Below are 288,358 nucleotides of genomic sequence, written 5' to 3' on the forward strand. Positions count from 1 at the left end.
CGTGGTGTAGTAGTCTTCAAGAATGTACAGTACTTTGTGGAATTATGGAGACTAGATAAATGTGTTCCCACTTATCTAAAAAAGATGCAGATGGAGCTTGTCACTTTTGGACTAGTGGGCTTGACATCAAGTCCACACAAGTTTCTGCAATGGAATATTAATAGGTTGAATTGTGAGCACATACAAAGGGATGTGGAGAACACTAGGAGATACCATGGGGCCCATCAAGAACAAACCGTACCCAAGTGATGTGTCACACACACACACACACACACACACATACACACACACACATCCCCCCCTCATTAGATGATGAAATAAATGCTTCAGATGAATCTGAATTGCAGGAAAGCCTTTGACAAAGTCTCTCACTATATCCTTATAGAAGAAATAAAAATATCTAGAGAGAGAGAGACAAAGGGTAAACTCCCACTCACTGAACAACCTTACCAAAGAGAATACATTAATGTCTTTTGTCTGCATCAGGGAGGTCTTTTCAGCAATTTAATCAATAACAGATGGTATCACTTTGATCAGATGCAGGAACTATGCGTTAAGGGGAGGGATACCTAATACACTGAATGGCAGGTTCTTAATGTTTTAGGGAAAAGTACCTGGAAGTCATGTTGCTTTGGGGGGGAAAAACTCATTTCACAATTTTACTTGGTCAGTTGAGCACTATTAAATAAGTGGCCTCAGATGTAAATGTGTTAGAAAAAAATTTGAGTTAAATCTTGAGAAGATTCTATCAACTTAATTTATTCAGTGAATTGAAAATAAATCACAGGGATTAATTTTAGAAGTGTAGTTGGGAGAACTCCAGGTTCAATTGGAACATAGTCTGAAAAGCATTGTATTGTACTCTTAAAAACAAGACAAGAGGCCCAAAATGGAGTCACTTGTGCTAAGCCCTACGTCACCAAAGCAAAATTTAATTATAGTTTTAACTGTCCCAGAAATGGAATCTTAAACCAGTCAATTAGGAATTGTCTGATCAGCACTAGTTAAGTAATCTACCTGATAGACTCCCTTTCTTTCCCTAAAGGAAAGTAACCTTGTAATAACCAACCTGCTTTTTCACATAGTATAACTTCCTAGTTCCTACTCCCTTCTGTCTACAAAAGTCTTTTATTTTGTACAACTCCCTGGAGCTTTTTTCTATCTGTAGATTGGATGCTGCCAGGTTTGAGTTGATTTTTGCTCAAATAAACTCCTAAAAAATTTTAATATGCTTCAGTTTATATTTTAATAGTACTTAGTATCAAGTTGTTTTGTCTTTTTTTTTTTTTAAGAAGGAAGATTTTAAAAGTACTTCAAAGGACCAGAAGTGTCCAATTATGGGAAGAACGGGTTGTGTCTAAACAGCAGTATAGAAAGGCTTATGGATTTCACTACCCAAATGTTAAACATTAGTGTTAATGTTGAGAGAGGGACACTAGAATTTTGAATATGAACTTAGGCTCTGTTAAATAAATATATTAGTGTATGAAACAAAGGACATGATGGTACCCTTGATGCTACGCTGATTTGTTTTGTTCTGAGATCCACACGCCATGAAGGGTATGGCCAAACTAGCATGTATCCAGTGAAGAAGAATCAGGTGGTGAAGAGACTAAATGATGAGGTCATATGAGGAATGGATGAAGGAACTGGGATTGGTTAGCAGGAGAAGAGCAGTTGCAGGGAGATTATTGCCTTCAGTTACTTGAAAGCTGAACTTAGAGGAAAAGGATCGGCATTAATTTATTCTCCAAGTGGACTGATGTGCATGGGACCAGGGGGGCTGGGAAAGACTAGTGATGAGGCCCAGAGCCAAGGTAGAAGAACCTCAAGGATGATCACTCTCAGAGCTGGCACAGTTTTCTGTTTTTGTTTTTTTGGCTTTTTGCAAATCCAAGGTTGTAATTTTTTTAGAGGAAGGAGATGGTGGAGCCAAGGCACAAAGTCAAAATAATCAGAGAGAACCAGGAAGCCAACGACATGGGATAGAAAGACAGTCAGAAAATGGGAGTGATGAGGTCCGTGGGGCAAGTCTGAGGAATTTCGGAGCCACCAAGTGGCAGTGACTTTTTTTATGATTCCCCTTGGCCATACTCATGGACGCGCCCTGCACATTTTGAGGTACTAAAAATAAACACTAATCACCCCAAGCTCCCTACACTGGAGTAAGAAGGGAGCTTCATATCCATGGTTTCAGCATGTGAAACAGATGAGCAATTTTTGAAGTCTTGTCCCAAAGGGAATCAATTTCTAATTCAGAATATTATGGCAAAACAACAAACAACATCAACAAACAAAACCACAATCTAGTAGCTAAAAGAAAAGTAAAAACTAAGATTCAGGGTCAAAACGGGAGGAGGAGCTGGCGGAGGCAGTGAGCAAAGAGGAGGACAGAGAGCAGAGAGAGAGAGAAGGAAGCCAAGCTTGGAAGAGAGGAGTCATTGTACCAAGAGCCAAGATGGATTTTGACGTAGTTTCCCCATCACTAGGAGGGAAGTGTCACGTGCATTTAAAGGGGCCAAAGTTCTCAGGATGGAAATTTTCCTGAGAAGAATCACCTTTGGGTCTACCCATTTCCAGCAGAGAGCATCAACCCTCCAACTGTAGCTGCTTGGCACATATTTGGGGACATCTAGACACACAGAGAAGGAGGCCAAGCTGGTCTGGAACAGACTGATCTGATTGTATTCCAACAGCTCTAAGCTATTGTGGTCTCAGTACTTCTGCCAAGGGATGCAAGATCTTCTCCATGCGATGTCCCCACCACTTATCAGAAAACAATCTGTCGGCTACTAACTCTCATTCCCGCGGAGTGCAATGAACCTTGACGGAAAGGTTCGAGCACTGGTAGACTCAAGTTCACTACAGTAAGTTCTGCCCAGTAGGTCATGGTCCCTTTCAATGTAACTGGTGCGGGTATTGTCTGGGTCTGGGGAAAGCAGATCAAGTCAGAAGTGAACAAGACCTTTAGCTTCAGAAAGATCATGACTGTGTGAAATGGACATGTTTCCTCTTCACTCCTTGAAATTAGTTACCGAGCCTAATTAGAGCATAACAGTGGAGAATCAATTACCAACAATATTGAACCATCTTTGATTATTCCAGAGGGTGAGTCTCACAACAAAGTTAGTGATGTCTTATCTGATCTCAAGAAGTTGCCCTTCCTGGATACAGTGTCGCATTTATGGGCTTCCCAGACTCCTATCACTTGGGATTTTCCCAGAGAGAATGCTGTGCAAGCTTCAATATTTGTTCAAGGAATGGTTTAGTAGGATTTCCAAATATGTAAGGATCTTTCTGCCCAGGAGGTCGTGGAGGATCAGAGTCTTTTTTTAAACTTATTTTTTGATTGAAGTATATTCTTAATCACAAGAAGATGTAAGAGCATGGCTCAAGCTGAAGGACATTACTATTTGTTTCTACACTTCTGCAAGGTTGCTTTCTACCCATCATTCCCCTTAATTCATATGAGATTAGGAGTACCTAAAGCACCAACTACAGCAAGAGGTACTGGTCCAGAAAATGGGGAAGAAGCAAGGGAAGTTAGCAACATCTATTTATTTATTTGATTGTTTGTTTATAGAGGACTTTGTTGAGAGGACAGAGAAGGAATATACATATTCTTCATATGAACACAAGTGTCAGTCACCAATCTCCCACACAGATGTCTCTCTATGGCTTCCCGATAAGAACATATTTGCTAGTAGATGGCCAATCTGAATTGCTTGAGAAAGAGGTGATACAGCAGACTAGGAAAGCAGGGTGACAAGGACAGAGGCAGCACTGGTGGTAGAATTCTGAGATTCAGTGAAAAGCACAGATCTTGGTAAGAAAGAGGTCCTAGTTTGTAGTCAGAAAAGAATGAAGAGTGGGAGAAACATGGATCTTGAAAATCAGCACCAGATTTTTGCATGTCTTCCATGTGCAATTCATCAAAAGTGACCTGTGCTTCCCCCAACAGAGCCTGCTTTATCAGCAGGGTTCACACACAGGCATGACCTTGGTTTAAGTAACCATCTGGGGCTGTCAGTCCAAGGCTTGAGCCTCAGAATTTGCCAGAAACTGCAAAGTTTCATGCTTGAATGGAATATCAGTGCCAATTTTTTAGAGATGCAAAGGACTCCCCTTGCCCTACAGGCAGTGAGCAGGGTACACTGGGAGGTGAGTTGAGCCTTGCTGGAAGCCTGGGTGGTGTCCAGCAGTGATGATTACACCTGGCATCTAAGGTGCTTAAGACGAAAATGGCTTCTTGTCAAAATATACCAAGTAATGTCTAAGAGACATGCTCCAGCTCCCTCAGGGAGAATGCAGGCATGGGTCTGGGGGACAGTCTGCAATACTATACCCTGGTGTTCTTGAAAAGTTGACCCCACAGAACATGCCAGTTTATTCAAGTCAAATAACTACAACAAAGTGCTGTTTGTTATATTGCTTCCAACAATAACTTGCTGAAATCAATGGATGGTAGTATTGGCCTCATCTTGATGGTAATTTCTACATCTCCCTGCACAGATTTGTAAGGGATATGGGCGGTGCCTATCTTGACATCTGGGAGCAATTTACTTGCCTGAATGAAGAATGTCACTTAGAGAAAAGATGCTAAAATGCTAAACAGGCATCATCACAAGAAAAGAACAAGAATCTGCCTGCCAATGCAGGGGACACAGGTTAGATCCCTGGTCCGGGAAGATCCCACATGCCTTGGAGCAACTAAACCGGTACACCACAACTACTGAGCCTGTGCACCTAGAGCCCGTGCTCCACAGCAAGAGAAGCCACTGCAGTGAGAAGCCTGAGCACCGCAACGAAGAGTAGCCCCCACTTGCCACAACTACAGAAAGCCCGAGTGCAGCAACGAAAACCCAATGCAGCCAAAAATAAAATTTTTAAAAAAGTACAAGATTGGTGATCTCTAAAAGTTCCTCTAATGTTGACATCCATTTACTTTCATAATTTGAATTTGAAAAGATGCTTGTTAACCCAAATATACCTCTAATAGGTAAAGTCTGGGGCAGAGTAATAAAGTGAAGGAAGAATTGGTTAATTTTTAGGCGTGGTAGTCTTTTGGGCAGAAGTAGATCATTATTTTGAATGTTTGCACACACGTACATACTTACACACATGCACACACTTATATATATGTATCCACATCAAGCTTGTAAAGGATGTACAGAACGATGTCTCTATGCTGCCCTTTTCCCAAATAGGTAGGTTTTTAGTAATCAGAGGTATGATCTGGTTCTCAGCCTTGGAGACGATGGGGAAGTGCCTTGGCAAAAGACACACAAAAAAGAAAGCTTTTGTCCTAGCTCAGCTGTTCTCAAACAAGTGTAAAACAGAATTACCAGGGAAGCATAATAGAAACACAGATCTCAGAGCCCCATTCCCATATGTTTCTGATGCAACAGCTGATTGGTGTCATTATAGGCCTATAGAACACTCTCTACTCCAGTGGTTCCCAAAAGTTAGCAAATACATCAGAATCACTTGGAGGGCTTGGTAAGCACAGCTCGCTAGGCGCAATCCCCACTTTCTGATCCGTAGGTCTAGAGCAGGACTCAAGATTGGGTATTTCTAACAATGTCCCTGATGATGCGCATACTGTCGGTCTGAGGACTACATTTTGAGAACCACAGCTCCATTTAAATCATGAACCATCTCTCTTGATTTCTGCCGGTATGCTGAGGGATTGCATCCTTGATTCAACAAGTGTCACTCAGAGATTTGAAGCTGCAGCAAATCTCCCAGGTGTTTCCTATACAAGTGCTATGCTGAGAAATGCCAATTTAGACCCTGTGTTCCTTGACTACATTTATAATATTAACTTTCTGGTATAACCTGTGCATAATGGAGATGCCCAAAAATGGTTGTAATAGCAGAGGCCTGTCCCAGAACATCACTACTCTCTGAAGCCCCACTGAAATCTGACTTCCTCCCTGCCCCCGCCTACTTGCAACTGCCTAGTCCACGAATAGACTGACCAATGATTTTGAGTGAGAGTCCCCCAGTTCCACAGCTACTGTAAAATAACTCAATCTAACTAAAGAAACGGGTTGGAATCCCTGTTGGCATAGTACCAATGATTTCAGGATTGGCCCTTGAAGGTTGGATGGCAGGCCAGTGATCGCTGGACACCACAGAGGTGACAGCACCCAAGGAAGGACAGTTTACTGAGCTGTAGACTGACCTTCAACTGACCTAGAAGGTATCTCTTTAAAAGGAGTGGGATCTTTTCTCATTTACATATCAGGTGGCCAGCACATATTTCCCCATTCCTCCTCTTCAAGGAATTACCCATCCAACTGTGTGGTCCTTAGTTGGGCATGTGCACATCTTCCAGGGCTCATTTGTGGGAAGAAAGCAGAAATCTGGTAGTGGGAACTCTGTTGGGGAACCCAGGGACACCAGTAATGGCAGAATCTGCAGCTCTGTTATGAAGGAGGCAACACTTTGGGCAATGGGTTCATTGGTGGAGAGTCGGGCCACAAGGGTGACACTCTTTAAATCAGTTGATCTTCCTTCCTACACTGGCCTCTAAAGCAAGAAAGATGCTATTCATTTTCCCTGAGTGATCTAGTTTAATGCCAGCACCTCAACATTCTTACCATCTGATCCCCTCTTGGCCAACATGCATTTTCATAATGGTGGGCTTCAAGCAAGGGATTTTATCTGAGATTGTGCCAAAATCAACACCATATTAGCAAGCTAACCAACCATCCTCTTGCAACCTAATGTCACAAGTTAAAGAACATTTAATAAATTCACCAGCCCATTCAATGGTTTCATAAATGTATCGGATCTCTCCTCTGAAAAGGAAGCATGAAGTTTGAATCTCACCAGCTCTGCCCATTATTAGTCATGGCTTTGGGCAAGCTGAGCTCCTTAGAGCCTTACTTTCCTTGCCTAACAAAAAATAATGTTAATAGCTACCTCGCAGGATGGCATGAGGATTAAATGAGACAACACATGTAAAGTGTCTAGAACAGTACCTGGCATTTTAGTAGCCACTCAATAAATTTTTTTTCATAAATTTATTTATTTATTTTATTTATTTATTGGCTGTGTTGGGTCTTCATTGCTGCACATGGGCTTTCTCTAGCTGCTGCAAGCGGGGGCTACTCTTCATTGTGGTGCGCGGGCTCCTCATTGTAGCGGCTTCTCTTGTTGTGGAGCACGAGCTCTAGGTGCGTGGGCTTCAATAGTTGAGGCACACGGGCTCAACAGTTGTGGCTCACGGGCTTAGTTGCTCTGTGGCATGTGGAATCTTCCCAGAACAGGGCTCGAACCCGTGTCCCTTGCACTGGCAGGCGGATTCTTAACCACTGCACCACCTAGGAAGTCTGATATTTATTAACTTGGGTTTTTCTATAAATGGCACTTCTTTCTAGAAAACTTTTCCTAAATTATTACCAATTGTAACCAGGAAGGAGAGTTTTGGGGTGACTCAGTAAATGGCTGACATTGATGTGGAAACAATTTCAAGCAACTCAGTGCTGTATCAAGCAATGCAAAGGGAAAAAAGTTAGCTGCCGCATTTAGTAACTTAAATACAAATAGAATTATCTGTGTCTCCTCTCTCTCAGAGTTCTAGAAAACTGGAAAACCCCACTGACCACACAAAATAAAAGGTAGAAGTGACTCAACTAGAATCTGGAAACTCTCAAACTGAAGTCTTCTGGGAAGACCTGGATATTTCCAGCTTTCCATACTGAGGGATTTTCCTCACATCCCGATCTATTTGTAGAAAGTCAACTGCAACTTTGCCCTTTCACCTATCAGCAATGTATCTCCTTGAAATTTCCACTCAGGGTCTAACATCAATCACTTATTTACCAAGTTCCCAAGTGACACTATGATGTCATCACCAGGTATATCTAAACACCATCACAGGTATCATGTTTACAGGCAGTGATTGATTTTGACTGTGCCCAGAAACAGATGTCCCCTTTCCAATCAATACTCAGGATAATGATTTTTTTTTTTCTCATTTAAAATTGCCAGTGAGTTTCATTGAATTCTAGTTGCTCAATTCCATGCTGGATCATTCTAAGAAGCTTTATTCGCATAAGCGTAAGTGTGAAATACCTTGTTAGAGCATTCTTGCTACATGACCTTCAAATGATTTAGCTCAAAGAACAATAGGGTGTTTACTAATAAGCCACATGGGTTGCAAATTCTTGGAGAGTTAAGTTGGATGAGAGCAACAGCAGCTTGTCTCCTCCTGGAAAATTCCTGGTGAAGTGACATCATCTGAATTTGCTCACCCAGCTGTCTGTGGATAACTCGTAGACCCTAAGGCATTGTGGGTAGTAAGCGCGTATTAAGTAATTATCTGGAATTGAGCCTACTTGAAATAGTATTTGCACTGCCACTTTCACCCATATATTTCTGTTGACATGCGCATTTTCGGTTTCATCCTTTATTTTCGCACATCATATACACATTGGAGTGGATGGCTCTAAGGGCATCAGTTATATCGTGGGCTCAAACGAATCCTCATCCCTCATCATATACTTGCTCATTTTGGTAATGTAAAGCCATGCTCCTTAAATCATTTCCCCAGCAGGTGCCTAATTTCTCGGACTAGTCACTGACTCGTGAGCAATACTGCCACCCTCAGGGAGTCCTGGGAAACGCCTTTCAACGTGAAAAGTCGTTGACGTTGGTATGAGGCTGGGGAACCCGCAAGAAGTTAATGAAACAATATTTGTTTGAGTCACAAGCTGGGAAAGAAAGGACTATGTTGTTGAGAAGTCCCAACAATTATGAGAAAGGTATTTTAGTTGTTTTAACAAAAGCTAAATGAAAGTAGGCATTTGATGAGAGCCTTTGGGGGTTTCCAGGAGAGTGGGATCAACGCTTCGTCTCCAAATACTTGAGCAGCGACTCACAGACGAAATGTCAGCCGGTCACAGTTCCCTCATTGTGTGATACCCTCATTGTGTGATATACATGCTTCACTGAGGAAGTCCCCTCTGCCACCAAGGTCACTTTGAGATTCCGCCCTCCCTCCCCGGTCTCCCTTTGTGGTTGAATGCCACCAGTGTTCTGATGGCCACATGTTGGTGTGTGTTCAAAAGACATTTTTAACCCACTCAGTTGGGTTGCAAATTTATAGCAGCCCAGAGAAGCCCAGAAGAAAAATCTCTTTAGAGAAAAATCTTGATATTCAAATTCTGGAGGAAGGGTTCTTCGGTTTGATCTCTGAGCAGCTCAAGACTCCAAACACCCAAAGAAAGCTCTGGAGATATAGAATGGACTCACTTTGGGGTCAGCTCTCAGCAGGATGACTGACATCCTTTATTTATTTTTTTTAATCTCTTTATTGGAATATAATTGCTTTACACTGGTGTGCCAGTTTCTGCTGTACAACAAAGTGAATCAGCTGTATTTATACATATATCCCCATATCCCCTCCATCCCATGAGTCCCTCCCACCCTCCCTATCCCAGCCCTCTAAGTCATTACCCATCATCGAGTTGATCTCCCTATGTTATGCAACAGCTTCCCACTAGCTATCTATTTTACATTTGGTAGTGTATATATATATCAATGCTGCTCTCTCACTTCGTCCCAGCTTCCCCTGTGGCTCCCCCTGCCCCCCACCACAAGTCCATTCTCTACATCTTCATCTTTATTCTTGCCCTGTTACTGGGTTCACCTGACTGACATCATTTAAACCAGCAGTTCCCAACCTTTTTTGGCACCAGGGACCGGTTTCATGGAAGACAGTTTTTCCACAGACTTGGGGGAGGGGGGGAGGGATGGTTCAGGTAGTAGTGCAAGTGATGGGGAGTGATGGGTAGCGGATAGAAATTCCAAGCAAGTCTCTGTTTTGTTTAGTTCATGCAGTATTAGCAGCGGTAAACATGTACTCTTTTATCTTTCCATGGAAAAACTACCTTTATTGTGCCCAAGAAGCCCAGGAACCCTAGGCTGCTATAAGCTACCAGATGTCACTTTTAGCTTGTTGTGAACTCTTACCAGAATCTTTCGTGAAAACAAGTTTTATATCAGCATCAAGAGGACAGGACTCCAGAACCCTAATGTGCTGGGGAGGGAATTTCTGAAAAGTAGAGAAGGAAGCGAGTTTTGGAAGGACTGAGGTCGAGAATAAAGGGACAGATGACTAAAGACGAGCGTCACCTAGTTACATCTTCATTAAAGGACATTTTACACAGACATCCTCTTAATTTCAGCTGAAACAGGTATTTAGAAATTTATGAAAATATCAGTGCCTAGAACAGTGCCTGACACGTAACAGATACTCAATAAATATTTGCAGTTTGAATGAATGGTGGTGGGAAGAGAGGAGTGTGACTTTTTAGTTTTTATATTTACTGTTTGATAGTCTCTAAATGTGCCATAATCAAAAAATAATAAACTTGGTTTTTAAAAAGTAAGAAAGAAAATAACATGGCAACTTAATTAGAAGAACCAGCATCCGTGCAGCAGGGCATAAGAAGATTTGCCCGCAGCAAAGCTTCAGTCCTGCACAGCAATGAGCCCAGGTAACTCAGCCGGATAGTCATTGTTTTTTATCATATTTTTTAATCTTTGGAAATCACTGAGGCTCTCTATTTTGCAAAGCTGTTAGAGAACAGCATATAATCTTATAATGCTAAATAATTAGCTTGAAATATGTCCGATACAGCATTTTAGCTCAAGAATTAAGTGTTATTCTGGAGAATTATAGCGTGCAGTAATGCTTAGAGTTGCAAAACAAAATGACAGAGTGGAGGGAAAAAAAAGTCTCTTTATTCCTTTATTACATTTGGCTCAGCACATATATTGAATGCCTGATGTGTTTACTTATCCTAATGACGACACTGAATTCCATCAGAAGGCATAATTTGAAGCCTTGCATTTTAAATGTAACTGACCGAGGTCTCTGTATTCAGTTATCTATGTTCAAAAAATGACAGCGTTCCCTGTCTGTTGAGTGCTGAGCGGAACAGCAGCCACACAGGTACCCCACTCACAGGAAGGTGAAGGTAGCGATTAGTTGTTGATTGACACCTGGGTCAACAAGAGCGCCTGCAAAGCACCCAGAAAACTGAGGCCAAAGGCTCTTCTTAAAATAAGGCATGGAAAGTGCTGCATAAGCGCTAGTGGTTGTGTTACTCTTATTATAAAGCCACTTGACAAATGATCACTGTGAAACTGGGAAATGGTATCAGAAAGAGAGAAGAGGAGGGACGTGGGGCCAGTGTGACCTGGGCTTCCTTCAATAGCCCACTTTCATCCATTTATTCCATCAGCTAGCCAGTCGATAGCATTCATTCATAAATTCTGCAAATACTTACGGCACATTACAGGGGGCTGGGTTCCAGGGACAGACTGATGGCCATGTAGTTAGAAGGCTTTGATTACCTTCCTTCTCAGAGGCAAAGATTCCAGCTGCTATTAAGAAATCAGATATGTCAGTGGGGGGTGGGGTGAGGGGGAAGATTCATTTCTGTAAGTGAATTGGGGCCAGATAGTCTTTCATAACTCCCAACCTAGGACCTGTTCCGCTTTCCTATATGAAAAATAGTACTAATTTAGTTTTATTCCCCAAAGGATATTATATTTAAGCTGTTTCTAAGACTACATCTTAGACTGAAAGATGAAAATGGCTACAAGCCCTGCAAGACTTCCTTAGGCACTGATGCTGCCCGTCTCGACTCCTTCTCTGACTCACCTGCACGGGGCTGCTGTTGACTCTCCGAGTGACCACGAGACAAGGAAAGAGGATGCTGATGCCACCTTTTGGGTAAAATGCCCTTGGACTCTTTCCAGATCGGCAAACTTGCTTTCCCTTCTTAGGTTCACAGACCCCTTTGGGAAGCCCTGGGGAGCCCAGACGCTCTGCTCACCACTCAGCTGGTAGCCCCAGTAAATTCAGCTGCACCGTGAACGTGCCTGTGAGGGTGTGTTTGAGTTCTCCAACCCCCAGAGTTGTTTGTTTGTTTTACAGTTTGTCATCTCAACCCTCGCACTTAACAGAACTACAAATTCATCTTACTTGACTTTCAAAGTCGGCTACTCTGTTACGTATCTTTCGGATCTTACGCTGTTCTAAGCTGCCATTATTTCTTGTACTTATTTTTTATCCTGAAAATAGAATACCTTTTCTTCAATCTTCTCTTTCTGTGTATGGTGGAACTGTATTTGATCATGTGGAGTGGTCCACTGGCCTAATGTCTACAATATTGAAGAGAGTTGGAAAGCTTTTTAGATTATTGGTGTTGGAGCGATGTGATGACAGAATTTCAGCAATAGCCTCTTCCCATTTATGGGGCTCAAGATGGAATTAGCTTTCAGAGCTGTGACAGAGTTTGGCTTTTATGAGACGACATCCCAGGCTTTACGATCTTGAAGAAAAAATGTTGCCTGAGGTGAAGACAAGGTCAGTATTTACACCAAAGAAATATGCCTGAGGGTAAATATCTCTGTGGTATTTTCTTCATTCAAGAGTGTGACTATAGTAAGTTAATTGTGGGTTTGGTTTCCTTTTAGCCATATTAAGCCCAAGGACTGAGGCACAAGGAGGAAGGAGAGGGAAGGGAGAGGAAGGATGAATTTCCACAAGTTCTGTATATTGAAGGAAGTGGTTAGTCATTGAAGGCAGTGAATTACCCATTGACTCAACAAGTATTTATAGCATCCACTCTGGGCCAGGTGCTGAGCTGGGTCCTAGAGATAAAACAGTGAATGATGTAGAAATAGCTTTTTTTTCTCCTGAAGCTCTCAGCATGGTAAGGGGGAAAAGACCTCGAACAAATCATTGTAAATGGGAGGCTTATTATGAAAAAGGAAGGAGGGGGGCACGATGGGAACATAGGATAATGGGTCCTGACCTAATTGGAGGTGGGAACAGACACACTGGGGGAAGGGAGGAGACTAGAAACATCCTTGAATGGAACTGAAGTTGTAACAGTGTAGCCAGGAGAAGGGTGGGTGGAGTCTGGGAGTGATAGAGAAAGACAGAGAAGTTGAAACAGAAAACAGCATGCTGTTCTAGTCCTTTAGAGGGGTCAGTATACTGTTGTCCACAGGCCAAATGGGGCCAGAGCCTGTTTTTGTAAATAAAGTTTTATTGGAACTCAGCTGTGCCTATTCATTTACGTATGATCTAAGGCCATTGTCACACTGCAACGCCAGAGTCGAGTTATTCCTAAAGAGACCACGTGGCCTGGAAAACCTAAAACATTTACTACCTGACCTTGTATCAAAAACAGGTTTGCCAACGTCTAGTCTAGAACAAGTGAGTTAGTCACAATGAGTAATACTAGATGCTGTAACAAACGGCTCCAAAATCTCGGCTAGTTACAGGATAAAAGTTTCTCTCTCGTAGCACAGCTCTTTGAGCAGCTGACCTGGGGGGCTCTTGTCCAAGTAGTGAAGCAGGAGCTCAACTTAAGGTTCTATAATCCAGCTGTGCAGATGGGGAGCAGTTCTCTGCTTCGGGGGCCAGGTCTGGGAATGTCACACATCACTTGCACCCCCATCCCGTTGGTCATGTGGGTGCACCGTATGAAATCCCAGGGGAGGCTGAGAAAGGAAGCTTTCTGTGTGCTTGGGAAAAAAAGAAGACGCTCTGGGGAATACCTAGCAAGCAACGTCTGTGCCACAGCAAACAAGACCTCTTTAAGGAACTGGAAAAAGAAATCCCATGCGGTTGAATTTAGGCGGCCGGAGATGAGGCTGATTGAGAAGCCAAGGCCAGGTTGTGGAGGTCTTGTAAACCATGTCAGAGGCTTTAGATTTTCACTCAGGTCTGATTTACCAGTTGTAATATCTGGTGAGTTGTGTCACCCAGCTAATCTGGTTCTCTGCTTCTTCATCTGTGAAAAGGGGGATGGCACTACCTACTTCATAGAACTGGGTAGACACAAAGTCATACGGTATGCGGCACCCTTAGACCATCACACAGCTAGCATACAGTGAGCATGCACTAAAGCATAGTCATTACCATCAAAATAGAAGAAACACCCACCTCCCTTCCCCCAAACCAATCTTTTCCACCCACAGTTCCCAAACTGCGAGAAGACTCTGGTGAGTATCACCAAGCCTTATCCCATGAGAAAGATAATTGAAACGCTCGGAATCATTTTTCTGCCATTTCATTGGCCTCTTCCTATTTGCTACCATCTTTCCAAGGACACACTGGCCTAAAGAACAATCAGGTTCCCTTGACCCAGAGTAACTATTTTGTGAACTAAAATAATTGCTTTCAAAAATCCTTCCCCCTTCCTGGATCCAAAGAAGATGTCAATGGAAGCCCAGAAAATACATGTGTGTGTGTGTGTGTGTGTGTGTGTGTGTGTATACATGCATACACACATGTATACATGCACACACACACAGCTGAATAGGGCAAATTTGGAGTAATAAGACCTACACCTCTATTCCCATCTTAAGGTTATTTTTTATTGGCCTCAGAGTCCCTCTTGGCCTTTGTACGTCTTGAATCATTTTAAAGAAATGCTCCTGGTCCACAGGCTCCTTACTCTGGAGGAGGAAGAGTTTTTCCTGAGTCAAGAAAATACATTGAAAACAAAAAGGGAAAGATAGAATAATGTGGAGAACTAGTAAAAATTTTTTGAAAACTAAGAGAAGTGAGAAGGGATGGTACAGGCAAAGATGCAAGTATTTTATGGAGCTATGGCATGGTACGGACACGAGAAGAGACAGACATCAACGGAATCAAATACCAAGGGGAGAATTTAATATCTGCCACATAGTTCAATGAGGAAAGGGGAGCTAATAAATTAAATGATAGTGGTATAAATTATTATCAATTTGGAGGAAACTAGACCCTCACTCACACCACACACACACACACACACACGCACACACACACACGAAGCTGGAATCTGTAGTCTACAGTCAGGGGCATCTATAGTCAGTGTGCCTGGGATTAAATCCCAGATCAACAATCTATGTACTTGGGTTATTTAACCTTGCAAATTACACAATCTCTTTGTGCTGAGTTTTCTTTGTAGATTCAGAGGGGGTGACAATATTTATCTCACAGGGATGTGAGGAGGATTCCTGAGTTAAAACATGTGAAGCACTTAGAACAGATTCTAACACAGGGTAAGCACTCAGTGTATACTAGTCATTGTGATGGGGGGAAAGTCATAATAAAAAATTCACTTTCATTTCCACATATTCTACTCTACATTTATTTAATCCTGTGATATGAATAAGGCTCTGAGTTAAAACATGGGAAGCATGTTTTAAATTTAAAATTTTTTAAAATGAATAAAACACAGACCTGTCTTTGTAGAGGGGAGCTTGCAACCTATGATCAGTTAGAAATGCGTCTGCTCATTCTTCTTCTTCCAAGGCGAGTTCTTGGGCATGACTGGAGTTGCCCGGCACAGCCTGAACCTACTGCAGACCTAATTTCTTGTTCACGTCACTGGAAATGCATCCTGTAATAAATTCGTTTTGTTCTATATATATGTTGTCATTCATCACTGCAATTCTGTTCTTGGGGGAAAACAGATTATGAATTGTGTAATAACTGACTGATAATAAACAAGGCTATTAGCTTCTTGCTCTAATGGAAATAAATCAGCCAGAAGTTGTATTCCCGGCTCCACCCCCAACCCCCCAAAGAAAGTTATCTGTTACTGGAAAGTATCTGCGACTTAAAAAATTTGATTGCCTCTCCCCAAACCAAGACAAATTATAGCAACACTGCAGAAAATTTCCAACTATTTCAGTATCTTTGCAGAGAACATAGGATACGTCCCAATGCCTAGTTTTGTAATTCATCAAGCGTGTCCGTAGCAAGTAACCCTTTGAGCTGTCCGCCTTCTGGCTTTGACTCTCTTTCACTTTACTTTAGTACCCTTTATGCTGTTACCTGACCAGACCAATTGTTCCCTTGGCATCAGGGAAATACCTCTTCCCCTAGCCTCTGAATTTTGATGGGAGATGAGTTTCTGAAGCACACCACCTGTCTTTCCATCAGGTTTATGTTCTTTCTCTTGAGATCTCCAAGCTGGGCCTCAGGGCTGTGGAGAGAGCAGTGAGCTAGACGAGTGGGCTAGTGGGGAAGACTTTGCCTCTCACCCAGCTCGTAATTCGCTGGCCCTTGGCATCCTTGTGCTGAAAGGAGAGGGTGTATTAGAACTCTCTTTTAAATCTTCCCCAAATTTGGCACTCTGTGAAATGAACTTTCTGCACATTTTCATCCTTTGCCTGAACCTGGGTCAATCATTCATCCAGCTATCTACTTTGGTAGTCTAAGCCTCCCCCCAGTCCATGGGGTCCACTCTGAGTGAAAGTCTACCCGGGGATTCACTCTCCCAGTTTCAACACGGTCCCAGCATCACGTTCCCTTGAGTCCCGCTCTGCATATCTTGCTATCTCTCCATTCTCTCTGGAACTGCTGCAACCCAGGCAGTAGGTCACCATACAAGATAACTGGTAACTTTCAGCCAATCACTCAGAAACTCTTCTAGGAGTCTGTTTCCCATTTAAACATAAAGATAACATCACCTACTCTTAATTCACAGGATTATTATGACTTGGGGGAAAAATTCAATGGGGAAAAATTCAATGAATTGTGAAAAGTGCCATACGTACAAGCGAAAATGAAATCAGGACCATTACTGCAATTACTTTCCCTAAAAGCTGAAAAGCACCTATCAGTCACATAAGGATGTATTTAATATTACTATTATTATCACAGAATTAATAACATTAATTCTTACTGATCTTAGGGTTTGAAAACTTATTTTATGCTTTGACTGGGCATTGGAAATCCAGAAACGCTACGGCCTGACATTGACTAAAGGTGCTCTGTTGCTTTCCTGCGTCATCCTCCTGAGTGGTTGACCAATCTCAAAGAAAATTGCCTTCGCCTTTTAATGTAATTACGCTGCAATTACAAAGTGCATCTAATATTGCTAAGGCTGACCTTGTAAATTAAACGTATCCATTTCTCACTGCAGAAAAAAAAAAAAAAAAAAAAACCTAACTCAACAAAACATACCAAAAACAGCATGATTCTGATCCCAGTGAAAGTTGATGGAAATCCCATCCTTCACATTTTTAGTGCTCACCTTGCACCATGCCACAAACATTTACCACTCTCTCTTTGTCTATATGCTCCTGATTTTGGTCACAAACTTGTCACACTTTTCACATTATAGGATTAATTTTCCTCCTTATTTCAACCTAGGAAGGAGTGAGTTGATGCAAGCTTATCAATAAAATAAAATAATATTTGCAAATGAATTCATATGCATCATTGAATTGCAATTGATTTAACGCTTCCTATCTCTCTCCTCTTTGCTGTCACACTCCTTCAAAGAGTATTCTGCAAAAGCTTCCCAAGCTACCCATTCCACCTTACCTTCTTTGGTTCTAGCAGGCTGGTGCTTTGTGGGACAAAAGAGGAATCAATGAGTCCCCCACTTACGAAGGTCAGCCCAATCTCTAGCTTCTATGCTAGTGATTACTTCAGAAACCCACACATAATGCAACTAGGATGTGGAATTCCACTGGCCAAAGGGAATGGCTCAAGAATAGGTATGTCGGGACTTCCCTGGTGGCACAGTGGTCAGGAATCCGCCTGCCAGTGCAGGGGACATGGGTTTGATCCCACATGCCATGGAGCAACTAAGCCCCTGAGCCACAGCTACTGAAGCCTATGCACGTAGATCCTGTGCTCCACAACAAGAGAAGCCAGCGCAATGAGAAGCCTGTGCACCGCAAGGAAGAGCCGCACCCGCTCGCGGCAACGAGAGAACGCCCACGCGCATGAACCAAGACCCAACGCAGCCATAAATAAATAAGTAAATTTATAAACGAAAAGAATACGCATGTCATCTATGAAGGGTAACTGCAAGACTGATGGGAATTGGGAAAAGAAGTTTCCTCCCTTTTGAGATAGAACCACTGGAAGAAAGCCTTGGTTGTACGTGGATGGGAAATCTGAAACTGCCACAGCCATCTTCCCAGCAGTCCGGGGATGAACTCAACACACAGAGGAGGATGTTTCTGAGAGAGTAAGAAAGAAAGGGGGCTGGATTTGTGACTAGAACACCTGTTTTCTGTTCTACTTACCTCTGGAGTTTTGCATTGTTACTGTTGTTAAACGAGCAGATAAGTCTACTTCAGCATAATTGTCATTTTGAGTTTGTTTGCTAAGCAGCTGAAAGCAACGTGACTAACACGCTTTCCACAACACTGTTCCCTTCATTGTCTTCCTACCACACAAATCATTCTTTCTAACCATGTCTGGTACTACATAGTTCCTCTCCGCCATCCATCCCTTCCGTCCGTCTTACACTAGCTCCTCTCTTCCAGCCACTCCCTAGGGTTCTATTCTTAGACGTCCTTCTTTATTCTCTTTACTCAACTCTGTCTTTGATGACTGTAGAATCAATAACACCAGCGCAGACTTTCCTTCTGAGCGTAAGGCAGAGATTTTTCAGTTACTCCCTGTGTATCTTCCCTTTAAATGTTCCACCATGGGCAAGCTGAATATCTCTACACTACATGCAAGCTTTTCTCCTACTACCTTTTTCGTGTATGTCACTGCCTAGTTATACAGCGTCGCCATGACTTGAAACTTCAGAAGCAGAAGCTTCATTTTCCTCTTTGGTTGCTCCCTGCTTATTATCGCTCACAATCATCATAAGGTCTTGCCAATTCTAAGCTCATAAATATCTCCTCCTTCTTTCTAAGGCACACAACCATTGGCCTGGTTCATTATCTCATCATTTTCATCTGAACTGGGCTTACAGCTGTCCTTTCTCTCTCCAGCCCACCCTCTACAGTTTTACCAGTTATTCCTCTCAAATGTAGCCTCATGCGAAAGTGTAAAGTGTCATTTCCTTGCCTAACATTATGCAATCGATTTCCATTACCTGTAGAATAAAGCTTATAGAACTTAGCTGGCTCTATAAAGCCTTCCCAAGGACATCAGAGCTGACCTATTCAATCTGACCCTTAATCACTCCCTGCAGATTAAGCCAGTTCTTGGTATCCCCCAAATAAACACAAACCTGTATGCTTCTATCCTATGCCTCTCATTTCCTTCTGCCTCGAATACTCTTCCCTTGTTTCTGAAGCAGGTGTATTCTTGCTCACCTTTCAAGGCCCAGATAAAATGTCATCCATTCTAGAAAAGTTTCCTGAATTCACAGGCAAATTTCACTATTCCCCCATCGTTTATAACCCTAGGAATGTAACAGTAACAAGGCAACATATGCTATAATAGATTCCTGTTCATTAACACATGCTACACCTCCCTTGATTTCTTATTTCTTAAGGCTATGAACAAAGGCCTTTGGTTTTTAACACTTTAGCAGGCACTGCATCATCTGACATAATATATACTCAAAAATTATTTTTCAAATGAAAGAATAGAGGGAAAAAAAGAGAAATCACAGGATTAGTGGTGAGCTATGGTGTAACCTCCATAGATTCAGTCTCCTCATCTGTAAAACGAGACAGGTTTAGAGGAAACTGTGTTTTTTTCTGCCTTAACATATTCCCGTTGGTGATGACCTAGAGGGATGGGATGGCAAGGGTGGGAGGGAGGCTCAAGAGGGAGGGGATATGGGGATATATATATAAATACAGCTGATTCACTTTGTTGTACAGCAGAAACTGGCACAACAGTGTAAAGCTATTATACTCCAGTAAAGATCTGAAAAAAAAAAATTCCCAGATTTTATGAAAATATTACTAGGAGAAACCCAGTGATTCTTTCATGATAGAGTAACCTAATATTAAATTTCACAAACTACACTCTGGTCAATCAAGAATGAATTCAAAGATGGAAAGATTTTCTTTCTTTTTCTTAAAATATGTTCTCCAGTTGCTGGATGAAATGTGTTAGTTCTGGAAAGAATCCAGTACTAGGCTTGGGGAAGAGTTAAGAGCCAATAGAGACATTACTTTTAATTATATTAAAAGCATCTTGTAAATTTCCCATCAGTTATAACACAATTTCTCTCCATTAATCATTGAAGGACAAGTGTTTGCAGTTTGGCCTATTGGGGCTAAAATCTGGATATAGAATATTATCCAGATGTCTTCAAGCCTTGTCAGTCTAAGAGACACAAATACACAAACATACAAGTACATACACACACACACACACACATACACACAAACACACACTCATTCAAAGAAAGATAGGGTTTGAAATTAAAAAGTAGTTTGATATAAGGAGGGGAAAAGTGGGTGAGTATACATCGGTAGGACATTTGGGATAAGGGATTCAAGACAATGATGTTTGCCGACCACAGAAACTGAAGTCAGCTACACATTTCTTCTTTGGGGCCAGGCAGGGGAATGAGTAGCATGGTCAGGCGGAAAAATCAACTCACAATGTCTAATTCTGGCTCTGCCATTAACATCTTCTGTGACCTTGTTAAGTCAATTCTTCTCCAGGATCTATTCTTAGATCAGGTTAGCCACTCAAAAATCCACCTCTTCATTGCAGTGTGGGCCCTCCCAGAGTTACCCTTCACTGACTTTCACTCAATGTTATGCTCTTGGTTTTTATGAAAGGCCATTACAAAAAAAAAAAAAAAAGGTAAATTGTTCTAAGTAGTCTATTGATAATAAGATAAATTATTTTACTTCTAATGTAAGTATAAATCTATACAAAGGCACTGGAGATGATATTTATTTTCTCTTTATGAAATTTCCACGTGAAAAAATTCTCATAGAATTTAATTGGAGGAAAACTGCCTCCTCTTCCTCACACCTATCACAACAGTCATATTTTTATGTTTCATATTTTTCCTGCTACCAGAATGCCCAAAGCCTCTTTTTCCTTTCTTTTTTGACTTAAACTCTAATCACAACAATAATATAGTCTTTATTATATATATAATTCTGCAGTCCAAATGTAATCATGTCAACATTTTCATATATGCTCCTCAAGTTTTCTTCTGGGTAATTTTGAGATCACTCAGCTCATGCAATTTTGTGTGCCTCTTTTTTCGCACAATATCATGTTAGCATTTTCCCATATCGACAGCAAAATTGCTTCATGGGGATTTTGGGTTTTGTTTCTTCATTTTAAAAAATTTATTCTACATGTATTTTAGTTTTGTTTCCAGGACAGTGTCAGTAAACTTGGTTGAATAATTCTTTTGGATATAGTCTTTTTTTCCCCATGTCCTTGCTAAACTTGTTATTTTCTGGGTTTTTTTAAATTGAAGGATAGTTGATTTACAATGTTGTGGTTGTTTCTGGTGTACAGCAAAGTGATTCAGTTATACATATATATACATATATATATTCTTTTTCGTATTGTTTTCCATTATAATTTATTACAAAATACTGAGTATAGTTCTCTATGCTCTACAGTAGGGCCTTGTTGTTTATCTATTTTATATATAGTAGTTTGTATCTGCTAATCCTAAACTCATGGACCTGATTCTCAGCTGCACTCCTCTACAGTTCACCTGCAGCATCTGAGAATCAGCCTTCCCAAGTGATCGCCATCCTGTGTTGCTCCACGCATGGACATGGGTTCAACCATGAATCCCAAAACAGAATTGGGACCAGGTGGTCACACACCATACAATAACCTTTGGCTGAAAGCTGGGTGAAGGCATAAGGGAGTTACAACATGCACATGTGTACACACACACACACACACAAACACACACACACACACACACACACACACACACACACACGGCTTATAGAACCACCTTCCCTTTTTGCCCCCACCTCCCAAGATGACAGCACTAGGCAACCAGTGCCTCCTCTTGGGAAATCTGGGAACCGCAGGCCCCTCCTTCCAACTCAGAGAGACCCCAGGACCACTGAGCAGTGACCCCTCCTCAGAGGTCTGACTTCCATCTCCATGGAAGTCAATTTAAATTTTAACTACTCCAACCTCTTCTCTTTGTGGCTTCAGCCCTAGAGGTGATAGTCTGCTTCTTTTGGTTGCTATCCCTGTGAAACCCTTTCAGTCACCTAGTTAACAACTTTCAGCCTAATTGATAATTCTTTCTATGCAATTCTCTTGGTCGAGGAATTGTTGTGGTTCTGCCTCCTGGCTGGGGCCCAACTGAACAACAGCAGAGCTGAGATTCAAACCCAGGCAGGTTGGTGTCAGAGGGTCTGGCCCACCACCCGGAGTAGGGAAAAACACAAACAAAAAGTAAAGCAAGTATTTTCTTCCTCTGTCATCACCAGCCAGCCTCCCCTCACACTTAATCTCAGAGACGCTATTTCACCCATGAGAAAGGCAACCTTTGACCAAACTACAGAGGCCAATTCCACGCCTCCTTGTCTCCCGTCCAACACAGGATCTGGGCTTTAACTTTGCAGAACCTATTGGGTGTTTTTCCAAAACAAAAGAACTGTCAGCCCCCAAAGGCTCAATCAAGCCTCCAGCTTTAACAACACAAGGCAACACTGATATTTTGAAAAGAAAGCTGTTGTTTTTCTTAGGCTTCACATATTTGGGCCCCCATTCCTTAGGGGAGCGCAAGGTCAGTGGCTGTGCTTCTCGAAAGCCTCTTCAAGGGAAAACACACTTTGAAGCACAAGATGTGATAAGTGGGACAGCCTGAAACGGGGCTGCAGAGACCTATTCCCACCCCACCCCACCCAACCTCACTCCCACCGAAGCAGACCCCCGTGGTCATGGTAGTTTTACCTGGAATATTTATTCAATGCATTAAAGCTGCTTTGGCAGCAAATAACTGAAATGAAATGAATAATTCAAGCTAGCTTAAGCACAAAAATGGACTTGGTTATTTGAACTCACAAAACCTCACGGCAGATTTGAATGCTGCTGGACTTAGAAAGGGATGAGAACCGGGCACTGAGAAGGTAGCTGGGCTCTTTTCTCCCTCATTTTCCCTCCTGATGCTCAGATTTCTCAGGTCCACGTCATTCTGTCTTTCTCACCAGCTTTCCCAGCACACCTCTGCTCTTACCTGAGTAAGCCCGCTTACGGGTAAGTCCCTGGAGGGACTAAACCTCTCTCTGGGTCCTAGCTCTGGGGTCCACTCCTGTTCCAATCAATGGCCTAGGGGTCAAGTTGATGTTTTACGAAACAGGGACCCGAGTTCTTTATTTGGGGAGCCAGTGGGCAGAAAAGGAGCGCCATAAATTCAGCTGGGCCCTCCCTCTGACCGTGAGATTTCTACTGCGCTTATCGTGAATATCTCAGTACTTATCTATTCTTCAATGCTGTGGCAGATATTAATTTTCAGGAAAAAAAAGAAAAAAGATCATTCACTAACTGTCACCAGCTGTAATCTTCCAAATGCTTAAAGAAAATTAAATTTCTAACTAATACTGGAGTCTGTGATACAGCCACCTTGCTTCAAAATTTAGAGAAGGACAAAACAGAAAGTATAACAGAAGAAGAAAGGTTTACCGAGGCTTTAGGTACCCTGTGGGCATAATAGACGTTCGGCCAGATTTATTGTTATTATAATAGGTACAATAGCACAGTCTCACAAGTAAAATACTTAATATGATTATAATGTTTATAGCATATAATACGGCAAAGAGCTTCGGGTAAGGGGAGAGGGTGGGGGAGAATGGTGATTGTGTCCTTGCTGAAAACCCACCAAGGGGCTTGCATCGCTGAGCAAGAAGAGACCCCTCCCCTGGGGCTGTTCCCGAGGCCCAGCCAAGGGCATAGACCATTTTGAGTGACTGAGCCTCCCAACCCTGGGAGTGTGTTCTTCGTGCCAACTTCATTCATTTCCATCTGAGGCCTCCCCAGCGGGCCTCTTCTGCCTCTTACACTCACACATCGCAGCAGGCATAGTCGGTGCCCCTGGGGCACTGCTTCATCCCCAGGTGGGACCTGGTCTGCTCAGGTGAATCTGCCCTCCTTACCACCTAACCCGCCCCAGCGGGGAAACCTGGCAGCTGGCAGCCCCTCTCTGGGGCCACGGGCATGGTTTGGAGCCATTTGCCCCAACGCTGTGATAGCCCAAGTAGCATCCTCCCAGGTCCTCCCTCGGTTTTGTTGTGTGACTTACCTGCTTCCCCCGAATGAACACCTGCAAAGCCTCCCTCCCTCTTGGCTTCTCTCATCAGGGGCAGGGGCGGTGAAAGCTGTCAGGATAAAGAGAAAGAGACAAGTTAGACTTCGAGGGGCCTCTTAGTGCCTACACTCGAGTCCTAGCCAGTGGTTCTTCTTTGTTCAGCTGGGGAGGAAGACGTTTTCCTCTACCTTTCTTGGTGCTTCTGGTTGGTCTAAGAATTAAATTGACACAAGACAGATTAAAAGTTCAATAACATGCATCCATGGGAGAGACCCAGGAAAGCTGAGTAACTCAGCAGAAAGGCCCAAGCCCTCACCTAAATACCATCTTCAGCTAAAGACAAAAGAGGATATTGAGGGTAGTGGTTTGGGACTTCAAAAGGGAGGACGGTAACTCACGTGGAGATGGAAAAGCAAATGTTTGGTAAAGAAACGTCTCCTGGGCCTGCGGAGACAATGGGACCCAGAGTGGGCGCTGATCTCTAGGGGTTTCCCCCGTCACACCCAGCCCATCCTCTCTGCTGCTGTCTCTGGTGACAGCTCTACTCCAGGAACAGGCCTTCCATGCAAATTCTTTCAGGCAGTTAGGGGGAAGGTCAACGTTTCTTCCAAAGCCTTTTGGCCCTTAATTGTCCCCACCCCACCTCACCCCGGGAAATAATCTGCATAACAAAGAGGCATCTGAGGGCAGCTACAGTTCCAAATCAGCATCTCTCCAAGTTTATCGTTAAAAGATCAAGCCCAGACATTTTACTGCCAGAAGATAGATCATAGAGAGATAGATACATAGAAAGATAGACCGATAATTAAAGATATATGATATATATGTATCATATATATTTATATATCACATGTATTATGTATGTCTATATGATTATATATGTATATATGATATAAATGTGTATACATGTCATATATTAAATATATATGATATACACACATATACATACGTGTGTGGGGGTGTACTAAGAGGTCTGTGAAATTCTGGTGTTATGGACTATATTATCCCCAAGGAAAGAGCCACCCCTATCCACTTTCAAGTCAACAGTACAGGATTACATGAGTGAAAGCCTAGGGCCGCACACCAAAGAAGCAGAAAAAGACAGACTGGTCAAATTATACAATAATAATAGTAATTACTTCCATTTGTGAATTTTTACCAAGTACCATACGCTCTGCTCAGGGTCTTACTCAATTCTTCCCTTTACTCCTCACTAAAATCCTAGGAGTTAATTCAACTGGTATCTGCACTTTTATAAAAGAGAAAATGAAAGTTTAAAGATCAAATTACTTGCAGGCTCACAGAGATCACAAAGCCTGTCCTCCTCCTCCATTTACACCAAGTCTGACCCACCCATCGGGGGCGTCCTGAATAAGCCCAGAGCCTAGCATCCCCTTTGTGGACGTCGTGTCCCTGACACCCTGACAGGGTGGGCAGGTGTGGCAGGCCCCCCGATGTGCCTCTTGCATTCCATCCACTTGTGACAAGTCACATGAAAGAAAAAGGCACTACGTAAAAGTTGTGAGTTAAGCTTTATTCAGGGACCTTACTGAGGACCACAGCCCAGACAGCTCTGAGCAGCTGCTTCAAAGACGTAAAGGAGGAGCCAGGACACATATGAACTTTTTTGCTGGGAAAAACCTGTCGTCAAGCATCAGTAGGTTACTGTTAATCACAAAGAACACACATGTCAAGTTAATGAGTTTAGTGCTTTTCTATATATGGGAAGATGCAAGAATCGGGGGTTATTTGACATTTTTCCTTAGGTATGCATCTCAGCTATCTAACTCCAAAGCACAGAACGTTTCCTGTTTTTCTCCATCCTGAATTCCCCTCAGGGTGCACGGTCGCAGTGGCTAATGGCTCGGTCCTTGTAGAACTGGAGTGGCAGGCAACATTTTTTCTTTATGTGTCCTCACTCTCCGTCTGCGACTTTCACCACCCGTGTATACCATTTTAGGGAGAGAAAAGGACATGAGCCAGACGGTCAGACGGAGCAAGAACACCCCTCTGCAATGACCCCCCCACACACAAAATTGTGGTATTGCAGTGAGTCCAATGGCTCTTCAAACTCCAAAGTGCTCTACTTGACACGTTTTCAGGGCCCTCATTTTACAAAGGGCTGAACAATTCTATTAACGAGATTAGCTTTGTCTAAACATTAATTAACCTCCGTGAAAATGAACACATGATAAAAGTGAATCCGCTTAAACCCTTGAGAACCAGATTTCCTATCACTCCATTAAAAAGAGATTCACGGCAACATTGACACTGGCCTTGTGAGAAAGACACAGACACAGTCTCAAAGTCCTCAGCTAATAAGGCAGCTCACTTACCTTTGGGGAGCATCCCTGGTAATGCTTTTTTAAGTGTATTTTTTATTGAAATAACATTGGTTTAGAACATTACATAAGCTTCAAGTGCACAACGTGATGTTTCTACTTCTGTGTACACTACAGCATGCTCCCCACCCAAAATTTCATTTCCATCTGTTGGTTACAATTTTGAGTAATTTTCCCAGCATTGTTCTTTCCTGCTCGTCTGTTTTATTCTGTTTGAGTCATTGCAAGGGAATAAATCCATAACTTAATAAGTAGATCTTTTAAAATTTCATTTAGAAACTCCTCAGTTTGGCTTTCTTATTAAATTCAAGTATATTTGAATTCATTAGTACTGTTTTCTTATTGTTTAATTGTATCTATATTTATCCACATTGAAGTTTTTAGAATACTGTCGAAGTATCCTCACGTTTATTAAGAGGATACAAAATAACATTATAAAAGTTTTCAGCATTTTTAAACATTTTATCACCAAGGATATAATAAAAGAATCTCGATTTCCTAGCCTGTGTGAGGAATGGCCCTTCTATTCATTTCCTTTGAGACTTAAATGACATAATGTGTTACTTCACCCTGGCAAATCGTGAATGATAAAGGGCAAAGTGTGTGATGAGTGTACTTTCTCAACCTTATTGTCCTGTGAGGTTCTTTGCTCAGAAAATTGCACTGACTGGGATGCATTCTCCTGTGAAGGACTCATAAACAGAACGATTTCCTGACAATATTGAATCGCCAAAGGGTGAAAACCTGATTATATTCTGATCACAGAAAATAAGGCATGGTTCTTTTCTTGTAAGTGAATGGAGATAAAATGGTTAAAATGTCATCAAACAGCTCTGATCTTCCTCCTTTTATGAAAACAAAATAAGAAAGATTAGAGGATAACTTAGAATTTTCCAGACAGTGAAGGTAGGATTAGGGGTTAAAGAAGGAAGAACCCCCAGAAAAAGTTATTATAATAATGGGAGAAGCCATGAAAACATCCCATGGACCCACACAAACACAAAATAATTTGTTTGTATCATAGAGCGATCAATATTACTGCCCAGAACATCAACGGTAACCAGAACCTGAACAAATACCCCAGAATATTTGGGAAAAAGAGGGAAAACGTGTCAGGCACCAGTTGAAAGAAGAGACATCCTAGGAGGGAGGAATCACAACAAACTGAAACTTTACTGTTTCAACATCATTTTCTTATTTTCTCTTTTATGCTCCAAAGGAGCTATGAAATAGAGAGCTTGTTTATTCACTCATCTTATTAAAGAATGGCTTCCAGAGGCTTAGTATGGTGTGTGAAGTAGGACAAGGCTAATAAGGAAAAAGTGAGACAGAAGAAGAAATAAAGCCAGGGTAGATGCTACATGAAGCCAGGGATAAAGCTATTATTATGATTATTGCTCTGCAACCTAGGAGAGGGTCAAATGGGTCTTAAGTGTAAAAAGTGGTAGATCCTAGGTTAGGTCACTTAACTAGTGCTCTTTCTCTTAAAAGAATCGACAATTCCCCGTGAGGGAGACCCTAACAGTAACAGATAAAGTAGTCTGCAAGTTCTTTGAAAGGAATTTAGGTTTTTTGCAGATTTCCTTCCGTATGCTTTTTCTACAATGACTCTGAATTACGGTCATTGCACGAAAGTCACTCTGAGTCAATGTAAAGTTGTCTTATGAAAGAATCTTGTGAAACCGGATGGGTCTAATGGGCTCTCACCTCTGCCTTCATTCTTCTGTTTGTTTCTCCCCAGACCAAAGACTATTTTAGTGCCCTCTCATGAACACAGATGACTCTCTGTAATACTCCTTGGTGACCTGGTGGCTTTGTGAGATGTTGCTAGTGGGCAAGTTTGGGGAGTAAGATGGGTGTGGAGTTTCTGATCACGACAAGGAGAGGTGAATCAGAATACATGAGGAGGTGGTCTGCTGGAGGGGTTAAGAGTGAGGGGCTTGGAATCAGAAGGCTGTAAACAAGCCCTGCTTTGCCACTTAGCATATGATCCTGGGTAAGTTCCTTTTCCCTCTATTTTTCCCTTCTTCACGTGTAAGACTGAAAAAACAGCAATAGCTGCCTCATTCAGCAGACATGAGCATTACAAGAGATAATACAGGAAAGCATTTGGAAGAGGGCTTGCTCTATAGTAAGTGCTGAAAGGAAGACTCTAGTATGGTTGTGTAAGTGCTGGAAGTGATTTTTTCTGCAAAAGGGGATTTAAATTTCTTCCCTTGTCACCTCAACCGGCTAACCTACGGTAACAATATAGAGAGGGGGCAGGAGGAGACCCTCGTGTTGGAGAGGCATCTGCCTGATACCCAGCCCTTCCGGCGACTAGCCAAGAGGGCGGGCAGCATTTCTCAGAGAATACTGGAAAGAAAACAAAAAACCTTCCAAAGAAATCAATTGATTAAAATTTAGCACTCAAAGGCTCCACTTTGAACACAGGTAAAAGCAAAAGCCAAAAAGGACTGAGTTTAAAGCACTCACCACAACCAGTAAACAGGAGCAAAGAGCTTTTTTAAAGCAACCACTTGGCCTGCCCAATATATTTTCTTCAAAGGAGGAGAAAGCTCGCTCAGCAGCCTCAGGCTTTTCACACAGAGCCTTCTGCTAAAGCCACAAGCGCGGGATTCGCCGTCCAGAAAGGACCACGAGAGTGAACATCCAGAAGATGGAGCAAGAGGGTGCCGGTGATTCCTCTTCCCAACTATAATCCGCCCCCTTCCCTTCTCTCAGGCATCTTCTCAGACGTCATCTCCGCATGAAAGCTAAGCTGGAATGTATTGATGTATTGTACAGTATGCATTATTACTATTTTCAGGGCTATTTTATTACTGTTTTAAGCTCTGACTTTCCCCTATCTAGACTTCTTTATTTATCTGTATATTTGTATATGTAGTAATAACAGGAATTCCCTGGTGGTCCAGCGGTTAGGACTCCGCATTTTCACTGCTGGGGTCCTGGGTTCAATCTCTGGTTAGGAAAATAAGATCCTGCATGCCGCAAGGCACGGCATTAAAAAAAAAAAAGAATATATAGTAATAAGGACTTCAGAAAGTACACCTGCCTCCAGGTGAATTTTCAGCCCCCAATCGTCTTCTTATAGATTTTCCAACCATAGATTATTCAACGAGAAGAGTTTTCAAAATCCTAACTCTGATGGTTAAGGAGGAATTTATGTGGTTTACATGCATTACTTTCTTAGGTCAGGGAGGAAGCCAACTGCTCAATACTCCATGCTGTTGATTAGCTGACAGTCTCCATGCTTTTGATTTAAAACAAAAAGATGGGCTTCCCTGGTGGCACAGTGGTTAAGAATCCACATGCTAATGCAGGGGACACAGGTTCAGTCCCGGGTCCGGGAAGATCCCACATGCCGTGGAGCAACTAAGCCAGTGTGCCACAACTACTGAGCCCACACGCTGCAACTACTGAAGCCCATGCGCCTAGAGCCTGTGCTCCAGAACAAGAGAAGCCACAGCACTGAGAAGCCCAAGCACCACATCGAAGATTAGCCCCTGCTCACCACAACTAGAGAGAAAGCCCCTGCGCAGCAACAAAGACCCAACGCAGCCAATAAATAAAATAAATAAATAAAAATTTTTTTAAAAAGATAACAAAGATGAAGCCCAACCTTGTAGAAACTGGCTTGTATTTCTGCTCTAGAAGAAAGAAAAGCAGAGGCTTTCCTAAGTAGTTTAGAGCAGCGTGTACACCAACGCCCTCCACAGGGTGGGCCAGGCTGCCAGACTGCCCAGATCTTGGTCTAAGCACAAGATTGTAGGAGCAGAGGTGATGAAACTAAAGAAATTGCTGCCCGTAGCACCTATTTTCATTACTTTTAACAAAGAAGTTAAAAAAATCTAGAAGACGAAGACGTGAGATACGTCATGATTATTTCAACCCCAGAAATACGCTAAAGCCTCTACATTAGGCAGAAGCCTGGCTACACAATTTTACTAGGTCCTGAAAGGAAGTGAAACTTGATCATCACTCCTGTTTCCTCTAGAGAGAATTAGACTGGGTTTTTCTGACACCATCCAGCCTTCTGAGATTACTTTGTCTCACATTCATAGTCAAGCTCTCTGGCAATCGTAACGGAGAGGTGCTGGTTTATCAGCTTTACCGCCCAGAGAGGTAGACAGTGAGTAAACAGCTTATCTTTACCATGCTCGCATCAGCATTTTTCACTTGGGCTCTCTTTTCTTTTGAAATTGCTTCCTCTCTTATTTACAGGCCATGAAAGTTCCAAACGTGGAAATAAAGTTTACTACGACAGACCGGCAGGCAGAACATTTGGAGAGCTCTCTCATTTCACACTGTTATCAGTTAGGGAGCGGTTCATCTGTTTCTATGATCCACCAGGCCACAGCCAGGATGCTTCGTCCTGCAGAACGACATCTTTCCAGGTCTCCAAACTCTAACACGGCCATGTGCCATTCTCTCTCTCTCTCTTCCTCTCTCCCCCACTCTCTCTTTAAGAGCTAGGTAAGCATTCACTAGAAGTGTAATAAAGGAGATGAACTACCAGCCCATTTTAATCAGGGATGCCCAGCTCTGGCTCAACTTTTTAAAAACCATCTCCTTCCTTCTCCTTTGCCAAGAGCCCCACCTGACCAGCACTTGACTCATTTCAAACAAATAGCAAATTTCATCCCATTTAAAAAAATAAAAAAGGAAACCGCCACTTATTGTCCTTCAAGCTTCTGGCTTTGCTGCCTATGAAATCCCATCACTGCCTAGAATCCATTCATTTTCCTCTGTTCCTAGATTATTCCACATCTTCTCCTGTCTACTGAAATCCACAACCCTCCCATCATCCTCACTCCCAGCTGATGACATTACTTCTTACTTTGCTCAGAAGTGACCTTCCACAGACTCTCACAGCTCATCTCCCACCTGCCCACCTGTTAATGGATCAATTTCTCATGTTCCTGTCCAAAACCACTCCCTCCACATGGGTACCGGATCCCATGCCCTCTGCCTGCTCCAGAACTTCACTCCTGAATTCTCCTTTCTCCTCTATATCATCTATTTTTCAGTCTCTACTGAATCATTCCCATCAGCCTACGAACGTGCGAGTCCTTCTCTCATCTTGGAAAAGAAAAGGAAAAGGAAGGTTGACTCCACTTCCCCTACCAGCTTATACCTGATTCCTTTGCTCCCCTTTGTAGCAAATCTCCTTGTAAGAGTTATCTGTGCTGTCTCTCATTCCTCTCTTCTTATTATCTCTTAAACCCACTCTTATCAGTTCTATATAAGACGTTGAAGCAGTTTTCAGCTCAACACCAAGAGGTAGGGCAACGGGGTGAAAGACTGTGAGCTCTGGAGCCAGCCTGGCTGGGTTCGAATCCCCACTCTGCCACAATACAATCGTGCAAATTTAGAGAAGTTACTTAATTCCTCTATTCTTTAGTTTCGTTATTTGTAAAAAGGGAACTGTATTAGTATATACCCTTACATTTGTTGTGAAGATTAAAATTAAAAGTTACATGTAGGGAATTCCCTGATGGTCCAGTGGTAAAAAATCCACCTAGCAATACAGGGGATGCCGATTTGATCCCTGGTGAGGAAACGAAGATCCCACATGCCACAGGGCAACTAAACCTGCATGCCACGACTAAAGAGAAACCTGTGCGCCGCAACGGAAGATCTCGCATGCCACAAAGAAGATCTCACGTGCCACAACTAAGACTCAGTGCAGCCAAAAAAAATAAAATAAATAAAATACTAAAAATTTTTTTAAAAGAAATGTATCTTTAAAAAGTTTATAAAAGGTTATATGTAACTTGCTTAGAACAGTGTCTGGAACACTCTGGGTGCTCAATAAGTGCTGGTTACTATTCCAATCTAGAGCAGTGCCAGCCAACAGAAACACAATGAGAGCTACATATATCACTTAACATTTTCAGTCACCATGCTTGAAAATGGTAAATGGGAACAGGTGACGTTAATTTTAATAATTTCTTTTATCCCAACACCCAAAATATCATTTCAACATATAATCTACATAAAAATCATTAACAAGATATTTTAAATTCTTGCTTTTGCACTAAGTCATCAAATCCAGTGAATATTTTACACTGTACATCTCAAATCCAGGCTATGCATATTATTAAGTTCTCAGGAACCACATGTAGCCAGTTGATACAACAGAAGAAACCCATGGGGAAGTGCCTCTTTTTGGCTTGCTAGAACCTAGACTCCAGGTTATAATGTCTTCTTACAATACATGTCAATTGCTTTAAAGCTAAGGTAGAAGTCCCAAGATTCAGTCCACCGTCAGTTTCAGAACCGGAAAACCAATGGGGAACTTGAGTTTATAAAATCCTACACCTAATCTCCCCAAGTGGACGAGGTTAATCCATCCTTTTCCTCAGACATCATCCATTTCCTCTTTCAGTGGGCACATTGATGCTGGCATTCTGCCATCTGCTGTTTTTCCCGAACATTACTTTCCTTTCATTTGATTCATGTTCTACCTCATGTATTGATCTGTACTTTCTGTCTCTTTCTCTTGCTTTTCTTATCATCATCATTTTCTGGCAATGAGACATGGAATCAGATGACAGCTGGGTAAGGGAGAGGTCAGGAAGGAGAGCTAAAGGTATGATTTCCATGATACCGAAGTCAGGCGCTGGATGAAACATCCGCAGTGGAAGCACCATAGGTGGATGTGTGGGGAGCAAGAGGGTGAGAGGAGGGATGTAAAAGCCTCCCATTTCTCTCCATCTTCACTGCCACTGCTTCATCAGGTCACCCCACATACACACTGGACCGGGGCAATAGCCTCCTGACCAGACAGCTGGAAACACCAGGGTTAAATTTCTCTCTCTTTTGTTTAGCTCAGCAACTCCAATGACTAGAATAATACAGGCATACAGTAAACACTCATTAAATAATTAGAGAAGGAAGGAAGAAAGGAAGGAAGGAAGGAAGGAGGAGAGGGAGGGATGGAGGGAGAGAGGGAGGGAGGGAGGCAGGTAGAGTAGGAGGTAACAAAGTTTCCTCTTTGGCTTTCTTTTAATCCATTTGCCATTTCCTTTCTGCTTACTCTCAAGCTCAATACTACAGCCAGAAAGACCATGCCTGATCTGGCCCCCTGCTTACATCTTCCACTTTGACTCCCTCCTCCCCCCAACTCATTACACTCTAATCAAACTGCCTCTTTTATTCCTTGGACTGGCTGCAATTATCACTGCCTTAGAGCCATTGTTCTGACATTTTCTCTGTTTGGAATGCATTTTAATGACTATCTCCTTCTCTTCAAAGTTGCATCTTAAATATTACTGATTAAAGCATGCCTTCTTTGACTCTTACCTCATTGTTCTTTATGACCACTGGCTGTTTGTTTCCTTTTGTTGGATGTTCTCATTTTATGATTATGGATTTATACATTTGTTTACCTACTTATTAGCTTACCTGCCCCCGTTCCCCATGCCCACCCAACAGTGAGCTCCACAAAGTGTAGGCACCACGTCTCTTTCATTCACATCTGTTTCATCTCTGTACACCCAGCACCCAATACAGTGCCTGGTACATGTTAAATTCTCAACCCAGAAGAGCTGAATATATGAAATCATTCCCTGGCTTATATATTCCTCCTCCGAACTCGTTTACTTTATCGTTTCCTTTAACTTTCAATGTGAACCCCTCTGAAAAATGTAGAACATATGCTAAAGAGGTGGCACCTGGATATCCTATTTGCCCAGGAGAAGCACCACTGTTGGAATACCTCCTGCAAGACAGTTCAGCAGGGCATAGTCTGACTCTGCTGTGATGTTTCAGAAAATTTCCAGTAGCAGGATTCAGTCCCCAAAACAGTACCTCAAAGACCAAACAGACATTGTTCAGAGAGAATTTTGTCTTTAAGGATAACAAGGAATCTGCTTAATGGAGAAACCACTGACTCCTAGAATAATAGGATTCTATTATTCATGTGACAATAGAATATCACATGGATATTCTAACAGGAAAGTAATGAAGAGATATTACCACCCTTGTATTCAGTCACTAAATATTTGTCTCTTAGGGACATAACAAAAACAACAATTACAATACCTCATTTTTCAAGAGCATTTACATTTGCAAATGATGGGACCAATGAGGGATTAATTCCCAAAATGTAGAAATTTTGACATTGAACTTATATAGCTCACTATGAAAAAAATAAAGGCCAGGAGCAACCTAGAAGCCACTTGAAAATTCATCTCAAAATGTGGGCACAAAAATCATAATTTCACCTGTTTCGGGGCTAGAATTCATCCTAGAGACAAGCATGTGGCTGTTCTGGGGCCCTGTGGCCATATAGGAAGGAAGGACTGCAGAGGTTGGAAGCCGGGCCATGCTGAATATGTCAGAATTCAGTGATGAAATTATGCATCTTAAATCTTTTTAAAATGTTTATTGGCTAACAATGAGGTATCACCTCACACCAGTCGGAATGGCCATCATAAAAAAAATCTAGAAACAATAAATGCTGGAGATGGTGTGGAGAAAAGGGAACCCTTCTGCACTGTTGGTGGGAATGTAAGTTGGTACAGCTACTATGGAAAACAGTTTGGAGGTTCCTTAAAAAACTATAAATAGAATTGCCATATGACCCAGCAATCCCACTCCTGGGCATATACCCAGAGAAAACCATAATCCAAAAAGAAACATGTACTACAATGTTCATTGCAGCACTATTTACAATAGCCAGGTCATGGAAGCAACCTAAATGCCCATCAACAGATGAATGGATAAAGAAGTTGTGGCATAAATACACAATGGAGTATTACTCAGCCATAAAAAAGAATGAATTGTGTTATTTGTAGTGAAGTAGATGGACCTAGAGTCTGTCATACAGAGTGAAGTAAGCCAGAAAGAGAAAAACAAATACTGTATGCTAACTCATATATATGGAATCTAAAAAAATGGTAGAGATGAACTCAGTGACAGGGCAAGAATAAAGATGCAGATGTAGAGAACGGACTTGAGGCGGGTGAAGGGGAAGCTGGGACCAAGTGAGAGATTAGGGAGGAAGTGAGAGATTAGCACTGACATATATACATTACCAAATGTAAAACAGATAGCTAGAGGGAAGCTGCTGCATAACACAGGGAGATCAACTCGCTCACTGGTGATGACTTAGAGGGGTGGGATAGGGAGGGTGGGAAGGAGTCATGGGAGGGAGGGGATATGGGGATATATGTATAAATACAGGTGATTCACTTTGTTATACAGCAGAAACTGGCACAACAGTGTAAAGTAATTATACTCCCATAAAGAGCTTAAAAAAAATTTAGAAGACTGACAAAAAAATTTTTTTATTGGCTAAAAATTATGTATAGAAACAATATTGAGGATACATCAATAATGTATCAAGGTTAATTTGGGTGGATGCAGCAGGGAAGACTGGAGTCTAAGAAGGGAAAACATCTTTATTCAGGATGCTAAAAATAACAGCTTTGTGTGCCATGTTGAATATTATGGTTGAACACAGCCAAGTAATTACATATCCTCATTCTAGCTTGCACTTGCCATACAAATATGGTGATACTAAAAAAACAAATTTTAAGTTAAGCCTCTGCTCAGTGCACCCTCTCTAAAAAATACTTTGCTACTTTTTAAATAGCTATAAATGGAGTAGGTTCAAAAGGTAAATGTCCCACCAAAATAGACAGTATTTTTTATCACTTTGGCATACTTTTCTTATTATGGTATTTTTTCCTACCTCCTCTCTTCAAGCAAATAATCAGCTTTCTCTACATTGCCTATGGGGAAGGATATGACAGGCAGAAAGGAGGAAAGTCTTGAGAGGCTGTGTTCTGTGTTCCCAAAGCCCCAGCCCCTGGGGGAATTTAAGGATTCACTTCTAGACACGTCTCCAAAATCCACTCCCATCGAAGATAAGAAAACAATGTCTCCAAGGCTAAGGAGAATGTAAGGAGAAAGAGAGAGAGAGAGAGAGAGAGAAGAGACAGGATGAGAGCCAAGAAATCAGTGTGATCCTGGAAGAGAAAGCTGCACATCCTCTCCAGCAAAGGCCTGGAGAGATGAACAGATCACAGAAACAGAGAGCATGCCTACATGTTACTGGGTTTAGGGGGTGATGGGGTCAAAGAGACTCACGGAGGCTCCTAGACGTCCAGCACAGCCCAGAAGCAGCAAGAAGCTGCCAGAGCTGAAGGGTCGGAAGGACAAAGGCTATCTCAGCAGCACCTGCACGGACTAGTGGTTGAGGGCCCGATGGGCTCCCACCAGCCCATGTCTCAGCACTGCAGGAGGTGGCCTGACCCTCCATAAAATCCTAGAACAGGGGGAAGCCTCCAAATTCACTAAGATAACATTTCTACCATCCCAGGTTTCCGCACCTAGCCAGGATGGAATAACAGGAACCGAATGTATCCTCCTACCAGAAACAACAACAACGAAAACCCAGAGAGTATGTATAAAACAATGGTTTTTAAGGCATAGGACGTCAGGTAATGCAGGACAGTGATCCCTAAGGAATGAGACGTGGGGAATGCCCTGGCACCCAGTGGTTAGGACTCCCATTGCAGTGGGCACAAGTTCAATCCCTGGTCAGGGAACTAAGATCCCATATGTTGTGTAGTGCGGCCAAATAAATAAATAAATAAAAGTGAGAATCGTTAAGAGATAAGCCCTCTGGTTGTCCCAGCTGGCTGCCTTGAGAGAGCTTCCAGGCTGCAGCTTGAGGAGGGGGGCCCAGGAGAAGCACAGTCAAGTCCCTGAATTGAGGACAACCCTGCATGGCTGAAGTGACCAAGGCAGCTAGAGTTTGTCAATCTAGAATTTAAATCCACAGAAATAGCCTGCACAAAATGAAGGTGAAAGAAAGACGTTTTTCCAACTTATAAAAGCTGAAAGTGTGTATCACCGAAGGGAAATGATACCAGATGGAAACAAGGATCTACAGCAAGGAAGGAAGAGCAGAGGAAATGGTGAGCACTTGGGCAAATATGTAAGTCTTTACTCTCTTATTGATTAATCTCATTGATATAGTTGACTATTCACACAAAAATAATAGCAACGTATTTTGCGGTTCATAGCATCTTGCGTAAGTAAAATGTATGGCAACAATAGCATAAAGGCTAGGAAGAGAGAAAAGAAAGGTTCTTATACTACATGTGAAGTCGTGGTGTAATATTGCTGGAACACAGTCTGTGAAAAGATAAAGACGCAGATGATAAACCTGAAATAAATGACTAAATAACAAAACAAAACAAAGTTATAGCTAATGAGCCAACAACAAAGGAGACAAATGGAATTGTAAGGATTACTCGATGTAAAAGAAGGCAGGAAAGAGAGAGCTGAGTTCCACCAGGAGAGCTGGGTTCCAGCCCCACCTCTGCCTCTGGCCGGATCCCAGTTTTCCTCTCTGTAGAATGAGGTGTTTGGACTATAGTCTAGTCACTAGCTGATCTACAAGGCTCCACTGAGCCCAAATATTTCAGAGTATCTGATCTTTTTGTCAGAATGTCGCCTGAGATCTTAGAGCTGAGGGCTGGTTGGAGAGGTAAGAGAAACCCCAGGAGCACTTCCTTCTGGAAGGATGAGTGGACCGGGAGTCAGGAGACCCGAACTCAGTTCTATTCTTCCGCTGCCCGTTCAATACCTGCGGGACTCTAGATTTCAGAGTTCTCCTCGATGAAGTGAGGTGACTGATGAATTCTCAGGTCCTTGTCTCCTCCAACATTGCAATTTCTGATTCTAAATATCATCCTCTATTGTTCCCAGGCCCTTAGTCAGTAACCAGGAGAAATAAATTAAAATATGTCTCTGCTCCCTCCTGGGTCTCCACGACGGAATGACCATTTATTTCTGGTGACCATCAGCTTCTGGTTGCCGGCATAAACTCCTGGACTCCTAACCTCACGTGCATCAGCCAGTGATGCATGCAGGCAGGTCCTGCTCCTTACGGCCTTCTCCTTCTCCTCCCAGGATTCCCCCTCACCGCTCAGGGCTGCTGAGATTTTACTGAGTTGAAGGTAACTGACAAGGATTACTATCAGAGAAGGGAGAGGTTTTAAACTGTGCGCTCTACAGACAAAGCTTCCCAAAGACAAGCATTTGAGATGCGGTCCCCTCGAAGACACAGCTTAGTTCCTAGCCTTGCTTCCCTATCCACAGATGTGCTGTCCTTTCGCCAAAGGTCTCCTGTTTCAAAACACAATTAAAATCTACAACAACCCACAGCAAAGACAGAACATTGTTAAGCAGAGCGAGGCCACAACCCTCTATTCTCCCGTGGCTCTCAGGCTGTGCAGAACTTAAGAAAAGCAGAAGAGATGATGCCTGTGTTGGATGCTTTAGCACGCAAGAAGTGGAAACCCAGCCCAAACTCAATGCAACGTTTATTTTCATAACTCATTTTCTCATAATACAGAATGTCCTGATAGAAGGTTTGGTCAGTTCAGTTACTCAACCATGTCATCAGAGACTCGAGTTCTTGCCCTTCCCCTGCTCTGCTGAACAAAGCATCAGCTTTATCTTTGGGCTGCTTCCCTCATAATTAGCATCTGCGACAGTGACAGATCTTTGTTCATATCCGATGGGAGAGGGACCCTGGTTTTTCTTTGCAGAAACCACAAATGAGCCTATCCTCTGCCTTGCCTTGTTTTCTGTCAATATCATATCCTCAGAGCACTTTCACAGTAGCTATGAAGACCTTTGTGCCAAATGAACGTGATCTCCATATTCCCATTTCCCGGAAAACTTCCATTTTTCTCCATGATCTTTTAGACATCTTTTTAACATTGATCTTTAAAAGTCAGTAATTCACAGAGGTCACAATCTTATGCACAGAGTGTTTTTTGCCACACTTTAGAGGTATCTGGGAAGTAATAGAAACTGAATAGATATTTGTAGTGTGAATGAGGAATAAATAAATCACATCCGTCCAGATTGCCTTGAGCCAATCACTGGCAAGGGAGAGGGAACACCTTCATCAGTTTCTCAACTGAGGAGAAGCAAGCATAATATTAACTACAATCTCATTATAGAGAAATCTGCCCCTTGAGAACCCTACCTTGGCTACACAAAGACCCAAGCAAAGACTCTGAAATGAGATTGCTTTTGTTTTCATTTATGTTTTACTTTTCCTACAAAGTCAAAGTTTAGGAGGGTGAATTCTCCTGCAATTTTTGAATATGAAAGGGAGATAATAGCAGGATCCCTATTCCTGCTCCGCACAGAATCCCCAAAAGTCAGGGTGGGAGGCAGGGTTTAACCTTCTAGGAAAACTTGATTCATCCAGGGCTCCGAGGCCCTTAATCAAGTGTTTTCAATATGTTATTAGAGTGAGTATAATTGTTTCCCCCCAAAAAGATATGTTCGTGTCCTCACTCCAGGAACCTGTGACTGTGACCTGATTTGGAAATGAGGTCTTTGCAGATATAAACAAGTAAAGAGTAGGGAATATGGACGAGGTGGGCCCTGATCCAATGTCTGGTGTCCTTAGTAGAAGTGGGACGTTTTCACACAGAAGACACACAAGGAGAACGCCACGTGACTACAGAGGCAGAGACTGGAGGGATCCGTCTACCAGCCAGGAAACGCCCAGGACTGCCAGCAATCACGAAGAACTGGGAAAAGAAATGATTTTCCTCTAGAGCAGGGGTCCCCAACCCCCTGTTAGGAACCAGGCCGCACAGCAGGAGATGAGCAGCAGGCAAGCCAGTGAGGCTTCCTCTGCCGCCCCGCATCGCTCTCATTACCGCCTGAGCCACCCCCCGACCCCCACCCCCAAGTCCACGGAAAATCGTCTTCCACGAAACCGGTCCCTGGTGCCGAAACAGGTGGGGGCTGGTGGGCTAGAGTATTGAGAAAGGGCACGAGGCTCATCCTCGTCCACGTCACTTGCCTTTCTCTACCGTTAACCTTCAGCTGTGACAGGTAAGTCCCACTAACAGCTTCATGGGTTTTTCTATTCCAATAAAGTTTTTCAAAAATCTCTCCTGGCACCAAAGACCACCATAAACTGAGAAAGCTTATGACAGCTCCTTTTCCACCCTGATTGTTTGCTCCTCCACCATGGAAAACCTTTACGTTTCATTTTAGAATTCATCTCGTTCAGATTGCTGCAATAGCTCCAAGGCATATCTTATATCAAATCCTCAAAAAGCAATTTCCATCCTTTCTCTTCATCTCCCTGGAGTTTCATAAGATTACTGGTCTAGAGATGATCATCTAATTCAACCTCCACCTGAGACTGTCACAATCTCCCATGGTCAGAGTCACCCGTGCTTCTAGCATCCAGGCAGTGAGACGTGTACCACCCTGTCTCCTCCATATCTCACTGTTTCTGCCGCTGATGTCTTTTCATTCATCCATGCATCCATTAATATCTGCTGTTAATTAAATCTACTGAGAACCTACTGTGTGTCAGGTACGATTCTAGGCTCTGGGAACATAGCGAGAGGAAAATGCACAGTGAATGCCCTTGTGAGTGTAATTTCTAGTAGGTGAAGACTGTAAATAAATAAAAGAATAAAGCATGCTCGCTGTTGATAAACACTACTGAGGACGTTTAAGTAGGGACATGGGATAGAGAAAGGGGTCAGATGGGAGTGCAATTGTAAAAGCGTAGTCAGGGAAAACCAACTTCTGTTTATACTAGCAAATGCAACTACCAAGAGTACTTGTTTATACAAACTTTACCTGTTGCTCTGAATGAGTAGGTTTTTCCTTTTGATTTTCTAGGAAAGTGTCATCCTCCGGTGCCCAAGATCAATGCCTTTTCTGTCCCCTCTTCGGGACAGCTTCTTTTCCAACTTCAGTCCCTCCACAGTCAGAATCCTCTTCTCTTTGGGGCTAATAGTTGCAAGCATTCTGGTGGCTCTGCCCCAGCCGTACGCTCTCTGAATATGGTGCCTGGTACTGTTACCCTATTCTGGGTGGACTCCGACCAACAAAGAGTAAAACGGGACTATCACCTCTGACATTCTTTTTTTTTTAAAGATTTATTTATTATTTATTTATTTTTGGCTGTGTGGGGTCTTCATTGCTGCACATGGGCTTTCTCTAGTTGTGGCAAGCGGTGGCTTCTCTTGTTGCGGATCACAGGCTCTAGGCTCATGGGCTTCAGTAGTTGTGGCACATGGGCTCAGTAGTTATGGCTCACAGGCTCTAGAGCGCAGGCTCAGCAGTTGTGGCACTTAGGCTTAGTTGCTCCGTGGCATGTGGGATCTTCCCAGACCAGGGCTCGAACCCGTGTCCCCTGCATTGGCAGGCAGATTCTTAACCACTGCACCACTAGGGAAGTCCACCTCTGACATTCTTTATTTTGTGTACTTTACCTCTGACAATGCAAACACAACTGTACCCACTTCTTAAAAAATAACCATAATGCACAGCTGACTCCTGCAGAGCCTAGAATCTGTAAGATTGTGCTGAGAAATTTTTATGTCTTCTAACTCTTCAGCCCCAGGTGCTTTCCACTCTGTGGAGTCTCCTCCCTCTTGATCTCATTGGCTTTGGGAAAAATTAAGCCAGCTAGGGCGGTAGCTGTGGCAGTCAGACACACAGCGTGTAATGACCTCTAGGTATCCTCTTCCACTCCATCTAACTCTGCCTACTTTATCCTAGAGATTTGATTAACACCATCCCAATCTGCAAAGCTTTAAAGTGCTGAGTTATCATCTGCCTGTTTTTTTCTCCCTCTAATGTTTAAAAAGAATCAATTGATGGCAGCTTAAGTTTCTGTCCTTTGCCTCCCTTGCCAGAGGTGAATCCTACTGTTTCCGAGTGAGAACGGGCTGTGTGCCTACCCTGCAGCCTCTCCAGTGAGGGTGGCGTCACAAAGAAAATTCCTGTTCCCGTCTCCCTGCCCAGCTCTCCCTTGTGAAAATTAAGCCATGTGGTGTGGAGGCTAAATCTTCTTCACATCTAGTCTTTTATTGGTTTTACTTGGGTTCTTTTTGACTCTTTACCTTCCAAAATCAACAGAGACAAATCATCAAAAGAGGCACTAAGATACAGTTGATTATCGATGTCATGAGGGTTGAAATCCACCAATTACTGGCTGTAGAATCTTGGATAAGCCACTCAACTGCTCTGGGACTCTTTTTCGCATCTGAAAAATGGAGTTAATAGTAGCTATGTCCAAGGCACATTGTAAGCATTAAATGAGGTCACATGTGGAAAGCACTTGGGCACACCATGTAAGTGTGAGCTTCCATTTGGAGTTAAAATTAAATACATAAATTCATAGTTCACTCCCAATTATTTGCAGGTAGATTATCCGCTCTGTGTTTTCCCTGGGAGGGGAGATACAGTATAATATAACAGGTCCTGGAGTCAGACAGACAGAAAAATAGTATCTGACCTCAACTGCATGACTTTGGGAACATTATTTATCCTAGGTAAGCCTCCACTTTCTCATCTGCTAAGTGATGACAATAACACCTCCAGCGTAGAGCGGTTGGGGAGGCGAGGTTGGGGGAGGGGGGATTCCAGTGATTCAAGTGGTCCCGGTGCTCCTTTCAATGCCTATGGAATTCATAGCTCCAAACGCACAAATGCACAAAATGCGTGTCCTTGTTTGCAGAAGCTTGTTCTTCGAAGAAGAGAAAGTAATCCTACGGAGACCTTAACTCCTGACTTGTCTTTCCTAACAAGGGGCCCTTCTGTTGTCTTGGCCATCCAGGTTTCACTGTAACTAGGCATGAAGGCCTCAGTGCCCCATCTTTCCCTTCTAGCCCTGTGAACTTCCTGAAGGTTTCATACTATGATATCTCCACCCAAGTTGACTCTCTTTGCCAATAGCCCATCCATTATTCAGAACCTTTGTCCAAATCTGGCATCCATGAAGTAAACCCTTCCCAATGACTGTGGGCTCATGGGTTATCCTTTCTGATTTCTTCATAGGAAGGGTTTTCTATGGACAAGACCAGGAAGAGCCCTGAGAGGGTGGGCACATCAGGCACTGAGACAGGATTGGCAAGAGGGGGAAGCATGGTATTTCACAGGCAACTCACCCAGTCATGAAAGCAGGTTGCCTGTGTGACCGGTGTGTGCAAAATTCTTTGACTGCCTCAGAAAAAAAATAGCAGTACACCTGTACAATATCATGTTTCTGACTGCATCAAATTTTCTCTTGATGACTTGATGATAATAGTCTGCAGCTAGACTTGCAAAATGACAGAGCTTGGAGTACTGTTGGGATCACTTCTTCCACATGCTTCATTTTACACATGAATAAACTTAGAAGTGAAGAGACTTGTCTATGGTCACAAAGGTGAGAAAGGACAGTATCTGGTCTTGTGCCCTCATCTCAAATTTTGATCTATTATACTTTCCACTGCATCACAAAATTTCATATTCCTGCTAAACTTTAAAACTAAATATTTCAATAACAGTGATATAGACATTTTTCTCATTGCTTGACGTTAGCCCTTTATGATACACTGAAAAGAATATTTACCGAGAGCTCCTCTGTGTGTAAAACCAAGGGTGAAATGCTGCGGCTAGCTAACCCAGAAGCTAGTCTTGCCCAAGAAACGCTTTCGCTATACTGTCATCCTTGAATCCCTCGAAATGAATCTGTGCCCTTGTTCATCTAATTTTCCAAGTAAATATCATCAGTCACCTTGAAGCAGGTCATTTCCTGCTGATAAACAGTCTTTGACAAGGCTGTAAGCAGTCTGGTTCTAACACCTGGTCATTTATTCCTAGAAATGCCCTATCCCCAAATTCTTAATTGCTTAAACAAATGGTTTCCATGGGTGATTAAACATCAGAGCAAATCTGCAGCACTTGCAAAGCAGTTCTTTGTGCCACAACTCCCACACATCTCCCCTCAATGCCAGGGAATGCAGAATGAGAAGTGGAGAGAGCAATGACGGTCAGAGAGAGGAGGTCTGAAGGTGAGGGGGACTGTGTTCTCACACCCTCCTCAGACATCATTCTGAGAGCAGGTGAAACTATGAAATATGGGCACGTAAGACAGAAAGGTCTGGTGGGGAAACACTTAAGGGCTGTCAGTGAGGACTTAGGTGGAGTCTCAGCCACGATTTAACAAACGTCTGTTGGGAAGCTTTAAATAGAGAAGTACTTAAATAGGATTGGGGGAGGAGGGGCACAGTTCTTGGAGAAACAGCCTCATAGCTGTCATGTCGTGCGCATGTCACTCTTCTATATCGGCTGCATTGGCATCATACTCAACCTCTAAGATATCTTCACATGACTTTGGCTTCCCACAGCAGGGTGGCCTCAGGATAGCTGGACTTCCTACTTGGCCACTAGATTCTCCCAAATACAGTATTGAAAGTCCCAGAACATCACTTCTGCTGTATTTTATTATCAAGCCAAGTCATTAAGACCAGCCCAAATTCAAGAAGGAAATAGACTCCACTTAATGGGAGAATGGCACCCCTGAGCGCAAAGAGAAAAGATGGTGGCCACATTGGAGACAAGCTACCGAGTATGCCTTATTATCTACCATAAACCCAGAGCTCTCCTAGGAAAACAATTCTTCTACCACACTGCCACATCGCTGCCTAAATGTCACTTTCTCCATGCAGTCTTCCTTGATTCCCCAAGAATATGTTAGGGCCCCCTTCTGAATGTTCACATAATAAGTGCACATATAGCAATTGCTACTACTCTTAACTAAGATTACTTGTTCAACTATATATCCCTTTGACTAGCTGCTGCTGAGAACACCTGTCTTGCTCACCACTGCCTCCCTATTACCCAATGTAGTACATTGCACACGGTGGACCCTCAACAAATATTTGACCAATCATGGAAGCCTACTGGAGTTATCCTTTGGCTTCAAGAGTCCAGATGGAATCCTTGGTCTTTGTCTCCCTCTTCAATTGTTTCCCCTTAACTTTAAGAGCATCTGTTTTCACACGAATAACACCATCAAGACTTGTCCTGAGCTCATATTTTTCTTCTGCTGCAGCTCCTGTGGGCTGGAGCAGTGATTATCATGCATAAGACAGAAGCAGGGTGGGGGTGGGGGGGCGCATAAGCTGCTCTTGAAAATGAGTCTACCATGATGCACCAGCCAGGAGCTTAATAGGGAGCGTGATCTCCAATTTGCTGAGTGTAGCTCGACAAGGAGCCCTGAGCTGGGCTTGTGACATGCCATTCCTCAGAGGGTTTCAGCTGCTGCTGTGCTGCAGGGAAGGATTGATGACTCTGATAAGAGATTTGAACACAGCCCTCTTAAAAAACAGAAGGGCTGGGGTCGTCAGGCTAATTGGAATTGCCGGCGTGTGTGTGTGCATGTCATACGTAATCATGCATGTATATTATATACGTAGAAGAGAAGGGTAGGATATTTGAGGATAAAGCAAACGCCAAAAGGACAAAGGCAACAGGCAATCTAATCCACTTAATGGGTCAAGGAGCTCTGAGCTGAGCCGCAAATGCATCATTTGATAACGGTAATGAAAAAGACAGCAATCTATATCTACAAATAGCATTACGGAAGATTTGGTTTAGAGACCAAACTAAGTTGATGTGAAATTTACAAGACTGGCTGTCTCTCAGATATGCTTGAGGAGGGAAGGCACGTTCAGTTCCTTCTTTTTTCCTTTGGAGCGCCGTGGGAATTAGGCCTTATTTCCAAGGTAGGTTTTCCTGTTATGTGGGACTTTTGTTCTGTTTAAATGATAGTTAAGCACTTTGCCACCCAAGTTTATCTTAATACTGAGGATGCAAATTTTATAAGTGGAGGAGGTCTATTTAGTGTCCCCTTTGGGCATTTTGTTTCCCTGTCCAGTCTCTGTAGGTCTCTTGCATGTGCTTGTGTGCTCACACACACACACACACACACACAGGGTTCAGAGTTGCAGGTGGCTGGAGCTGGAATTTGCAGTAAAGCATGTGTTTGAATCATGACTTAGCAGCTGGTCCTAGAAAATGTCTGCAATGTGGATCCTGATGATTGGGACAGTATGTTTTGTGTCTGCAAAACGCATTACAACATTCCTGTGCAAAATGCTGTTGGAAAGGTGCTTCATTTTCAACCAAAGTTCTAATACATCCTCCACGGTAATCACAATACATTGCACTGCAAAATAGGCAGGATTCATTAAGCTTTTTTCTCCTCACGATGCCTCAGTCAATATCAGGTAGCACTTACAGAGGGTAATGAAGTCTGCTTTCAACACAGCAATGTTCCTGCAATTATGTGCTGATTGACCTTCACTTTGTGCTGTGCCTGCAAAGAAAGGGGACCCTGATAGATTGTACAGAGCAGAGCATGTGCAAGTCAGATGGTTGAAAGGAAGCAATAAGCTTGTTCCTGCAGCGTGTGATGTGAGTTTCACCTTAGACTTGCTCCTACTTCAGAAGTGACAGCAGACACAATCAGAAGTTTGGGGAGGGATTTTGGAAAGACGGTTTAAAAAAAAAAAAGCCACCCCCGGATTTAGGTCTTCACCTGGTTTGTGAGAAATTTTATAATAAGGGAACTCACTTGATTGACTTATTTCACACATCAAACCTAAGCAAATGCTTCCTTGTGAAGGAAATATGAATTCTATGTAAGATGCAACTACAGAGATAAATTCTCATCCCTCTTAATGTCTTTTGCAGGTCTCTCTGCTTTGGTTAGGGCAGGTAACTACTGTAAAGTCGACTCAGAAATACATAATGATTCAAGTACAATAGACATGTATTCCTTTCTCACCTAACAGCCCAGCACAGTTTCAAGTCATCATGGTTGGTGGTGAGGGTGTGGAATGCTTTGCTCTACACAGTCACTCGGAGACCCAGGCTGACGGAGGATTTGTCAACTACATATGATAGTCTCCCTGGAGGTCTCCATCCCGGTCAGCTGGAAGGGAAAGGAACGTGGAAAAGCCCACATGAAAGGTTGCACGGAGTATGGCCACATCACTTCTGCTCACACATTCTTCTGCCACACCTAGCTGCAAGGGAGTCTGGGCAATGTGCCCAGAAAGAAGAAGATGTGGGTTATGGTGAGAGCTAGCTGTCCCTGCCACACTCCTCTCCCTCCGTCTTATAATAGAACATGCTCCCCCCAGACACTTTCAGAATGCAAGGATTACTATCTATGGAATACTCTCTAGTGTCCAGCCAAAACACACCTCCTAAATTCAGAACTGAAATTTCCAAAACCCTGCTGTACATCTAACTGATGATCAAATGAGTACCTCACATTTGACACACATAAAACCAAATTTGTTATCTAACCTCATATGTAAGATGGAGATACTAACAGTATCTATTTGTAAAGTTGTGGTGAGGATAAAATGAATTAATATGTGTAAACCACTCAGAAGAGTGCTAGTGCACAGTGGAGGCTTAATCAATGTTGGCCATTACTATTCTTTTCCCTCCCTCCTTCTTCTCTGGCAAATCTGTCCCCCTTCCTGTGTTTCACAGCACTTATCACCTACCTAATAGACCAAGCTGGAAGCCATACTGGACTCCTTTTCAGCTCTTACCGCCGTCCAGTGACTTTCACTAACTTTCAGAGCCACTACCTGATCTTTATCCTGATCATCACGCTCTGACTCAGACACGCGTTACTTCTCAACAGAACTGTTGCAAAATCCTGCTCAGCGCCCACCTGCTCTCTGCTCTCCTTTTCCTCTAGTTCTCCCTCTGCCGGAATAATAGCTTTAAAATATTCGAAACTGTGTTCTCAAATACTTCAATGGCTTTTTATTGTCAGTAAGTATAAAGTCCACAATCCTTAGAGCTGGAAAAGTGAGTCAAGCCAAAATGGAATGGCCTTGAGTTCTATCCTGGTTTTACCCTCCCTCCTGCCCTTTCTCTGTTCCAACCACAGCCGACTGCTCACACTTTGCTCTCTGTGTCTTTTTGATTCTAATCCATGTACCGAGAAAGCCTACCCTTTTTTCCTTCTTTCAAATTTCTCATCTCCAGCTCAGATGTCACCTCTTCAGAGCATCCATCCACCTCCAATCAGAATCCATCTAGTCTGCCTCCATCCCACCAGCATCTTATTCATACGTCTATCACTCATCAATTATGATTTGTCCTAAAGTTAATGGAGCCTGTCTCCTCTATTCGACTGAGTCCTTGAGTGTTCCCAAGCACAGTTAGTCTCGCCACCGTGATACTTTAATGTTCAAATCTCAGCTTACTGGGGTATCAATATGGAACAGGAACTACCTGTAACTGGGCTATGTGGATTCCCCCTTCCCCAACAACTGGGCAGTAGCTCCCTTAACAAGGTGGAGCAGATTCAGTAAATTTCCAGTACATGTTAGATACTAGAAAGTCTCGTGATCTGGTTTAGACCCCTGCTCCTTCTTCTTTTTCTAGCTTTACATCCCTCAAGTGTTGAGGAGAGAGAGGAGCGATGGTGGACCAGAGTCTCCTTGCGTGGTAAGGGGCTCTCCCCAAACTCACTTTGATTCAGTCTGGTTCCATCCACTGCAGGTGGCTGCCAAGTAGGTGGTGTGATGATGTTCTTAGAAAAAGATTAGCTTTAACCCAGCACCCTCCACAACTGAGGACCTCTCCCAGAAGCGTGCCATCATCTCTTGTGCTCACTAGACAGGCTCACTGCTGCTTCTCAGTTAAACCTGGTGCTCTTCACAGAGAGCAGCGGGGACTGCTGGAGTCCTCTACACCCTCTAAGGCTGATGAAGAACAGGAATGAGGTACAAGCTCTTCCATCTTTTCCCCCAATCACCCTATATTACAACCCATCAAGCCTGCCAGCCTGGCCTCCTCCAGTAGGCCCTTCATCCTCAGAAATCTCTAGATCTGAACTCTGTTGGTCCAAGGATATCCCCAGATATCAGGGCATATGCGAGATTCTGAGGTTGAAAAGGACAATATAAGCTCTGCCCTAGGATTCCAGCCTGCTCCTCCAGTAACCCTGAGAACATTCACTGTGCATGGACGGGAGCATCGGAGTGGCCCTGGGAGGCTGACAGCTCAGCACACACCCAGGAAAGGAGTGAGCTGCCAATCTCCACGTCTTGAAGTTCCCTCCAGCGTTTAAGAGAAATTGGTCTCTCACCTGGGATACTGTGCAGTTCATTCATCTAAGACTCCCCTACCCTCCCGACCCTCTCTCCTGACAGTGGACAGTGGAGCTAGGGCCAGCACGGCTCTGGTCCCTCCAATAAGCCCTTGGTAGGCATCACTGGCCTTGTGCTCAAGAGTGTCTTTGGAATGTGGCATATGTAGCATCTTCCTCCAGCTACAATTCTGGGGCAGAGAAAAACCCATTTCAACACACTGTTAAACGTCTTATAAGTATATACAGTTCTGTTAGCCTTATCACTGTTTCTATAACACATTTTCTAAATGCACATCTCCCTGCAGACACTGGAAACTCTTCAAAAGACTTTATCATGAACATTTTGTTTCACCAAATGAGCACTCCACGGGTGGACAATAAATGTCCGATATGTTATTTTCTAATCTCCAAAAAAGTTAAAGTACCAGCGTCATGAGATGGCAACCTCCTTATTTTTCAGAAGGAGAAACTCAAGTCCCGAAAGATGAGGTCACTTATCCAAAGACACACAGCTAGTTGGGATTGCATTTCACATACAAATTTCTACACTTAATGGTACAGCAGAAGCAAAAGCCAGCCAAGCAGATCTGATGACTGGCCTTTGGAGAAAAGAAAGAAGGTAATGGAAAACAGTGTGCAAATTCCAAAAGTTAATTTTTGCAGACGAGGCACATTTTTCATTCCCTGGTCTGGTAGGGTTTGCCAGTGTGTGCCGTGACTAATTCCTGCTGGCCCAGCCTAGGCTTCCTGTTCGCAGGGCAGCATGACAGATTTGTTGGTAGAATCTGGCTCTAATTCATTTCAGCCCGATCCCTGAAAACAGAGGCTCTGTCATGTCTTCATTGCAGCATTAACTTCCATTTTTCTTTCTTTACTCCTCCTATTAATAAGCGGAGGCCACTCAATAGGGCAATCTTAACTGCCTGCTGAAGGTGGCAGCCAGAAGTATAAATAATTCTTCTCACTGACCCTTTTCCTCTTTTCCGGGAAGAGTAGTGGTTTTGTTCTCTTATCTCTCAAGTGACTCCAAAACTGATAAACTCATTCAAGACAGCTGAAAGGTTTCCTGGAGAAATAGAAATTCCAGGGCAGGCTTCCTGAGAAGGGGCCAGTCCTCCAGTGTCATCTGATGAACTCCTCAGGATTCAGAGTGGATGCAAGAATTTCCTCCAAGCTCCAGTGTGTCCACACTTAACTCCATCTAGGAAAGCGTGGAGTGGTTGGAACCTGAGATATTATCCAGGGAGCTTTTTCCCCTGCTTTGTCTACAAACACAAGAAAGCAGCTGACTTTTTGAGAAATCTCAGAATAGGAGTGGAAAGGAAGAAAGGTGAAAAGCAGAAGCCTGCAGCTGTGGCCAGAGTCCGCCACACATGGGGGGTCCCATGGGGCGCTCGGGACAGCTTGCGACGGAGGGTGGTCTCTGGGCACAGATCCTTTGAGGGGGCAATTCAGAGGCACCTGTCTGTCTTGTTCATCCTGGGAAAGGCCTCATCTAAAATCTACCCAAGTCCAAAGCCATCCTTGGCAGAGAAATAGAAGCCAAACACTTGGTTCACTGGTGAGTCCTTTGCCTCACCATGAACTAATCAGCACTGCCAGGACAATGCAGAGCACCTGCTGGGCACCGTGTACACGTGCCCACACCCAACTCTGTGCACGGAAAAGAGCACCCAATGAATGGCAGGGGGGCACCCACGAGATGAGGGGAGCAAGGCAGAGGGTACTCCCCTGAGGAAGGGGTGCTGGGCAGACATCTGCACATCAGTACAAACCCCTGTACACTTTCCAATTTAGATTCTTAAACTCACTCATTAACTCATTACCTAAGATAATCATGATACTTCCCCTAACATTTAGGCATGTTATATAAGGCCTAGTGAATCTATTGGACATAATATTAAAATGTATTATACTCTCTGAAAGACTGTTAGGCTGTGTACACAGCATCCAGGAATTGTACACCCTGGCTACCTTCTGTGCTTTTCCAGCAATGTACCACATGTCAAATTTCTGTGTCAAGCAGGGGAAGTTGGGGTGGGATGAACTGGGAGATTGGGATTGCCATACATACATTACTAATGAGAAAAAAAATCAAATTGTACGCTTTAAATATATGCAGTTTATTGTATGTCAATTGTATCTCAATAAAAGTTCTTAAAAAAAAATTTCTGTGTCAAGTGTCCTACCATTCCCAATCAATGTCTTTCCTTTCCCATCTCTAAGAATCATATGGAACGTTTTTAGAAATACGCAAGTATTTCAGAAAGGAAAAGATGGGGAAGATATATTTCTATCGATCCGTCATATTTATCTATGGAAAAATTTCAAACATAGAACATCTAGAGAGTCTAAGAGTAGTAGCTGATTATTTCAAGTACGTTTTCAGAAAGCAAAGCAACAGTTGGATTTTCTTAGACAAAACCTAATTCTCACAGACTCACAGACTTAGAAAATGAACTTATGGTCACCAGGGGGGAAGGGTGGGAAGAGGGACAGATTGGGAGTCTGGGGCTGACATGTACACACGGCTATGTTTAACACAGATGACCAACAAGGACCTACCCTAGAGCACAGGGAACGCTGCTCAATACTTTCTAATAACCTAAATGGAAAAGAATTTGAAAAAGAATAGATACATGCACATGTATAATTGAATCACTTTGCTGTACACGTGAAACTAACACACCATTGTTAATCAACTCTAATATAAAATAAAATTTTTTTAAATAAATAAATAAAGAAGAAAACAACTTCCCATGGGCAGTTTCCCAGAAGCTTCATAACAATGGGGACAAGAAAACTAATTCTCACAAGGTCTCTGAAAAGAGAGGCTGGTAGCTCTATGTAGAGTCTGGGAAGTTGGGAGTTCCCTCTCCCTTAATACGTCTCCTTATTCTCATCTTGCTGCTGGACCCGTGACCATTACTTCTGTGACACAACTAGGCTGACTGCCCTGCTCATCACATGATGTGATCGGGACTCCCCGGTGCCACAAGCAATACCACAGAGAAGCGAGTGCCCGTTCCCGTCATTTTCACTTCACTCTTAAGTAAATGTGGGCAGCCACGAATTGTGCATGTTCATCATGGGGTGTTCCTGTAAGGTTTAATGTGTTTCTCATCCTCCACCAGCATAACACTAGGCTTTCGGTATTTCTTACAAATGCGTCTTTCCTCTTCAAAGAACATTTTGGTTGCTCTCTGTCCAAAGAATTCACTCAAGCTAAGGCATGATCTAAGGGAAAATAAAAGAGTAACAATCCCTTTTGCCTTCTAAATCTTCTCACCAGCAAATACTTAGCTCTGAAGGGAAGAGATGAGAAGAAGATGCTGGGGTTAGCAATTAGAGGAAGCTCTAATCCTTAGGTAGAAGGGCGTTGCTTTAAGCAAGGCAAGGATGGAAAAAAGGAGAAGGAACGATAATTCCTTAAATGGCTGCTTCATCCCAAGCCCTCTCCTAGATGTGAGGCTGACAAAGATAAATAGAAAAAGATTTCCATCCCTCAGAGAAAGCAAAGTTGTACAGAAGACAGACGTGCACGTTAACTCGAAAAGTGTTTCATGCATGGATGGGGTCCATTCAATGCTGCTGGCCTGAGGATTTACCCTTAATAAAATTCAAATTCTCACACTGCACCACACCTGGGTGAAATCCTGGCTCCACCACCAACAAGCTGTGTGGTGTTATACAGATTACTCAACATCTCTGTATCATTATGAACTACTTTGCTCGGTGCCTGGCAAATCCATGTAGTAGTAGTTAGTGTTAATATTATTATTGTTACTGCCTGCCTCACTCTTCATCTGTCTCTGCTCTGCCTTCCTCCCTTCCTTATAACCTACACTCCAGTCACACCAAGCTAGGGGCTGCTTTCCAGACACGCCATGATACTTCCTGTTTCCAGGTCTGAGATTTTCATCTGTCTTGTCCGTCGAGAGTGGGCTTCTCAAACTGGCTGTGAACCCCTTTGGGGGAGGCATTAGGATTTTTCACATTCATCATTCCAGCACCTGACACATTTCCTGGAACAGGGCAGACACTTAATAAACACGTGTTGAATTGAATTAACTATGTGTTAAACTAAATCATGTGAATAAAACTATACACATCAACGTAGGGAAAAAGTGAGGAATTCTTCATAGCGAATAAATCACAGGAAGGTTTCCCATAGGAACAGACAGTTTAACTTGCAAGGCTTTGAAGGACAGATTCATCCGGAGCTGGAGGTTTGGTGTGTGTAAGTGTTGTAGTCAGTGTTAAGAAAACGCAAGACGTTGCATAGAGTGGGTGCTCTCTCAGCAGGGAGCTGAATGAAGGAAAGAATGGAGACACACGTTTGTTCTCAAAACAGCAGCTTTTTTTTTCATGCTAAGAAAAAGCCCAACTTGGATTGTTTGGCTTCATTTTAGCCTCTCCCTTGCATCAATAATATTATTTTTGTAAACTTGTGAGTCATGAGGAAGGAAAACGTCGTAGACATTTCTCAGACTTTAATAGATAAAGCAAATAATAATAAACAATCCTAACTATTATTCAGTCCCCTCATCTTCCAAGTCTCCTTTGCCCCCAGCAAAGACAATGGCAATCTCTTCTCCATTCTCTTCTACATAATCTTCATCTCAGCCTGTGGAGAAGCAGACCTCAGCAACCAGATGTTCATGGGGAAAGGGAATTTTGCTCAGACATAAAATGTCTAGATAAAAAAGTCTACAATACAGATCAGCTATTTTCTGTTTATCAAGGCACATCACCCAACTTCCCATGACGTCTGCTCTAGATATTCTGCTAGGATTGGGTGAAAAGGCTTAAAAGGCTGAAGAAGATGAGGAAGGGGACACACAGAAGATCAGCGAGGACCAAGACCTACAGTGAGAGGTACTTGGTATGTTTGGGGAAGAGCAGGGAGAACAAGGGAAGGGAGAGGCAGGAGTGGTAGGAGGTGGTGAAAGCAGAGAGATCAAGGACCAGACAGGTAGGATGTTGATGGCCACAGTGGAGTCTCTGGATGAACAAGACAGACCTACTATCTTCTTTTATAGACAAATGATCTGCCAGGGAAAAGACCCATCTACGAAACAGTCGTCAAAAAACATGATAAGCTGTATGAAATGAAAATGCAAGTATTAGAGGATTTCATGTACCTAAGGGATTTAGAAAAGGCTCCCCAATTTCTTTAAAGAAAGTACCAGACACGCAGTAGACAAGTTGGGGTAGTGGATAGAGCTTTCCAGGGAGCGGAAACAGAATGGACCAAGGCTCAGGATAAAGAGAGAGAGAGAGAGGGACAGAGAGAGAGAGAGAGAGAAAGAAGGACAGAGAGAACATTTGAGGCCAAAACATTGAGTTTAAGGAGGAGAGAGGTGCTGAAGAGAGAGACTGCAAAGTGAGACAAGGCTGATCTTAGGAGCCCTTGTAAAACAAGGCAGAGATTTTGGTCTCTGTCCTAAAAGCAAGAAGAAGCCACTTTAAGCAGTGGAGAGATATATCAGAGTTTTAAGAAGGTCACATTGGCAGGTAACTGTGTGGCTGAAATATGGGGTATGGAAGTAAGGTAGCAAGAGATAACACTGGAGAAGTTAGCTGATGCCAGGTTACGCAGGAAAAGATCTGGAAAGGTTCTTATGTCCAGGATATTTTTTAAAAGAAAGAAAAAGGACAGGCAATCCAACATGCATGAAAGAAAATATCAGACATCTCTCTTGGGAAATATTCCTGTCTCTCCCACTAAATTTATTCTCTTGACCAATGAAGCTGAGTTATTTTTCCATCTTGTTCTTAGCTTCACGGTAACTGTCAACACATGGGTCACTTACACTAGTGCTTCTCACACTCATTTGAATGTGCACAAAGATCCCTGGTGACGTTAATAAAATGCAGATTCTTGTTCAGCAGGTCTGGGGCAGGGCCCGGGATGCTGCATTCCTAACCTACTCTCAGGTAATGCCTGGGAGGCTGGCCCAAGAACCACACTTTGAATAGAAAGCCATATACAGTTCTAGAGCTAAATAGAAAGTATCTGGGTCTTTCTGAACACATATGTAAGAGCAGGGTTGAAAATGCCAAACAAGCAGATTTGCCTCTGTTACTGTGCTGCCTGTTTTCAGAGAACCTGGGTGTGACATGCATTTCTATAAAGAGACTTTAGGAGTTGTTTAGTGTGTAAATTAACTGGAAGCAATTCAACTCCAACAAAACTTCTCTAGGAAGCTCAGAACTGGAGCCCTTCTTACTGTGACCCTACAACACAGTGACACCTGCTGGTGGATCGGTGGATTACATTTTAAGGCTTTGAGAATAATTGAGTCAAGGCAGTACACATTTTCACACGTAACTTTGCCAAAGTGCAATTTCTGGTTGTGAAAGAATCCCTTTAAAATAAAATGGCAGAAATACCTTGATAAGGATTAAGGTCTGCAGAGTGGTATACTGATAAAAGTTCAATAATTGGCTCTCCGGGAAAAAAATATGAGTAAATACATATATAATAAATTTTACCCATATAGGATGTGCAACACATGTTTTATAAATAACAGTAACAGCTTTGTTGCCATTCTGTGTAGAAATTTATTCCCACAGAATCTTTTCCCTTTTTTTGCCAAACTCGTACCAGTTGTTAATCTATAATTGCTATTCAACGTTTTGACAAAAACAGCCTTTGAAAAAATGCTTGCTTAGTACGCAATTTAGCAAAATTCCCTTCATGTCATCGATGGCATGAATGTACTTCTTTTTATAAATTTTCATTTTATATTGGAGTATAGTCGATTAACAGTGCTGTGTTAGTTTCAGGTGTACAGCAAAGTGATTCAGTGGCATCAGTGTAGTTCTGACATGAATGTTGGTTGGTATTTTCATTTACGTTAATGAATAAAACAACAATGAAACAACACAAACATATGTTAGGACACCACTCATTCATCAGCGGCATGAGAATGACTTCTCTGCGGAACTGGATGATGGTTTTGAATAAGGGAAGACTGTTTCTTCAATTTGGGCACTATTTACAATGTAACAGGTAAAGACATAACACAATTTTAAGTTTAATCTGCATTAATAACATCTCGCCATCATTTTCTTAAATCTAGGTAGTCAACAAAACAATAAATCCAGCCCTTATTTGTGCCATTTTCCAACTTCCATGTTATAAATACTCTCACTGGGACGTCCCTGATGATCCAGTGGTTAAGACTTTGCCTTCCAATGCAGGGGGTGCGGGTCTGATACCTGGTCAGGGAGCTAAGATTCCCACATGCCTCGCAGCCAAAAACCCGAAATATAAAACAGAAGTAAAATTGTAACAAATCCAATAAAGACTTTAAAAATGGTCCACATAAAAAAAAATCTTAAAAAAAAATAAAATAAAATACTCCCACCATAACCAGTTTCAAGCTGCTGATGTGGCATCACTGACTGTAAAGTTGGGAAGATGTGCATTAACACACCATTCTATAAAATTTCTACCTTGCAGGTAAAATAGATGTAAATAACCTCAAGAGGATAGGTAATAGAAAACTGCAGTGAAATAATTAGGAAGTGATAAAATTTTGAGTGGTTTTAACCTTTGTTTTTAAACAATTTAATTGTAAGATTATATAATTTAATTTTTTTTAATTACTTAATTTATTTCATTGGCTGTGTTGGGTCTTTTTTGCTGTGCGCGGGCTTTCTTTTTAGTTGCGGTGAGTGGGGGCTACTCTTCGTTGTTGTGCACAGGCTCCTCATTGCCGTGGCTTCTCGTTGCGGAGCACGGGCTCTAGGTGTGTGGGCTTCAGTAGTTGCAGCACATGGGCTCAATAGTTGTGGCTCACAGGCTCTAAAGCGCAGGCTCAATAGTTGTGGCACACGGGCTTAGTTGGTCCGTGGCATGTGGGATCTTCCTGGAGCAGGGATCGAACCTGTGTCCCCTCCATTGGCAGGAGGATTCTCAACCACTGTGCCACCTAGGAAGCCCAAGATTATATAATTTAATTTTAACAGTGACAGTTTCTAACAACCAGCTCACAAAATTCCTAAAATTTGACAGTTGGTTCTCACGAGCCAGTAAGAGCCATTTCTAGCGCACCACGGGGTCTCTAGGATGGGGAGGTTTGAGGATAATGCAGAAAAAGATTCAGGGAGCTTGGAGGATACACTAGGACTTGAGACCTAACAAAGGTCTGTGCCAGGTCTTGACGAGGTTGACAAAAAAATGGCGGATGAAGTCATGGAAATCACAGTGGAATATGGAACTATTCCTGATGTGAGGAAAGAACTAAAACAAGCTGCTCTACCCAATAGTGGACCTTAGCAGGGACAAGGAAGGGACAAAGCAGGGGGCTAAAGCAATGACAACGCTGCCAAAAGAGAAAGGAGGGTGGAGAGGGCAGACTCCTGGTTCATAATCTCTTCCAGAAAATAGAAGAGGAGGAAATACTCCCTGACCATTTTATGAAACAGGTATTACTCTGATACCAAACCAGACAAAGTACAAAAGAAAAAAAACTGTAGCCAATGTCCTTCATGAATGTAAACACAAAATTCCTTCATGAAATTTTAGCATATAAAATTCATAAATATAGTTTTTAAATTATACATTATGACCAAGTGGAGTGTAACCCAGGGATGCAAGAATAGTTCAATATTTGAAAAAAAAAAATCAATGTAATCCACATTACTAGCAGGCTAAAAAAAGAAATATGACATGATCATATCATTCAATGTAGAAATAGCACTTGATAAATTTCAATACCCATTTATGATTTTTAAATTTTTTTAAATCAGAAAAATAGGAAATAAGGTGAACTTCCTCAACTTGATAAAGTACACCTACAAAAACCTACAGCTAACATTATACTTAATGGTTGAATACTGAATGTTTTCTCCCTGAGATCAGGAACAAGAGAAGAATACTCACTCTCACAACTCTTACTCAACATAGTGCTGGAAGTTCTAACCACTGCCACAAGGTAAGCAAAGGAAATAAAAGGCTTAGAGATCAGAAAGGAAGAGATAAAATTATCCCTATTCATAGATGACATAATGATTGTCTACTCAGAAAATCCCAAGTAACCCAAAATTAATTCTGGGAACTAATAAGTGAGTTTGGCAAGAAAAATATGCAAAAATCAATTGTATTTCTCTATACTAGCAATGAACACATGTACACCAAAAATTAGAAATACGATATCACTCATAAACTACACGCAGGCGTCAATGTAACAAAACATGTTCAAAACGTATATGCTAAAAACTACACAAAACTGAAGAAAGAAATCAAACATCTAAATAAATGGAGAAAAATACCATATTCATGGATTAGAAGACTCAACACAGTAAAGATGTCAATTCTCTCCAAATTTATACACAGTTTTAATGCAGTTCCTAGCAAAATGTTAGCAAGTTTTTTTTAATTGTTTTTTTGACAAGATTATTCTAAAATTTATACGAACATGCAAAGGAACTAGAGCTAAAACAATTTTGAAAAAGAGGAATAAAAGTGAGAAAAATCATTCTACCCATTTCAGGACTTATTATATAGCTACAGTACTAAAGACTGCGTGGTGTTGGTGGAGGAATAGATACATAGATCAATAAGACAGGACAGAGAACCCAGAAATAAACTCACGCAAATATGCCCAACTGGTTTTTGACAAAGGTGCACAGGTAATGCAATGGAGGAAAGATAGCCTTTTAAACAAATGGCACAGGAGCAATAGGATATGCACAGGCAAAAAACAAAACAAAACAACCCTCAAGCTAAGCCTTATTCCTTATATAAAAATTAACTTAAAATAGATCACAAACTTAAATATCAAACGTAAAACTGTAAAATTTTTAGAAAAAGATATGAGAAAACCTTTGAGATCTAGGGGCTAGGTGAAGGGTTCTCAGACTTAACACCAAAACATAATTCCTAAAAAGGAAAAATAACACACACTTAAAAATAAAGTCATAAAATGATAAATTCAAAATCAAAAACTTTTGCTTTGCAAAAGATCCTGTTAAAAAGTTGAAAAGACAAGCTACAGAATGGGAGAAAGTGTTTGCAAATTACTTATCCAGCAAAGGACTTGTATGTAGAATATCTTTTAAAACTCCCAAAACTCAACAATAATAAAGGAAGCAATTCAATTAGAATATGGGCTAAAGACTTAAAGAGCCATTTCATAGAAAAAGATATAGAGGTCTGGGACTTCCCTGCGAGTCTAGTGGTTAAGACTCCACGATTCCACTGCAAGGGTTGCAGGTTCTATCCCTGGTCAGGGAACTAAGATTCCACAAGCTGCGTGGAGCAGCAAAAAAATAAAAATAAAAATAAAAAAATAAAAGATGTAGAGGTGGTAAGAAAAGAAAAAATAAAGAAAAGAAAGCCCATGAAAAGATGTTCAATATTATTAGCTATTAGGGAAATGTAAATTAAGACCACCATGAGCTATCACTACACACCCATCAGGATGGTGAAAATTAAAAATAGGGAGAACATTAAATGCTGGTAAATATGCAGAAAAACTAGATCATTCATAGGTGTTTGATGGGACTGTTACAGCCGCTCTGAAAAACAGTGTGCCAATTTCTTTAAAAACTAAATATGCTATTACCATATGACCCAGAAATTGCACTTCTGGGCATTTATCCCAGGGAAATTAAAACTCATTTTCACGCAAAAACCTACATCAAATTTAATTTTAAAATATTTAATTGCCTTCTCGAGAGTTACACAGAAGTATGAAAGCAGACACAGGACCAGATCTCTGTCCAGTCCTCTGCCTTGGCACTACATCTCTGTTCATTATATCTGGAATGACATGTAAGTTTTGTCTTCATCTGATGGATAACGGATGCTTGCAATTCTGTGATGAAAAGGATCCTGCGGCCTTGGAATTCCAAGTTTGGCGGGAAAAGTTTTCACAATTAATTAGTGGCATCTGCCATGAGTATAACCATTAACAATGGCAATATACAAGCTTAATACCTGCCAATCATAAATTGAAATATGCTGCCTCACCAATCACAAAATACTAAAACCAGAAGAGGTATCAGCAACTACAAAGCCTGTAACTCTTTTATTTCACTGATGGGGAAACCGAAGAAGTAACATAGGAGACAGCCAGACCCCAAGTCTGTTATCTGATCTCTCCATTTTACCAAGTCCAGACTTGCTCTCAGTAGTAACTGACTAGATATTTCTAGTCCACGGATTTTCTCTTTTTTGTGGGAGGGATTTTACTTGTGTGGTTATTTCTCACAAACAGATTCTTGATGCTGGAATTGTCCTAGGAGAAAGGGGAGAGCATTCTAGAAAAGAAAATATCCAACTCCAAAGATGTGGAACAGGATCTCTTTCATACTCATCACTTTTGCTAGTCAGGCTAAAGCTTTCAGAGCATAAAAAAAAATTTTAAGAAGTACCAGTGTTCATTCATATTGTGGGAAGTGGTAGAGTAGAGAGATGTGAAAATGTGGTGCTGGGACCTACAAGCCCTTTGCCTACTTATGCAAATCACCCTATTGTTCTGGGAATTTCTGGGAGTCTTTTCAGGCTTCCAGAAATAACAGGTTTCAGGTTTCCTATTAGTTCCTTTGTTCTGCTAATAGCAAAGAGATCACTAAACTCCATGAATAATTGGAGTCAAATTAAGATTTTCAGATTTTGACACTTATGTTTTAAAAGAGGGAAAGAAGACAGCTGCTTAAGTCCTCTGCCCCTGAGAACACGCTGGGCTAAGAGATCTGAACTCATTACTGGCTGATTTGGTTCCACGTGCCTTGAGACTTACAGAAACTGTCTGAAGCCTCGCTACAACCTCCCCCAGTAACCACACAGGAACAGCTAATGAATACGCAAGGATTTGAGGATCAGGCTGGGGTGTGCAGGCCTGACACTTGATCTTTTGAGAGAAACTCATGATAACAGCTCTCAGGGTGCCTTCTGAAAGCCTCCCACGGCCCTCACTGCTGCCAGCCTCCCACCTTATCGGCAGGCACCGAAAGCTTCATATTACAGCAGCTAATCGGATGAAAGCAGAAACGCGTCCTTCTAATGGAGGGAGAGATTAATGCGCTGATTTTTTTCCTTCACTTCCAGAGGCAAAACAAAAACACAGACGAAGCTTGTGATGCAGAAGAGTGAATGGGCTCTGCTTCAGAGCCCCAAGATAGTATGATCTGGCTAAAATCTAACATGTTTCAGAGACTACAGACCCACATCAAAAGGACAGAAAACAGCGCAAAACAGCAGTTACCAAATTATCCCGGAGACGATCTACAAATCCCTCGCTCAGTAAAACTGATCAGTCCAATTTACTTTCATACATAGATAGGTTACTGTGTACCTAAAATTAATTTCATTTATGGCCTGGTTTTATGATTATTTTTATATCTTTGACACCCGATATGAGCCCCAGGAATAAACAGCGCTGAAAAATAAGAGGCATCGAAATAAAGATTTAATGTGAAATTGTCTAATTCAATTGGGACTCATAATTTAGCCAAAAGAGTATCTTTTTCATGAGTATTTTGTTGCACTAACAGATTTTTTATGGACTACCACAGTTTTCATTAAACATATATTTGCGGTCGATTCAGGAAAGAAGACCCTTCTGACATCAACTTATTTTATCGAAAAAGGTGCAATTAAAAATGTATACAGAGTAATTTCATCTTATTATTAAATTACCCTGAAGAAGAGAGCAATGTTACCATAGGGTGATTGAGACACTAAAATTCAAAGAAGCTTTCGAGTGAGATAAATTGGACTTATATCATTTGAAAGGTAAGTGTGCGATCAAGGTTCTGGGTGATTTTCTTCTGACAATCACCGTGTGCGGTGCATTTTAACATGTTTTTATACTCCTTTTTCGAGGGATGAAATATGTGCGTGCCTGAAGGAAGTGTCATCCTGATGTCAGGGGAACAGTGGGGAGTGAAAAGGGGAAAGACGATAGTAATTGGGCAATTATAGAACTTCGTATTTAATACATTTTTACATAATAGCCTACCACCCAGTGCGAGGGGAAGAAAAAGAGAAAACTCTGTGATAGTCACTCAAAATGCCTCATAGTGCGCTAAATTTCCTCTCTGGAGTACTCACCTTATTGTTTTGGATAAACTTCTAGATCAACAGGTGCCCATCATCTTCTGCCATCTGCGAGTTTGGTTCACAGTGTCAAACAACAAACCAACCTCTCTTAATCACCAATTAAAAGTGGAGCCTTGGATTATACACTCCATGAAGGACCAACGTGAAAATAGACATAATATTCAGATGACATGAAGAATACACCAATTCCATGACCCAAAAAATGGCACCTGTCCATTTTATTTTGTCAGCTAAGGGATGTCTAAGTACATCCTTTGGAATAATCCTGTTTCTTTAAAAAGTATATTGTAGAATGATCATGAACTTTGAGCTATACCTGGACTCAGCCACTTACTTGCTGTGTAAATGTGGATAAGTTACTTGACATGCTGCATCTGTTTTCCCATCTGCAAAAGTCAGAGTAATACTATGTTCACTTTACAACGTTGTTTTGAGACTCGAATCACAAGACAGCCATAGGTAAAAATGTATAGAACATAGTAGATTTATATTGAGCTATAGAGAATGCAAAGCCATGATCCCCTAGAACAAGATAATCAGTAAATGAGCTACAATTTGGGACTGTCTAAAGGCAACATATAGACATACATTATATAAACCCAGAGAATATAGACATCCCACGTGAATGTTACAGTGACTCGAAGCAAGCCAAGGTCATCTTGAGGGAGCTTAGTCAGAGAAAACTTCCAAGAGATTTTAGCCCCTGATAAGGGAGTATGATCTGTCCATGAAACCACAGGACACTGTTGGCATTTCAAATGCATATATATCTCCAAAGGACTTCCTGAATGCTTTGCCCAATTTTCTGACACTCAGCAATACAACCTATTCTTCCACAAACATTTATCAAAAGCCAGCTGATTCCCAGGTGTTCCTTCTCCTGGACCTGTCACCATCTGTACAGAAATGAGAGAAGCCATCCAGGCTTTTCCATCCTTGAGAAGAACCAGGAGGCCCACCTTGATCTGTGCAATCAGCACTCTGAACTGACAGCTTCCTCTTTTAAATGTGCTAAAGAAAAAAGTGTGCACTATTTGGTTGCATTTTCTGTGATTTGCTTGTTGTCTTCTCTTTTAATGTGCCCTTGATTCTCCAAATATTGCTTATTTCCATATGTTCTACCTATGTAGATGTCTACCACCAGCAATAAGACTTAATTATCCCAGTTAATTACCTAGGCTTCGCTTTAATTTCTATTTTAAAGGATAATGCCTTGAATTAGAATTATCAGCACATGAAAATATTGCCCATGTTTATGGCAAATTTAAATGGAAAATGTTTTAAATTCAAACATATTTATAGATGTTCACATTTTAACTCACTCATGAGCAAGTTTTTCATTAAGGCAGAACATGCTACTTATAAACCATTAACTTATTATCTGATAATATAAGTGGGTACAGGTGGGATTCAAATTCATACATGAGATTCATTCATTCATTCATTTTGCTGGGCACTAGGGATATAGACAAAGACAGGAACAAAAAACACCATCTGATCTTCAAGACACGTAGTCTGCAGGAAACAAGCATGTCAGTAGATCACTAAAATGACTCTATAGCAAGTCCTTTTATAGACATTGCAGGATAGGTTTTTCCCGTCTCACTTTTCTCCTCCTGATCTCAGGTGCGTACCAGACGAGGGTAAGAGAAGGGAACAGGAGACAGGTGGTATTTTAGCAGGACAATCTACAGGACATGCCTATGGGATTGCAGATGCTACACAGTCCAGAACATCAGGGAAGCCTCTTTCCCTCCACCTGGGGTGGCATCCAGCAGAAGGCTTGGCAGTACAAGGACACTCACCTGAAGAGAATCAGGACCCTGAATGGGGAACGAAAAGCAAACGTGCTAAGTCTCAGATCAGTTGAGAGAAACCAGGGAAGGAGAAATTAATGAAATGTGGCAGAAGAGACTCCCAAAGCCCACGTCCTCACTGAAACTTTTAAATGAGCTAGAAGGTAGACCCAAAGGTCAAAGACTCTTCAATGTGTTCTTCTTCGTTCCCTGCAGGTATGGGGATTTGCACAGATGTATGTACATATGAGCTTAACCTGTCAACTGTCAAGACCATCTGGGGAATGGTCTACATTGGACTGTAATCTTGGTGATTATAAAGGAGAAATATGCAATGTGTAATGAAGGAAAAGAAGAGAAAGTAATTATAGTCTTTGAGGGTATTAGGGAAGGCTTCACTGAGGAAATCATTTGAGCTGAGTCTTGAAGCATAAATAGGGGTTCATCAAACAGATATTCCAAGCAGATGAAATAAAACAGTGTATACAAAGATGCAGAGGTCTGAAGAAAGCATGGAGGGTTCAGGCAACATATAGTTAGTTTGGTACAGCAGAGCATGGGGCATAATAATAAACGGGGAAGATGTAAGAGGTGAGTTTAGAAAGGCAGGTAAGGGCTATAACAGAAGAATCTTTATCCCAAAGGGAATGTGTGGCTATTAAAGAATATTAAGCTAGGGAGAGTTTGATTTACAAGAGGAAGGTTTTCTTGCAAGAAAGGTCCCAAAGTGAGCAGACTACAAGGTCAACACCATGTACATATACTGGGAAAAGGCTATGCAAAGGTCATTTGAGCTGCGAGGTGGAAGGATGTGGGGCGTGACCATGGAAGAGATCCATGGAGCTCCTGAACTTAGTGGGGCTAGACTGTGGTTGGTGAGGTCCTACACAAAACAGTGGCAGAAGGAAGGGACCGATGTGAACCCACTAAGAGAGCAGATTGCTAAGTGGGACGGGTTAACTTGGAGGGAGAAGGCAAGGAAGGACAGAGAGGATGCTCAGATGTGCAGCTTCGGTGATTTGACAGATTTATAGGGAAGGATCTCAAGTTCCATTTCATTAAGGTCAAGGGGGTGCGTTGAATCTAAGTCAAGTTTCCCAGTGGGTAGTTGGACATGCATATTTGATCATGATTAGAAGCACGGCTTTGAGGAGAAAAAAATGTTTGGTGTCAGAAGACAGATCAGTGACTGTCTAGGGCCAGGAACGGGGGAGTGTTGACTACAAAGGGGAACAAGGGAACTTGCTGGGATAATATATATGTTCTACATCTTGATTGTGGTGGTGGGTACATAGCTGTATACATTTGAAAAAACTCATTGAACTTGAAATGTGTACACTGTAGTTTCTGTGATTATAATGCAGTATTCATTTTTAAAAATGTTTTGTCATAGGCATATGAATGATAGTGGAAATTGTGATGAGAAAAGTTATACTGTGAGATAAGAAAGAGCATGGAGGTGAGAACTGTACCGCAGGGATAGGAGGGGAAAACTCACAAAATCATCAGCCAATGTTTAGTGTTTAACCGTGACACAGAATAGTATCATCTTAAAGTTCTTCGGGGGCTTATATGTCATCTAGTTCTACTTCATTTTGCGTATGAAGGAACTGGGGTTCGTATTGAGGTAAAATGCTTTGCTCAAGGTCATAAAGGTAGTTAATAGCAAAGGCAACACTAGATCCAAGCCAGGACCCCTGGGCCTGGGATGGCTCTGTCCTGGCCTACTTCATCCGTGGGACGCAAATGTAAAAGGACACCCTGTACCACAAAAAGAGGTCCCACTGGTGTCCCACTGGATTCGAGCCATATATTTCTTCCTCTTAGTTACTGCTTTCTTATGCAGGGCTCATCAAACAGTCACATGACCCTAAGAGCTCATAGAAAGTTTTAGAAGACAAAACCACCTGCCACTATGAGATTTTGGAAGCAAGAGGACTATGGTTAGATCTAGATGTGCACCACCATAACTGAAAACAGAGGAGGCATTTTTTTTTTCCCATCACACAGATATATACCTACAAAGCTGGGTGTTTTGGTTTTGTTTTCCTGGGATGACACATCTCTACACATTGCGCAGGCACTTTGTGACAAATCAAATAAAGGAACACGTCACGAGTCAGTGAAAATTAAGAAAGAGGAGCTGTAGAGAAGATATTGAACAAATTATCAAGCCAGATACCACCTTTCCATTTTTATTTTCTTTTACTTTTCTTAAAAAATCAACTCACATAAGTGTACTTTTGTTTATAATAAGAAAAGAGACCAAATGTTGACTTCATTGGTGAATACTGAACAGATGGAACCAGAAGCATCGAGGGGAGAGGAAACAGAGACAGATATGGTTGTCATGGTTTCTTTGAGAGGCAGTAAACAAAGGGACCCAAATGGAGAATGAAAGCCCCTGCTGGGTAAAACCACATCCCTCCTTTCTTTTTAGGTAATTGCCAAGCTTACTTGGAAGATCTGCAGTCCATGGGAGATGAGAAAACGGCAATGCTGTCACTCACCCCTGGCTATTCTCAAATCATATTTACCCCAGAACCACCCTATCCTCCCATATAATGGACATCCAACAATTAATGACTACCTCAGATTCATCAGTTATCCCACTGGGCTGTGCCCTGCAGAAATCTGTGACACATGTGAACACAAGACATGAGAGAAGGTGGGCGCTGCCTGAGACCAAGTTCTCCCTTTAATTGGGAAGCAGCAAGCACATATGGGGAGATGAGCATTGTGAAAGGTCTGGAAATCCTGGTGCCACATTCAAGGTCCCAGTCTTAGTGTCACTTTCTAGTCATCTCCAAATTAACCCAAGTCCACCTCCACTGTGTTCCAGGTAATATGTGAATCGTACGATAGCTTGATATACCTGCATTGCCCAATTATGTCCCCAGAATTTGTTTATGGGGGTGCCGGAAAAGAAGAGAATGGGGATAGAGAGGAACCCCTCCTTGACAGCTTTTTTAAGGGCCAGATTGAAGTCCAGCGCAATGAAGACTGTCTCTATGTGATGGCGAACAGGCAAACATCGGAAACATTCAAATGTTTGGCTGAACTCCCATGTTTTGTCTGGAGGTTCCGATCAAGTTGACACAAGGTCTTTTCCAAGGTCATCGCAGAGGCTGCCAGCGCTGAGATCAGACTGTTTCAACCCAAGTTCGACAGCAGTCCCCCTCCCGTGCCTGCCAAAACAGATTCTTCCCAGTCCACACAAGATTAAGGATTGTTTTCTCCTTGTTTTCCGTGCCCGTCGTGAATGACCCTCCAGTTTGCTACAGGCTTGTGCAATGTGAGCGGAGGTCCTGTGTCGAGGGGAGGAATGTGGCTGAGTTTAGGAAACACTCGTCCTGGGGCAACGGGTGGTGAGATGCCGGGCACTCGAGCCAGCTGCAGACAGGAGGAGGGAGGGGGGTCACCTTGGCTCAGCTGCACGTCCTCAGAAGCCAGGAAGAGCAATTTTTAGGCTGTTGAAATTTATCTCTCTCGTGAGTCTGTCCCCAAAGCCCAAAGCCTGCAACATCTCATTTCCTGTTTGGGGATTTCCTGAAATCGAAACGGAGATGTTGGCCTCTGTAAAGAAACCTGTGGAAAGGCTTCTTCTCCGGAACTAGAACCATGTGTCCCCGCATCAACGTACAATTTGGCCTCACCGGCTTGATGCTCTTTTTCCATCTTCTCTGAAAGTGCATGTACCACCTCTCTTTCACTGCCCATACCCTCTTTTCCTGGTCATTGGCATTCCCCCTCACTTTTTGAAAATATGAGAGCCTCTTATTATGAAGTTTATTTGGAGGTTTTGCTTTCCCAAAAGACAGGGGAACCATATTATCCCCTACAATTGCAAGACTAAAGGAAATTTTGGATAAGCATCAAATTAGAAAGAATCACTTGCCTTGGTGAATGGTATCTTTGTTTCTTAGATGTGGGACTTGTATGGGGAGGGTGGAAATGGGCATAATACGTAGGGCAAAGGAAATGACATCATAGGCTCTTTTCTTCGACCGTTAAAGCTGGTTTTCCATAACCATGATCGTGGTTTACTACAGTGTCACTTTCAAGATCCAAACATTATTTTTCTCTGAGTTTTTGTTGTTCACACAAATATATCATCATTACTTTGCAAGTCCTTTGTGAGCTTTGCTCTGCCAGCTCTCACAGCGGGAAGAGGAAGGACCTGTGGTCTACAGAATTGTGTGAGTCTCTACAAACAAATCAGGCACGATACCAGCAAACCAGGGCCTTCTCAAAGATGGGAGTATGTTTTAAGGCAAACGGACAGGCTTTCCCAAGTGTTTCACTTCCCAATTACTTATAATTCCAATATCACAAGAAAGTTTCTGAAGAAGAAATAGATTGACTTACAAGCATGACACAAGCTCCCCTCCACTAGTGAGGAATTTCATACCTATTTTAAAGGCTAAAAGGGTAGAACTAGATTTTTCCATATCAGTGGGGAAAGGTACATTTTATTTTTTCAGAGGTACTGTAAAGGATTGCAGTAAAGAATTTCTCCCCATGGGAGAAAACAGAATATGGCAGAAAGAATGCAGACAAACAAAACAATCTTGGGTTTGAAATCTGCATCTGTCATTTATTAGTGATACAGAATTGGATAAGCTATGTATATAAGTACTATGTCCTGCTTTACCATCTCAGATGAAGTGAAATCACATTTCTTTTAATGTGAGCTTCCACCCTCCCTATCTCAAAAAGGTTTTTTTCTCAAGGGAACCCTCCTACACTGTTGGTGCAGCCACTATGGAAAACAGTATGGATGTTCCTCAAAAAACTAAAAAGAGAGTTGCCATATGATCCCACAATCCCATTCCTGGGTGTATACAGACAAAACTATAATTCAAAAAGATACATGCACTCCTATGTCCATAGCAGCACTATTTACGATAGCCAAGACATGGAAGCAACCTAAATGTCCATCGACAGAGGAGTGGATAAGGAAGATGTGAGATGCGCACACGTGCGCGCACACACACACACACATAAATATCTATATATAGTGGAATACTACTCAGCTATAAAAAAGAATGAAATTATGCCATTTGCAGGAACACAGATGGACCTAGAGGTAATCATACTAACCGAAGTATGTCATACAGAGAAAGACAAATACCATATGATATCACTTATATGTGGAATCTAAAATATGACACAAATGAACTTATCTACAAAACAGAAACAGATTCACAGACATAGATCAGACCTGTGGTTGCCAAGGAGGAGGGGGTTGGGGAGAGAAGGACTCGGAGTCTGGGATTAGCAGATGCAAACTATTATATATAGAATGGATAAACAAAAAGGTCCTACTGTATAGCACAGGGAACTATATTCTCTATCCTGCAATAAACCATAATGGAAAACAATATGAAAAAGAATATATATATGTATAACTGAATCACTCTGCTGTACAGTAGAAATAAACACAACATTGTAAACCAACTGTACTTCAGTTAAAAAAAAAAGATTATCAAAATGTATTTTCAATGGCATCCCTAGAGTTACTGCAAAAATAAACAAACAAATAAACTAGGGAGGGGGCATCACAGCAGACGTGTTTCATTTTCTTATTTCTGCTTCATCACCTCCAGGCTAAAGACATCCTGAAGTTGGGATTTTAGACCATGAAAACAAGAAGTAGAAGACATCTGTGATTATACTTTACTACTTAAAGATGTTCATCTAAGTGATCTGCATCCTCTCAGTCTAGCAGATAATATTATTTCAGTGGTGAAATGAGTCTTCTTATTAATGGTGTGTAAGCTATATACATGATGACTGAATGCAGCTTGTAAGATAAAACTTCTTCAGGTGCTGCAACTAAGTCAATATTGCCTCGCCCGAGCCCCTGTACTGAGGGTGAACAGATGGAGTTTAGCCACACAGCAGGACCGCTTGCCCAGTGGGCTCACCATCGTTATTGCCGTTCCCAAGTCAGTTCTCATCCTTGCTGGAAATCACACAACGTTGACAGGAGAAATGCCTCCTCTTCTGGGGAACAGGAATGAAACAATGGAGTAAAAAATGAAAAGAAGAGAAAAAGGATTTCCTTCTAGACGCGCTCACTCACTCCAAATCTGAACTTTCAGTACTTTTAACCATCTTGTCAATATAGCACATTTAATATACTCTATCAATATAATCCATTTAAATCATATCTCATGGTTCAAATACACTACTAGAAATTCAGGAAGCAAATTCCATCTGAAGAGGCTCTTACAGAATAAAGAAACAAAAGCTTCCTGGAGGTGGTTTGTATTTTGCTAAGGTGTTTCTATGTTCATTCATTCCCCTACTAGAATGTGTAGGCAAGCTCTATGACCGCAAGGGTTTTGTCAGTTTCACTCACTGCTGTAGCCTCTTGGCCTAAAATAATTCCTGGCACATATTAAGTGCTCAATAAAAAAAATTGAGTGAATTAATAAATTCCAGGCAGCCTGACATTCTGAGTGACCCAAATAATGATAATTTCCTTGGTAATACTTTTAAAATAATTTTCTTAATTTTTAATACATTTTTTCTTGTTTCTCTAGTGAAAAAAACCAAAGGCTTCTTTTCCCTCATGGAAAGCTCTGATTACCTTTTATCTTACCCCAATTTTCAAGTGATCAATAATTTAAAAAATATCCACTAGAAACTCCATTTTCACTTATGGAACTCTTCAACCAAAAAACCTATTTAATTTAAAACAAATGCTCTCTCTCTAGTATATAACACTATCTCTTCCTTCCTTCAAAGTATAAAACCAAACTAATAAACTAAAAACTCCTTTACCAGTCATCATCTCTGTTTCCATTCAATGTCAGAAGTAACATTTGATAGTCTCATCAGGAAAGTCTCAAGCATCAGGAAGTTGTCAAGTTCAAAGCGGTGGAAATTAATTTTTCCAAAATTTTAATTTTCATTTGAAAGCTGAAAGTTTATCATTGGCAACAAAGTCGATTGGTTCTCTTAAAGTGACAGGCTCACTATATTTTCATGAAGATGACTGACAAAAACCCAACACTGAACAACCATAGTTTGCCAGATGCTCTTTTGAGCAAAAATGGTTTTCCAGGGAAAAGTTCAGCTCACAACTCAAACAACCACACAAGTGCTTTTCTTCAAGAATCCCATTGTGCTTTGGTGTGCAGCAGATGTGCTCTACATAGACACCCCATTTCATCACATACAATATTAAAAAGACATGTACTCAAAGGTCAAGGTTTTATAAAATAAGTCATTTTTATTACTTCATCAAGGACATCATTAAGTAACTGGCTTATTTTTCTCTGAGTGTGACTCCTCAGGTGAGTCTCCACAGTCACGTTTACTCTGTATATATAAGCAGTTTATGTGAGACACATTCCAAAGGCTCCTGGGATAAAGAACCACTAATGTCACCCCCTACCTACACTGACGGTCTCTAAAATCTTTATTTACCTACTCAAATCAGTTTTTTTTTTAATTAAGGAGTTTGCAATAGTAAAATTCCAAGTATTCCTAATGGCCTATTGGGGCTGGTTGTATTCCTCTGCTGAGGGAAGTTGGATGATGAGGTCCTGGTTTGCATGGGAAATAAAATAGGGAATAAATTTTTGAGCTAATGTTCAAAATTCTCTTGGAGACATTAATCAATGTTCAGTCCTGGTTCATTTCAGAAGCTTCATAGACAAATAGCTAAACGGCTCATGTCACTGGCTCCAGGGGGATGTTATCAGGCAAGAAGCCCAGGAAGGCAAAAGGAGGCTGATCGTGTTGGCCATTACCTTCCTGGGGATACAGGCCACCTCTGACTGACCCCAGGTGTGGCTGTTAAGCCCAATGAGTTGAGAGGACAAAAATCATGGAGGGTCACTCCTGCCCCTTCTCACACCTCTGCATCCTGCCCAAGTCCCTAACAATCTCCCCCACACCACCACCAATGCCAATGGGGTCACTAATTTAATGAGCTGGGCCCAGGATATTGATGAGGTCACATTTACTAGTCAGAGACGTTACTATGACTTAAAAGGGAGCTCTCAGGCATCGCACCCCATATGCTTGCATCCACAGCAAGTAGAGAGCAAAGAGGGCTTGTCTCCTAAGAGGTTTTGCCCTCTTTTCTTCCCTTCCTGATGCACAGTTAATGAGTAAGCAGGGCCAGGACCTACAGACTTTCTCTCCTTTCTCTTGGTGCATTGAACAGGCTGGTCCTAAGACTGAGAACTGAGAAACAGAAAGGCCATAAAAGATCCTCCTTAGGCTTCAAGTCTACATTATATGGTCAAATCCAGCTTTTACTGGAGTTCACTGCATTGGGTTTATTTGGGTTTGCACAGCTACTGTAAAGGGGTGATTGAGTTTCCATATGCTCTTGGGAACTTTGTGTAAAACTCCATCAGAAATCCCATGGAGGAGAGAGACAGCTAAACTACAATGCAAGCATTCCTCAGTCCCTGGTTTTAATACCATCCTCATATCACAATGCCCCTCAGACCTTTCTCCACTGTCCTGCTCATATCTGCTAAAGTGCCTACCAAAATGCCCATCTCATAACGGTAAATATGTTTGAAACAACTAAACGAAGAACAAAAGGGTACCATCCCTGGTCCAATCAGTATTCATTCCCTTTTTCTGGACCAATCTCAACCCAGGTCTTCACAAACAAAAGGGTCAAGGTCACAGATAGCTGTAACAACCACAGCTCGAGTGAAGTATGAACACAAGCTGATTTAATCATCATGACAACCTCACAGGGAGCAGACATGACACATGAGCAAACTACAGCTTTAAAAGGTCAAATAACATGACCAAGGTCATAAAGATGGTACGTCAAAGAGCGGGGATAAAATCAGGTCTTTTTCACTCTAGAGTCATAGCTCATAATTCTATATTCCCTCTGAGTTTCTCAAGCATTTTCATTTCTGTAATCAGAAGGAAATAAAGATATATGTTGACATTAGAATTACACAGTACAGATATGATCCCTAATAACAACAACAACAGCGGAAACAAAGGAAAGAAATTTCCGGAAGAAGGGCAAAGCAATTCTTCGTAAAATATTCAAGACTGCAAAGCTACCTGAAACGTAAACTGACTGCCTTTATTCATGGCCTGCGAACTTCCATACTGTACATTTTGCAGATTCTAAGAAAGACATACGTCACTTATGCAGAGTTGTGCCTTCCTGGCTCTAGATAATCAACATCATTCACTGAAAATTAACTCTATACTGGATTTCCCTAATGAATTGTCATCTTTAGCAGGAATTCTGTGCTGCTAATGATTTTTTAATGCATAATATTACAGTGGGTGTTTCAAGTTCAAGTCTACACTGTGCTTTAGAGCCTTACGGTGTTCCACAGATACTAAGCCATTCTCCTCGGTGTAATATACACAATGCGTGACTCTGAAAGAACGATGCTCACTTTTGCCTACATCTTTCCTTTCTGAGCAGTGCACAGAACACCGTAGGCACTCGATCTGTTCTTAATAATGATAATGACCTCGACTGATATCCGAGTTACTAGAATCCAGTCCTTAAGAGCAACAGATAAGCTCGTCACCGTTCAAATTCTGAAATATTACATTTGCCGCGTGACCCAAGGTCGACGTTGCCTCCATTTTCAGGTGAAGACGTGAAGACTATTAACTGGCATTAGTAACCATTTTCTTCAACATTTCTGGAACGGTTTCTGGCCACCTTGTCACATCGCTTTGAAAATCAGTCTTTCAGAACAAGCCACGTAAAGCGTACTGTGGCATGAAACAGAAAGCAGCACTGCAGGAAGTCCTGCACAGCCGTGAGCCATTCCTCACACAGCCCTGGGAGGTAGGACCCTTGCTGAATCATATTTCAAAAATGGAGTCACTGAGATAAAGAGGAAGGTGTGGTCTGATGGGATCAACGCAGATAAAATACCCGGAGGGCCTTACATGGAACACCAAAAGCAGCGCTCCCATTTTGCAGATAATAACCCTGCCGCAGTGGGGACACACCTGTCACTGCATGACAGTGATGATCACAGACGAGAGGGAATCGTCTTATTCATGAAAATCCTACTGAGAAAGAGGCATATGCTAAGCAAATAATAATAATAATAAAGTCTCAGATCCATGGCTACTCACAAGAGTTCCAAAGAGTCCTTGGTTTATTTTCTTGAAATACACCTCATTTTCAATGCCATGAAATTCCCTCTCCTTCATTGTCTTCCTCCACGAAATTTTTATACCACATTAAATGATCAAATTTATTTCACTAAATTTGCTCAGGGCTACATATTTCATACGAGTTTCGGGAGAGTTTGATCGATGGACTCGTAATGAAGAACCAAGATACAACAAAAATCACATGAGATGTTGAGGTTTAAGACTTACAAGCAGCATATAAGCACTGGGTATCTGCTTAAGGCATTTATGAAGAGAACTGAATCTACCCAATAATATCTCATCAGAGGCACAAATCATAACCTGGGCTTTTTTTTTTTTTAAGAGTGGGAAAAAAAGAAAGAAAAGAAACAAATAAACCCCATTTAATATACAATTTAAAATCTGGCCTTTAACCAACGATCCCCCTTTCCAACGCTTTCCCTTCTGATATCATTAGATAAAATAGCAGAGAGAGAAATTCCTTTCCATCCCCAACACTACCCAATAAGTATGCTTCTTTCTCTTAAGAAGAGTGTGCTTCCCTTGAAAATCACACAGTGGCTCTAATCTAGTTTGTTAGCTGTCCTAATGAAAACACGTACAAAATTAAGCTTCTTAAATTTCGACAATCAAAGAATGTGACACAGAAAAGAGCTTCGAAGACCAGCCCAATCACTTCTCTTTAGGTACAAAAACTAAGGCCCAGGGAGGTTAAGAGATTGGTTCAAAATCCTAGTTAGTTAACGGCAGAGCTGGGATGGAGAAAAACCCATCACAGGAGAGAGGCAACGTGACCCTTCTTGCTTCTCAAAGAATGTACTGGTTTCAGTCCTTATTTCTCGGGCACAGCCAGAAAGACAGCTACGTAGGGAAGAGACTGCCCTTGGCAGGCACACAAAGGCACCGACAGCCGGTGCCGATCGGGTGCTTTCCTCAGTTTCCCAATTATGCCACGTCAGGGACATGAGTACCCGGGACTCTTCCTGACCTCAGCAGCTTCCATCTTGTCACAATAAAGAATACCAAAGCCATCACACGTCAGCGAGCAACAGGCTCTAATGTGACCTAGAAGCCTCCCCACGCTCACAAGGACAGAGAACGAGAGCCAGTGTTTTCTCCTTGTCTTTCGTGAAGCTCCAGTAGAAGTTCCAGGCAAGGCAGCTGAAGCTCCTCTGTGACAAGATCAGAAATGACAGGGGATGCTCCCAAACCGGCAGGGCTGCCCACCATGGCGGACTGCACATCACCCCAAAAAAATGTCAAGTCAGCTTCCACACCCCTGGAGTCCCCACGGGCGCTCACAGCAATCAAAAGGCACAGGCTCTCCAGCCCAAACTAGAGGATTCCCCATACTATTCTGCTCATCAGAATATGGGACCATCGGGAAGAGCTCACGGCTCAAAACACACAAGGGGGAGGCATATCCTCACAAGGTGTTCCGCTCTAGGTAGGAGCAGGGGAGGGTGCAGGACAAGGTGGTAATAAGAAAGGCGGGAGAGGTGGCTGAGAGTACGGAGGAGGCAGAGACGAGCTATGTTCTTTAGACTCGGGGAGACGGCAGATCAACCTCACGCAGCCTCCACTGCTCACTCACATCCCTGGAAACCAACAGATGGCATCTCTCATTGCCAAGTTCTAACGCATTTCATGTTCATGCTCAGCACGGCAACACTGGGCTTGCCAAATACCAATAAATGCAGACAGTGAGGTGAGTAGAAGAATCCACAGCTATGCCCTCTGCCTTCCTTGCAGGGCCTCTTTCCTTGCAGCAAGGAAAGCACTCACTCGACAATAGGTGCATTTCCACACAAGGCAGCAGGGATGCGGGTCCAAACATGTACACTGAAGGTGACCAGTGTCCATAAGAAATACTTGCCTTTTTCGTATAAAAAATAGAGAAGGGACCCTTAGGGGTAATTCATATCTATTATTCGGTAGAACTCACTATTAGTACCGAAGCCATTAATTCTCATCCTAATGGGTTGTCCACAGAGCAGCTATTATATTCAAACATTAAGGCAACCTAGAAAATAAAACTCTGATACTTTTTGATACTAATCCTTGAATACCAAGGCCCAAAACTCTTGAGTTGAAAAGTTTTGATTCCTATCAACCAGCCACCTTAGTGCCCGGGCTTCTTTCTTGGATTGTTGGAAGCTCGGTACCCACATCTCTCGCAAAGAGCCCCGACGTGGGGCGAGGGTTGAGAAAGCAAACGCTGTAGGCTCTGGACAGCTCAGATGCGTAACATCTGCCTTCCATCTTTTGGGTGGTAAGCCCTGCATTGAGAGAAGGGGGAGAGGGGAAGAATGAAAAACATAAGATAAGTTAGCACAAGTCTCATTTTCCCTAAAGCAAGTACCTCCATAGAGTCCCCAAAGTTACATGCTGAATAGTCAAAGAAGAAAGAAAGTAACAATTTTTGAGAATATTCTGTGCACTAGATACTTTGGTAGGTGTGTTACATAGATTGTCTCATTCAGTCCTTCATCCATTCAACACAAACAGTCTGGTGCCAAAGTACATTCTTAAAGAATTTTAGAACACAGGGGAAAAGGAAGAGATTCTACAACCTTCCTAAGAGGAAAAGACCAATTCTGCGGGTCAGAAGTTAGGATGGTTTTGGATTTCTGGACAGTAACACGAAAAGTTAAAAAGCAGTGGTGAGATTCATTGATGAATATTAACTTCAGTAAGTACACCTTTAAGGAGAAAAAGGGTATTTGCATAGCCTCGAAATATCTCCCCCCAGATATTTATTAATTATTGTGGTGGTTTTAACATACGTCCACAAATTATTTTATATTCCTCCCTCAAGGAGGTGAAGCTGAATTCCCCTCCCTTTGAGTACTGGCTGGACTTAGTGGCTTGCTTAGTGGAAAGAGAAAATTAGTAACTGCACAGAGGAAAAACCTAGCAGATACCACCTTAACCAAGTGATCACAGTTAGCATCACCAATAATATGTTATGTTGATATCATTCATCCTCTGATATGATGCGATGAGAAGATCCTTTTCACCTCTGGTATTATTCCCCCCAAATCCAAAACCCAAGTCTTAACATGAGAAAACATCAGAGAAACCTTACGGAAGGGCATTCTACAGTCCTCTTCAGAAATGGCAAAGTTATTAAACACAAGATAGGGCTGCACAACTGTCACAGATTGAAGGAGTCTAAGGTGACATGAGGACTAACTACGATCTGGTACCCTGGATCTGATCCTGGAACAGACAAAGGATATAAGTGGAGAAGCTGGTGAAATATGACTGAAGTCTGTATTCTGTTCACAGTAGTATTAACAGTCAATATTAGTTTCTCAGTGTTGACAAATGTGTCATGAGCATGTAAAATGTGAACATTAGAGGAAGCCAGGTGAAGAGAATTTGGGAACTCTGTACTATCTTTGTAACTCTTCTGTCAATCTAAAATCATTTCAAAATTAAAAGTTTTTTTTTAAACCAATAACAAAATGCCTTCACAATTCTGCGAAAAACTGATTTCCATTTTAATAGTTTACATTCAGTGAAACTATAGCTTAAATGTTAGAATAAAATGAAGACATTTCAGACAACCCCCATATACCAGGAAGCTGCATGAGGGTACGATAAACCAAAAAAAGAGGGAAAGTGAAGAATAAGGAAGAAAACATACAGGAAACAGAAGTGTCCACAAGAGAAAAACACAAGAAAGGAAATTCCTGCAATGCTGGGGATGGGAGATCTCAGGCTGATGTTCTCCACAGTGTAGAAGGAAATCAGACATATTGGATGTATGTCAGAAGGCTTCGGGAGAGATTTTACTCAGCAAGATGAAATGAAAGGGATGCCTGGTATAGCTGAACGTCTTCAAAGGAGATTTAAGCAATCAACAAGGATTGATTAGTGATTAAAAATATGAAAATAAACAAGAAATAAAACAAGTATTAACTAGAGGGAAACCAAAAGCTGTATAGGCAAGGGAAACAAATCATAGTACACAACATGGCTTGTCTCTATAATCACAGAAACACTGAATATCAAAAAATAGTGTATAAGACCATGTTATTTAGAAACAATGAGTAATAACCAAAATAATTAAGTACAGTGGCAAGTGACTGCTTCTAGGGAAGGAGAAAAGGGAAAAGAAGTAGAAGACCTTTTTTAAAGACTTTTCTCCTAAAAGACTATTTGATACTTTAACTGATGCACATGTATATCTTTTCCTAAAAAAATTTTCTTAATGTGAAGACAGTAGGGTTTATAATGTGTCAGGTTTGCAATGATTAGACTCTTCATCCACCTCAAATTTAGAAAGCAGAGCAGAAAAAACAATCTGAAATATGACAATGTGGATGCCTACCTATGGTTGGATAAGCATATTCTCTTTCCTTAAAACTCCAATAGGAAACATATGAGAAGACAGTAGGGGTGTTTAGCCTGAAAAAGAGATGACATTGAGTGAACATAAAGCTTGTTTTGAAACACTTAAGGGGACTATAGGTGAATTCCCTGGTGGTCCAATGGTTAAGAATCCACCTTCCAATGCAGGGGACTCAGGTTCAATCCCTGGTCAGGAAACGAAGATTCCACATGCCGTGGGGCAACGAAGCCCACGCGTGGCAACTACTGAGCATGTGGGCCACAACTAGAAAGGCTGTGTGCCACAACTACAGAGCCCACGCACTCTGGAGCCTGCACACCACAACCAGCGAGAAGCCTGTGCGTCACAAGGAGGAGCCTGAGCGCCATAGCGGAGATCCCACACGCCACAACGAGGATCCTGCATGCTGCAACTAACACCCGACACAGCCAAAAATTAAATAAACAAATATTTTTTAAATGTGTGGGTGTATAGGTCCCAGTAAAATATAAATAAATAAAAATAAAAGGACTATAAGGTGACAAGTGAACTAACTTGTTCAGTAGAGCGTGAAGGATAGAGTTGCCTAAATTCTCCCTTCTCCTGAGCACTACTGACAGATGATCATAGAATTTGGCCTCCAAGAGCCTGTAACTAGAGTAAGGATACTTTACCAAGACAAAATTGAGCACAGAAAACCAGAACACAAATCCAAATAGCAAACATTAGGAAATGCTAAGACTTTACAATCTGGGAAGTCTAAATACCAATCGGAAGTTCAAAGGATCAGAGGCAGTCTCAAAATTGGGGTTACTATAGCCAGTGTTCAGGGTTGCGTGGAGACGGTATTTTGAGCAAGATCAGAATCAAATAAGGAGGACCCCAAAACAGCTTTGGAAAGGCCACTGCTCACCTTTATTGACGGATGGGTACAAATGCAAGGCTATATCTCACTGAACTAGACTCAGAAGCAGGTAGCTAAGAATGAACAATAGAAGGGGAAGTCTGGGTTCAATATAAAGCCCAATATAAGTGTTAAAACTAACAACAAAGGATAAAATTTGCTAAAAAATAATGAAATCCCCAGCACTGGAAATGTTCCAACATACATTAGTGGACAACTTGTTCATGATACTTGAATCACCAGTCACCTGGAAGCTGTACCAACCACATAACCTTCAATGACCTTCCCAACCCTGACCTTGCATAACTGTCTATATGAGAAAGTCGGTAGTAATACTCCTTCCTTGCCTGCCCATTCAAGAGTTCTTCCAACAGCGTAGGATAAAGTTCCATCTGAGGTGACATTAGAGAGAAAAGAATCTTGTGAAATGGACTCTTTTAACTCTAGTGTTCTTCCAGAAATGCTTCACAGTGTGACCTGAAGGAAGTGTGTCTGATGAAATAGTTATGACATGTCTAGAAGTAACTAATTTTCAACACCCCAAATTGCCTTTCCAGCTGAGATCTGGGCAGAAAAACAAACTGTTCCTAACGTACAATTAATAAATATTTTGCTTCCAAGGAGAACATGGCTCCTACTTTGACAATATGGAAAAAGTCAGATAATCTATTTACAAATTCATAACTTTGCTTGAGTTCATCAGGGAACCAAGATCACACAACAACCAAGTAAACTGAATCCCAAAGAGTGACAAGTCCCTCCAAGGAAAGATGGGTACAGGATATATTTCACCTTTGGCAGAACACAGCAGAATGAAGTGGCTACCACACAAGTAAGTAACAAGAAATCAACTAAAATTTTAAAATCCTTAAAGGTAGGGGCTCCCATGTCAATTTGGAGTAGCTGGGAGTTTACACCAGAAAGAGCTCATTCACTCAAAAGCTTTTTTCCATGGACCTCCATCAGATGTCCAGTAAGAAGACTGGGGCCAGGGCAGGACACTGGAAACAGCCCCCCTCCTTGGCCCAGTGCAGGGAGGGAGACATTCAGGAAGCCCCTTCCATCTCCTCAGATCCTTCCCTCACAAGGAGAAAAAGCCTTAAGCCACCGAGGAAGCAGGAGCAAGGGGAAAATCTACCCCTTCCCAAGCAAAATGCATCTGTCTTATGGTTTAGGGAAGGCTGGAAACTACTTTGGGCCTAGGATCCTACTGTGATACAAAGGTCACCTACCTCTGGGAGGGACACAAAACTCTCTCCCATCCAAACCAATCACAGATACAAGGCAGCCTTTGGCCGCCATACGAAGGAGAGGCAAGAACACTGAGGGAAAGCTTCACTCCTGAGGTCCAGGAATGCAAAGCCTGCCTAAGCCTGAGGCTGCCGAGACAACAGAGAACCCACCCTGCCCACACCACGAGCCTACCACTAAGTAACAAGCAACAGCAGTTTACTGCTGCTGCAGGAGCAAGCGCGTGGAGACCTCCTCTGCGACACAGCACTGCAGGAACTGCCAGAAGCTGAGGGTGGGGGAGAAAGGCTGAGGAAAACTAGTTAGTCCCAGCTCTCACTGTAAGCACAGGCAATTATTATAATTCATAACAATAATATTTAATTATTGATTATTATAGTTATTAATACTGGAATAATTTGACGCTGTGGAGCACTAAAGGTAACAGTAGCAACACAAACCCAAATTTAGCTCAACTCCTGACTAGACCAATTCAATCCCATACACACTAACAGCCTGATGGAAAAACAGGCATGCCTATTTCTGAGCATAAATGTTATTTACCTCAGTCTGTGTTCTTCCATATACGATGTTCAGCAATCAATCAAAAATCATGAGACAGGGGACTTCCTAGGTGGTGCAGTGGTTAAGAATCTGCCTGCCAATGCAGGGGACATGGGTTCGATCCCTGCCCCAGGAAGATATCACGCGGAGCAATTAAGCCCGTGTGCCGCAACTATTGAGCCCATGTACCGCAACTACTGAAGACCGCATGCCTAGAGCCCATGCTCCGCAACAAGAGAAACCACAATGAGGAGCCTGTACACCACAATGAAGAGTAGCCCCTGCTCGCGGCAACTAGATAAAGCCCGTGTGCAGCAATGAAGACCCAACACAGCCAATAAATTAATTAATTAATTTTAAAAAAATCATGAGATTAAAAAACAACACCACCACCACCAACAAGAGAGAACGCAATCAACAGAATTAGACTCAAGGATGACTCAGAGGCTGAAACTATCAGGCAGGAGCTTTAAAATAACCACCATTCTTAATATGTCAAAGAATACAGTGGAAAAAGTAGACAACAGGCATGAATATAAGAGCAATTTCAGCAGAGAGATGTAACATAAACGAAAGCCAAATGGAAATGGTAGGATTCAGCAGCTGATGAGATTTTGAATTAGGTGATCTCTGAGCTACTTTTAACCCTGACATTCTAGGATTCTAAGACCACCACTTCAAGAAGGTAAGAGAGAAAAATCAAAATAACGAAATGGATAGTTCACATGGAGAAAACATGAGGTAACTGATAATCGCACACTTGGAAGTGTTCCCTCACATCTTCAATTTAAAATATTTTAAAAATGAGAAATTACTATACACACCTTTGGTTAGAAAGTAAATTCTATTAACCTAAAGACAGACTGTCTGCTTTGTTTATTTTAAATACAAATAGGAAATCTCTAAATTGTCTTGTCTTTCAGAAGCATGGCATACTGCATATTTCCTTTTTCTTAGAAATCCTCTCCATTTTCATACCTTATTTATAATTCTAACTTCAAACAATCATCTAAACTACTTACAAAATCACATTTAATCTTTAAGAAGAAAAATTTTGGCCTGAGGTATATCTATTGGATGACTTTTAAGAGCTGACATTTATGACACAGAAAGAACAGGTCTTATACTTAGTAGGTATTAGATAAACGTGTGTTCAAAGAAAACAAAAAGGTAAAGCTCTTTCTCTCCTGGCAGGTGTTCATTTGATAATTTAGGATTATCATTCCTGTTGGTGATTTAATACCATCACTAAAATGACAGTAAGGAGTTTTTTATGAAGGCATAAATTCACAAGGACAAACAAAATAATGGAGACAACAGCAACAAAATTTTGGAAGTTGCAAAGATAATCAATGGCAAATGACTTAGTTGACCAAGAAAGCTGAGTTCTAAAAAGCAGTGGGAAGGCAGTAAAGCAAATCAATCTATAATGCAGAATCCTCAAGATATCAGGAATTTGGTGGCATAAAGAATCTCTGAAAATGGGTATAAAGATAGGACTAAAACCTGAAGAGCTGCTTGTCATTTTTGGTAAGAAACAAAGCCCCAGGTCATCGCTCTGCACAAACAGGGAACTAATGTTCCCCACCCCAGAAAAAAAATCAGAGGTGTATCCTCCAAAGAAAGCTGAACAGTGGGTCTCTAGACTAGGGGAGAGTGGACACATATGAGGGTAAAGGCACGTTACTCTAGCTGACACCTCTTCTGTACCTGAACGTCTCAACCTCACCTGTCTCTTGTTCCAGCTGTGCAGGGCTCTAGCCAGCTGGGCACCTCGCCTCCCCCCGTGTGACTCCCACTGCCTTTCCTGAGATGTAACCACTGAAATCATTGTGAAACTCTTCTCAGCGCCCATATCACACATGTACAACCTGAAAGGGAGGAGGAGCTCAGCCCAGTGGGGCAAACTTTTGATCAAAGGGGGAGTGGAGACAATGGATAAACTCCCTCCCCTTCCTTACCCTGAAGGAACGGTCCTGAGATACAGTACGCGCTTCTCAGGAGTGGGGTCGCGAGGAGCGACCAATCCATCCCACTGCGAGGCACTCAGCTCAGCACGTTCTCATGCATTGGCTCTGGTTCCCTCACTGCTCCGCTCACCTGTTCCTCACGCCCCCTTTCTGGGCCTGTACCCCCCGTCAGACCAAATCACAAGTGCCTCTGCTTCCATTTCTGTTTAAATAGTTGGTACCAGAAGCAGTCCTAGAAAGCATTATTCACCTGATGAGGCCCCACTGCCAATAGTAAATCACCAGTAAAAATAATCCTAAGTGCTGATAATAAGTGCTATTCACCATCAGCACTCAGCACATAAGTGAGAAAGGAGTCCCTGCTCAGAGAGGAAATGGCTTATATGCCAAAAGGACCTGAGGAGAAAATGTAAATTAAACCATTTTCCAATTGTTCGTTGCTAGTGTATAGAAATAAAATTGATTTTGGATGTTGACTTCGTATACTGCAACCTTGTTAAACTCACTGATTAGTTCTGGTATTTTTTTTTTAACTCCTAGGATTTTTTCTGTGTAAATGATCATGTCATTTACAAATAAAGACAATTTTACTCTTCCCCGTCCCCCTCAATCTGTCTTTTATTTCTTCCTTTTTCCCTACTGCACTGACCAGACATGACATATGATGGGGTATACGATGAAGACAAAACTGCATCTGCCAACAAGCAGGAGTTTAGAAGCAGACCTGTCCCCAGTTAAGCCTCTAGATGAGAACCCAGCGCTGACTGACACTCTGATTGCAGCCTTCCAGGGGACCCAGGTAAGCCATGACCAGAATCCTAACCCACAGAGACTGTGAAATAACAAATGTATGTTGTTTTAAGCCACTAAATTTGCGGCACTACTGCTTATACAGTAGGTTTGTACATTTATGAGAGGGAGAAGCAGAATAGAGAAAGGAGGAAATGCATTTGATACTCTAATAGTACTTTCTACATCTAAATACAATGATTTAAACACTATCATTTGTAAGATAAAAAACAGAGTTAGAGAAGATCAGATGATTCCTTTCAACTTTTATTTGTCTGAAAGAGAAAAAGTGAAGAAACATTTACGTGGCTTACTTCAAGGCATATACAAGCTGTAACAAATCTTATAAACGCAAATGAAAACAGCTGGCCTAATACTTTTTAATTTATTTTCATGGTATGTTTTGTTCTGCTTTTCAGTAATGAGCACATTTGCATTTGAGAACTGTACCAAGTTCTCTGAAATGCAAGCAAAGCCTTCCAATCACCTCCACTGACCACCCCTCTGGGAGGAATAAGAGCACACTGGAGGACAGCCTACTCTGTTTCTCCTCAAAGACTCCAAAGAGAAGGACGTTCAATTACACCACCTTCAGGTGCTCTGAAATACCACAGTCAGACAGCTGGTTCTGTGGGAAATGCACGAACGTATGTAGTCTCCTATCTGTTTGAAAAAGCTATTGCCTCCTGTCATTACACCCTCTCTTCCAGTCCCCAGTAATCATCCCCGTAGGGCTTCTGTGAGATGCAGGAGCAGTTAGGGTTTGCGTGGTCCTGTCAGTTTTGTGTAAATACTATCTCCAGCCCTGGAAATGATTTCAAAAGATAGCCCAGGCAAACCTTCATTCTTAGAAGTTCTGTTTTCTGCTTTAATATATTTTCAGAATCAATAATTGGTATAGCATGGGCAGTTAACGTAGTCTCTACCTCCTTGTGTTTTTCGCAGCAACGTGTGTATGTGCGTGTGTCTTTTGGTTTTTGCTGTAAGGTGGCCCTATAAATTAGGTCATGAAGGAAGTCACTGGAAATCAGGATGCAGTCTCTGAGAAGAATGATGTAATATATAGTGTTCCTTGTTGCTGACCAAGACGCTCAGCTTAAAATAAAAAATTTATGAGTAAAACTTCGTTATAAAAAACCAAACGAAATAATTTAAATTCTCATAATTATTAAAATTAGGAAAGTGTTTCACATATTTTAAATTTGTCTAAACATATACATATTTAGCACACAAAAGCCTTGTATAGTATGTGTTCGATACAGTAAAATAATTCCACACACTATTTAGGTTTATGTTTGACCTGAAATTTATATGCTAGCCAAAACAAACATTTAAATATTTAACAAAATTGTTTGCCTTTAGAGAATTTAGATAAAACATTATGTGTATATGGAGTCAAGGAAATGATGGGTGACAGCCAAGTAGGGCCATCTCATTTTTTTTAGATTTCAAAGGTAGTTGGAAGTAATCTTTTTCTTTCATCACATTTCCTTTTAACAAGATCATTTCTATACAAAGTGGAGCCACTCCTGTCATAAATAATAAAGTAAGCAAATAAACATTAAGAGCATCTGGAATTTGAAGATGTTACTAAGAACTTTAATTATGATAATTTAAGAAAAAGAAGTTTTTAGGATTATCCTTGACATTATTTGAATATTCTCTCTATATTAATAAGCATGTGTGTGTGCCAGACACAGAAGGAGCAACAATCGGGGGGGGGGGGAGAGGGAGAGAGAGAGAGGGGAAGAGAGAGAGGGAGGGAGAGGGAGAGAGAGAGGGAGAGAGAGAGGAAGAGAGATGGGGAGAGGGGGGGGGAGAGAGAGGGAGGGAGAGAGAGAGAGGAAGAGAGATGGAGAGAGGGGGGGGAGAGGGGGAGAGAGGGGGGAGAGAGAGAGAGAGGGGAAGAGAGGGAGAGAGTGGGGGGGGGAGAGAGGGAGAGAGAGGGAGAGGGGGGGAAGAGAGGGAGAGAGGGAGAGAGGGGGGGGAGAGAGAGAGGGAGAGAGAGAGAAGGAGGGAGAGAGGGGGGTTAATTGAGTGTGTATACGAAATGAAAATATGTTTCAAAATGGCAGCCCGTGGGGCTGAGCATAAGGGGTCTGGCAGAAACCACGGCCTTGCTGGAGAGGTTTAAGGACTGACCATGTGGATGAGATTCAGAACGTCCCGTTTTTTTAAATGCTTTGGCCTTCTTCCCTCCCCTGCAGCTTCCTCGTATCACTGCCCAGCACCTGCAGTATGGTATCCTCCGGAATACATAATAAAGGAGAATTTAAGGCCTTCAGGAAGAAGGACAGGACTAGTAACCTTCATGACACTCCTCAAAGGATAGAAATGAAACAGTCACCCTTCCCGCAGAGCCTGGCCGCTCTGACAGAAGTGAGGACCAGTGATGCGGCAGCTGCAACCCAAGAACGCAGAGCTGCAGGAAACCCCAAGATGGCCATCCCAGCCCCTCTCTCTTGCCAAACCTGGATTCTCTTACCTGCTCCTGGAGCCTCATGTTATCCCACACCTTGGTGCACACCATACACTCAAACGCGTCGATGTAGTTGTCCTGCCTGACGTCCTGCACCCCCCATTTCCGGTCCCTGAGAGTGGTGAGAAGTCGCTGATTCGAGATCTCACCCTTCAGCTTCCACTCTATGTAGGCCTGGTACAGTCTGTCGTCGTGATCCAGCTGTCTGATGTAACTTGCCAGTTCTCTTGGGTGAGAAAATTCTGATACCAGGATAGCACTTCTATCACTTGGAAGCCAGTCTGCGATGCTGGGGGATCCGTAATACACAGGGACCACCCCCAGTTTCAGAGGTCTCCAGAACTTCTCAGTGATGTAGTCATTGCAAACCGCATTCTCAAAAGCAAGGATAAACTTATACTGGGCGAGGATCCTATAAAAGCCATCGGCGTCCATAGAGGCTGGATTGTTCAGCTGCTGAGGGAGATCTCTGTTTCGCAGACATTCACCGTAGGAATCGACCTCAATGTATGTCATCAGCTCTCGAACGTAGCTGTCTCTGTCTGAGGGTGGGTCACAGTCGGACTGTACGTACACCAGAGGAGCAAGGCTTTTTCGGAGGTTATTTTTGGACCGCAAGGGAACTAGGTATCGGAGTGACTTCAGGACTTCCGTGCCCTCCAGGTACTGGGTAGTTAGTGGCAGGTGGGAATGCCGGCTGAAGGTGGCCGTGTAGTTGAACAAGGTGATGACTGGCTGGTGAAAGAGCTTATAGTTGTTTTTCGGAGACTCTTCGTGGAAAAGGGCCCAGTCGTGATGGGCCTTCCGAGGCAGAGGTAAGCTATCTATGCTAAAGTCAGTACCTAGGGGATGAAAAGATAATGTTAGTACGTCCAAAAGAACTCTGGGTTTAAGTTTGAGTCTCCTGGTAAGACTAGTATACAGAGGAGTTTGAGGCTATAAATAAGAAGCATGTTAACAGTGTCTGCAAATGCCTGGCAGTCAATCACGAAGCTTTCACCCCAGAAACTGCTCCGGGAGAGGATAACCCAGGAAAGGGACCCCCTGTCTCTCACTTTATGAAAAGGGAAATGGAAGGAGTGTCTAGCCTGGTTCTAAAGAATTTATTCCACTGCCTCCTGGCTCTTCTTCCCAGAGGCACTGCCTAAGAGAGGGAAGGAGAAATGAAGAGGTAGACAGTTTTCAAAAAGAAAAGAGCAAGAGAAAGGAAGCCAAAAAGGGGAAAGCAACCAGCCTGGCAGATTGATTAACTGAAAAAAAAAAAAAAAGTGAAATCATGCAAAAGTAGCCAGAACAAATATACAGGATAGATCTTTTTTTAAAATCCAAAATGATCGATTTCAACAAAGTGCAGTGAATCAATCTTAGTCAAAATGGTAGACGAGGCTTTTAAAGACTTAAGAGCTGATAATAGCACTACGTTACAGACTGCTGCAGGATGGACGTGAATTAACAAGCACATCAAGAAGTAAAGAAGGCATCACAGGATTACAATTATGAGTGATTCCAGCTTCCACAGGATTAATTGGGGAAAGCTTTGAAACATGATAATGTGTGGACAGAAATGATGGATGTGTAAACCATTGTTTCCTGACTGTGTGGGTGGAGACCCCATCAGAAAGAAGTTATTTCTATAACTGAGAGAGAAGAATTAAGACAGTATCACAATTACATAATACAGAATTTCTAAGGTGTTACAGACACTGGTGATTTTTTGGCCCAGTGATTTGATTTTTTAAATACACGAAAATGGCACACACACACACAAATCCATCTTCTAGCATCCACTGTGAAAAAACACACCAAATAAATTCTTCCAGCATAATAAAATATATTCTCTGGTCGAATTCATAAAAATTAATTATTTAATGCCAGTGCACACTCTCTCAAATAAATATATACTCTGCGGTGCCAACAATACATTAGTGAGAAATCAATTAATCAAGAAAGGCTTTTAAACAATTAAAAACATAATAAGATTATGCTGGAGGACATATACTGAACTCAGAGAAATTGCTGAAGAAAGTATGTGCTACTGTCTTGATAACAGGCGTCTATGCTCAATGATCAGGTGTGAAAGACTAACATCTAAAACTGGTCCTATATTTGTTTACTTGGCATTTGCTACACTGGACCTTTAGCATCAAGAAAAGAATCTCATCCACACACCTGAAATGTAATGGCATGTAGAGTTGGATGGCCTGCAATGGTTAATAGGCAAACATGAGGACGTGGAAGAGAACCTGAGAAAAGCAATTTATCGCACTGAACTAGCTGCTGCTCATAAAGGTTCCAGGCTTGTCAAGTGCCCAATGACGGGCACTGAAGGCATAAACTTGAGTTCGAACATAAAGCTTCCACTGAAGGCAGAGCAGAGAATCAAGGCCATCTGCCTTGGAGAGGAAGAACCAGAGTCCAATCGACAGGAATCAGAGGCGGGGATCCAGACATAAGATTAGAGACTGGACGGGATCTGGTTAAAACTAAAGCGGGTCTAGAATTAACTGGGGGACCAGGCACAGGTGCCTTGAGTGAGTGACTCAAACACCAGGGGCCGTCTGCCACTAACTGTTATCTGGCACATGGGTGACTCTTAATCTGCCTCACCCTTGGTTGCCACAGCAAAGATCCAAAATACAGAGCAAGGAAGCAGAAAGACACAAAACCGCCGGTGCTCCAGAGACTGGAAAGAGGCTGCCTTTCATCACTGCTTGGCTACATCAGTAAAGTAGTAAAAGAGGAACCAGAAATGGCTAAGTCGAGACCTTTTCACGGCCAATGTCTAGGTCCCTGTGTTGGTAACAGGAATGAGACTTGAAACTGGTACCAGTTACAATGAGCTTTTCATTCATTAGAACCAGGAGGTGAGGGCTTCCAGGCTCATTATACCTTCAGCCAAGTTGCTACTGGAATCTCAATGTTGGGAAGAAGGAGAGAAGAGCGTAGGGTCCCTCGCCTGTGCAATCTGCAGCAGCAAAAAAAAGCCTGCAGAATCTAAGCAAGGAACATTTATCTATACTCATGCCCTAAAAAGCAACACAGCTTTTTTAAAATGAGAGCATGAGGTTCTTGTACATCTGAATTCTGCTTCATCTGTAGGAGTGGGACTGTCTTTAATAGTGGGGTGGATGCCTCTTTAATAGAGAGGAAAGTTAAAGGGACTTAACGTTTCAGAAATAGTTCCCATTATTTGCTACTTTAAAAAGTATTTCCTAGTTGCTTCCCTAAGATATACACACACACAATCACATTAAAATAGGTTTTTCTTTTAAATCAAATTCTTCCAAACTAAAATTCTCTGAGGAAGATTAAAAAGCATATGTCTTTTTGCCCAGCAAGCTCCTCCTCTAAATTTAGAGCTTCAGATGCTAAACACTCAAGAATTCTAAAATTAGAACCAAAACAGATCTAAAATACTCCACTGAAGGTATCACGACCTAGAATGTGAGTGACAATATTGAGCAGTTTCCAAAAGGTTTTAGATGTGGCTCAGCAAACAGCTGAGTTATTTGGCTCTTTCTGACTCCAGAGCAATGCCCACTATAACAAGGGTTGGAACCGGGGTCTCTAAAGAAATGAAAATCAATTGAACTATGATAAATCCATAAGAATGTGACTAACGTGTGTGACTGGTTCAGCAGTTTTATACAGCCATCTTCACTGGCTCTTACATTTAACAACTTCAGATTCAAATGTTCATTTCTCTGGGTTATCTTGTGTTTACTGAATACTGACAAATTCATCTGTTCCTTTAACAGCTGACCAACAGATCTTAAGCACTGAAGTGCACTGTAAAGGGAACTGCAACTTGGAGCACAAATGGAATAAAATTAACGCTGGCAAACGGTGTCAGATTGCTGACGATGGGGACTGAATCTGAAATGGCAGAGAAGCAGCGGAGTGACCATCCTTTATGATATGTTTATGTGCTCCCTTTCTTCTGCAGGAACATACACTCTTCTTTTATTATTCCCACACCAACTGGTAGAAGCAGAAGGCAACACACGTTATTAACCCCACTCTATGAAGAAAGTTTAGTCTGAGTCATGTATTTGCAGTTCAAGGTCCCTGGTGGGGACCAGAATTTTCAGGCTGGCTAATGGCAAAGGAGCAGGGAGATCACTGGCCCCGCGACAGGGCTGACTCTGCCGCGCAACTTGGCACTCCCAAGACCTCACAGAAACAGTACCCAGCTTAAACCCAGTCCCCTTGGGAAGAGGCATGCCTTAACTCAGAAGAAAGAAATGCTCTCACACAATGTCCCCCAAAGGGCATCTGTTTTTAAAAAAGAACCTCTACTGTAAAACGGTGTGTCCCATACAATGTGATCCCGCAAAAATACCCCAATAGAGGGATCCAAAACTTTGGAGGAAAACCAATTCAGGCCAAGGGGCTAGCTGATAATATTACCATCTGCACAGTTCACTGCTATTTTTAAAGCCATTTCACATGAATGTTTTAGGCTTACCCTCCTAGCCCCAGCAGGTCATTTATTTTCTCTCAGATTCTAAGCGTTAACTAAAAATGCCATACCTGCACCTCTGCAGACAGCCTGGCTCTAGCCAGTTCAGAGGGGCTCTAACTTCTACAACCTTATTCTTCCCTCTTCTCCCATCATCTCTTTTCATAAGTCCGTTTATCTGCCCCTTAATCGATTCTATGTCATGTAGCCCTCTCTCAGTTACACATGCTCAACGAGGCATCTGTCCATTCTACCCTTGAGCATGGAGGTTTCTCGAGCCCCCTTATGGAGCCTGTACTGCAGGGCAGTCAATAACTCTGTAACCCCCTTCCTAACGGTGCAGGGCCAGAGGCAGGAGTACAAATAGAGTCCCGCCCCCCATATGCCTGAACATTTAAAGCCTATAAACCAATCTAACAAGCTGTTAAATGTTTTACCCTTCTACCTTTACATACATACACATTCATGATTTTTTTTAAATGTCCAAAGCAACAGTTCACAGCAAATATGGATAACATTTATTCAAAATTAACACCATTCTCTGTCAAAAACCATGATTCTCTTGGGGGCTTGGCCTGGGGTGAAAAGAAGGGAAGGGAGGGGATTCTTCCTCACTTGCTGACTCACCCTCACTGAATCCCTCAAACCTTCCCCTCCATTCACTCAGGACACCACAGAGGAAACAGCCGTTTGCTCTCTCTCCGCGGCGTCTTGCCCTCTGCCCTCACTGCCCAGCTGCCTCCTGAAGCTCTTGAGTTTGTTGTCTATAAGGTTTCTCCTCCACTGAAAGAGTCCCCACCAGACAACCTCTGCCCCACCTTTCAAGTCCCTCAAAGGAACCTGCAGCTGGAAGGCCAAGTTCAAATTCAGAACTCTCAGACTCCTCTGAGTTTCAGGCTAGAACGCAGTGGTACCCGCCCCCGTTCCTTCCACCCCGGGCTCTGTCCCACACTGTGGGGACCCTGCGCACACGGACACGGACACTTCAATCTGCAAGTCCAAGTTCCGTCCTGAGCCCTCTTCTTCCTATGCCTCCAGCTTGGCCGTCCACCTGCCTGGCCTGCAGAGCCCAGTTTCAGCAAAGAATCCTGCTATGTTGGTTTAGTGAGAACGCCCCACCCTTGATGTCTGATCAAGGTCCTCATCCCCTACACTCGATGGCTAAGTCCTCGGTCTGCCTTCAGCAAGAATCCTGTTAAGCCAGTTTAGCAAGAATCTTCCTGCCCTTGATATCTTCTTAGTAATTTTCCCTCTGCTGACCCCCTCACTGCTCACTGGCTATCAGTCTGCAGCTGTCTTTGCTGGACTTAGGAGTTGAGCTCAGTTCTATACTGAAGTCTCTCTCCTCTAATACAGACACTCGAATAAAATCTATCTTGCTATTTTTAACAAGTGTCCGGTGCAAAATTTTTCTTTTACACCCTCCTGGACATCCTCCAAACTCGGGGTGCATACTAACAGCCCTGTTTGTCCTTGGGAGGATAAATCAGAGCAGCGGCCAGTGCAGCCTCTGGAAGTGGGCTCCACCTTGGGCTGGGAATTTGGGGATCCTGATACGTGGAGTGTGATGCCTAAGAGGGAAGGCGTGGGCTCTGTGGCCACAGGTGAGCAAGTGACCTTGGTCTGTGGGGTCTTCACCCTGTATGAAGGGGCACGACTGAAGGAAGGTCAGAGTAGACTCCTCTTGAATGAGTTTAAAGATTCCAAATTTAAGCTGCCAGTCATCCTCCCCAAGCATGGTTACTGGGAGGCTGAAATTCATGCTCTGAACTAAACAGGGGCCTGATGTATCTTTGCTGATTCCTTAAACCAAGGGTACAAATTCAGATTTAAAACCTCTGAACAAGGACACCCAAAACAGTTGAGAAGAAAGAGGGGTGGGTGGGGGGGTGATTACTTCCTTTTAGCCCATTCCCTCAAAGTGACTCTTTTTCAATGATTCACTCTAAAACATGCCGACGTAACTACTGTTGTTCCATCCCCACTTGGGTTTTAACTACACTTACCTACTGATGGATCCTGAACCCATACTCTCTCCAGACTGTTCCCGCGAGCTGCGACCGGATATCTAATAGCATTCTGGAAAAGTCCACTTGGGTAGCCCAGAGACAATCACAAAGCATGGTGCCCTGACTAAACTAGCCATCTTGCTCTGAAACATCTTCCTTTTTGTGTCTTCTTTTTCTCTACCAATATCACCACCAAGGTTGGTCTGAACCTCTTAGAGTGAGCTAGGTATTCTACCTTTGAGTATAACTCTTTGTTTTTAATTTTTTAAACACAGATCTCAGGTACACAGAATTAGAGTAATCATAACCTTTGGTACATGACATACTTCAAAGAGCCAAGTACAGAGCCTCAGAAACTACATCACAGGTATGTGGAATCCTCCTAACTCCAACACATGACTCTGGAACACAAAGGGGCTGCTGCCCAGAGCACTGCCCCAGGGACCTGAACAGTCCCTAAAGCTTTCACGTGCTGGACCAACACTATATGTGATCAGATAAAGTTGCTTTTTATGTTCATTCTTTTTCCCCTGGAATGACCTGAAATATACCAATTCAACATTCCTGTGAGGAACAAAACATCATGTACATGGAAGATTTTTTATTTTTTAAATAACTTCCACCAAAATGGATCCATGGATCAATGTTCTACCTAAATCCATCATGAAGGCTGAGAATTTAAAGCAGAGCCCTTCCCTCTGGTGGAGACTAATTTCTTCAAGCTATACCAGTGTTCCTCAGCCTTCCTTTGGGATTTCAAACACCAGGCTTAGTATTACGATGTTTTTGTTTTTGGTTTTTTTTGGCCCAAGATTACAGTGCTCTCAATTAAACCTAGGTTCATAAAGAGCAAGGAGAGATTTGAGCTCTTTTTCCTAAATGGAGGTCATGCTACCCATTTCCTGGTTAGCTTCTCATCTCCAACCCACCCTGGTGTGCTCTGCTCTGTCTAGCACAGGGCTGAGACCCTGCAAAGCTCATTTCCCAGATTCCCTTGCCAACTGGCTTGAAATTAGGTCCTGCCAATGGGAGCACTGTAGGGAGACTGAAGGTGGGACGTAGAGAAGGCATATCTTCCTAAAGCCTGGTCACGTAGCAGATAAAGCAGCAACAGTGGGGACTGTGGTTGCACAGGCTGCAGCAGAGGCACCTGCTATGCTGACAGTGGTGACAGGCACAGCAGAGGTGGCAGTGACCTGGCAGTGCTGGCTCACCTCCAACAGCAGAACCTCAGAGAGCAGCCATTCTGCGCTCTGGGTAAATCTTTTTCTCCCTGTGCTTCTCCAGCCCAGGCGTAGTGGTGGTTCCCTGCAATCATACAGTTTAAACAACCTTCCTCTCCCTTCTTGTGCTCCACTAACCCTTCAACCCCTTTGTAATCAATTCCTACTGTTCGAAATACCTAGAATAACTTGTATTCCTATCAGACTATGATTAATACAGAAGCTCATTTCCAAAGCTTGAGATTTCCATCTGATTGTAACTTTTATTCCAAGTTTTGTTCCAAGTTTTCTCTTGCTTTGTTTCTCCTTGATTTTTCTAAAAATATTATGTTTCTTTACAATTCTACCCCCTTGTTACCACCATCCCAGGCTTCTATTTTCTCCTTAGAGAACCACCTTTCTGTTCATCTCTTAGTCCATCTGGTGAGACTGTGGAAGCAGAAAAAACGTAAGCCTCTTATTTAAAAAGGGAAAATATAAAATCAGAAGATGAGACTCCCTTTAAGAAAGGAACCATCAAATTACTTGAAAACAAAAGCACAGTCCTCATTCAGGTACTGTGTTGAAAATTCCTTCTCTGAGCTGCTAATTAAAATATACAGAATACTGATGGCCCAGGTAGCACAAAGAATGATGAGATGGAGGTGAAGGTCTTCCGTGAAACTGTATTTGACCACATTCTAAGTTTTATCACAAATTGCAAATCCTCTTCATTGTGTTTTTGGCATTTAATGTACAAAGAGATAAAGACTTCCTTGTTGCTAAAAGATTTTATTAGGGAGTCTTTGACCCATTGGAAAAGAACATTTCTCTGGCCAAAAGATGTTAAAGCTTATGAAACAATGGACAAAACATGGTTATTGTGGGAGACAGCAATAGTTCATAAATCACATCTATTGTTAATCACCTCTGCTGTAGCTAAACTCATGGTGACCTCCACTGAGTCTGTTCTCATTTCCTGCCTTGGATTAAATCATAAAGCTCAAACACCTTTAGTTTTTGAGATAAACTATTACAATTGCTACTTCCTTGCCACAGCTGTCTGCAATAAGCTTAACAGCAAATTAAAGTACCTGACAGTTTCTAAATCTAAACCAAAAAGCAAATTCTGTTTCTTGCACAGAAATAATTAGAAAAAGTGAAAATTAGGTGCTGTCAAGACAAAGAAGAAACCAGAGCAGGAATAACAGTTTGCAATGCAGCCCAAAGCACTGCCCTCCCCCTGGGGAGACAGGAGCTGATGTCACCGGGGCTTGTTAGCAATGCCACTTCTGCGAGTCCTAGAATGTTCTGCCAAACTCCGACAGGAAATTTTCATGGCCCTGGTTAGGGCTTGTGGTATCTCTCAAAGCATACGAAGAATTTACTCTCCGTTTCTAACAGCCACATTAGGGTGTTTCTACATCCCACATTCTGCTTCCTTCCACTACAGGCAACATACATAGAAACAGAAGACTCCACCATTAACTCAGAGAAATCCAGCCACCCCTAAAAAGCAAGGTTTTGCCGAATCTTCCTATTTGGAAGACATTAAGCTGGGAACTCTGGGGCTTCAAAGATGAACAAAATAAGCCCCAGGGATCTTATGATTATAAATAAATATTAAACCATTAGCTGTAATTCAACATGGAATAACACAAAGGCAAATAGCTATGGCAGGAGAAAGAAAGGAAGAGACTGGTTAGAGAGCTTAGAGCTGAATTTCTGATAAGTACATAAAAAAACCCAAGCAATTAAAAAAATCTAAATATCAACTCAGGGCAAACAAGAAAAGTAATCAGTGTACCATCTGACTCATCTATGAATATCATTTGAATAGTCACATAACGTAGGGTGAATATTGATCTATCAAATACGGTAATAAAAGTGGAAGGCATGGATACTAGAAAGTAGAGTGTGTGTGTTGAGCAGGAGAGAGTAAAAGAGCAAATCCTAATCTTCCAAGATAGAGTCAGTAGGTAATGCCTAATAATGAAAATTCATGAAGTAATAGCCCCATGTTATTTAGAGGTCTGGTGATAATAACCGAAGGAGTCAGATAAAAGGTTTGAGTGGTAATGTCAGGGGATAGCCATTTGCTATCTAAACTTGGTGTATGTATGCCTTTGATAAAAATTAAAATGAAGTGAACAAAAGATTGCATAAGAAAAGTGTCTCCCGGGCTTCCTAGGTGGTGCAGTGGTTGGGAATCTGCCTGCCAATGCAGAGGTCACAGGTTCGATCCCAGCTCCAGGAAGATCCCACATGCCGCGGAGCAACTAAGCCCGTGTGCCAAAAAAAAAAAAAAAAAAAAAGAAAAGTGTCTCCCTCCCCATCACCGAGACACCCAGCTCTCTCCTCTGTGTTAGCGGTTTCTTTTATGTTCTGCATTTTTTAAAAAATGGATGGATGGCTCTTTCCTCAGCTGCCGCTAAGGTGCTCGGTCCTTCCGAGGAAGCTAAGGCCGCGTCGGGGTGAGGCCATCACTTCATCCGGCGACTAGCACCGCATCCGGCAGTCCCCGCCTAGCCCTTGTCCACGCCATGGCCTCCGTCTCGGAGCTCGCCTGCATCTACTCGGCCCTCATCCTGCACGACGATGAGGTGACGGTCACGGAGGATAAGATCAATGCCCTCATTAAAGCAGCTGGCGTAAATGTTGAACCTTTCTGGCCAGGCTTGTTTGCAAAGGCTTTGACCAATGTTAACATCGGAAGTCTCATCTGCAATGTAGGGGCTGGTGGACCTGCCCCAGCAGCTGGTGCTGTACCAGCAGGAGATCCTGCCCCTTCCACCACTGCTGCCCCAGCTGAGGAGAAGAAGGTAGACACAAAGAAAGAAGAATCTGAAGAGTCTGATGATGACATGGGCTTTGGTCTTTTTGACTAAACCTCTTTAGTAACACGTTCAATAAAAAACTGAGCTCTTAAAAAAAAAAAAAATGGATGGATGGATGGATAAATGGATGGGTGGAAGGAACTAGGGAAGGAAGGAAGACACATTTAATTGGATCTAGGAAAACTAAATTATAAGATGTACCATTATTTTTTGTGTCATTAAGAAAAATGGACTTCTGGACTTCCCTGGAGGACCAGTGGTTAAGATTTCACACTTCTGCTGGAGGTGCGGGTTCAATCCCTGGTCGGGGAACTAAGATGCCACATGCCACTCAGTGCAGCCAAAAAAAAAGAAAAATATTTCCAATTAAACTATTGGCATAATGCTCCCATATACTGAGAATTTTTATTTATACTTATTGAAAGAGCTCTTTCAGATTTTCTTATAGGTTTTTATCATTTATCACTCTCATGAATATTCAGAAGAATATATAGGTGTAATTGGTTTAAGTATCTAAAATGTCTTCACATTCAGAGTCCAAATCTTCTGAATCACTGTCGAATCTCTTGATGTCTGTTTCTGAACACACTATTTTGTTCTGTTCCATTAAGCTTGCTTGCAATCCTAACACAGCCTTGTAAATCAACCACACGTCCATTAAAAGAAAGACTGCTGGCCGAACAGCACTGCTGAAAAGAGTGCTCCACTATCGTCTCTGAGATTTTTCTCCCAAACCACTGACACCCATTCCCAAGTTCGGATGCTGATGCTTTCTTGGCGTGACCAGAAGGTGTCAAAGAAAGGCTTCCAACACCAACCTGACTCATATTTTCCTCAAATGGCCCTTCACTGGTTTGTGGATGGAAACATCCAAGGGCTGCAGTGGTCCCATCATGCCAGACGGAAGGACAGCCCACAACATCACTGCTGATGCTCAGTGGACAGTGATTGAAGGAAGGCTGGAAACGCAAAATACATGCTGTTTCAGAGATGTTAAATTTTAAAAAGAACAATGTTTTTTAGAATTAAGGAAATTTTTTAACATAAATGAATATATGCTGTCCACACTTCTATGAACCTGGCATTGTCCATGAATCTACCATGGAGATATGCCCATGTCAGGGCAGAGAGGGCTACCCTAGTCTTTTTCACAGTCGTGTAGTATTATTCCATTAAGAATATGCAATCGTTTCAATATTTATTCTCCCAATTTTTCCACTTTGTGGGACAAAAATCTAAACTCTGAACTAGCAACTAGAACTTCAGCACACACCATCCATGCATCTGCCTTAGACTCTTGGCTGGAGGGACATTTTACGGAAGTCAGTCCTGACTACAGCAAATCATCTCCGAGATCACCTCGACGATGGGTGATAACTTAGAGAGGTGGGATAGGGAGGGTGAGAGGGAATTGTGGGAGGGAGGGGATATGGGGATATATGTATAAATACAGCTGATTCACTCTGTTGTACAGCAAAAACTGGCACAACAGTGTAAAGCAACTATATTCCAATTAAGAGCTAAAACCAAAACAAAACCAAAAAACCATCTCCAAGCTAATGACATTCTCTGAAACCAAGGATCAAGACAAAAACTGAGTGCTTTTTCCAAAGCAAGTCTACCCACGAGGTAGATACGAAACTGCCAAATCATCCCGTCCCACTTTGCCTTTGGGTCACTTTTGGACCCTAGTTGGAAGCTACGACCTGGAAGAATAAAGGTTCCTTACAGTCTCTCTCTACCCAAAAGAGAACCGTACAGAATAAAGCACTATCCTCCAGGGAATTACCTGGCAGTCCAGTGGTTAGGACTCAGCGCTTTCACTGCCGGGGCCCAGATTCAATCCCTGGTCGGAGAACTGAGATCTCACAAGCCATGCAATGCGGTCATAAATAAATAAAGCGCTGTTCTCCAAATTAATCATGTCTAGGATACTCCCAGCTTGATTTTCTAATATATATTTTATAGGCCCAGGTTTAATACCATAAACAAATAAAATCCACCCCTCCTATGGCAGTCAAAAAGAGAGAGAGAGTAAATGCATAAGGCAAAGGACATACACACTTTCCTATACCTGTTATTTTATTTAAATTTTTAATCAAATTCCTGGTATAATAAATGCTCGATACGCGAAATTTGATTGCACTAAAAAAAATAAAAGAACAACGAGAGTGTAGAGGAGAGGAGGAGGAGAAAAGTCATCCATATTCCCAAAGAAAAGCAATGTTTCACATCGGCATATATGAGTGTCTGAGTGTGCATGAGTGTGTAAATGTGTATGTGAGCAGGTGTGTGTAAGATTCAAATAACATATTTACTATAACTCTTCAGTAGAGTCACCACTAATATGGCTTGAAAAAAATTCATAGTGATAATTGTTTATGCTGTAATTGTTCATACTCAAAGAAAGAAAAAAGTTGTACCAAAACACACCCTGTCCTGTAGAGACTCTGGGCCCCAAAATCAGAAATGAAAATCCCCTCATACACTCTCATGTTGACACGGGAAGCCTTCCAGGCAAGGCGCCGTGCTCCGTGGTTCAGTATATCCCCCCCTGCCCCCCAAATCTGCAGTGCCAACAGGTGAGCAAAAGTACAAGACGTGGAGTGAGAAAATGAGGATGCTCGAAGAGAGAGGTCATCACACAAAGTCTGGGGGTTGCTGGACGCGCTCGGGTAGGTGAGGTCACAGAGCTTTCAGCAGCCACAGCCGTCAGATGACCACGCAGAAACGGCAGAGTAGAAGGATGCTTCCGGGACATGGTGGACTGCTGAACAAACAGGGCAGCCGACCCCAGGTTTCTGGCTGATTTAAGAAATAAATGCCAAGATTGCCAAGCCACTTTTGGTCATATTTTTCATACTGGCAGCCTGATCCATCTCAACGACGACGGCATTAGTCTGTGGCCTAACATTTGGGAAGTCTGCACGTTGCTGTACTGAGAAGCAATCTTACAGACGAGGCATCCTCCTGCTCTTTTTCTAAAACAAGCTAAATTGCTACTGCCAGTGGACCTGGAGAAGGTGAATGCTTCTGCTGGAAGAGCTTTCCAAGTTGCCCAACTCCTCATTTCGTTGTTCCCTATTCCATTATCTCGTGGTCTTTTGTATAGACCTGAACTATAGCATTTATCATACTCAACTATAATTATGTGAGTAGCTGTCCAGCCCCCCAGTAGACAGGAAGGCTTTCAAGGACCCGCGTCTTGTTTCATTTTTGCCTGCAGAACCGAACATAGTGTCTGGGATGTAGCAGGTACTCAAAGATATTTGAAAAATAAACATAAATGCATTTTTGGTCTTATTTTGCAAACGTCGGACCTAGCTTATTTGGGCAAGAAGAGGTAGAGAAAGAGCAAGAAGTAAAAGTAGAAATTGGGTGCTAACAGCAAGCATGTGTCAAGGGGATAGAGCTCAAATGTGGAACCACTGGAAACTGTAAGAAAAAGAAATCCTAAAATTAAGTCAAAGCATCAAAAGCCCTTTATCCAAGTGTCATCTGCAAATCATACCAATCCCATTACAAGCAAACAGGAATTTCAGTTCGCAGTCCTAGCTGTCTGATTTCATAACCTGCATCTCCACTCAATGACTTCAACAGGTTTCTATAAACATAAAAGGATATACTGGGACTTCCCTCGTGGTCCAGTAGGTAAGATTCCGCACTCCTAATGCAGGGGGCCTGGGTTCAATCCCTGGTCGGGGAACTAGATCCCATATGCATGCCGCAATTAGGAGTTCACGTGTTGCAACTAAGAAGTCTGTATGCCGCAACTAAAAGATGACCACATGCCACAACTAAGATTTGGCGCAGCCAAAATAAATAAAAATAAATAAATCCTTAAAAAAAAAGGATATATTAAGTTAGGGAGAAAGAGGTGAAATGAATTAATGAGAAAGTCACATCATCATCTTAGGACCTTTCTCCTGCCTTATCTACTCTGACAAGTATAGCAATTTTATTTTAATTACTTATGATAATACTTCATGGTAGACTAGTGATACCACCATCTCATCAAAAAAAATTATGAAGTCTTAGCAACACTTTGACATCCAGTTATTAATTCTTTGCAAAACAAAAATTGACAGAGTCAATGACTTAGTCAATGACAAGAATTAGTGAGTTACAAAAATTTTAAAATGGGATAGATTCTTAACTGAGCTTTGGTATGAAAGATCTTCTAGGTGGAGGTCACTTCTGGACTGTTCACATTTTCATCAGTGTTTATTCTATGGAAACATCTTAGCAGTCAGTCATGGAAAATCATTAGAATTCATTCTAATCTTGAGCTCACGCGAAGTCTGTGAAATTATAACTGGCAAGCTAAATCAATAAGCCAAGTGTCTTGTCTTTTCTGAGCTTTATACAAATCGAACATATAAGTAAAATATAAATAAGATTTTATTAAAAGCAGAGCAAATTCTCAGTTTGCTGTTTGAGCTTGCAAAATCTAATCATCCATTTTCATTTTGTTTCAATTTTTTCACATATTAAAAGAATTCAAACTTTGAGGGGAAATCAGTACATTCTTGTCAAGGCCAACTTGGCAGTATGTACCAAATTTTTATTTAACTTATCCATTGACAAGGCAACTCCATTCTCAAATATCTAGAGAAATAAGTATATATGGGCAAAGACCTAAAAGTATGTTCATGGTAATATAACAGAAAAACAGCAACCTAAATAACTATTGACTGGGGAATGGTTAACTAAATTTAATAGTATAGAGATACTACTAAATCAACATAACTTTAAAAATAATGAAGTAAACTGATATAGTCTAACATGACAAAAATCTTTAAAACATATGTTTAACTGGAAAAAACAATATATATCTATGACTCAGTTTAAGAAAAAAACAGACAAAACTATAGGCTGAATTCAATTATACACAAAAATTCTGAAGGATAACCAATAATCCGACTGGGACAGGGATTAAGAAAGTAAGGTTGAACTTTTCTTTTTTGCCTGGTAGATTTGTTTGTTGCTTAAATTGCGTTAGTGATATATTCATGCCTTAATTGTATAAATTTTAAAAATCAAAAAATTAAGGGAAAAAAATGAGACACCTCTTTGAAGAGAAGCATAAAAAATTCTCATAAACTTTGTATAATACATAAAGGCTCGAAGACACAGTCCAAAACTGCCATACCATGGCCAATGCTACTTAGGAGAGATTGCCCTTGGAATCCTGCATGTTTATAATAGTATCAAATTTCAGAATTTATGTGGAAAATTAGGTGGCACAGTTAACTGCCAGGAATTTCATCCACCCTAAAAGGAAAGCAGGCAGATTACAGCTTCCTTGAACACCAACAGGTGAATGTGTTCAGCTAACATCCAGTGAATGAATTATTTCAGATGTAAACGAGAGATTAGCACATATCCTCAGAGAAGTCACGTTAGATCAACGCCTTGTAACTCAGTTGAAGAAGTGGTTGGATTTTTAAAATTAAACATATCAAAATAATCAAGCTGGAGCCCATCAATCCAAGCACCTCGAAATAACAATTATTATTTTAATTTGTTAATCTTAGTGCTTTCAATATGTACTTCACAATTTTTTAAATCACATTTAAAAGTATTAAATGTTGGCCATGTCAGAGCTCTTAAAATAGTATTCTGGAAAGTAGAAAAGTAATGAAACATAGTACATCCTTAATAAAACAGGGAACCAAACTATAAAAAATATTTTTTAAAAAACCAGTTGAGGGATTTCCCTGGTGGCACAGTGGTTAAGAATCCGTCTGTCAATGCAAGGGATATGGGTTTGGTCCCTGGTCCAGGAAGATTCCACATGCCACAGAGCAACTAAGCCCGTGTGCCTCAACTACTGAGCCTGCGCTCTAGAGCCTGTGCTCTAGAGCCTGTTAGCCACAACTACTGAGCCCAAAAGCCACGACTACTGAAGCCTGCTCACCTAGAGCCCATGCTCCACAACAAGAGAAGACACTGCAATGAGAAGCCCACACACCTCAACGAAGAGTAGCCCCCGGTTGCCACAGCTAGAGAAAGCCCATGCATAGCAATGAAGACCCAACACAGCCAAAAAAAAAAAAAAAATCATTTGAAATCAGATAAGTGATGCAAACCCAGCATGCCCTCGAGCTGCATGGCTTCCAGAGAGATTCCAGAGTTGGGTCCCTTGTAGCTGAGCCTCAAGGTGAAGAAACATAAAACGTCCATTTTTCTTGCCTCTCCTCTATTGTGTAGACCCTCGTTCCCTGGGTGCCCTAATGTTCTTTATGGCATTGAGTAGAGAGGGCTAGGGTGACCAACTCATCCCAACTTGCCCGGGACTTCTCCAGTTTTCCCAGTGAAAACCCCATATCCGAGGAACTACCCGAGTCCTGGGCAACTCCGGACAGTTAGTCACCCCCCAGGCCACACGCCCACCAAAGGACAAAATGTCCAGGCCCTCGATAGCCACAGGACGGGCAGAAGAGGCCACGAGTCTTACTGCCTGTCCGATAAGGCTACATCGTGGGCTACAAATCAGAGTTTCATCTCTTTCTGACTGGAAAATAGAGGAATCTTCAGTATATACTGAGAAACAGAAGCCAGACAAAATAGACTTCACAGTGTACAATTCAAATTACTAGCAAAGCTAACCTATGGTGATAGGGATCAGATGGGGGTGAGGGCAGAGCACGGGGAAAGGGGGAGACTGGCTTACAGAGGGGCAACATGAGAAATTTCCGGAGTGGGTAAATGTTCTATATCTTAACTGATAAATTGTCACCAACTGCTGACTTAAAATGTGTGCATTTGTTATATGTAAACTTCACCTTTCAAGAGTTGATTTTTAAAAGAGTGAGATCTTCCATCACCCAAAAGATTCAGTTCAGACCGGAGTAACTCTTTTGGGGATGCTGTTGGAGGGATTGCTGAGGCTTAGGGACGGTCAAAGATCTACGGTCACTCTCAACTCTACACTTACAGGATTCTAAGGGAGCAGCACATTACCCCGGTCCCTAGGTAAAATAAATTCAGAAATTCCCTCAGAGTTTGTGCAGTCCTTCATTACAGGAAATTGTACAGATTCCTCCTCTGGAAATATCAAAAGAAAAGCATAGCTACTGTTCTCCCATTCTACGTTGTTTTGTTGTTGTTACAACTATGAACTCACTGAAAGACTAGAAGACCAGAGGTACAATAGGAAGGGAGGCGGGGTAGATTTCAGGGCCTCTGAATAATGCACTAGAGCAGCCCAACATAAACAGCTTCTAGTACAGAGATAATCCCAGCTATGGGAACCTAATCTAATAAAAATGTGTGAAGTGGCTTTTGTTCAGGAGGTGGTCTCCATTCTAACCTTGAGGCCTTATTTACTTACTTCGAGGAAACATCTGAGAGTTGGCTAGATACTAGGGGGTGGAGGCATAGACCTCCAGGATGGAGGGATGGAGTACCTGAGAGGGGAACAGAGGATCCACACAGATGCCCTTCAATGAATCATTAAGCAATCCTGCCTTTCAAGGGAAACAGACCTTGAGTATTTGATTTTTTTAGAATGTTTTCTTGCCCTGATCCAAGGAAACCAACTTTCTAGTTCTCTACCTCCTCCTTGATTCTAATGCTGCCCAGAGAACTGGTAGGCGCTGCAAACAGTCGGCATCTGAGGCTGGAACGGATGGAATCTGCTTTGTTGCTAGGCAGCCCCGAGATAGCTGTGATCCTGCAGCACCCACGGGAGGGGAGGTTCTGCCTACTGGTGGTGACTGTGGGAGAAGAAAGCGGTCCAGCCTTTAAAAGGCTTGTGGGGAAGCTTCCATGAACTTGCACTGGGAATTTCTCAAGTGAAAAGCCAGCAGTCTCCCACTTGATACATATCTGGGGAGGGAGAAGACTCGCGAGCCTGAGGTGTGTGCATGCGTGTCCATTTCCCTGTGCCAAATGTCTGCTGGTTCCTGCTAGGCAGGAAAGCGGCTCTTTGCACTGCATCGACAGAGCCAAACATCTTCCCAGAATTATTTCCCAATTGGGAAATGGAAAGTTATTGGGTTGACTCTCCCATCTGCTGGTATGTAATGAAGTCCAGTCCACAGCTGAGATCCTGGCCCAGGGAAACATCAGAGCCTATTGTCTCCCCTGCAACCCTCGAGCTAAGCGGGCATGCAGGACCTCAGTGCAGTGCCACCTGCCCAGCCGCCGGTTCCCGACGACCACCCTCAACAGCCACTTCACTCAGGTTTCCTACCACATCGTCAGGTCCCCTCCGTCTAATAATGAGCAGTGGATAGCGGCTGGGTGTTATGGCCCAGGCCATTCAGATGCCAAGCCTTGAAAATAAATCCTCCCCCAGTAACTTGGAGCTAGTGCTCAGGAAAAATAATGGCACCACAGAGATCTCTTTGAGCTTGCATGAAAGGAGTTAGAGGATTAGAATTGGTGAATGACGTTATGAGAAAAATAGCACATTCGCTGATCCAAGGTACATAAGAAAATTAAGATAGAATAACACAAAATCAGGATGAAGGACAGAGACAGGGAAACGCTGAAGCAGTTTTAATCTACAGCAGAACTGGAATGAGGCCAAAGTGAACCACAGAGTAGTATTTCTATTAATCTGCTCCCTAGAAGATACGCTGAAGAGGATGTGCTGGTTTCCACTTTACTGAGTGGCTCTATCTCAGGATGAAAAATTGCATAGTACCATTAGTTAATTAGAAAAGGAATCTTTAGAAAAATCTTTATTTGGGGTTTAAAACAACAATAGGTCAGACCAAGAGGGGGGGAATCTGGAAGACCATTTCTGGACCAGCTCTAAATAAAGCACATGTGAATCTCACTGAGCAGCATCAGAGAGTTTTAAAACTCAAAACTCTTCGTTGTACTTGCCAAGCATTCACCATTCACAGCTCAGAACACGCGTTTGATCACTGCCAACCAGTTCTGGCTGGACAGCAAGTCACATCTCCTCATGGACATTATACAGGCCACTCGAACCATTCTGACAGAGTTAACGTATGAGCAATGATTAAATGACAACGCCCCGTATTTAAAACCCATCCTTACCAACTACACATTTTCATTAAGTCTAAAGACCTGGGAAAGAGCAGTGAAACTCTCGACCTTTGAAATCAACGTTACCAAGTTACTTTTTTGAAGAAGCCCTCAAAAACATCTTCAAAGACATAAATACAGAGCCAAGGAAAGCCAAAGTGAAGCCCTGGGAATAAACAGTAAACCAGCGTGAAGCTTAAAAAGGCCTCAAAAACACTCAGCAATGACTATACCATTGGAACTGCAATTCGATCCAGTCAATTCACTCTTCAACCTCAGAGCCATGCAAGGCAAGATAGAAAATACTGGCCACGTCATTCACAGGCCTAAGAGTCCATCCCAATGGGAAAAAAAGACCCACCCCAAGCCACATCACCATGAATTTTTAGAAAACTGGTTATTTACAAAGGAATGGGAAGCAAAATACTACCAGACACAAAGAGGTAATAATACAAAGGTGAACCCAATTCCAGCTACTGGTATTCTTGGTTAGTATTTATGGTACCTTTCCTTCAAAGACAGAAAGCTGTACCAAAATCAGAAATCTAACGCCCTTTAATTAAATTAGCCTGTGTGATTGACTGGTCACAAAGTTCACTTACGAAGGAAAAGGAATCAGAATGACATCGGACTTCTGGAACCCAATGGAGCAAACCTTTCAAAATTCTGAAGGAGGATAAACTTGCCTTATACTCTTCTTAGGAAACAGTTAGAAGGGGCTGCAGCTGCTCAAGGAAGTAAATCAAGAAAGTGGGAAACAGACCTAGGAAACAGAGAAGCCATCATAAAGCACCAAAAAAAAATCCCTGGGATATTTGAAATTCCAGTTTGAGGATATTCAGCAGAATTAGCAAGTAACAAGTCCAGTTTAGAGCAGCAGGGGCGTGCAGAACCAATGTTCCCTGGAGGAGAAATAAAATCAATAGAGTATCTAATATGTCAGACTGTTTATTTCTAAACTTTATTTATGTACCTAAAATGTATTTGTTTAATACACACAAAAATTCTACCTACATAGATAGGCATTTGGTATATTGGATGGAAAACTGTTAAAATCAAATTAATGATAATTAATTAATAAAAACTAAGCAATTTTTTAAAGACAATTTTAGCTCTAGATAAAAAAGTACTAAAAAAGGAAATGTAAGATGATATAATGTTTAGAAATTGTTTAAAATAATTTGGAGGGCAAGGAGGAATGTGGGGACAATCAAACGCAAATAAGAGAAGATTGATGATTGTTGAAGCTGGATGAAAAGTACCAAGATGAAAACTTAAAATCCTAACAATTATACAGTAAACAATAATTTCTGATATCATTAAAAATAAACCAAATAACTACCTCAAGAAATACAGGTATGCACATATTGTTTAGAAATGTGAACACAAATTTCAGGAAAGCTACAGGAAACAGAGGTATAGGAGAGAGGGAAAGAGAATTTTTTTTAATTAAAAAAAAAAAAACTTTTAGAAGATGTGGTACATACATACAGTGGAATATTACTCAGCCATAAAAAGAATGAAATAATGACATCTGCAGCAACATGGATGGACCTAGAGATTGTCATACTGAGTGAAGTAAGTCAAACAGAGAAAGACAAATATCATATGCTATCACTTATATGTGGAATTTTAAAAAAGGGTACAAATGAACTTATCTACAAAACAAAAACAGAGTTACAGATGTAGAAAACAAACTTATAGTTACCAGGGGGTAAGGGAGGGGAGGATAAATCGGGAGACTGGGATTGACATATACGCACTACTATATATGAAACACATAACTAATAAGGACCTACTGTATAGCACAGAGAACTCTACCCAATACTCTGTAATGGCCTACATGGGAAAAGAGTCTAAAGAAGAGTGGATATATGTTTATGTATAACTGTTTCACTTTGCTGTACACCTGAAACTGACACAACACTGTAAATCAGCTATACTGCAATAAAATAGAAAAGACTTTTAATACTATTTCTTTTTTAAAATTGTTTATGCATTATTTTGGTAAAAATGAACAAAATTTTTTATCCTCATAAGATAGTTTTATTATGGTTGTATATAATTTCAATGTATTTTTCCCTTTATTTATGTAATGAAATGAAAAGAATTAAGGGGTGACATGTGAACATAAAAAAGCATAACTGGAAATAAGAATTCAACAGCCCGTTCCATTATGAGGTTTCACTGTACATACTGCCCTCTAGTGTCAAATCATGGTAAAGCATCTCAAATTTTATAAACTATAAATATACTTAAATCTCCAAATGTCACATGCTCTCTTTATCTTGGATCTTCTATCCCCGCCGTGTAGTAAGTCTCCTATTTCTAGGACCCAAAAATCAGGTTTGGACTATTAGTTTCATGGTCTGGGTTCATTATGGATTCAAAAGGTTTCGATGGGAGGGTCTTGGACCCTGGTCATGATTAATGGGGAAACGTGCTCTGAGTTCTTAACAACTATTTATTCAGTTGGGGAAAAGAATCCACTTGTTTGCCATTTCCTCAATTCCTTGAGGGTATACGCCTACAGAATCAAACACACTGCAGGACAAAAGTCCAACATGTAGATGCTCAAAAAACACTGAGTCTGGCAAGTGACTGACTTCAGAACTCATTCTGCTATTTGTGGGCAATGTGGAGGGATGAAGTGCCCCATAGGAAAGCACTCACAGTTGTCATCAGTAACTGCTTAAACCAAGTACTTAAGAAATTCGGACAAGGCAGCACAGACAATATAATCTACATAATTCCTGGGGAGAAAATGGAGAGATTAAATGACGGAAGGTCCCCCTTGATTCCCCCTATCCCCTCGCAAAAGAAACAAAACAAAACAAAACAAAAAACTCGCTTTTCACCACACTTTTGCAATGAAACGAATGCATGTTCCTCCTAAGCTTTATTTACTATTTGATAAAATCACACATCTCTCCCTGCCAAAACACTGACACATGTTCAGTTCCAAGGTTTGTTCCTCTGCTCTTAGATAAGGGAGGGAGCCCTGTGCTGCCCCCCCCGCCCCCCACCCAGATTCAACAGTTTTCCTTTTCCAGAGTGGTTGCTCCTTCTCCGTCCCCCACTTGCTTTGCTGATCACAAAGAGATGCGCTTGGACCTGCGTGCTGAAAATCACGCTGTGTCAACACCTGCAACAGCATAGGCTGGGTTCTCCCGGGAAGCACTCTCTCGCACAAATCTTCCTCCTCCAATAGTTCTATTCAAGGTCAGAAATTCTTTAACTAGCTCAAGGTCATTCTAATTTTGGCTCCTGATCTATGAGCAGGGATCCTATTTCCTACATCAGGACTGCCTTAATTACCACGTCGACCAAGAACACGGTGCAATCAATGAGTTTGTATCCATCCATGTAAAATCAGGATGATAATTCCTGCAAAATTTTTGACCCTCACAAACATGCCACACAGAACTTGGACATTTCAGATTTTGAGTCTTTGTTGGCAATCGGAGATTATAAACTGTCAGTTAAATTGCAATTTTTTTGGTTTTTCTTTCTCTTCTTGCAGTTTTAATGACATACCGCACTGCATAAGTTTACAGCATAATGATTTGACTTACATACATCATGAAATGATTACCACAAGTTTACTGAACCTCCATCATCTCATAGAGACTAAATTGCAATATTTTATATTTATGGTACGCTTGCTTTCCCAAGAGCCAACAAGTCCATAAACAGGGATAATAGTTTCCAGTGTAAATGTTGAATCTACCAACATGGCACAAAAATGAAAAAGGTCTGTTTCTCTTTAGGCACAATAAGTTAAAGAAGGCCATTGCTGAAGAGGTTTCCCAATGCAGGGCATACGGGTTCGAGTCCTGGTCAGAGAAGATTCCACGTGCCACAGAACACCTAAGCCCGTGCACCACAACTACTGAGCCCACTCGCTGCAACTACTGAAGCCTGCACTCCTAGAGCCCGTGCTCTGCAACAAGAGAAGCCATCACAATAAGAACCTTGTGCACTGAAGTGGAGCAGCCCCCGCTCTCCACAACTACAGAAAGCCCGCACGCAGCAACGAAGACCCAATGTAGCCAATAAATAAAAATAAATAAATAAAATTAAAAACAAAAAAAGTTACCAGAATACCTGAGAAAGAACATGCGTTTCTGAGCCGAGGAAGGCAAGCCCCAAAACTCAATTTAGGGTCTTCCCTGGTGGTCCAGTGGTTGGGACTCCATGCTCCCAATGTCAGGGGCCTAGGTTCAATCCCCAGTCAGGGTACTAGATCCCACATGCCGCAACTAAGAGTTCGCATGCTGCAACTAAGATCCCCCGTGCCGCAACTAAGACCCAGTGCAGCCAAATAAATAAATAAAATATTTTTTTAAAAAGAAAGAAAACTCAGTTTAGCCACACAAATAAGACTTGGAGCTTATTACTGTAACCCTCCGAGTCACAGCACCCTCATCATTCAAATGAGGACAGCTCTGACCTTCTAGGACTATTTCGTGCCTGCAACACAGAGGGTACTTGAGAAATATTAGTTTCCTCCCTTTCCTGTTCCCATGTACCACGGCACCCACCCCCTCATCAGTCCCATCCCCCGCACAAGGGGTAGAACTACCGCCACCTGCCACATGCTTCCAAGCAAAGCTGTGGCCAGCAAGAAGAAACTGGCTCCTGCCCTTCCTTGACACCTCCATCTGCATCATTATGGCTTTTCGGTTTATTGGGGCAGGAGGAAGCCACAAACTTGCCCAAGTCACATCTGAGCAGCAACCCCCCAACAGCCTCCTCTACCGAACTCCAGCTACAAGTTTCTCCCTCAGGTTCCACTTCTCTTCTGGATCATCTGTTCTTTTGCTTCTCAGTTTCCTCTTGTGCGTTCTCCCCTCCCTTTCTCCTTACTCCTGATTAAACAGCCTGACAAACAGCATTTTCTAACCTAAAAGACAAACCAGAGGCCTCCCCTCTGGCAGCTCTCTGCTGCCCCCTCTTGTCACAAAACGGAACTGGTCGCCACCCCGGCCACAAAAGTCTCATTTCGAGTTTCAGGAACACTCAGCATTTATGGAGGGCCTACAGCATGCCAGGCATTGTGGCAGGTACTGGAAATACAATAGTACGCAAAACCAGAAGTGCCCCTGTTCTCATGGAGCTTAAAGTGTACAGTGGAAAAGGCCGGCATCAATCCCATAATTAAGTGTAAGGCCAGAACTCAAACGTGTTATGAAATGCCAGGAGAGCCTATAATAGAGAGGTCAGACAGGTCAAGGAGGGCTTCCTGGAGGTAGTGACCCAGCCTGAGATTGAAAGATGAGTGGAATGAACGAATGAAGAGGGAGAAGGAACATTCCAGGCGGCAGGCAGCACGTGTCCTAAGGTCCATGGTAGGAGGGAATGTAGGAACTAGAAGGGACCACAGGAAGATCTGTGCAGCCAGAGGAAGGGGGAGAGAATGGCTGGGTGCGCTGGAGGCCACTGTGGTGGCCCAGGTAAGAGCTATGGTGGATTAAAGCTGTAAAGGTAGAGCTTGAGGAAATGAAGCGATTGGAAAAAACATTTAGAAACTATTTTCCATATTTAGGAAACATAATCAAAAGCATTTTGTGATGGACTGGACACCCATGGAGGGTAAGGAGGAGGGGGGCTCCAAGGATGACCCCCATTTCCTGACCTGCATGAACGGATGACACTGCAGCCGTTATCGGAGTTTGGAGGTGACTCTGTGACCCATAAAATAAGCGTGTGTGTTACCTGCATATGGGCTGCGGTCCCCGCCCAGGAGGGGACTGCCCAGGGCAGCGGTTCTCAGCCACTGAGCAGGACCCCCAGGGGCTTCGGGAATTTTCCAAGGGTGGGGAGGTGGGGGCGGGTATCTCCCAGTGACTGGGGATTGCTACCAGCCATTCGCAGGAGGGGACCCGGGACGCCAGACACCTTGCAAAGTGCAGCGCAGTTCACAGAGAAGAAATGTCCCATGTCCCATAGGCCATGGAGGTTAAAAACCTGTTTTTAATTATCTGAGCCTGGAATCTGACTTTATCCAGCATATATACACCAAAGCTTGTATTTCTTGCGTAGTTTCAATTTACACTGAATTTTACAGGAATGTGAGAACCATGTAAGTTAAGGCAAAAGTGGACTACTACTTAATATTTACCCAGACCTACTCACCATCTCAGAAAATCGCATCACTGCTCGAGGTAACTGAGTGCCAGTTTAACACCTCTCTGTCCGTCTACAAGGCAGAGTCTCCGTAAACAACACCGACATTCACAACCAATGATTCCACACAGAGGCACAGCACTTGGTTACATCATTACACCTTCATATGGCCAAGCACACACATCCTGAAATACCTATTACATATAAATTACTTTCCTTTATATCACAGAGAAGGCATGACCGTTTCTAATTACATATTGTTATAAGAAGCAAGCATTTAGGCTGTTGGGATTGGGTACTGCCAGCCCAGGGAGGAAGTCTAGAGGAAGAGACAGAGAGCGCCCTGGATGAGTCTTGATGGGTTCCAACATTCAACAGCCAGCTAGAAAAGGGTCCTGCAAGGGCAGACAGACAAAGAAGGAGAAAAACCAGAAACACTGGGTTGGAAAAGCACAGGAAAGAGGATATTTCACGAAGGAAGACATAGTTACCGATGTCAAAAGTTGTTGAGAAGTCAAGTACGAAGAAGACTAGAAAACGCCTCCATCTTATTTAGCAAGCTGGAGGATCCGACAACAGGGATGTCACTGATGATTTAGCGAGAGCTGTTTCAGTGGAAAGGGGGGGCCCAAGTGGAGAGCTGAGAAGCGAGTAAGGGTCAGAGTGAGAAGATGAAGATGCTTAGGATGCGCTTCTTGGAGAATTCAGGTTGTACAGGGACAATGATAAAGAGTGACAAGAAGGTGAGCAGGGAATCGAGTTTTCGTTTAAGGGAAGGATGTGTCTACATACATTTACTAGCATGACCGTTCTCTCCCCAGTGGAAAATGACGGTGTGGGCGCCCTCCACTCAGGGGAGCGTAGGTTGGTTGAAGTGGGCCAGAGAGGAAGGAGAAGAAGGTGGGACCATGGGCTGCACCTGGAGCTGGAGTTCAGACTGGCCCCCTCTCACAATATGCAACATTTTAAAGAGCCTATAAAATTCACTTTAATGGAGTTTATGAAATTAAGTTCAGGGACCTCCCTGTTGGTGCAGTGGGTAAGAATTCACCTGCCAATGCAGGGGCCACGGGTTCGATCCCTGGTCCAGGAAGATCCCTAATGTCGCGGAGCAACTAAGCCGGTGCACTACAACCGCTGAGCCCACATACCACAACTACTGAGCCTGTGTGCTGCAACTATTGAAGCCACCGCAGCAAAGAGTAGCCCCAGCTTACCACAACTAGAGAAGCCTGTGCACTGCAGCGAAGACCCAACGCGGCTAAAAAATAATAAATAAATAATTAATTAATTCTTTAAAAAAAAGAAAGAAATTTAGTTCAACTCTGTAAGTTTTGAATTAATCCTTCACATTCAAGCTTCCTATAAGCAGAACAGGTAAGGAAAGAGCAGGTAAGAAAGGAGGTCGTTTATAATGAGACTCACTGACCCACTAAACTAATCAACAATCTTAAGCACGTGCTTTAAGATTTCATGAAATTTAGGAATGTCATGCCTCAATTTAAAAGTTTTTTTAAAAACACTATAAGCATTTAGCAACTTTAGATACATGTCCCTGAAGATCACATCTTTTTTAAAATTTTGTTTTATTGAAGCAGAGTTGACTTACTATGTTGTGTTAATTTCTGCTGTACAGCAAAGTGATTCAGTTGTATACAAATAAATAAATATGTGTGTGTATATATATACCTATATATACATATAACCCCGAACTCCCAATCCATCCCTCCTCTCTCACCCACTCCTTGGCAACCACAAGTCTCTATGTCTGTGAGTCTGTTTCTGTTTCGTAAATAAGTTCATTTGTGTCATATTTTAGATTCTACATGTAAGTGATAACACATGGTATTTGTCTTTCCCTGTCTGACTTACTTCACTTAATAAGAGAATCTCTAGGTCCATCCATGTTGCCACAAATGGCATCATTTCATTCTTTTTTATGGCCGAGTAGTATTTCACTGTGTGTGTGTGTGTGTGTGTGTGTGTGTGTATGACATCTTCTTTATCCACTCATATGTCGGTGGACAGTTAGGCTGTTTCCATGCCCTGGCGACTGTAAACAGTGCTGCTATTAACACTGGGGTGCACGCTGAAGATCACTTCTTAAAGGGACTGCAGATACAAGGTGAACTCTGATCACAAAGGAAGCACTGCCGACATCTGTGGACCGTGTTGAATGAGCACTGAACATAAAGTAGTGAAAAATGGGAACTGTACCTATTCCATTCTGGTGCTAAATTATTTTTAGAAAAGTTTGACCACTAGCTACCAGGCTTACAGTGATCTTGTCTAAAGAGCCTTAGAGACCTTGGGAAACAAAGCACACCAAGAATGTAAGGAAGCTACAGGAAAAGGCAATTAATTGTTTAGTAATCAGGTTGCAAAATTTGCTCACACATTGCAGTTCAAATGCTGCAGAGGAAATGGAGTGTAACTCCTGTGTAACTAATCCATTTTTGCTCCTAAATCCCCACCCACTGGGCATAAAGGAAAAACAATGGATTCAGTCTGATCTAACGCAGAACCTTAAAACTATCCTCTTAGGTACTATCCATTCTCTGCAGGTAAAAGGTCTGTCAGGTTTCTCAGATTCTACCTCCCTCTCTACCTCCTCTCCACGACCATGTCTGCCAGGAGAAAAGATGTCCTGGAACCTGTGTGGTGTCCTCTGATTTCTCTGACCTTGAAGTGGACATCTGCTGCTTTGATAGCTGACGTTGGCACCTGGTGTAACTCTTGATCTGGTCCTGAGGAGCCCTGCCAGGGCCGAGGATGCTCCGCTGATGACTCAGCCCCTCACTGCTCACTGGGGGCACACCTCTCTAAGGATAACATCATTTATGGTACAATTAGGATGTTTTTAAGCAGAGGGCACTGACTGGAGAGGATGCTGGCCCTGTAGGTGAAAACAGGACTGTCCTGAGCAAACGAGGGCGTCCGGTCACCCTGGGCCTGAGTCTCCGCTGCACACTCTACTTGGCCATGGCCAGGCGTCCACCCCCAGCCGTTGCTGGTGGGCACTTCCCACGTCCCCATTAGGAGACATACAACACGAGACACAGAAGCCCCCTGCCTGGTTGGGCCAGTCTGACCAATGAACGACGCTGGACCCTACATTTTAGCTTGAGACCTGCTGGTCTTTGTGGCTTCCTCAACCTATCAAGATGTTTCTAAAGCCTCCTCCTCACAATCTGAGCCCGAGGCAGGATTTGGGGTTGGCAAGGGCAAATTTAAACCCTGCCTCCAGCTTCCTCCTCTTTCGTCTCTCAGTTCTTTTCCCACCAACTCCCTTCCTTCTACCAAGGAGCAGCAAGCCTTGTGACCAAGCTGTCACAGCTGGAAGGCTGATCTTCTCAACAGGAGAAACCTAAGAGCTGAGTCCTCTAGTCTTGGTTCCTGTTATGTTAAAGTGGGAGCTAAAAAAATTTAGAGAATACCCTCAAGAGATCAGCCTGACTTTAGAAGCCTGTTATTCTCTTACAGAAAATATCTTATTATGAACGTGAACATTGAATACGAATGTCAAGCTTTTCTTCTGCAACAGTTCTACTCTCCCCCAAAACAGATAGATTTGGACCAGCAAGAGAGACAGTAACCTACCCAAAAGGAGAGAAATCTTCTTTACGCCAAAACCATCCCAGTTAGCTTAGTTTTTAAATCTATTACAATCCTATTATCATTGCTCTTTAACTTTGTATTAGCTCATCTGAATACAAACATGATGACAATCTTAAATATGTACACACTTATCAACGGACTGCCAAACCGCATGAGGCAAAAACTGATAGAACTGCAGGGAGAAACAGAAAAATCCACTGTTACAGTCGGAGATTTCGACACCCATCTATCGGAAATGGACAGATCCAGCGGTCAGAAACTCAGTAAAGACATAGTCGAACAAAACAGCACCATTAGTCAACCAGATATAAGTGAGATCTATAAACTACTTCATCCAACAGCAACAGAATACACATTCTTCTCAAGGTCACGTGGGACATTCATCAAGAAAGACCAAATTCTGGCCATAAAACACATCTTAACAAATTTAAAAGAATAGAAATCGTGCCATGTCTGCTCTCAAACAACAATGGAATTAAACTAGAAATCAAGCACAGAAAAATAACTGGAAAATCCCCAAATAGGTGGAGATTAAACATCACACTTCTAAATAACACGTGTCAAAGAAGAAACCTTAAAATTAAAAAAAAAAAATTTTAAATACAAGAAAATGAAAACACAACTTACCAAAATCTGTGGGATACAGAGAAGGCAGTGCTTAGAGGTAAATTTACAGCATTAAATGTATATAATAGAAAAGAAGGAACATCTAAAATCAATAACATTGTCTCCACCTTAGGAAAGTACAAAAAACAAGAGCAAATTAAATCCAAAGTAAGCAGAAACAACAAAATAACAAAAACTAGAGCACAAATCAATGAACATGGAAACAGAAAATCAACAGAGAAAAATCAATAAAATCAAAAGCTAGATCTTTGAAAAGATCTGTAACACCAATAAACCCTAGCTAGGCTGAAAAAAAAAAGAGAGAGAGAGAGAGAGAAAGGGGACATAAATTAGTAATATTGGGAATGAAAAGGGACATCCCCGCAGATCCCATGGACATCAAAAGGACAATAAGGGAATATTATGAACAAACATTATGGTAACTCAGGTTATATTAATAATTCTCTGTATATTTACTGAGCATCTACCATGCTCCACGCAACACACTGTGCATGTTACATGAATTGTCTTAAAACTTCACAAAAACCCTAAAGAAATTGGACTTACCCTCATATTACAAACAAGAAAAGAAGCTTAAAGAGATTCAGTAATGGTGCTAATGTCACAAATCTAACAAGTAGTAGAGCTGGATCCAGACCCGGTCTCACTGACTCTCAGACCCTGGGTCTTTCCACTCTGCCACAGGGTTTCTCAAGAAATTGGGGGTATACAGTTTGGTTTTGGTATAGCTCACCCTACCCTCTCCCTGCCCCCTCCCCCAAAATGCCACCATTATTTCTGCAAAGTATGAAAATACACAAAATTGACCTGCCTTTGATCATGAAAAGAGAAGTTCTTTATGCCAGCCTGAGTGCTTAATGATAGTTTGGCTGTGTAAACAACTTCCAGCTTCTTTCCCCCAAGGAATCATGTGATATGAAATAGAGCAGGATGGGGTGTTACAAAGAGATATATTCTATAGTTAATGACAGAAATGCATGAAACAATTGAGGAGGAAGAGGAGACAAGGGCAAAAATGCTGGCCAGTAAATAAGGCAGAAAAGGTATGAGTGCAGGAGAAAGGGGGAAGAAACACTTGATCTCAACTAAAAAGTAAAGAAATAATCTAGAGACTTCCCTGGCGGTCTAGTGGTTAAGACTCTGTGCTTCCACTGCAGGGAGCTCAGGTTCCAACCCTGGTTGGGTAACTAAGATCCCGCATGCCACAAGGCAGAAAGGAAGAAAGAAAGGAAGAAAGAATCTAGTTCATGTTTAAGCCTAGCAAATCTTTCCCATGTGCTGAAACGCACCACCCCCTATACCACCATCATTACCAACCACCACTTCATATGTCAAAACTGGAACAGAGAAAATCAATTACTTGTATGAGCACAATGGTGTCCTGGTATCAAATGTCAATTAAGACAGAGCATCGGCTAAGGGGATCAAAGTTACAGGATGAACAAAAACCAAGCAGTCATCTAGCTGCCATGAAAAGCAGCAAAAATGCTCATTTCTTCTTTATGTTTTCAACTCCTCTCCAGATATTGGCAATCCACCCAAGGGAGTGTTTGGAAAGTTGAATTTACAGACGGAAAGTAGGCAACTTGAGAAAGAGTGATTATCCACCTTCACTTCAAACTATGGGACAGCTTAACTAGAAAGCTTGCAAGCTGCTTGATGTCACGTTATGAAAATAAAAACTAGAGTTTAGTTGCCTGGAGAATAAAGAGAAAATTGGACCATGCTAGCCAATCACATAGCAAAGACTTGTGTCTCTGAAATTAGGAGCTTTACAGTCATTGATCAACAGGGAATTTAAATGGATTGCTTTAAAGGAATCTGTGAATGTGTGCATTGCAGCAGGCAGCTAAGTCAAATGACCTTGAACCCCTGCCCCCCGCTTTCCCAGCCAGCCTCAGTCAATAGTTTTACAGCAACACGCAGACTCCTCCTCCCCTCCCCCAAAGCTGTGCATTCTGGGTCTGCGCACCGCTGGGTGGAGACAATCGAGAAAAACTTCTATCTCATCTCTCCAGGATCCATGCTTTTTCTCAGCATCAGCTACATAATAAGAATCTGATTCTACGCGGAGGCCCCTGGTTTTGACGTTTTCAGGCATCATCAGATGCTATACTGGTCGAGTAATTAAGAACTCCCAAAAGGCTACATTGTGCCCGTGTGGTTAAAAGAATACTCTAATTGCATACTTCCTTGGAAAGAATCACCAAAATCCACATTTTCAATTACAAACAGTTTTCCAGTCTCAACATAAAATGTTCTTGGAAACTTTGTCACAAGGAAGATGTCTTTAAAGGGGATTTTATTTTCCCAAAGGCATGAAGTTATAGCCGGATATTCTGCTACCAAACACTAAGCATCAAATAAATCACAGGCGTACAGAAGCGACAACGGGGTGTAAAAGCAAAGACACATCTACACATTCCCATGATGGAACCTGGAGATTTCATATTAAGTCATAAAATGTTAGTGGTGGAAGCCACCTAAGAGATCATCTAAAAGCTGTACCCCAATACCCTGCCCCCAGGCTGGCCCCATCGTGATTTCCTGGGAAGCCTGGTAAAGAGCACAGATTCCCAGATGTCATCTCCAGAGATGCTGATTTGATATGAAGTGGAAAACAAAATGCTCTATTTTCCTCTTAATTTCTCCAGGTAATTCAAGACTCTTGGGAGGGGGCATGACCCATACAATGACACTGCACGTTTTTCTTGTAAACTTACTGAAGCTCATGGCTTCACCAGTCAACGAATGAGCCTGATGAATCTGTATTTACATTTTTAGGCAATGTTTCTAGAGAATTATATGACTACCCTTGCACACTTAGATTTTAATCACTGCTCCTCATATGCAACTGAAATATACAGTCACCAATGATGTGGATGTCAAATTTAGGTGTCTGTACTCAGGAAAGTAAAATATGCAGATGTCAATAACCTTACAGATTAAATATATACATGCCTATGGAAGCAAAATATTTAGTGATCAATAGCTTACTGACTTATTTTTTTCACCTGTCAGGAAGGAAATGAACAGCGTTTTTTATGCATCGCAGTTGTAAGTTGGTAACACGAGGTTGAACTAAGTATCTGAGAGGCCAAGAAATTAAATGAATATACAGTGAATTTTTCTCCTTGGACACCTGCAGAAATGAAAATAGATACCACTAAGACATCAGGACATCGATTCTATCTTGAAATCACATCTCAGATCTACCCATTTCTTTCTCCACTGCCTCCCACCCTAGTCCAGAGCCACTTCATTTCGTCTTATTTAATAGAAACTGTCTTGCTTCTACTTTCACATTCCAATCCATTCTCCAAGGAGAAGCCACAGGGACCTTTTTAAAGCACCAATCAGAACAGAACAAAACTAAAGGAAGAGCATAGCACCCCTGCTTAAAACTTTCTATTTCCCCACCACTCTCAGAACACATCCAACCCTCTCACCCTGTCTTGGGGAGCCTTTATGACCTGGTCCGTCTCCCACTCAAATCTCATCCCGTTCTATTCTCCCAAGCTGTACCCCGCACAGTGACCTTCTTCCTGACCCTCCATCACATCAAACTCCTGTCCACTCTCATTTGCGTCTGCAGTTCCCTATACCTGAAATTAATTCCCTCCATCTTCACAGGACTGTCTCCTCCCATCTTTCAAGACTCAGCCTCAAACGTTACATCCTCAGAGAGCCCTCCCTGATCACTCCATCTCAAGCCAAAATTCTTACCCCTGCCTAGTAGCATCCTATTTACCTATTTCATAAGCTCCATGAGGGCAGAGCTTGTTGTAGACAGGCTTATAGTATCAGGCTATAGAACTACTATAACCTCAGCACCTAGCACAGGGCCACACATGTAATAAATGTTCCTTCCATGCTAGTTGTACTAATGAATGAAGAACAGACCCCCAGCATCAGGAAGGGATACATCCTGAGACATTCTCCAACTCTCCCAAATCACGAATTTCCTCAAAAAATGGAGTTATGTGGCCTATTTCATATAGATCCAAACCTTAAGTTAGTCCAATGTTCTACTCTTTAACCTATTTAAATAGCTAACTTCTGCCTGATAACCTCTGTTCCTAAAATACTTCCCTTTGTCCTCATTTCCACTATCAGCACTCGTAGTTTACTTCCTTCCTTCAGAGAGGTTGTCTTTTCACTAATAAAGAAAGTGTTTAATATTTCAGGAGATTTCTAACATATGCAACAATATAACATAAAGCCAGTTGAGAGATGGATAGATGCTGGCTGTTCTTTTCTTCTTCTTCTCTTTTCTTTTTTTTTAATTTTTATTTTATATTGCAGTATATTTGATTTGCAATGTTGTGTTAGTTTCAGGTATACAGCACAGTGATTCAGTTATACATATACATATATCTGTTCTTTTTCAGATTCTTTTCGCATATAGGTTATTACAGAGTATTGAGTAGAGTTCCCTATACAGTAGATCCTTGTTGGTTATCTATTTTATATATAACAGGGGCACGTGAGTCTCCCCCATACCCCGCCCCCCCAAGGTCAGACTTGAATCCATGCCCTATAACTTATCGAGATGGGGTGGATCAAACTGTGCATGTAAACTCTGTGACAAGAAATTTCCTGCTGTACTTACTCTTCAGTTGAAGTTGTTTGGGGTTGGTTTTGTTTTTTAATTTTTGAGAGCAAGAAAACGCATCCATTAAAGCTGGCTGGTTTTATTTTGGGGCGCCTATGAGAGATGCGGGTGTCTGCTCTGAAGAACAAGCTGCCAGCTGGTCTCGGAGGATCTCTGGGTGTTAGAGAATCTGCTTAGCACTGGATGGGGGCCAGCATATCCATTGGCCCAAACTGCTGGAACTGGAGTGACGAAACCTGCCCGCTGCCTTCAGCACAAAAGCGCCTGACTGAGCACCTGTCACTTCTGTGCTTCCTTTCAGATTTTTAAGCCCAACCTGAGAAGTGCTTTCAGATTTTCAGTCACTTCTGCTCTTCCTTTAATCTTTTTTAAATTAATTAATTAATTGGCTGCATTGGATCTTCGTTGCTGTGCACAGGCTTTCTCTAGTTGTGGAGATCAAGGGCTACTCTTCATTGTGGTGCATGGGCTTCTTGTTGCAGTGGCTTCTCTTGTTAAGGAGCACGGGCTCTGTGTGCAATGGCTTCAGTAGTTGCAGCACAGGCTCAGTAGTTGTGGCTCATGGGCTCTAGAGTGCAGCAGGCTCAGTAGTTGTGGCGCACGGGCTTAGCTGCTCCGTGGCATGTGTGATCTTCCTGGACCAGGGATCAAACCCGTGTCTCCTGCATTGGCAGGCGGATTCTTAACCACTGCGCCACCAGGGAAGTCCCTCCTTTAATCTTTATACTACCACATGCTCTCAAAGACCAGAGAGGGTCAAAAAGGCTGAGTCAGAAACAAAGGGAAGAGAACTGCCGGTCCTAAACAGACAACCTTTAAAACTAAACATTATGAGGCTCGCTACAGCCCTGTCCTTACACCAACTAAATCCAGCAAAACTCAGCTGATTTATTTTTTTAGCTGGAAAGACTGAAAATCAAATAAAATTAATAGGCAACTGTCATGGAAGGAAATGAGTACCTTAGCTGTAAAATATGAATGTCTTTGCATAATGAACCCTCTTCCTAAAAGGTATCTTGATAAAGCAAAAGACTTTAGGAATTGGATAATTTATTAACAGCTGTTCTTACTGTCTTTGTGCTTAACTACCTCCTAGGATGAAATTTCTCTGTTAATTCACTTTTTATTTATATCAAATGAATACCTGCACATGGCTTTAAATGCGAAATGGTTTCATCAAGACGACAACACAAGACAGCAGGGTGCTGCCCCACCCCATTCCCTATTTCTAAGTGCCAGAGGTCACCACCCCAATTTTTCAGGTGTCTCTTCTGTATCTGCACTTGAAAAATATCTAAATAACACGCTTCATGTGCTATTTCTTGATTTCTCAGTTTTAGATAATACCTATTGTCCTGTTGCTATGGAAGGTGTAGATTTAATTCTCCCTTCCCCACCCCTCCCCTCCACACACACCTGTCTTCCCTCCTCAGCCATGTTCGATTGAGTGTATACCCAGCACTTTCATTATTACGTTTATAAATATTCTTTATGGCTGTGCCAAACCAGTGCATCACAGTAAGTTTTCTTTCTTGAAAATTTGTTTTGTTTTGATTTGGTTTCAAATCTCTGGCCAGCTCTCCCCACACCTTCCAAAAGCCCTGCAAAATGCTTCTCAAGCCAATCTCCCACGTGGACAAACTGACATGTATCTGGACAGATTATGAGTCTTCAACACTAGAGATTCTGAGTAAGTCTGGAGTGGGGCCCAGAGACTTAGGGGGCTGTTTGTCTGTTTGTTTGTTCACCTATGGTCTTAGGATGAGCTTGGTTTGGGGAACCACTCACCCACGGCAAAACAAGTAACATCAAAAACTCTCAAGTTTTAGGGACTTCCCTGGCAGTCCAACGGTTCGGACTCTGTGCTTCCACTGCAGGGGGGCATGGGTTCGATCCTTGGTCAGGGAACTAAGATCCCACATGTCACGCGGTATGGCCAAAAAGTAAAAAACTCTCAAGTTTTAGAAATTTAAGTGGCAGAGAATTTTGGTTCGGTTCTTCACCACTCTCGTGTTACTTCCAGAAACTTCCTAGAGGTGGAAATGAATGTGACACAAGTTGAAAGAATGACCCACATGAATGCTCAACAACTCCTATTAAAAGGGCCAAGGTTTTGGTTTTCTCACTTTCCAATCATGGACCTTGACACCAGAACGCTGAGCATTTTACAGTAAGACTGATGATCTGTCATCTCCCACTGTGAAAAGATGACAACACAACTGTCCCCACACGGCCACGCTGACTCTAGGCAGCCCAGCACTGGGTGTATGGCATCCTCACCGGGGTTCGGATCAGTGGGCAGCCAGAGGGACCTTCCCTTCCTCTTTTTCCAAGTCATATAGGGTCCATTCATTCCTTCTTGGCTCTCTTTTTGTCAGACAAATCATGATTAAACCTTGGTTTGGAGTTAAAGATAATGATAAAAAAATTTTAATAATTAAAAAAGATAAAAATAATAGTCAGGAGGTATTTTGGGGGGCACACACCGAAAGAGGCAAAGAAAGACAATTAAATACCGACCATGATGGAAAGCAGAGCGGACAGAGTCGCCGACTTAGACTCCAGAGGGATGAACCTAAAGCACGCAGGGGGACGGCCAATGAGCCACCTAATGTATTCACAAGCCCCCAGAATGTTCAAGAATTTGACAGCATTAGGTGCAGTCTGTAAACAAAGGAAAACAAAGAGAGTTTGGTCACCACCCAGTTCTACAAGGATTAAGTCGTAACCCACTGCAGTCGATGACCAACAGAACATTCTGAGAGGAAATTAAGATGATAACAGGATGCTCTGTGCTTTGGACAAGCAGGTTCTTGGACAGTTAGATGCATATCTCAGGAAGAATTTCCATGAACCAGATTCCTGCCTCTTTCTGTATATAGAAAAGCACTAAAATCATTAACTTGCGATATCTGTTCCTTTTGACTAGCAGTAATCTTTCACCAAGATGTGTGCTTAGCCACATGTATCCCCTGCCAAAAATCATGTATAGGCTGGCGCCTCCCTGACCTCTTTGGAACAATTTCCTCAAGGCTAGCTAAGAGGCTGTCTCCTGGGTTATAGTCCTTAGTAAGACCTGGTATACAACATAACCTCACAACTCTTCTGTTGTGTGTTTTTGTTTAAGTCAGCAATCCAAAAGTAAAGATGAAGATGGGACTAAGCACAGCGGACTGTTTAAAACTCAGCTTAAGGGACAATTAAAAGCCCAGATCCCTTTATTCTGTGCAACCGAGCAACTGTCCCTTCCCCACCCTGAGAGAGTCCTGGAGGTTTCTACTCTCAGGAGTTCAAAAGAAAAGGTTCTTGGGCAGGGGGTACAGGGTCTAGTTGAGGTCAGGGGTATCACACTGAAAAAAAGAATTAAGTGATAGTTTACAGATGGAGCAGTAAGAAGCTCCCAAAAGGTGACCACCTCTGTTATGCCCTCCAGGTAGAGAACTGAAAGAACCCTCTCTGGGAAATGTGACCAGCCCAAAAGAAAACCCCTAAAAATACTGACATGGCAGGTAACCATACTACAGAGCTGAGCTGTGAACTGCAATCATGTGAGTTATAATAACATAAACACTGAAATAACAATCTAACTGAAATCCCCATGTTCCCTTGTGGGAAGTCAGTGGATAATGCCTAACATTACAAATTCCAACTCTGCAAAATTAGGAAGTAACAATATAAGCATGTTATTAAGAAAACAGAGAGCTGAAAGAGCAGAAGTGATTGCTTCTAGGGACTGGAAAAGGAGGGCAGATTCTGCTGTTTCTTTGAAACAAGCCTTGTCCCAGAGTGTTTAATTCAACTCGGTACACAAATACATTAGATAAAATGTAACTTAAATAAACCAGAGTTTTAATCATAGGGTCTAATGCACTCGTTCAAGAATGCCAGGCACAACCTGGGTAAATTACATAACATCTCAAAGACCCAGTGAAGATGTTCTCATTGCCACCCCGACTCCACGCCAGGGTTGCCCACCAACTTCACTTAACCATCTATGAGACAATGTTGCCTGAAGCCTGGCTACATGCCAGGCACTGTTGCAAGCAGTGGGGTGGCAGCAGTGAACAAAACTAAGTCCCTCTTCATCCTGACTTACATTCTGACATGGGAGACAACAGGTTACTGGTCCCAAAACAGTAAGAGAATTTTTTTGGGGGGGGGGGGATAGGTGCTCTGCCAGAGTTTCCAGTTAAGGGATGGTGAAAATTAACCCCCTGAATGAGGTCTTACAGGGACAGTAAGAAACATAAAAATGTATGTTTACAAAAATAAACTCAAAATGCCTTAAAGACAAATATAAGACATGACACCATAAAACTCCTAGAAAAGAACATATGCAAAACATGCTCTGACATAAATCGAAGCAATGTTTTCTTAGGTCAGTCTCCCAAGGCAACAGAAATAAAAGCAAAAATAAACAAATGGAACCTAATCAAACTTATAAGCTTTTGCACAGCAAAGGAAATCATAAACAAAATGAAAAGACAACCTTAGGAATGGGAGAAAATATTTGTAAATGATGTGATTGATAAGGGCGTAATTTCCAAAACATACAAACAGCTCATACAACTCAATAACAAAAAACCAAACAACGCAATCAAAAAATGGACGAAAGACCTAAATAGACATTTCTCCAAAGAAGACATACAGATGGCCAACAGGCACACGAAAAGATGCTCAACTTCACTAATTATTAGAGAAATGCAAGTCAAAACTACAATGAGGTACCACCTTACACTGATTAGAATGGCCATCATTAAAAAGTCTACAAATAATAAATGCTGGACAGGGTAGAGGGAACCCTTCTACACTATGAATAGGAATGTAAAATGTTGCAGCCACTATGGAAAACAGTATAGAGGTTCCTTAAAAAACTAAAAATAGAACTACCATATGATCCTGCAATCCCACTCCTGTGCATATATCCAGAGAAAACTCTAATTTTAAAAGATACATGTACCCCAATGTTCATAGCAGCATTATTTACAATAGCCAAGACATGGAAGCAACCTGAATGTCCATGTACAGAGGAATGGATAAAGAAGATGTGGTACATATATACAATGCAATATTACTCAGCCATAAAAAAGAATGAAATAATGCCATTTGTACACAGATGGAGCTAGAGATTATCATATTAAGTGAATTAAGTCAGAAAAAGACAAATATCATATGATATCACTTATATGTGGAATCTAAATATGATACAAATGAACTTATTTACAAAACAGAAACAGACTCACAGACGCAGAAACAAACTTACAATTACCAGAGGGATAAATTAGGAGTTTGGCATTAGCAGATACATACTAATATATATAAAACAGATAAACAACAAGGTCCGGGAGTCGCGGCGGAGGGCGGCGCGGCGCCGCCCGCCTCCCCTCAGACCGCCTTCCGCCCGGCCCCGCCCAGCGCGAGGGGCGCGCGGCCTCCCCGAGCCCCGGAGACGTGGGCCGCTGGCGGGAGGAGGCGACGGGGACGCGAGCTCCGGCCAGCTTCTCGGCGGCGCCGTGGGCACTAAAAAAAGAACTTTTGTCTGGGAGTAGAAGTCGCTTCTGACCAACTGCTTCTGAGTCTCTTCAGGACTCCCAGATGGATTCAGTGGAAAAGACAACAAACAGAAGTGAACAAAAATCCAGAAAGTTTTTGAAAAGCCTCATCCGGAAACAGCCCCAGGAGCTGCTCCTGGTCATCGGGACGGGCGTCAGCGCCGCAGTGGCCCCCGGGATCCCCGCCCTGTGCTCGTGGAGGAGCTGCATCGAGGCCATCATCGAGGCCGCGGAGCAGCTGGAGGTGCTGCACCCCGGGGACGTGGCCGAGTTCCGCAGGAAGGTGACCAAGGACAGGGACCTGCTGGTCGTCGCCCATGACCCGATCCGGAAGATGTCCCCTCGCACGGGCGACACCAAGCCCAACTTCTTCCAGGACTGCCTGATGGAGGTGTCCGACAACCTGGGGCAGCACATCCAGAACCCGCTGGTGCTGCAGTCCATCCTCAGCCTGATGGAGAGCGGCACCATGGTGCTAACCACCAACTACGACACCCTGCTGGAGATCTTCGGGCGGCAGCAGAGCAGGCCCATGGAGTCTCTGGACTTGAAGGACAAGACCAAGGTCCTTCAGTGGGCGAGGGGACACATCAAGTACGGAGTTCTTCACATTCACGGCCTGTACACAGACCCCTGCGGGATGGTGTTGGACCCATCGGGATATAAAGATGTCACTCAGGACCCAGAAGTCATGGAAGTTTTCCAGAACTTGTACCGCACCAAATCTTTCCTGTTTGTGGGCTGCGGAAAGACCCTTCGTGACCAGATATTCCAGGCCCTCTTCCTTTATTCGGTGCCGGACAAGGTGGACCTGGAGCACTACATGGTCGTGCTCAAGGAGAACGAAGACCATTTCTTTAAGCATCAGGCAGACATGCTGCTGCACGGGATTAAGGTCGTGTCCTACGGGGACTGTTTTGACTATTTTCCGGGGTATGTGCAAGACCTCGCCGCTCAGATCTGCAAACAGCAAAGTCCAGATGCCGATCGAGTGCACAGCACCACGTTGTTGGGTAATGCATGCCAGGACTGTGCAAAGAGGAAGTTAGAAGAAAACGGAATTGAAGTTTCAAAGAAACTCAGACACTCAGATGCTGATGACGCTGGAGGATCTTGAAATCTTTAAAACCGGTAAAACTTGCAGCTTGAAAACCGGCCTTCTGTAACCACAGTGCCATCCCAAACGATGAGGAATGTTAGCAAGCTCCGCACAGGGTCTCTCAGTCCCGAACCGTCAAATACCCCAAAAGAGCCACGTGGGTGTGCGGCCCCCGGAGGCTGGGTGCGGGAGTTCCGCTGTGTTGAACTGCTCGGAGGTGACGCGTGCACACGGCAGGTATCCTTTGTGACGACTGACAGACGACTACCTCAGGGACCAAGTCAGCGGGCAGGGACGTACCTGGTGTCCCCGACTCCCATTTGACGCCCTCTTTGTCAGGTGGTTTTTTCTCTAATAGAAGGGGGAGAGTAAAGACTGTCCAAGCAACAGTAGTTGCCAAAGAGAAAATAAGACACTAGACACTTCAATTTTATAATGTTTATGTGGAAACATCTGTTACTGCAGAAAAAAATTAGAAGTATGTTTGTTACAGTGTTAGGCACTGAGTCTGCAAGTGCCAGCGGTGTTTTAAGAATGACCAGACCTGTAGGGCTTCTCTGGAGTTCTGTAACTTTAGTTACTTTGTTTCTAAAGAATGGTGGGTCTCACTGCTGCTTAGAAGTAAAGCCTCCAAGAGCCAGAGGGCCTTTTCAGAAGCACAGGTCAGTGTCCAGGTGCAGTACATGATGGGTAACTGAGAAATTAGAAGTGGAGCACAAGACCAAGTTTTAAACTTTTAGTTAAATTCCAAGCCTTCCAGGCCTTTATTGTATGGGTTAAGGTCCAACCTTTCTGTTCTTATCTCTTAAAATCCTCTCCCCACGACCCATATTAAAGGATTTGCACAGTGAAGTAGGCAAAACGTGTCAAGGGCCTGTAACACCTTAAACGTCCACACAGGGCAGACGTGTGCTGGGCGGCGAGCCTGTGCCCGGGCATTGCTCTGTGCCCCGGGCACCGGCCCTGCTTGTTTCTGTCTCAAGGCTGCCGGTTTTGTAGCTCCCCGCAGGTTCAGAGAAAGTGAAGAACAAGAGGCATTCTTCAGTTGGGATGTGTAGGGAATGAGAGAGAAGCCAGAGAGCTGCTTAAGCCCTTTTTTTTTCTTTATGAAGCATGGAAAACATACCTTTTATGTTACTCTGGTCAGAAATAAAATTTTATCTTCAAAAAAAAAAAAAAAAAACAACAAGGTCCCACTGTCTAGCACAGGGAACTATATTCAATATCCTGTAATAAACCATAATGGAAAAGAATATGAAAAAGAATATATATAGATATTTTGAAATCTGTGGGTGGGAGGATCGAGAAGCCTGCACCTGGGGTGGAGGTCCAAGGCCTCCCACTCATCACTCAGGATCCAGTCCTAGAGAGCTGGATTGTAGCTGTCCTTTGAGGAAGACCAGTCCCACGTCTTTTCTCTTCGTAATCTCCAGGCTTCAACAAGGTGTGCTAATATCCACTTTCCTGAGGAAGTTAAATATTTTCAGTAGCCTACTTTTCTCTTTCTGTCCATGTACCTGTATTTACTAAAAATTCTATTTAGAAACTCAAAACAAAAAGCAGTTCTTGACCCTAACTACCCTCACTCTCCTCAAGGGCACTTCAACCCCACTCTCATGACAGACAGGGTTCAAGAGAACTGCTTTAAAATGCAGAGTTGTGTTTGAAAGCACTACAGCAATGGCTGCTAAGACTAAATTCTGTAACTCTAAGGATTTTTGTTTTTAAAAATAATTTATGCACTTGTGACTGCTTAATTTTTGTTTCAGAGAATTGCTGTGCTGATGTAGCTGAAGCCTCACGTTTCTCAAATGATTCAAACCAGACACAGAATTCACTGTATTTCATGGTGAAAGTCTTTAACTATTACTTCCAGAAACGTGTTTATATTAAGTAAATGAATCATCTCTAGAAAGAAAAAAAAAGAAAGTAAGCTACAAAGGAAACAAAGTCAAAAATATTCCTGGTTCTGGACAAAAAACAAGGTCCTACTGATAGCACAGGGAACTATATTCAATATCCTGTGACAAACCATAATGGTAAAGAATATGAAAAGAATATATATGTATAACTAAGTCAATTTGCTGTATGGAATAAATTAACGCAACATTGTAAACCCACTATACTTCAACAAAATCTAAAAAAAAAAAAAATTCTGCTTCACAAAAGCTTCAAAGTCCCATATTCCTTCGAGTTTCCATTTCCGTTAATTAGGTCAGCTTTTGTTACCTGAATCATTTTCCTGCCTTTCCTTTTTCAATCGTGCTGCACCAGAGTCCCAGCTGCAGTTGTAAGTGACCTACTTAATTAGAATTTGGAATCCTCAGACGGAAAAGTGTATTGTATTCACTCTAATTTGCTCAACAGATCCTATTAAAGAACTGAATGGCTAATTTGGTTTGTTACACTGCATACACTGAAAGCACTTCCAAAATCCAAATATCTAGGTTTTACTAGAGTCATGAGTGTACATTCAAATACAGCTTGGGAGAAAGAGCCCTGGATCAGGTGTCAGGGCACCTTGGTTCTCTGCCCAGCTCTGCTGCTAACCCCTGTGTAATTCTGGTACATCCCTGACCTTCCTCAGCCTCAGTCGTCTCGCCTTTATAATATAAAGGGGAGACTAGACTCCCAGGTCCTTTAGGGCTATAAGTCTCTGTGACTACCTCCTGAGTGCCAAGCGTGTACAAGGCACTGTGCTCGTACAGGGGGAAGGGGAGTTACAAAGACGCCCTGTCATCAAAAACTCTACACTCTCATATGGAAAAGAAGATGATACAGGACAAAACCAAATGCCACAGTTACCTTATTCATCTCCTTTATGCCTCATTATTGGCGCTGTGCCCAGCATACTGTAGATGCTGAATTAAATGACATAAGAGAGATATAAAATGCCTACGGACATTTAGAGAAGAGAGGCTATATCTAACGGAGGGAAATCAGAAAAAGTTCACAGGTGTTATATTTGAGTTGGTTTTTAAAAGGCCATTCAATTTTCCCTGGAAGGAAAGTTAAATACTTATCTTCCATAGTAAGAATCAATATATAAAGCCTAAAACTGAAAAACCAACAAGTCACAATCTAAGTGTGTCATTTGGAAATGCAGGAGCTATATGTGCATGTATAACATGTTAAAAAGTTTTAAATGTTTAAAAGATAGTGACCGTGACACAACCGCTCTGGATGTTGGTCTGGAAATATCCACTAAATGTAAATTCATACCAAATAATTCCACTGCCAGGTATGAATCCTCATGAAATCTCACACAGGCACATGGATTGTTTACTGTAGTGTTTTTTGTCATAAGCAAGTTTTTTAAAACAACCTAAATGTCCAACAACAGGAAAATGGTTAAATGAAGTGTGATATATAAATCCAATGGAAAAAAAAAGAAAAAAGAAAATAATTAAAAAAACAAAAATAAATAAATAAATACAATGGAATTCTATACAACAGTAAAATGGGTGAACTGGAGCTATAAGGACCCAACATTGATAAACCTCAAAAACCATGTAACAGAAAAAGTAAGTTACAGAGAGAAAGTTAACATATCATACTATTTATGTAATTTTTAAAACATACAAAAAATACTATATGTTGTTTAATACATACAATGGAATATTACTCAGCTGTAAAAAGCAATGAAACTGGGACATGGATGGACCTAGAGACTATCATACAGAGTGAAGTGAGTCAGAAAGAGAAAAACAAATATCGTTTATTAACATATATATGCGGAATACAGAAAAATGGTACAAATCAACCAGTTTGCAAGGCAGAAATAGAGACATAGATGTAGAGGACAAACATATGGACATCAAGCGAGGAAAGCGGAGAGGGTTGGGGCGGAATGAATTTGGAGATTGGGATACCAAATTATACACTCTAAATATATGCAGTTTATTGTATGTTAACTGTATCTCAATAAAAGTTCTTAAAAAAAAAACTATATGTTGTTTAATGTGCGCGTGCACGTGCACACACACACACCAACTTCAAGATCATGACTCCCTCCTGGTAGGAGGAAGGAAATGAGATCGGGTCAGGGAGGGGCTCATAGAGGCTTTCAGCTTTGCTTGTAATATTTTATTTCTTACACTATGTAGTAAGTACATACACACCCATTTACATTAACCGTGTATTTTTGTGTCTAACTGAAATACGTCTAGGCGCCCGTGTTAAAATTTGGGAAATTAAATGCATACATTTAACGTTGCTTCATCTCAAGACACCACTGGAGGATTACAGTCCCTAATCCAAACTCTCAGAGCTTTATGTGTTTCGGAATTCAGAATACTTTAGATGTTAGAAAGGAATCAGGATGCAATTCCATGTGTTACATTACGCCTTCAGTGGGACCTGAAAGCAACTGATGTTCAACATAAGCAACTGACACTACACAGACGGCTGTCTGCCCCTCAGAACGAGATCAGCCGCCAGCCTGGCCCTATACCAACAGCCCTCACTCCTCAAACCTCCACTGACTCCGCTCTAGGAGCAGAGGAGGGCAGTGAGTGGATGAGGACACCTGCAGGCCTTCGGAGCCTCCGGACTCCGTCACATCTGGGTGCGTAAGTGCCTGGAATTCCCTGCCTCCCCATCTCTACCAGGCACGAGTGCGCATTGCTCTGTGGCCCCGACCAACTGTGGGGCATATACACCCCCTGATTCCTGCTGAGCCCATTTTCTGCTTTATTTAAGTTATTGTTAGGCAGAACCCTAAGGATGACTCAGAGCTACACCCCAGTCTCATCCTGCCACTCCAAAGCCAGCACTACACTTACACACACACACACACACATTCGTACCACACTCTAAAGCAGATGTCCTTTCACTGACTCGCTAACTTAAGTGATTAACCTTGCCTATCTTTGGTGAGCTTGCTAACCTGTATTCCCCCGCCCCCCTATCATTTAGCATCCAGGAGCTCCCTATTTTTAGCAGCTGCCGGCACCTTGCTGCTCCACCTGGCTGGGTCTGGCTGCCCTTCAATCCCAGCACCACATATAATCAGCCTCGGGAAGTGATGAGTATCAACTAGCTCTTGAAAGCTGATGTTGAACGATCTTTTTATTTTTATTTCTGATTAATCTGTGCTGATGTCCAGTGAAACATCACTTATGGTCATCAAAATCTCCTGGCCACTATCGCCGATGACATTCTGAATTGATATCAGCCGTAAAATCCATAGCCAATTCCTAAATACCAAGTTCAGTAAGCATGGTACCCAACTGTGAAAAGGTGAGAAGACATAGCTCTTCTCCCGTATAAATACCAAGTGGCCCAGCCAACCACCCACCTCTGTTGGTCCAGCTCGCTTATTTACTGTATTTGCTCAGTGCTTAGGCCCTCCACAGAGCAAGCGCAGAGTAAACTGGGCGTGCCAAAGTGCTTTCAAGAGGAGTCCACCATCTCCTCCTTGAGAGAAAGGCAGTAACTCAGCACTGAAGTAGGATGTCAGCAAACTGAGGGAGAAAGGCAAAAGCCCTACTTACCATAGAAGAGGAAGGCTTTGGTCATGCGATGATGGAGGTAAGTCCGGTTCATGGTGAAGAAACAAGCGTCCGCCCCGCACTGGCGTAGCTTCCCAGGTTCCCCTGTCAGTGAGGACCACCAGAGCATGATGGGGTAGCTATCAGTTGCCGATGTTCTTTTCCTACTTAGGGTCAGTCCTTCCCTCTTAAGGAACGGATGGAGATGTACAGGCTCTTCTTCCATTTGTGCATGTCCATCTTTCAAATCAGAATTTTTAAACTTCTTCCCTTCAAATTTTCCCAGCTCAACCACTACCTAAAAGAGATGATTATGACCAGTGTCAGACTGTTTAATTTCCTTCTGCACATCTCCCATTCACCTGGATGATTTAGCCTCTTATTAGTTTTCGATTGCTACCGTAACAAATTATCCCAAACTGAGCAATGCAAAATGGTGCAAATTTATTGTCATACGATTCTGGAGGTCAGAAGTCTGAAATGGCCTCACTGGGCTATAATCAAGGTGCTGGCAGGGCTACGCCACCTTTTAAGAAATTCTGGGGGCGGGGGGAGTTCATTTCCTTGCTTTTCTCTTAGGGGCACCCACAGTTCCTGGCTCGTGGCCCCCTTGCTCCATCTTCAAGACCAGCAATGCTGTATCTCTCTGACCCTTCTTCTGTCATCCTATCTCTCTCTGACCACAGCCAGGAGAGACTCCTCTTTTAAGGGCTCATGCGATTACACTGGGCCTGCACAGGTAATTCGGGGTTATCTCCTCACCTCAAGGTGTGTCACTGTTATCCCATTTATAAAATCCCTCTTGCCAAGTAAAATAACATAGCACAGTTCCCAGGGATTAGGGTAGGGACACAGCCACCAAAATATCTACCAACAAGGATGCTTTATTCTACTGAACACATAACAGATACATCTCTCCTCCATTTCATAGGCATATTTAGAATCCAGAAGTGGTTGTGTCTCTTAATGAAACCTGTGAGAGTCAGGGCTATTATCTGGCTATTGCTGGAGACCACACTCTGAGGAAAATGAGTTATAAATTACCAACTGCTTTCTTTTTAGTATAATTAGAAGGGTCATAACATGGATCTTATATTTCTAATAATATCCACTATGGCATGGAGATGGCATAAGTACTGGGCTCCTTCTCACTTAAAACCATGTTTTTTTAAATTTATTACAAAAGAGTCTGCATCCTGGAGAGCTCGGTCATCAATCGCAGTAATCTTGAGGGCAGGGTGGGCAGAGTGGAATCAGAGGGGCAGCAGTTCTCCAAAGCGCTGCCTTTTCCTCAAACTTTAAGGTTCGATATTGACATGGCGTTACAAAAATACGTTAGAGACAGCAGTAGAAAAGTAGGGGCTGGTCTGTTTCATATATAACAATACCGTAGTAGTCAGACTATGCAACAAATAAAGCAGCTAAAAGAAGGCATATTTTCATGTATTAACTGGTCCACCAGTCAACAGAGGACACTACCCATGCAGCCTGCAGGCCCCATTCTCAGCAGCCTATGGTGGTGGCTTCTTTATGTATTTGCTACCTTTGGTGTCCGAAAAGGGCCCCTGCCCACTGAGGTGACAGAGAGTCTGTAATTCCCTGGGGAGGGTCTAAAACATCCACTGGATTCTCTGAGGGGTCCAAGGCCAAAAAACTAAGAGCCTCTCAGTGAAAGCCACATATGAGAAGTATTCCAAAAGGAGGAAAGAATTCTATTAGCAACAAAGAAAAAAAAAAAGCACGGATCACTTGTGACACTAAAGTCATCATAAGAACAGTAAAACCATCACTGAAAACTAAAAGCCCTTGCCAATAGCTTTCTCAGTGTCTTTATGATAACATAATAATGTGGTTACTTCCCAGTAGCTTGACAGAATGGAGCTGACTTATAGCCACAAATGCTCTACTTTTTCACCCAACCTTTCCCTGCAAATGTACAACCAGCAACTTTAAAGAAACACGTCTACAAAGCCATAGTTATAACTTAAAAGACAAATTTTGCTCCACATTTCTGATCAAAGTCTACTATGCTAGGTATAAGGTCATACCCAAATAGTAAGGATTGGGACTTGCCTGGAGGTCCAGTGGTTAAGACTCCATGCTCCCAATGCAGGGGGCATGGGTTCAATCTCTCATCAGGGAACTAAGATGCTGCATGCCGAGCGGCCTAAAAAAATTTTTTTAATTAAATAATAATAATAATGATTGCTTTAAGAAGAAATTTTCCTGCCAAACAGCTTTTTAAAAAATATTTAGCCTCACAAGAATATACAATGGAAAAAAAGACAGCCTCTTCAATAAGTATGCTGGGAAAATTGCACAACAACATGTAAAAGAATGAAATTAGTACACTTCCTAACACCATACACAAAAATAAACTCCAACTGGATTAAAGACCTAAATTTAAGGCCAGACACTATAAAACTCCTAGAGGAAAACATAGGCAGAACACTCTATGACATATATCAAAGCAAGATCCTTTTTGACCCACCTCCTAGATTCATGGAAATAAAATCAAGAATAAACAAATGGGACCTCATGAAACTTAAAAGCTTTTGCCTAGTGAAAGAAACCATAAACAAGACAAGAAGACAACCCTCAGAATGGGAGAAAATACTTGCCAACGAAGCAACTGACAAAGGATTAATCTCCAAAATATACAAGCAGCTCATGCACCTTAATACCAAAAAAACAAATAACCCAATCCACAAATGGGCAGAAGACCTAAATAGACATTTCTCCAAAGAAGACATACAGATGGCCAACAAACACATGAAAAGATGCTCAACATCACTAATCATTAGAGAAATGCAAGTCAAAGCCACAGTGAGGTATCACTTCACACTGGTCAGAATGGCCATCATCAAAACATCTAGAAACAATAAATGTTGGAGAGGGTGTGGAGAAAAGGGAACTCTCCTGCACTGTTGGTGGGAATGTAAGTTGGTACAGCCACTATGGAAAACAGTTTGGAGGTTCCTTAAAAAACTACAAATAGAACTACCATATGATCCAGTAATCCCACTCCTGGGCATATACCCAGAGAACACCATAATCCAAAAAGAAACATGTACCATAATGTTCATTGCAGCACTACTTACAACAGCCAGGACATGGAAGCAACCTAAATGCCCATCAACAGATGAAGGGATAAAGAAGATGTGGCACATATATACAATGGAATATTAGCCATAAAAAGGAATGAAAATGAGCTATATGTAATGAGGTGGATAGACCTAGAGTCTGTCATACAGAGCGAAGTAAGCCAGAAAGAGAAAAACAAATACTGTATGCTAACTCATATATACGGAATCTAAGAAAAAAAGGTACTGATGAACCCAGTGACAGGGCAAGAATAAGGATGCAGATGCAGAGAATGGACTGGAGGACATGGGGTTGGGGGGTCGGGGGGACGAAGGGGAAGCTGGGACCAAGTGAGAGAGTAGCATAGACATATATACACTACCAACTGTAAAATAGACAGCTAGTGGGAGGTTGCTGTATAACAAAGGGAGATCAACTCGATGAGGGGTGATGCCTTAGAGGGCCGGGACGGGGAGGGTGGGAGGGAGTCGTGGGAGGGCGGGGATATGGGATACATGCATAAATACAGCTGATTCACTTTGGTGTACCTCAAAAGCTGGTACAAGAGTGCAAAGCAATTATATTCCAATAAAGAGCTTAAAAAAAAATTTAGCCTCAGATATCACTATCAGGTGGTAAGAAGCGTGGGGGACAAAGGAACATACTCAACAAAACCATGAGGAGAAAATCTGCCAAATCCAAAATCTGGGAAATTCAAAAGGACAAACGACCTAGTCTCTTCAACAAACCCATGACATGGAATAAAAGATGGGGCAGAAGAGACTTTTATAGAAAACACACACACACACACACACAATTCTTGAGAGACACCAAGTAAATTCAGTGTGTGGATTTGTTTATTCCAGATTCAAACCAACCTGTTACAAGACTTTTTTGAGATAACTGGGAAAAATTTAACATGGCCTAACACATAGACAGTACTGAGTAATTTGTTGAGTCTTATAACAGTCATATGGTTATACTAAATTTTTAAAGTTCCCATCTGTTAGAGAATCACACTGAAGAAAATCCACGTGAAATGATACGTCTTAGATTTGCTTTAAAATGATTTTGTCAATTATTTGTGCAACTGAAAGGTAAATAAAATTTTTAAAAAATATAATACAACCAAAAAATTTACAGACAGTATATACAAAATATAGTTAAATGTGAGTCAAAAACAATGTCTCAGGTGAAGGATGTCCTCCAGAGAACCACGATGCTTTAGTTAAACTGTGGGTCAGCAGAACAGTTTTAAGTTTATTTACTAATCATGTTATAAGATCTGTTATGTGTTGAATTGTGTCTCCACCCTAACCCCTCCCACCTCAGAATGTGACTGAGTTAGGCACTAAGGTCTTTAGAGAAGTAATTAGGTTAAAATGAAGTTATTCGGGTGGGCCCTAATCCCATATGACTGGTGTCCTCATAGAGAGGCGATCTGGACACAGACCCGTACAGAAGACACAGGGAGAAGACAGCCATCCACAAAGCCAAAGAAGGGGACCTCAGAAGAAACATCCCCGCTTGCTGACCCCTTGATCTTGGACTTCTAGCCTCCAGAACCGTGAGAAAATAAATTCCTGGTGTGTAAGCCAACCAACCCAGTGTTTGGTACTTTATATACGGCAGCCCTAGCAAACTAACACAGGATTCATCATGTGATCTTTTTTCAAATTTATCTTTCTTTTTCCCTACCTGTGTGGCAAGTTATTCCATCTTGCCTAGCCTACAAACCAGTAAAACCAGGAATGGTCCCAAATACATGGGCATTATATTTTTTCATTTTATAGTGTTACAATAAAAATAGCATTACAGCAACTCTGAACACGGAAGCACTCAATGTATCAGTGAGGACCAGGAAACAGCCCAAATCATACTATTGATGGCAAACTGAAATTAAGATCCAGACGAAGACTTAGCTCCAGTAATCACACTGCCTCTTATATTCTGGAAGCTTAGGAATGACGTGCCTACCAAAAACATGGCAATTTATTCTGACATCAAAAGCAAAGCTCTTACCTCACAGACAGGCATTCCTCAAACCTGGAAAAAGTCCCAAAGTAAATGTCTAGTAAGATCAAAGCTCTCTCATAACGTTCCACGGAAAGAAGCAGAAAACTCCAGCTCCTCCAGTTCAAGCAGGTCCTGGACACCCACCTCCAAGACAGACAAGACGGGAGCCAGGGGTTTCCTCTGACCAGAGTCCCGACCCGGCAGCAGAAGGTGGTGGAAGTACAGGGCAGGACTAGCTGCCAAAGAGCTTTTATACGCATTAGCTCATTCAATCCTAAGCAAGAAGGGAAATCCTCCAGAATAAAATGCCCAGAGAACATCTTTGTCTCCATCAACTCTACATCTGAACTACTCCCATCCACAAATAATCTTTAAAAGTCCTTTTGGATTTTGAAATGGACAGCTGGTACTTGAGTGGGTGCTAAAAATATCTGAACTTGTATTTCTACTTTTACTATCACTGTGAAATTTGTTTTTACTTTGAAATCAGCACATGAAGTTTAGAATAACCAACTAAATAAAATAAATAGGGGGGAGGGGGTCTGAAGAAACGTTTCGGTTCTTTCACCCTACTACAGACAAATTTATTAACGCAGATGTGTGTGTTCTGCAGAACAGACGAGCTTGTCCTCAGAATAGTCACTGCTTCTTCAAGGATGGCATCTTTCAGAAGGGATCGTGACTTGGAGGAAGCCGTCCAATTTTGACCCAGTAAGACGGACAGAGCTCTACCTCCTGTTCCTCTAAAACCAGAGCCCAGCAAGAGTCACAAACTGATCCCTTAACTCACTAATTTTGTTTCTACCTGACACATTTGCTCACTAAACCTCAGTTTCATCTGCTAAAAAAGAAAGTATTCTCCTTGCCTTAGAAACTCCTGATCCTGAGAGATGAAGCAAAAAGAGATGAAGCGCTTGGAGAGAATGGGGTGGGGGTGGGGTGGGGGGTGGCAAAGGCCCGGGAATCAACACTACACAACCCAAGTTCCTGGCACCTGGAGTGTGACGAGCAGAAAGATGGCAGCAGTGACGCACAGGCAAGATGCCAGAAGCTTCCTCCTCTGAATCCGCACCATGCTGCCCTGCCTGGGGTGACTGACAGAGGGCGAGCCTGGTTACCAGGTGTTCCTGAGTCGGCCCACAGCCCAAGACGACGTCACGTGGAGGAACCATCTGGATGGCAATTTCTTCCACTGCCATTCCTGCTGGGACCCGCTCTCCATGAAGGAGGTTCTGAGTGGGCCTAGCTTGGCATTGAAAGGGAACAGCATGCAGTCTTCTTAAGCTATCATCGGAGCAGCTGGAGATTCTTTAAACCAGAAAGCATCCAAAAAATCTGCAACAAATGAATAATATTTTAGCCATAGCGCAGATGATTTCATAAATGCAGTCTTGCAGGGTTACCGTGTAGAAGCCCAAAGCTTTAAAACTACAAGGAACCTCTGAGATCATTTAGACCGAATACCTCACTCATAGATGAGGAAACCAAGACCAGAGAGGTGAAGTGACATGCCCAAGGTCATACAGTCCATTAGAGGAGAGTGAGAGGTCAACAATCAGGTCCTAAGACTAAAATGATGCTTCCACTTAATTTTCTTTGCCATCAGACTTGAATTTCAAAAGTCACTGACATATAGTCATTTCCTCCTATCTAAGTTGCAAAAGCGCAGAGAAGTGGAGCAGAAAGAACCCAGCACTGTCCACCCACTCCTGTAAAAATTAGGGAAAAAACAAATAAAAGTTTCAGGCATTGATTAGAAATGGAAAATGATCAACTGATCCCAGTTCCCCACTGAGGAAAACAACTTCAGCCACAAAATGAGGAATTCAGATTACTGCTTTATCTGTTCAGTCTTTTACGGCAAGTGCACTAAAGCAGTGAGTTACACGGGCAATATGGTTTTCTGGACGTCTTGAAACAGGATTTCCATCCATCTGAAATGGATGATCTTTCCAAAAGTTTTTCAAATGAACTAAATAGTCCCATAGAATGCCTCTTACTCCCAGGGGTCTCTGAAGTCAAATGTCTTGAGCAAATGACCCTGTAGAGTTCAGAGCAGAGCAAGGATCAACATTCCGGAGGAAGGGCCTGATGCTGAGATCTGACTGTATACCTCTCAGTTACAGAACTGAAGAGACAATGAGAAATGTAAAAATGATGTAGAATTCTAAAAACCTTCGTCTCAACGGTACGCTCCCCTGTCACACATCAACCTTGATTAACTTTTAAGTGGAGGCTGTTTTGTCCCCTCGGAAACAAAATAATTCTTGGTCTCAGAAACAGCCAAAAGCGAATTTTCCTTCTTTCATCCGCAGAAGTCCTGCCATCCCCGGTGTCTAAGAGAACGGACTCTTGAGTCAGCCTGCTAGGATTCAAATCTCAACTCCCCAGGCTCTCCTTGATTCCACTCCCAAAACGTAGATAATAAGGTACATAATCAGAGAGTTACTGTGAGAAGTCTATGAGATAAAATTGGTAAAACACTTATTTCAGAGCCTGACACATAATAAATATCCAATAAGTGTTTGCTATCCTCATGTTTAAATATGTCATAATTTTTATTATAGCTTTAGGTGGAAAATGAAGTTGAATTCATATAAAGTATGATACTGACTGATCAATTGGAACTTCACAAGGAGAAATACTCATTTTGCCAAAGCAAATGAGATCACAGATATTTGCTGAGTGACCTATCACATCCCCTCCTAAGTACTCAGCAAGCATGAGCTCATTCAATCCTCCCAGCAACTCATGAAGCAGCAATTATTTAGCCTCACTTTTAAGGGTGAGAAAACTGAATTTGAAGGACGTAAAGTAACTTGCCCAAGATGATAACTTTGATAAGTAATACAACCAGAAACTAGTCAGACTCTGAAGTTCACGCATTCTTTTTATATTTTTTAACATGACAACTATAAAATTCCCACCAGATAAAACTAACACTCACAGCTTATCTGCCTAAATCACAGGAAAAAACCTGTGTATTATAGCTCTCTGACAAATAATGTACCAGGGAAAAAAGTAACATAAGTCCAAAAGAACCCGAAAAGTGCCTTTCCTTCTACTCAGTAGATGCTAGTAGCTAATCACATAAAATGGGGAGTTAGCACATTTGGGCCCCAGTCCTGGCTGTCATTTACCTGTAATATAAATTTGGGCAAGTTGCTAAATCTTTCTAAGCCTTTACATGGCTGTACAAATTATGAGAGAAGAATTTAAGGTTACAAACTCCCTTCCATCCAAAGAATCTCCAGAGTATAAGACCCAAACTAGAAGTACAAAGTATGGTCTCAGGAACTGAGCTGTGAGTAAATACCCACCACTAAAGAATAGAATCAGCTAGCATTGATGCTATTATGATTCAGAGCAGGCAGCAATAACCAGGCCTTGCGGCACATCAATCTAATATACATGGCAATTAATTACCCAGGAGTTTGTCATCAAATCATCGGTTCCCCGACTGGTGGGGCAGATAGGCTTGCAGAGAGCACCGTGAAGGCCAACAAGCTCCAATACAATGGGACTTCAAGAAGAAAGCTCCCTTCTGTTTCATCATTGCCCCCAGGGTGAATCTCAGAGTCCTCCAAGAGAATGCCCCAGAACATCCCTTCTCAGGCTGGAGCCGTGTGTGTTTGTTCAGACAACCATGTAGATAACATCTGAAATGGACTCACTAACCAACCCTCTTGACCCAAGCGCTGATGCATCGTACGGGTATGTGCATGGCCTGAGGCCCGCCATCTGCTGCCCAGAGAGGGGTCTGGAGCTGAGCGTGACCACCTCATACTCCTGCAAGTGCTATTCCGTTAAAACCAGCAACACGTTCACTCCAAAATAATTTCAACACTGTCCGCTTTAATCTGAATGAAAATGGACAGAGAAGAGACTGAACAGCTTAAAGTGAGTTAGCAGCCTGAGAATGCCAGCTTCAGATGACAGCCACACAGGGCCAGTCCAAGGTGCAGGTTAAGGGTCTCAGAAATGGGACTAAGAAGATTTCTGCCCTGTGTCTCTGAGTGGAAAATGAGAAGCCAACCCCAGGTGACACACGCCAGGGAGCTCTGGGAAGGCTCCTTGGATCAACTCTCCTCTAGTAATTGGTGAGTCATTTGGGTTAATAAGTGACTGTCTTAGAGTTTAAGGTTATACCAGGGAGAGCCTTTCAAAGGAATGTATCTGATTACCAAACTTAAATTATTCACACCAAACTGCCATTTTCAAATAGGCTGACTCTCCCAACATGTTTTCATTTTATAATGTGTAAATCCTCAGAGCATCCCTTTAAGTGGGGGCTGCTGTCCTGGGAAAGACAGGTGATGTGGTAGGTGGATGGGAAGGTCTAAGGTCCTCTGGACAACTCTCCAGGCAATTTTTAACTAACTCTCTTCAACTCTACTTGTCCTCACCAACACTCATCCACTTCTACTTCGTGACTCCAAAAGCCTGATAACTGGAATTTCTACCAGTCTGACCCACTAGCATCCTCCACTCAGCTGTAGAGGTGTTGCTGAAATGTGGATTGGATAGTTCTCCTCTGATTAAAATCCATCAATGGCTTCCCAAAGAGTTCAAGATAAAGATCAAACTCATCAGCTTAGAAAACAAGACTCCCTGGACCCCACCCTACTTCTCTAGCTTCTACTACCCTACCCTTTGTTCTGGCTGTCCCTGGGCTACAGCTCCCTGTTCTTGCTGTGGTCTCTATCTACAACATCCATACCTCTTTCACTATCATAGCCATTCTCCTGGATGTTCAAGGCTATCAGCTTTGGGAAGCCTTACTCCACCCCAAAGCCAAGTCAGGAGGCCTAAATCCATACGTTGTGCTTGTTTCTAACACAGCAGTGGAGAAAATGCTGGGGGGGATGGGGGGGTAGGAAACACTTTAAAGTTGCTTTATTGGGTGCATATTAAACAACTGTTGAACACTGAAAACTTGACCAACGTTGCTAATTTGCAGAAGCCTGTCCCTTGGGCACCTGATCAGCATGGTGTGATGGTTCCATAGTTTCCACTTTCATCCAGTTTTCTTCATTAACATTTATTTGTGTTAATGTGTTCCTCATCCTTTTTTAGTGGACTTCATATTTTGCTGAGTATTTAAAGTAAAGAGTGCTCTGGCTTACAGATTTCTACCTGGGAAGGTGATCCTCTTCAACCAAGCACACAATGCAGGAGAGACAAATAGAGAATAATGAGAGAGAAAGGGATACTGGTAGCCTCACAAATCAAAGCTGGTGATTAACGGGGGTGATAAATGGGAGGATGGAAGTTGTAGCACGAGCACCTTCACTCTTCTATTGCAGAACTGAAGGTGATACCATTCTTAAATTCTTAAATTCCAGACACATACGGAAGTACTCAAATTATACAGTACTTATACAATCTCACTTAGTGTGTCTAATCAATGTAGAAACTAGATAAAAACAACCTCAGACAGACAACTAAAAAAAAAAAAAAAGAGGCTGGTATAAAGCCCCAAATAGAAGCATTCAAAAAGAATAGGTTTTTTAAATGGAGGAGGGGGTCCAAGATGGAAAACTCTGTATCACACTAAGAGCTGAGCCAGCTCCTGAGAACAGGGCTCTTTCTCATCTTTTTCCTTAGGTGTTCTTTGTAACTGTTCTTTCTCCAAGAAGGGCTTACTGATTACTCTGTAACAATCTTCCTTCCTGGCAAAAAGATCTGAATTAACATCGCTCAACCACCTCCATCATTTATGTCATCGTGAGTGAGGAACAACGCTGATAAAATAACACTGACAAAATCTGGCGAATACTTCATATGCCTAAAGACAAAGGGCTGGACCAGATGATCTTCTGAGGTTTCCTCCCAAAATTAAGCTCTCTAATCTAGTGGATAGTAACCAGGTGCATTCCATAGAAGAAAAGTCAATCAAGTAAAGACAGTAATAAGACAACCTGAGTCACCACAAACTAAAGATGTCTGGAAACATAAAACAAGAAATATTTCTAGATGACAGGTTTAGGATTACTGGCTCTTCATTCTCCTTTTGAGTAATTCAACAGTAACTTTTGAAATCTCAAATTTTATTCTCAAGTAAATAAATACCTGAAAAATACTTTAAATAAAGATAAACTTTTTTTTTTTTTAATTTTAAAAAACTCATGGTCAAGAACCCTATTGCAAATGTTTATTGTGGAATGCTGGTAATTGAATTAGGTACTGGATTTCTTACCAGAATAAACTCTTTACATTCCAAATTTATAGAGCATTTAAATATGGGTTGGAAATGTTTGCAAACTGAGCAGTACTTACACATATATGAATCACATCATTGTTTGTCCAAACAATATATTCATTTTATTTCCTAACTTTAACCCTAGTTGAATTGTTTTTGAAAATGTTGTCTTTTTTTTTTAGTTGAAGAATAAAAGATGAGCTGTAAGAACAGTAGCAGTTGAGACTGTATTTAAATTCACTGTTACACACTGCCATCTAGCAGGAAGGCAGCAAATGAAGAGTCACAACAGCAATTTCAAAACTGGGGCAGACCTAAGCGATCCTCGGATGCTGGGACACTGCCTCTGGCTTACAGGCGGGAGAGGGAGAAAGTTCTAACAGCGAGGCTAGTTTGGTGGCTCCGCCCCTTTACTGTGCAAATACCTGGGCTGCTTACTCAGTGCAGATAACAGCCAGGACCCACTTACAGAGTCCCCCCATGAGACTACGTGGGCCAGGCAGGAGAAACAATGCCCTAATTGTAGAGTGACATCACTCACAAGCCTACAAGTGGTCATGAGCTTCTGGCACGTCTCATCTTGAGAGAAGGAAGGATGTATAAGGAGACTGAGGTCCTGAAGACCAACTTGCCAGATTCAGAATTGCACGCAGTCCTCAAATGAAATGAACAATCCAAGTCACGACATGAATACCACTGTGGCGGGGCGGGGGGCGGGTGGGGGTGTGGAGGCAGCCTGCTGGAGCTGTGGTGTTAAGAAAAACAGTCATTTTGCATGGCATTTGCTATATATTAAAGAATCATTAAAAGATCCCCAGAAAAATGTCTTAAAATCACACCAACGTTCTTTCCGTATCTTACACAAAATGGGTTCTATTCTGAGGGCGCTAATCGGGTACAAAAATACTTAAGAAATGGCTTGCATATGATAAGCAAAGCCTGCAGTTCCGGGGACTCTCCCAGAGCATCTTCTCTGTTAAATACGCAATGCTCTCCACAGCTGCACCGCCTGAATCGCTCCTCCTTCAGCGTACAATTCCAGCAACAAGTGATTCTCAGCCCAGACGTGGGGAAGAAGGAGGCCATTCACACAGCACAAAGGCGGAGTTAGGTTCTGGAATCGCGGGGGCCGGGAAGGTCGTGGCAGTCTGGGAGGCACGCGAAAACCTCCCTTGGGGTCGGGGCGGGGCTGGAGGCTGCGGGAACCCGCGCGCCTCCCGGGGCCCCCGCAGAGGCCCCTGCGCATCCCCTACCTCCCGCCTCTGGTTTTCGGCAGCCAGATGGGTTTGCATCTCGGGCAGCGTCCCTGGAAAACGCTGCCCAAGGTTTCCCAAAACAGACCTGGGTCCTTTCTCAGCAGACAACTCCGTCTTCCTCTGACACACACTCCCTTCTGGGCACAAAGAGAGTTCCTACGCCTGTGAGTCCGGCGGGCAGCGTCCCAGCTTCCGCGCGCGTCGGAAAAGCCTCTCGGTTTCTCGGCACCGAGACCCTGCTCCCATCAAGCCATCGCTCAAGCCAGAAAAGACCCAGCGCTTCACACTCACCTCGTCGCGCAGGGGGAGGCTTGCTCCGCGGGCTGCAGCCCCGCGGTTTCTCACTTTCAGTTTGCGCCCCGCCGGAGCTCCAGCGAAGACGCGGAGAGGAGATTTGGGAGAGGGGATAACCCGCGGAGCGACCAGGCCCGGCGATCCTGCATCCGCGTTTTCATGGATGCCCCGTCGAAAAGCCGGCGGGACTTCGTTTCCGGGGGAAGACACCCGCCCACCCCTCGCTCGGCAGCCCTGGGCGCGCGCAACCCTCTGGAAAGTTCCTGGGAGGCCCCTGAGACCCTCCCCTTAAGCGAGTGGCAGACGTTTTCTGCTTCCCAAACGCTCTGAGTAGAGCCCATGCGAAGTCAGCTACTCAGGGGAGTAGAGAACGTTTTAACCAGAGCAGAGGCCTGGGCACCTTTAATCAGCTGCCAGTGTTTGGTGGGCTAAGCAGGACCATCATTTAGCTCTATTTTACTGGAGAAGGGAAACGGACTTTTAGCTACTGATTTCCGCATTCAGAGAACCCTATTAAAATTATTTTGGCCTAGCCTAGACAGGAAGTGAGAAACCTAGGGAGGTCTTTGAAGACCTTGGGAGGACCAGCTGGAGTGAGGCATGTAGGGATCAGAATTTGAGGAGGGACTGACCCTCAGAGCCATGCGTGTGCTGGGCGTACTTGCAGGAACCCGAGCGTGATGGCTGCTGGAAGTCGGCCTCACTGTCCTCCAGGTCCTGAGAGCTCCCGTGCCAACATCTCAAGTAACTTCTCTGTAAAAGCAGGTTGGCAATGTCAACTTCTAGAAAACAAACAAAACGGGAAAGATTGATAAACTAGATGTCATTAAAAGTAAGAAATTCTGCTAATCGAAAGACACTGTTAAGAGAATAAAAAACAATCCAGGGAGTAGGTGAAGACATTTGCAATAGATTTATCTAACAAAGAATTCCTATTCAGAATATAGTAAGAGGGGCTTCCCTGGTGCAGCGGAGGTTAAGAATCCGCCTGTCAATGCAGGGGACACGGTTTGATCCCTGATCTGGAAGATCCCACATGACACGGAGCAACTAAGCCGCTGCTCTAGAGACCGAGAGTCACAACTAATGAGCCCACACTCCGCAACTATTGAAGTCTACGTGCCTAGAGCCCCTGTTCTGCAACAAGAGAAGCCACCACAATGAGAAGCTCAAGCACCACATGGAAAAGTAGCCCCTGCTTTCCGCAACTACAGAAAGCCTGCGCACAGCAATGAAGACCCAATGCAGCCAATTTAATGAATGAATGAATGAATTTTTTTTTCACCTTTAGATGTGTGTTTTTATTTTATTATTTTTTCATTTGTTCTTTTTTTTTTTTTTTTTTTTTTATTTTTTTGGGGGTACACCAGGTTCAATCAACTGTTTTTATACACATATCCCCATATTCCCTCCCTTCCTTGACGCCCCCCCCTCGAGTCCCCCCCACCCTCCCTGCCCCAGTCCTCTAAGGCATCTTCCATCCTCGAGTTGGACTCCCTTTGTTATACAACAACTTCCCACTGACTATTTTACAGTTGGTAGTACATATATGTCTGTGCTACTCTCTCGCTTCTTCTCAGTTTCCCCTTAGAATATAGTAAGAACATCTACAATGCAATAAGGAAAACACAATCCAACAGAAATGGGGAGGGAGGGGACCAAAGATATACAACACTTCACCAAAGAGGGATCCAAATAGCCGATGAGTACCTGAAAAGATGCTTAACTTCTTTAGTCATCAGGGAAATGCAAATTAACACAGCAATGATATACCACTACACACCCACCAAAATGGCTACAGATTTTAAAGCTGTTAATACAGAGCGAAGGCAAAGCTGTGGAACACATGGAACTCTTGTGTACCCTTGGTGGGGATGTGATTGCTACAGCCACTTTGGAAAACCTGTCTATCAGTATTTACTAGAGCCAAATACGTACTTGCTTTGTGATCCACAATTTTACTCCAAGGTATACACCTAGTAAATATGCACACATATATACATCAAAAGACAGGTATACTGGGCCACAAAACACAACTTAACATATTTAAAAGAATAGACATCATACAAAATATGGTCTTAGACAACAGTAGAATTAAACCAGTAACAGAAATATTCTAAAATATTTGGGAATATTTTGGAATAGCCCCAGACATTTGACTATTAAACTCACTTCTAAATAATACATGGGTCAAAGAAAAATTCTCCAGAAAAATCAAAATATTCTGAACCAAACGAAAATGAAAATACAACCTATCAAAATTTGTGGGATGCAGTGGAAGCAATGCTTAGAGGGAAAATTGTAACATTGAATAATATCATTGAATGTTAGAAGACATCTAATATGAATATTCTAAGCTTCTACTGTAGGAAACTAGAGAAAGAGGAGCAAATTTTAAATCCAAAGTAAGCAGAAGAGAAGAAATAATAAAAATTAGAGCGGAAATCAATGAAATTGAAAGCAGGGAATTAACAGGAAATCAATGAAACCAAAAGCTGGTTCTTTGACAAGACCAATAAAATTGACAAACCTTTAGCTAGGCTAACCAGTAAAAAAGCAAAAAGACACAAATTACTAATATCAGAAATAAACGAGGGGCATCACTACTGACCCCATGGGCATTAAAAGATAATAAAGGTGAAGAGAATGAGACGACAAGTCCAGACTAGGAGAAAATATTTGCAAAAGTTATATATGATAGAGTCCAGTTATCCAAAATATACAAGGAATTCAACATTCAACAATGGGAAGCAAACAACCCAATTTAAAAGAATGGGCAAAAGACCTGGACACATCACCAAGGGAGATATATAGACGGCAGATCAGTATATGAAAAGATGCCATATCATCTTGACTCCTGTAATACCTTCCCAGCAGCTCCCTGCTTTCACATGTGCCGCCACATGACAACCAGAGTGATTTTTTCAAGTCGCAAATCAGATTATACTCATATTCCACTTGAAAATAGCCATTTAAAATAAAGTCATACATAGAGAAAGGACCTGAGGACACAGGTGGGGAAGGGGAGGCTGGGACGTAGTGAGAGAGTAGCATTGACATATATACACTACCAAATGTAAAATAGATAGCTAGTGGGAAGCCGCTGCATGGCACAGGGAGATCAGCTTTGTGCTGTGTGATGACTTAGAGGGCTGGGATGGGAAGGATGGGAGGGAGGCTCAAGAGGGAGGAGGTATGGGGATATATGTATACATATAGCTGATTCAGTTTGTTGTACAGCAGAAACTAAAGTAACATTGTAAAGCAGCTGTATTAAAAATAAAAGTCTTGAACTATAAGGTCTTATAAAATCTGGTTTGGCTCTACTTCTCCAACTTTCTTGCCCCATATTCTCCAGCTCACTCATTGTTTTCTACCCACACTGCCCACCTTGCTGTTCCTCAGACACATCAAGCATGCCCAAACTCAGGGACTTTGGATTTGCTCGTTCACATGCTTAAAACGGTCTTTCTGCAGGCATTTACATGGCTCACTTTTTACTGTTTCATATTCAGGAAGTTGTGGCAGTTTGTGTTTTTCAACAGATTGTTTCATCAAAATTGTCAAATGTATGTGTGTAAGGTTGTTATTGTCCATTTGAAATCTTTCATGATATCCCATTCCATTCCTGTTATTGGAAATTTATGTCTTCTCTCTTATTATTCTTATTATTCTCTCTCAAAGTTTGTCAATTTCATCAATCTTTTCAAAGCACCAGCTCTTTATTTCACTGATTTTCTCTATTGATTTCCTGTTTTCAATTTCAGTGATTTCTGTCCATATCTTTATTATTCCTTCCTTCTGCTTGCTTGTGGTTGATTTAGCTCTTCTCTCTCTTGGTTTTTGAGTTAGAAGCTTAGATTATTGGTATTTTTCCTCTTTTCTAATGTATTTGCATTTAATGCCAAAAATTTTTCTCTCAGCACTGCATTAGTTGTGTCCCACAAATTTTGATATGTTTTATTTTTAATTTTCATTTAGTTCAATGTATGCTTTGATTTCCTTTGAGGCTTCTGTGATTATTTAGAAATGTATTATTTAGTTTCCAAGTGTTTGGAAAATTTCCTGTTACTCTTCCAGTTAATTTCTAATTTGATTCCATTGTAGTCAGATAACACACTCTGTATGATTTCAGTTCTTTTTAGATTTGTTGAGGTTTGTTTTATGGCTCAGGACGTGGTCTATCTTGGTGTATGTTCCATGTATACTTGGAAAGAATGTGTTCTATTATTGAATGGAGTAATCTATAAATGTTGATTAGAGCCCACTGATTCATGGTGGTGTTGAGGTCTTCTATATCCTTGCTGCTTTTCTGTCTAGTCGTTCTATCAATTGTTGAAAGAGAGATATTGAAGTCTTCCGCCAAAATTGTGCATTTGTCTATTTCTTCTTTCAGTTCTATCAGTTTTTGTTTCATATATTGAGCAGCTCTTTTGTTTGGTGCATACACATTTAGGTTTGCTTTATTTCCATTTCTTTACCCTTCATCATTTATAACATAATTGTCTTAAGTATTTCTTCTACATACATTTAGAACCACATTAAACAATGTTGTAAATTCGCTTTAACTGTCAAACATAATTTAGAACATTCAAGAGGAGAAGCAAAGCCTACTGTTTTTATCCATAATTTTTCTTACCATGTTCTTTCTTCCCTCCTGATCCAACGTTGATCATTTCTGTTTAGAAAACTTCCTTTACCCATTCTTTTAGGATACAAATTCTCTCAGTTTTCCTTCATCTAAGCATGTCTTGATTTTTCCTTCTTTCCTGAAAGATATTTTTGCTGGTTATAGGATTCTAGGTTGGGTTTCTGTTGCCTTTCAGAGTCGGGACCAAAATCTTAGGGGCATTCTCCCCTTTTGTTGTCTCTGTCATAGTGTCTGACCCAGATCTTGTGGAGTCACAGACACATCTAACTCAAATGTCGTCTTGCTTGGAAGATGTCCAGAGCTGTAATATGTTTTACTAGTATCTTTCTATTTTTTAAAGGTGGCTTAGTGCTCTGACCCCCAGTTGCACATGTCTTTTTTTTTTTAGCAGGTGGCATAAGGGTTGGAGGCTTTGTGGCAGGTGGGGAATGAAAGTTCTCTAAAACCCCCAAACCTCTAGAAAGGCTCATATTTCTTTTACATTTTTAGGAGTTGTATAGTCTTGTATTTTATCAAAAACAGTTTTGGGGATAACTTGTGTCTTATCTGACCCAATGACTTTCAGAACTTTATGTAGTGTCTGGGTCTTTAATTTTCCTTGGGTTCACTGTCCATCTTTTTTTTTCCCCCAGATGTTTCAGCAAAGCCTACAATGGCCTGCAACAGAGGCAAGTCTTCACATGTTAACATTATATCATTAATGTAAATGGCCAGTTTTACTGATGTGAGGAAGGAGATCAAGGACAGGTCTTGGGTTACCATCGCACAACATCTGGGTAACCTGTGTAGGTAAACTGGGGGAAGCACTTGAAAGGTTTATTATTGTCTTTCCCACATGAAGGCAAATTGACGTTAGTTATCAGAAACCTGTACTTGTCGGAGCTTTTTTTTTATTTTATAAATCTCTTTGAAGGTGAAGCACCTCTGTAGAAATGCTTTTGTAAAAGGATCACAGTAAAACAATAATTGTCTGTAAATGATAAAAGACTTTAAAATAACCATGGTTAAAGGGCTGATAAAGATTTTTTTTAAACACAAAATCTTTGTATTCTAGGCAGATTGCATTAAAGGTAAAGAAAAATCTTTGTTCACAATTTTCTTAAAGAGCAGAGTAATAACCAATGAAACATTTGTTCTTTTAACAGAGAAAAAAACAAATTTTGATTTGGTACCATGCACTTCTGACATTAAATTTTCTTAAATTTAAATAATTTATTTTAATTTTACGTTGACCACACACAAAAATTTTTAAAGCCTTTTTCCTTCACAAACCTTTTGATTTTTACAAAATTTGTTATTTTATAAATCTTTTGTGATTTCCATAAACATTTTGTAACTTTTTATATCTAATTAGGTTTTGTATTTTTAAAAATTTTGAAATAATTTAAGGACAAAATTATTATTTTTTAATATAAAAAATGTCCTTTATATCTGTGGACCAAAAAAATGTTGCCTGACATTCCAATAAACAACCACAGTCACCCCGATGGCGTGCCCTGAGGGGAATTCAGGATGGAGAAAAACAGGATACCGGTCCTAGATAGTTAAGTGCATATGAAAGGAATAATTACAATGAGCCAAGATGCTTGCATCTTCCCATACGCAGAAAAGCACTAAAATCATTAACTTGAGATGTCTGTTTTTGTGATTAGCAGTAATCTTTCGATGTTTGACTACATGGGTTTTGTGGGGTTTTGGGGTTTTGTTGTGGGGTTTTTTTGTTTGTTTTTTTGGTTTGTTTGTTTTAGCAAAAACTCCTATATATCCTGGCTCCTCCCTTACATCTTTGCAGCAATTCCTCAGTAATGTCCTCAAATAAAACATAATTCTCAGCTTTTAGGTTGTACAACTTTTTTTTTCAGTCGGTATATCTTGTTTTATCTAAAAACAAAACAGAACACATTTTATTTTCTTTACCAAAAGTGCATCTCATCCCTTCTTTTACCAGAAACATGCATTCTACTTTTCACATACACTGATTTTTTTTTATCCTTATTATTTCTACTAGTTTTATAAAAGAAAAAAAGCAAAACAAAACAAAACCTTAGTTTTTTTACAAATCAGTTTTGGCAAGAGAACTTTTACAGAGCAGTCATTTTGAAAAGCCCCCTATCTACCCACCCCCGCCCCCTTTTTTTTAGTATCTACAGGCAACCTTTTGTTTAACTCCTGGGGTGTTTACATTTTAAAAACATGGTAAGATCTACAACCACAAGGGACAGAAAAAAATGTAAGTTTTCTCCTAGGCTTTGAGGTAATTGTTATTTAAGTTTTCCTTTGTATCAAGAGTCAGATGGCAAGAGGCTTTTTGTTCTTTTCTCATCAATCACTGCAACATCCTCCTCTTTGTTTTCTTCTCCTTCCTAGACATTCCACCTCTTAGCATCCTAATCAGGTTTTGTCACAAGCTCAGGTCTCTAAACACACCAACCTGCTCTCCCACCCTGTGCGTCAGCCCAGAGCTAGCAGAGCAGTGGACACTGCATGTCCTTCTCTACCTCAGCTCTTCTTTTAACTGTTTAGCTTTCATTTCAGCCTCTAGTTGGGCATCGGTGTCCCGTCCGAACTGCCCCCAGCAGAGGCCAGCCTCCTGTGGCAGCCACAAGTTTCCCTTCTTTGTCACAGTACACATTGTACAGTTCCTTAAACAAGCACATTGCAACAGCTGGCCTTTCCAGGGTGTCTCCGTACTCACGCATTGGACCACAGGCATCTTATACACAGGCCACTCCTGCCCACGTAGAGGTGGAGGGCCACCTGGGATCTCCCCTGTGGGTCCCTCTTTCCCAAAGCCCATTTCTTTGGTCTCCTGACTCATTCTTCAATTGTTGGTTCACAGCCTCCCAGGCAGCTTCCTGGGTGAAATGTGAAATCACCAGTCCCCACCCCATCCCCACCCCAACACCATAAGGAGGGGAGGGAGAAACCAAAGAGGCAGACCACTCCAGATTGGTGGGCAGCAGGTTTAATAAGCAAAGGAGGACTTCCTAGGTGGTGCACTGGTTAAGAATCCACCTGCCAATGCAGGGGACATGGGTTCAATCCCTGCTCTGGGAAGATACCACATACCACAAAGCCCATGAACCACAACTGTTGGGCCTGCACTCTAGAGCCCGTGAGCCACAGCTATTGAGCCCATGTGCCACAACTACTGAAGCCCATGTGCCTAGAGCCCATGCTCCGCAACAAGCGAAGCCACCACAATGAGGAGCCCACACACCACAATGAAGAGTAGCCCCCACTCACTGCAACTAGAGAAAGCCTGTGTGCAGCAACAAAGACCCAACACAGCCAATAAATAAATAAATAAATAAATAAATTTATTTATTTTTTAAAAATGAATAAGCAAAGGAACTTACACAGGAGGCTGTAAGAAGAGTAGACTTCCCTATCAAATTGTACAAGTTTATGAAGAAGCTTTCACTGGGTTCAGTTATGTACACAGTTCACATGGTCTCAACATTACACTATCTCAAGGTGGTGTCCTTAGGCAGCTCCTAGAATGGGAAAGGCAAGCAGAAGGCACACTTCAACGGCGGGGAGGGAGAGAGCGGCCACTGAACGCCTGGGTCCAGCTGGAAGGCCAAACCTGGGGTCACGTCTTTTTGATGACTTTTCCCAACACATGGCTCTGATGTCATCCAATATATTCCGACATCCCTCCTATTTCACGCAAAATCATGATGCTAGAACAGATTCAAAATTGGATTGGTTTTTGGTAAGGATACTTCATAAATGGAGCTGTGTATGTTGTATACATCATATCAAATAAGCATTTTGGCTTATTCTCTCCATGTGCAATTTTACGATTGATGGGGTGTACTTTGGACATTCTGGTGACGTGAAATAATATCTAATTTTATTTGTAATTCACATTTCACAATTATTAGTTAGAATGAGCACATCATTTCCAGTGTTTATTGACCATCTGTTTCTTTTTCTGTGATGTACCTATTCACATATTTTGCCCATTTTCTGTTGATATTTCTCTCTTTTTTATTGATTATCATGTGTTCTGGATTCTAATTCTTCTTCAATAATATACATTTCAAATTGCTTATCATCCCTGTTTTTCTTTTCATTTTATTATGACTTTTTAAAATAAATTTATTTATTTATTTATTGGCTGTGTTGGGTCTTCGTTGCTGCACACATGCTTTCTCTAGCTGCAGTGAGCAGGGGCCACTCTTCGCTGTGGTGCTTGGGCTTCTCATTGCGGTAGCTTCTCTTGTTGCGGAGCACGGGCTCTATGCACATGGGCTTCAGTAGTTGTGGCACATGGGCTCAATACTTGTGGCTAGAGGGCTCTAGAGCGCAGACTCAGTAGCTGTGGTGCACGGGCTTAGTTGCTCTGTGGCATTGCCGGGATCAACTCGGCGACTCGAGGTGAGTGCTGGGTACCGCAAGCTTGAAGAAGACACAGACACAGACTGAAGAGAAAGATGGGACCGGGGGGCTCAAGACCTCTTGGATCAAGAGCCTTGCTGATTGATCCCACGTTGCTTTTATTGAGTTCTCGGCATAGCCTAAGGGTCTAACACTCCCAGGTTAATTCCATAAACAATCAAAGGCCTCACATGACTGGGGGCAATGATCTTTGTTTGCCTCCTGGGTCCTGATTTGAGCTGGGCATGGAGAGCAAAGCAGCCCTGGGGGCAGGAGACCTCTCTCAAAAGGATTAAGGGTCTGTGCCCCACCCGTGTTGGCCCCTCTGCGACTGTGCCTGTCTTAGGTTGTTCCTCCCTTGAGGAATTTTACCCGTCTCTGGCTAACCAGTCATCCTCCAGGGCCAAACACGGTGATATAAGGAAGGCTCTATGCACCACCCCTGTTGGCCCCTCTGCGGCTGTGCCTGTCTTAGGTTGTTCCTCCTCTGAGGAATCTTACCCGTCTTTGGCTAACCAGCCATCCCTCAGGACCAAACAGGGTGATATTAGTCTCCACGCCCCGCACCCTCAGCTCCTCCACTGCTCAAGCAGGACATTCTGAATCCCATCGCTCGGCCCACATACTTCAACATTTTCAATGTTTCAAAAAGGTTCCAGAATGTCTTCCCACATGGCATGTGGGATCTTCCTGGGTCAGGGATTGAACCTGTGTCCCCTGCATTGGCAGGCTGATTCCTAACCACTGTGCCACCAGGGAAGTCGTATCATGACTTTTAATGCCCACAAGCCTTTCATTTTTATGTGGTCATGATTACTAATCTTTTCCTTTATGGTCTGTGCTATTTGTATCCTAATTAAGAAATGTTTTTCTACCCTGAGATCATAATGATATTCTCCTCTATTTTCTTTTTAGTATTTTGTTTTTACATTTAAGTCTGTATTCTCTGAAATAAATGTTTATATTTATAATATCCAATTTTATCTTTTTCCACATGAATGACCCATTGTTTCAGCTTATTCATAATTCATCCATTCTCTACTAATCATCAGTGCCACTTCTGTCATATATTTGCTTCTCTTCTATGAGTAGAAATGTTTCCGGTTCTCTATACTGTTCCACTATTCTCTTTCTAAAACTTGGTGGCATGCACATTGCTGCAAATACTATAGCTTTATAATAAATCTTAACATCTTGTCAGGAAATGGTATTCACCTTGTTGATCTGTTCCATGCCTCGCAATTAGAAGTTTTACAGCAGGACAGCTATCTCCCTTGAAGGTGGTTGATATTCCCATTGTTAAAAATTTTCAAGGAAGGCTCCAAAGTAGTCAACTTATTTCTGACCAACCCTACTACCAAGAATAATAGTTAAAGCTGACAAAATATAATGAAAAGATGACAAAATAAGAACACTTGCTAGGCTTACATCCTGAAGGGAAGGGAAAGCCAGAAAGATGTGCCCACTTTTTACCTCAAGGAACCTACATTTTGAAGGTGGCAGCCCAGAGGCACAGAACGTGAGCAGTAATAAGTAGCTGAAAGGATGCTGTGATGCTGAGCAACACTTTCAACAGTTTCACTGGGCTGTGGGGAGGAACATTGGTCCAGAATCATTAAAGAGGAGGGCAATATATAACTGACTATAAGAAAGGTTAAGAGACATATGAGACATGTTGAAAAGTTCTAACAGAAGTGTCTAAGTCAATTGTCTACTAATAATAATTGCAATGATAACTCATTCCATAACTTTTTTTGCTTAATACATAGAGTGTTAAGGTTACAGGATATTTTTTAAAAACTATTTCAACTTATAACAATATTTATGGTAGGGAATATGCTAGGGTAATCAATAAAGCACTTCTTAAGATTAAAAGTACATTACATTAGGGTTAAATTCTGTTGAGGAAATAGAATATATTTTTGTTCAAGAGGAAGAGGAATTATGGGGTGGGATGATTTGGAAGATTGGGATGGCCATATATACATTAATATGTATAAAATAGATGACATAAGAAAAAAAATTAAGTTGTACACTTTAAATATTTGCAGTTTATTGTATGTCAATTATATCTCAATAAAATTCTTTTTAAAAGGAAAACAAAAACAAAAACAAAAAAAGGAGGAATTATATAATATTTCTGACTGTTAGGGTTTAATTTTTAATTAAAGATGTTGGTTTTCAAATCTCTATGATATGTAGGTTCCAAGAATAATGTAATCTTTTAAAATGTCCACGTTTATAATACACCATAAATTACATAATTTTAACTATTTAAATTTATGCTGAAAATTCCTAGGTATCAGTTTAATAATGTGTGATGGAGCACATAGTTTTCCAAAATTCTTTTAGGGAGCACCCCAGAAAAAAATGTCAATATTACAGCTCTAAGATGATCTCACCAGGTTTATGGTTTTAAATGAGTTCCAAATGTATACCTATGGTGTTATTTCTGCCCCAACTCCAGAGCTATGCACTAACTCCCTTTTCAGCATTTGGCATTTTGAACTTAACAAGTCCAAAACTGACCACCCACCAAATCTGCACACTTTCTAGTGCACTCCAGTCACCTAGCTAGTTGCTCAGATCCCAAATGGCAGAGTCATCAATGACTCTTTGCTTTCTCTCACATTCCACATCCAATCCATCTGCCAATCTTGTGAATCATACCTTAAAAATAGATCCTCCTACCTTCTAACTACCTAAATGCAACAACTGTTAACATTTGGTGCCATTTGCTTGGCTATTCTTTTTCTGTTGGTCTATATGTGTGTCTGTGTGTATGTCTGTATACACACAGACACCCCTACACATTCATATTTTTTTCTATTTTTTAGATCCTTTGCATTCCCATAAACAGTTCATGATCGGCTTGTCAAATTCTATAAGCATCCTGTTGGAATTATGACTTAGAAGGCACTGGATCTATAGATCAAGCAGTGGAGAAGAGATTTCTTAATGATAGTGAAACATTCAAGTCTTGAATATGATGTATGTCTCCATTTAAAAAAAAAGAAAATTGTCTCGACAAAGCTTTTAAAGTAGATATCTGGTGTCAGGATTTTTTAAAGCCTCCAGTTTCAGATGGCCAACAAACACATGAAAAGATGCTCAACATCACTCATCATCAGAGAAATGCAAGTCAAAGCCACAATGAGGTATCACCTCACACCAATCAGAATGGCCATCATCACAAAGTCTGGAAACAACAAATGTTGGAGAGGGTGTGGAGAAAAGGGAACTCTCCTGCACTGTTGGTGGGACTGTAAGTTGGTACAGCCACTATGGAAAACAATTTGGAGGTTCCTTAAAAAACTACAAATAGAACTACCATATGATCCAGTCATCCCACTCCTGGGCATATACCCAAAGAAAACCATAATCCCAAAAGAAACTTGTACCATCATGTTTATTGCAGCACTCTTTACAATAGCCAGGACATGGAAGCAACCTAAATGCCCATCAACAAATGAATGGATACAGAAGATGTGGCATATATATACAATGGAATATTACTCAGCTATAAAAAGGGATGAGATGGAGCTATATGTAATGAGGTGGATAGAACTACAATCTGTCATACATAGTGAAGTAAGTCAGAAAGAGAAGGACAAATATTGTATGCTAACTCACATATACGGAATCTAAAAATGGTACTGATGAACTCAGTGACAAGAACAAGGAAGCAGATACAGAGAATGGACTGGAGAACTTGAGGTATGGGAGGGGGCGGGGGGTGAAGGGGAAACTGAGAAGAAGCGAGAGAGTAGCACAGACATATATATACTACCAACTGTAAAATAGTCAGTGGGAAGTTGTTGTATAACAAAGGGAGTCCAACTCGAGGATGGAAGATGCCTTAGAGGACTGGGGCAGGGAGGGTGGGGGGGACTCGAGGGGGGGCGTCAAGGAAGGGAAGGAATATGAGGATATGTGTATAAAAACAGTTGATTGAACCTGGTGTACCCCCAAAAAAATAAAATAAAAAAAAAATAAATAAGTAAACTCGAGTGGGGGGGAGTCAAGGAAGGGAGGGAATACGGGGATATGTGTATAAAAACAGATGATTGAAATTGGTGTACCCCCAAAAAAATAAAAATAAAAAAACAAAAACAAAAACAAAAACAAAAAAAACCTAACAATTAATTATTAAAAATAAATTCTTAAAAAAATAAAATAAAAAAATAAAGCAAGAAACAGAATAAGCTATGGAGTTTCCATTTAAGCCAATAATATGATATGTTTTCTAAAATAGCTTATGTAATCTTACCCTGCATAATCTTATTAAAAAGAATAAAACATCCTATGTAAATATATATATTTATGTAAATATATTTAAAAAAAAAAAAAAAAAAAAGCCTCCAGTTTGTTTCACGGTGAAGCTGAGGCTGACTACGCCGGTGCCAATTTGGCCCCCGTTGCTCCCCAGTCTCATCTCCTACTTCTCTCCCCTTTCGTCACCGCCCTCTGGCCAGCACGTTCCCCTTGCTACTCCTTGATCATTCCAAGCATCTTATCTCTGGCACTTTGCATTTGCTCATTAGTTGCCTTATCAGATACTCATATGTTTTCCAATGACTTATTCCCTTACTTCACTGAGGTTCCCTAGATATCATTTCCTCAAATCCTTCTCTGACTACTCACTCTAAAAGAGCATCGCCCTTTCAATCTCTATTCATTTACCTAGCTTTATTATTTTTTATAACATTACCACCGCCTGTTATCCCATCGTATATTTTGTTTATTTGCTTCCTGTCTCCTTGCTACTAAGTCAGCTCCGTGAGGGCATAGGTCCTGTCTTTTTTTTTTTTTTCCAATGCTGTATCTCCAGCACCTAGAACTGTATCTGGCACATAGCAGGTGCTCCAAATTATTGGATGAATGAACTAAAGGCTTTTGGAAGGAGAGGAGTGAAAGAAAACATTTACTTCTCACTTCATAGGCTTTAGAAAATAAGCTAGTCTGCATTCATGTATTACTTGTAATTATTTTTTTTTTTAATATTTCTCACTCTGAGGATGTTTCTACATTCTGCATTTCCATTTGAAGTCCTCACTCTTTAGGAGGAAAACTTGTTAAGAGCCATTTCTAAGGTTGGTAGCAAGTCAAGATTACTTACTAAAAAACCATTAGAACTAATAAACGAACTCAGTAAGTTGCAGGATACGAAATCAATATCCAAAAAGCTATTGCATTTCTACGCACTAATAATGAACTATCAAAAAGAGAAATTAAGAAAACAATCCCATCTACAATTGCATCAAAAAGAATAAAATACCTAGGAATAAATTTAACCAAGGAAGTGAAAAATCTCTACACTAAAACTGTAAGACATTAATGAAAGAAATTGAAGAAAATGCAAATAAATGGAAAGATATTCTGTGCTTATGTATTGGGAGAATTAATATTGTTAAAATGTCCATACTACCCAAAGCAATCTACAAGTTCAATGCAATCCCTATCAAAATTCCAATGGCATTTTTCAGAGAAATAATCCTAAAATTTGTATGGAACCACAAAGACCCCAAATAGACAAAACAATCTGGAGAAAGAAGAACAAAGCTGGAGGCATCTCACTCCCTGATTTCACTATATTATGAAATTATAGTAATAAAAAACAATATGTTATTGGCATGAAAACAAACACACAGATCAATGGAACAGAATAGAAAGCCCAGAAATAATCCATGCTTATATGGTCAATAAATTTACAACAAAGATCGAAGAACATACAATGAAAAAAGGACTATCTCTTCAATAAATAGTGCTGGGAAAACTGGACAGCCACATTCAAAGAGTGAAATTGGACCACCATTTTACACCATACACAAAAATCAACCCAAAATGGATTAAAGACTTGAATATAAGACCTAAAACCATAAAACTCCTAGAAGAAAACCATAAAACTCCTAGAAGAAAACATAAAACATAAGCTCCTTGTCATCAGTCTTGGTGATGATTTTTCAGATCTGACACCAAAAGGAAAGGTAACAGGAGCAAAAATAAATGAGTGAGACTACAATAAACTTAAAAGCTTCTGCACAGTAAAAGAAACCATCAACAAAATGAAAAGGCAACCTACTAAATGGGAGAACATATTTGCAAATCATATGTTTGATGGGGTTAAGATCCAAAATATATTAAAAAAAAAAACAAACTCTTGCGACTCAATAGCAAATAAAACCCACAAACTACCTGATTAAAAAATGCGCAGAAGATCTGAATAGACATTTTTCCAAAGAAGACACACAAGATGGCCAACAGGTACATGAAAAGATGCTCAGCATCACTAACTGTCAGGAAAATGCAAATCTAAACCACAATGAAATATCCTCTTACACTTGTTAGAATGGCTATTATCAGAAAGACAAGAAATAACAAATGTTGGTAAAAATGTGGAGAAAATAGAACTCCTGTACACTGTTGGTGGAAATGTAAATTGGTGCAGTCACTATGGAGAACAGCATGGAGTTTCCTCCAAAAATTAAAAATAGAACTACCATGTGGTCCAATAATTCCGCTTTTGGGTATTTATCCAAAGAAAATGAAAACACTAACTCAAAAAGATATATACACTCCCATATTCATTGCAGCATTATTTACAAGAGCCAAAATATGGAAACAACCTAAGTGTCTATTGATAGATGAATTTAGAAAGAAAATGTAATATGTATGTACAACAAGAGTATTATTCAGCCATAAAAAAAAGAATGAAATCCTGCCATTTGCAACAACATGGATAGACCTTGAGAGCATTATGCTAAGTTAATAAGTCAGAGAAAGACAAATACCCTACAGTCTCACTTATATATGGAATCTAAAAACAAAACAAAACAACAGAGCTCATAGATACAGAGAACAGATTGGTGGCGGCCAGAGGGGAGAGGTGGGGTGGGAGGAAAATGCTCAAAGGGGGACAAAAGGCACAAACTTTCAGTTATAAAATAAATAAGTCATGGGGAGATTATATACATATATATATACACGCATATATGTCATGAGGATATATATATAATATCTAATCAGCATGGTGACTATACTTAATAATACCATTGCAAATTTGAAAGTTGCTAAGAGAGTAGATCTTTTTAAAATCAGAATAAGTCTGTATTCTAACACACACACACAATCTGTACCAATTAAATACAATAAAGTTGAAAGGGGTTATAAATTACAGTTTTTCTTTTTCAAACAGAAAATAGTAAAATACTACAGTCAGCTCACTATACACAAAAATCAGGAACAGCAGCTTTGCATTAAAATCTCCAATATCTTACTCATTTACTGATGCTAAGAACTTAAAGGGAAAAGGTACAGCAGGCTGTACAGATACTCTCGCTCCAACGACACATTTATTGCTGTACAACCGGACCAACTGTACAGGCATCTACATAATAAATACAGAAAGTACTTTTGTAAAAACTTCCACACACATAATCCTTCAGAGTCTAAGAGAGTAGATCTTAAAAGTTCTCATCACAAGAAAAAAATTTGTAACTATGTATGGTGATAGATGTTAACTAGACTTATTGTGGTGATCCTTTTGCAATATCTACAAATGTCAAATCACTATGTTACAGTCCTGAAATCAATACATGTCAATTAAACCTCAATTTAAAAAGATTATTTATGGGACTCACCTGTTGGTGGTGAGCAGAGTGTTACACTATATCAAAGTGAAAGAATACACTATTTCCCCTACTTAATTCAGGGAGTGTGCTGTAGTCCAGGTGGTATCCTCCAACTTTTGAGTTCTTCCACATTTTCCAAACTTCCAACCAAGTTTTAAGCTTGATTTTACTAACATAAAAGCGTAGGTATATTTATAATATGACTTTCCTCTGGTCTCTAAACCAGCCTTGTATAAGGCAGTAGGCTAGTGAGAAACATCACTTTTTTATTTTATTTATTGGCTGCATTGGGTCTTTGTTGCTACACACGGGCTTTATCTAGTTGATGTGAGCAGGGGCTACTCTTCATTGTGATGCGTGGGCTCCTCATTGTAGTGGATTCTCTTGTCGCCAGAGCACAGGCTCTAGGTGCTTAGACTTCAATAGTTGTGGCACATGGGCTCAATAGTTGTGGCTCACGGGCTCTAGAGCACAAGCTCAACAGTTGCGGTGCACGGGTGTTCAACAGTTGCGGTGCATGGGTTTAGTTGCTCCGAGGCATATGGAACCTTGCCAGAGCAGGGCTCGAACACATGTCCCTGGCATTGGCAGGCAGATTCTTAACCACTGTGCCACGACAGAAGTCCCATCACGTTGTTTTTTATGAAGCAATGTAAACTATGCTTTTAACATACTGTTACCAAGTCCAAGTTTCTACTGCCTGCTGCATGACAGGCCAATGAATCAAAAGCTGAGTTGTTGACACAAGGGACACCAATTTTATTCAGAAAGCCAACCCATGGAGAAGACAGTGGACTCAGCCTTTTTTATACTAAAAGGGGTGGGGGATTCATTAGTTGTTGCAAACTTCTTGGTACCAGAGTCCTTTGTTCTTGCACCTGTCCACAGTAGGTCAGGTCATGATGTTCCTATTAGCCTCCAGCAAGACAAATGTTATTCCCTGTTCTGCAACTTTTTATCTTTATATGAATGGAAAAGTTACACCTTCAAAGGTCAGAGCCTTGAGAATGGGCTATGCTTCATATTTCAGGCTATAGGCAATATTCTTGTAGCAAAAGCAACAGAATATGAAGGTGAAAGCAAAAAACAAAAACAAAAACAATCCAGTATGGAGTCACAGTTGTTCTTCTCTATTACAGTACCTGTGGTCCTTGGAGATCCCCATTTTCTTAATGGAAAACACTTTGCTAAAGGTTGAGCGACTTGCCCCAAAATATCTAGTAAGCGGAAGTTGGTTTTTATAACCTAAATTTGGCTCCCAAAACCAGTGCTAAATCAATGCTTTCTAACAGGGTGTTTCTAATGCCTAGTTTTCATCTGCAGGCAACAAAATTATAGTATTTATGATATACTGAATTAGTTTATAATGTGATATGCAAATTAAGGGCCATCCTTATTCTGAGATTGTGCCTTCCTTACTCTATTGGTATTAAAGTGGCTTTTCTTTTGAAAAACGGTATTAAGATTTTCTTCTTCCCCTGTCAAAAGAAAAAGCGGGGGGGAAACATCTGTTTTTTCTGAAATAGTACCTGACCCATGAGTTTCAAAAGTCAGGACCCCATACCACACCAAACAAGTGGGGGTACGGGCGGAGGCGAGGGTCTTGTGTCTAAAAAGACCGCGTTTGAGGTCCACTGACCGGGCGAAGGAGCGAGAACACTGCCGCCCCGACGGCCCGGAGCTGAGGCCTCAGCGCTTCGAAATCCCGCCGGCTCCGGAGCGGGTTCCCACGGGTCCTTAGCTGGGCTTACAGGCCCACGGGGAGCCGGGGACAAGGCCTGAGCGGTGCGAGCGCGCGAGGACAGTCCGGTGGCGGCGGGTGACCTGGGGGCCGGAGCAGAAGTTGGACCACCAGGGGCCGCTGTGCAAGGCCGGGGAGATCAGAACTCTCGCGATAGCCGAGACTGGGCTTACCGGAAGTGATCCTCCGGAAGCAGCATGGCTGCTCCCTTGACCTGGCCAGGCTCTGCCCGCTGAACCGCTGACAAGATGCAGTCAGATGATGTGAGTCCTGTTGCTCTGCCAACCGGGTTTTACGCAGAGTATCTCGCCCGCTTTAGGAGACTCAGAAGCCACGTACTCAGCTGGCCCATTAACCACGCGAGGCTCCGGAAGCGAGGCTTCCAGAACCCTGGTTTCCGAGCGTGCGGCTCTCACGTGTCTCCTCGGCCCATTCAGGGTTGAGGAGTCAGGACGTCGCCACCTCAGTCACCGGGGTCGGTGTATCCAGTCCTTGGTGCCTAGCGGGGAAGGACTTTGCGTATGGCCCTTCGTGACTCGGGGGGCGGCGGGGTGGGTGGCGGGTGGCGGCATGGGGACGGTAACGGTGAAGTTGAGATGCCGTAAACGTCACCGTACAGGTTTAAGCGTCCTTTTCATTCACGTGCACGTTCCTTTCCAACCTGCTTTTCTTGTGCTGGGATTTCCTTTACGTTCGCTCCACTCTCTGCCCGCGTCGTAATTTTGAAAGCATCCTAGATTTATTGGTTTAGTTATTTGTATAAGATAATACTAAAGCGCCTACAGCGTGCCAGGCATCGTAGTCATTACTGGAGATTTGGTTGTTATTAAGCCAGGCAAAGAAGCCAGGAAAGACAGTAGACACGTGAACAAATTAAGTACAATTGAACTGTGTAATACTACTATGAAAGAAACATCGGGGTGATGAAGTAGAGAGTAATGAAGACCATTTCGGATAGGGCTGGTCAGGAAAGGTTTCTCTGAATAGAAAATATTTGAGCCAAGATCTAAAAGATAAGAAGGAACCGCCACTGAGGGCTGAGGGAAAGCAATCAATTCAGGCGAAAGGAACAGTAAAGTACAAAGATGTGGAGGTGAGAGAGGGCAAGTAGTAAAGCACATCAGTGTGACTGTTAATAGGAATCCAGGGGAAAAAGACAGCGAGTGAGGTTGTATATGTTTGCAGGACAAGATCACGTAGAGTCCTGGAGGAGCTGTTTTAGGGCTTTTTATGAGAAATATCTGACTTACGTTTGTGAAAATGTCTATTTGTGTGAATGGTTTTTGAAGGAGAGAAAGAATGAAAGCAAGGAGACTAGACCATGATGAAAGTAGTTTCAGCTAAGGTAGTAATGGTCATGAAAAGAAGTGGATGAATTAGAGATCTGTTTTATCAGTGTAACTGGCAAGGCTTGGTTATGGATGAAATGAAGAAGAGAGAAATCAAGGGGTTTTTGAATTTGAACAAACCATTCAGTGGTGGTTTTATTTATGGAGATGGGGAGAACTAGGGAAGAGACACAGTATTCTTTTGAGAGGTGTGCAATCGCGAGCTCCATTTGGACCTGTTAATGTGTTTGAGGCCTTTTAGACATTCAGGTGGTGATGTCAAGTAGGTAGCTGAATGTATATACAAACCTGGTGCTCAGAAGAGAAGTCTGACCAGGAGATGACAGTTTGGGAGTCATCAACTTAGAGATGATATTTAAAGCCACAAGCCAAAATTAACTCCTACTTTTCCAGTTTCATTTCCTCTTCCCTGTCTCCTATCATCTCCCCTCCTGTCCCCACCAAAACACACATCCTATAAAATTCCAAAAATGTTCCATTCTTTAACACTTCTTTGTGTTTTCCCTTTAACTATTTTAGAGCCTTTCCCAGTTCCTCAAGGCAGCTCACTCAAAGGCTCTCAGGCTCTTATACAGCTCTATTGTGGCATTTAGACTACTGCTTTGTGATGCTTTGTTTATATATCTTTCTCTGTAATTGAATAGAGAAAACTCTTTAAGGACTGTACCTTCCTTCATTCAGCATGTGCTTGAGTGCCTCCTGAGTGTCAGGACTTTGAAATGTCAGTGTCTTACATAAGTGTTAACTGTACAATAAATGCTAAATGAATATAGAGCACATGAGTTAGTGGAGGATAGCAATAGATGATTTTCCTTGTCCTCAATGAGATAAAATCATGGTATGCATGGCATGTATATCCAAAAATCTAGTACTATGCAGCCTTTTATAATGAACATGTTAAGTAAAAGGAAAGTTATATATACAATATAATTTCATATTCAAAATGTATATGTAGGCATACTAGTTGGTAAAATATACAAATATTTACAAAATGCTAATGAAATTGTATCTCTGGGCAGCAAGTTAATGGTTGTTGTTAATTGCTATTTACTTTTCCTACAAGAATCTGTTACTTGTGTAAAACAAAAAAAACCAACTAAATCAGACCATTTTGCACAGCATTTCTCTGTCCTCCCATTCTTCAAAGACTGCTTTCCTCAGGAAAGCAGGGCGCTGCCCTAGCCCACTGTTCTCTTGGATTAACATGGCATCTGTCGGGTGACAGCAATTGAAATGAGTTTCTGCTTTGTCTTGTAGGTTATCTGGGATACATTAGGAAACAAGCAATTTTGTTCCTTCAAAATTAGGTGAGTCTAGATTTTCAACTCGGACATAGATTCCATAGTTGCTCTCTTGGTAACCCGTCTTCTAATTTTTGCTCTTTTCTTCTCATTCTAGAACCAAGACTCAGAGTTTTTGCAGAAATGAATACAGCCTGACCGGACTGTGTAATCGGTCGTCTTGTCCCCTGGCAAACAGTCAGTATGCCACTATTAAAGAAGAGAAAGGTAACTCTTCAGTTTTAACCTCCATGAGAAGTGCTCAACTGCTTTTAAAAGGATGTTCTTTAGTCTTTGTAAATGATAATAAAAGTATTTACTTTACCCTGCAGGACAGTGCTACTTGTATATGAAGGTTATAGAACGAGCAGCTTTTCCTAGGCGTCTCTGGGAACGGGTAAGACTTGGGACATAAAATCACGACAACTGTTGATTGATCAAGAGCAAAAAGGCCACGTGCTTTACTCGCTTCCTTGACCACATCTACCTTAAACTCTTGAAGCCATCCTCCTTAGGCCCCATACGTGTCATTAACAGTAAAAACCTAATCATTTATCCTTGCCTTTCATGCTTCCTTTATCTGTTTGACAGGTCCGGCTTCATAAAAACTATGAGAAAGCATTGGAGCAAATAGATGAAAATCTAATTTATTGGCCCCGTTTCATTCGACATAAATGTAAGCAGAGATTCACCAAGATCACCCAGTACCTAATTCGAATTCGAAAACTTACACTAAAGCGACAGTAAGTATTGATCATTCATTTCTGCATCATATTATGAAGCCGAGAGGTGGTGAAACCTCTAGTAATGCTTTCTATTAAGTTCAGCTTGGGGTAATTTTCTATGACATGCTAAGAAGCAGCAGCTCTAGCACAGATTAAAGCTGTGCCCTTCGCTTTTGCAGGATTTTAAAAGCAGCATAGTACAACTTGATTACCCCCTTCCTGTCTGAAAATCAGCTTCCGGAAATTGTCTTTGTAACCCCAAGGGAAACCTAAAATTAGAGAACGGAAAATGATCGAAAAAGTGTGAACAGACTGCAGTGTAAGAACTTTACTCTGAGGTCATTGAAAACTAATTTTGAAAAGTGATACGAAATCCACAGAATTCATTGCATGCCTTCTTTGAGGAGTGATAGGCCCTAATACTTTCTCATTGGGACCTGCAGAGAAAGCTAGAGATGTCAGTCTTCTTTAGAAAATTCCTTTTTTCTTAGTTCATGGAAGCATTAATCTTTAGCTTTGTGAACACCCTCAGAAGTCTCAGAATGCCTAAAGGAACAAAAACAGCCACATATATGTAAAACATGTGTCAAATACATGTAAAAATGCTTGATTTTTTATAGCATTAACTATCTAGAAAATTTTAAATATGTAATCTTGCTGTTTTGAGCTGAGCCCTACATAATCAATTGCAATCTTTTTTTCCTCTCTCTCGCTCTCTTTTTTTTTAAAGGAACGTGTAGAACATGTATTCGGAGTTTCTGATCATGTGTTTTATTTCCCATAGGAGGAAACTTGTTCCTTTGAGTAAGAAGGTAGAGCGCAGGGAAAAAAGAAGAGAGGTAACTTATTATTCTGATAATTGTAGCTTCTGTATTTTCATTGAGGGTAGGGCTATGCAGGCCCGGCTCACGAGAGTGGTTCAGTCACCACTGTCTGTGAACTGTTGGGGCCCTAGATAATGGACAACAGTATTGGTTGCATAAGGTATCTGATATTTCTTATCTGAAGATTACGACTTTCAGGGGAGGTTAAATGTGGGTGCTTTGGGGGTATTTGTAATGGAGAACAGAAAAAAATACCTTAAATAGAGATCTACAACTCCTGGTCTGAAATCCTTGAGGTCAGATGTTTCAGATTTAGAATTTTGGTAGGTTGCTGATCTTATATTTTACATATTACCCTCAGCCAGTTTTGAGCATTCTCATTAAACGCAGGAGTAGGTTGTGTGGTGAAATATAACAATGTTTCACTAGAAGAATTCACAGTAGGTGGAATTTTAAAAAAAGTTTTTTTGAGTGGCCTCTTGTCTGTTCAGGTTATATTAGGCCTCTAAACGGAGGTTTTGGGGTTCTGAAATTGCTGATAAGGGATTAACTGGTATTGTTTCTTTGAAGCAGAGTAGTCAGCTCTGTCACTGAAGTAGTGAAGAGGGATGATAATATTTTCCTTTCCATGGGAAATCTAGTCAGGAAGCTCCAGCCTTTGTGGCAGAGCTCAGTCTGCCTGTCCACCCTATGGGACCTCACTCAGGCTGAGTATTCTTACACTTTTAAGACCCAGGAATTAGCTTTCCCTAACGAGTTCACATTTTCAGTCATTCTAGGTGTTAGCTTTGCTTACCGCCCTTCCACCAAGAGACATTTACCTCATCATTTGTCATATCCTGTCAAGAAACAGCTTTAACAATCTTTTTTTTTTCCCCATGGTATTTCTTTCTTTCCTTTTTTTTTCTTTTAACTTTTTATTTTTTTACAATAAACTGCATATATTTAGAGTGTACAATTTGGTATCCCAATCTCCCAATTCATTCCCCCCCAACCCTCCCCACTTTCCCCACTTGGTGTCCATATGTTTGTTCTCTACACCTGTGTCTCTATTTCTGCCTTGCAGACCAGTTGATTTGTACCATTTTTCTATAGTCCACATATGTGTGTTAATATACAACATTTGTTTTTCTCTTTCTGACTCACTTCACTTTGTATGACAGTCTCTAGGTCCATCCATGTCTCTAAAAATGTCTCAGTTTCATTGCTTTTTACAGCTGAGTAATATTCCATTGTATGTATGTACCACATCTTTTTTATCCATTCATCTGTTGATGGACATTTAGGTTGCATCCATGTCCTGGCTATTGTAAATAGTGCTGCAGTGAACATTGGAGTGCATGTGTCTTTTTGAATTATGGTGTTCTCTGGGTGTATGCCCAGTAGTGGGATTGCTGGGTCATATGGTAGTTTTATTTTTATTTTTGCAAGGAACCTCCATACTGTTCTCCATAATGGCTGTATCAATTTACATTCCCACCAGCAATGCAAGAGCATTCCCTTTTCTTCACACCCTCTCCAGCATTTACTGTTTGTAGATTTTCTGATGATGCCCATTCTAACCAGTGTGTGGTGATACCTCATTGTCGTTTTGATTTTAGTTTCTCTCATAATTAGTGATGTTGAGCAGCTTTTCATGTGCCTCTTGGCCATGCGTAGGTCTTTGGAGAAATGCCTATTTAGGTCTTCTGCCCATTTTTTGATTGGGTTGTTTGTTTTTTTGATATTGAGCTGGATAAATTGTTTATATATTTTGGAGATTAATCCTTTGTTGATCCCTTTGCAAATATTTTTTCCCATTCTGAGGGTTGTCTTTTCGTCTTGCTTATCATTTCCTTTGCTGTGCAGGAGTTTTGAAGTTTCATTAGGTCCCACTTATTTATTTTTGTTTTTATTTCCATTATTCTAGGGGGTGGATCAAAAAAGATCTTGCTGTTATTTACATCGAAGAGTGTTCTTCCTATGTTTTCCTCTAGGAGTTTTATAGTGTCTGGCCTTAGGCTTAAGTCTTTTATCCATTTTGAGTTTATTTCTGTGTATGGTGTTAGGAAGTGTTCTAATTTCATTATTTTACATGTAGCTGTCCAGTTTTCCCAGCACCACTTATTGAAGAGTCTGCCTTTTCTCCATTGTATATCCTTGCCTCCTTTGTCATAGATTAGTTGACTGTAGTTTATCTCTGGGCTTTCTATCCTGTTCCATTAATCTACATTTCTGTTTTTGTGCCAGTACCATACTGTCTTGATCACTGTAGCCTTGTAGTATAGCCTGAAGTCAGGAAGCCTGATTCCACCAACTCCATCTTTCCTTCTCAAGATTGCTCTGGTTATTCAGGGTCTTTTTCATTTCCATACAAATTGTAAAATTTCTTGTTCTAGTTCTGTGAAAAATGCCATTGGTAATTTGATAGGGATTGCATTGAATCTGTAAATTGCTTTCGGTAATATAGTCATTTTCACAATGTTGATTCTTCCAATCCAAGAACATGGTATGTCCCTCCATCTGTTTGTGTCGTCTTTGATTTCTTTCATTAGTGTCTTATAGTTTTCTGAGTACAGGTCTTTTACCTCCTTGGTTAGGTTTATTCCTAGGTATTTTATTCTTTTTGTTACAATGGTGAATGGGATTGTTTCCTTAATTTCTCTTTCTGATCTTTCATTGTTGGTGTATAGAAATGCAAGAGATTTCTGTGTGTTAATTTTGTATCCTGCAACTTTACCAAATTCATTGATTAGCTCAAGTAGTTTTCTGGTGGCATCTTTAGGATTTTCTATGCATAGTATCATGTCATCTGCAAACAGTGACAGTTTTACTTCTTTTCCAATTTGAATTCCTTTTGTTTCTTTTTCTTCTCTGATTGCTGTGGCAAGGACTTCCAAAACTATGTTGAATAGTAGTGGCGAGAGTGGACATCCTTGTTTTGTTCCTGATCTTAGAGGGCATGCTTGCAGTTTTTCACCATTGAGAATGATGTTTGCTGTGGGTTTGTCATATATGGCCTTTATTCTGTTGCGGTAGGTTCCCTCTATGCCCACCTTCTGGAGAGTTTTGATCATAAATGGGTGTTGAATTTTGTCAAAAGCTTTTTCTGCATTTATTGAGATGATCATGTGGTTTTTATCCTTTAGTTTATTAATATGGTGTATCACATTGATAGATTTGTGTATATTGAAGAATCCTTGCATTCCAGGGATAAACCCCACTTGATCATGGTGTATGATTCTTTTCATGTGTTGTTGCATTATGTTGGCTACTATTTTGTTGAGGATTTTTGCATCTAAATTCATCAGTGACACTGGTCTGTAGTTTTCTTTTTTTGTAGTATCTTTGTCTGATTTTGGTATCAGGATGACGGTAGCTTCATAAAATTAGTTTGGGAGTGTTCCTTCCTCTGCAATGTTTTGGAAGAGTTTGAGAAGGATGGGTATTAGCTCTTCTCTAAATGTTTGATAAAATTCACCTGTGAATCCGTCTGGTGCTGGACTTTTGTTGGTTGGGAGATTTTTAATCATAGTTTGAATTTCATTATTTGTGATTGGTCTGTTCATATTTTCTATGTCTTCCTGATTCAGTCTTGGAAGGTTATACCTTTCTAAGAATCTGTCCATTTCATCCAGGTTGTCCATTTTATTGGCATATAGTTGCTTGTAGTAATCTCTTATGGTGCTTTTTATTTCTGCGGTGTCTGTTGTAACTTCTCCTGTTTCCTTTCTAATTTTATTGATTTGAGTCCTCTCCCTCTTTTTCTTGATGAGTCTTGCTAGAGGTTTATCAATTTTATTTATCTTCTCAAAGAACCAGCTTTTAGTTTTGTTGATTTTTGCTATTGTTTTCTTTGTCTCTATTTCATTTATTTCTGCTCTGATCTTTATGATTTCTCTGCATCTACTAACTTTGGGTTTTGTTTGCTCTTCTTTCTCTAGTTTCTTTAGGTGTAAGGTTAAATTGTTTATTTTGGATTTTTCTTGTTTCTTGAGGTAGGATTGTATCGCTATATACTTCCCTCTTAGAACTGCCTTTGCTGCATCCCATAGGTTTTGGATCGTTGTGTTTTCATTGTCATTTGTCTCTAGGTATTTTTTGATTTCCTCTTTGATTTCTTCAGTGATCTGTTGGTTATTTAGTAGCGTATTGTTTAGCCTCCATGTGTTTGTGTTTTTTACAGTTTGTTTCCTGTAATTGATTTCTAATCTCATAGTGTTGTGGTCAGAAAAGATGCTTGATATGCTTTCAGTTTTCTTGAATTTACCAGGGCTTGATTTATGACCCAAAATGTGATCTATCCTGGAGAATGTTCCATGTGCACTTGAGAAGAATGTGTAATCTGCTGTTTTTGGATGTAATGTCCTATAGATATCTATTAAATCAAGCTGATTTATTGTGTCATTTAAAACTTGTGTTTCTTTATTAATTTTCTGTGTGGATGATCTGTCCATTGGTGTTAGTGGGGTGTTAAAGTCCCCCACTATACTGTGTTCCTGTCGATTTCCTCTTTCATAGTTGTTAGTATTTGCCTTATGTATTGAGGTGTTCCTATATTAGGTGCATATATATTTATAATTGTTATCTCCTCTTCTTGGATTGATCCCTCAATCTTTATGTAGTGTCCTTTCTTGTCTCTTGTAACATTTTTTATTTTAAAGTCTATTTTATCTGATATGAGTATTGCTACTCCAGCTTTCAATTTCCATTTGCATGGAATATCTTTTTCCATCCCCTCACTTTCCGTCTGTATGTGTCCCTAGGTCTGAAGTGGGTCTCTTGTAGACAGCATGTATATAGGTCTTGCTTTTGTATCCATTCAGCCAGTCTGTGTCTTTTGGTTGGTGCATTTAGTCCAGTTACACTTAAGGTAATTATCGATATGTATGTTCCTATTACCATTTTCTTAATTGTTTTGTTTTTGTTTCTGTAGGTCCTTCTCTTCTGTTTCCCACTTAGAGAAGTTCCTTTAGCATTTGTTGTAGGGCTGGTTTGGTGGTGCTGAATTCTCTTAGCTGTTGCTTGTCTGTAAAGCTTTTGATTTCTCCATCGAATCTGAATGAGATCCTTGCTGGGTAGAGTATTCTTGGTTGTAGGTTCTTTCCTGTCATCACTTGAAATATATCGTGCCACTCCCTTCTGGCTTGCAGAGTTTCTGCTGAGAAATCAGCTGTTAACCTGATGGGAGTTCCCTTGTATGTTATTTGTTGTTTTTCCCTTGTTGCTTTTAATAACTATTCTCTGTCTTTGATTTTTGTCAGTTTGACTACTCTGTGTATTGGCATGTTTCTCCTTGGGTTTATCCTGCCTGGGACTCTCTGTGCTTCCTGCACTTGGGTAGCTATTTCCTTTCCTATGTTAGGGAAGTTTTCAACTATAATCTCTTCCAGTATTTTCTCAGGTCCTTTCTCTCTCTCTTCTCCTTCTGCGACCCCTATAATGCAAATGGTGGTGCATTTCACATTGTCCCAGAGGTATCTTAGGCTGTCTTCAGTTCTTTTCATTCTTTTTTCTTTATTCTTTTCCGCATCAGTGATTATCACCATTCTGTCTTCCAGGTCACTTATTCGTCCTTCTGCCTTAGTTAATCTGCTATTGGTTCCTTCTACTGTATTTTTCATTTCCGTTATTGTGTTGCATATCTCTGTTTGTTTGCTCTTTAATTCTTCTAGGTCTTTGGTAAACTTTTCTTGGAACTTTTCGATCTTTGCATCCAATCTCTTTTTCAAAGTCCTGGATCATTTTCACCATCATTATTCTGAATTCTTTTTCCGGAAGAGTGCCTAACTCCTCTTCATTTAGTTTTTCTGGGGTTTTATCTTGTCCCTTCATCTTGTACAGTCTTTTGCCTTTTCATTTTCTCTTGTCTTTCTGTGGCTGTGGTTTTCAGTTCCACAAGTTGAAATACTGCTGATACTGCTTGATGCTGCTGTCTGCCCTCTTGTGGAGGAAGCTGTCTAGGAGGCTCGTGGGTGCTTGCTGATGGGAGGGACTGATGGTGGGTTGGGCTGGGTGGGCGGAGCTCAGTAAAACTTTAATCTGATTTGGTGGGTGGAGCTCAGTGACACTTTAATCTGCTTGTCTGCCAATGGGTGGGGCTGTGTTCCCACCCTGGTGGTCATTTGGCCTGAGGCGACCCAGCATTGGAGTTTACAGGCTCTTTAGTGGAGTTGATGGTGGACTCTGGAAGGGTTTACGCCAATGAGCACTTCTCAGAACCCCTGCTGCCAGTGCCCCTGTCTCTTCGGTGAGCCACAGCTGCCCCCCACCTCTGCAGGCAACCCTCTAACACCGGCAGGTAGGTCTGGTTCAAAGTCTGATTCTCTGGGGATTCCTCCTCCTGTTGCTGGACCCCCAGGTTAGGAATCCTGACGTGGGGCTCAGAACCCTCAGGACTTCTGCAGTATAACTGTTCTCCAGCTTGTGAGTCACCCACCCAGCATTTATGGGATTTGATTTTAATGCAATTGCGCCTCTCCTACCGTCTCATTGCGGCTTCTCCTTTGTCTCTGGATGTGGGGTGGTTTTTTTGGTGAGTTCCAGTGTCTTTCTGTCAATGGCTGTTCAGCAGTTAGTTGTAAACCCGGTGCTCTTGCAACAGGGAGTGAGCGCACGTCCTCCTACTCCGCCATCTTGACCCTTCCTCTTTAACAATCTTGATGCTTTTGTTTCCATTAATCACATAGAGTTCTGTATCTCAAACCTGTCACATCATTGGTCTCCAAACTTATTTTTTTTGGTGCCGAAACCTGGAATCGAATCTCCAAATTTTTTTGATCAGTCACCCCATCAATAAAATTTTTGAACATATGCTCCCCGGTGTATTATTTGTAAATCTTATACATGTATATTTCCACTAATAGATGTATTATAAATAATAGTTTGTGATGTAGTGAAACGAAGATTTGGTTCTCAGGAGAGTGTAAATTTGCCTTTAAGGGCTAGCATAAGTTTTAGCTTAGAGACATAGAGAAGAAAGGAGGGCACTGTTGAGTGTCTGCAGTAAGTACTTGCTGTTCATTTTTCATTCTCCACCACCAAGTGCAGACAGTTTTTGCTTAAAGCTGGCTAGTGAGTTTTCATCTTCCCTGAGTCAAAACAGGCATTCTTGCAAATCTTTCAGAAGAAATTGAAGTTAAGTTTGAAGCCCTCTGAAAAACATTTGTAAGATTTTTAAGTGGGTTGGAAAATCTATTTCCAAGTTTTTTGAGTGTGTGATTTCAGTTTTTATAGGAGGCGTGTTTTCAGCAATGTCACATATAGATGTAATCATTTTTTAAAATGTTCTAGTCACAGGACAAGTTTTTTTTTTTTGAAAAACAATTTTTTCAAACGCACTGTTAACATATTGCCTTTCCTTTGAAAGAACAGAGTATATTCTTTAAAACTTCTGCTACATCATACTACTAACAGCCATTTGTCATCTTAGAAAAGGTTGACAAATCTCAAACATTTGTCTTTTTGTGAAAAATGCATGGTTCTTTAAGTTCTACAACTCTTTTTGAGGTACTAAACCATTAAGTAACCAGTATACATCTTTAAAACTACTCCCTATCTTATTGCAAACTATTTGGTATCATCTATAAATCCACTTAACCAAGCAAATAGCTACAGGCTGCAATAATTTGGAATGAGAGCACCACTTTCAAACTCTGTGCAGTATTTTTCCCTTGGCATGTCTTGCTCACTGTATGTGACACACAACTATTTCCTTTATGGACAGAATCAGAGCAGCAATGTCAGCATGCATAAAAAATATTTGTAATACTTGATATTTTAAAGAAAAACAATGCAAAAAAGTTTTGAATATTTGCTTCCTACATCTCAGTGGCTCACCCCTGAGGTGAAAGCATGCACTTTAGAGAAAAGTATAGAGGCTCACAGAAGCTTCTAGCTGCTCTGTGTGCTCCCTGTCTTGCTGCGCTGTCACTGATCCTCTGCACTGTTTACCCTCACACAGCTTCAGGGTGTAACACTCACATCCTCTATGGTTTTCACTCTGATCCTCTGCACTGTTCACGCTCACACAGCTTCAGGGTGTAACACTCACATCCTCTATGGTTTTCAGTCTGATCCTCCACACTGTTCACCCTCACACAGCTTCAGGGTGTAACATTCACATCCTCTATGGTTTTCACTCTGATCCTCTGCACTGTTCACCCTCACACAGCTTCAGGGTGTAACATTCACATCCTCTATGGTTTTCACTCTGATCCTCTGCACTGTTCACGCTCACACAGCTTCAGGGTGTAACACTCACATCCTCTATGGTTTTCAGTCTGATCCTCCACACTGTTCACCCTCACACAGCTTCAGGGTGTAACACTCACATCCTCTATGGTTTTCACTCTGATCCTCTGCACTGTTCACCCTCAGTACACAGCTTCAGGGTGTAACATTCACATCCTCTATGGTTTTCAGTCTGATCCTCTGTACTGTTCACCCTCAGTACACAGCTTCAGGGTGTAGCACTCACATCCTCTATGGTTTTCTTTCTCAAGTAATGCATAGTCTTTGGCAAGAAAGTTAGATTGAGGTTACATTTTTATGTTTTGTTTGTGTACAGTTTGATACCATGTATCATTTCATATGAGACTACTAAAGAGACTTTCTTAATCTACTTTTCTATCACATGGAATCTAACATGGTTTTAGAAAATGTAAATGGGTGAAGGTCTCTGTTCCCTTCACGCAGCTTTTACAGAGTCTGCTTCAAGATTGCTAATTTCCTGAGAAACTTAAATGTATGTAGCCCTACTTGCTTTGTGTACCTATCAAAGGCTTTGTTAGAATTTAATTTAGAAATCTATTCATAAAACCATAGGAATTTTTATATATATATATCTGGTTGGACAGGCAGAAGTTCCTGTTGCAGCAAGAGGGAAAACGTGATTAGATCTGTCACATAAAAACTTAGTTTCTTCCACTTGTACAGGCTGAAAAATGAATACTAATGAAGTAAATGGGTTTGCTCTTTTTATCTTATAGGAAAAGGCATTAATAGCAGCTCAGCTGGACAATGCCATCGAAAAGGAATTGCTGGAGAGACTGAAACAAGATACGGTGAGGAAGCTAGGAACTCTGGGATACAGATTTTATTTTTTAGGTAGTAATATGCTAGGATATGTGGGAATAGTGGGAAATGTGTTTTATTTTTAAAGATGCTAGAAAGATCTTCCCCTTGATTTTATTTCTGGAGTAAAATAAGTATCACATAGGCCCTGGCTTCCTCATTTTAGTTCCTTGATCAAGCACGTAAAATACTTTAGTTACCCTTGATACTCCAGTAGAGAGACCTTTCCTTTTTTTGCCATTATTCCCAACTCCTGCTCCAAACACAACAATTCCAGCTCTCTACAAAAGTCATACAGTTTTGATCCCCCTGCCTATTCATCCTAGTCTTTTAAGGTTCTTTAAAATGAATTTTTATTCTCTTTTGAAAATTGTCCTTTACAGAGACAACATGAATAAAATTTACTTCTTCCATGTTATCTCCCCTCTGTCAGCAGAATTACATTTGTTCCAGTCCACGGGTTTTCAAGTGATCTGGCATCTGGCCTTCTTCATAGATGTTATCTGTTTGATGTTAACTGTTGATTATTTAAATATCAGATGTGGGTTTTTGAAAGACACTGCTAGTTCTAGGCTTGAAAATAATACAGTAATATTACTTATCAAACTAAATATTCTCGTTTAATCACTGAAGAAAATAATATGCTTGTTGGACAGTGGACTTTAAGCATAAGATCCAAATGTGGTTAAAGCTGTCCCACGTTTATGTTCTCCAGTATGGCGACATCTACAACTTCCCCATCCATGCCTTCGACAAGGCCCTGGAACAGCAGGAGGCAGAGAGTGACTCTTCAGATGCTGAGGAAAAAGATGATGAAGAAGATGAAGAAGTAAGCTTTGTGGTTTTGCTTTGTCAAGCAGTAATGGATGGGATTAGCTCTGTTTCTATGTAATTGAGAGAGAATATCATTTTCAGTTCCCTAACCCCAAATAGATATTTGGTTATTTTTTCCTAACATTTTTGACTAATTTGGTTCAGTAGTGGCTGCTTTGTTCTCCAGGTTCAGCCAACAGACTATGCATTGACAATTTGATCTAACTTATTATTAGCATTCTAAAATTTTTCCTGCAAGATGACCAATGAAGAGTCCTCATTAGCTGAGGGAATATAACATTAAGGAACCTACTGAAATTTACAAAGGGTTTAATCTTACTGTTAACATAAGAGAAGTACTTAAATGATAGTATTTTTAGGTAAAGGGCAGATTTAACAAGTAGATTCACAGTAGACTCACAGGTGTACTTTTCCTATCAGTAAACTGTTTTTTGATATTTGAAATTAATAGTTTTAGTTGACTGTGCAAATAATTGTTCCAGTACTGTATATTGATTTTAACTATTTAAAATGAGGATGTTTTATCTCTAATGATTTAAATCAGGCATGAGAATTGATATCGCTAAAGTGTTTTAAATTGAGAAGTATTAAACTTGGAAATAAGTTGATTTTGGTTGTGTAGTAAGTAGACTCTCATTCTGTTTATGTTATTAATGCACTTATCAAAGAATAAAATTTTCATTATGTATCTTGAACCTAACAGTTAGTTACATTTTATTTTAGGATATGGGGAAGAGAGAGTTTGTGGAGGATGATGAAGTGGACAAGAGCGACATAAGTGATTTTGAGGTGAGGTTCATTGGTAAAAACCGTCCTTTGGCTGCAGACAAAACAGGCAGGGGACCTCTGGTCGCAAAGACCAGATGAATTCTCTAGTTTTAATTCTAAATAGGACAGTGGCGGGTGTTTGGGGAATGAATCTAGCATCTCCTCTCCTGTTTCCCCCACCCTGTGTTAGGATATGGATAAACTGGACGCCAGCAGTGATGAAGACCAGAATGATACACCCTCCAGTGAGGAAGAGGAAAAGGCCCTAGATACCACACACAAAGGCAAAGCGCCCTTGAAAGGACCTTTGAGGAGGAAGAGAGCATACGTAGAGATAGAGTACGAGCAGGAGACAGAGCCTGGGGCCAAGGCCAAAACCACGTGATTTCCCATCAGACATTTATAAACAGGACTGAACATTCTGAACCTTTTTTTTTTTTTTTATCTTAAACACATATACACTTACGGGGTTTGCTCTTTATCTTGTTTTTAACACAATATTTGCGTTTTTAATATTTATGCTACTTCTGTGGGGCAAAAAATCTGGGAGGGAGTAGAGAAAAGCCTAAAATGTGAACAAAGTATTTTTAAGGCATTGTTACATGTGCTCAAGTAACAGCTTGAGCCCAAGAAGCCTAACAGCTGAGTTTGTGGGTGTAAATGTTTCTAAATTTTAAACCTACCTACCCGGTTTCCTTGGTATCATCCCCCTTGCACTCCTCCCCCTCCCCCCTTTATTTAGAAATGTCCAGACCTCAATTTCTTCCTATCCTCCTTTCCCTACTTCTGTGGGAGTGAAAAGGAAAGAAGGAAAAAGAAGATCTAAGTTATAATGTATGGTATAAATATACCTTTTTCTTCAAATAATTCCACTTAAAACAACTGGAACAGAAAGAAAATCCTTTCCTCTTCAGGAAAGTAATACAAGTCTTAAGTTGCGTCATAGGAAGTGCCTTCAGAAGCCCGCTGCACTCTTCGGATGCAGTTCCCCACCTTACTGTCTTCACAGCTTTGGGAGATTTTAGCCAGGAGACCCTGAAATATGAAACCAAACAGGCTTTGGTTTTTTGTTTTGTTTTGTTCTCTTTTTTGGGGGGGGGCAGGGGTATGTGTTTTTTATCTTTCTTGGTACCATACTCAAAGAAGGAAAGAACAGGTGACACTACGGCACAGTTCACAGAACAGGTGTAACTTTAGAAACAGGAAATGTCCTGCTGGTGCACAAAGAAGCAGCTTACTACCAGCCAGGGTGAATCAGATTAGATCTAGGGCTTGAAAACTGCCCGAGATTAAAAAAGGCAAGATGAAATAATTTGAATAAACTAATAATAAACCATACTATCCCTGAATGTTTTTAGGATATGAATTTCTTTTCATGCTGCCTTATAACTTTCAATTGAATATTTCTAAATGGGCTAAGAAATGAGAATAATTTATAAACTTTGTATACATTGATACACAGCTATTAATATGCTATGGCTTTGAGAAGTTAACTTCTGTGGAATATGAGACCAAAGGAAGAACTCCCATTGTGGATAAATAAGCATGTGGAAAACATAGTTGGCACCGAAAAACGGAAAACATCTGTGGTATCTGAATTACGTACTCTACCTATTAGTACTCCTTGGTGGCTTATAGCCCATTATTTCAATCTTTTCTCTTTGCTTTTTTCTTTGCTTTTTTAAAAATTCAGACCACTAGAACAGAACTTAAATTTTACAAACTATTGATCATGATCCTTTTGCCCATTCTCTGTCCTAGCTTCAGAAACATCTGCTGATCCTGTTGCCTTTCAGGCTAAACATTTCTGAATAGCTTTAAAGGAAGGGTAAGGTATTGATCAAACTCTGTTGAAGGCTGAACCCTCCATGTTCATTCACAGACTTGGTCAGGCATGTAAATGGTAAATTAGAATCACAGGAATTACCTGAGGATGATGAGGCCAAAATGAAACCGAGTCGCAGACTGTCCCTTACCTTCACCTGCCCTTGAGAGCAGCGGTCCAGCAGTATCAGGCAGTCTGTGGCCTCTTCTAACAAGGCGCTCTTAACAGACTCGGGTGTGAGGCTTGAATCCCTTGCTACATCACATATCAGTTTCAAGAGAGCTTTCAATAAGACCACAAGTCTACAGGAAATTCTGGAATCGAGAAGAAAAATGATGTCCACACTGAATCAGGATGTTAAAACTGAAAGAGACGTTGAAGGCCATCTAGTATAAAGTCCTTCTTTCATAAATGGAGGAACTGAATTCAGAATTTAAGACAACAGAGCTGGAAGCATAACTAGAGACCAGACTCCAGGTTTCTGAACTTCTAGGCCCTTGTTTTTTCTACAGCATGCTGCCCATACACTCCGACACTCTGGCCTGCCCAAGAATACCTGGTTTCCCTCCAGAAGCATGGTTCTACTGTAAGGAAATAGCCCCTCCTGAAAAGGGAAAACTGGTACCTCCTTTACCAGGGGCCTATGCTTTTGGCCAGAAAACAGGAAATGGCCCATAGTTCTTTAGCTTTGATGCAGTCTTAGGCCTGGAGGTTAAAAATATAGTGAGGGAAATAAGCTTGGCTTTTGAGACTTGTGTCAATTTGAATTTTCTGTCACTTTAATTCTGGATCCTAGATTACCACTACTTAAGCCCAGTCTATTTACTTCTACTTAGCCTTTCTAAAAGTTTTTATGATGCTGATTACACAAAATTGTAAATGCACTTAATGCCACTGAATTGTACACTTTAAAATGGTAAATTTTATGTATTTTTTAACCACAATAAAAAAAACTATAAAGCCTTAAGGAAGCTGAAAAATAATTAACTTGTAGTGTGAAAATATAAATAAACCATATTTCTGGGAAGAAATGTGACTGGGAGTAGAAAAGTTTGCATCCTTCATCTTGATCTAAAAAAAACAGTAAGTGGTTTCCTGTAACTTGTGTGCTGCTCAGCCCCCCACCTGTCGTCACTCTTTTATTTTTTTTCCCCCACAATTTGTTTCCTCTGACAGGTTACAAGACAAACACCCAGTTTGCTTAAGTTTTAGAAATTTTATTTATTTATTTGGTTGCGCCGGGTCTTAGTTTTGGCATGTGGGCTCCTTAGTTGTGGCATGTGAACTTAGTTGCGGCATGCGTGTGGGATCTAGTTCCCTGACCAGGGATCGAACCTGGGCCCCCTGCATTGGGAGCACTGAGTCTTATCCATTGTGCCACCAGGGAGTCCCTACTTAAGTTTTAAAAGGGTATTTCCTTTGCCCCACTTGAATCATACATAAATCCAATTGGCACAGTGAAAGAGGGGTGTTCATATTTGTTTCCTGACGTCTTCTACTTGGACAGGATTAGTCTGATTCAATTCCATCCATCCATCTATTCCAGTCACTTTTAAAATATCTGTGTACTTAATACCAGGTTCTGAGTAAACTGTGGAGTTCTCAGTATACTAAAGTGGTCTTCCATCCTCCCGGAGCTTATAGTTCAGTAGAGAAGAAAGACAGTAAGTAAATAAATGCAACCTCGTTACAAAAGTGACTGTGGGGTACGTTGTAAGGAGATGAGAGAATACGGCTCAGAATAGAGATACACCCGTGTTGGCTGAGGCACTGGACTCTCGCCCACTTAAGCCTTGTTATTTTATGCAAGAGAGACTTCTGCAGACTCAACGTGTTTGGGTTCCTGCGTGCTGTTCATGACACCTACCCTGAGCCACAGTTGGAATGCTAAGCAAACATGTCCCAAATCAGTGTTCTCCTGACCACTGCAGATACTCAGTGATGTGCTACAAGTGCCCCATCCTCAATTACATTTAAGAAACATTAGGGTGAACAAAGTTACGTATGTCTACGGTAGCACTGCTAAGTGGCCTTTAAAATTCTAAAATGCTTTATAAATCCAAAGAGATGTACACCTGAAGGAACTGAGTATATCTCCAATGCCATGCTCACAGTTTAAAATCCAACTGGTATGGAAAAATGGGAGGTATTCAGATATATGCCATGTCCTTAATTCTTTGTACTGAACGTACATCTGGGTGGGCTCTGAAGGGAGTACTGGAGTACTAGCTGAGTTTTGCCCCTCTTGGCACACATGTCCACTGGCTGTCATACCTGGGCCATGTGTGCTGCATGAGAAGTTTTAGGGTTTCCAGTATCTTCAATCTAGCCTCCTCTTCGGGTCCATCATAAACCTCCAGATAACCAATGATGACTCGCTCCAGTCTCTTTAAGTGCCGGACAGCTAAGATCCCCAATCTAAAAATGACAGGGAAAATGTGACGCCAACGAGGGACGTTGAGGAGTATGGCCACGCCCAGCTGCCCAGGGACTCACCTCTTCACAAAAGCTGGTAGGCTTCTTGCGTAAGTCCTGCGTAAGAGAAGGTGGTGTTCAGGCTCCATGTGCATCAGGATCAGCTGCAGGACCTCGTCACAGTGGGTGGTGGGTCGGGCCGCAACTCCCTTCCAGTGCAGGGCCTTCTCCAGGATGGGGAATAAATCCAGCAGACACAGGAGCACAGCCTGGGAGGCAGTAACAGAAAGGAACTGTAGTTCACCAGTTTGTATTCACAACACTCAATGATTTTTCTAGCAGCTTCCACTAATCCACCATCCCTGGGGTCCATATGATAGAATTCTAAAAGATCCTAGGAATAATACATTAAGTGTTTTATATTACTTTATATTTCAAACTTTTTTACATTCTTTACCTCCATCGAACAGTCTCAAGTCAGTATCATCTCCTCAGGACTGTTCTTTGCTAATCTGTAAAATGGGAAGAATAGCTGAGCTAAGACTTTAATCCAAAATGTAGGAATCTAAGTCTACTGTCACTAAATTCCTAAGTGTAAGTGATATTTACAAGTATAATATTTATAATAAAACCACTAAGGTGATCCTATGTGTGTGCACTTTGATCACCCTATCTGAAATGTCAGTATCTAGGCAATCAATACCTTTTGGCTTCCCTGGGATCTTTCTTTTTTCTTTTACTTTTTTTTTTTCCTTTTTCCTTTTTTTGGAACCACCATCTCAAGAGCTCTAACCTTTCTGGCTGTTAGTACAGCTTGGATTCTCAAAACCTTAAAAAAGAAAGGTGGCAGGCTGAGGTGGGAGGAGGGAGAATAGGCATAAAATAGGATTTTATGTAACTTGTTTCTCCTGTCTTCAGAATGTTCTCTGCACTGCCTCCCCACCCCACCCCCGGAAACTCATTCATCCTTTATAAGCAAATATCTCCTCCTTACCGAATCCTTTTAAAACCACCCCAATACCACCAAACCTCACTAGCTGCCTACCGCTAAACACCCACTGCACTTTATACAAGCCTCTTTCAATAGATTTATTACTCTGTACATATGTACTCAGTACATATATTTACACAAATGTCTCTCCAAAGGATTTCTTAAAGCCAGAAACCCTGTCTGACTCATTCATTCTTGGAACCTACAACAGTCACTGGCACACAGCAGGCACTCTGTGTCTACTGGATGAAAGAATAAATAACACTAAAAACCCAACATACAAGGAGCTGCAAGTGTGTGTGGTGATACTAAAGCAGCCCAGAAGGAAGGGCACTTAAGTTAATAAAAATAGAACTTTTTCAGGAGTTCCCTGGTTGTCCAGTGGTTAGGACTCGGTGCTTTCACTGCTGGGGCCTGGATTCAATCCCCGGTCAGGTAACTAAGATTCTGCAAGTCTTGCAGCCAAAAAGAGAAAAAGAAGGGGCGGGAGGGGGGTAAAAAAGAACCCATCTCTCTCTCTTGCTCATAAATAGGTGAGACTAAAAAAAAAAAAATAGAATTTTTTCAGACATAAAGCTACCCCCAAGTGATATATAATTGACCCAGATGAAGACAAAACACTAGCTTTTCACTGGAGACTCAGGAATGTGGATGCCTCTTGGTAATGAGACATTTTCACTAGTCATTTGCTACCCCCATATTTTCAACTTGTCAGTGGCTCTCAGTTATCACCCTTACTTTCCAAGAAGAGAAAAATGTGTACCAACCATTCTTACTCACATAATGCCACCTTCTCAAATTCAAAAGCTCAGAGTTATGAACAAATCTTACAATTACCTGAATGACGTGGTGCTCCCGTGTGTACAGGTGGTTGAAAAGGGCGTGGTAGAGGACCTGGGCCCTGTTGTACTGCAGCAAATCAGCAGCTGGCTGGAATCAGATAAGTTACCCAATTTAAAAGTGTCCCAAGGCTGGCAAAACGTTGATAATTTTTAAGACTGAACATGGTACATGGGATTCATTATACTACTCTCTCTACTTCTGCGTATATTTTAAAAGCTCCATAATACACAATTTAAAGAAAAAAAATGTTTTCTTGAGTAATAGCTTGCACATTTGGGCATAATCCCTTTCAGCTTCTGAATTTTTTTTTTCTTTTTCTTTTTTTTTTTTTTTTGGCGCACGGGCTTAGTTGCTCCGTGGCATGTGGGATCTTCCTGGAGCAGGGATTGAACCTGTGTCCCCTGCATAGGCAGGCGGATTCTCAACCACTGCGCCACCTAGGAAGCCCCAGCTTCTGAATTTTTTGTTCCTTGAAAGTCAGCTGTTAATTACTCAAAGTCTGGTTCCTCAGTTTCACAATGGTCTTTCTTACATATGTCACCTATGAGATACAACCTACTAGGTTGACAGAGAAAAATGTAGAGAGAAAAATAAAAATTAATGAATTGAGTCACATAACAGCATTAACAGAATGCCAGTGAATAAAAGAAACACAGTCAACGCTAGAACAGTGACATTGTGAATGAGGAGCAGCCATGATGGCTCAGCCTGTGCCACTGATACAGATGACAGAGGACAGAGGTCACTCACCACGTTGAGCACAATGTGATGGAGGCAGTGGACGCCCAGAATTTTGTTCTCGGTTTGATAGTCATCTGAGATGAGCAATGATGGGGGCAGTATCCTTTCCAGATGCTGGCTCAGCCAGGGTCGAGTGACCCTTCGCAGAGTCCATGAGAAAACATGTTTGGTGGCCGGGTTATTCTTCCAGGAGTCCCTAAATGGAAATGTGAAACCACAGTAAGTGACATGGTGTCCAGTTCAAGCTAAATGTATTTTCTTTTTATATAAATTTATTTATTTATTTTATTTATTGGCTGTGCTGGGTCTTCATTGCTGCACATGGGCTTTCTCTAGTTGCTGCGAGCAGGGGCTATTCTTCATTGTGGTGCGCAGGCTCCTCATTGTAGTGGCTTCTCTTGTCGTGGAGTACGGGCCCTAGGCGCGTGGGCTTCAATAGTTGTGGCTCACGGGCTCTAGAGCACAGGCTCAATAGTTGTGGCGCATGGGCTTAGTTGCTCTGTGGCATGTGAAATCTTCCCAGAGCAGGGCTCGAACCCGGGTCCCCTGCATTGGCAGGCGGATTCTTAACCACTGCGCCACCTAGGAAGTCCTAAATGTATTTTCTTGTACTTGAAAAAAAAATACATCCCACATAAGATAACTCGATGTTATACATTTTTAAGATTTAGATCAAAATAACTTACAGAACTTACACTAAATACATTTAACAATCTCACCCAGGGCTCCAAGTCTAAAGCATATCCAATGAGAAGTGGCCAGTTATAACCACAGCTATGTAAAGAATCTGTGGTGGGACTTCCCTGGTGGCGCAGTGGTTACGAATCCATCTACCAATGCAGGGGACATGGGTTCAAGCCCTGATCCGGTAAGATCCCACATGCCGCAGAGCAACTAAGCCCGAGCGCCACAACTACTGAGCCTTCGTGCTGCAAGTACTGAAGCCCGAGCACCCTAAAGCCCGTGCTGCGCAACAAGAGAAGCCACCACAATGAGAAACCAGCGCAGTGCAACGAAGAGTAGCCCCCGCTCAACAGCAACTGGAGAAAGCCCGCTCGCAGCAACGAAAACCCAATGCTGCCAATAAATTTATTAAAAAAAAAAAGAATCTGTGCTGATGGTTACAGTGAGAAACTTTTGAGAAGGGAGAGAGGAGTAAAGGAAATGTCTTCAGTAACATTATTATTATTACCATATAGGAGCAAATGAATCTATTCAAACAGCAATTTATAGCTTACAAAGTGAGTTTACACACATTACTCAACAAATCTTCGAATATGGTGTAACAGGTAATATTATCTTTATAGTACAAACAAGAAAACAGGTCTTATTCAGAAGCAATAAAAAGGAGCACCAGACTGCCTCAAAACTAAGCCTTTTAACTCCATGTTCCTGGTAAAAAAAGACAGTTATGTACTCATTTTCTTCTCATCACTCCAGTGTTACAATTATATATGTACAAAGTATCAAGTGGAAACGCAAAGAAAATACTTTAGCTAATAGCAATCTAAAGGACTTTTGTTTTTTCATCCCGAACACTGCTTCCACGATAACTAGTGATAAGTTTCAAGATCCCTAAGTTTAAACTCAAATCGTAAGTTTAAGTCTCCGAATCCCCAACCCCACCTAACTGAAGAAAGTTAAGTCTAATGGGACAAAACTTCCAATTTCAGAGTAGTTGTCAGGACTGGAAAGAGCACTAGAAAATCGAGTTTGAAGACCTGGATTCTAACGTCGAATTTGCCACTACCTAGTTAACGTCATTTACAGTAAATCACAACCTTTCTGGGCCTTAAGAGATCTGCTATTACAACACCTTTATCTTACTGATGAAAAACAAGGCTCCGTTGAGTTCTAACCTTCTAAACATTAGGCTGAAGCTCAAGTTGGTGGCCCCTCATGGCAGGACTACTCACTTATTCAAGTCGGGTTTGAGAAGCCCCATGATCGCAGTAAACCTCCCTTTCTCGTCTTCATTTTCTCCGCGGAGGAATCCAGCCACAGAACCACACTCAGTAACTTGAAGCAGTAAGGCGAGCACCTGTCCAGCGAGCTCCTGAGATCTTGGGCTGGTCCACGGTTGCTCCGAGCTGTGTGTGACTACAAAAATATAGATGGGTCCTGCCAGGTGACGGAGACCTGTCTTCCATGCAGGGCAGACCAAGGAATTCTTGGCGGCCTCAACTTTCCTCAACAGCTTAAGAAACAGCAACCCAACTGCGGCCGCTTTCTCGGCCACTTGGGAGTGACGATCGCCTCTTCCTTCCGGCTCCTTGGGAGGGGCTGCATACTTCCCCAGGGCTTGTGCCACCTGCCCCAGCATCTCGGGCATCCCACGGAGCGAGGTGTCGCTCCCCTCGAATAATTGATCACATTCTTTGGCTTCCAGGAGAGCACTGAGGTCCTGAAGAGCTGCATTTCTGGCCTTGGCCCGTCCGGATCCCTGGCCGGCAAGGTGGTGCAAGATCTGGGAGAAGGCCTGTCCGAGGGTGGAGGAAGGCCACGGTCCAGTAGAGGAAGAGCCCTCCCGGGGTGGGGATGCCCGAGAGCTGTCAGGCTCCATGCCTCAGGCCGAGGACAAGGATGGAGGCGGGCGAGAACCCGCTAAAGAGGGGAAGGAAAGATAAGTCAGGGCCTGGGGTTCTCTCAATGAACAGAACTCAAATCAAATAAAGCGGCGAGACGTCTTGGAGGACCGAGGGAGAGTCTAGCCCGCAGAACAGCAAAGGTGCAAAGAAAAGAACGAAAGAAAGGGGTCTCTCTGGGAGTAACGGAATCTCAGATCCCTGATAGTGAAGGGGAGAAATTACTCTTGCCTCTCTGAAGAGTCAAAAAAAGAAACCAAAAAAAAAAAAAAAAAAAAATCCTAAAGCGTTTAAGAAATAACCCCCTAAGGCATGACACACACAGCACCCTTTACCTGCAGCCCTTCCGGCACGCCTGCGCCTATCAGGATCCGATGTAGCTAACGTCGTTGCCGCAAAGCACAAGGCTAGCTTCCGCCACTACCGCGGCAACGCTCCGTCATTTCACGACCTACTACCGTAAAGCAACAGCGACACGGCTTCAGGAAAGGGTGGAGCTATGGAGAATATATTTGCATGGATAATAAAGTCGTCGCTATTTTGTTTGTTTTCACTTCTGAGGTAAAAACAAAAGAAATATCACGGAATGTCGGTGACAGTGATAAAATGTACAGGATTTTACATAGCAATCCTAAATTAACATGCATTATATCTATCACCCTTACTGTAAAGTTAGTGGGTCGTACCCCGGGCTCCTTAACCGGAAAGTACGTTTTGATCCTTTTGTAGTTCATAAGCGTGATGATTGGGTGTTCACGCGGCTGTGTGACATGTGCCACCATCTAAACCTTGTTACGATACTGGCACATCACCCGTCTGACGTGAACTTCGGGGATCATTTTAATCTGCTACTGTGATAGTGGTTTTGTGGTTCTCCGATTTATTGTTTCTGGGTGTTGTATGTCCTTTTCAACAGTGTTTAAAATCAGGCGGCGTGCGGAGTGTTTTTCCCTGAAACTGGTTTTTTAATGCGTGTAGGCAGAAGTCTTGAAGAGTAAATTTATTGTTAAGAGAGGAGTTGGAAGGTGACCTTGGAGGGGGCCGCGCTGTGAGCACACGGGTGATCCTGGCGCCGGGGTGGGGCTTAGGGCCGCCCGCGGGTGTGGACGGCAGGGGCTCCCTGGGCGCGTCGCGGCGGCTCCTGGGGCGGGACCGCCGCCTGCAGATTGCAGAGGTGGGGCGAGAACGAGGAGCCTGGGCCGCCTGCGACCGACGTCCCATTCTGGCCGGTCTCCGGTCAGGCCCGCGTCGCCTGTCGCGTGTCGCGCGTCTCTCTTGATGCGGGATCCCGGACCACGCACCTGCGGACGTCAGAGGCTGGGTTCCCCAGGAGCCGGTCACGGCGCCTGGCCATCCCTGGGAGGGTGCCGGCGACGTCCTGTAGCTGGAGACGTCCTGTAGCTTCCGTCGTCCCGTAGGAGGCCGGAGGAGCAAACTTTATTTGTGCCAAGTCTTGGCCGGAGCGCGGAGAATCGGGCGGCGGACACCGCGGGTGGGGGGAGGGGGGGGCGGGGCTGGGCCGCTGCTCGGAGAGGGATTCTCGGCGCGAGGCCCCGGGCCGCTGCTGAAACCCACGCTGCCCCGCAGGCCGGCTTCGTTTCCGCCGAGCCTCTGGCAGGTCGTCTCCCGGCTCTGGGTTTCCCGTGTCCTCCGAGCCCTTAGGCGTCCAGAGAGAGACCTGCGGGGTTTTCCGATTTGGGGTGTGTGTGTGTGTGTGTGTGTGTAGGAACGGAGGTGTCAAGAGTAGGTTCTGGTCCCCAGGGGGCGATTAGGGTGAGGGGAGACTTAAGGACTTTGGTCCCTCCTTGGACCTGTCTATCTGTGTGTCTATCTATGTATGTCGCTCCAAACCCCCTCGCTCGTTCTGTGACTTTGAGCAAAAGTTCCGCAGCCTCTCTGTGCCTTAATTTTTCTCAAAGGTAAAACGTGGGTAGTACTAGTCCCTACTTCCTAGGATTTTTATGAGAAATAAAGAAGTTCGAGCAATTTCTGGTCCGTGGTAAACTCTGTACAGGTGTTAGTTCTTATTGTTAAACCACAGCTTCTGTATTAACTTACATTTCCTCTTTTCAGGGGAATTTTATGGTTAAGACCCTTCCTCTCAACCTCTTTCACTTGTGGCCTTCCTTTCTCTGACCAATTGGTGGCACTCATGATTTTCTAAGCAATTTCAAGCATTGATTAAAAACTCCCAAAGGGGTTCTCACATAACAAGATTTCCCATCTTATTGACCCCTGTGGGAACAAGATGACAATCCACAGACAGTTACTGTATCTCTCCCGTGTGGGACCCTGTCTTCCCTGTTCCACGTGCCCTTTGTGCAACGTGGATCCAAGATCTCACTCCCTTATAAGGAAAGTACTTGCATCGCAAGCCTTCACCCCCCTCTACACTGTTGAGTTTCCTGAGGCCAGAGACCACGTCTTTCTCTCCAGTGCCTGGCACAATTTAGTCATGCCATAAATGTTTGTTGAACCCACATGTCCATCCACAGAGGACTGGCTGAGTAAAGCACGGTACATCCACACAATGCAGTTCTGTGCAGACGTACAAAGGAATGAAGAGCATCTCTGTGGAGGCTGTGGAATCCTAGGAGATATTGTTGAAGTGCAAAAAGCAAGGCTGAGACCACGTATATGTTGCTTCTCTCCTAACAAAGCTGCGGTGCATTTGCTCACACTTTAAAGAAACAGCAATGGAGGAATAAATTACAAACTAATGAAAAAAAAAGGTTACGTGTAAGACAAGAACAAGGTGAAAAAAAGTGGAAGCTAGACTTCTATTCATATACTCTATCTTATTATAGTTTTGACTTTAGCATCATGTAAGTACTTTACATAATGATTTTTTTAAAAGAAAATACAAAGTATTTCCTAAAAGAGAAAAAAAAGCCATGAATCAAAGTATATTTCAAATTATTGGCATAACCACATGGAAAAATAAGAAAACTGACTTTAAAACTCATGATTTTGACTGTATATCCTTAGTGGGACTTATCCTAAGAACAGAATGGAATGGCAAAGAAATCAAACTGCATTTAATAATAGTAGTTGTTAGTAATAATACTGGTATTGTTATTTAGATGCTGTCACATGTATATTTTACATATATGTGTGTATATAAAATAACAGAAAAGTAATTACCTTAATATTGTTAGAAACCAAGGTCTTCCGTGAAAGATAAAGAGATACAAGTATCAAATCAATGAAACGATGTAAATTCTATAAGCAAAAATTTGAATTAGCAATGGGAGTATGAATTCATTATTAATTTTTCTTTTTACAAAATACATATATCCTAGCTGTGTCCACTGAAAAGGTCAAGAAGCAATGAAAATCCAACGGCCATGAGCAGCCCTAGTGTCCAAATTCATAATCTAAATGCCATTGCCCACTAAGAGGAACCAGGACTCCTTTAGGAAATGACTAATTTCAGAACTGGGGCGAGGACTGTGTAAGATGAGCTTGTGGCATTTTATTATGACAGAAAGCAAGGTAGCTATCAAATATTACTGAGGTTATGTGAAAAGAACCCAAGAGCAAGAATGAAGGGGCACCCTTTGGCCAAAGTGGAACAATTTGGGCTTAAAAAAAGAATAATGCCTAATGGATTGAAACATGTAAGTACAAATCCATGAATTCATTCACAGTAATACTAAAAAAAAAAATCTCTGATCACTCACGTTTGGATCGCTAAGGAACAAACTATTTTGAAACTCAGTAAAAGGAAAAAAAAATCAAGCATTCTACTATATATTTTAGGGTATCCAAATAGTTTGTAAGGGCAACAAGTGCCACAGAACTAGTAGAATTAGAAAGTTACTGTTCACAGGTTGGAATGAAGCACCGGGACTAGGCAATGATCATTCACGGCTACTAGAAATAGGAAGTGGAACATTGATGGGAAACTTATAATGGCTGGATGAAGCTAACAAAGCCTGAACCCACTGATTTATCTTAGCATCACTAAAAGTGAGACAACCAGATACCACGTGCCTCTTGATGCAATGCAACAGGAAATACGCACCATCTATGAAATATTGTTGCACAAAAATTGACCCTAAATCTAATTGAACTTCTAGATCTAACTTCGAAACGGCAAGAAATATGGAGGACACAGAAACAGATTAAGAGGCCAAGACAATATGATAAGCCAAGCTAAGGATACAGGAAATTCCACAAACTACCCAGTTTCTTCAATAAATAACTAGCATGAAAGAAATGGAGTGGAGGGAATTCCTTGGCGGTCCCGTGGTTGAGACTCTGCGCTGGGGGCCTGGGTTCAATCCCTAATTGGGAAAGTAGGACCCTGGAAGGTGCGTGGTGTGGCAAAAAGAATTAAAAAATTTAAAACAAAATTTTTTTAAATTAAAAATAAAAAAATTTTAAAAAAAGATAAAAGAATGGAGTGGAGAGAGGATTGATGTAGTTTATTTATTTATTTATTGGCTGTGTTGAGTCTTTGTTGCTGCACGCGGGCTTTCTCCAGTTGTGGCGAGCAGGGGCTGCTCTTTGGTGTGGTGCACGGGCTCCTCATTGCCATGGCTTCTCTTGTTGCAGAGCATGGGCTCTAGCCACGTGGGCTTCAGTAGTTGCAGCACATGGGCTCAATTGCTCCGCGGCATGTGGGATCTTCCTGGAGGATTCCTAACCACTGCGCCACCTAGGAAGCCCCTGATATAGTTTTTAAAGACACCTCAATCAAATGCAATGTTGGAGCTTGTTTTCAATAAACATATCATAAAAAGATATATTTAAGACAATTGGGAAATTTTGAACATAGTTCTGCTACACGGTGTTTATATAATTTGCCATCTAAACGGCACGTTGGGAGTTCAAGGAGACGCTTTTAATAGTTATGCTGGTACAAAGGTGTAAATTTGGGGGTCTGTCCTAGGCAAACTTGATCACCCTGGTATCACACAACTTTGTGAAATTATTGTTAATTTGATAGTGTTATTATGTTTACATTTTAACATATTAGTTTCAGCTGTAGAACATAATGATTCAATATATGTATATATTGCAAAATGATCACCACAAGAAGTCTAGTTAACATCCATCACCACACAATTAAATATTTTTTCTTGTGATAAAAACTTTTAAGATCTCAACTCGAGGATGGATGATGCCTTAGAGGACTGGAATGGGGAGGGTGGGGGGGAGTCGAGGGAGGGAGGGAATACGGGGATATGTGTATAAATACAGATGATTAAACTTGGTGTACCTCAAATAAATAAATAAATAAATAAATAAAATGAAAAAAAAAGAGAAAAGGTAAAAGTTTTCAACTTAAGAAAAAAAAATCAATCCTGTATTGAGGTTACTATGATCTATGGTAAGAATAAATCATATATCCAAGAAAAAAAAAACTTTTAAGATCTACTCTTTTAGGAACTTTCAAATATACAATACAGTGTTTATTAATTATAGTCACCATACATCCCCAGTACATATTTATTTTATAACTGGAAGTTTGTACCATTTGACCACCTTCACCCATTTTGTCTGCATCCTTCCCTGCCTCTGGCAACCACGAATCTGTTTCTATGAACTTACTATTTATTTAAAAAAATGCTTTCTTTTTTTTTTAAGTTATTTGTTAGAAAAACAATTCTCAAACTTTTTAGCCTCAGAATCCTTTATATGCTTTAAAAATTATTGAGTCATACAAAGATGATCAGAATCAAAAACACTGAAAATAAATTTTGGTAAGGATGTTGCGACAGTGAAACACTGGTGGTTGAAAAGTAAAATGGTGCAGCTGCTGCAGAAAGCAGTTTGAGGGTTTCTCAAAAAGTTAAATATAGAGTAACATAGAATTAATCATATGACCCAGGAATTGTATTCCTAGGTATGTAACCAAGAGAACTAAAAACATGCATTCATATAAAACCTTAGACACATGTTCCCAGCAGCATTATTACAATAGCCAAAAGTGAAAACAACCTAAAAGCCCATCAACTGATGAACTGATAAACAAAATGTGGTATATAGGTACAATGGAATAGTATTCAACCATAAAAAAGAATGGGGTTTTGATATCTGCTGCTATATGGGTGAATTTTAAAGACATTATGTTAAATGAAAAAAGCCAGACACAAAAGATTTCATTTATATGAAATGTCCAGGCTAGATGAATCAGTGGAGCTAGAAAGGGGTTGAGGAGAGGAGAGGGGAGAATTGACAGTGACGGAGTTTCTTTTCAGGGTGATAAGAGAATTGACAGTAACGGAGTTTCTTTTCAGGGTGATAAGAATGTGCGGGAATTAGCTAGTGGTAATAGTTGCCCAACTAGTAAATATACTAAAGTCTACTGAATTATATTTTAAAGTGGTGAATCCTATGGTATGTGAATTAAATATCACTTTAAAAACTAATTTTAAAAAGTATTGAGGATCCCAAAGAGCTTTTTTATGTTAGATAGATATTTTTTTCTGTTAGAAATTAAAACTGACAAATTTTTAATATATCCATTTATTATTTTAAATATGGCAACAATAAACCCATTACAGGTTAACTAAAAATTATTTTTATGAAAAATTGTATTTTTCAAGACAAAACAAAAATAGAGAAGAGTAGCATTATTTTACATTTTTGTAAACAGATCTGTAAAAATTTGCAACTCGTACCTGGTTTAGTAGGAAAAAGATTCTTAGATCTGTTGCTGCCTTCAGTCTGTGTTGGAAAACTCCACTGTACAATCATGAGAGAGTGAGAATGAAAAAGACAAACAATATGTTAATATTATTATAAAAGTAGTTTTGACCTAACAGACCTCCTGATAGGGTCTTGGAAATCCTCGGGAGGTCTCCAGACCAGACTTTGAGAACTGCAGCTGGAAATTCACACAAGTATTAATGATGGATATCATGTGATATCTGGGATTCACTTTAAAATACATCCACAAAGAGGGGTGGTGGGAAGGAGTGATCAACAGATGAAAGAAGAAAAGATTATCAGGAATTCCCTGGTTGTCCGGTGGTTAGAACTCCACGTTTTCATTGCTCAGAGCCTGGGTTCAGTCCCTGGTTGGGGAACTAAGATGCCACAAGTAACAAGGTGGAGCCAAAAAAAAAAAAAGGTTATCAATGTGTTGACAATGCTGAATTTGGGAGTGAGTCATGGGTGTTCTTTATATTAGTCTCTCTATCATAGTGTGTCTGATATTTACATAATTAAAAAATTGTTATTCCTCTTCTTAAAAATTAATTTATTTATTAATGAATTTATTTATTGGCTGCGTTGGGTCTCAGTTGCTGTGTGCAGGCTACTCTTCATTGCGGTGCGTGGGCTTCTCATTGCAGTGACTTCTCTTATTGTGGAGCACAGGCTCCAGGCACATGGGCTTTAGTAGTTGTGGCGAGAGTGCTCTAGAGGGCAGGCTCAGTAGTTGTGGTACACAGGCTTAGTTGCTCTGCGGCATGTGGGATCTTCCCGGACCAGGGCTCAAACGTGTCCCCTGCATTGGCAGGCAGATTCTTAACCACTGCGCAGCCAGGGAAGTCCCTTTCCTCTTATTTTTAATCAATGCTGGTTTAACTGAGCAAAAGACCTTAAGGTAGTTGGTAGGAGGCAAAACCAAGTGAGGGATTGGATATATAAAGGTGCAGTGATGGGACTTCCCTGGTGGTCCAGTGGTGTGGGTTCCATCCCTACTTGGGGAACTAAGATCATGCCCCTCTGCTGGTGGGGGTAAGGTGTAGGGGGTGGGGCGTGCAGGGTGGGAATGCAGAGATGAATTCGATGCAGTTCTTGCCTTCAATAAGTTTTCATCTGCTGGGGGAAGAAGGCATCTGAGAAAAAGTGGCACCTTTAAGGAGCACCAGGCACTCTGCTCAGGGCCTCAAGTCCGTTGTTTCCTCCTCACAGCCACCCTAGGAGGCTGGCGTCATTATCTCCATCCTGCAGATAAGGAAACTGAAGCTCTGAGAAGTTGAGAAACTTGCCCAAGATCTCACAGTGGAAAGTGGTAAAGATGCAATTAAAGCTCCGTCTTTTGGACTCCCTAGATTTTGCTCTTCCCGGCTGTACCATTTTTATGCAGACCTTCCAGGTACACAGTCCCAGAATGTCACTCCCACTGTGTACCTCGTGAATAACACCCCCCCCACCACCACCAACAGAGGCCCAGGTGGTGACCTGGGGAGCCCACAGTCTTTAGGAAAAGAACTAATAATCATGTCACCTTGATTGGTCTTCACTCTGCACCTGTCCCTTCATTCAATCCACACAACTTAATTCATGGCGTAAGCATGTTATCCACGTTTGTCTCCCTTTCCTTGACTTTCTCCTCCTCCGGCTTTTGGAAAGCAATCTGGCAACATTCCTTGAAAGAATACATAATTCGTGGCAACTGTGTCTTGAGACTCTATCAAACACAAATAACTCTATATAAGGATACGGGTTCAAGACCACAAGGATGAACAAGTAGGTCCCTTGTGTGACCACTCATAGCGTAAAAACCTGAAAACAAAGTGAAGGCTCATCAAGGACACATCCCCACTGGGGAATCATCTAGTCATTTACTACAAGAATAAAAAATGGACCTAAACTGGAGGACCAGGAGGGGTTCCTACAAGGTGTTATTCAATGGTTAGTGTAAGATACAGAGATGCTATGATCTCCCAGTTATAAGACAATGCTTGAAAAAGTGAATGCCTTTAGGTCTAAGAATACCTGCGTAAGGAGGACATATGCAAGGCTACATCCAAGGTTCTCAGCATAGATGACCTTGGGTGCCGACGTGAGGTAAAGAAGGACAGAGGAAGATGGAGGAGCTTAGCAAAACCAAACCAAACAGAAAGAAAAAATGACCGCATCTTTTTACAAAGCTTGTATATGGTTATATTTTTGTACTTAAGTAAAATTGTGTGTGAATGTGGTTACGTATAAAGAGGTTAGAGTTTTAAATCTTTCTTTTAAGGAGAAATGGAAGAATGCAATAAATTGCAGAGAGTCTGTGGCTAAACATATAGTAATACCTCTCAGTTTTTCAAAGACCATAGCATTGACAATTTAAGGTGAAAACCTCTTCATAGGGAAAAACAAAAGTGAGAGAAAGTAAAAAACACAAGTGTTTGCTCCCTTTCATTCATCTAAGAGTAAAAACTAATGTGATTACAGCTTGACTAGATTCCAACTAGTCTTTCAAGGTTCGTATGGTCTAAACATGGTTATAATAGGATTTTGAAACACACTGTCAGATAACTACTGCTTGCAGCAGAGCGACTTTTCTGATTATAGGCCAAATAGAAAAATGATAATACCATGTTTACAACCCTTGAGTACCTGTGGAGAGTGAGGCGACCACTAGATCCTTTTGCAAACGAGGCTATAAAATTTTTAACATTGATTATGACTATACCTCTTGGGCTAAAGAATATACTAATTATTTTGAGGGTTCATGTGTTCATAAAATTTGTAGAACAAGCACCAAATGGCTCTCAATGAACTAGAATTCTTTTGAAACAGTATAGAGAGCTATAAACTGAAAGAATCTTGTAAATGTTGAATATCCACCCACACAACAGTCGTAGCCATGTTGAACATTTGACCGGGGACTTCCCTGGTGGTGCAGTGGTTAAGAATCTGCCTGCAATGCAGGGGACACGGGTTTGAGCCCTGGTGCAGGAAGATCCCACATGTTGTGGAGCAACTAAGCCCGTGTGCCACAACTACGAAGCCCGAGTGCTGCATCGAAGAGTAGCCCCTGCTTGCCGCAACTAGAGAAAGCTCATGTGTAGCAACGAAGACCCAATGCAGCCAATAAATAAATAAATAAATTTACAAAAATTAAATTAAATTAAATTCAAAAAAAAAAGAAAATTTGACTAAATGAGTTGGCTTTCACTGTGATAAGAGCCCACTACATCTCCAATATACCTTCCTCCCTCCTAAAATTCTAGGTTCACTTAGGTTCCTTTTTATGTCTGTGTTGTCAGTTTAATATTTCTACAATCGCTTCTTTTTTTTTTTCAGATCTTTATTGGAGTATAATTGCTTTCCACTGCTGTGCCAGTTTCTGCTGTACAACAAAGTGAATCAGCAGTATTTATACATATATCCCCATATCCCCTCCCTCTTAAGCCTGCCTCCCACTCTCTCTATCCCACCCCTCTAGGTCATCACCCATCATCAAGTCGATCTCCCTGTGTTATGCAGCAGCTTCCTGCTAGCCATCTATTTTACAGATAATCACTTCTTTTATTAAGCTGGTGTATGATCTAAGGACAACTTACCCACGAGCTGTTCCCTCCACAAGGGGTGTGGATCCTGCCCACTTGTTTTTCCTCGAGGACCTCATTCCAATGGCAGGACCTTCCTATGTTCTCTACTCCATCATTCCCAATAGTTTCCAAAAGGCTCACTCTATTCCACCATTAAAATGTTCTCCCTGGGACTTCCCTGGCGGTCCAGTGGTTAAGACTTCACCTTCCAAAACAGGGGGTGCAGGTTCCATCCCTGGTTGGGGAGCTAAGATCCCACATGCCTCACGGCCAAAAAAACAAAACACAAAACAGAAGCAATATTGTAACAAATTCAATAAAGACTTTAAAAATGGTCCACATAAAAAATAAATTAAAAAAAAAATGTTCTCCCTGATGCCATATTCCTCTGGAGCTACCACCCTATTTCTCTGTTCAGCAAAATGTTTTAAAACAAAAAGAAAACAACAAACTTATTCATGTTGTCTCCAACTCCCCACTTATCATTCACTTAGGGTTTTTTTTTTTTTTTTTAATTATGGCAAGCTTGCACCTGGTTGTATCTCTCCTTTTTTAAAAAAAAATTTATTTATTTTATTTACTTTTTTGGCTGTGTTGGCTCTTTGTTGCTGCTCATGGGCTTTTTTTTTTTTCCCCTAGTTGTGGCGAGCGAGGGCTACTTTCCATTGTGGTGCATGGGCTTCTCATTGCGGTGGCTTCTCCTGTTGCAGAGCCCGAGCTCTAGGCACGCAGGCTTCAGTAGTTGTGGGACATAGGCTCAGTAGCTGTGGCGCATAGGCTTAGTTTCTCCGCGGCACGTGGGATCTTCCCGGACCAGGGCTCAAACCCGTGTTCCCTGCACTGGCAGGCAGATTCTTAACCACTGCACCACCAGGGAAGTCCATGTATCTCTTAAACTTTTAAAACTTTATAATACTCCCCGCTCTTTAAAAAAAAGGCCATTGAAGAAGGACCTTTTGTCCTGTAAAGGGACCCAAACTCAGAATTTGGCAGATTGCTTTTCTTGGTGTCATTTAAATTGTTCCCCTATCTCCCTCATTTCCTGTGAAGAGCTAGTTAGATCTAGGGGCAGGATTGCCTTCAGGATCAGTCTTGGGGGGTGGGACTGTGTACTGACTGTATCACAGGAGGCACGTAGTTTCCCATTGTTATTGATAAGAGAGAAATATCTGATATAAAGTTCCTTATCAATCTCTCCCCTAGTGGCATTAGCAGCCATAGATGGTCTTTGCTTTAGGGGTTACGAAATGGCAATTCTCTAATTTCATTACAGGCAGATCTCATTTTATTGCTCTTTGAAGATAGTACTTTAAAAAAATAATTACTTAGGCCATGTCAGGTCTTAGTGGCAGCACGTCGGCCTAGTTGTTCAGCAGCAGGTGGGATCTTAGTTCCCTGACCAGGGATCAAACCCATGTTCCCTGCGTTGGAAGGCAGATTCTTAACCCCTGGACCACCAGGGAAGTCCTAAAGATAGTATGTTTTTTCACAAATTGAAGGTTTGTGGCAACCTTGAGTCAAGCAAGTCTATCAGCACCATTTTTCTAACAGCATTTGCTCCCTGTGTGTCTCTGTGTCACATTTTGGTAATTCTCAAAGAATTAGAAGTGGAGCCTGAAGATGTGACTGAATTGCTGCGATCTCATGAAAAAAAACCAAAAAAACAAAAAATTTTAAGGTTGAGGAGTTGCTTCTTATGGGTGAACCAAGAAAGTGGTTTTTTGAGCTAGAATCTACTCCTGGTGAAGATGCTGTGCAGATTGTTGAAAACACAGCACAGGATTTAGAATATGACATAAACTTAGTTGCTAAAGTAGTGACAGAGTTTGAGAGGACTGACTCCAGTTTTGAAAGAGGCACTACAGTGGATCGAATGCTCACGAACAGCAGTGTTAGAGAGAAATGGTGCATGAAAGGAAGTCAATCGATGAGGCCAGCTTCACTGGTGTCTTATTTTAAGAAACTGCCACAGTCACCACAACCTTCAGCAACCACCACCCTGATCAGTCAGCCGCCATCAACAGGGAGGCAAGACTCTCCACCAGCCCCTTGACATAAACTTCTTTTTCTTTGTGGCTGTGTGACCAACTGGAGATACATTTAGATTCACTTATTTCTTTTCTGTTTTTTAGGAATGGCTTCTCTCTTGCTTCTCATTCACTTCTCAACACACTCAACCGAGCCTCCAGCCCCCTGAATGCAGCAAAACTGCTCTTGTTCAGGCCATCAATGGCCCCTCCGTGGCCAAATTCTGTGGACACTTTCACTTCCCTTTTATCTGATCTCTAAAGAACATCTGGTTCTTGCCCTTTCTCTTCTCGACACTGTCTCCTCTCTGGCTTGCGGTGAGCCTACGTCTCCAGGTTCTCCTTCCATCTCTCCATCACTCCTCCTTTCCTGGATCCTCTGCTTTCTTGAGGTCTTGAAAGTTTCTAGTTCCTCAGAACTTGTCAGGGATCTTTCTTCGTTGCCAACCCTCTCTCCCAAGGTGACCTCATGCTTCCCACGGCCTTCAGCACCATCGATGTGTCCAAACCCCACTGTGGATGTCCAGTGCATACCCACCACTGAGCTTCAGAATCACACATTCAGATTTCTACCTCGTATCTCCTTCTGTAGGTCTCATGGGTAAATTTAACTTTTCTCTTTTAAGTTCTATTTAATTAATTTATTTTCTTTTTGGCCATGCCATGTGGCATACAGGATCTTAGTTTCCCGACCAGGGATGGAACCCGTGCCCCCTGCAGTGGAAGTGCGGAGTCCTAACCACTGGACCACCAGGGAAGTCCCTAACTCTAACAATTCTAAACTGAAATTACATCTTCCCCTCCAAAGCTTTTCTTTCTAGAATCTTGTTCCTACTGAATAACCCTTCCATCCACCAATTCATTTAGCCATAAACCTGACCGTCATCCTTGTCATCCTCTCCCTTCCGACTGGCCTCTTCATTCTTTCATTCTTATCTGCCACCCCATCTCCATTAAACAACTAACTAATAAAGTCACTGCTGTTCTTAAATCCCATTATCATAAATTAAAACTCCTCACCATGGCCCTACATGATCTGACCCCTTTGTCCCTTCAAACTCATTTTTTTGTTTGTTTTTTGGTCTTTTTTTTTTGTCTTTGTTTTCTTGCTGTCTTCACCCCTCTCATAAAGCTCCAACCACACAGGATTTGTTCTCCAATAACCCAAGCTCTATTTTGCCTGAAAGCTCTCTCATATGCTCTTCTGTCTGGTCTTTCCCCAACTCTTGTCTTTCTTCTGGTCTCAGCTTCTTTCTTCTTGCTCAGAGAGGCCTTTCCTGGACTCACCCCCACACCCCCTCCCAGTTTAATTTAGGAGGGCACTGCAGCACTGCATATTTTTCATGGTTGGCACGTGTATATGTTATGTTCATTTAGTCTCTGTCTCTCCTGTTAGACCGTAAGTGTCTTACCAGTAGGGACCATATTGGTTTCTGTGCACTGGCACAGGGCATGGTGGCTGGCATACAGTAGGTACTCAATTAATACACACTGGCAGTTGAACAAACAGGAAAATTTTGAAATAGGTACTTTTCAACATTTGATTCTAAGTACAATTTTCCATATCAGACTTCTCTGCCAGTGGCATATTCAATGGATATCAGCTATGCCCACTGAAATAAAGCAAATCTTTTTTTTTTTTTTCAAATCCTTTTTTATGCAAAATGAATGCAGCACCTGTAACATAGTATATACTCTGTAAAGGACGCTGTATTCATTAGGACGACTGGGGGAAATACACAAGCTTTCTTATTTCTGATAGACCTATCATTTAGTCCCCTTATTTTTGGAGACTTGACTTTAGAAACAAAAAGAGCTTATATGTAAAAATGACTTTGAGCCTTTATTATGCATTCTTTTATGTACTCTTCCTAACCACACTCTGAGGCAGTTACTGTGATCTCCATTTTACAGAGGAGAAAAGCGAGGCTTAATGAGACTAAGAAATAAGGCCAGGGCCTCCCAGCTAATTAGAGGCAGACTTGGGTTTAACACCCATTCTTTGGATTCCAGTGCCGGCTTTGTTTATTCCACTCTACAAGCGAACCTCCTAATGAGGAGCAGAAGGGAGGGGACCCCTGATTTCCTCAAACACAGCCCCAGTTCATCACTGACTCTTACCAGTGAACCTTTTGTTTCTCAACTACTGAGCCCTTACCCCTTTCAAAACGAATAACTATGAACAAAAATCGGCCATTCAAAACAGCTCGTTCTTGATCCGTGATAGCTTCATGCATTGCTCTTTGTAAACCAGACTTTAAAGAAATTCCTTCTAATTTACTTTACTCTATAGGCATGGCTCACTTTTAAAAAAACAGATTTTATGTGATGATTTTCCTGTTTCAAAGTATAGAAATGAAAAAGCGAAAGTCCTTAGATCTCATTTTAAAGACTTTTTTAGTCATTAAAAACTCAGAGAATTCCTTTTAAATAATGAAATCCGCCTGGCACACTTAAGGCAATTATTCAATTCAATGTGCACCATGGCCAGAACACACAAAGCCTGGAATGCATGGCCTGTTTCTCAATCTGAATGTATGAGTTTTTAATCTTACACACCTGTAATGAATTTGCTGGGGCACGGTCTTTGCTCTATCCTCAGCATGCAATCAAGGAGGAGTCTGCTTCTTTGCAGAATCAAACTGAGGCCACTGCATCCTAACCACAAGGAAATGCAAATTTCCCCCTCCTCAGCTTCTCCCTTTCAAAAAGTTTGCTTCAAATGGCACTTAAAAGATAATTCTAGCTTGCTAAATTTAGGGTGTGGAAAAAGTCCAAAATAAGAATATTCCATGGGTAATTGTGCAAGAAATGTTCATATGTGCAGTAAGAGGAGGATGTTTTACACTTTCATGCATTTCTGTCTCTCTCATCCTCTCTCTCTTTTTGTCTTGACATCTGACATATAATTTAGCAAGGTGAGAAGTGACCTGAGGCAATGAAGGAGGCTTTACTGCCACAACCACATTTTCAATATAATATGATTTCATATCTGAGTTATTTCTCAAACCAGCCCTAATCAGAGTCGCTCATCAAAATGTATCCACAAGTTATCAGAAAATGCTTATCTTCTTCATAATCGAGGTAGATTTCTGGTTATACTCAGTTCACTTGTTAAAAAAAAAGTTATCTGTACAATTTGTTAGCTGTAAAAGAAATGTACTGGTATCTGTAGCTTGCTTTGAAATGCATTGAGAAGTACCTCTGCTCGCTGCTCAGCCAGCTCAGAGGTAGACAGCGTTGTGTGGTCCAGCAGGCACTCTCTTTAACATAGACTGTCATCTCTTAATGAAATGCATTAAGGCTAGATGGATAGATGTGGGATAAAACAAACATAGCAAAACGTTCATTGTAGGATGCACGTGTTCACTCTACAACCAGCTCTTCAATCTGAAAAGGATAAAGGTGGCCGGTCCCAAGGTTAGTGCAAACCTGCACCTTAGCTTCTAGGTAGAACCCAGGAGATGGTGCCAGTGGAGGCAGCTGTGTGGGACGCGGACAAACTGCGCCCTTGACATCCCAGCAAGCTTCCCACCCTACAAACCGGGCACCAAACTGGCGATAAGAGGCAGTGTCTCTGGGGACCCAAAAAAGGACATCTCTGCCGTTAAATAGTGTTTTCAGAAGGATGGAGGAAGAGCATTGATCTGTGTAAGACTGACTCATGAATAATCTGGGAGGGAAGGCAAGCACTGCAGATGGGGAGAAAGTTGGTGGCTCAAGGTCAAAGACAACTTAAAGAAAACAATACGTTTCTAGAACGTCTGCGTCTGTGATAGAGAGGCATGCTTGCAATATCATATGGAAGGTCACCACCAAGTTCTTTCTTGCCCCTTGGTTTTTATCCAACCACTCTTAAAATACTCCAGCTTCTTTCTCGTGGTACTTTTTATAGCTTGTCTGTTTTCTTGGAGACATAGAATCTGAGCAAAATTCATCCCATAGAGATTTGTTCAATACTAAAGAAGGTCAGGAGATTGACTCCCTGGCTGGGTATAGTCGTGCTACTGCATTTTGGATTTGTTTGGATTTTTTTCTGACTTATGCCCAACTTGACAGTCACTGTGCTTCCAGATCCATTTCTCCCACTGAAGCGAACCTGGTTTTTCCTTCTTTGGGGTTTGGATTTATTGGTCTCTCTCACATTGCATTGTGTCCTTAAGTTCTCAGCGTCACCATGGATTCTATTCCTGCCTTTGAGGATATCAGCTGCCTTCTTGAGACTTAATGAATATATGTAGTATTAAATATATAGAAACTCAGAGGTGGTCTCTGGGGGCGCTGACATAATCCTTTGGGTGTAAACCCTTTGAGACTGGTGTATCTTTTGAACCATTCACGACAGTGATGGCCCCTCAAGAGGATTCTGCAATGGCTTTGGGGCTCTCTATCATGTCAGAGAATAGACTGGGATGAAGCAAAAGAGGGTAAAAAGAGGAAGAAGGAGAAAAAAAGGAATGAGAGAGGAGAGAGGATGGATAAGAAAAATGGGCTGGGACTTTCCTGGTTGTCCAGTGGTTAGGACTCCACGCTTGCACTGCTGAGGGCCCAGGTTCCATCCCTGGTTGAGAAACTAAACCCCACTTGCTGCACAGTGTGGTCAGAAAAGAAAAAAAGAAAAGAAGAAGAAGAAGAAAAATGTGCTGAGCTACAGCACCAGTGGTGAGGTGATAAATTTTGATGAACAGTCAGAAGCTGTCAAAAATGTTTTCTTGGGCCTCCTGGTGCTGTTAGTTTCTGTTTGTCTGCAGAGCACAGGCCCTAGTTTACAGCTGAGACTGTCACATGGAGATAAGATCTAGGGCCATGACAAAGCACAAAGGTGACATTGGTGATGTCCTCCCTGTCTACAGAGTCTGCCAGTTTATCAGGGAAGTAGCTAAATGCCCATGATGCTTTTTAAACTCGGATCGGTAGGAATCCAATGCCGTTGTTGGCCTGGGGCAGGGACCACAGCTTGTCTCTTCTCCCATGAATGGCTTTGTTGTACAAGCTTGCATGACTGGTCATCAGTTTGTCCTTCTTGCCTCCGATTTGGTCACATCTGTCCCTCTGAATCTGTGTGTGTGGCTTTAACAGAAGATTCACCTGTGAGTGATAAGGTCAAGGGCACTCCAGATGTCATTCTGTTGCCCAGGGAGACAGAAGATGGTGGCAGAATGGAAGGCAAAGTTTGGGTTAGGTTTATGGGGAAAACATGGCACAACTAGGGAGGCATCAAAGGCCCTAGTGAGAAGGGGGAAAGCCCCAGTGGAGATGGAAGAACTGATGGGAGAAAGGGGACATGGGAGGGCACACGTCTTCAACATCCATTGTCCCAACCTATCCAAGTCAGTGATTTTCAAATTCTGCTCTGAGTTTCTCACCCTTACGTTAAATATCCATTTTGTCAATAATGGATCCACATAAGATTTCTTTAAAAGTGATCCACTGCAGGGCTTCCCTCATGGCGCAGTGGTTAAGAATCTGCCTGCCAATGCAGGGGACACGGGTTCAATCCCTGGGCTGGGAAGATCCCATAGGCTACAGAGCAACTAAGCCCGTGTGCCACAGCTACTGAGCCTGCATGCCACAACCACTGAAGCCCGTGTTCCCTAGAGCCCATGTTCTGCAACAAGAGAAGCCACCGCACTGAGGCCCACGCACCGTAACAAAGAGTAGCCCCCACTCGATTGCAACTAGAGAAAACCCATGTGCAGCAGCAAAGACCCAACACAGCCAAAAAAAAAAAAGTAATCCATTGCAGAGGTTAAAAGAAATCCATAAGCCTGGATAATGGCAGGCACAAATCATCTGACAGTTACCTGGGGTTCCTGTCCTCCACGACTGCATCAGCCCAGGAGCTAAAAGCACCTGCTACCTTAAGTATCTTCATAGTGAGGAATCTGCCACCAAAGCTACATGGGGCATGGAAGCCAATGCTGCTTAGATCTGCATGATCCGAGTTTATGCTTTGGTTCCTTTTTTTAAATTTTCTCTATATTTTTTTATTTATTGGCTGCATTGGGTCTTCGTTGCTGTGTTCTTAACCAGGCAGATTCTTAACCACTGCGCCAACAGGGAAGTCCCTGTGCTTTGGTTCTGATGCTTCTATTTGTGTGATCATGAGTGACCCATTTATTTGCTTTTCAACACTCTTTTCCTGATCGCAAACTCAGAGGGATTATATATAGAAAGGAAAGCAAAACATATTTTGTGAAGGAACTTGGTAGGTAAGTGTTCTTTATCTTTTGATTGACTGATGTTGTTTGCTCGCCATAGATACTCTCCTTGAAGTCGGAATCCTGGTCCGTATGATTATTACTCAGCTTCCTTCCTTTTTTTTTTCTTTTTTTCTTTTTTACCATTTGAAATACGTTGAGAGTGCAAAGTTTTCAGTGATGGGAATAGTACTAAGCACAGTAGTTGCCCATAAATATTTTGTGCACGGATAAGAAAATCATTCTCTTTGCTCCGATGTCCAGGTTTTTGAAGAAACTTGAGAATTCTCACTTTATCAAGTCCCAGGTTCCTGGCAACAGAACTGTCGCCCCCAGCCTCCACTTCACATGAACTCTTTGCACTCTACAGCACCCACAGGCAGTTAATCCTTGTGTTCTTTGCTCCGTGTTACTCTCTGAAGCCCCAGCTCTGGTATCATTTCCTTGCAGGCACCCCTACTGTCACTTCCACACCAATCGAGCTAAGGGTGTCTCTACCATGTGAGCTCCTCACCCAAATTACAACATGCTTATGCTCTTCCCCAAGGCGAGGGCTGTCCTGTCTTCCAGCACCTAGGCAGCAGATGCTCTAGAAACTCTGAACTAACAAGACTATGAATTTATGACTGTGAATTTGGGACTTGTGACTAATGAACTTGTGATCAGCTATTGATCAAATTCCACCTGATCAGCTAACAAATAGCCAGCATTCCTGTCTCTGTGCACTGTCACACCATTCCAGCAAGCTCTGTCGAAGCCACGAAGGTAATACAAGGCATCTTACCATCGTTTTGATGTTGGGACAATGCTATTCAGATTTGCAACACAGACATTCTAGTGCCCACATTTTACTCAGAATATGCCAACACTGATGAGTTTCCCTTGAGATGGAGGGAGGTGGTGAAGGAGGAGCTGGAGAGGTTGAGGCCCACCTGGAGACCACCTGTTTCCCACCTCATTCCCCTGATGCATCCACCAGGAGGATGCAGAGGCAGGAGCTAGAGGAAGGGCTGTTTTGCTCAGGAAATGCACTGTATTCCCTGCACTGAAGCAAGCGGCCGACCTAGAGGAGGAAGTGGTGCTCTCAGTGAAGAAAGGTCCAACCCTTCAGGACTGGCAGCAATGAGCAGGGGGTAGAGGCTCTAAGGAGCAGCAGTTACCCTCCACTTCCTACTCAGAGTGTGCAGGAAGAGGTGGCAAGAACAGGCGCACCGCTGGGCAAAGGATGCCACCAAGACAGGTACCGACAACTTCACCAGGACCATCACGTGCCGCAGCTGCATCTCGGGTCTGCTCAGCCATGAGCATCAACTGCACCGACAAGCCTCCATGGCTCAGCTACAGGGCTGGGAGGGCATCACACCTACCCTGTAGGTCTGACTCCTCCAGATGCAGAGGCATCTCTTGTACATCCGTGACCCACCACCACACTAGACTGTGCTCAAGAGATGCTGGGATGAGGAACCAAGTTGGAAGGTGCATCCCTAAGCATCACAGTTGGGGAAACGCATGAGTTCGTGTTCTGTTTTACTGCAGCATTGATTTTTTTTTTTCTGTTAAAGACAAACAATAATGCATTCTACTAGTGAGATATTGTCTCAAATACCTTTTCTTTTTTTAAAGAAAATAAAACTTGGAAATGTGGGGGGAAAAAAGAGAGACATGCTGGGATGACCATTGGCCCTGCCCTGTTCCACTGAGTAGGGGGGAACCATAGCCATGATGGCCACGAAAACGGTTCCTGGCCCTCCCCATCCATTTTGCAAACCCATGATGGACTCAGCACCCCTTTAAACATTGACAGAGCACAGTTGGAGGGCACAGATGCCAGGTCTGAGCGCAGCTGGGAGCAAAAGAAGTTAACAATGCAATATGTCTAGGCATGGTACACAGGGTAGGATGGGTCAGTGTTGGTCAGCTAATGGGTAAGAAAAAAAACCTAATCAGCAAAAGAAATCAAGCCTTTACAGCAGCAACCTGGACCTTTCACTGTGTTAAGAGCTCAGTGGCTTGAATTACAAGAATTCTGTGAATGACAAGTCTTAGTAGCTAGAGAGCTGCAGCACCATGCATCAGCTTTCTTTAAAAATATTCTAGAAATCACGTGAGTGAGCCTGGCTCAGTCAGGTCTTCAAGCACATCGAAGTTAGTCCTAACCTATGCTGGACAGATAGATACTAATCTAACACCAATTCTTTTGGTCAAGGTTTAGGAACCCTTGTGCGCGTGCGTCTGCTCTGAGCATGCGGAAGTGAGAAGAGGCAGTTGGAGAATCTTGTTCCCTGTTGGCAGACAAGAGCCAACAGACACAAGCCACAACCACAGGCAAAAGTTTAGAGAAACTTGTTATTAAATTTAATTTTCTTTAAATACATACCTTTTTCCCACCCTCACCCACTTGGGGGAGGAACAGAAAACCCCCACCTCTTCCACCGGGGGGGGGGATTCCATGTATAAAGCCTGAGATGGTGAGGATGAAGTATAAAAATACTATTTACAAAGGGGAAGATGGTGTCCACTGCGACCTTAACCTTCAGACACCCCCATCCCCAGGCCCCTTTTTGCTCCTTTAGAAAAAACCCCTGGGAATCCATTTGGGTGTCGACCAAGCCTTTCCTCTGGGGGGAGTGGGGGGGGCGCTCAAACCCCATCATGGACTAGGAAGCTCTGAGACCAACCGGAGGAACAGTGAACGGATAGCACCTCGGATCTTAGGAGCGGGAGGGGGCTGCCCTCCACCCCCCTGTAGTCAGCAGGCCGGCGGCCAGCCTTGGTTTCCTTAGGTTCCATGTAAACATTGACGTTTCTTCTGTTCTTCCCTGCTTTCCCCGATTTCCTACAGAGCCTCCCTCGCGTCCGCTGGAGGCACTCGGTTCCTCCATCTTTCCCTCCTTCCTTTCTAACCCTCCTCTGGAAGGAGTGGGGAGCCGGCGGGGAGGTCACAGGTGGGGCAGAGCCCATCTCATCCCTTCTTCTAGGTCAGGGCAGCTTGTCCTCCTCAGGGGAACCCTCAAGGGGGTGTGCTCCAAGTTCTTGGCCAAATAGGAGTGGATTTCTTTTCCCAGAGCAGGGACAAAGCAGGCAGCTAGTCCAGTACCAGGATACAGTGGTCCTGACGGGCAAGGCCATCAGAACTGAGTAGCAGGGAAGAGGCTTCAGCAGGCAGGAAGGTGGGCAAGTCTAGTCTCACCTGGATGGTGGAAGACCAGCTCTGCACCCCGCCCCTCCAGGTGAGCACGCCCATCACCACCCAACAGTCTTGTTCACCGCGGCTGTGCGGAAGGAGCAGGCACCCATGAGGCTAAGAGGTCTTCTCCAGGCCTTGGCATGGAGGCAGTGCTCACACCAGCTCATCCAACAGGATCCCAATGCTCTGGGTGGCCTCTGAAGGACCAGCAATGGGCTTGTTACACATGGGGCAGACACAGCGTACTTCCAGCCACTTCACCAGACACCTGTGGGCGAAAGACGACCTGTTTTTCCCTAAGACGATACCAACCTGCTCCAGCTGTCTTTTCATAGAGCTCAGCTGCTTCTCAGGACAAGAACCTCTCTATCCTCGTCCCAGTCTAACCCCTCCATATCCAGACAGGATGGAGGGCATCACCGGCAAGGGGTAGGTGAGATGGGTAGGGATTGGAGGCTCTGGAAGATGCTCCCTGCTTATTCCTTTCACAGGCATCCCTGGACATACATCCCTGCTGTGGACACTTACTTGCGGTGAAAGGCGTGTTGGCATGGGAGCACACCCAGCTCGTCCTTGCCCTTGAAGTCTTCCAGACAGACGGCACAGGTCTGCTGTGGGAAGAAAGGGGCCGTGTGAGAGGTGGTGGGGAAGAGCCTCACTCCCCCATCCTGAATACCCATCACCTCATCCCCACCCAAGAGAGAACTAACCCTGACAGTGAGGTAGCCAGGAACCACAGGGGACTGCTTTAGATTTAAAACGACCCAAAGAAGGTGAAATTAAACATTTAGTTCCTCAGTCACACTAGCCACGTTTCAAGTGCTCAACAGCCACAACGTGGCTAGTGGCCCCCACACTGAATGATGCACATAAAGAGCGTTTCTGTCCTCAGATTTCCACCGGGCAGCACTGTTCTAGAGGAATGTTTTTTAAAATTTGACTGAATTACAATGTTGTGTTAATTTCTGCTGTACAGCAAAGTGACTCAGTTATACATATATATCTTCTTTTTCATATTCTTTTCCATTATGGTTTATCCCAAGATATTGAATATAGTTCCCTGTGCTCTACAGCAGGACTTTGTTGTTTATCCATTCTATATATAATAGTTTGCATCAAACTCCCACTCCATCCCTCCCCCAGTCTACCCTCCCTAGACAAGCACAACTCTGTTCTCTGAGAGTCTGTTTCTGTTTTGTAGATAGGTTCACTTGTGTCATATTTTATTTATTTATTTATTTTTTTGGTCACGCCACATGGCATGTGGGATCTTAGTTCCCTGAACAAGGATCAAACCCACACCCCCTGTAGTGGAAGTGTGGAACCCTAACCACTGGACCGCTAGGAAAGTCCCTGAGTCCCTGTGTCATATAGTAGATTCCGCATATAAGTGATATCAGATGGTGTTTGTCTTGCTCTGTCTGACTTACTTCGTTTAGTATGATCATCTCTAGGTCCACCCATGTTGCTGTAAATGGCATGATTTTGTTCTGTTTTACAGCTGACTAGCTATGGTTTTTGCCTTTCCAGCCTAGGACCTTTGGCGAGGGCGCACTTATTAAGAACTAGAGGTAAGGATGGGGTTCTGGTGTATGGTTCACATTCTTTAAATCCAGCCTTACATCCCAGTATATTAACCCTTTTGATCTCACTTGAGTTACTCTTCTGGAGGAGAGCTTAAGAAACATTGGAACTTGCAGACACCATGATAGTGGATGCCAGAAAGAGGGATGAAATGAGGCCGTGGCCAGGCAGCCTTGTGTGCAGGGAGACCTGTGATCTTCCCCGCTCCCAGACAACCACACACACGCGCTCTGCAGAAGTGTCTGTGGTTATGGAAGGAAGTCCTGGGAAATGAGTTAGGTGACCTCAAAGGCACAGGTGGGAAAGGAAGATGAAATGGTCTAGTCCTAAAAGAGCCAGGGGCCCCAGGGAGTGGGTGTGATGGGGGAGGGGAGGGGAATGGAGGGAAACAGGGAAGAACCTCAGGGCTGGACACACGTGTCAGATCCACAGCTGCCAGGACAGAACACATACAAAGGTAAACTCTTTCAGACCAAGACATGGGGTCCGAGCAGGAGAAAGTTACTGAAATCTGGCACACAGTGGTCTGACCACCTTCCTGGTTAAGACTATGCCTAGCGGGGCGTCCTGAGGCCATGGGTCACCACATAACCAAACCCTTCTGTGATCCCTTCGTTTTCTGCCTGCGCCGGTTTTGTTCCAGACATAACAGATTCTGCATGTTGGTCACCTCCGGGGATGAGTTTCTTCCTCCTTGGCCCAAGAAGACAGGAAGGCAGGGACCAAAAGGGAGGGGTCAGGCTGAGAGTGCCAGAGAGGGTTTGCTTTACCTGCTGGGCAGCCTCGAGAGCTGCCCCAGCGCACTCACCCCATATAACTGTAACTTCTTGGCATCACCTTTAAGCACCACCTGGGGAAAAGAGCAGAGGTCTGATGTCATGAGAAACCAAACCCAGAGGCCAGGCGGTATTCGCTGAGGAAGGGAATCCCTGGCCCCTGCAGAGAAATGCCACCCTGTACCCCCACCCCCCCAGCCCAACCCTCTCACGAAAGAGGAGGGCTTTGGGCCCCATCTGCGCCCAGTCAGACTTGAGGAAGGGAAAGGAGTTAGCCTCCGAGGGGGGCCAGAGGGGAGGCCAAAGGGAGGCCAGGCCAGCTCAAACCTGCTCTCCCCGCAACCCTCACCCCACCATATCCAGCAGGGCTTAGTAGTGGGGGAGGACGTCTCGGGGCAAAATGTAGACTTTCTTTACCTCTTTATATCCATATCGTTCGCTCTGTGCTTGGTTCCGGAGTTTGCTGGGGGAGCAGAAAGAGGGGAGAGAAGAGGTCATTATGTCTTTGCACCAAGAGCCATTCAAATGAGCAGATGAGTCCGGCCGGCTGCTTGGGACATCCTTCTGGGGGTGGGGAGGTGCGCTTCCCACAGACACGTGGGGTATGCATGGGACCCTCTGCGGGTCACTGGAGTCGGTTAAGCACTCAGATCCTTACTCAGGTTCAACTGCCTCAAAACTCACTGTCACCTCCCCCAGACTGGGGGCGTCTCTGCAGAGCACCCTCATATTGAGTTGGCCAAAAAGTTCATTCGGTATTTTCCACAACATCGTATGAAAACCGGAACAAACCCATATTTGGCCAACCCACAGTTCATCACCCTCCCTGCTGCTTCCCGGTAGATCACTTCCTTCAGGCTCCCCAAATATACAGATCAACCATCTGCTTGCTGAGTATACAGAAGTTAGATTTTTTTCTTTTTTCCGGCAATGCCACGCAGCTTGCAGGATCTTAGTTCCCTGACCAGGGACTGAACCCACGCCCTCAGCAGTGAAAGCACAGAGTCCTAACCACTGGACCCCCAGGGAATTCCCAGAAGTTAGATATTCTTAAGAGGAATATTTCCACCAAGCCAGGGAAGCAGGGGAACGTCTGTTGAGCCTGGGGAATTTTCCACCCAGAGAACACAAGTATTCTGGAACCAGAGCACATGCTTCCCCACTTCACAGTGCCAGGCCAACACAGGCAATCCCTTCTTTGTTTTCCTCTTTTTGTTTCAAGCTGGTGGCCCGCATACTGGCGGACTCTCAATGGCCAAAACACAATGGCCAGAACACGCCGTTACTAGTGGCAGGAGCTTAATCGTGGTGGAGGATTTGCTGTGAGTCGATCTCTGCGCTGATATATCCATCTCCTTTGGCCTCGATTCCAAACAGTTTCCAAAGGGAGAGACGTTCGTGTTTGCAGATGAGGAACACAGCGTCCAAAGAAGTGAAGTAACTTGCCCGAACATCAGAGCTGGCTGGCGGCAGAGTCTGGATGTGAATCAAAGTCGATCTGATGACAGAGCCTGGGTTCGTCAACACACTGGCTTTACCAATTAGGCGGCACACACTGTGGTCCCGAGGATACGATGTGGTTTTGGGGAAACACCCTTTCATCAACAAGCCTCTGACTCCCTGAATGGCTCAGTGTGCAGATGCCTGGGACCGTGATTACGCACTGATCATAATTTTTTTTTTGTCATTTTATTTTCAGTAAGAGAAACCTTCCGAATTGTGCAGGGAGCTCTATGGCCTCCTGTACTTGGGAACCAGATGGGGCTTTCTCGCCCACAGGGCATTTCTACCAAAGATCTGAGTTATTGGAAGGAAACATCAGGAAACCATCGGGTTAGCATACCATGGCCTCCTGAGAGCCAAATCCAGCTGACCGCTTGTTTCATAGGTCCTAGAAGTGAAGAATGGTACTTATTCTTTTTTTAAACTCTCATTGTATTTATTATTTTTTAAGCTCTTTATTGGAATATAATTGCTCTACACTCTTGCACCAGTTTTTGAGGTACACCAAAGTGAATCAGCTGTATTTAGACATATATCCCCATATCCCCTCCCTCCTGCGACTCCCTCCCACCCTCCCTGTCCTGGCCCTCTAAAGCATCACCCATCATCGAGGTGATCTCCCTTCATTATACAGCAACTTCCCACTAGCTGTCTATTTTACATTTGGTAGTGTATCTATGTCTATGCTACTCTCTCACTTCGTCCCAGCTTCCCCTTCACCACCCCACCCCTGTCCCCGGTCCTCCCCGCCCCACCCCACCCCCGCCAACCCCGTGTGCTCAAGTCCATTCTCTACATCTGCATCTTTATTCTTGCCCTGTCACTGGGTTCATCAGTACTACTTTTTTAGATACCATATATATGAGTTAGCATACGGTTATTTGTTTCTCTCTTTCTGGCCTACTTCCTACTGGAAGCAGGACTTGAAAGAGTATCTCATGGCATTTGAAAATTATATGAAACTCAACGTTAATGCCCATAAAATTTTACAAGGGCACAGCCAAGCTTATGCTGGGTTGGCTAAAAAGTTCATTCGGGTTTTTCCATAACATCTTAAGGACAAACCTGAACAAACTTTTTGGCCAATCCAACAGCTTATGTACCGTCTACGGCTGCTTCTGCAAAGTAGGGCTGGCTGGTTCGGACAGAGACCATATGACCTGCAAAGCCTATAATATCTGGCCTTGTGCAGAAAGAGACTGCTGGCCTGAGTTAGAGGGAGAGAACCTCCAATCACGAGACTCAATTGAAGGGAGCGGGGTAAGACGCTCCAGGAGCAGCGAAGAGATGCTGGAACCAGAGTGGAGTGGGGTCCAGAAGGTCTAAAAGAGCTGTGCTCGACTCACAGCCAGGGCACAGTTAAGACTGGGCTCCCACCACCTTCATGGCTCCTAACAGGCGGTCAGGGGACAGCTGGGGCAGGTGTCTCCCTGCCTCGGGGCTGAGGGCGGGGCAGCACAGCCATGGCCCCCCGCCTGCCCCGTCATCGGAGGGTTTCTGGTCATCGGAGACTGGGCCAAGGGTGTACCCAGGGCTCCCACTGCTCCACCCTGACCTTTGCACTTTCATACACACACATGCACCTGTGTTGCCACTTCCACATGAGACGACAGGGAAGGATGCACCCAAAGCTTAAATGATCAAGTGCTACCTGCTTGACACTGGGTTCATCTGGGGAAGGAAGAAAATGAGTGATCTCACTGCCAGGGTGCTCACAGCTGCCTTCTGAGAGAGACACTGTTGCTCTTTTACCAGGTATGTACAGAGTAAATAAGGAAGTGGTGAGGAGGCTGCTTCCTGACTCAGACTGAGAGGTTGTCACATCTTCTGAGTCTCGCCTGCAACATGCTACGTGTACATAGTACGTGCAGGGCCTTTCTGCTTGCTGTGTTCTAGGATGCCTGGGGTGTCCTCCTTCCCCACCCTCGGCCCTTCTGACTGCCTGGCTCCCTTGAATGGTCTTACCCCAAGGATCCTGCAGAAGCCTGACTCTCAGAGCCCAGGACTAGCGGAACAGTGAAGGGTTTTGGAGCCATGTCCTGTATTCACTCTGCATGTAGATTTCCATATCAGGAAGGTATAGGTTATGATGAAATGGGGCCAAAAGGGTTCCAAGGGAAACAAAGCAAAAAGCAAAGCTCCTGGGCCATCCCAGCGGGGGACAGAGTGCCAGTGACTCTGGACAGGTGGCCTTCTCAGCTGTCGGGTGAGCAAAGCAACTAAAAATACCCCGAATTCAATGAGACCATTTCTAGCCGCTGCCAGTGGGCTCTCCCTGGCTTTTCCCTTTTGCAACAAACAATGCAGCCAGGTCCCGAAAATAATCACTCCTTTCCTGCCCATTTGTACTTCACGGGCCCCTCCATCCTGTGTAGGGCAGAGATCAGCTCCGGGGGGGTCAGGGAGATGGAGCGAGGGGGAGCTGGGGGGCAGAGGCTGGCCTTGGCCAATGAGCTCACCAGGTCAGGAGGGGGTTCACAGGCCTATTTTGGCTGAGGAGGAAACCGAGAAGCAGGGAGAGGAAGTGGCTTCTGTGCTTGTGTGTCTTTCTATATATAGACACTCCCAGGCTGCCACGCACCAGCAAGCCTGGGGAACCATGAGACGCCAGGGTCGAACTGGCTTCGGGCAGGCTGCAGGACAGAGGGCGGGGTGGCGAAGGGGCAGATTACTGCAGAAGGAACAGGTGGCACCGAGCACCCCCGCAGTGGGGAAAGCTTTTGGTATCATGTGGCTGTATCTCTTCTGTTCTTTAACTCCAGCCAAACAAAACATAAATCAGCCACACCCGAGCTCGTAGCCTGTCCTTCTGCAGGATGACCATCCTAGCTGCAGGAGGGTGGCCACGGATGTCACAGTGGTTCCCATTCAAGGAATAAGAATGGGAGAAGGCCAGCATCTGGAATCTGAAAGACTCTCGCTCATTGTCATAAGACCAGCCCACCTCTCCGTCTTCCTGGATATAGGAGCTTCGGCAGATCTTTAACTGTCTGAGCGTGAATTTCCTCATTTATAAAGCAGGCTGATACCGAAACTGGAGGGAAGTTCTGAGGACTAAGGAAGCTAAATGTTTCACAAAATGCTGACTGTGATGCCTGGCACACAGAAGGTACTTGGTAAAGAGCAGCGAAAACCCTAAGATCACACCTATTAGTGGCAGAATTAGGAAATGTAAAGCCTGGTCACCCACGTACTCGCTCAGGGTTATTTTGTAGATTTTCTTCTCTTGACCACTTTTGCAGCCTGGCATGGGTGTGCCTGTGTGTGTGTGCTAGGGCCAGACGAAATTGGTTTTAGAGCCTCCTGCCAGCATCACACACAACTCTTTGCTATGTCTCCTCTTCCGTCTCTGGGGAGTTGCATAAATTGCTTCATATGGGGAGAGCGCAGTGGTTGGTGGTCAGGAAGATGAAAGCGTTTGAGGAAGAAAACTTAGGCTTGGGGAAAGGGGAGGGGGTGGTGAGATACCGGAAATCTACCTTCACTTACTAATTAGATGCAAACTTTAGACTCAATTGTACAAGAGGGAAAATAAACCACTCTCTCTTCTGCAAAGACTTGTAAGTGGAAAATTCCAGGCCTGGGGACTTTTTAAAGTCCTGAGAAAGAAGAAGCCCAAAGTAGTGGACGGGGAGCACAGAGAGCGCTTCTTCTTAAGAGGGAGCTCCTCTGGCCCTAGGAATCCGGACAAGTATCTACTTTCCCTCTAGCCTCTTGCCAGGCAAAGCACTCAAACCCACTTGGACATTTCAGTGGGGAACAGGAACTCATTCCTTCATCTTGACTTAATTGTCTTAGATGATTTGATCTGACACTAGCCTAGACCCCAGCTGACATCTGTCTACCCTGGCGTTGGGTAATCACATGTTTGTGTGTGTGGGCGTGTGGCTTGGTTATCACAACGGCTCTCAGGACCATTAGCACATTCTACTGGTCAGGAGTGTCTAGCGTTGCCCAATGCACGGGACAGTCCCATACAATGAGGAATTGTCGATACCAATAGAGCACCCTAGTCAGAAACACTACTGTATTTTCCACTCTGAATACCAGGCATGCCCCACATTTTTTTTTCCTGCCCCACATTTTTGTAATATTTATTTGGTTGCGCCAGGTCTTTGTTGTGGCAAGCAGGCTCCTTAGTTGTGGCATGGTAACCCTTAGTTGTGGCATGCATGTGGGATTCAGCTCCCCGACCAGGAATCGAACCTGGGCCCGCTGCATTGGGAGCACGGAGTCTTAACCACTGCACCACCAGGGAGGTCCCCTGCCCCACATTTTTGGTAGAAAACAGCCACCAGTTCCTTTGCCTGGAAGTGAACAAGAGTTCCTGGAGCTTGGCTAGCCCTGCCAAGCTCACGTCCTTCCCTGGATCCCTACACAGTAAGAAGAAATGATGTTTTTCAGTTCTCTCTCTCTCGAATATAAGAGCTTACAAGGCAGAACAAACAAGCAGCTCTGCAGACACCAGCTTGCTAATATTAGCATCTGGCGGGATGGCAACAGGATTTCCCAGGAGGGCCGAGGATCATGCCATTGGTGTCCCGATGCCCCCCACCCCTGGCCACGCAGAGAGTGTGAATCGGCGGGGAGAGACAGTTCAGGGACCACCGATGATAGTACTTGGACAGTCATTCCAGGCAACTTGAGAATAACTGGCCAACAGGGGGATGCAGCCTGATTCATGCTGACCTTATATGCGCTCCAACAACCTGATAGGCTGATGTAAATAGAAACACCAGGCCTCAGGGCCCAGCGAAGGGCAGGCTAAGTCCTGTCCTCCAGGCAGGGGCCCCCGCTGGAGGCTGGTGACTCTGTGACGAAAGCCTCGCTCGCCCCGCCCCGCCCAGGGCCGCCGCCTCCAGGACGCCCCACCCCAGGTCAGCCGGCGAGCCACCCACCTGATAAAATAGCAGCAGAAGATGAGGCTGAGCATGAAGACGAAGATGCCGGTGCCGAAGATGACCATGTAGATGTTGAGGGGAAGGTCTTGGAAACTGATGGGTGGCATCGAGCAGGACTTGTTGGTGCTCACCAGTCCCAGGCCGCAGAAACACCCTGCAAAGAACCAGGAGGCAAAGTATTACAATGGTGGGAAATTTACCACTGGGGCCAACGGGGCTCTGTGCAAACAAGGGTGCTCTGTGCAAACAAGGGTGCAGGGAGAGATGGCAAACCTCTGACTCAGGGGCTTGCTTTTTTTTTTTTTTTTTTAATTGAAGTATAGTTGATTTACAATGTTGTGTTAGTTGCTGGTGTAGAGCAAAGTGATTCAGTTATACATATACATATATATATTCTTTTCCATGATGGTTTCTTACAGAATATCGTTAGTTCCCTGTGCTATAAGTAGGTCTTTGTTCGTTTGTTTACATTTATTTATTTTGGCTGCACTGGGCTTTAGCTGCAGCACATGGGATCTTTAGCTCCCCGACCAGGGAGCCAACCTAGGCCCCCTGCAGAGTGCGAAGTCTTACCCACTGGACCACCAGGGAAGTCCTGTTTATCTAGTTTACAAACAGTAGTTTGTATCTGTTAATCCCAAACTCCTAATATATCCCTTCCTCACTCCCTTTCCCCTTTGGTAACCATAAATTTGTTTTCTATGTCTGTGAGTCTGTTTCTGTTTTGTAAATGAGTTCATTTGTATCATATTTTAGGTTCTATATATGAGCTATCATATGATATTTGTCTTTCTCTGACTTACTTCACTTAGTATGATCATCTCTAGGTCCATCCATATTGCTGCAAATGGAGTTATTTCATTCTTTTATGGCTGAGTAGTATTCCAACACACACACACACACACACACACACACACACACACACACACGCGCCCCACATCTCCTTTATCCATTCATCTGTTGATGGACACTCAAGTTGCTTCCATGTCTTGGCTACTGTGAACAGTGCCGCTATGAACATTAGGGTGCATGCATCTTTTCGAATTAGAGTTTTCTCCAGATACATGTCCAAGTGTGAGACTGCTGGATAATATGCCTATTTTTAGTTTTTTAAAAGAAACTCCATACTGTTTTCCATACTGGCTGCACCAATTTACATTGCAGGGGCTTACGTTTGCACCCTAGTTTCAACACTTACCAGCTATACGATCTTGGGTAAATTATTTAACCAATCTATGAAATGGGATCCTACACACAGTACTTAAACCAGCATCCCTATCTAGGGGACCAAGGATTCAGGCAATGGGCAGAAGTTGGGAAACTCACTTCCATCAGGTAGAAGCCCATATAGTGCAGTAGCAAAATGAAAAGCCTTAGGTGAGGAAACGTACATTTGGGCTCCAATCTCACCTCTCCCTAGCTATGTGACCTTTTAAGAAATTACCTCGCTAAGCTTCACTTTGTCACAGGAAAACAAGCAACGTGCAGAGAGGACCGAAAATGATGGTGTAAGAAACATGCTTTGTAAATTGCAAAGTGCAGTTGCAAAGGTCATTTGTCATTAAGCCATCTGCTCCAGAAGCCAAGAAGCTCTAGGACCAGAATAGAAATTATTCACTCTGAGGCTGGGCCAGCGTTCCAGAAAGTGGCAAAGGGCGGGGGGCAGGGGAGCTGCAGCTTTTACTGGCCACCTTCCCCCTTTCTACTCAAAGCCTTGCCGCGCAGTCCCCTAATGGCAGTGGCATCCCCCCAAGCTTGTTAGAAATGCAGAATCTCAGGCCGCCCTCACTGAAATGAATCAGAATCCACATTTGAATGAGGTCCCTTCAGCTTGGGACGCACGCGTGGCCACTAGATGCTTCCCTTTCCCACGTGACTCAGGGGTAAATCCTGATTGGTCCAAAGGTGGTGACCACACCTAGCCCTTGCCAGGGGTTCGGTGTTAGGGTAGGTATGTGATAAGGATCTGGCTGCAGAAGCAAAGAGAAGGTCTGCTGGAAAAGACAAGATTTTCTTTTTGGGGGTCACATCTCCCCCAAACACCTGGAATGATGGCGGCCAAGTTACAGCTGGAAAGAGACATTCAATACAAAGCTGCTGGAAGAGAAGACAAGGAAAGAAGAAAGATGTTGTCACTTGAGTTGCTGAATTAACGAATCCTGGAGCTGCTATCTTGAGAATACTGGTCCTGAGAGTTAGTAAATTTTCTATCATGTTTATAAGGGAAAAAAAAAAAGATAGGATTTAACCACAAGCCAGTTGAGTGTTTTTTTCCTGCTGGCAGGCAAAAAATAGCAGTGATCTGAAAGGTAAGTCTCAAACTCTTGGATTTCAGAAAGTGTTGGGATGAGAAGGCTAGACTTTACAATACATCTGCTACTGGCCAAGCACATCTCATACTACCAACTTAACCTCTGTAATAACGCCACCGTGAAATGTTTCTCCCCCCAGCCTCCTGGGGGAAAAACGACCCAATCATTAAACAACGTGTCTACAGTCAAACAGCTAAGGAGGCCTGGCTTCAAAGCCCTCTGGGGACTTCCCCGGCGGTCCAGTGGTTAGGACTCTGTGCTTTCACTGCTGAGGGCACAGGTTCAATCCCTGCTTAAGGAACTAAGATCCTACGCAGCTCGGGGGTGAGGGAACCTCTGGACTCAAACTTTCAGCGTGGGTTTTAAGTACTTTCCTGACATCATGGCTAGGAGTCAGACCCCCATTAATACGCTTTGGAATTCTACACTGTAATTAGCCATGTGACCCCAACTCAGCAGATGACTGGCTTGAAAGACTGAAGTCATCTTTGACCTCATACACCTCAGCCCTCTTCATCCCCAAGATCAATCTAGTGACCAGTATAATGGGCCTCCCTCCAAACCTCTTTCAGATTGTGTGCCAATTATCTACTGCCAAGTCTCTATTCCAAGCAGATGTAGAGAGAGCCCAATTCTACCCCAAGTGCCTATTAATTGATGTCTAGTCCCTCCTCTAATTTAGCCCACATGTCTGACATTTCCTCCCACTTGGTTTCTAGCATGTATTTCCCAAACTCAAGACTGGCTTCAAGTCCCCCTACACACACATGCGCCGGGTCCCCTCTCTAGCTCCCCCACTCATTATCCTCCGTCATCACCCCAGGTGGGCCAGCCTCCTCTCCATTTCTTGCTCAACCGTGTCATCACCTGCCTCCACATCTCTGTTCATGCAGCTTTCTCTGCCTGAAACTCCCTCTCCTTCCCCGAAGTCCCCCAAACCTAGTCTTTGTGATATTCCAGCCCTCACCCTCCCCCCCGCCCCAAATTCTATAGTGCTCACAGCTTGTGTCATGTGTCTGGCTCTGGTACACTCAGTAACTGTCTTATGTTGCCCCCACTGTTCCTAGAATCAACTTCATTTAACTCAAAAAGGCATTAAGCATTGATTAGATGACAAGTACCACAGCAGACACTGATGATAAAAAAGCAAAGAAAGACAAGATGATCTTACCGTCTAGGAAAGAAGACGGACACAAAGGTTTTCACCATACAAAGTGCGGCACATAGTAGGGGTGTGACTATATACAATCCTGAGATCAGAGATGAGTTCTAACATGCCTGAGTGCTCGTACATCTGAGGATGTGGACTTTCGTACATTCTCCAGTGCCTACCCTCGTGTTTGGCTTGGTTGCAATAACTGGTTAACAGATAAATAAATTTTTCTCAAGATGACCCGGTCATCTTGGCAAAAGCTCCTGCTTCAAAGTAAGGAGATTGAAGTTTGGGAAAATTGCCCAGAAACTGCCCTCAGCTAATGGATGACCAGTCATCCAACAAGTATTGCTGCTGACTTGATTTATACACTGACCTAGAAATCGTGGGGAAACAAAAAGTAAAAGTTCTTGTCCTGAAAGACTTTTTGGTTAAAGTTGGAAAAAAAGTAATTAGCTCCTAAACTTTGCCCAGCTCTTGCATCTGAACCTCCACCTTGGGTTAGAAAGTTCCCCCCTCCCCCCCCCCCGCTTCACCCTCCACTCGTATATTTGATCTTCGTGGGCCAAAGGAGATCAATTTTCCATGAAGACATCACAGTGGACTGGCCAGGGAGGACCAACTTCTGTCTACTCTGGAAAAGGGCCTTTGGGCTTCTCTTCCAGGGAACTCTGTCCTCAGTGCCAAAGAAGTCTTCTTCCCCACCAGACACATCTCCCCAACCCCTGTCTCATCAACAGTTGATGCTGTAAGAGGGTCTAACCCTTAACATGCCTTTGCTCTCCATGCACCATTTATGAGCTGGATCCTGGCATCTTTAGGGTTCCAAAGAACCTCACTGGGTTCCCTGTTCTGGGAACTTGCACAGCAATGGCCATAGCTAACACAGAGGGTTTACAAAGTGTATTCACTCTGGAGGCACTCTGGCCTCAGGACTTTATCAGTTTATCTTGACCATCTTATCTTGCTGAGAGAAGCTTTCCCTGGGGCTCCAGGATTGAGTCCGTGAGTTTGGGACTTTCTGTGATAAAGAAGTGTGGGTGAGAAGCGCTTCATAGCTGAGAGGAGATGGTCCATTTGCTTGTACGCTGATTAGAAAGTGGGAAAAAATATACGTTGGGCTAAAAGCTGACAGTGGAGTAGTTTTTCCTCTAAACTTATAAGGACAGAATTTTAACCCCAGGAATGAGGGGCTCTACATATTTTTCACAAAGGTGTTGGGGGAGGATTGTTTCTTCACTTGAGTCAGAGAAGTCATCTCTCTGTCACTTTAAGAAGTGAAAAGAACAGTGAACTATATTCAATGTCCTATATGATAAACCATAATGGAAAAGAATATAAGAAAAGAATGTCTATATGCGTATAACTGAGTCAGTGTGCTGTACAGCAGAGACTGGCACAACACTGTAAATCAACTATACTTCGGTAAAAAAAAATTTTTTTTAAAGTAAAAAACACAACATTGTAAATCAACTATACTTCAATAAAAAATAAATTAAAAAAAAAAAGTGAAAAGATAAAGCAGCAGGTCCTCTGCTAGTCTAAACCCTCGTAGGAAAGGGGCTGCCCAGAAGAAAGGCTGGTGTTCCTGTCAGCCACCTTGGTTCTTCTCCTGAAGTCTGTTCCATTGTTTCAGCCGACCCAGGAAAGCCTTGACATCAGAATGTCTCATCTCTGAGCTCGCCAGGCCAGGAGCTGGAATGACGTCAAGAGAAGCACTGGCCAAGAAAGACCAGTGGATCTGGGAAATGCTTCTCCTTCCCAGCCAACGGGAATCTTTCCCAGATGCTGGGATGCACTGTCCTTCCTCCCCCCCCCCCCCCCCCCAATCCTCCGCACCGCCACTCTAGCAATGCCGCCTATCCCACACACAGCTTGGCTCATTTTCAGGAAATTAGATCCTACCAGCAAGAGGAAAAGGGGGGTGGGGGGCCCCTCGTACACATGCTGCCCAAACCCTGCCTTAAAACAAAAGCCTCTTGAAATAATTAATGCAAGATCTGGCAAGAATCTTTCAAAAATTGATTTTTTTTTCCCTCCTAACTAGCCAGCCTACCCTGCTCAGAGATAAGGCCAGCTGCTTTGGTCCCCCCGCCCCGCTTCCCCCTTTCTCCGGAAACTCTCCAAGCTTTAGAACAACGCAGTCAAGATCCTAGCGCCACTGGATCTTGAAAGTTTTGAACTGACCCGCTCAGAAGGTCCCTCTTTTCAGGTAGCCTGGGCGAGGCATCAGACCCAAGCCCAACCTGTATGCATCACCTGAACCGAAGCCTCAGGTGAGATGAATTTTGCATCACCCAGGCCGGGGTGGGAGGGGTGACTGGATCCGGAGGCGCGGCCAGCACCGAAGCACGTGAGCTAGTACTGTGGTCTGGCCTTGGGGCCGGTGAGCCCAGCTCCCCAGGCAAGCCCTGCACTCAAGGGTAGCCGGGCGCCGAGAGATCTATCAATCCGGTAAAGCCACGCTCATTAATCCGGCGTCTTCCACGGACACAAAGCCGCTTCGCAGCCGGTGCGCAGCCAACAAAGGCGCAGAGGAAGGCGCCCCCGCGCCCCGTCCCGCACGCTGCATTGTATACATATTTAAAATAGCCTGCAAAGTTTCAGGCCAGGAACTTGAGCTCCCTCTAGGAGATCCCAGCCCGAGCGCGGATTTAATTCTCCTCCGACAACCACAACAAAGAACAAGAGTTGGAGCGCACAAAGGCAAGGGGAGGCGGTAGGCGTGCGAAGCCGCCACACAAAGGCCGGGAACCCCTCGGCTCCCACGCCCGCCGCGCGCTCCAGAGATCCTTCCCTTCCCGGCCCTGGAGTTAAACCTGGACTTTTTTTTTTTTTTTTTTTTTTTTTTTTCAAATTCCGCGCTGTGCAGAGCTGAGTCTGGCGCCAGGACGCCTCCTCGCCGGTCCTATATCAGGAAAAACTTGGCTCGCGAGGGAGAACAAGCCCTCGGACCTGAAACCTGGTGTCCCCCTCTGCGCGTCTCCGGCCAGCCGCGCGTCCCTCGTCCTGCCGGCCCGGGACTCACCGTTACACCACTGAAATGGGTGCATCAATGAACTCTCGGCTGGCTTCCTCTGGCGAACGAATGCAGGCGGCGGGTCGGACAGGCGGGGTGGGCGCGCCGGCTGGCGGGTGGCAGGAGGGGCCGGTGCGGTGCGCGGCAGCCGATCTTCTTCCGCAAGTCGAACTCCCTCCGGAGCAGGGGGGCTTCGGCGAGATGGGTTTTAGAGCAACAAAAGAGGGAAGAAGAGAAAACAAGCAAACAGAAAGTCCCCCGGATCAAAGCACCGCGGACGAAAGGCAGGAAGAGCCCCGGGGCTGCGGGAGCTGCGGGGCGCCTCAAGGCGGGTGGGGGCGGCTGGTTGGCAGAGGAGGGAAGAGCCTTCGCCCGAGAGGCGACCCAGTTGCCTTGGCGGGGAGGTGCGATGCCAGGGACGCCGAAACTGACACGGTGTGCGCACACCCCCTCCCTTATACTCCCCCCACCCCGCCCCGCTCCCCGGAAAACTCCGCCCCCCTCCCGTCACCCGCCCTCCGGCCAATGGGAGCCTTCCTCCGGGCCCCCGGCATTATTTGCAGCTCCGCCCCCATCGGAGGGTGGGGAGCATCTTTGCCCCTTGGGCGCCTCCCCCTTCACCTTCCCAGTCCTCGGGATACTTAAGTCGAGAAAGAAGCGCGCGGCGCGGTGGGATGGCCGGAGAAGCCGGGGGCCAGCCTCCTCCGCTAGGGATGTGGAGGAAACTGAACAATTAGTGCCACATTGTTTTCTGCCTCCAGATCTGTTACTGTTTAGCATTTCTATAGCTCTTTGAGAAACCAGCTGGGGGAGTGGTTATATTTCTGCCCAGAGGGCAAGGACTTGGTCCTAGGTGGCGGCTTGCACGCTTCTTTGCGCCATTGGAAAGAGGGAACTTTGGCAGCAATGAAGCCCCAACGCAGCCAGTAAATAAATACATTTATGAGGGGAAAAAAAAGAAGAAAGAGAAAGAGGGAATTTTGCAGCAACAAGGTTGGACCTAGAGATTATCATTCTAAATGAAGTAAGTTAGATGGAGAAAGATAAATATCAAGTGATATCCCTTATATGTGGAATTTTAAAGAAAGGATATAAATGAACTTACTTAAAAAACAGAAATAGACTACAGAGAGAAAACAGAGTTATGCTTACCAAAGGGGAAAAGGGGGGAGGGATAAATCAGAAGTTTGGTAATAACAGATATACACTACTATATATAAAATAAATAAGCAACAAGGACCTACTGTATACCACAGGGAACTATATTCAACATCTTGTAATAATCTATAATGGAAAAGGATCTAAAAAAGAATCTCTGAATCACTTTGCTCTACACCTGAAAGTAACACAACATTCTAAATCAACTATACTTCAATAAAATAAATAACCAAATAAATTAATAATAAAGTTGCTGAATAAAATTCCATTGTATGACTATCACAACTTCTTTGTTCACCAGTTGTTCGATATTTGAGTTATTTCCAGTTTGGGGCTATTAAAAATAAAGGTTTTCAGAGCAAAACAAACAAAAAACAAAAGAGGGAACTGAAACCAGGATTTAAAGCAGATGAATTAGGAAAGTGAGATCTAGAAAGCGCTTTACTTATCTTATTTTTGGAGACACTCCCCCCCCACCCCTGGTTTTACCAACGAGGAACTAAGACCTGAAGCTTAAGGTAGACTTGTTAGGGCTCTAAGCTCCTGAGTAGCAGAATCAAACACAGACATCCATACTGGCAATACCATAAGGGCAGCATCTTCAGCATCTAGCACTACGCAAGTGTTGAAGAAATAGTAGTTGGAAGAAGGACTGAATCTCTTAATTCCCTGTCCAATGTGATGATTTCTTTTACCTGAACTGCATTATTTTTGTTTCTTTCTTGCCCTTTTTTCCTGCCTTTCTTTCTTTTTCTCCCTCCCGTCCTCCTCTTTGTTTCCTCCCTCCCTCCCTTCCTTTCCTTCATCCTTTGCTCCCTTCTTTCTTCCTTTCCTCCCCCCTCTCTTCTTTCTTCCTTCCTTCCCTCCTTCCTTTCCCTTTCCTTCCTTCCTTCCTTTCTTTCTTCTCCTTCCTCCCTCCCTTCCTTCCTTTCTTTTTTCTTTCTTTCTTCTCTTTCCTCCCTTCCTTCCTCCCTCCCTTCATTTCTCTTCCTCTGCCTCCTTTTTCCCTTACTTTGTCTTTCTGTGTTTCATTTTTTTAGAGCATATTCACCACAAGCCCACTTTTGCCAAGCACCTGTTCACTGGAGAGCCATCAATGCCCTCAAGCCTGCTCTCCTGGGATGTACGTTGCATGAGGAGATAAACAGTAAGCAAGCAAAAAACAAATAAGAATGACTCAACCTAATCTTTCTATTTTAAACTTACTGCCTCAGTTGAAGGTAATAAATCCTTTCCCTGACTCTTGAGAGTTTGTAACACTCAAATAAGACTATACAAATGAGTACTTTGCATTTAAAAGCATGATGGCGAAGGTATCAAATGACTTGGCCAAGAGCACTCAGCAGTCTGCAAAAATAGTTTAGCACTTATGTAATTGTCTGAAAACAATTGTTTTCCTTTATGAGCTACTCGGAAAGGGTATCATGTACAGATCCAACTAATTTCATCTCCTACTAATCGGACAATTCCAAAAGCTTCCTAATTGGTCTCTCTGTCTCTAGTCTATGTCTTAGACTTTAGAGCCACATATGCAGACTCCCAAGTCTCAAGCCCAGAGAGTCTCATTCCATAGTTAAAGGTGGTCCCCAGAAGTGTTCATTTAACATGCCTTGACATGTACACACTGCTTTATTTAAAATAGATAACCCACAAGGACCTACTGTATAGCACAGGGAATTTGCTCAATATTATGTGACAACCTAAACGGGAAAATAATTTGAAAAAGAATAGACACATGTACATGTATAACTGAATCACTTTGCTGTACACCTGAAACTAATACATTGTTAATCAACTATATCCCAATATAAAAGAAAAAGTTAAAAAAATATGTCTTGTCCCCCCCTCCAAATTCTCATGTAGTTATGCTGAAAGAAATATTGTTCTGCTCTTACTCTCAAATCCATCTTCTCTGCTGACCCCAGAGCTACCTTTCTAAAACATAAATCTCATCATTTCTTTCTCCTGCTTAATGAGGTCTATAGGTTCCTGGTGTTTACAGGATAAAAAGGCAAACTCTAGAGTGTGCCATTCAAGTCATTCCAGTCTGGACTTTGCTTTTCACCCTAATGCCAAATGCACCCCCTCCTCCTCCATACACTATTCATCAGCCACGAAGCTTCTACCGTTGTTCCTTGAATATATTCTTTCTGTGATTTTGTCCACCGTAGCAGTTATGTTTGGAATGCCCTTTTCCTTCCCATGCCTGACATTTTGTAAGATTTGGCTAAAAATTAACCTCTTCTGTGGTCTGCCATTGTCACCTTTTTTACATCTCTTCCAATACTTTTCATGTACAGTGTAGTAGGTTATGGGATTATAAAAATAACTATGTGAATTCCTAAATTTGATCCCTTCATGAGCCCTCCTCATAAGAGATTTTGCAAAGGTATGAGTCATTTTGTGGTGGTTCCAGTGTCTGGTTCAATAAATATTGTGGAATGTATGTGCGTGCGAGTATATAAATTACCATACAATTTGAGCCATGTTCTCAGCAGTATAGAGGATTAAAAAAAAGTATAGCTGTTACTTATCCAATAGTTCTATTTATTGGCTCCGGGGAAAGGTGTTGATAGGTGAGCCAGATGGTATTAAGGAATTCCTGCTAGGTGCCTCTAGGGCACACCTGTGAAAGAGGGAGAGCCTTTGAAAGGAAAATTGACAGGAAGTGAGGAGTACATCTTCCCTGCCTTAGGCTAAGGAACCCAGGTGTGAAGACACCCTAAAGGTAGGAACAGTGGAAATTCTCAGGGAGACACAACTGGTCAATTTGGGCAGTGGACATGGGCCATGAGTGCAGAAGTCAGAAAGTTTTTTAACAATTCGTATGTTAAGCCTGACATTTTAAGCATTCACTAAGGTCTCCCGAGGCACTCAAGGACTCTAATTTAGGAAACCCAATGCATCCCTTCTCAATCTCCCACCTTCATCCCTCCCGGCCATTGTGGCCTTAGGGCAGTGCCCCAGATGATGGCTTAGATTGGGAGATGTAGGCTGAAGGAAGGGCTTTTGCTTTGAGCATCCTTGGTCCAGTGGTCAGGGCTCCGAGCTTCCACTGCATCCACTGCAGGGGGCATGGGTTCCATCCCTGGTTAGGGAACTACGATCCCACATGCTGTGTGGTGTGGCCAAAAAACAAATAAGCAAGCAAAAGGTTGGTTTGATCCAGCATTTTCCTGGACTAAAGGGTTGTATCAAAAAGAAGTTGATTTCTCACATCATGTCAATCCAATTTAGATAACTCACCTTCCCCCAACCTCAGCCAGTGATGCTTCATACACCCAGCTTCTTGTGAATCAGGAAGGCAAGTGTGGTTATTTTGTGAGGAAGAAATGGAAACAGTAAAGAAGGTGAGGAATTATACATCCAAAGCCAAAGCCACTTGAGAAATCTGAAGCAGAATTATGTTTCTAAATCTTCCACAGCAAGAGAGAAAGGTAGGGACTTCCCTGGGGGTGCAGCAGTTAAGAATCTGCCTGCCAACGCAGGGGACATGGGTTCGAGCCCTGGTCAGGAAAGATCCTGCATGCCGAAGAGTAACTAAGTCCGCGTGCCACAACTACTGAGCCTGCGCTCTAGAGCCTGTGAGCCACAACTACTGAGCCCACATGCTCCAACTACTGAAGCCTGCGGGCCTAGAACCTGTGCTCTGCAAGAAGAGAAGCCACTGCAGTAAGGAGACCTTGCACTGCAACAAAGGGTAGCCCCTACCCCCAGCCACAACTAGAGAAAGTCCATGCGCCGCAACGAAGACCCAACTCAGCCAAAAATAAATAAATTTATTAAAAAAAAAAGAGAGAAAGAGAAAGGTGATACTAAAACCTCAAGAAAAACTTCTGCAGAGTCAAGGACTCTCTTCATTTTCAAGGTCCCGCCCCAACATTCTCTTATATACCCCGAAAGCCCCCTCATTTTAAGGCCTTGTTAGCATTAGAGAAACGCATTTTGGAGACAGAGCTAATTCTATGGAGGAGCATGAGATCAGAAACCTCAGTCCCATCGTTTTACCTTTACTAAGAGACTCTCTCTTCCAGGGGCCTCCAAAACCAGCCTCAAAATATGGAAGAGAATACTAACCATGATGGGTTGTAAAAAGTGATAATTAACCCCAAATAAACGTCATACTTTAAAATTAGACAAATTGTCCTATTTCCCTAAGCTTTTTCATTGCTTAAGAGAACAATTTTCATGGAACATGCAACTCTGCAATTCTTTGAAGGGGTTTAAGAGTTGTTCATTTTATATTTGGGCAAAGGAGACCCTTTGCTCATTTTATTCTTAAAAGATCTGGCCTTCCTCTTTCCAAATACCCTGGGGATCTCAGTACCAGGAAGCTTGTAGGGGATGATTGATGTGACTTTTTCTTTTCTTTTTTTTTTAATATTGGGCTAGAGTTCATTAACAATGTTGTGTTAGTTTCAGGTGTACCACAAAGTCATTCAGTTACACATATACATGTATCTATTCTTTTCCCATATAGGTTATTACAGAATATTGAGCAGAGTTCCCTGTGCTATACAGTAGGTCTTTGTTGGTTATCCATTTAAAATATAGCAGCATGTACATGTCAATCCCAAACTCCCAATCTATCCTTTCCTCTCCAGCCTTCCCTCCTGGTCACCATAAGTTCCTTCTCTAAGTCTGTGAGTCTGTTTCTGATTTGTAAATAAGTTCATTTGTATGATTGATGCCACTCTTGCTGAAAGGTGTTCATAATCTTCTCAGAAAAGCCTAGGTCCTGTCTGTGGTTCTCTAGGGAAGTGAAGCAGCCGTTCCAGCCCCCTCCCCCTCAACTCCCGACCCACTTGGGAAATCTAATAGGAGAATAAGGCTTGGTTGTGACCCCAAGGCAAAGCTTCCTTTCTCTCTCCCTTTCTTTCTGAGTTCTGGGTGATGCCCCAGGCTTTTCCCCGGGTTTCTCTTAAGCGTCCCTGATGACAGTCCTAAGTATCAGGGGAGGCCGGAAGGAAACAGAAGTTATGGGGTTCAAGCTAGCCTGATTTCCCAGGAATCCTGCATAGTCCTGCTATGTCTTTGGATTTCTGGAACAAAGCCAATACTCTAGGCCAGAGCTGAACCATCCCACGTGTGAGAGTGGAGATTGGAGAATAAAGCAGAGGAGGAGAGAAAAACACCTGTGACTGATCGCCTATTGCATGCCAAGCCCTGCGTTCAGTCTTCACATATCCATGGATTCCTCACCAGGACCCTCGGGGTATAATTATTTTCTACTTTCTTATTAAAAAAAAAAAAAAATAGAAGCTCAAGAAGGTTAGGTCTCCCCGCAAAATCTGGTAAGTGTTGTCAACAGAATTCCAACCAAACTTGTTCTCCATAAAACATGCTCTTTCTCTAAACACTTAACAGTAGCGAAAGCTCTGGAATCTGGCATGATATTGCCTCATTTTCTCCCTTGGAAGGTTAGGGCTTGTCCTAACTCTACCGCAGAGGGTCATACGAGAAACAAAAAGCTTGAAAAATGCTTTTCATACACCTGGCCCATAAAAAGCCCCCAATAAATGTTCCTTATTTTTATCATCAAACTATATCACGAAGCATCATGGCTCAGAAGTTGTATGAGGCCAGGAGCCAGTACCTGTAGTGTATTAATTAGGATGCAGGCTAAGCTACTGTGGTGGGTTTGAAAATATGTCCACCCATTTTTAAATACTCCTCCCTTTCAAGTGGGGAGCCTCCTTCCCATTTTCTTGAATGAGAAGAGATTGAGCTGGACTTGGGACTCTTCTATCAAGCCGAGGGAAGTGGAGGTGACCGTGGTTGATTTTGGAGACTGGGTCATAAAAATGCACCGCGATTTCCTCCTCTCTCTCTCCCTCTGGTCACTTGCTCTGGGGAAGCCAGGAGCCATGTCACAAGGACACTCGCCTGTGGAGAAGCCACATGGCAGGGGACGGGGGTCTCTGCTAGCAGCCGTGTGAGTAGACGTGGATATTCTGGCTTTAGTCAAACCTGGAGTGACAGTGGCAGCTTCTGCCAATGTCCTGGCTGCAGCCTCTTGAGAGACCCTGAGGCAAAACCACACCGTTCAGCTGCTCTTGAATTCCTGACCCACAGGAACGAGGAGACAACCAATGTTTGCTGTTTTTAGCCACTAAGATTAGGGGTAATTTGTTACTGAGCCATAGATAAATACCACGCCACTGTCACAAAGAGACCTAAAAGTATAGGGGCAGGACTTCCCTGGCGGTCCAGTGGTTAAGACTCTGCACTTCCACGGCAGGGGGCGTGGGTTCGATCCCTGGTGGGGGAACTAAGATGCCACATGCCCCACAGTGCGGGGGTGGGGGGGTGAGGATGAGGGGATGTGGGGGACAGGGACTCCAGCCATCTAGTATATTTCTGTCTCATGAACATTCCAAAGAAAGGAGGTGGGTTCTGCTTCACGAAGCCATCCAGAGCCACGGATTCCTTTCTCTCTTTCTCTCGCTGTTTGGCCCCGTCCTGAGAGGTGTTCCTTGTTCATACAGGAGAAGCTGACTTACCAGTTACATAGCTGATGTTCTAACCCCAAGGGAGGGGATGAAAGAGTGGAAAGACAGCATTTTCCTTGTAAGAATTCAAGTTTTAACTTTTGGTCCCATTCCACTGGTGAGAGTTTAGTCACCGGGTCACACCTACTTGCAAAAGAAGCCTGAAGAATGGAGTCTCAGGCCGGACAGTCAGCCCGAAGCTCCAGGCAGGTCTGTGATAACAGGAGGAAGTGGAGGGTGGAATCTGGCAGATGCAGGCCCAGCAACCTCCCCATCCTCGGTCCTGGTGTTGGCACCTTCTCTGTGACTTTCAGTGACACTTCTCCAAGCCCCAGTTTCTCATTTACAAAATGAAGGATTGGAGACTTCCGTGGTGGTCCAGTGGTTAGGACTTTGCGCTTCCACTGCCGAGGGCTCAGGTTCAGTCCCTGGTTGGGGAACCAAAATCCCATGTGGTGTGGCCAAAAAAAAAAAAATTACTGCACATGATGTTTGCTGACCTACTTTATTTTTGTAAGCTTTTTATTTTATATTGGAGTAGAGTTGATTAACAATGTTGTGTTAGTTTCAGGTGTACAGCAAAGTGATTCAGTTATACATATAAACGTATCTATTCTTTTTCAAATTCTTTTCCCAATTAGCTAACCTACTTAAAAAAATTAAAAATAAAATGAAGGATTAGATAAGCTTGGTGGTTTTCATTTTTTTGTGTGTGTGGCAGAATGCTGTTTATTAGATACTGTTTAAAAACAGACAGTGCATGGATTAGAGATAAAAACAGGGCTGATCTGTTTGAATCGTGTGGGGTTTCTCTCTCTGCAGTGACCCCCCCCCCCACCAAGTGGACCCATGGAAAGCTATTTCAAGCACTAGAGCTCTGTCAGGCGTGATCAGGAAATCACCAAGTGAGAAGTTCACCAGGCTGCCTTCCAGTTCTGGTGTTTTTGAGGCTCTGATCACTCACTTGTGTTCCCTGCCCTGGGCTGGAGCACATCCCTTCTTGCTTGGCACCTGGAGGCTTGGCCCTGGCACGTACTGGCGGAGGAAGATGGATGAGCCTTTGCCCTGGGTCTCCTGACTCACCTCACTTCCTTTCATCCCTTTTCTGATCTTGTGATATATCTCTCTTTTCTCCTAAGGCAAGTGAGGTTCCCCCCTTTCCCTGGACCAGGGGTCTAGGTGCCGGTGGTAGAGCTCAGAAGGAGTGTTCCGAGATGCCAGTACATGGTCGATGGCCTCGTGCCCAACCCATTGGGTGTGGGTGTGGACATTCTCAGAGCAGACGGTCTCCCTCCCCAGGCTAATACTTTTGCTAACCCTCTTGTCCTCTTCTGGGCTTCCATTGGCCTCAACTGGATTAGGAGTTCAGGCTCTGTTCAGATTATAGACCAAGAATGTGGACTTGCTCAGCCCTGACCCAGTTTGTGAGTGAGCCCCCAGGGACCAAGGAGGGACACGCCTCCCCTCTCTGATTTCTCCCTACCCCAGCTCTTCTCAGAATTCTCAAGAAAACAAACCACCTCAGGGAACGTTACCTAGGAGGAAGAGAGTGCCTTTCTTGTAGCCCTTGACCATTGGAAGCTGGCTCCTGCACAGATAAACATTCCCCTCTCTTCCCAAGGTTCCTTCTAGAGAGACTGGGGGTGTCAGCCGCCTTCTCCCAGGCCAGCTCCAGATGCTGAAGGGGAATTTGGCAGAGGCCTTAAGGAACAATCCCAGGCCATTCAGAAGGCCAGTAACCACTGCCCACAGATAACGTTCTAAGAATGGCTGGGGCAATCCCATTCCTGGGCATATATCCAGAGAAAACCATAATCCGAAAAGATACGTGCACCCCGATGTTCACAGCAGCACTGTTTACAATAGCCAAGACATGGGAGTAACCTAAGTGTCCATCGACAGATGAATGGATAAAGAAGATGTGGTATACACATGTACACACACACACACACACACACACACACACACACACACACACACACGCAATGGAATATTAATCAGCCATTAAAAATAATGAAATAACGCCATTTGCAGCAACATGGATGGACCTAGAGATGATCATACTAAATGAAGTAAATTGGATAGAGGCAAATGTATGATATCACTCATGTGGAATCTAAATTAAAAAAATGATACAAATGAACTTATTTACAAAACTGAAATAGATGTACAGATATAGAAAACAAACTTATGGTTACCAGAGATGTTGGGGTGGGGGGAGGGATAAATTAGGAGCTTGGGATGAACACACATACACTAATATATATATATAAGATAGATAACCAAAAAGGACCATCTGTATAGCACAGGGAACACTACTCAATATGCTGTGATAACCTGTATCAGAAAAGAATCTGAAAAAGAATGAATATATGTATATGTATAACAATCACTTTGCTGTATACCTGAACCTAACACAACACGGTAGATCAACCATATTCCAATAAAATTAAAATAAAAAATATTTATCTTAAAAAAAAAAGACTCTCTGGGAGTGGGTTGGGGATTGGGAAAAGATGGGGGCCAGTGGACTACCCTCTACTTCGTAGGCTTCTGACATTTCTGGGTAGACATCAGGATACAGTGATGCAAGCTTGATTCACCCCAGGGTTGGAGGCAGTGATCTTCAGGAGTGAAGCAGGTCCAGGGATGACTTGAGGGCAGCCACGTCCTTGTCCCAGTGGGACAGCCCCTGCTCAGACTGTTGTCATGTCCCTCTCAACATCTTAAGAGAAGCTGGAAATCCAAATGTTGTGTAACGTTTCCCGGTCATTGTGACATTGTGCAGGAAACAAAACACCCTCTGCTGGTGGGTTTTGGTGTGTGATGTAGAGCTCTTGCCAAATGCACCTTCCTTCCCTAGTGTGTGTCACTAAGTTTTTTTTTTTTTAGGAATAGAAGAAAAATTTTATTTGAGCCAAACTGAGGACCGTAGCCCCGTGTAACAGTCTCTCAATAGTTCTGAGGAATGGCTCCAACGAAACATGGTTTTCAGCAGTTTTAGTGTCACTAGTTCTTAATTTTTAAAACCAAAGTAGAGATTAGTCCTGGTACTTTTGACCAGTGTTCATTCGTGTCAAGGGGCTTTTTTTTTGACTGGGAGGCACGTGGGATCTTAGCTCCCTGACCATGGATTTTGAACCTGCACCCCCTGCATTGGAAGGCGAAGTCTTAACCACTGGACCACCAGCGAAGTCCTGGGGTGGTGGTGGGAGGGACGGGGGGACGGGGGTTGCTTTGAACATTTTCCTATTGCTGCTGTAACAAATCACCGCAAACGTAACGGCTTGAACAATGCAAATTTATGTATTTTTTTTTAAGAACTTTTATTGCGATACAACTGACATGCAATAAACTGGCATAATGCAGATTTATTATCTTACAGTTTTGTAGACCAGGGTTTCGCTGGGCTAAAATCAGGCTCTGTCAGCCGGGCTGCCTTCCTCTCAGAGGACCTAGGGGAGAATCCATTTTCTTGCTTTCTCCAGCTTCTAGAAGGGCCCACATTCCTTACTTCTCCGCTCCCATCCTTGTCTTCAAAGGCAGCAATGGGTACCAGTCCTCACATCAAATCTCTCACTGCAGTTTGAAAAGGTTCTCTGCTTTTAAGGACTCGTGTGATTCGGCCCATTGGATAATCCAATGACATCTCCCCGCTGAGAGGTTGCAGTTTTACTCACATCTGCAAAATCCCCTTTGCCATGTGAGGTAACGTATTCACAGGGGTTTAAGGAATGAGCAGGGCTCTGCTCCCTAAACTTTTCCATCTTTTGCTTCTTCCTTCTTCCTCAGAAAAAGTTCTGAGGACAGAAACCTATGATAAACAGGGTTTATCTTTCCTTATAACCTGGCCCACTCTTTCTCTGTTTAGGCTTCCTTTAGCTTAAGGGATGTTTCTCTTTTTCTTTTATCCATTTTCTTTTTTTTTAAATGGAGGTATAGTTGACTTACAGTATCATATGTTTCAAAGTGTACGACCTGGGGATTCATAATTTTTAAAGGTTATATTCCTTTTATAGTTGTAATAAAATATTGGCTATATTCCCTGTGCTATACAATACATCTTTGTAGCTTATTTATTTTATATATAGTAATCTGTACCACGTAGTCCTTTACTCCTGTTATGTCCCTCCCCCTTCCCTCTCCCCACTGGTAACTGCTAATTTGTTCTCTATATCTGTGAGTCTGTTTCTGTCTTGTTCTATTCACTGGTTTGTTTCATTTTTTATTTTTTGTTTCATTTTTTAGATTCCATATATGTGGTATCATACAGTATTTGTCTTTGTCTGACTTATTTCACTTAGCAGAATACCTTCCAAGTTCATCCATGTTGTTGCAAATGGCAAAATCTCATTGTTTTTTTTTATGGCTGAGTAGTGTTCCATGGTGGGTGTGTGTGTGGGTGTGTGTGTATGTATATACCACATCTTCTTTATCCATGCATCTGTTGATGGACACTTAGGTTGCTTCGTATCTTGGCTATCCTAAATAATGTTGCTATGAACACTGGGGTGCGCGTGTCTTATTGAATGAGTGTTTTTATATTTTCGGGTAAATACCCGGGAGTGGAGTCGCTGGAACATGTGGTAGTTCTATCGTTAGTCTTCTGAGAAACCTCCATACTGTTTCCCATAGTGGTGGCACCAATTTACATTCCTACCAACAGTGCAGGAGGGTTCCCTTTTCTAAGGGATCTCTTTGGGGGGGGGGTGCCCAGCCCCCTCCAGCCAGCGATATTCTTATTTATTTTTATTTTTTTTTTATTTTTTGGGGGTACACCAGGTTCAATCATCTGTTTTTATACACATATCCCCGTATTCCCTCCCTTCCTTGACTCCCCCCCCCTTCGAGTCCCCTCCACCCTCCCGGCCCCAGTCCTCTAAGCCATCTTCCATCCTTGAGTTGGACTCCCTTTGTTATACAATAACTTCCCACTGACTATTTTACAGTTGGTAGTATATATACGTCTGTGCTACTCTCTCGCTTCGTCTCAGTTTCCCCTTCACCCCCCGCCCCCTCCCATACCTCGAGTTCTCCAGTCCATTCTCTATATCTACATCCTTGTTCTTGTCACTGAGTTCATCAGTACCATTTTTAGATTCCGTATATGTGAGTTAGCATACAATATTTGTCCTTCTCTTTCTGACTTACTTCACTCTGTATGACAGATTGTAGTTCTATCCACCTCATTACATATAGCTCCATCTCATCCCTTTTTATAGCTGAGTAATATTCCATTGTGTATATATGCCACATCTTCTGTATCCATTCATTTGTTGATGGGCATTTAGGTTGCTTCCATGTCCTGGCTATTGTAAGTAGTGCTGCAATAAACATTATGGTACACGTTTCTTTTGGGATTATGGTTTTCTTTGGGTATATGCCCAGGAGTGAGATTACTGGATCATATGGTAGTTCTATTTGTAGTTTTTTAAGGAACCTCCAAATTGTTTTCCATAGTGGCTGTACCAACTTACATTCCCACCAACAGTGCAGGAGAGTTCCCTTTTCTCCACACCCTCTCCAACATCTGTTGTTTCCAGACTTTGTGATGATGGCCATTCTGATTGGTGTGAGGTGATACCTCATGGTGGCTTTGACTTGCATTTCTCTGATGATTAGTGATGTTGAGCATCTTTTCATGTGTGTGTTCAGCCAGCGATATTCTTAGCCTCCTGTGTGCTTTCCGGCTCCATCTGCTACCTTGGGGCCCAGAAGCAGCAGTTTTCTCTTCGCCGCTGCTCCCTGTGGAACTTCTCAGCTGGGATTAGTTACAGGGTGAAGGAGCGGACAAACATTCCTCCCTCTCCCCAGAGTCACCAGAGGCCTGGGGGCCTGCCCTGAGGGTTTGAGTCAACATCAGGAAGCCGGGGCAGGCAGGGAGGAGGATGAGCTGCTCTTGAATTGCAGTTCCCCAGGGGCCCGAGGCTCAGCCGGCTGGAAGCACGGGCTGCATCTAACAAGAGCATATTTATTCTTGTTCATTTTCAAGTCCTTCGCTTGGGTCCAGCTGGTCCCCTGCCCAAGAACTGGATGCAGGAGGCTGGACTTTTCATGCCGGTTTTGGCAGGTGGGAGTGAGACCCACCTGTGACAAGGGTCACCCTCAGCCTCTTTGGAGGAGAATAGGGCTGATTCTATCCGTGTGATCACCAGGCTGTGCCCTTTCCTTCTCTTCCTTGACCCCCAAGATACACATGCACCCTTAAATGGTGGAGGTGGAGGGCTGCACAGCAGCGTGATGGCTACACACACAGATTCTGGAGCCAGAGCTTCCAAGGTTGAATCTGAGCTCCTGTGCTTACTATGTGTGTGTCCTTGGGAAAATTACTTCACCTCAATTTCCCTGTTTCTAAGCAATGACAATGACACCACTTCACAGGGTTTTAAGTGAGGATTAAATGACTTAATATCTGTAAAAAACAGAAGAGTGCCTGGGCAGAGCCAAAATATGGCTTTGTTAAATAATAATAAAAATATATATATATGATCTGCTCTATGAGGATAGTCTGGAAACCTGTTCTTTGGTCAAATAGACTTTGGTAGCTATACTTCTCTACGAGAAGTTAGAATCGAATTCTCAAGTTACTTAATTTGCAAGAAGTCTGGGGGCTTTCGCTGAGGCACGTTCAGACTACAAAAATAGGTCTGTGGCTGTGGGTTACATTAGTAGTAATATACTTACTAGAACAAAGGAGGTGACAGCTCTATTGTAGTCTACACTGGTCAGATGATAGTTACAGTCAGTCCGTCTAAGAGCCTGAGTTATTTCTGGGTTCCTTTTAGTTATACATAAATCCTTTTGCCCATGGTTCTGACAGGGAATCAGTGCAGTTTAATTAGAATCAACATTCCTAACGAAGCCCCCCTCTTTCCCTTAGATAAAACTGTCCCTCGATGAGAATGAAAATGTGAGGCTCCCGCCAACGGATCTTGCTGGCCACTCATCCCACAGGTCTAGCCTGAAGCGCTGAGACCAGTTCTGGTTGCCACAATTAGAAAGGGGTACCAACATTGGTGAGGCTAGGGAGGAAACTTGACATGTGACAAATGCGGACTCCTGGAGGCAATCAGAGCTGTTAGGCTGAAAGTGAGGGGACACAGGAGAGGCACGAGAGCTGGCTTCACACCATGGGAATTTTTGCCAGGAGAGATGGAGCAAGAGAAAGAACACACTAGATACCGGGTGTGCTCGGAGCTCTCCATCGCATATCTAATCAAATGCCCGCAGCAACCCTGCGGAAGTAGACAGACTATCGCATGGAAGCAGGAGGAGAGGATAAAGTGACCGTCTCTAGCACCCTCATGGCTGTGTGCCAGGGCCAGGGATCCTAGGCTGTCCAATCTTTTGGGCTCATCTCACCACCACTGTAACGTGATTGCAGGATGCAAGTGTAAAACTAGAGCTTTTTAATACCGAGAGCTGGTAATGGGCGTGGAACTTACGTAGCGATTACCGACTAGCAAAGATGGCCAAGCAAATAAATGCTTGATAACCATTGTCAAGTGATTTATTGAAAAGGCGATTTATTTATGCCCTGTTGGAGAGTGGAAATTGTTCATCTTTGAAGGTGACTTCTGGCTTTGAGACTCTGAGTTTCTGTACTTTAGGGCAGAAATACGCTTTAGCTATATTAAGTGATTTTTTCCCTGTATTTTTCACTTCCTCTTACAGCCCATCCCCTTCTCCCACTCCTGAGGATATTCTGTTTTGGGAACACACCCTCTTTAATTTAATTTAATTTAATTTAATTTAATTTAATTGGCCACACTGCACAGCACGCGGGGTCTTAGTTCTCTGACCAGGATGGAACCCATGCCCCCTTCACTGTAAGTTTGGAGTCGTAACCACTGGATCACCAGGGAAGTCCAACATACCCTTTTTAAACAGAGGGATGTGGTGCTGGCAGTTTGACAGTTGGGATATTAGAAAGATCATATGATTCTCTTTGCTGGTTGAGTCTATTTTTTGACTAAATTTACTAAGGAGATTATGTTACACTCCTGGGAGGAAAACCTGGAAAGATCAGAAGAGGAAACAATCACATCACCTCTCCTTCCCTTTTGGCACCAGGCAAAACCCAAACCTGTGAAGGTAGGATTCAGGGCTGGGATTGATTTAAGATTAATATTCCTCTCTCCTACTAGAAATAAGGTTGACATTTTGAAGATAAATTAGATTTCTTACAAACCTGAGCTTGTGAACAGAGATCTATTTTAAGCTTAGGAGATGCAGGGTGTGTCCTGAGTCCCAACTATTTGCATATCTGAATTTTGTGGTCCTCTGCTGCCTCTGTGTGGACATAAATGGAAATAGCAAGTTCAAGATACCACTTGGGAGAAACCTCCCCTAAGAACTGGTGGAGGTGGAAAGGCTGATGGGGGTTTATGACCCTTAGCAGGGAGTCAGGAATTGTGCTCAGGAGAGAGGTGCAGACTCATACAAGCCGTCAGTGATTCAAGAGGCTCACTTCGTATTCACCATCTTTATTTTTCCTGGAGACACTTGGATCCAGTAAGTGATTATCTACAGACTCCCAGTCATGCACCTCTGCAGTGTTGGGCCACGACCAGCAGCCACGGGCACCATGCCAAGCCTCCCACACCTCTTCTTCCCGCATTTGGAGTAACAAGTCTCTGGGTTTCTCCCTGAGCTTCTCACACCATCTCTTCACCGTCTGTCCCTACGCTACCGTCTCCACACGACTCGACACCATCACATTCGTGTTAGCTGTGTCCCTGACTCCAGGCACAGGCACAGGGCAGAGCTGGTCCTTCTGTCCTGATACGGGAAGGAGGGGGAGCACTTGAGCACAAAGAGGGGAAGGGGCTGTGAATCGCCAGGACCACCCTGGCTGGAATCCAGGACCATCTTCTACCTACAGCCTAGGAGCCCCCTTCCCTGGCCAGCTCCCGCCTGGGTGACTGTCACTCTGCCCATCTCACCCCCCATCCCCTCTTGACAAACAGCAGCTGTGGCCTGGGGCCACGTCCCAGCCCTCTCAGGAGAGAATGGGTTCACTGGGCCTCCTCCAACCTGCCCTCCGGGCCTCCGCTCCCCAGCTGGGATCCAGGAACCCACAGGCCCGGCCTGACCTCCCTCCCCCTCCCTTCACGCCTCCAGACCCTGCCGCAGCCTGCGGTCCAGGGCCAGGAGCTGCCTCAAGAAGCCCCGATTGGGGATGATGCCTCGCTGGTCCTTGACTTTCTTGATGGCCTCCACGAGGGTGAGGCGGTGGTACAGCATGAGGTAGGCCAGCACCAGGGTGGCCGAGCGGCTCACTCCCACGGCGCAGTGCACCAGGATCCTCCCTGTGAACAGAGACACGAGAGATGGGCTGGGGGGCTTTGTGGTGGGCTGGAGGAGGCTGGCGAGAGGGCCCTGTGGACAGGGGAGAAAGCAGAGGTGCAAGGAGGCACAGACTGGTGTGGTAAGAATCTAGATCCCGGCAAATGGGGGAGCCTGGATAGAACGAGATGGAGAACACACCACAGCCGTAAACCCAAAAGGGGCTCGAAGGGAGAGGCTCGCCCCTAACGCAGAACCGAGCTTTGCACTGAGTAGGGTTTCAGTCGATATGTGCTGAGTGTGGCCACGGAAACCTCTCTGTGTCTAACCCAGCCCTTCCTCAATCTCCCAACCATTCTGAGGGGTGAGGTGTGATGAATGTATTCTTTTCGTATTTTTTAAAAAATTAAAAAAATTTTTTGGCCAGGCCATGGGGCATGTAGGAGTCTTACTTCCTCAACCAATGCTCAAACCCGTGCTCCCCTGCGTTGGAAGCATGGAGTTTTAACCACTGGACCACCAGGGAAGTTCATATATATGTATTTTCTTTCTGATCACTAAAGCAAAACAGGCTCAGGGTAGAAATCATTAAAAAGTATAGAAATATGTAAAGAAGTCAACAACTGAAAAATATATCGCTCATAATCATACCACCCAGGAGCAACCTGCCATTCCCTTAACATTTGGGATTATTTCCTTCTTTTTATGGACTGCCTTGAAAAGATGGCTGAGAGAATGGTTTTCTTTCCTGAGCCTTTTCTCACATCATTCAAGTCTCTCTCTCTCCACACCTGGACCCCCCGGGCTTTCCTCTAACTCTGTGTCTATTGGTCCTTCCCTCCTCCTTGCGTGCCGCCCCCCTACCTCCCGGCTGGCTCAGAGCCCGATGGATGAAGTCGGCGGCCGCCTGGAAGTGGACGCTCATATCGAAGGCTGGCGAGTCGTGGGCTTCGACACCCAGGTAGCGGACGCCCAGCCCCTCGTAGGCCTCGGGCGTCCCTCGCCACCTGCTGTGAGAGGCGTTGAGCACGTGGGTGATGCCCAGGCGACGGAGCTCCCGGTGGTTGTTGGCTATTTCCCTGCATTGAGGAGTGGAGGTTAGAGGGAGGGTGGGGCTGGGCCCTGGGACCAGACATCCTTGTCCGGACCCAGACCTCTGCCTGGTCAACATCCTTGGCTCCAGGCCACCACTTCACTTCCTGAGGATCTGAGACAGGCAGTGACCCGGAGTTTTGTCCTGGAGCAAAGGTGGGGAGTCCTAGGGAGATTTTGCCTGGAGGAGAGAAGACTGAGGGATGGGCCAGCAACAGTCACGATAAAATATTGAAGGAATGCTCTGAGGCAGCGGGATTTTACTTGATCCGTGAAAAGGATTGACAGGGTTTGTGCGTCATGTAAGGAAATACCTATCCACACTGGAATCTAGCTGGAGAAAGACTGGGGTGACCTGGGAGAGAGGGAGTTTCTTCACACCAGCATATTCAGGTACAGAAAGGAGGTCAATGGCTAGGGTTTGGACACGGCAGAAGGAATCTGGACATCGGATGGGTTGTTGGACCAGCTCACATTTAACGTCCTGCTAACCCATTTTTCAAAAAATTTTAATTTTTTGGCCGCGCCGTGCAGCATGGGGATGTTAATTCCCTGACCAGGGATCGAACCTGTGCTCCCTGCAGTGGAAGCGTGGACTCTTAACCACTGGACCACCAGAAAGTCCTAACATCCTACTAACCTTCAATTTCTATGATTCCCACATCTCACTCCCCCATTACTTTATTTATTTTCTAAAATTATTATTATTATTTTTTGGCTGCCCCATGCCACACATGGGATCTCTGTTCCCGACCAGGGATCGAACTTGCGCCCCCTGCAGTGGAAGCACGGAGTCCTAACCACTGGACCACCAGGGAAGTCCCTCCCCTGTTACTTTAGACTCTCTCTGATGCCCAGAATTTTGTGTTTTGCCAGGTATTCCACACTCATGGCTACCCAGTGATGGATGTCACCTTCAGGTGTTCCTGTGGCCCATACCCCTCAGCGCAGCCAACATGGTCACATCAAATGCCCTGTCCAGTACCACCTCCTGGAGCAGAAAGGGCCCTGAACGTGAACCTCCAAGTCCTGGCTCTGCTACTTACGACCCATGTGACCTTGGGCCAGTCCCAACTTCTCTGAGCTTCCGATTCCTCCTCTGTAACCTGGGGATAGTGGTACCTACCTCACAAGGCTGCCATGAAGATTAAGAGAGAAAAGGCATGTGAAAAACTCCTTGTAGCCTCTAAAGCCCTTGGGAGAGAGCAGTGGGGCCTCCTCTTCCTTTGACGCCCTTCTCTCCAGTGCCCCCATCTGGCAGAGCCTCTGCACACTCTGAGCCTTGGCTTGGGCAACCCTTGGCCTTACTGCCCACTGTTCCTGGCCCCAGTGATGGCTTTTGCTCAGGGCGCAATAGGTGGAAGCTCAGAGAAGTCATCTATGATGTCCAGCCCATAGCACTGGCACGCAGTCATACACTTTGCTGAATGAATGACATGATTACTTGAACAGAGTCTGTCTGTCCAGAGTTGGGTCTATCAAAAATCCTGTCCTAACTCCCCCAAACCCTCCAGCCTCCACTCTGCCCATGTACCCCCTCCCCTCCATCCTCAACGTAGAACCAATAGCACAACTCAGCGCCTCTCTGCCACGCTTTCTGCTTTCTCACACACACACACACACACACACTCAGCCGTGGTCCCAGTCTGCTGGGTACATACTGGTCTCCGAGGTAAAGCCCTGGCCAGACCTCGTCGGCGTGATTACAGGCCGTCTTGCCCGTGTAGAGAAGCCTCTCCAACTCAAAGACGTTGAGCAAGGGATGCTGGACGGCTGGCATCTCCTCCAGGGCCCCTCTCGTACGGACAGGAGATCTCGAGCCACTCCGGGAGAAGCGGGCCATAAATGTCACCGAAGCCCAGAGCCAGTTACCAGGGCACATCTTAGAGGCGGCAGGAACCGTGGCAGCCACAGGGGTGGCCGCGGTGATGAGGGGTCAGTCTCCAGGTAGCAGCTGCTGGAAGAGGCAGGGATGTGAGACACACCTGTGAGTGTGGAGCAGCTGCTTCCCTGCCTGACACCTGGGCTGGGCCCTGGGGAGAAGATTCTCCAGGGATGAAGGTGAAGTCTGGCCCTTGGGTGGGGGTGAGGGGGGGCTCTGGATTCTCCTCTCCTTTGAGCTGCGCCAGCTCCTTTCTCCATGCTCTTTGGCTCCGCCAGGCTAGGAGGTGGGAGAGTCACGTGTTCTTGTTTACGGGGAGAGGGAGCTGCCCAGCTGCTGGGTGTCTGCTCCACCACCCCACCCCCACACCCAACACACAGACGTAAACACACACACACACATTTGGTATTTGGGGGGCAGGGCCCGCTGCTGGAGCCCTTGCCAGCCCGAATCTGGGTCTCATCTGCCTGTGGCTACAGGCAGAGAGACTGGAGAGTTGGGAGGGGGAGTTGGGGGTGTCTTTGGACCCATCCAGAAGGAATTAGCATGAACACAGCGGCAGCTGGGGCCGTGACACAGCCAAGCCTGCTTCCTCAGTGCCAGAGAGATGGGCTGCTTTAACCCATTCCGGCCCTCCCACTGCCCCAGCGATGAGCCTGCTCTGGGAAGTCCGTGTTGGGGAGTGGGACAAGTGGGGAACACGAATAAAGAGGAAGGGTAAGTTTTTGAAAAATACTTGCTGAAGGCCCAGGCTAACAGAAGGAAGCGCCAACCTATGTGCATAACAGGCACAGCATCCTCCTTTGATCAGCATACGGGTATCACTAATTAAACCTCATCTCTCTGGGCCCAGGCAGGGCTGGAGTAGTGTGTGTATGTGTGTGTGTGTGTGCGCGTACGCGTGTGTGTGTGCGCACGCATGTGTCTGGGTGTCTGGGTGGGTGGGGAGAGGCAGAGGGTGGGGGGCTGGAGGAGGAGGAAAGGGAAGAAATGAGGGATCCTGCCTGGCCCAGGGTCTCAGAGCCTGGAATTAGCTTCTGCGTTGCTGGTGGAGTCAAGTGACCCTGCTTAGTACATGGGGTCCTCAACGAGGGGCCTTAGCAGATGTGCCTCTGCTTCTCTGTGAACAGCTGGGCCTCCTGAACGTGGGAGCATGCGTTGAGCTGCAGAGCTGGGAAGGGCCAGCCTTTGAGACTTGCCACAGGAAGTTCAGGCAGAGGGGACTGTGGCAAGACCCCCCCCCCCACTCCCCCCTCCTCTTCCTCCTCTTCCTTCCCCTCCTCCCCCACCTCCTCTCACACTATGATGGTGCCCCTCTGAAAAAGTGGGCTGGTCTGAAGAATCCCCCTCCCATTCCCTTTCCTGTCTTCTGCCCAGGGGCTCAAGGCAAAGTCCACAAGGAGAGGCCATCTTTGTCCTGCCCCCACCCCCGCCTCCCCACCCCACTGCTCTCAGCCAGGGTCCAGCTCTCCCCAGCCCCCTATCCCCCAGGACTGGGAGAGGTCCAGCACTCAAAGGGCATAGCAAGCAGGGGTCTTAGGATCAGGACTGGTGAGTGGAGACTGGATCGTTTAGGGAAAGAGATTTTTTTCAATGGCTGGTCAGAAGGAGTGCAGACATAGCACTGTAGCAGTCACCACCACCATCTTCAACACCGTCAGCGTCACCATCACTTTTTCTCCGCAGGCCTAAAGACCCCACCACTTGGTTCCAAAACAACCTTTTCTGGAAACAGATTCGGCTGCCTGGGTGATGCTGAATGGTGAGAAGAAAGCGGGAAGCAGACCAGGTGCAGCAGGAGCTCCGTGGGACACTATGTCTCCCCTTTCCCTCCCGGATGCACCCCTGGGCACTCGCCAACCCCCTCCGCAGGCTTTTGGGGCCCCTGGTTCGCGGCCCCCCTCCCTCCCTCTGCTGTCGCGGTTGTAACAGGTTCGTGGCTGTCGCCCAGCCCTTGCCAACCCAGACAGCCCGGCGCGGAGGGTGGAGGGAGGCAGCCCCGGAGGGCCCCGCCGGCTCGCTCCCAGGCCCCTTCCCGGCCCCCCGCGCCCACCCCCCCAGCCCCGATCCCCGCGCCTCGCCCACCCGCCGCGGCCCCGCTACCTCCGGAGGCGGCGCGGGTCTCAGTCCCGAAGACAGATCGCAGGCGCAGGCAGCCCCACGGCCATGACTCTGCCGCCACCGCCGCCTCGGCTGCCAACGCCAGACCGGTTGACGGATTAGCATCTATTTTTAAGCCATGACACGCACGTCGAAGCAGGGCTGGTATCAGTGTGCGTGTGTGTCAGCGACACGCAGGGACACAGTCTCACACCCGGCGGCCCGAGTGGACACGCGGCGTGGGCCACGCAGCCCGCACCCCCTGCGGCCCCGCCTCGCAGGCATGCTCGTGTGTATGTGTATTTTCGGAGCTGCGCCAATGACAGGCACTTTGCCTAAAGCTGACATTATGTAAGTCGTCCCAGACGGTGCCTTGAGCACACACGCTCCTCCCCAGGCAGCAGTAATTAATTACACAGACGCGAGGGTGAAGCCCACTCGCTTGTACATTTCGCCTTCTCGCGAACACAGGGGCACAAATGACTATTGTTCGTAACCCTGATTAGTATTTACTGTATACCACGTGCTTCAGGTATCTTAGCTCACTTTATCCTCACCATAAGTCTGGGAGGGAGGTGCTGTTGTACCCATTTTGGGGAGGAAGAGATGGAGGCACAGAGAGGCTAAGCAATTTGCACTTAGGGCACTTGCTAAGCATTGCCAGAGCCGAGCTTCTCTCCCTGGCTGCCTGGCTAGGAAGTTCAAGTCCTTAAAGGCTTTCTGAACAAGTGTCCCCCACACAATGGAGAAGGCGCAGTGGATTTCTATCAGGAAGCCATTTCCACCAGCTCAGCTCCTACTGAGCTTTTGCTTCCTGATTCCTGAAGAAATTCATGTGCTGCTTTTTGGTGATATTTAGCTTCACTTGCTTTTCTACCATAAGCCCATGTCGGCGACAGTACTGTAAACACTTTGAGGGCAAGGACTGTGTTGTGGTCCCCAGCGACTAGCTCATTGTGTGATGGGGGCAGGGGGCAGGAATGAATGTCATCAGGTGAGGCTTTGAGGACCAGGAAGACTCCGACTCCAGGAGAGCTGCCTGGCCGGAGGAAAGCAGCAATAGATAAGGGCAGGGTAGACCTGGCTTAGAATGAGAAGGTGGCATCTGCTGCAGCTGAAATCAGGATGGACTACATTGCCGGAGGGATGGTAGATCCAGCTTTGAAATCTGAGTCAGAGAAAGTGGTGGCCAAAGTGACACAACGCCCAGGTCAGTTCTGTGCTACAGAGGAGCTTCTATCACAGGATGCCACTGAAGAGTAATTCCTCACTCTACCCAGCCTTTTCCTCTCTAACTCATTTCCTCTTCATTTTCCTTGGGCCTTCTTGGTATGTCAGTTCACATGAAGACACGAAATCCTCATCATTTAAAACAAAAACCCCTCTTGGTAAATTTGAATTTGTCGACCCAGGAAAACCCAGGGAAAAAATGGTCACGAATCGAGAGGTCAAAGAGGGACAGTTAAAGTGATGGGGTCTTTAGGTTTGGTAGGTTGTGAAGGTGTTGTAGATGATGAACTTCATCCCAGTCTTTAGCAAGATTTCTGTTTCAACCCTGCACTGCACTTTTCTCAAAAAGCTGGAAAAATATGCTTTAAAACATACTATAGTATAGACAATACGGGCAGATGTTTATGGGTAACCATAGAAATTGTCCACAGAGTAACATCTTCATGAGGACAGGGTCAACCTACAACTCCAGTGGCTTCATACTTTTCTTTGTAACCAGAAGGCTTATTATGTATCCAGGTGACACCAAGCTAAACTAAGGATGGGGAGGTGGGGAGAGAATGGAGGAAAGAGTTAGCAAGGAGAAGGTAATGGAGAAGGTGGGATAGGTAAAGGACAGAAGGAAAGAGAAGAAGCATGTATTGATAATATCTTATTGTCAATTCCTTGAACTTTCACATTTATCAACTCATGTAATCCCACCCCCCTTTTAGGTGGGTGTTATTATCCTCACTGAATACATGAGGAGACTGATACTTGGCCAGATTAGTACCTCACCCACAGCTAGGAAGTGGCAAAGCAGGGGTCCAAGCCCAGGGCTACCTGGTTCCAAAGTTTTATATTTCAAGACGAGGCCGAAGTGTCACTTCCACTACAAAGTCTTTCTGGATCTACTCTTATTTGTCCGTTTACTTCTTTGCGCTCATAAGGATTTATAGCAAAGGACCTCTGAGCTAATTTGATTTCATGACTTTTTACATTTATTTGTTTTTTTTTAAGAACTTTTATTGAGATACAGTTGACATACAATAAACTGCATATATTTAAACTGTACAATTTGATATTTTTTTCTTATTAGTAATGTACATATGGCAATCCCAATCTCCCAATTCATCCTCCCCCAACCCCCCCAGCTTTCCCCACTTGGTGTCCATATGTTTGTTCTCTACATCTGGGTCTCTATTTCTGCCTTGCAAACCAGTTGATTTGTGGACCATTTTTCTATATTCTGCATATATGTGTTAATATACGATATTTGTTTTTCTGACTCACTTCACTCTGTATGACAGTCTCTAGGTCCATCTATGTCTCTACAAATGTCCCAATTTCGTTCCTTTTTACGGCTAATATTCCATTGTATATACGTACCACATCTTTTTTATCCATTCGTCTGTCGATGTCTGCATTTATTTAAATCTCTGTTCCTGTTACGAGAAGTCATGAATGGATGCACCACACTGGGATGAAGAACAGAGATGGAAAGATAAGGCTACTGAGAGACAGGAATAGCTTTCCAAGTGGTTTCTAATTATTCTGAAAATAATTACATGGAAGGAGAGGGAGGAGAAGTTCAGCAAGGTGGAGGGGAAGCACACACACAAGAAAGACTAGCAAGGATATGTTAAATGGTAATTCTAACTACTTTCATTTAACTGTGGACTCTGGGACACTGGATTAAATGCCTTACATCTGTTAGCTAATTTAATCCCATAAAGCATCCCATAAAGGTATTATTCATTCCTATAATTATTAATTACAGTTGAGAAAACAGACTTAGGGGTGGTGAACCCATTCCACAGCAGCCAACTAGCTAATAATTGGGATTAGGGCATGGATGGAAACCTACACATGCTGAAAATCAAAACCTGGGCCTCAAAGCACTAGAGCATACGTAAAGAAAAATCATAGTCATAGTTAAAGCATATCAAGCCCTACTGTGTGCCAGGCATGTAGCAGAAATTACATGAACTTATGGAAAGAATTGGGAGCAAGGCATTCTCAAGCAGCCCGGCCCCCATCTTGCCTCTTAGGGGGCGTGGCTCCCCGTGGCCGGATCTTTGGGTGCTGGAGATTGGGAGCAGTGGCCTTTTAGTCCCTGGGGACTAAGGGCGTGTCATCTGCTGCTCTGTAATCCTTTCCCCTAAGTAGAGAGATGCAGAAGAGAGGGACCCGGTTTCTGCCCAACCCCCGCCTCAGCACGACCATGGCCCTCTGTCCTGGGCACCTGGACCTCAGCTGCAGGTTTGTTTGTTTGTTTACTTTTTAGTTTTGGCTGCGTTGGGTCTTCGTTGCTGCGCCTGGGCTTTCTCTTCTTGCCTCCATCTGGGCTACTCTTCGTTGAGGTGTGCAGGCTTCTTATTCTGGTGGCTTCTCTCGTTGCAGAGCCTGGGTTCTAGACGCTTGGGCTTCAGTAGTTGTGGCACACGGGCTCAGTAGCTGTGGCAAATGGGGCTTAGTTTCTCCGAGGCATGTGGGATCGTTCCTGACCAGGGATGGAACCCATGTCCCCTGCATTGGCAGGCGGATTCTTAACCACTGTGCCACCAGGGAAGTCCCGCAGCTGTAGATGTAAACAGCCCTTTCATCTATAGGTTCAAGCCCCAGAGGACCAACAGGTGTGACTTTATTTAGCAATGGGAGTGTGGTGAGGGGAGGCGGGGCAGAGAAGGACTTCACGTCAGCCAGGGATTATGCCCCAGTGTCCCCGCAGCTGGGGCTCCTGCTGGCTCTGAATTGGGGAGGAGGGCTAGTGGATCCTCTCGATAGAGTGAGAATCTGGTTTTTGCTTCAACTCTAAAACCTTCCTTCTCCCTCTTTCCACCAAAGTGTTCTGTAACTTCTGTCTAATTTACCTAAGGTTGGACACATCTTACCGCTATGAATATTCATTTCCTCTAAGAACTACTCACTTATCACAAGGAGCAGCTATTCTTTCCATTAGCCTCATTCTGTAACGAAAATAAACTCTGGGGAGACTAGTGGTCCTAGAGCAAAAATAAATGAAGATCATCATTTGCAAACAAAAAAGGATATAAAAGGAATATATGCTTAATATCATTATTACCAAAAAAAAAAAAAAAAAAAGAAAAAGGAAAAGAAAAGCATGTATGAACACACATTTCGAAAAAGATTGAGAAGAAATATGCCAAATACTAAAAGAGGTAATTTAGAATGAGATTACAGATAACTTTTACCTTGTGCTTTAAACTGTCTACATTTCCCACATTTTCTATACTCAATATGAATTAATTTACAATGTCAGTTCTAAGAAATTGGTTGAGACTTCCTTAGTGCAAGTAACTGTCCCACCAGTGCTTAAAGAGAGTATTCAATCTCTGTTTGGGGATACAAATTTCTATCTTTATTTCCCTTCTATATAAGGTCTTAAATACTCTAAATTCTTAACTTCTGATCTTGTTTTACCAGTTTTTGAGGGAGGGATTAAAATCCCCCACATGTTTGTGGGTTTGTTAATTTCTTCTTCTAATTCTGTCAGGTTTTTTTTGGGGGGGAGGGGGGGCAATAGTACCATTCTGTATTATTAGATACACAAAGTTCACAGGGTTTTTAAAAATGTAGTATTATTATTATATATAAAAATTTTGTTGTTGTTGATAGGAAGTTTCTTTAAGACTTAAAGAAATCTCTGTATCTTTGTTGGAATAATATATCTTTACATATAATTCTTCTATTTTAAGTGTAACTCATAAACTGTTTATAGATAGATTAAAAATTAATATATATTTTATTCAGTGACTCTTTTTATATTTATTATATTTACTACTAGGAAACATAATAGTTAAAAAATTATTTCTGCCATCTTATTTTGTGTTTTCTATCTGTTGTGCTTTCTTTTTCTTCTTTTCTCCTTCCCTTTCTTTGGATGAATTTATCTAATGTTCTTAATCCATGTTGCTGAGCTCTGTTAATCTGAAAGATAACGTCTAAATTGAATTGGTACTTTTATGTTCTCCCTGAATAAGACAAGGATTTTTATTTTAATTTCCCTCAGAAACACTTTCTTTCCCATCTTCTTCATTATTATCCACTACTTTGAATCCAGGTTTTCATCATTGATCACTTAAGGCACATAATTGAAAGAATTAACGCATTCTGCAATACTTATACAAAAATAACAACCCTCTGCTTATTGTCTTCCATTCATATCCCAAGGAAATATATCGAACAATTTCAAGCATTAAAAGTTTTGTATTTCTCAATATGCTTATATTGCTATTTCTTAATTTGTCAGTTTTAGGCATTATCTATTAATTTCTCACTGTGAATGTTGAGGATTTATTTCTCTTCCACTCCATGCCCCAATATATATATATAAACGTTCTCTCTTTATGCATTTTTATATGTACAGCTATATCATAATTTTGTTATATAAATATTCAGTATTTAAGATATTACAACTATATAATCATCGTTCACAATTGAACCATGTTTTTTGCTATGATTACTTTTTTTTCCTTGCATGACTTTGTGTTTTCCCTTTAGTTAATAATTATTTTTTTGTGTGTTTCATTGCTTTATTTTCAATGGATGTCTCACTACCCCACGCTTTTCCCAAATTGCCTAAATTTCCTATCAGTAAACATATCAGTTATTTTCTCAGTATCTTTTTTTTCCCCCCACAGGTCTTTTTTGGAGCCTTCTGACTTATCCCTGTCTGGATAGTTTGCTCTCAACACTAGTGAAGAGCTGTTACCCTGGGATCAATTTCCTTTTACTCTCATGCTGGGAATTCCCTTTGCTTCTGGAAGCCCTGTTTCCTGAGCTTCCTCTGTTCTGAGTAAGATACCATCATGTTCAAATATGCCTGACATTCCCCCAATCAAGAAAGGCTCTGTTTTCGGTGACAAGAGGAAGCTGTCACAAGAACATGGAAGGGAGAGTGGCTGGAGGTGAGGAGAAGCAGGAGATGGAGGTCCTCCTAGGACAAGAGCATCCCTCTGGAGCAAATGCTTTAGCGGTGGGACCAGCCCTGCAGGTGTACCATGCATGCACTACATCCTGTCATCTGTGGCTGGTGGCACTTGGCCACCGTCTGCGACAGTGTGGGGAGCTGAGCACTGGGAAGACACCCAGAGCCAAGGGCTGGAGTGCAGGGGTGTTTTGGGGCCGTGAAACTGTTCTGTAGGAGACTGTGATGGTGGACACATGACATGGTGCATTTGCCAAAACCCACAGAATTCACGACACAAAGAGTGGACCCTCATGTAAATGCTGGACCCTCGTTAATCATCACATGTTGCTATTGCTTCATCAATTGTGACAAATGTACCACTTAAAGCAAGATGCTGGTAGTGGAGGAAATTGTGTGTAGGGTGGGAAAGGGAGTATATGGGAACTCTCTGTTGTCTGCTCCAGTTTTTTTATAAGTTAACTTATAACTGCTCTAAAAAAGAAAGAATGAGAATAAAACTCAGCCATGGTGTTAAAAAAGAAAGAAAGAAAGAAAGGCTCTGTTTTACTTCTTTAGAGATTAAGCTTTACTTCTTCAGGGAAGAAGTTGCCCCATTGCAGTGATAGGAGGTCTGTGTGGTTTAATTTAAACAGACTTACAATTCAGTCTATGTTTTAAATTTATCTTCCAGAGATACCCAGAGTTGCTGGTTCCTTGGCCTTTTGGTTGCTCTGATGTGTAAATCAGATTGATCACCAATATTCCCCAACCGACTTGCCTTCTGCTCTTCAGCATCCAATATTTTGTTGCTACGGAAATAGTTCCTGTTCTTTTCATTCCGGTGGGTTTTATGCTTTTTAAAAAAGTTTTTCAACTGTCATTTTGTGGGGTTTCAGGAAGAAGCAGAATTAAATGCTTTTTTAAAAAATATGCTATCTTTAACTGGCAATGCAACCTGGCTTTTGAAAACACACAAAAAAATGATTGATATTCTAATTTTTTTCATATGCCATATTTATCTAGATTTATCAGCATATTTTAATAATTCTTTTGCCTACTCTTGCTTCTTTATGCTGTTCATTCTTTCTAGGTCCTTTTTTTTTTCTTCCTCATTTAGTAGTTCTTTTTGTAAGGGACTGTTAGCAGTAAATTTTTAAATGCTCGAATGTCAAAAAATTTCTAATTTGCCTCGACTTGTAAATGATATTTTGCCTGACTTTAGAAATTTAGGTTTCCAATTATGTTTCCTCAGCACATCAAAGCTATTACTTCATTGTCTTCCAGCATTTATTTATTTTTTATTTATTTTATTTTTTTAAATTTCTCTTCTTTGTTTTATTTATTTATTTATTTATTATTTTTTGGGGGGTACACCAAGTTCAGCATTTATTTTTGCTGATGAGGTCTTTTTTTTTTTTTTCAGTGTTCTTGCGATTAGTTTATTGTAATCTGCCTTTTCTTTGTTGGCTTTAAGTTTTTTCTTTGTCCTTGTAGAATGCTGACTTCCCAATTAGTACCCCAAAAACCTCTTGATAACACAAAACTGAGTTTATTGCTTATTAGACTAAGGGAGAATGCTAACTCGACAGATAGCATCACCTAGAAGGAACTACAAGGCCTGATCTACTGAGACTTTGAAGTCTGGTTTAAGGTGGGTCTTTCATTGCAGGGACTTGATTGGATTATCATGACATAGTAGTTTAGGATTTGTGGAAACAGCAAGGTGAAAGTTTTTTGTTTTCTGTTTTGGAAAGGAAAGTACAGCATTTATTGCAAGTGTCAAGCAAGGAGAATGGGCAACTCATGCTCCAAGGTGAAGATTTTGAGATGAGGCATTTAAAGAATCTTGGATGGACTTCCCTGGTGGCACAGTGGTTAAGAATCCACCTGCTAATGCAGGGGACACAGTTTCAAGCCCTTGTCCGGGAAGATCCCACATGCTGTGAAGCAACTAAGTCCATGCACCACAACTACCAAGCCTGCACTCTAGAGCCTGTGAACCACAACTACCGAGCCTGTGTTCTGCAGCTGCTGAAGCCTGCCGCCTACAGTCTGTGGTCCACAACAGGAGAAGCCACAGCAATGAGAAGCCTGAGCACTGCAACAAAGAGTAGAGCCCCTGCTCACAGCCACTAGAGAAAGCTGGGGGCAGCAAGAAGACCCAACACAGCCAATAAAAATAAATTAAAAAGAAAAAAAGGAGTCTTGGAATGTAAACTGGGTGTTGATGCTTTCTTGAGTTGCTGGGTCTTTTGACAAATTTCTGTGATGAACCATAAGTTATTTGCAATTTCTATCTTCTTGGACAAGAGTCACCTGGGATAGCAAAATTATGCTAATGAAGATAGTGAAATAGTAAACTCATGCGAACGTGTCCATGAAGACAGGAAGCTGTGTGTGGGGTCACTTGTTTTCTTATTCATTGTCCTACCTTGTGGCCATTTTTCAGCCTGAGCTGCAGGATGATGAGCCATTAGGATCTGGGCATGTAATCAATCTAGATCTTCCCTGCTCTTGGAGGTGTCACAGTCAGGTATCAGATTTCTGGGAATGATTGGTTTGTTTGCAGCTTTTACATTTTGACAAGAGTCACCTGGGAGAGCAAAGTTATGCCAGTGAAGAAAATGAAAAGGAAAGTCATGTTAACATAGAAGTAATTTGTGTAGAAGAGATGGTTTAGGTGCTCAGTGACCAAGTTATAAGGAAGTAGATTATTTTATTTCTCATCCTGGATGTTCTGTAGTTTTATGAAAAATATTGAAATGTGATCTGACACAGGCTTAAGTGTCCTCAAGATGTGGTTTCCTGTACAGGAAGTGGTGAGAGAGCGAGAGAGAGAGGGAAACCCCAATGGAAGCCACAGTCTTTTCATAACCTAGTATTAGAAGAGATATCCCATTATGTCTGCTGTATTCTATTTGTTTGGAAGAGAATCACTAAGTCCAGTCTACACCTAATGGGAGGGGAATTAATTTCCACCCCATGGAGGGAGCAGCATCACAGAATTTGTGGACGTATTTTCAAAACCACCACATTCAGGCAAGTCTGGCTTCTATCCTCATTCCCTCCTCCATTTGCCTTCTTCCCACTGTGTGGAATGATGTTAAAAATTATGGTTTATTTTTCTTTGTTTAGTATAAGAAAAAAAAAATGATCTCACCCATCTTTTTCTTTGATAAATGGTAGCTTACTGTTTATACTTTTCTCCAAAGTATTTTTTTCCTAAACTTAACAATGTATTTTGAAGATCATTTATTTGCAATATAAAAAATTGTCCTCATTCTGTGTAGTGATACCATAGGATATCCAACCAATACTCCATCGATGCACATATGCTTTGTTTTGAATCTTTTTACCATAAATAGTGCTGCAAGGGATATTCTTTTAATATTATTAAAAGTTCTGGATCGTGGGCTGCAGCCCATTGAACTGTGGAATGGTAGCTTAGTTTGGTTCAACCAAAATCCTGTCTCAGGGTTTTGTTCTCAGAAGACAATTCATATGTGAGTCCAGGACCAATGTATTATGAAAACTCAGCGTCCTCCTCTTGTGTGGATATTTTTTTTGTTTTTTAAATCTTGGCGCCTACATTTTATTTGTATTTGTATTTATTTATTTTGGCTGCACCGCACGACATGGGAAATTTCCCCGACCAGGGATGGAACTCATGTCCCCTGCAGCGGAAGCCCGGAGTCTTAGCCACTGGACGGCCAGGAAGGTCCCAATATAGCTTATTTGTTTAACCAGGGATCCAATCAAGCTTTGTGGATTACAGTTGGTTGCTTTGCCTTTTGAACACCATGTTTTCTCCCATTACATTGGCTTACGAGGCATCCCTGGCCAGCTGTCTTAAAGGATGTCCCACATACTGGATTTGTTTAATCAGAGTGTCATTTGAATTTTTCCTTCATTCCTGTATTTTCTATAAACTTACAGTTCTGTCAAAAGCTGTGGGTAGTCTTTAAACATTTTGACAAGAACACTCACACATGGCGCTGTGTACTTCATAACACGTCAGAAATGGCACTATACTTTTCAAGTATAATTTTATGCTCCTATTTTATTAAACATTTTAATGTGTTTTCAGCTGGCTAGGGGTGGTACAATTTCCGTATGTACTCAAATCATCGTTTATTGTTGCCACACAGAGCTCTTTTTTTATTTCGGTTTAATTTTTAAAATTTTTTTGCAGATTATATTCCGTCATAGGTTATTACAAGATATTGGATATAATTTCCCATGCTGTATAGTAAATCCTTGTTGCTTATCTATTTTATGTATAGTAGTTTCTATCTGTTAATCCCGTACTCCTAAAATAGCCTGGCAATCCAGGCTATGAATGAAGGAATGAATAAATACAAATTTAAAAGTGATGCCCGGAGCTGGGTTGCATGAAGGGGAGTGTGGTTGAGAGAAACTCTGAGGAAGATCATCTTGACATTTTTGTCAAAACGATCACCCCCCCCAACCCCCCAGGTGTTTAATTCAGCATCTAATTTAAATCAACCTGGTGTTTAATTCAGCATTCGCTTAAACACTGAAAGTCTGTTGTGTGCAGGGCACAATGCTTACCTGTCAATCTTCTTTATTCATTTTAGCAATACAGATTCCAGAGATGATCACTGAAAAAAAGCTTAAATGATCTGTAATTTGGCTGCAGAAGGGAAGATTGGAGAGAAATTTTTGTTTTCAGTTTATTGAAGTATCCTCCATCCTTGATGAGGTCTGATGTGTTTTCATATTAGAGCATACAAGTAGATTAAAAGGATTTCTAACAGTGTGTGTCTGTTACAAAATGTTGCCAGCAGTAAATATTTGTAATGAATAAATAAATAGTATGGCTTTAAGCCAGGATTAACTTTCTTCAACCTGAAATGATTTAAGTTAACTTTTATAGTATACCAGGTTGATGATCTCAGTGATATTTTTAGGGCTTTTCTGATTGCAGGTTCAGAATAGGTAACAAAAGTTAATTTAGCTGAATCTTAATTATCCATGGGGCAGAGAAAAGCTGGGAGCTTAAATGTATGACAGACTAAACTCTTATAATGGCCACAATCTTTACTAGTGATCCTGAGAAATTATATCCAGTGAATTCACTGGGAATTCCAGCTAGAGTTACTGTAAGCTTGGCGAAGTATATATGAAAATTCCTTTTACTATTCTTTTTTTTTTTTAAGACAGGAAGAAGTTTGCCCTCCCATCTCTCTTTTTAAAAATTAATTAGTTAATTAATTTATTGGATTTATTTTTTTATTGGCTGTGTTGTGTCTTCGTTGCTGCACACGGGCTTTCTCTAGTTGCTGTGAGCAGAGGCTACTCTTCATTGTGGTGTGTGGGCTCCTCATTGTGGTGGCCTCTCTTGTTGCGGAGACGGGTTCTAGGTGTGTGGGCTTCAGTAGTTGCGGCACATGGGCTCAGTAGTTGTGGCTCACGGGCTCTAGAGCACAGGCTCAATAGTTGTGGTGTATGGGCTTAGTTGCTCTGCAGCATGTGGTATCTTCCTGGACCAGGGCTCGAACCCGTGTCCCCTGCATTGGCAGGCAGATTCTTAACCACTGTGCCACCTAGGAAGTCCCCTTGTACTATTCTTGGAACTTTTCTATAAATTTGAAATTATTTCCACAAAAAAATTGAAAAATAAGGACTCTGGTGTCTAAAATGAATGAAAGTTATATTGAGTATATTTTTGTCTAGGTACACACATGCATTATTGTTAATATATTTTACTTTTATGCCCTTATCAAGCATATTTACTTTTCTCTGGATGTCATTCCAACATGATTGGTGTATACTTCTAAATCCATAAGAAATTGAAGGGAACATATCAGAGATCAGAGTGGTGCTATTTAATGACTTAAAAGCAATGGAGTTACAGGAAAAGGGAAAAATCCAAGTACTAAAAAACATAGAGGCAAACAGTTCCTCATATTTCAATAGCCCCCAGGGAATGGTTGTTTTGGAGTATTGCAAAATAATTGAGAGAATGAGTTGATACTGATAAATGAATTCATGTATGTAAAGCAGTTACAACAGTATCTGGCACATGACAAGCTCTGAATAAATACCAGCTATTGTTAGACTGATCACGATATTCTTGTGTTGTTGTCACGCAAAGGGTACATTCAGCTCTATCATTTCGAGGAAAGCAGGATGCTCTGAAATAGATCGTGTTGGATGAGCATCTGAAGGATGTAATGAAACCTCAGTGCCTCCTATGTGCTATTTTTTGTGTTTGTTTTTTTTGGCCACTCCATGCAGCACGTGGGATCTTAGTTCCCCAACCAGGGATCGAACCCGTGTCCCCTGCGTTGGAAGCACAGAGTCTTAACCACTGGACCGCCAGGGACGTCTTCCTCTGCGCTGTCGAGAAATGTTAACTCGGTTTTCCCCTCCTCCCCGCACCAGATTGGTATAACGCGTGTACATAGGATGTTCTGCTTGGGAACTCGCCCCAGTGGCTACAGCGGCCGTGTGGACACTGGGAGGCGGCTGCATCTCCCAAATGGTTTAAAAGCAATTGAGGGGGTGAGGGGGACAGGGGACAGCAAGGGGGATACAGGAAAGAGGAAACTGTGAAAATGGGTGGCAGGGAAGCAAGCGAGCCTTCGGCTTTCTAGAAAGCTCAGCTGTTCTCAGCGAGTCATTTCCTTCAAGTTCAGCTGGCATCAAGGACTGCTTCCCAATGATGGGTTGAAAGGTTTTGGGTCTAGTAAGGGACTTCCAGCAGGAGAGCAGGAGTAAATAAAGGGACGCAGAGTTTAAATATTGGTTCTGGGCCTCTTTCCGCTGCCTGTGGCAAGTCACTTAATCCCATTGAACTTTAGTTCCTCACCTGTAGGTGTGGATGAATAGCTCCACCAGGCCCTGTTGACCTCATAGGGCTATTGTGGGGCTCACAGACACACACACACACACACACACACACACACACAGTGTGATGCAAATTGAAGGGGTTCTTTCTTCCTTCCTTCCTTTCTTCCTTTCTTTCTTTCTTTCTTTCTTTCTTTCTTCCTTCCTTCCTTCCTTCCTTCCTTCCTTCCTTCCTTCCTTCCTTCCTTCCTTCCTTCCTTCTTTTTGGCCGTGCCATGCAGCATGTAGAATCTTACTCCCCTGACAAGGGATTGAACCCATGCCCTCTGCATTGGAAGCGTGGAGTCCTAACCACTGCACCGCCAGGGAAGTCCCAGGGTTATTTTCCAGTTGAATGAGGGGGCTCAGGAAGCCTTTCCCAGACCTCTCCACAATCACCCCACCAGGTCCGACAGCACATTTACTGAGGAAGACCAAGGGCTTTGGCCTCAGATGCCTGGTGTGACTTCCGGCTTTCTGCTTGAGTGATGCTACGTAAGTTACTTAATTTCTAACTCTCAGTTTGCTCATGTGTACTGCGACTTGTTTGGTTGTGAGGACTGAATGTGACAAAGCACGTAAAGCACTTACTCAGCATCGGTTGGCAGTGAGGACACAGCACATAGTTATTACTATCCCCGCCGTGTAAAGGCTATACGAACCCCTCCCCCTAGAGAATGTGTTGCTTCATTCATTCCTTTATTTATGTCTCACACACCTGCGTGTCTTCTCTCATTGAAGTGGACACAAAGACGCAAGAACAGATTTCGGGATCATTTAAGGAGGTCGTCCACGGGGACCACATTTTCTGAACCAAGAATCAGAATGCATCAGTGACATCAGGGCATCGGGGGACAGGATACCTGTAATCGGGTTGCCTCAGAAAATCCAGGATGTGTTGGAAAGGGTAAATGAACCGGGACTGAAAAAAGCAAAAAGCAGAGGTTTGGGGTTGGGAGAAAGAAAAGAGACCTGGGAGGAATTCACCTCTCCAGCCACTGGAGGCTGCTCTGGTTTTTCTTATAAGTAGCTCCATGCAAGCCAGCAGGCTTTACCAGCCAAGAACCTCACACTGAACACGGAAGAGGCAAGATTGGAAGACATTATGATCAAAGGGGGACACCGTGGACACAGAACTATTCATTCCTGGCAGGAGAGGGACCAGTCGTGAAAACCGCTCTCCTTTGAGGACAAAAAAGTATTATTTATGGAAGTCTGGTGGGGAGGTAGGTCAGCGAAGCCACATGACATCTGAACTTTGTAGAACTCGAGAGTTCCTCCTAATTAGAGAACATGATGGGAATGTAAATACCTCTGGGGGAGAAGTGTCATTCACCAACATCAGCTTCTTTCCTGACAGCAAGCTTTTGTGAGACAGGGGAAGGAAACAGAACTATTTCCTCTTAATAACCTGTTTCTAATTATAAACTTTTCCATTATGCGAAAAAAATGCAAAAAACTATAAAGAAAATATACTACTCTTATTCCCACAATCCAAAGATAATGTCTGCTGATTAAGTAAATTTATTCTCAGTTTTAAGATTTGCTACTGTAGGTACAGAATAAATTTATAAGTGCAAACATTTGGGAAACAATATTAATTTTTAAACTCTAGTATATTAAATATTCATCATTTTGAATTTGGCAAATGCATAAAGGCACAATAAAAAATAAAAATCACTCCAAAATCCCAATACTCAGAGATAGACTGAATAATATTTGACTGTTTTGCCTTCCATTTTTTTCCCTGTGTACAGATACACAGATATTTTTATGAAAATCAGCACCATATTGTACATACTATTTTGTAAATGGCTTTCTCACTGGGGGGTATTTTCATGATTATTTCCCCATTCATTAAATTTTTCTGTTATTAATAAAATTTAATAGGAGTAATTTCTATACATGAGTAACAACACAAACATAATTGCAAAAAAAATAATATTTTGGTACTATAATTTTATATAATAAATAAATAATAGTAATACTGTGTAAAACATGCTCAGTATAACAAAAACCTTTTTTGCCAGGAAAGTTTTCTTGAATTATACATTTTAGTATCTGTTCTTTTCCTTTGCTTTGGTAATTTTTAATCTTTGGGGATCCTATTTCATTAAATATTTTTTCATACAAACCATTTTAAACAGTTGCACAGTAGTTTACTATGTGAATGCATCATTGTGTAACCAATTATAAAGAGACATTTTAAGAAATATGCAGGAAAAGAAGTTTTCTAGTCCCTTTAAGCATTTTGGAAATAACCATTTCAATCCAAACAATTCTAAAATTCTTATATGTTTACACAAGAAGATTCAATATGGCAGGTTAAACAGGAGATAGTCAAAATAAAAACAAAATAAAGCAAAATTAAAGAATCATCACAGTAAGAAAATAAAGTAAAACAAAATGAAAACATAATCATAACTTTTCACATAAAGTCTATAATTTAGTTTCCTATTAACCCAAATTAGTCTCTGCCCAATGAGACCAAACTGATGAGGAGATTTTTCAAATTAGTGTTTATCTTAGAAGCACTCAAACCCGATATACTCCAAACCAAACTGATTTCTTCCTTCTCACCTCTCCTCCTGCTCTATTTCCTTTCTTATTAGGATGCGGCTCCCTTTTGGTCCCTAATCCTGAAAACTAAACTCCTCAGGCTCCCTTGGTTCTTTCCCCACCCCTACCTGACTCTACAGGCCACCGAATTATGTTGCTTCTGTGGCATTAATCTTTCAAATCCCCCCTCCTCTCTGCCATCACTGTCACTCCATGGGTGGATCCTCCTCATTTCTTACTTGGACCACCCTAACAGCCTCCAGACCGCTCTAACCCTTCTCTACTTTAACTGTTGGGGAGGAAGAAATTTTCCTGTACCCTTTTAGGTGCTCTGGCTGGTCTAAGAATTAAATGGACATGAGACAATCAGGAGAAAGCCAAACAAGAGTTGAATAACATGTATCCATAGGAGAGACCCAGGAAAACCCAATAACTCATCAAGCTTTACCATCTTCAGCTAAAGACAAAAGAGGATGTTGGGGTAGTGGTTTGGGACTTCAAAAGGGAGGAAGGCAATTCGCATGGAGATGAAAAGCAGATGTTTGGTAAATAAATGTTTGCTGGGCCTGCAGAGACAATGGGACCCAGAGTGGACTCTCATCCCTAGGGGTTTTCCCCCACCCACCTGGTCCATATTCTTTGCAGATGCCTCTGATGACAGCTTTATTCCAGGAACAGGTCCTCTATTTAAATTCAGGGGAAGGTCAACGTTTATTCCTGAGTCTTTTGGGCTGCTGAAATAAAATTCATATTTTATGGCAAGACAAGAAAAATATAAGCATAAAAATTTTCTCTTTCTGTTGGGGCCCCCTCCCTGCATTAACCAGACCTCCTTAGGAGATAACATTCCTCCTTCATCTTGTAAGGGGTCTTGATGACCCACTCTCGCTTTGTACCTGCAGCTATAGATTGTGTAAACTGTCATTATGCCTTTTGACGTATAACCCATTGTCTCAAAAACATATATAACTGTGCTTTGACCTCTACTGGATGAAATAGTCCTCAGAGCTTTCTGAAAGACTGTCTCCCTGGTTATAATCCTCAGATTGGTTTGAATAAAATTCCCCATTTCTTTCTTAGATCAACTATTGATTAATCTTTTTTGTCAACAGAGCCTTGACTGTTTTCAGCTTGAAATAATCGGCACCCCAGAGTGACTTGTTGGGATGGCAAGTTTTGCTTCCCTACAGCCTCAGATATATTTCTACACTGTTAGTTGAGTAGTGATTTTTATTTTATTTTTTTTGTTGCACCACTCGGCATATAGTATCTTAGTTCTCTGACCAGGGATCAACCCGTGACCCCTGCGGTGGGAGCATGGAGTCTTAACCACTGGACCACCAGGGACATCCCAGTAGTGACTTTTTAAGTGCATATTTCATTTTGTCCCCTTTGCTTAAAGTGGTTCATGGTTCCCCACCAGCTTTAGAGAAAAATCCAAACTCTAGCAGGGCAGCCCCTGTCTAACCTCATTTCCTATTTCCCACTCTGAATCCTATTGCAAACCAGTTCCAAGAAACCATGTACAAGTTCCAAAATAGTCCATGTTCTTTCTCATCTTCTCATCTTTGTAGGAGCCCAGGATCTCTTAGCCTGTTTTCTCTTTTTTACTTGGCTATATCTACTCATCATTTAAAACTCCACTCCAAGTTGATCCCACCCAGTAAGTATTTCTCCCTCTCTTTTTACTATCCAATCTGGTATAGTTATCTCTTTTACGTGCTTTAGTAGCCCCCAGAAGCACAATTCTATCATAGTACTTATCACACTGCATTGTCATACCTGGTTATTTATTTCTTACTTACACTCAACTTGGGGCCATCTGAGCTCGGGACGCTGTCTTTTGTCTCTGCATTTCCCTCTAGCTGGGAAGGCGCTCACGCCAATCATAAATGTTGCTAAAGTCAAGCATAAGTGATGTGTGGGAACTTCTCAGGACCTAGGACCACTCAGGGCACTTCACTGAGAAAGGTAAGATCCCCAGCAAGGGGAAGGAAGAGGTTTGTGTTTTTAAATTAATTCTTTCTTAAGTTGATAGGTGTGATGGGATTCAAATACATCTATAATTTTTTTAGCTATCCATAAAACTTTTTGATATTTCTCCCTTTAAAAAGTGGAGTCTAATCTCCTCTCCTTGCATGGGGTCTATACTTACTGATTTTTAAGAATAGAATCTGGGGAAAGTGATGGTGTATGACTTCTGAGACCAGGCTTCTGCCTTACTCTCTCGTGGATAACTTGTATCAGGGAAACCAGTTGCTATCCCCAAATCTGGTTTGTTTTTTTTTTTTTTTTAATAAATTTATTTATTTATTGGCTGCATTGGGTCTTCGTTGTTGCACATGGGCTTTCTCTAGTTGCAGAGAGAGGGGGCTACTCTTCCTTGTGGTGCATGGGCTTTTCACTGCAGTGGCTTCTCTTGTGGAGTACGGGCTCTAGGCATGCAGGCTGCAATAGTTGCAGCACATAGGCTCAGTCGTTGTGGCTCACAGGCTCTAGAGCACAGACTCAGTAGTTTGGCGCATGGGCTTAGCTGCTCCGCAGCATGTGGGATCTTCCCGGAGCAGGGCTTGGACCCGTGTCCCCTGCATTGGCAGGTGGATTCTTAACCACTATGCCACCTGGAAAGCCCCCCAAATCTGTTTTTGATTTTGAATGTTAAATTGGTTGAAGTTCACCCAATTATTATTTTAAAATTTTCTTTACTGTGGTAAATATATATATTTACCATTTTAGCCATTTTTAAGTGCAAATTTCAGTGGCATTAATTACATTCACCATGTTGTACAACCATCACCAGTATCTATTTCCAAACCTTTTTCGCTACCCCAAACTGAAGCTCTGTAGCCATCAAGCAATAATTTCCCATTTATCCTTCCTCAGTCTGTGGTAACCTCTAATCTACCTTCTGTCTATGAATTTGCTTATTCGAGGTACCTCATATAATGGAACATACAATATTTGTCTTTTTGTGCCTGCCTGGCTTGTTCCATTTGGCATAATGTTTTCAAGGTTCACTTCTGTTGTAACGTGTCCAAACTTTATTCCTTTTTAAAGGCTGAGTAAAATTCATTCCATTGTATGAATTTACCACATTTTGTTTATCCATTCACCTGTTGATGGACACTTGGGTTGCCTCCACATTGTGGCTGTTGTCAGTAATGCTGGTGTGAACATTGGTGTGCAAGTGTCTGTTTGAATTCCTGCTTTCAATTCCTTTGAGGAGTGGAATTGCTGGATCAAATGATAATTTTATGTCTAGGTTTTTGAGGAACTGCCAAAGTGTTTCCCACACAACAGTCGCACAATACTATGCTCCAACCAGCAATGCACAAAGATTTAAATTTTCTCCATCCTCACCTACATTTGCTGTTTTTTTGATAATTGCCATCCTATGGGTGTCAAACAGTATCTTACTGTGATTTCGACTGGCATTTCCCTAATGACTAGGGAAATCAAGCATCTCAGGTCTTGGGGTTTCACATTGTCTCACTTGGTTTCCCAAACAATGATTCGTATCATCATGTTGTGGATATTGAAACTGAGGCTTTTATACCTTGTGACTTGACCAAAGTTTCACAATTTTGAGAGGCAGAACCAGGAGGGATATTCAGGACTTCTGACTCCAATGTCCCTTCTCGTTTCATGAATTTTTAAACATCTTACGATGCAAGGCAATCTTATTGCTCTTTTTACATGGCAAGGTTCTGGGCGAGACTTTCTGTTTTTCTGTTTTGGCGGTGCTGCCTGGCATGTGGGCTCTTAGTTCCTCCACCAGGGGCTGAACAGCGTCCCCTGCAGTGGATGCAGTGGAAGCTCAGAGTCTCAACTACAGGACCACCATGGAGGTCCCAAACCTTTCTTTTTCATGAATATTTTGGGCACATGAAAAGCAGTACCCTTTTATCTCTTAAGAGTGGACAGTAGTTCCCGCTACCCACACTTGGGTCTCAGGGAACACAGGTGACAATATCACTGAAAAAACTGATTGATCAGGAAGGATCAGGGAGAATCTCTGCTTCCCATTCAGTACTGAGAGTCCCAGAGAGAAAAACGGAAGGCAGAAGTTTGGCAAAAACAAAAACAAAAACAAACTTCCATAATCTTGGACCTGAATTCAAATTCCTTTTTCCTGGGCTTATTCTCACATTCCTGAAAAGCAAAGTTCCTATTTGTACTTGGAAGGAAATACAGGTAGTTTATGTAAAATCTTTGATTTTTATTTTTACAAAGGCTCAGCACACGCCACCTGGTGGAAAGATTCTGAAAACACAAGACTGCATTTTTCCTCCCTTTAAGATGATGTTTGCTCCAAGTCCGTTGTTTGCTGTCTTCCTGCATTTGAAGTACCACAAGGTGGCAAGAGTCAGTGTTTTCTTTCTGGTGACTGTTTATTACTTTGTTAATTTTTTTTCAATTTTATATTCATGACATTGGATTTGGGGAAAGGAAGGAGTCATGAGTACATGGAATTTGATACCCTTTTGTCTTTCAGATGGAATTCAGATCAAGGTTTCAATTGTCCTGAAGTTCTGGATCTGGTGCTGAAGCATCGGAAGTCCACCACAACTGCTGGGGGTGGTGGGGCAGGGCTGTGTGTTGGAAATGGGCATGGAGATGACCACAGAGGGCTCAGGGTTCAGAGCACGCATGGCAGACCCTTGATGTCCTGAGTAGATCACTTTCAGGGGAGCAGAACCATTGTGCAGCCCTGTCCTCATCAAACTTTGAAGACCAGGGTGATGCAAGAATCAGGCCAGCACTTCCCTGGTGTGGCAGTGGTTAAGAATCCGCCTGACAATGCAGGGGACACGGGTTCAATCCCTGGGTGGGTAAGAGCCCACATGCTGTGGAGCAACTAAGCCCGTGTATCACAACTACTGAGCCTGTGCTCTAGAGCCCAAACTCCACAAGAAGAGAAGGCCCCGCACTGAGAAGCCTGCAGACTGCAACGAAGAGTAGCCCCCAATGGCCACAAGTAGAGAAAAGCCCAGGCGCAGCAAACGCAGCCGGAAAAAAAAAAAAAAATCAGGCCACAGCAACATCGTCCAGAACAGCCCCTGCAGCCGCTGGGTACACACTCTGTGATCCTGCAGGCTTCCTGCTGGCTTTGGAGAACCCAGGAGATGGAAATACTTCCAAAGGTGGCATCCGAGCTTCTGAGTACACCGCAGGCAACACACATTCTCAGGACTATGTGTCTTCCACTTGGCCATCAGGCTTGAATCTGCGTGGCCTTCTTTCAGGCAGTATTCGTCCAGTTCCTGGAGGATGGCTTTGTGCTCATAAAACAGTTCAAGGATGTAGCAGGGTGTCGGAGGCTGCAGATGGGCCCCAGAGAGTCTGTTTGCCTCTTTCCTTGGTGGGGTTCTCTCTCTGCTTCCTTCGTCTTCTGATCCAACTCACCAGTGTTGGCTCTGTCAGCGTCCAGCTATCAGGGAACTATTCTGCTTCTTTTCATTTCCCAAGTGTAGGTTGCTTGAATTGAGCTGAGCTTCGGGACATGTAGAACTCATTCCCCCCCATCCTTTTTCCTCTGCTGCCTGCAGTCCTGAACCTCCCTGGATGTCCATGGGCTGTTTAAAGAGCTCCCACTTGATTCAGTCGTGATTAACTCAAGGATTTGGGACTTTGTTTACATCTGCCAATCCCTTCACAGCTGCATCTCAACTAGGGTTTGGTTGGCGAACTGGGAAGCAGGATGCTATGGACCATAGAGGGTAATAATCATAACTGAGCCCAGATCGTCACCAAGCTGTAATGGAAGCAATTCACAAATCCAGAGTATAAATCGTATGTTTATGAATTTAAACGACAGACTGGAAATGTTTTCCCAGGCTTGGCTCTCGCTAGTTTAATTGCCTTTTTATACAGCAAGAATGATGCCATGCTTTCTATAGCATGGATAGAAAATGAATCCAGCCTTTCCTCCAGCACAGGTGATCCCAATGGGTTTCCTATGGCTAATCATTCAGAAAAGTTCCTTTCAGCTTCCCAAGCCCTGCTTGGCTGTGCCCCTTCTTGGGTTCCTCCACAGTTTCTGCCTCAGCAGGTTCCACCTGCCAGGGAAGCCTCTGGCAACCCTCTCTTCCAGTTATGGAGAAGAACTTATGTATGTGAGATCCCTTGGGGAGGCTGAAAATGGTGCCTCCAAAGATAGTCATATCTATTCCACGGAACATGTTACCTTGTATGGGAGAAAGGATTTTGAGATGGGGAGATTATTCTAAATTATCTGAGTGGGCCCTAAATGCAGTTACATGCATCTTCTTCATTTTTAAAAATATTTATTTACTTATTTGGCTGTGCTGGGTCTTAGTTGCAGCAGGCGGGATCTTTGTTGCCGAGTGCAGGATATTTAGGTGCAGCATGCGAACTCGTAGTTGTGGCATGCAGGATCTGGTTCCCTGACTAGGGATTGAACCTGGGCCCCCTGCATTGGGAGCCCGACGTCTTAATTGCTGGACCACCAGGGAAGTCCCCACTTGTATCTTCATAAGAAGGAGGCAAAGGGAAATTGGACCAAGGATAAGGCAATGTGACCATGGGGGCAAAGACTGGAGGGACATGGCCACAAGTCAGGGAGGGCTGGGAGCCACCAAAGATGGGGAGGGGCAAGAACAGATGTCTCCTACAGCCTTCTTCCTAGAGGAAGCATGGTCCGGCTGATACCGTGCTTTGGGCCCAGTGATACTGATTTCAGACTAGTGGCCTCCAGAATGGTGAGAGAATAAATGTGTTGCTTTAACTTGCCAAGTTTGTGGTAATTTGTTCCAGCAGCAGAGGAAAATAATGCAACCCTGAAGCTTAAGTTTGATTAGCTTCACACCAAACCCAGCTGTTTTGATGTTTTAGGCTTTGGGACAAAAGATTGAAGAGGGTAGGGGGAGAATCCATCTTCAGAAAGGTATTTTGGAGGTTCCAAATATTTGCTAAGAAAGCCAGATGAGTTATGACTGTAGGGACTCTGGGGGGCTCTTTGAGATTTCTCAGTTCCCTGTTGTTGGCCAGTTTTTGTCACTGCTCTGCTTACTCATGTTTAGCAAGAATAGAAGGGCTTGTGTGTTTAGATACTGTAAAGGGGGTGCTGGATGGGAACCACATATTCTTTTACACAGCAAGTCTTGGGAGAAGTAGGAATAGAATCCTATAGGTGGCACAGCGGTTAAGAATCTGCCTGCCAATGCAGGGGATATGGGTTCGAGCCCTGGTCCGGGAAGATCCCACATGCCTCAGAGCAACTAAGCCTGTGTGCCACAACTACTGAGCCTGTGTGTCTCAGCTACTGAAGCCTACTCGCCTAGAGCCTGTGCTCTGCAACAAGAGAAGCCACCACAATGAGAAGCCCACGCACCACAATGAGAAGCCCACGCACCACAATGAAAAGTAGCCCCCACTCGCCGCAACTAGAGAAAGCCTGTGTGCGGCAACGAAGACCCAGCACGGCCAATAAATAAATAAATAAATAAATGATACATTAAAAACGATCAAGGTGGCTGTTTTGAAGAGGGACTGGAAAAGAATATGTCAGTCTGAGGGGCTCAACACAAGAAAATGGGAAATCTGGGACTGGGAGTATGGGATTAGCAGAGACAAACTATTATATACAGGGTAGATAAACCACAAGGTCCTACTGTGTAGCACAGGAAAATATATTCAATATCTTGTGACAAACTATAATGGAAAAGAATATGAAAAAGAATATATATATATGTATATATATAACTGAGTCCATTTGCTGTACAGAAATTAACACATTGTAAATCAACTCTGCTTCAATAAAATTAAAAAAAATAAAATCAGAAGGGAAATCTGAAGCTACTGCCTACCCAGTGGTGGGTGTCCATGGGCTCTTCCCCATCAGCACTGCACAGCCATACACACTTAATTCCTACCAGTGGAGATGGAAGAAGGGAGCTATTCGTCTGTAACCGATTGCATTACTGTTCCCGGTTATTTTCTCTCCCCATCCCTGTAAGAAGAGTCTACATCTCTGCCTGTCATCGTAAGATTTACCGTGCGTGACTTTGGGAGGAGGACACTTTCCCACCTCACCTGTATCAGGCTTAGCGTATGATTTGATTTGACCAATATGACTGGAAAGGGCAGTGTGCCAGCTCCCCGGAAAAGCTTCAGGGACCATCAGGATGTGTCCCCTGCTTTCCTGCTTCTCTCCTTCTGCCAAGGGATAAGTAAGTCCCAGGTGGGGACTGTTCTTTTGACCCAGACCCCCGAAGACAAGGAAGGAAGCCACGGCTGACCGTTGTCCTCCGAAAAGTAGTAAGAACAATCTCTGTGGTTCTCAGCCTTTGAGATTCTGGGGTTGGTTTTCCCACATCAATGCATAATTTAGTGGCAGTGAGAGAGGGATGAGAAAGGAGGCACCCCTGACCACATCTCCGTTACCTCAAGTGTGAAGGCAAGAATTATAGTGGTGTTACGAGTGCATTTTCAGAAAAGGGAGCATGTGTGGGTGCAGGAAGGGGCCATTTTGATTAGGGAGATTCCTGGTAAGAGTGAACTTTGAACTTTTAGAAGGATAAGAAGGTGTTAGCTGAGTGGAAAAGGAGAGGAAACACCCCAACAGAGAGTGGGGGACACATCCCAGCAAAAGTAGAGAATTGCACAAGAGAATGATGTCTGCAAACAGCCTGGGTGGGATGGCTGCAATTAGGTTGTGTGGGGTGTTGTAAGTTTCTTGCAAAGGAATTTGAGTTTCATTCCCCAAATCTCTGGAGCGATAACAAAAGATTTCAAGCAGGAGCAATAGTATCACATTTAGATTTTATAATGGATAATGGGTGATCTTTTAGGTAACAGGATGTGCTCAAACCATTTATTGAAGGGCTGGAAAGAACCAGTGAGCTCTACCACATCCTAAGTGTTTCAGGTGCTTGGTTTGCAAAGGTGTTTCTCCAGCAACCACTTTACTAAAGGCAGCAGCAGTGGATTTCAATTTCTATGAACAAATACATATAACACGAGTAGTATTTGAACAGTCTTTGCCCTTTAAAAAGGGAACAACATGAGATCTTCTGAGCGTGTGTTAAATGAGCGCCGTGTGTTTCTCCACTTGACAGATGGGTCACTCCTCAGCTGAATGCCCCTGGCTATTTCACTGTCAATTATTGTTTACTCTGTTCCTAGAATGTGACATTGGTTGAAGAAAGGAAGTGTAAGGAACACAGATTTTAAAACATTACAAGTTAGGAGTGGAAATTGAAAATATGTCTGCAAATTCCCTTCAAGTAGATCTTTATCATCAGTTTGAGTTATTTTCCATTGATGAAATGTTTTAGAGACACATTAAATGCCTCTGGCCTAAAACATAGGTTAAAAAGAGAAAATAGAGTGGTGAATATATACCAGTTTTCCTTTTCATTAAATAGCAGTAAATGCTATTCATACCCAAAATATGTTATTTGCAGAGAAGTACAGTTGACCCCTTGAGCAGCACAGTTGACCCTTTGAACAACGTGGAGCCACTTATACGTGGACTTTTTAAAATAGAAAATACTGCAGTACTATGAGATCCTCGGTTGGTTAGATCTGAGGATGCAGGATGTCGGTTATGGAGGAACCACAAGTATGGACGAAGCACAGATGCAGAGAGTCGACTGTAAATTATACACAGGTTTTATTTTTAAGAACTTTTATTGAGATAAAATTGACATACAATAAACTTCATATATTTAAAGTGTACAATTAGATATTTTTTTCTTATTAGTAATGTACATATGGCAACCCAATCTCCCAATTCATCCCACCCCAAACACCTTCCCCCCACCCCCCCACCCCCCTCCCCGCGCTACACATGGATTTTTGACGTGAATAGGGTCAGCACTCCTAACCAATGAGGAGCTGTTCAAGGGCCAGCAGTACTTGCAAACATCACATTCTCTCATCTTGTCAATTAGAAATAAAACACACAAACATTAAACTCCTTCCTATTTTAATGCAAAATAAATGAATTCAGACGTTTAGAGAGTATAGGCAGTTTCTGGCTGGATTTGGTGGCTTCACATAGGGTTGATTTGAATACATATTTTGATATGAGTTCAGTCTTCAATGTCATTTGCTGCCAGTTTAGAATTTTTGACAACAAAAATATTTAACTTTCAAAAAATATTTATTTTTTATTGATGAATAGTTGATTTACAATGTTGTGTTAATTTCTGCTGTACAGCACAGTGATTCAGATCTATCTATCTATATCTATATATATATACACACATACACACAAATTCTTTTTTTATATTCTTTTCCATTATGGTTTGTCACAAGGTATTGAATATAGGTCCCTGTGCTATACAGTAGGACTTTGTTGCTTATATAGGACATACTTTTTATTTTTTTATTTTAATGTTTTTGGAGTCTAGTTGATTTACAATGTTGTGTTACTTTCAGGTGTACAGCAAAGGGATTCAGTTATACATACATATATATTCATTCTTTTTTAGATTCTTTTCTCATATAGGTTATCACAGAATATTGGCTATAGTTCCCTCTGTGCTATACAGTAGGTCCTGGCTGCTTATCTGTCTTCTATATAGTTGTGTGTATGTTCATCCCCAAAATACTTTTTTCTATGTAAAAAATTGGAGGGAAATTAATTGACATATATACTAAATGAGAATCAGTTAAGATGTGTCTTTTTAAAAATAATTTTTATTTTAATTGATTCATTAATTTATTTTTGACTGTGTTGGATCTTCATTTCTGTGAGTGGACTTTCTCTAGCTGTGGCAAGTGGTGGCTACTCTTTGTTGTGAAGCATGGGCTCTAGGTGTGCGAGCTTCAGCAGTTGTAGCACTTGGGCCCAGTAGCTGTGGCTCGCAGGCTTAGTTGCTCTGGGGCATGTGAGATCTTCCCGGCCCAGGGATTGAACCTGTGTTGCCTGCATTGGCAGGCGGATTCTTAACCACTGCACCACCAAGGAAGTCCCTAAGATATGTCTTTATGAATTTGCACAGTACCTGTCACACATCAGGGCCTCAATCCATATTTATTGAATAAATGAATATATATTGTTTTGTTAAGATTATATTAAATTTCATAATACAATCTTTCAAGACATATAGATCTAAAATAACATTTTTTTTCTACATAAACTTGCTTCCATATCATAGGTTAAGTAAAAGGGTGAAATAATTTTAGAAAATATTAAGAAAGTTTGAGGTTATTGTTTAAGGGGCAGGACCATGGGGTGGCTGTCCCTGGGAGGCGCTATTCACATGGACTGTAATGTGAAGGGCACTGAAAGTGAATTCAGAAATCAAGGAGATTGACAAACATCTCTGTACATAGGCGGCTTCATTAAATCCTCCCACCATCTTGCAAAGGCAGTATTATGGCCTATTTCAGATGCAGGCTAACTAAGGCTAACAAGCTTATTGCCTTGTTCCAGGCCACGTGGCAGGTTAGTGGAAAGCTTCAGATTTGAGCACAGGCCTCCCTGGTCTGAATACTTGTCCCTCTGCCTCAGATCCTGCCTTGAGGGGCTATTACCGAGATTGAAATGGGCCACGAGGAAGACCTGAAAAGGTGGCGGGTAGGAGAAAGGGACAAGCAGTCCAGAGCATTTAGGAGGTGGTCCATGAGCGTGGGGTGTGAGGGAGTGGGGCGGAGTTTGCTGCCTGGTGGGTGGAAGCAGGTGGGAAGTGTTAGGGGCTGGGCTTTGGTTTCGGACACTGTGTTTTGTGTCCAAAACTGAAGCCAAACACTCACGAGTCCCTAGGACATTGACATGCATGGACCAGGTTGGCAGTTGTCCATGTTTACTTGGAGCTTTGGAGTGTTGTCTGTGCCCGGAAGATGCTTGTGGGCAAAAGCTATAGGAGAAGCTACTAAAGATAATGTTGATCTCCTTCTAGATTTTGTCAGGGGAGGGCACTGGACAGGAGTCTGGACTCAGGGTTTCCTGGGAGTGGGTGCAGTTGGGGCCCTGGGAGTGCAGGAGGGCCCTTCATAGTCTCACCTCCCTCCCCAGCCCCCTGGGGCTAAAAATAAGACGATATCTTTATCTTATTTTTATTTTTAAAAATTTATTTATTTTTCTATGCGTTTACAAATTCTTGTCCCATTTAGGTGTTTACAGAATATTAAGCATAGTTCCCAGTGCTCTGCAGTAGGTCCTTGTTGGTTATCCATTTTATATATAGCAAGCAGTGTGTACATTTCAATCCCAAACTCCCCGTCTAGCCCTGCGCATCCCCCCACCCCCGCCCCACCCCATGTCCACCCTGGCGACCATAAGTTCATTCTCTAAAGAGAATTACTTTACTATGTTACTGTGTTATCTTTACTATGGTGGGGGTGGGGGTGGGGTTAGGCCAGGCCCTCAGCCCTGGGTGCGGGAGGCAGTGTCCAGACTGATGTCTGTACCACCCAGTGTTGTCCTAGGTCGTGGGTACTGAAGGATGAACATCGCTGGGCCAGGAGCTTCACGCTCCTGCCAGGAACCTAAATCGAACCTGTGATCGTTCCCTCGCCTGCCCCTTCCCTGCAGACCCAGCCTGAGCCTCACTGCCTGTGCCTGTGGCTGAGTTGTGGGATGTGTGATGCTGAGAAAAGGTGTGACGGGAGAAGGTGTGTGTGCTTCAGCTCTGCCTCCAGGCGGGGCTCGGAATGTTACCACGGTGTCTAGGTGTCTGTGATAATACAATCCGTTTATGACTTTCCGTGGGAACACAGAAGATTTTGGCAGCTGCGGTCCCCTCCTTCCTGAGCTGCCCTGGTGAGCCTTTAAAGGTCAGAATGTGCAAACGTGTGTGTGTGTGTGTATGTGCGTGTAGGGATGAGGTGGGGTGGGGTCGGGGGTGGGCACAGGAGAAGGGCATGAGCTCATAAAGAAAATGAAAAGAATCACAAGAATGGCAGAGAGACAGAGAAAGAGCTGGGGAGACGGTGACTCCTACCTAAGTGGACAGTGATAATTGACCCCAGGAAAGGGCAGAGGGCGTCAGCTGACAGCTAACATTGTCTGACGGTGAAAGGACGAACCTTTCCAGAAAGAGAGGGAATCACTCAGGGAAGAAGGAGAGACGTTGTTCTTTGTGGTGCTGGAGAGACGGTGGCCTTTATTAAAATAAGAAAGGTTGGAGGAAGGCCGGTGTCGAGAGCGGGCAGAGTTCTAGCTGTTGTTCCCGGTGCCCTGAAGCAGAGGTCTTGCCTGTCGGCTGCTGGCTCCTGCGGCCACCACCACACAGGGGGACAGCAGGTGACCCGGCTGCCCTTCCCACCCAGCCGCTTTGTGGTGGGTAACCAGCCAGGCACGTTTGGTCAGAAATATGCAGCCCAGATTCTGTCTGGTCTCTGGGAGGAGGTTAGGTTATTACATGTATTTGTCCCCGACAGTGAACTCTTCTTAACCAAGAATCCTCACAGATACTGTGTCTGTGTCTCTACGGAACCTGTTTATTCGAACAGTGTTCTGTGTACCGTTTGCACCAGTGGACCAGGGATGCCAGTTCACAGTTCAGGGTGCTAAGGAGACTCAGTTCACAGCTGTGCTTTGTAAGCTGCTAAAATTCACTACTTGGAGTTCCTTTCTCCGCCAGAAAGGCTATAGAGGGAAAGAAAAGCAGTCTGATTGCTTGTTGTTTCTGGAAAACAAGCCAGGTCTTGCCAAGGTTTCATCATTGCCTCTTATGGATTGAATTATGTTTCCGCAAACTCATACATTGAAGTCTAACCCCCCAGTAGCTTAGAACAGGACCTTAAAAAAAAATTTTTTTATTGGAGTATAGTTGATTGACAATGTTGTGTTAGTTTCAGGTGTACAGCAAGGTGAATCAGTTATACATATACATATATCCATTCTTTTTTAGATTTTCTTCCCATTACAAGAGTATTGAGTAGCGTTCCCTGTGCTATACGGTAGGTCCTCATTAGTTACCTCTTTTGTATACGGTTGTGTGAATATGTCAATCCCAATTGACCTTGGCAGAACACATGGAGTCTCATTTATCCCTCCCCCCTTTCCTCCGGTAATCCTAAGATTGTTTTCTACGTCTTTAACTTTGTTTCTGTTTTGTAAATGAGTTCGTTTGTACCATTTTTTTAGATTCCACATATAAACAATATCATGTGATATTTTTAAATAGGACCTGTTTTGAAAATAAAGGAAGACCTTTTATTAAGCCCTTAATAAAAAGGAAATTCAGACACAGACACACCTACAGGGAGAATGTGGATATGAAGGTGGGCATCTATTGATACAAGCCAAGGAGAGAGGCCTAGACCAGAACTTTCCCTCAGTCCTCAGAAGGAACCAACCCAGCTGACACCTTGATCTTGGACTTCCAGCCTCCAGAACTGTGAGACACTACATTTCTGTTTAAGCAACCCAGTCTATGGGACTTTGCTACGGTAGCCCTAGCAAATGAATACACTGACCGTTGGTGGTCACCAATCAGAAATAGCCAACGTGTAGACATTGCAAAAGGAATTAAGTTTCCAGAATTGTAGAAAAACCTTTACCATCTTGGTGGGGGCCGGGTTTCCTTCTGAGTGTTCTCTGGCTTTTGCTTTCAACTAGAGCCCAGCGTGTCCCATTTGAAATCACTCAGTCATTCTAATAGCTAATAGAATGTGTTGTTTGTTCACATTGTTTATTCTTTCTCCACCCTTGCCGGGTCTCCCTGAGCAGAATTCACATGCCTGTTAGACCGACTTTGGTTTTGGCCTTATAACTTGAGTTGGCCAGTGGACCATGGGTGGATGTGACAACCCCCACACCCTGCCAAACAAAAGCTTTTTTAAAAAAATTTTAATTAATTAATTGATTAATCTGTCTATTGGGTGCGTTGTGTCTTCATTGCTGCGGGTGAGCTTTCTCTAGTTGTGGTGCACAGACTTCTCACTGCAGTGGCTTCTCTTGTTGCGGAGCATGGGCTCTAGTAGCTGTGACATGTGGGCTCAATAGTTGTGGCTTGCGGGCTCTAGAGTGCAGGCACAGTAGTTGTGGCGTACGGGCTTAGTTGCTCCGAGGTATGTGGGATCTTCCCAGCCCAGGGCTCAAACCCGTGTCCCCTGCATTGGCAGGTGGATTCTTAACCCCTGCGCCACCAGGGAAGCCCTCCTTCTCAGAAAATGAGCTTGTCTCTTACTTTAAGAGTAATTCTCAAACTTGCGCGTGTATCACAGTCGCTGGAGGGCTTATAAAACACAGATTTCTGGGCCTCAGTCACAGAACTTCTGATGAAGTTGGTCTGGAGTAGCATATTAGGGTTTACTTTTCTAGTAAATTCTCTGGTAATGTTGGTTCTGCTCATCCAGGGAGGACCCTTTGGGAACTACTGCTTTATTTATTTCTTTTCCTAAGTTTGGCCGCACCACATGGCTTGTGGGATCTGAATTCCCCAATCAGGGATTGAACCAGGGCCTCCACAGTGAAAGGGCCAAGTCCTAACCACGGGACCCAGAGGATTCCCGAGAACTACCGCTTTAGATAAAATAGGAGTGATTCAAAAAATCTTCCTTCGTGACTTGCTACTCCTGCTACTCCTTGCCATGTGTGCGTTTCCTACATTTTCCTTCTTTCTACCTGTAACATTAAGCAGAAGGCTAGATACTTCCACCTATGATCTGGGTCCCAATTCTACCTCCTCAGAGGTGGATCCATCGATTTTTCATTTTTTTCTCCTCTATTTTCAAAAGTTTTCTCTCTATTGGCTTTCCCTTCTGAGTATGCATGTATCTGAGTATCTCTCATTTTATTAAAAAAAATGCAAAAAACAACTTCTTCTTGACACAACGCTGCCTTCTGGCTGCTTCCAGAACATTTTAGCACAACTTCTCGAATGTGTCGATATGCTCGCTGTTGCCACTTGTGGTAGGAAGAATCCTAAAGATGCCTCCCCCAAGATTCCTGTCTCTAGGTTTCTCAGTCAAACACTAATCGAGATACTTCTGTGAAGAGACTTTGCAGATAGAATGAAAGGATGAAATCTTGCCATTTGTGACAACATGGATGGACCTTGAGATCATTAGGCTAAGTGAAATAAGTCAGACAGAGAAAGACAAATACCCTATGATCTCATTTATATGTGGACTCTAAAAAAACAAAACAAATCAAAACAAAGCAAACAAGCTCAAAGGTACAGAGAACATATTGGTGGTTGCCAGAGGTGGGGTGTAGGCAAAATTGGTGAAGGGGGTCAAAAGATACAAACTTATAGTTATAAAATAAATAAGTCATGGGGATGTAAATGTACAGCATGGCAACTATAGTTAATAATAATACTTCATTGCATATTTCAAAGTTACTAAGAAAATAGATCTTAAGCATTCTCAACCTGAGAAAAAATAGTTTTGTAACTATGTATGATGATGGATGTTAACTAGAGTTACTGTGGTGATCATTTCACAATATATACAAATATCAAATCATTATGTTGTACACCAGAAACTAATATAATGTTGTGTGTCAATTATACCTCAATAAAATAAAATAAGAAATTTGATAAAATTGTTAATGACTGGTATAGTATCATATTTTTGGTCTTTTGATGGCATTTCCTGTTGAATAAGAAGAATAACTTTCAAAGGAATGAATATCTAATGGTGGAATTTAACTGATGATAGTTTCAAACTACCAGCCCTGTTTTTTTTAAAGAACTGTTATTGAGATATAATTGACATACAATAAACTGCTTGCATTTAAAGTGTACAATTTGATATTTTTTTCTTATTAGTAATGTATATATGGCAATCCCAATCTCCCAATTCATACCCCCACACCCCCACTTTCCCCACTTGGTGTTCATATGTTTGTTCTCTACATCTGTGTCTCCATTTCTCACTTGTAAACCAGTTGATCTGTACCATTTTTCTAGATTCCACATATATGTGTTACTATACGATATTTGTTTTTCTCTTTCTGACTTACTTCACTCTGTATGACAGTCTCTAGGTCCAACCATGTCTCTACAAATGTCCCAATTTCATTCCTTTTTACAGTTGAGTAATATTCCATTGTATATATGTGCCACATCTTCTTTATCCATTCATCTGTTGATTGACATTTAGGTTGCTTCCGTATCCTGGCTATTGTAAATAGTGCTGCAATGAACATTGGAGTGCATGTGTCTTTTTGAATGATGGTGTCCTCTGGGTATGTGCCCAGTAGTGGGATTGCTAGGTCATACGGTAATTCTATTTTTAGTTTTTCAAGGAAACTCCATACTGTTTTCCATAGTGGCTGTATCAATTTACATTCCCACCAAAAGTGCAAGAGGGTTCCCTTTTCTCCACACCCTCTCCAGCATTTATTGTTTGTAGATTTTCTGATGATGCCCATTCTAACTGGTGTGAGGTGATACCTCATTGTAGTTTTGATTTGCATTTCTCTAATAATTAGTGGTGTTGAGCAGCTTTTCATGTGCCTCTTGGCCATCTGTATGTCTTCTTTGGAGAAATGCCTATTTATACCAGCCCTGTTTGCTAACTTAAATTATATCAATAAAGCAAGTATCTTTCTACCTTGTTCATAAAACTGATATTACTTTACTGATCTTTTTTCTCTCACTTCCACAATAAGTATTTTCCTTTTCATCTTGTGGTTCCTCTAGGGCCTCAATAATCAGTAAGTTTCACCTCATAAGCGAACTCTGTTCTATTGAGAATAGCTGTTTGGAGCAAAATCTTGTATATACTGTTTCCTGGATTAGTGAAAAATAGAGCCAAGATTAGTTTGTAATATCTAAAATTGGAGTGGTTGTTCATATGCAATAAATTTGCTCCTCCAAATTTAACCAGATGTTTGTATGATACGATTAGTATTATTTGACTAGATTGTGTATCTAGAGTCTTCAACTGCTCAGAACTAGAAATTAAAGTAGGAACTAGAAATGTAAAAATCGTGAACTGATTTTTTTTTTTTTTTTAATTTTTATTTTTTTATTTTTTTGTGGCACACGGGCTTAGTTGCTCCGCGGCATGTGGGATCTTCCTGGAGCTGGGATCAAACCCGTGACCTCTGCATTGGCAGGCGGATTCTTAACCACTGCGCCACGTAGGAAGCCCTTGAACTGATTTTTTTAATCAAAAAAATGAAACCTTTGTAACCCCAATATTTCCTTTAAAAACCTTTGAATACTGTAACAGTGAAAACATCATCTTCTTGGAGGTGGCAAATGTAGAAGGCTCTGGGCTTAGATCTGAACTTTAGCTAACTACAAGTTTAATTAACTTGATATAGTTAGAGTTGGTTGGGAAAAGGCTGACTGTCTCGTGTCTTATGGCAAACTAAATATCTGTTCATTAATTAGCCTTAGAACAATATTATTAACGGGAACTGCTGGGCTTAGTTCATCCTTAATCGTGTTAATGATGATGTTACATATTTCTGTGTGCTATTACTAGGTATAAAAATGCCACATAGAAAATAAATAAAAAAATAAACATTTTATGACATAAAACATAGTGAAATGTTTATTTTCTGCATGGGAGTTCATAGCAAAGAAGTGAAACGCAAAGAAGTGGTTAGACCTGGAGGCTTACATGTCATTTATTTATTTATTTTTTTACTTTTTTTTTTTTACATGTCATTTTTAACAAAGGGAAGGGGGTTTGTACTTTGGGGGATGATAAAACAATGAGAAGCAGCTAGGAAGTCTACGGGGGAAACTAATGGAAGATAAGGATGGTTTTAGAGGTTTGTTGATGCAGCTTTATCTCCATTGCGAACTTCAGTGATACAGTTGCTCTCCTCTCCCTCGTATGGGAGAACGGGCACATTCACAAGGGAAATTTATGCCCTGGTTTTAGGCAGATAAAAGGAGAGCAGAGAATTTCTCTTACATCTATCTGCTGATTCTCAATTGCTTTCACACAAAATAATCTTTATGCCAAAGTGGCATATTTTGGGGTGGCATATCCTGGTCCCCTTCAAAATCTGTATCTATAGCTCTATGACTGTAATTACTTAATGAACATTTATCCTCTACTTGGCCCCACAGACACCTTAAGAAGAACTTGTCTTAAATTGAAGTCATCTTTTCTCTCACCTTTACCAGACCGAAGTCGCCTCTTCGAGGGCCCATTTGTGAATAGCATCAGCACCTGTCCTGAATTAGCTAGGATTAGGACTGAATTATAGAAAACCCCAAATAGCAGTGCATTAAAGTAGATGTCAGGTTCTCCCACAAAAGAAATTCACAACCAGGCAATCCAGGCTGGTATGGTGGCTTCCACATCCGGACTATATTTATCTTTCTGCCCCAATATTGTAGAGCATGGTTTCTGTTATCAGGGTCACCTCATGATCCAAGACAGCTGCAGAGATCCTGCCATTGTGTGGGATTCTAGGCAGCAGAAAGGAGGAAATGAGGAATGTAGGGGAGACTGATTATGGAATATGTTGCCACCCTAGATAAAGTTCTCCATTAATACATCACTTCTTGCAAGAAATACTTCCTGACCTTCTCTGTCACCCAGTTTAGGCTAATTTCCCTCCCTCTGAGAGGCCCTGACAGCCTGTATAGACTTGTCAACTAAAGGGCAGTATGCATACTATTTTGTAATTGTCTATTTCTCAGTCCATTTTCTCCCATAGTGTCCAAACTCCTTGAAGGAATGGACTATATCTTAATTGTCTTTGCATCTCTAGAACCTAACAGAGCACTTGGCTCTCAGTAAATGTTCGTTGAATTACTGAGCGTGTGTCCAGAATGAGGCCGATTCTAAATACATATCGATTTCCCTGTGATTACATCATATGTACATCAACATTTCTAAAATTTAAAAAATGTAGTAGAAAATGGGCACAATGTCAGGGCTTTGTTCTAAAACAAATATAACCTTTAGGTTTCTGGTGCGCTTGAGTGGGAAGAGATGGTCTTACCTGGCAGTGGAGGAGTATGAACTTTGAAACTGCATAGAAGTACGTTTTCATTCTGGCTCTGACACTTATAATGTCTTTACAACCTCCAGGAAATTGTTTCACCTCTTTGAATTTTGGAATCCTTTCCACAAAAATAGAGTTAATAATGGCTACCTGTTGGATTTGTTGTAAGGAGTAATATAAAATGTAACGTGAGAGGTCTGGTTTAATGCCTGCCTCCTGGAAGAAAACCAACAAATAATCCTATGCTTAATTCTTTCTCCCCAATCTCTCTTTTTTTCTTTTTTAAAAAAATTAATTAATTAATTGGCTGCATTGGGTCTTCGTTGCTGTGCGCTGGCTTTTCTCTAGTTATGGGGAGAGCGGGGGCTACTCTTCATTGCTGTGCGCCCAGGCTTCTCACTGCGGTGGCTTCTCCTGTTGCAGAGCATGGGCTTCCGTAGTTGCGGCACATGGGCCTCCGTAGTTTTGGTGCACGGGCTTAGGTGTTCCGTGGCATGTGGGATCTTCCTGGACCAGGGATGGAACCCATGTCCCCTGCATCGGCAGGCAGATTCTTAACCACTGTGCCACCAGGGAAGTCCCTCCCCAACCTCTCTATCTCTTTGCTGGATCGCTCTTTTCTTGTCTACTGCCCCTTTTCCCCAGACGGGTATCATGTTGATGGAATAAAGAACCCAGTATATAAAGATGGGACTTTGAATCTCAGCCCTGCCACTGACTGTATCTGTTATGTTTTTACACTGTGTAAGCTGTTTTTGTTTTATTCCTTGAGTTCCATTTCTTTGTTTCACCCCCAGCCCCTACCATAGTGCTATGCACAGAGTTTCTTCAGTCACATGTATTCATTCAGGAAATATCCATTGGGCCCCTGTAATTTCTAGTTAAAGAGCCGCTCCTGGAGGAAGGATTTTCATGGCAGGGGAGGGTGGACCAGTTCGGGGATGAAGCAGCAGCTGCTGACCTGGCCGATCAGGACCGGCCGGCAGCCATCTGCTTGGCCAGCACTTGATTGGTGGGACATAGAAAGGAATGAAAACCAAACAAGAAAGATGACCTTTTGTGGAATTAAGCAATTTGCAAGCAGCTGCAGAGATCCTGGGACCCTCCAATAAGAGCAAGCAGCTTTGCCTGGCTTTTCTGTTGGACTCACATCAAACTCGTTAATGTCAATAAGAAAGAAATGGAGCTTGTCTTTGTTGTGAGCCTAATGAAGGCTTTGCTGGGTGCCCGGAATTTCTCCCTTTGATTTCCCTCTCTTTGCCTTTTTCTGTTTCACTTGATTTAATGTCTTTCTTGGTAGTGGCTCTTTCACTTTTTGCTTTCAAACAAGGGAGGGGAGATGGAGAAGAGGGAGAGAAGCTTAAAAAACAAGGAAAACTTTGCAGAGAGTGTTTATCCTTCCTCCAAGGTGAGGCACGTGGAGGGGAAGGTGGGGTCCAGTTATGTTGGGGGTTAGAATTCACTCCAAGGGAGAGCTGAGTCCCTTCCTCTCGGCTGAAGCATTTTTCAATGTGCTGTTTCTCAGCTAGCAAGATTGGTAAGTTAGGCCTCTAACTTACTTCTAAGTGGTAGTTAGGTTGTAAATAACAAGAAATCCATCTCAAACTGACTTAAGCCAAAGGGGGATTTTAGCTCATCTTGCTGAAAACTCCTAGGGTGAAGCTGGCTTTAGGTCATGTCATCAGAATTCACTTCCTCTCCATCTCGTGGTTTTATAGTGAGATTTATTGGCAGGTTTCATGCAGTAGTTTCTGGTAACTGCAGGATAATATCTACCCAAAATTAAGTTGAATATAAAGAGAGAGAAAGAGACAGAGAGTGACAGAGAGAGAGAAAGAAAGAAAGAGAGAATCTTTTTCCTGTAGTTCCTGCATAAGTCCTGGAGTTAACTCTGACTGGACTAATCTGAGATGACTGGACCAATCACTGTGGCAAGGGAATGAAGTTTGCCAATAGGCCAGACCAGGGTCATACATTCTCACTGACCAATCACTGGACTAGGGAATTCGGGGGCCATGATTGTCAAGCCTTAGTTATGTATTCTACTCCTGATATGGGGTGGATCCCACCCAAACCATGTGGCCCGAGAATAGAGAAGGTTTGTGTTCCTTTGAATGGAAAAGGAAATGTGACATCCTATTGCTATTTTTTTTTTTAAAAGGAATGAATTCAAGGCAACCAAACCAAACCAAAAAATTATCTGTAAAAACTGGGTGGTGGGTAGAGAGATGAAATTTCTCTTAAGTAGAATAATGCCATTTACAGCCACAGTTAGACAATCATGATGAGGACTCCTTGCTTCCTGTTTTATTCTACTATTCCAATAATTATCATAGTCATAATCAGCATTTTAGTAATTACCATAATGATATGGAATGGATTAGCTTGTGATACATTTCTTTTTTTCTTTTTCCGCTGGTTGCACTGCACAGCATGTGCGATCCTAGTTCCTCGACCAGGGATGGGACCTGTGCCCCCTGCAGTGGAAGCTCTACAGTGGAGTCCTAACCACTGGACAACCAGGAAAATCCCTGTATGTTAGCCTTGGCAATGTCTTTTTACTTTAAACTTCGTCGTAAACTACTTTTTGGTCCCCCACAAAGGCTGACAATCGTATTCTTCTTTCCTTGAAAATATTTACCTTTTTGGCTCACTAATTAGGAGAAAAAAATCCAGATCACTTCTCACACCATAATCAAAAGTGTATTTTGGGGTATTTAAAACCTAACTATGAAAGGAAAACCTAACTATGAAAAGAAAACTATATGTCAGAGGAAGATACGTGGCAGAATATTTGGGGGTGAGAAGGACATTTAAACAGAACTTTTTCTATTACGTCAAAAAGAGGATTCATTTTCAATAAAGTACATCATGGGCAAAGTTTTCAGAGAAAGGAAAGATTCGAAGAAGATATTTGCAATATCTAAAACTGACAAGGGAGTGTTTTCTAGGATCTACAAAGCACATCTACAATTCATCAAGAAAACATAAACAGCAATAAAAGAAATGGGCAAAAGATATGAAAAGACAATTTGCAGAAGAGGAAACTCCGAAAGGCCAACAAATGTATGAAAAGACATTAATAATCAGAGACATACAATTTAGAAAAATAATGTACCAACATACTATCATTCAACAAAGAAAAACTTGAACGCTGAGTTATTAAACATTGCAGGGGTGGGGGGGGTTGGAGGGGAGGGGCTAGTACCAGTGTGTCTGCTAGTGGAGGTATAGACAGGCCTAGCTATTCAATAGAGAAATCAGAACGTAGTTAAATTAAATATTAACCTATGATCTAGCAGTCTTTTGGGGGGGTGTAAATGTGCCCAAATAAAATTTCAAGTCCATAGGGGGTCATATATGAGGATGTTTTTGCACTGATGTTTGGGGAGGTGATGTACCACTCAGGGTCCAATCAGGGGAGAGAAATTACACAATAATTTGAGCAGGAATACTGAATATAAAGAATGATTGGTTTTGATAGGGTATTGGAGTAGTATGGTATTGGTTAGTGAGGAGAAAAGAGAACACTAAAGTATACAGGAGTAGCAGGTGTAAGGAGTAGCCACGCCCCTTGTCCTGAGATCGGATGCCCTACGAACTGTCTTGCCTTCTTCCATGGTTAGAGTCTAGACCTTGTTGGAGAGGCCTTATCTGTGGCTCATTGGGAAGTCACTGTGATGCCTCGACAGTGTAACTTGCTGGAAATCCATCCTCTAGAGTTTGCCAAAAATGCACTCTCTAGTGAGCTGGGCAAAGCTGTTCGCGGGGAGGTGTGTCCCTGCCAACTCTCAGCTGCAAAACTTCAAGGAGGAGAGTGCTAGTGAAATCTGCTGGGTGCTGGAGGCACGCTGCTGCAGAACTGCCTGACTGCAGCAGGGGACAGTCCTGGGGAAAGCTGTTGGCCTCGGGGTGCCGCTGACTGCCGTGCACTGCAGGAGCTGCACACCTGAGACCAGGCTGTACTCAGATCCCTGATGAGAGAGCAGCGCCAGGAGGGAAATCTCTTCTTCCTGAAATGTTTTTCCATCTTCCAACATCTACTGAGGAAGCTTAACATTATGTCAGCTGACAAAAGAAAAACATTAAAATAGGGACCATGTTCATTTCTGCAGAGCTGGCAATACGTTGATAACAGGCACAGATCAGGAATTGAAGGTAATCTGAGTATCACTGGGGAAGTAGATTAAAAACCACCCCTATAAAGCCAAGAGATGGAGAGGAACTAATTTGTTTGCTTTGTGGAGGATGGAAATAAAAGCAAATGTAAACTAAAAAAGGGAAGCTTGTATAGATAATTATGACAGTGTACCATGAACGGAAGAGTATGACTCTCGGCACGTGAGTCTAAAACTAAAAAAAAAAAAATGGGACATCCCTGGTGGTTTAGTGGTGAAGACTCCGTGCTTCCATTGCAGGGGGCATAGGTTCCATCCCTGGTCGGGAACTAAGATCCCGCCTGCTGCGTGGCCAAAAAACTTAAAAAAAAATTAAATTAGAAAAGTTATTTTTATCATGACAAATGTTCAGACAATATATTCTTAGTGTTCAACAAATACGTGAGTTACCTAGTCTTTTTGGGTGAGGGATATCTTTTCACTGGTTTGAAGACTAAATAAAATATTACCAAAACTGTGATATAGGCTATGATGAAAACAAAGGACAATGGAAATTAAAAAATATAAATAATTGAAAATCTGTTGTAGAGATAAAACCTAGAATACAAAAGATCTGTTTAAAAAGGGGAAAAAGCCTTAAAAAAGGTGATTTTTCTTTGAGTCACAAGGCATGCTGATTCACCTATATATAAATGAAGTAACAAAACAGCTAGGTCAGAAACTGAGTCAATTTTTACAAGGTAGCTGGTTAAAATAAGCCTTCTGTGACCAAAATAGTTTACAATCTAGTGTTCTAACAGGTTACCGTAGCAAATACTTAAACAAACGTATTTTCCTATAACAAATATTTTTAGTATCAGAATCATCAGTCTGATGGGGGAAAATTTGAAGTTTTTAACTTTCTGCTAGCTCTGTTTCTGTAAAGACTGCTTGCTGTGCCGCGATAAGAACAAGGTGACCTAGTTATCTGCTGTAACCTTAAGATGTTCTGATAAGTATGGAATGTCCTGCTCCTGCTCATGCAAGTTTTTGTTTGGAAATCACACCCCCCCAACCCATAACAACTCCTGCTGCTCTGTAATTGCCCTAATCTATAGTAATTATGTAACCAATCAGTTTGTGCCAAACTCAACTAGAGCCTTGTTTAAACCAACCAATCAGTCTGTGCCAATTATAGCTATATGACTTAACCTATAAAAG

The 288,358-nt window shown here is 42.7% G+C and overlaps 7 protein-coding genes and 1 non-coding gene across 17 annotated transcripts; 4 read left to right on the top strand and 4 right to left on the bottom strand.

Moving 5' to 3' along the window:
* Positions 1-76,201: 76,201 nt before the first annotated feature.
* On the bottom strand, positions 76,202-146,140 carry FUT10 (fucosyltransferase 10). 5 transcript variants are annotated; one of them, XM_057697296.1, is made up of 5 exons: positions 146,091-146,140; positions 139,336-139,676; positions 133,245-133,539; positions 86,600-87,435; positions 76,202-76,597 (listed from the first exon to the last, which is right to left on the bottom strand). In XM_057697296.1, the coding sequence occupies exons 2-5, from the start codon at positions 139,414-139,416 to the stop codon at positions 76,373-76,375; spliced, it is 1,437 nt and encodes a 478-aa protein (XP_057553279.1). In that variant the 5' UTR covers positions 139,417-139,676; positions 146,091-146,140; the 3' UTR covers positions 76,202-76,372. The 5 variants fall into 5 exon arrangements, with proteins under 5 accessions (XP_057553279.1, XP_057553281.1, XP_057553278.1 ...); XM_057697298.1 differs by lacking the exon at positions 146,091-146,140 and adding an exon at positions 145,797-146,069 and having other exon boundaries at positions 139,460-139,676; XM_057697295.1 differs by lacking the exon at positions 146,091-146,140 and adding an exon at positions 145,797-146,069.
* Positions 96,692-97,193, top strand: LOC130830232 (60S acidic ribosomal protein P1-like). The gene has a single exon (XM_057697301.1). It carries the CDS (start codon positions 96,810-96,812, stop codon positions 97,152-97,154), a length of 345 nt encoding a protein of 114 aa, XP_057553284.1. The 5' UTR covers positions 96,692-96,809; the 3' UTR covers positions 97,155-97,193.
* LOC130830230 (protein FAM118A-like) lies at positions 126,611-128,203 on the top strand. Its single transcript, XM_057697300.1, has one exon. It carries the CDS (start codon positions 126,694-126,696, stop codon positions 127,765-127,767), a length of 1,074 nt encoding a protein of 357 aa, XP_057553283.1. The 5' UTR covers positions 126,611-126,693; the 3' UTR covers positions 127,768-128,203.
* A 677-nt stretch (positions 146,141-146,817) lies between the features above and the next one.
* Positions 146,818-189,111, bottom strand: TTI2 (TELO2 interacting protein 2). 3 transcript variants are annotated; one of them, XM_057697038.1, is made up of 8 exons: positions 188,068-189,065; positions 186,161-186,347; positions 185,405-185,497; positions 183,658-183,845; positions 183,436-183,579; positions 181,313-181,475; positions 180,188-180,371; positions 146,818-146,875 (listed from the first exon to the last, which is right to left on the bottom strand). In XM_057697038.1, exons 1-7 carry the CDS (start codon positions 188,712-188,714, stop codon positions 180,267-180,269), a joined length of 1,527 nt encoding a protein of 508 aa, XP_057553021.1. In that variant the 5' UTR covers positions 188,715-189,065; the 3' UTR covers positions 146,818-146,875; positions 180,188-180,266. The 3 variants fall into 3 exon arrangements, with proteins under 3 accessions (XP_057553021.1, XP_057553020.1, XP_057553018.1); XM_057697037.1 differs by lacking the exons at positions 146,818-146,875; positions 180,188-180,371 and adding an exon at positions 189,072-189,111 and having other exon boundaries at positions 181,154-181,475; positions 188,068-188,755; XM_057697035.1 differs by lacking the exons at positions 146,818-146,875; positions 180,188-180,371 and having other exon boundaries at positions 181,154-181,475.
* MAK16 (MAK16 homolog) lies at positions 164,676-182,128 on the top strand. The gene is made up of 10 exons (XM_057697039.1): positions 164,676-164,765; positions 167,109-167,158; positions 167,250-167,359; positions 167,464-167,528; positions 167,723-167,874; positions 168,641-168,695; positions 177,650-177,724; positions 178,450-178,563; positions 179,292-179,357; positions 179,527-182,128. The coding sequence occupies exons 1-10, from the start codon at positions 164,751-164,753 to the stop codon at positions 179,719-179,721; spliced, it is 897 nt and encodes a 298-aa protein (XP_057553022.1). The 5' UTR covers positions 164,676-164,750; the 3' UTR covers positions 179,722-182,128.
* Positions 189,112-189,453: 342 nt separating the features above from the next.
* LOC130830669 (small nucleolar RNA U13) lies at positions 189,454-189,558 on the top strand. The gene has a single exon (XR_009047840.1). It is a non-coding gene; the product is annotated as a small nucleolar RNA U13 (small nucleolar RNA).
* A 20,042-nt stretch (positions 189,559-209,600) lies between these two features.
* Positions 209,601-225,957, bottom strand: RNF122 (ring finger protein 122). Of its 3 annotated transcripts, none has more exons than XM_057697175.1 (6): positions 225,637-225,957; positions 219,141-219,297; positions 213,157-213,202; positions 212,772-212,813; positions 210,908-210,987; positions 209,601-210,647 (listed from the first exon to the last, which is right to left on the bottom strand). In XM_057697175.1, the coding sequence occupies exons 1-6, from the start codon at positions 225,659-225,661 to the stop codon at positions 210,533-210,535; spliced, it is 465 nt and encodes a 154-aa protein (XP_057553158.1). In that variant the 5' UTR covers positions 225,662-225,957; the 3' UTR covers positions 209,601-210,532. The 3 variants fall into 3 exon arrangements, with proteins under 3 accessions (XP_057553158.1, XP_057553157.1, XP_057553159.1); XM_057697174.1 differs by having other exon boundaries at positions 210,908-210,990; XM_057697176.1 differs by lacking the exon at positions 225,637-225,957 and adding an exon at positions 224,868-224,924 and having other exon boundaries at positions 210,908-210,990.
* A 15,789-nt stretch (positions 225,958-241,746) lies between these two features.
* Positions 241,747-247,856, bottom strand: DUSP26 (dual specificity phosphatase 26). Of its 2 annotated transcripts, none has more exons than XM_057697395.1 (4): positions 247,642-247,856; positions 245,318-245,610; positions 243,429-243,643; positions 241,747-242,587 (listed from the first exon to the last, which is right to left on the bottom strand). In XM_057697395.1, exons 2-4 carry the CDS (start codon positions 245,536-245,538, stop codon positions 242,388-242,390), a joined length of 636 nt encoding a protein of 211 aa, XP_057553378.1. In that variant the 5' UTR covers positions 245,539-245,610; positions 247,642-247,856; the 3' UTR covers positions 241,747-242,387. The 2 variants fall into 2 exon arrangements, with proteins under 2 accessions (XP_057553378.1, XP_057553377.1); XM_057697394.1 differs by having other exon boundaries at positions 242,388-242,587; positions 245,318-245,613; positions 247,642-247,717.
* Positions 247,857-288,358: the final 40,502 nt, after the last annotated feature.

This window comes from Hippopotamus amphibius, chromosome 10, assembly GCF_030028045.1.
Source record: "Hippopotamus amphibius kiboko isolate mHipAmp2 chromosome 10, mHipAmp2.hap2, whole genome shotgun sequence".
Classification (NCBI taxonomy): Eukaryota; Metazoa; Chordata; class Mammalia; order Artiodactyla; family Hippopotamidae; genus Hippopotamus; species Hippopotamus amphibius.

What these genes read in the sequence shown, in the direction of transcription:
- TTI2 (XM_057697037.1), bottom strand. Translation starts at nt 188,714, where the DNA reads ATGGAGCCTGACAGCTCTCGGGCATCCCCACCCCGGGAGGGCTCTTCC. An exon ending in ATCACATTGTGCTCAACGTG is followed by an intron (nt 185,498 to 186,160) that starts GTGAGTGACCTC and finishes ATCTGATTCCAG; the next exon opens with CCAGCTGCTGATTTGCTGCA. An exon ending in GGGAGCACCACGTCATTCAG is followed by an intron (nt 183,846 to 185,404) that starts GTAATTGTAAGA and finishes ACTGCCTCCCAG; the next exon opens with GCTGTGCTCCTGTGTCTGCT.
- LOC130830230 (XM_057697300.1), top strand. Translation starts at nt 126,694, where the DNA reads ATGGATTCAGTGGAAAAGACAACAAACAGAAGTGAACAAAAATCCAGA.
- RNF122 (XM_057697174.1), bottom strand. Translation starts at nt 225,661, where the DNA reads ATGCACCCATTTCAGTGGTGTAACG. An exon ending in AGAAGTTACAGTTATATGGG is followed by an intron (nt 210,991 to 212,771) that starts GTGAGTGCGCTG and finishes TTCTTCCCACAG; the next exon opens with CAGACCTGTGCCGTCTGTCT. An exon ending in CAACACGCCTTTCACCGCAA is followed by an intron (nt 210,648 to 210,907) that starts GTAAGTGTCCAC and finishes TTTCGCCCACAG; the next exon opens with GTGTCTGGTGAAGTGGCTGG.
- MAK16 (XM_057697039.1), top strand. An exon ending in CACTATTAAAGAAGAGAAAG is followed by an intron (nt 167,360 to 167,463) that starts GTAACTCTTCAG and finishes TTTACCCTGCAG; the next exon opens with GACAGTGCTACTTGTATATG. An exon ending in CTAGGCGTCTCTGGGAACGG is followed by an intron (nt 167,529 to 167,722) that starts GTAAGACTTGGG and finishes TCTGTTTGACAG; the next exon opens with GTCCGGCTTCATAAAAACTA.
- FUT10 (XM_057697296.1), bottom strand. Translation starts at nt 139,416, where the DNA reads ATGGTGCGGATTCAGAGGAGGAAGCTTCTGGCATCTTGCCTGTGCGTC. An exon ending in TTCTGCTCGTCACACTCCAG is followed by an intron (nt 133,540 to 139,335) that starts GTGCCAGGAACT and finishes CATCTCTTTTAG; the next exon opens with GTAGTGGTTGAGCTGGGAAA. An exon ending in ACATGAGGCTCCAGGAGCAG is followed by an intron (nt 76,598 to 86,599) that starts GTAAGAGAATCC and finishes CTCTCAATGCAG; the next exon opens with GGCTTACCACCCAAAAGATG.
- LOC130830232 (XM_057697301.1), top strand. Translation starts at nt 96,810, where the DNA reads ATGGCCTCCGTCTCGGAGCTCGCCTGCATCTACTCGGCCCTCATCCTG.
- DUSP26 (XM_057697395.1), bottom strand. Translation starts at nt 245,538, where the DNA reads ATGTGCCCTGGTAACTGGCTCTGGGCTTCGGTGACATTTATGGCCCGC. An exon ending in GGGCTTTACCTCGGAGACCA is followed by an intron (nt 243,644 to 245,317) that starts GTATGTACCCAG and finishes TCCTCAATGCAG; the next exon opens with GGAAATAGCCAACAACCACC. An exon ending in GGCTCTGAGCCAGCCGGGAG is followed by an intron (nt 242,588 to 243,428) that starts GTAGGGGGGCGG and finishes CTCTGTTCACAG; the next exon opens with GGAGGATCCTGGTGCACTGC.